The sequence below is a fragment of the Mustela lutreola genome, chromosome 5, assembly GCF_030435805.1.
Source record: "Mustela lutreola isolate mMusLut2 chromosome 5, mMusLut2.pri, whole genome shotgun sequence".
Lineage (NCBI taxonomy): Eukaryota > Metazoa > Chordata > Mammalia > Carnivora > Mustelidae > Mustela > Mustela lutreola.
The window spans coordinates 139,184,104-139,444,530 of NC_081294.1; the positions used below are offsets into that span (position 1 = coordinate 139,184,104).

Consider the following 260,427-nt stretch of genomic DNA (forward strand, 5'->3'; position numbering starts at 1 on the left):
ATGATCTTCTCAAACTCAACACACACAAAACAGATAATCATGTCACAAAACAGGCAGAAGACCGGAACAGACACTTCTACAATGAACACATACAAATGGCTAACAAACACATGAAAAAATGCTCATCATCATTAGCCATCAGGGAGATTCAAATCAAAACCACATTGAGATACCACCTTATACCAGTCAGAATGGCAAAAATTGACAAGGCAGGAAACAAATGTTAAAAAGGATATGGAGAAAGGGGAACCCTCTTACACTGTTGGTGGGAATGCAAGTTGGTGCAGCCACTTTGGAAAATAGTGTGGAGGTTCCTCAAAAAATTAAAAATAGAGCTACCCTATGACCCTGCAATTGCACTACTGGGTATTTACCCCAAAGATACAGATGTAGTGAAAAGAAGGGTCAGAAAGCACCCCAATGTTTATAGCAGCAATGTCCACAATAGCCAAATCATGGAAAGAGCTGAGATGTCCTTTGACAGAAAAATAGATAAAGATTTGGTCCACATATGCAATGGAATATTACTCAGCCATCAGAAAGGATGAATACCCAATTTTTTGCATCACATTGATGGGAATGGACAAGATTATGTTGAGTGAAATAAGTCAGGCAGAGAAAGTCAATTATCACATGGTTTCACTTATTTGTGGAGCATAAGGAATAACATGGAGGACAGTAAGAGAAGGAAGGGAAAATGAAGGGGGAGAATCAGCGGGGAAGAGGAATCATGAGATTCCTCTTCTTCTGGATTCACCTCTTCTTGTGGACTCCAAGAACAAACTGAGGGTTTTGGAGGGGAAGAGGGTGGGGGTTGGGTGAGCCTGGTGGTGGGTATTATGGAGGGCACAGATTGCATAGAGCACTGGGTGTTACCTGCAAACAATGACTCCTGGAACACACTTCAAAAACTAATGCTTTACTGAATGGTGACCAACATAACATAATTTAAAAAAAAAAAGGAAAGGAAAGAAAAAAAAACAGTAAACACACACACACACACACACACACACACACACACGAAACAATAGAATGTCAGCAGGGACTGGGGATTAGGCGAAATGGAGAGATGTTCCAAGGGTCAAACTTAATTTGAAGATGAATAATCTCTCAGGATACAATGCACCGCATGGCAACTATAGTTGGTAATACTGTACTGTATACTCAAAATTTGCTCAAATAGTGTATCATCCACATTCTTTTACACACACACACACACACACTCAGGAACTGAGGTGAAGGATATTGTTACTTCATTATGGTAATCACTTCACAATGTTTGTATCTATCAAATCATTACACTGTACATTACACACATACAATTTTGTCAATTATAACTCAATGAAACTGGGAAGAAAAAGAAAGTCATCCAAATTTCAAAGACTGGGGTATCTATTTACAGATCACATAATTGATCACCTAAAAAATACTCAACAGAATCTAAGGATTCACAAGTCCATTTGGCAAAGTTGAAAAACTCAACAAGATCAACATGTAAAATACACAAACATCAGTTGTATTTCTGTGTACTACCAACAATCAATCCCAAAGCATTTAAATATGCAACATTTAGGTCTAAATGGGACAAAAATGCCAAAGACCTACACACATACATCTCTAAAACACTGTGGAGACAACCTAAGTAAGTAAAGACACAGGGTATTCATAGGTCAAAAGAGTCAATATTGCTAAGGTATTACTTTTCCCAAATTGATCTATAGGTTTAGTGAAACCCTTACCAAAATCCCATCGTGTTTTTTGTTGCTGAAATTGAAAAACCAAATCTAAATTTTCTATCAAAATGCAAAGGAAGAGTTCACCTCTTCCACCAACGCACCAAATGTACACCCATTTATTATAGAGAAAATCCTCCTGAGGAAGAAGTGAAGACTCACTGAACAGCTTCTGAACAACCAAAGAGAGACCCCAGAGAGAATAGCAGGAGAGATGGAAACACAGTAACGGAGAGAACACTCACCCTGATGCTGCCAACTGCAGTGGGGAGGGATAGTACAGAGAGACACTGAGCATATTTGGCTGCCCTGGGGCAGAGCAAAAAAATACCCCATGGTTTAAAAGGGTAACTGGAATATCCAAGAACCACACCAAGACCCTGCCAAATGGCAGGGAGAGTGTTGGAAATCTCTCTGGATCAGAGGAGTTGGTAAGCCCCATAGCTTGCTTGCCCCCTGCACCTGGGTGAGTCCCAAGTCTTTAGCCCACACCAGCCCAAGCCATCCCACCTGCCAAACTGACCTCAGCATGGTACACACTGGGACACCCCGGTCAGGACTCACTACAGCTCTAGCTATCTTGCCAAGGTGACACAGGCACCAAGTACCCCAGAATAATCCAGATAACTTACTACGGTACCCCCTGCACAGAGCACTCCAAGACACCCCAGCCTGGGCTCACCTCTGCTCCACTCCCACTGCCAGGGTGCTCCCTGAGTGGACCATCCTGGGGCACCCCAATTTGCTCCCACATCAGCTTCAACTGTCCTGCAGAGTGTCCTTTGTGCAGAGAGCCCCAGGAAGGCCCTGGCCCATGTCCATTATAGGTCCAATCATCCCACTAGGACAACCCCACATGGACTGTCCCAGGACCCTCAGCTCCCACCAGCCACAGCTCCGACCAGCCAGCCAAAGCCACCAGGCATACACAGTCTACACAGGGGCTCACCATATACAGGGTCACTCCTCCAAGTTTAGGAAAGTACCTGTCTTTCCTAATTCATAGAAATAAGCACAGAAAGTCAAGCAAAATGAGGAGACAAGAATGTGGGCCAAAAAAAAAAAAAAAAAAAAAAATAGACAAGACAAAGGCTGAGAAAAAAAAAGACCTAAAAGGGACAGAGATAACCAATCTACTTAGTACAGAGTTCAAGGTAACAGTCATAAAGATGCTTACCAGGCTGGAGAGAAGACTGGACGAGCTGGAGAGAATGACTTCCAAAAAGAGATTTAAAAAATATTAAAAAGAACCAATAAAAGCTGAAGACTACAATATACTATGGAAAATGAAAAATACACTAGAGGGACTCAACAAAGGATACACGAGAATGGATCACCAATCTGGAAGATAGGGTAATGGAAAGCACCATAGCGTATAGAAAAGAGGGGGGAAAAATAGCATGGAATGGGTTAGGAGTCTCTTGGATGATATCAAACATTCACATTATAGGAATTCCAGAAGGAGAACAGAGAGAGAACGGGGCATAAAACTTATTTTAAGAAATAATAGCCGAAAACTTATTTAACTTGAGGAAAGAAATAGACATCCGTGTTCAAGAAGCATGAAAGTACCAAGTAAGATGAACCCAAGGACGTCCAAACCATATTTCAGATTTAAAATGTCTACGATTAAAGGGCCATCTGGGTGGCTCAGATGATTAAGCATCTGCCATCAGCTCAAGTTGTGATCCTCAGGTACTGGGATCGAGCCCCAAGTCAGGCTCCCCACTCTGTAGGGGTCTGCTTCCCTCTTTCTCTACCTCTACCCCTGCTTGTGCTCTCTTGGTCAGTCTCTCTCTCTCTCTCTCAAGTGGTTAAATAAGTCCTTTAAAAAATAAAATGTCAGGGTGCCTTGGTGGCTCAGTGGGTTAAGCCTCTGCCTTTGGCTCAGGTCATGATCTCAGTGTGGAAACTGCTTGATATTCTCTCTTCCCCTCTCCCTCTGCCCTTACACACCTCTGTCTCTGTCTGTCTCTCTGTCAAATAAAAAAGAAAAGTACAAGGGAAACCCCAGAAGACAATCAGCTGATTTTTTCAACAGGAACTTTGCAGGTCAGAATGGAGTGACATGATATATTCAAAGGGCTGGAAAGGAAAAACCAACACCAAGAATACTGTACCCAACAAAGCTGTCCAGAACTGAAGGAGAAAAAGAGTGAGCCGGACAAACAGAAATAAAGGAGTTTTCCCCCATTAAACTGGTCTTAAAAGAATTGTTAAAAGGACTTCCTTAACTGGAATAGAAAAAGCCCTAATTATAAGAAAATTACAAAAGGAAAAGAATTTTATGAGTAAAAGCAAATATACAATAAAAGTAATGGAGCATCACTTATAAAGCAAGTATAAATGTTAAAAGACAAAAGTAATAAAATCAATTATATCTAAAGAATTAGTTCATGGGACTTACAAAGATGTTAAAAAAAAAAAGACAGCATATACATAAAACATGGAGAGGGGAATAGAAATGAAGTTCCTTTAGAACATGTTCAAACTTAAGTGACAATCAACTTAATATAGTCTGCTATAATCTTAGGATGTTATTATGAACTTTATATTTACCACAAATTCAGAAACTGTAACAAATACACAAAAAATTAGAAAGTCAAGCCTAACACTGAAGAAAGTCAATCACAAATAAGGACAAACAAATGAACAGAGAAGAGCTACAAAAACAACCAGAAAACTTAGCCAAAGGGCAATGATTACTTTAAATGTAAATGGTCTAAAAGTTCCAATCCAAAGACATAAATGGGGTGACTAAATAGATTTAAAACACAAGACACATCTACATACTGCCTACAAGAGACTCACTTCAGACCAAGGACACATACACACTGAAAGTGAAAGGATGCAAAAAGATATTCTGTGCTAAAAAGGGGGGGAAAAAAATCTCTGGTAACAATACTTACTTTGTACAAAATAGACTTCAAAACAAAGACTGTAACAAAAACAAAGAAGTACATTACATAATAATAATGAGATCAGTTAAACCAAAGGGTATAACAATTGTGATTATCCATGGACTCCAACAATGGAACACTAAAATCCATAAAGCAAATATTAACAGACACGAGAGGTAAAAGTGGCAGTAATGCACTCAAAGGAGAGAACTTCAACACTCCACTTAAATCAATGGGTAGATTATGCAAACAGAAAATCAATAAACAGTATCCTTAAACAGCACGTTAGACCAGATGTACTTAAGAGATATCAACAAAACATTCCATCCAAAAACAACAGAATACACATTCTTTTCAAGTACACAAAGAACATTCTTCAGGATAGAGCACATTTTAGACCACAAAGAGTCTTAATAAATTTAAGAAGAACAAAATCATATCATGCATCTTTTCCAACCACAACATTTCAATTAGAAAACAATTACAAGAAAAAAAGCTGGAAAAAATACAAACACATGGAGGCTAAACAGCACACTACTAAACCACCAACAGATCGACTAAAAAAAGCCAAGAGGCAATTAAAAAATGCATGGAGATAAATGAAAATGAAAGCACAAATATCCAAAATTCTGGGGATGCAGCAAAAGCTGTTCCAAGTGGGAAATTTATAGCAACACAGGCCCTACCTCAAGAAACAAGAAAAGTCGCAAGTAAACAATCTAACTTTCCACCTAAAGAAACTGGAAAAGAACAAACAAAATTCTAAGTTAGAAAGAAGGAAATAATAAAGATAAGAGTACAAATAGTACAAATAAATGAGAAACTTAAAAACCAGTAGAAAAGATGAGTGAAACCAAGAACCAGTTCTTTGTAAAGATAAACAATTAATAAACCTTTAGCCAGACTCATCGAGAAAAAAAGGGAGAGAGGACCCAAATAGTAAAACCAGAAATTAAAGAGAATAAGTAATAACCAACACCACACACAGACAAAAAACCAAAAACCCACAGGGATTATGAAAGACTACTATAGAAAATTATATGCAAACATTTGGACAAACTAGAAAAGTCGATGAATTCCTAGAAACACACAATCTTCCAAAACTGACTCAGGAAAAAATAGAAAATATGAACAGAGCAAATGTAAGTAGTGAAACTGAGTCAGAAACAACAACAACAACAAAACCCAGCTCCCAAGGAAGGAACAAAAACCCTGGACCAGGTGATTCATAGGAAAGTTCTACCAAACATTTAAAGGAAAGTCAATACCCATTCTACTCAAACTATTCCAAAAAAGAGAAGAGGAAGGAAAGTTTCTAAATACGTTCTTTGAAGCATTACCATTATACTAAAATCAGAAAAAGACAATACAAAAAAAGAAGACTACAGACCAATATCCCTGATAAACACAGCCATAAAACTCCTCATTAAAATATTAGCAACCCACATTCAACAATACATTAAAAGGATCATTCACTATGAACAAGTGAGATTTCTTTCTGGGATGCAAGGATGGTTCAATATTCAAATCAAGCAATGTGAGCTACTGCATTAACAAAAGGAAGCGCAAAAATCGTATGATTGTAACAAATGGTGCAAGAAATGCAGTGGAGTAAATTCAACACTTTTTCAGAACAAAAATGCTGAACTGAGTTCAGAGAGAACCTATGTCAACATAAAAGAGGTCATATATGAAAAACCCAGAGCTAATATCACACTCTAGGATGAAAAACAGCTTTTCCTCTGAGATGAAGAATAAGGCAAGGAGGTTTACTCTTGCCACTTGCATGAAACATTGTACTGGAAATCCTAGTCACAGCAATCACACAAGAAATAAAAGGTACCCAAATTGGTGAGGAAGTAGAAAACTGTCAGCATTTGTAGACGACATGATACTATACATAAAAAACCCTAAAGATTCCACCAAAAAACTATTGGAATAAATGAAATCAATAAAGTTGCAAGATATAAAACTAATATACAGAAACTTGCTCTGATTTTGTACCCTAATGACAAAGTAGCAGAAAGAGAAATTAAGACAATAATCTTTTTTATAACTGCACCAGAAATAATAAAATACCTAGGAACAAACTTAGTCAAGGAGGTCTAAGACCTGAGCTCTGAAAATGATAAAGCAATGAATAAAGAAACTGAACATGACTCAAGAAACGAAAAGACATATTATGCTCATGGATCAAAAAACTTAATGTTGTTAAAATATCCATACTACCCAGAACAATTTAGAGATTCACTGAAATCTTTACCAGAATACCAACAGCATTTTTCACAGAGCTGGAACAAATAATAGTAAAATATGTATGGAGCCACACCAGACTCTGAAAAGCCAGACCAAACTTGAAAAAAAAGGAACAAAACTGGAGTTATCCAAATCCCGTATTTCAAGATGCACTACAAAGCTACAATAATTAAAACAGTATGGTACTGACAGCAAAACAGACACATAGATCAATGGAACAAAAGAGAGCCCACAAATAAACCAATGATTTTATGTTCAATTAGTCTAAAAAAAGGGCAATCACATGCAATAGGAAAATGATAACATCTTCAACAAATGATGTTTCAAAACTGGACAGCTACATGCACAAGAGTTTCTTACACCATATGCAAACTCAAAATGGACTTAAATACCTAAATGTAAGACCAGAAATGAAATTTGTAAGAAAAAAAACAAGGCAGTAATCTGTTTGACATTTATGCTTGCATAATTTTTCTAGGGATGTCTTCTTTGTAAGGGAAACAAAAGCAAAAATAAACCATTAGGACTACATCAAAATAAAAAGCTTCTGCATAGCAAAGGAAACCATCAACAAAATGAAAAGGCAACTTACTAAATGGGAGAAGATATATGCAAGTTAAAGGGGTAATGTCCAAAATATATAAAGAACTTAAACAGCTCAACAGGAAACAAATAAAAATAATCCAAGTTAAAAGAAGCAGGAGACCTGAAAAGACATTTTCAAAAAAAAAAAAAAAAAAAAAAAAAGTCATACAGGAGGCCAACAGACACATGAAAAGTTATTTACTATCTCTAGTCATTAGAGGAATGGAAATCAAAACCACAATTAGATACCACCTTACACCTTTGACAATGGCTAGAATGCAAAAGACAACAAATAACAAGTGTTGGTAAGGATGTACAGAAAAAGGAACCCTCCTCAGTTGGTGGGAACATATATTAGGGTAGCTGTTGTGGAAAAACCAATATAGAGGTTCCTCAAAAAAACTAAAATTAGGAATACCGTAAGATCCAGTAATGCCACTACTGGGTAATTGCCCAGTGAAACACTACATTGAAAAGATATATGTACTCTTGCCTGTTATTGAAACATTATTTACAATAGCCAAGATAAGGAAGCAACCCAAGGGTCCATCCACAGATGAATGGATAAAGATGTGGTGTATAAAATGTATGATCCAAAGGGGAAATAGACCCACAAACATAGATACTGATGGTTGCCAGACAGGTTGGGGGAGGGGGAGGGACAAAATGTGCAGTGGGGAGTGGGAGGTGCATGCTTTCAGTTATGGAATGAGTAAGTCAAAGGGATGAAAGATACAGTACTGGGAATACAAGTCCAAGGTACTGTAATAGCACTGTATGGTGAGATGGTAGCAGTACTTGCTGTGACCCCAGCACAAGATACAGACTTGTTCTATTGCTATGTTGTACACTGGAAATTAACATAATATTGTGTGTCAACAACACTTTAATGAAAAAGTATACCCAAAATATAAAAGGAACACACCCAACTCAACAGCAAAAATAACGCCAAATAATCCAACTTAAAAACAAGCAAAGAATCTGAATAGATATGAGTACAGGAGACAGGAGGCCAGCAGGTACATGAAAAGATGCTCAACGTCACTCATCATCTGGGAAATGGAAATCAAAACCACAATAAGCTATCACCTCACAGCTGTCAGATGGCTATTATAAAAAGGAGAAGAGATAACAAGTGTTGGGAAGGTAGTAGAGAAAAGGGAGCCCTGGTGCTCTGTGGGGGGAGATTGAAATTGGGGCAGCCACTAAGGAAAACAGTATGGTGGTTCCTCAAAAAATGAAAAACCCAACTAACCATATGAGCCAGATACTCCATTTCTGGGTACATAACCAACAAAAATGAAATCACCATCTTGAAGAAGTAGCTGCACCCCCATTTTCACTGCAGCATCATAAGAGCCAATACATGTTTACCCTAAAGATACAAATGTAGTGACCCCAAAGGGCATGTCCACCCGAGTGTTTATAGCAGCAATGTCCACAATAGCCAAACTATGGAAAGAACCTAGATGTCCATCAACAGACGAATGGATAAAGAAGAAATGGTATATATACACAATGGAATACTATGCAGCCATCAAAAGAAATGAAATCTTGCCATTTGCAATGATGTGGATGGAACTAGATGGTATTATGCTGAGCAAAATAAGTCAATCAGAGAAAGACAATACTATATGATCTCCCCAATATGAGGAAGTTGAGAGGCAACCTGGGCAGTCTGGGGGGTAGGAAAAGAATAAATGAAACAAGATGGGATCGGGAGGGAGACAAACCATAAGAGACTCTTAATCTCACAAAACGAACTGAGATAAAATCTTAACAAAAACCAAAAAACAAACTGAGGGTTGCCAGGGGGAGAGGGGTAGGGAGAGGGTGGTTGGGTTATGGACATTGGGGAAGGTATGTGCTACGGTGAGTGCTGTGAAGTGTGTAAACCTGGCGATTCACAGACCTGTACCCCTGGGGCTAATAATACATTATATGTTAATAAAAAAACTAAAAAGACAAACAAAAACGAAAAACAGAGCCAATACATGGAAACGACCTAAGGGTCCATCAATAGATGAATGGATAAAGGTATTATATATACAATGGAATATTATTTTGCCATAAAAGGAAGGGAATTCTGCCATATGCAACACCGTGGATGAAACACGAGATTATGTTAAGTAAAATAAGACAGGGAAAGACAAATATTACATCATCTCACTTACATGTGGAATCTAAAAAAGTTGATATCATGCAAACAGAGAAGAGATTGGTTGTTGCCAGGGGTGGGGGAAACGGGTGAAGGTGATCAGAGTACTAACTTTCTGTTACAAGATAAATAAGTCCTGGAGATGTAGGGTACAGCTTAGTGACTAGAGTTAATGATAATGTGTATTTCCAAGTTTCGAAGAGTGGGTTTTAAATGTTCTCACTACCCACAAAAAGTCATTATGTGAGGTGATGGGTATGTTAGCTAACACCACTGCAGTACTCATTTTGGAATACACAGACACATATCAAATCATTATGTTACCCTAAACTTGCAGTGTCATGTGTCGATTACATTACAATGAAGCAAAAGTAGTTCAAAAATTTAACTCAAAAGGGTTCATAGATCTAAAGGTAAAATCTAAGACTATAAAACTTCTAAGAGGAAAAAAAAAACTTCTAAGAGAAAACATGGATGAAAATGTGCGTGATTTTTAGTTAAAGATTTCATATATATGGGGTGCTTGGGTTAGATGGTTAGGCGTCCTCCTTTGGCTCAGGTCATGACCCCAGGGTCCTGGGATTGAGGCCTGCATCAGGCTCTCTGCTCCGTGGGGAGTCTGCTTCTACCTTTCTTTCTCCCCACTGTATCCTCTTACTCTCTCTGTCAAATAAATAAAAAAAAATTTTTTAAAATGAAATTAAAAAAAAGATTTCTTACATAGAAAAATATCAACAGCCCAGCCCGCAAAAGAATAAATTGGTAAGTATTAGAACTTCATCAAAATTAAAAACACTGTTCTTCAAAGACACTTGATTAGGGAATGAGTAATAATAATAAACAAAAAAAATAACTTGGGGGAAAATCCTTGCCAATCATGTAACCGACTGAGGATCTGTATTTAGAATACATAAACAACTCTTCCAAGTGAACAGTAAGGAACTCAAGTTTTTAGAAAGATAAATTATTTGAACAAACGCATCACTAAAAAAGCTATATAGCCAATAAGTGCATAAAAGGATGCTCATTATTGTTAAGCAGGAAAATATCTCTATTTTCTAATTATTTTCTATATTTTCCTTATATATTTTTATCTATATATATTTTCTATTTATATTCTAAAACCACAATGAGATACCATGACACAATAATTAGGAAGGCTAACATTAGACTAAACAGACTGGCAATCCTTCTGGGTGTTTACCTTGGTTTCATCTCCCAGGTGAACTAAAGCAAATGTCCCCACCAAGATTTGTACATGAATGTTCACAGGACCTTTATTTGTAGCCACATGGGAAACAGTTGGAATGTTCATGACTGGGAGAATGAGTAAAGTGGCATAGCTGTACACTAGAATCCTGCTCCATAAGAATGAGTTCCCTGATACATGGAACCTGATACATGTATCTCCAAACAATTATAAAAAGGATATTCACAGGGGCACCTGGGTGGCTCAGTTGGTTAAGCATCTGCCTTCAGCTCAGGTCATGACCCCAGGATCCTGGGATCAATCCTCTCATAGGGTTCCCTGCTCAGTGGAGAATCTGCTTCTCCCCCTCCCTTTCCCTCTGTCCCTCTTCCTGGCTTGTACTCTCTCACTCTCTCCAACAAATTTTTTTTTAAACTGTATTCACAGACTAAAAGTGCACAAAAAGGGAGCCCACAGTTCACACCTGTATTTATACAGGGTCTGGAAAGCAAAAATTATTGTAAAGTCCTAGAAAGCTGACTGGTGGTGTTGGGACTGGGATCCAAGGGAGAGGAAGGGACAGGATGGAGGAATCATGAAGTGGTAAGAGGAAAGGCACCTGGCTGGCTCAGTCAGTAGAAACTGTGGCTCTTGATGTCAGGCGTTGTGAGTTCGAACCCCATGTTGGGTGTGGAGATTACTTACAAAACCACAAGGACAGAACGAAGAGGAACAAGGAAACTTTAGGAGTACTGGATATGATTGTTCTTTCAGTTGAGGATGATGGCTTCACAGATGGACATATTTCAAAACTTTTCATATGGTATGCTTTAAATATGCACTATTTATTTTATATAAATTATATCTTGATAAAGTTGTTACATCTTTAGGGTGCCTGGGTGGCTCAGTGGGTTAAGCCTCTGCTTTCAGCTCAGTTCATGGTATCAGGGTCCTGGGATCGAGTCCCGCATCGGGCTCTCTGCTCAGGAGGGAGCCTGCTTCCCCCTCCCTTCTCTCTCTCTGCCTGCCTTTCTGCCTACTTGTGATCTCTGTCAAATAAATAAATAAAATATTTAAAAAAAAAAGTTGTTACACTCTTTAAAATTGACAAGAGCCGCCAAAGTATTCTTGGTTGTCTGTTCATTTGGATTTAATTTTCAATCTATTATTTCATATAACGATAATGTGTTTGGCCATATTGGGGCATATCCTTTCCCTTTCAAGTGGATTGTCTAAGGCACTGAGGTTTAGTATTTACCATATTGGAAAATGCTTATTTGAACACTTATAAAGATAAATCTTTATTTCATGTATCACAGCACCCTTTGCTTTTTCAAACACAAAATACCAAAACTGAGAAATCTGTTTTTTTCCGTATCACAGATGACACGGTGACAGGGGCAGCACAGATACAGATACAGTAAACTATTGTATGTGAAGTTAGTGGATACTGTGGACAGGTTTCTATTTGCTTTTCTGCACAAGGAATTTCAGACGGTCGGCAAAATTACGTTCAATTCAAAAAGGAAATATGTAATTGAGGCCACCAAAATAGGAAAAAAAAATACAGACCACCGAATACTAACACCAGAGAAAGTATCAGTAAGGATGTTATCATAAGCATATTGGAAAGTGACAAAAAACCCCGCAAATATACAAAAAATCAAATCCAGCTCCTTAGCTCCAACTGTGGTGGTGGTCGTGTTACAATGTATGCAAATCAAACCATCACGAAGTAGAACTTACACTTAGAAAGGGATGCATTTCGACTACTTCTCATGAAACGGATGGGTGGGTGTGGGGGGATCTAGTGCAATAGCAACACAATGCCTATTTGGTAACTTTGAACTTGAGTGGTAACACACGTATAATGCTGATTAAAATAATAGGATAATCTTTATGCTTTCCCCCTAATTTTAATACACGGTTACAACTCAAAGTAGGTGTCCTGTCAAAATTATGTCTTTAGATCTAAGAATACATTCCCTTCTGGGACACTGTATCATTCTATGACCATTTTCAAACCCACAAATACCCTGAAGATTGTATCATTTAAATCCCTTATTTAATTGCATTATTAATAAGAAACTTTGAAAGGAAATAATCAGTTATTACTAAAGATTATACAGTGGATTTAAGATTCTTTCCTATCCCGGGGGCAATGACTAGTAATAATTTCTTGGAGATTCTTCTCAAAATTTAACACACCAGCACACATTTAACCTACTTAACAGCATCACATGGGAACTAGAGAACTGTGATGACATGTAGTAAATCTCAGAGGTCATTCTCTATTAATACTTAAAACCTATCTTATTTTCTTTAATATGAAGCATTTTAAATAATGGTTGCAGATACAAATTTAATAAACCTCCCTTTCTTTAAAAGATTTTATTTATTTATTTGTCAGAGAGAGAGCGAGCACAAGCAGGGGGAGCAGTAGCAGAGGGAGAAGCAGGCTTTCCGCTGAGCAAGGAGCCCGATGTGGGACTTGATCCCACGACTCTGGAATCATGACCAGAGCTGAAGGCAGACACTTAACTGATGGAGTCCGCCAGGCATCCCAAATTTAATAAACACTTAATTTTAACAAGTATTAACATTTTTTTGTCACTTTTGCCTATTAAGAAAAAATCAATCTGAGGAGCCTTGGTATACCTTTCCTTAATCCTACTGACCCCCATCCATTCTCCTCTAACCATTCTTACTTTGCTGTTCACATTACTTTTTTTTTCCCCTAAGGTTTTATTTACTTGACAGAGAGAGAGAGAGACAGTGAGAGAGGGAACACAAGGCAGACGAGAGGGAGAGGAAGGATCAGGCTTCCCACAAAGCAGGGAGCCCAGTGTGGGGCTCTATCCCAAGACCCTGGGATCATGACCTGAGTCAAAGGCAGTTGCTTAATGGATAAGCCACCCAGGCGCCCCCACATTCCTATCTTTTTAAAAAAACTCACTATATAATATGTTCCATAAACGAACTGTAACCTCCTTTTAGGTGTAATAGAATGTTCCAGAATAGAATTGTACCTGGTTGATGGAACAGTATGTATTCAATAAAATATAAGCATGAATCCACTTCCTTTTTCTACATTCCCTTCTTTACTCTGCTAAAGCTCTCCTGTACTTAACCTACATCTTGGACAGATGTCAGAACTTTCTAGTCATTTGAGGCTATTACAATTGTTTAAAATTCTAATTTCCTTCTGTTTAAATAGAGCTTTTCTGTTTTTATGGTCCTTCATTAATATATAGTTTATTATAGTAAGATCCACAAACATTAAGGATAATATTAAGGATCCAATGTGCAATCGAACCCACAATATAGTGGGTAAATTACGTAAATGCATTGCTACATATGTATCCATCCACACGCCCACGACTCCTATCAGGACAGCAAATGTTCTGATCACTGTCAGAAAGTTCCTTCATGTACCTTTCAAGGCAGTATCCCTTGCTACATATGTATCCATCCACACACCCACGACTCATATCAGGACAGCAAATGTTCTCATCACTGTCAGAAAGTTCCCTCACGTACCTTTCAAGGCAGTATCCCTTGCCGCTCCCCTTCTCCAACAAAATGGAAATACAGTTCTGACTTCTATCATCATAGCTTCATTATGCCCATTCTGGTACCTCATAGAATTGCAATCCTACCATGTAATGTAATGTCTGGCTTCTTTCACTCACATCATGCTTTTGAAATGCATCCATATTGTCACACGCATCACCAGCTCATTCTTTTTCTTTTTAGTACCGCTGAGTGGGATTTTGCTGTGTGAAGAGTCACAATTTGTCCACTCTGCTGTTGAAGGGTTTGTGTTATTTCTAATTTTTGGCTCTTACGAGGAAAGCTGACATGAACAACGTTCAGAGCCCTTTTGCGGACATCTGCATTCAATTTTCTTGAGGGGTTGCCAATCCATAAAACTGCTGACTCACAGAATACTATATGTTTAACTTCGCTATAAACTGCCAAACACTTTGAAAGTAGTTGTCACATTTTACACTCTCAACCCAGTGATATACGAGGATTCCAGTTACTTTAATGTCAACACTTCATAGGGTCCACTTTTTTTTTTTTTTTGATCCATTCTGTTAGGTGGATACAAAGTATCTTATTGTAGTCATTTCCTATACTTTTAGTGGAAAAACTGACACGGGTAGGAATCATTGTTGCTCCTGCGTGCACAGAGTAACGAATCTGAGCCCTCAATTCATTGGGACCCCAGTGACCTTTAATTCCTTTTCAAAGGAATTATGCATTATAAATGTATTATGTATTGATGAAATAATTCTTCAAATCACTCTGTTAGTCCACCATGAACCTCCACCCCACTTCCATCCCAGACTAGGTTTGTGAGCTGGGGGATCCTTAGGGGTACGGTCTGGTGAATTTCTAGCAAACTTTACCTCCTTTCTCTTCTTGGCTCTTCCTCTTCTCATAGACCCGAGGACGTGAGAGAGGAAGGGAAAGGGTCACACTGATCCATGTGGCTGCGAGTGTCTCTTCCTTTTTTGGGGGGTGTTGCAGCTTCTCTAACATGGTCAGCCTCGATGCGCTCTTCGTGGCAGGTCCAAAGGCAGCTCTGTGCTGGGCTCCACATGGAAGGTTTCCTTATGGGCTGGAGAATAAAGAATGGGCGGACCCTCTGCTCTACTGTTCTTGGATATGGAACACCCAGGTCCAGCCTGACCTCTTTCAACTCCCCTCAACTCTGATCCTTGGGGTGCAGGAGGGGCTGAAACCTGTAACCTCTCAATCGTGGCCTTTCTGTGGGTCCCAGCAAGTTGGCTCAGGCCCAGCTCCCTTCCACAGCATCGCCTGGCCTGTGTGATGCTCGTGCATCTGGAAGGGACAGAGGCTGCTCACTTCTGTCGCCACCCTACCCTACCCTCTCTCACCAAGTTACGCCTGGCCAGTCCACAGGGCTTTTAGCAGACATTCAAAATAGGAATGAGCTAACAGACTCTCTCTCTCTCAAAAAGATTTTATTTATTTATTTGACAGACAGAGATCACAAGTAGGCAGAGAGGCAGGCAGAGAGAGGGGAGGAAGCAGGCTCCCTGCTGAGCAGAGAACCTGATGCGGGGCTCGATCCCAGGACCCTGGGATCATCACCTGAGCCGAAGGCAGAGGCTCTAACCCACTGAGCCACCCAGGCACCCCAGATTCTCTCCTTCTTGCAGGCACTGTGGAACTCTAGGAGTACGTGCCTGAGGACACTTCACACTTGGATCCCCAAAGAGGGGAGGAGTGGGGCGAGAAAAGAAAAGGATGTGGAGAGAAAAGCCCCTGCCAAGGCCTTCCTCTAGGTTGATGGCTCCGAGCTCCCACAACTTCTTCCTCCTGACATCATTGAAGTTCTTATATAAAATGCCCGAGTTAGCTCTTACATGGCCAGTTCTGCTAATTCTTACTAATCCTTGTCTCTGGGTGTCTAACCCGGTGGAGGGTGTTGCTGCCTGTGTGCTGGGATTGGGGTGCAGCTGAGCAACCCAGTATGGGAGGCCTTTCTCGTCCAGTGCCTCTCAAATTCCAACATGCATACACAACAACGGGTCATCTTGTTAATATGCAAACTCAGATTTGGGAAGTCCAAGTGGGGTTTAAAATTCTGCATTAAAAAAATATTTTCTTTTGTGTAGAATACACATAACATAAAAGGGACCATGGTAACCATTTTCAAGCCTACGACTGAATGGCATGAAATAGGTCCCACCACTGTGCAACCATAATCGCCGATCCATCTCCAGAAATCTTTTCAACCTGCAAAACTGAAACTTCATACTCAATAAACAGTACCTTCCTACTGCCCACCCCCCTGCGGCAACCAGCTTTCTGCTTTCTATCTCTGTGAATTTGAGAATTTGACTATTGCAGCTACACTCTTGTAGGTGAAATTATACAGTATTTGTCCTTTTCTGACAGGCATATTTCACTTAGTAAAATATCCTCATGGTTCATCCCTGTTGTGACCCGGGTCAGAATTTTTTTTTCCAACTGGGATTAATATTTGATTTGGCAGACTCCAAAGGGCACGGTGACCTCCCTGAAGTGGGTGGGCGTCATCCAACCCATGGAGCGCTTGAACACAACAAAAGGCAGAAGAGGGAGAAATTCACCGTTTTTGCCCCTGCCTCGCTATCTGAGCTGGCACGTGTTATCTCATCTTCTATGGAGACTAGGATTTCCACCGTAGGCTCTCATGGTTCTGAGAGCTTCAGGCTCAGACTGAATTACATCACTGGATGTTCTGGGACTCCAGCTTACGCACAGCAGATGGTGGGGCTGGTTAGCCTCCATCATCTACACTCAATTCCTCACAATCCATCTCCTTTTGTTCTTTTATCTGGAAACTTCTATAGGCTCTTCCTCTGTGGGAGAATCCTGACTGATACAGTAGTTATTCTATTTTTCCTTTTTTTGAAGAAATGCTGTACTGTTTTCCACAGTGGCTATGCCATTCCATAACCCCAAACCAGAGTGCACGTGTTCCAAGTTTTCCACGTCCCTGCCAGGGCCTCTTGTTTTATGTTTTGCTTTTCCAGCGGTCATCCGAACGCATGAGAGGGGACATCTCATTGTGGTTGTAAAAATCACATCAGTGATTTCTCCCATTGGTTATCTTTTCAGGCATTTATTGTCCATTTGTATATTTACTTTGGAAAAGTGTTCAAGTCCTTGGCCATTTTCAGTTGGCTTGATTCTGTTGTAGTTGAGTTTTTTGTTTGTTTGTTTGTTTTTTAATATATCTGTAGGTTAACTCCTAACAGATAGGATTTGCCAATATTCTTGCTCACTCTGTGGGTTGCCTTTTCTGTTGAGTAGGTCCTTCCTACAGATGTGTTTAATTTTGATGTGCTCCAATTTTGTTGTTGTTGTTGTTGTTTTTGCTTTTGTTATCATATCCTAGAAATCAGTGCCAAATCCAATGTTGTGATCATTTTCCCTAGTTTTTTTTTTTTTTTAAAGGTTTTATTTACTTATTTATTTTAGAAAGAAAGCGTGTGTGTGAGCTGGGATAGGAGCAAAGGGGCAGGGAGAGGGAGAAAGCAATATCAAGCAGACGCTGGGCTGAGCGTGGAGCCCCAGAGAGGACTTGACTCCACAACCCTGAGATCGTGACCTAGGCCAATACCAAGAGTTGGAGGCTCAACCTGATGAGCCACCTAGGGGCCCTAACCTACGTCTTCTAAGAGTTTTATAAATTTACCTCTTAATTTTAGGTCTTTGATTCTGATTTGACTTAACTGTATATGGTTTTAAGACAAGGGTCCAGCTTCATTCTTTTACATGTGAATATCCAGTTTTTGCAGCTGTATTTGTTGAAAAGATTGTTGTTTCTCCACTAATGATCTTGATACTGTTGGTGGAAATCAATAGACTCTATATGTGAGGGCGGACTTCCAACCTCTCTATCCTATACCATTGGTCTATAGGTCAGTCACTGTGCTAGTACTACACTGTTTTGGTTACTGTTGATTTGTAATAAGGTTTGAAATCAGGAAGTAGGGGAACTCCAACTTCATTCTTCATTTTCAAAATTGTTTGGCTGGGGAGCCTGGGTGGCTTTGTAGGTTAACCAGCTGCCTTCGGCTCAGGTCATGCCCCCAGGGTTCTAGGATCTAGTCCTGTGTCAAGAGCCCTGCTCAGCGGCAAGTCTGCTTCTCTCCCTTCCTCCATGCTGGTGATTTCTCTCAAAAAAATTCCCAGGACCCGGGATCATGACCTGAGCTGAAGGCAGAGGCTTTAACCCACTGAGCCACCCAGGCACCCCCAAAAAAGTTTTTCAAAAAAGATTGTTCTGGCTTTTTTATAAGTCTTTTGAGATCTCTAATGAATTTTGGGATGTGTTTTGTTTTTCTATTTCTAGATTAAAAAATCATTGGGATTTTGACAGGAATTGTATTGTAATAGGAATTTTTATAGCAATTGTATATTTTCGTGGTACTGATATCTTAGGAATACTACAATTCATAAATATGTCTTTGCCTTGGGGTACCTGGGTGGCTCAGTGAGTTAGGCCACCACCTTCGGCCCGGGTCATGGTCTCAGGGTCCTGGGATCGAGCCTCATGTCGGGCTCTCAGCTTAGTGGGGAGCCTGCTTCCCCCCCGTCTCTCTGCCTCTCTGCCTATTTGTGATCTCTCTCTGTCAAATAAATAATCTTTAAAAAATCTTAAAAAAAAATATGTCTCTGCCTTCACTGATGTCCTCTTTTCTTTGAGCAGTATTTTGCAGTTTGGTAGTATAACTCTTTTGCCTCCTTGGTTAAAATTTTCCCTAAATATCGTGTTCCTTGCTCCTATAAATGGAACTGTCCTCTTCATTTTCTCTGTCATTATTAATTGTTGGTGTATAGCAACACAACTCGTTCTGCCACTGTACTTTGTATACTTTATTTGGCTGAATTTGTTCATTCATTCTAAGAGTTTGGCGGGGAATTTTCTGAGTTTCCTATATGTAAGTTCAGGTCAAGTATGAACAGCAATACTTTTACTTCCGGCAAGAACTTCCAGTACTGTGTTGAACAGAAGTGGTGAAAGCGGCATCGTTTTCTTGCTCCAGATCTTAGAAGAAAAGCTTTTAATCTTTCACCATCAGACATTAGCTCTGAGTTTTTCATAGTAGGGCTTAAAAAAAAAAAAAACTTTATTTATTTGAAAGAGAGAAAGCATGAGCAGGAAGGGGGGTTGGGAAGAGACAGAGGGAAAGGGAGAAGAGGGTTCCCCACGGAGCAGGGAGCCTGACGGGGGAGCTCAATCCCAGGACCCTGGGATCATGACCCGAGCCAAAGCCAGACACTCAGTGGACTGAGCCACCCAGGAGTCCTCTTTTAACGGCTTCTTTATGTTGAGATAGTTTACTTCGGTTCCTAGTATGTTGGTTGCTTTTATCATGAGAGGGTGTTTAATTTTGTCAACGGCTTTTTCTGCATTAATTGAGATGTGGGTTTTTTCCCCGTTCTTTTTAAGTGGTGTATTACAGTATTACATAGATTCGTTTTTATAAGCTAAACCATCATTTTAAGAATAAATCCCATTTGGTCATAGTTTATAATCCCTTTAATGTATTGTTCGATTCTGTTTTGCTAGTAATTTACCGAGGATTTTTGTGTCAATGCTTTTCGGGGATATTGGTTTACAGTTTTCTTGGAATATCTTTGTCCGGTGTTGTTATCAGGTTAATGCTGTCTCACTCAATGAACTTACCACCTTCTTCAATTTTTTTTTTTTTTTAAGAATTTGCAGGTGATTGCTCTTAATTCTTTAAATATTTGATAAATTCACTAATGAAGTCGTTTGGTCCTCAACTTTTCATTAGCTTCAATATCATTATTAGTTATAGCTTTATTCCTATTTTCTTCTCGTTCACAATTCTGTCTAGATAGGTTGTGCCTTTCTAGGAATTTCTTTTAGGTTATTCAGCTTGTTTCTGCAGAATTATTTCTGCACAAAGACAATATACCATCTTATATTAACTTATTTATATAAAAATATTAATGTCCCTTCTTTCAGTTCTGGTTTTATGTATGTGAGTCTTCTTTACCTCCTCATCTTGCTAATGGTTTCTCAGTTTTAGTCATTTTTTAAAGACACACGGCTTACAAATTCCCCCCCCCCCCACACTCTGCAGCTTGTCTTTGTACTTTGTTCCTGGTTTCTTTTGCTTTAAAGAAACTTTCTGGTTTATCTTTCATTTTGTTGCTTATGCTTTATGGGTCATATCCAAATAATCATTACCAAGGCCCACAGCCAGGAATTTTATTCCTAAGGTTTTGTCCAGGTGTTTCATTGCTCATCTTACTTTTAAGTCTTTGGTTCTGAGGGGTGGCATGAGCTATAGCTCCATTTTTATTCTTATACATGTGAATATTTAATTTTCCCAGCACCTTTTATTGAAGAAACTATTTTTTCTCCACTGAGTTTTTTTTTTTTTTAAATTTAAGATTTTATTTATTTATTTGACAGACAGAGATCACAAGTAGGCAGAGAGGCAGGCAGAGAGAGAGATTGGGGGAAGCAGGCTCCCCGCTGAGCAGAGAGCCCAATGTGGGGCTGGATCCCAGGACCCTGAGATCATGACTTGAGCCGAAGGCAGAGGCTTTAACCCACTGAGCCACCCAGGCGCCCCCTCCACTGAGTTTTTTCTTGACTCCCCTGCCAAATATTGGTTAACTATACATACTTGGGTTAATTTCTGGGCTCTTAGTTCTCTTCCATTGGTCTACTTGTCTGTTTTTATGCCAATATTCTATTGTTTAGATCAAAAGCCTTACTGTATATAGCTAGAAATCAGGGAGTACAAGGTCTTCTGCTTTGTATTATTAACTAAATTTGGATTATCTGTGGCTATTCCTGGTCTTTTGTGGTTCCATATACATTTTAGGAGTCTTCTCTCAACTTCTGTTAAAAAAAATGCCATTGGAAACTTGACAGACATTGCACTGAATCTATAGATAGCTTTTAACAGTACTGACACTTTTAAAAAAAGATTTTATTTATTTGAACAAGACGGAACAAAAACTGGGGAGAGCAGCAGAGGGAAAGTGAGAAGCATACTCCCTGCTGAGCAGGGAGCCAGACACAGAGCTCAGTCCCAGGACCTTGGGATCAAGACCTGAGCCAACAGTCATTAAATATCTGCCTTTGGCTCAGGTCATGATCCCAGGGTCCTAGGATCGAGCCCCACATTGGACTCTTTGCTCTGCAGGGAACCTGCTTCTCCCTCTCTTACTCCCCCTGCTTGTGTTCCCCCTCTCACTACTTCTCTGTCAAATAAATTTAAAAAATCTTAAAAAAAAAAAAAAAAAAGACCTGAGCCAAAAGCAGATGCTTAACCAACCAAGCCATCCAGGCACCCAGGACATTTTAAGAATATTAATTTTTTCCAATCCATAAACATGTATACTTTTCTGTGTGTCTCTTCTCCAATTTCCTTCATCATGGTTTTGTTTCTGATCTTGGAAGAAAAGAGTCTGACATTAGCTGTGACCTTATCACATACAGTCTTTACTATGTTGAGGTATATTCCTGCTAGCCTGATTTGACAATATTTTTTTTTCATAAATGAACATTCGATTTCATCAAATGCTTTCTTACACCTACTGAGATGTTCACGTGATTCTTTACTTCCATTCTATCAGTGTGATGTAGCACACCAATCTGTTCATGTTGAACCATCCTTGCATCATGATAAATCCCACCGGATCATGGTGAATGATGCTTTTACTAAGTTGCTGACTTTGGTTTGCTAGTATTTTACTGAGAATTTTTGCATTTATATTCATCAGAGATCTTGGCCTGTAGTTTTCTTCTCTAGTACTGTCCTTTTTTGGTTTTGGTGTCAGGATAGTGCTGGCCTTATTAAATGAGTTTGAGGGAATTCCTCTCTCTCCGATTTTTTGAAGAGTTTGAGAAGGACTGGGTTAATTCTTTACATGTTTGCTGAAATTCACTAGTGAAGGTAACTAATCCTGGGTTTTTCTTTGTGGGGCAATTAAAAAAAATTACTAATTCAGTCTCCTTACTAGTGATTGGTCTATTCAGATTTTCTATTTCTTCTTGAATCGGTCTTGGTAAATTATGTATTTCTAACAATTTTTATGTTTCTTCTAGGTTGTCCAGTTTGTTGGCCTAGAGTTGTTCATACCAACCACTATAATTATCCTTTGTTTTTTTTTTTTTTTTTTAAAGATTTTATTTATTTATTTGACAGAGAGAAATCACAAGTAGATGGAGAGGCAGGCAGAGAGAGAGAGAGAGGGAAGCAGGCTCCCTGCCGAGCAGAGAGCCCGATGCGGGACTCGATCCCAGGACTCTGAGACCATGACCTGAGCCGAAGGCAGCGGCTTAACCCACTGAGCCACCCAGGCGCCCCATTATCCTTTGTTTTTTTGTGCTTTTTGTTAACTTACATTTTTTCTCTTTCTCGTGATTATTCTACCTGAGAACTTATTAATGTTATCTTTCCTTTTTTTTTAATTAAAAAAAATTTTTAAAAGACCTCTTATTTATTTATTTGACAGAGAGAGATCACAAGTAGGCAGAAAGGCAGGTGGGGTGGAGTTGCGGGGGGGAAGCAGGAGATCACCATTGAGCAGAGAGCCCGATGCGGGACTCGATCCCAGGACCCTGAGATCATGACCTGAGCAGGAGGCAGAGGCTTAGCCCACTGAACCACCCAGGTGCCCCTCAATGTTATCTTTTCAAAGAAACAATTCTTAGTTTGTTTAATCCTGTGTTTCCCTTTGTTTCATTTATTTGTGCTCTTAATCTTTACTATTTCTATCCTTATGCTAACTTTGGGCTTGATTTGTTCTAGTCTTTCTAGTACTTGAAGGTGTAGAGTTTGGTTGTTTATTTGGGATCTTTCTTGTTTCATAGTGCTGACATTATTGCTACAGACTTTCCTTCTAGGATTGATTTTGCTGCATCTTAAAAATTCTGGTAGGGGCACGTGGGTGGCTCAGTGGGTAGCCTGCTTCCTGCCCGCACACCACCCCACCCCCCCACACACCCCCTGCCCACCTGCCTCTCTGCCTATAATCAATCAAACAAATAAAATCTTAAAAAAAAAAATCTGGTATGTTGTTTTCCTTCTTGATGTCTCAGGAGTTTTATTTCCTCTTCAATTTCTTCCTTGATTTATTCAGTGTCCAGGTAACTCTTGTTTAAGTTCCATGAGTTCACGAATTTTCCAGGATTCCTTTTGTTGTGGATTTCTAGTTTAATGCCATTGTGATCATAGAAAATACCTGGTGTGATTTCAATCTTTCTGACTTTCCTAAGACTTCTTTTGTGGCTTAATGTAAGATTTTTCTAGAAAATGCGCCTTGTATGCTTGGACAATAATGTATATTTCATTGTTGGATAGAATGTTCTGTATACAGCTGTTAGGTCCATTGGGTCTTTAGTGTTGTTCAAAATGAATGATTCCTTATTGATTGTCTGGCTGATCTATCCATATTTGAGTGGGTATTAAAGACCCCAATTACAATTACATTACAGTCTATTGCTCTTATTGGCTCTGTTATATATAGATAAAGCAAAAAACTGCCTCTGACGTCTGGTGTATAAAAATTTACAATTGTTCTATCTTCTTGCTGGACTGACTCCTTTAATATTATTTAAGCACCTTCCTTGCCTCATTTTACCATTTGTATTTTGTGTGATCTAAGTATAGCTACCCCTGCTTATTTTTGTTACCATTTTCTTGAAATGACTTTCTCTAATCCTTCACTCTCAATCTATGTGTGTCTTTTAAGGCTAAAGTGATTCTCTTGTAGGGAGAATATCCCTGCATTTTTAAAAATCCAGCCAGCCATTCTATGTGTTTTGACTGGGCAATTTCATGTGTTTAGGTTTGAAGTATTTATTCATAGGTAGGGACTTAGTGTGGGCATTTGATAATTTTTTTCCCAGTTGTTTTCTAGATCCACTGTTCCTTGGTTCTTGTCTGCTGTCATTTTTCATGTTTTGATGTCTTTCAGTATAAGTATGCTTTCACTTCTTTATATATTATATACATATTCTTTTATGTAATATTTTCCCCTTGGGCTTACCATGAAATTCACAAAAAATCTTAAAATTATAACACTCTATTTTAATAGGACAACTTATCTTCAGAGTATTTCTTAAACCTTACACTTTTAGTTCTTCTTCCCCTGCATTAGATTTTTCTAGATCAAGTTTTGACGTTGGTCTCAGTCTTAGCACTCTGAGTAGAAAATATACATTAATTTGTTCACAGAAATTTTATATAAGTTATAATACATATCTTATTTCTACCATAACAGATTTAATTTTCCATTCTTAAAAAATATTTAAATTGCCCTTTTTATTTTAGAGCTAGCTTTATTTTTTTTTAAAGATTTTATTTATTTATTTGACAGAGAGAGATCACAAGTAGGCAGAGAGAGAGGAGGAGGAGGAAGCAGGCTCCCTGCCAAGCAGAGAGCCCGATGCGGGACTTGATCCCAGGACCCCAAGATCATGACCTTAGCTGAAGGCAGAGGCTTAACCCACTGAGCCACCCAGGCACCCCTAGAGCTAGCTTAAATTAAGATCTACTTGCATTCTTCTTTAGTATGTCCCATGTTAACTGTATAACCATCAACGCTCTTCAGTTACGTTTATCCATTTATTTACTATTTAAACCTTGATCACCTCTCATTCAATTTGACTTTTTGTGTCAAGCAATAGGCTATAATGAGAAAAAGACGAGGGTGTGGATCCCACACCAAAAGGGGTTGTACTCTAAACAGACATGTACACAACTCATCACTCTATCAGGTATATCATGGATTTAGTGCTCCAACTCATTGTTAAAAACATTTTTTTCATTTTCCATTTTTGATTATCTTACTTTTAAAATTTAAATTCAATTAGCCAACTTCTAGTACATCATTAGTTTTCGACGGAAAATCCAATGATTCAGAAAATCCAATGTGTTTAACAGCCAGTGCTCATCACATCACATGTCCCCCTTAATGCTTGTCACCCAGTTACCCCATCCCCCAACCACCTCCCCTCCAGCAGCCCTCCAGTGTGTTTCCTAGAACTAAGGGTCTCCCATGGTTGGTCTCCCTCTCTGATGTTACAAACTATTCTTTTTTTTTTTTTTTTTAAAGATTTTATTTATTTGACAGACAGAGATCACAAGAAGGCAGAGAGGCAGGCAGAGAGAGAGGAGGAAGCAGGCTCCCTGCTGAGCAGAGAGCCCGATGTGCGGCTCGATCCCAGAACTCTGGGATCATGACCTGAGCTGGAGGCAGAGGCTTTAACCCACTGAGCCACCCAGGCGCCCCTGTTACAAACTATTCTAAGGATACTCAGAGGAGAGGAATATTTCAGAGCAGGAAGGTCGCAGAAGAGATAGCATTTGAACAGGCAAAGAAAGATTCAAACCTTGAGAATTCCCTTTTTTTGATTATTCCCTACAAAATTACTCTTCTTTCCTGCACAGTGCTCAGAAGTTGCTGTTAATGCCCTTATTGTAATTTTTCTATATTTCTACATAAAGCAAAGTCTTTTTTGCGTGTAAATGTATGCAGTGCCAAAAAAAAAGAAGTTAGTGATAATGACGTATCAAGGAATCACAGCTATAATATGTTTATTAACATTCTATTATTTTGTTTTCAGTCCTCAAAAGACACATCAAATAGACAAATTCTAACAACATAATTCATTCCCTAGAGGATGAACTAGTTGAAAAGAGCAAGCATAATATTTCATAGTCACTATGTAAAACAAAGTATCAGATGGCCTAGAACCCGACAGTAGTGAGAACTTAAAATACTGCATGTTGGCTGTGGAAAGACTCATAGATAATATCAAGGTCAAAAACTAGTCATAGGACTTTGAGGTTGGGATCAAATAAATTCCCTACAAGAAATCCTCCAAACTTGCATTGTGTAGATCAGGGGAATCGTTGATGACAGAGTTGTAGGGCATAGTTTTAAGTAACAACTCTGCCACTTAACCTTCTAGCACCTCTGCTTTCTCAGCTGCCCAAATGCGAATGACCCCAACCACATGCCCTTCAAAGGAGTTATGCTGTAACTGTCACCTCTGTTGGGTGAACATACCTTGTAAAATATGATTCACTTACCAAATATAGTTGTTACTGGTCAGGTATACCTTAAGCCAGCTCAAATCTTTCAGTCATATCCTAGAGAAAAACAGCTGGCAACAATTTTGGGTAGAGAAGGTTGAGGGGGACTCCCGGGTGGCTCAGTGGATTGAGCATCTGACTCTTGATTTTGGCTCAGGTCATGATCTCAGGGTCATGAGATCCAGCCCCGATAGGCTCGTCCCTCCGTGGGGAGTCTGCTTGGATTATTTCCCTCCCTCTCCCTCTGTTCCTCCCCCTGGCTCTCTCTCAAATAAATAAATAAGATATTAAAAAAAAAAAAAAAGGAAAAGAAAGGAAAAAGTTGAGGAGTACTTTTCATACAGCTGACTAGCTATGGGATCTCAGAAATTTTCTACTCCGCTAAGGCTCCGTTTCCTCATCTGGGAAGGAGGGATCCTCTAACATCTCCCTTCTAAACACTGTGTGGATTAAATAAATACCACATGTGAAGTGCTTGGCACAGTGCCTCACATGTGGTCAGAGTACACTAAATGGTAGCTTGCGTTATTACATTCCTGATATGCTGGAAGCAACGAAAGAGTCCCCGTTAATACATTTATGAGAGTCCTAATGGGGACACCAACTTTCCATAGTTTGTGCCTCTAGTCTGTACAAGTTCTAAGAAGCTGTAACACGGTGTTGTGAAATTCATGGCTCCATGAATGTTTTTCCCCGGAATTATGCATTGAAAGCTTTTCCTAATAAGTCCCGTTAAAAAATTGTAATTCTACATACTGATTTCTTCTCCTTGAAACAATTTTTTTTTCCTTTTATAATCCATCAACTTCCTGTGCCCAAGGATGTCAATACTTGGAATGTCAACAGAAGCACCACCTTTGCTCCTACATATGGTTTGAAGGGGTATTCAGGTCAGTTCTGACTGACAGAGTAACAAAATAAAGAAAAGAAAGGCCTATTGAAGGTTAACCAAGCTATAACTATTCCAAAAGAAATAAAGTCAGTTCAGTAAATGTCATACCATAGGCCAAAATAAATCCCACCAGGGAAAAAAGAGTTGAAAAAAAAAAAAAAAACCCAAAACCACTCAGGGTGCTAAAGGTCTTTGAAAACATAAAAGAATCCCTTAAGGAAAGGATTGATAGATTTAATTTCTTCAAGTCAAAAAACAACATAAATAAAACTAAAAGGAAAGCAACAAACTAGGGAAAAGATTTGCAACACAGATGAAAGATTTATGTCTTTATTATAGAAGGAAATAATAAGAGTTGTAAGGATGTATGTGAAAGGATTTTATAATAGTGATAAATTAGACATTTCAGTTTATAAAATGGAGATAGTTTATGCAATGGCCAAACTATGAAGTGTCTACACTGATTACAAAATTATGTGTAAAAGAGTACTTTAAAAATGGTAACTTAAAATATACTTCTAAGCAAAGCACTTAAACACTTTAAAAATGTTCAGTTATTTAAATGAAAAATTTAACAGTATTTTTAATATGATAAAAAACTAAGAATGTATTTTGACTAAATATGATTGATAGTGGAAGATGGGTATTTCAATTTTTCTTTTGCTTTCTGAAATTTCAACAATGACATATAGATTTTTACCCAAACCTTGATAAATACTATCTTCAAAACAAATCATCAACAGATTGGAAGTAAATGGCAGCTGGGAAAACCTTTCAACGTTTAACAAAAAGTTAACATTTTTACCTTAGTGCTGCCTCACCTTTTCTGAGATAAATCTCACCTTTACATTTTCAATTGCAACACTTGAATAAAGATGTCACAAATATTATATTTATTGTTAGATACCACTGGAAAAAAATAAACAGCATCGATACAAGGGTCCAACCATAGAGTTAAAAAAAATTATTCCCATTCCAAAGACAGGATAATACGCATCTATGAAATAAGCAAGTTTGAAAGGGTAACATTATCACCAAAGAAACTTGTATAGTTGTCTGAAATGATTCGAATTACATCTTTCTTCCAATACCACCCTTTCCAAAAAACTTCCCTGATCAAACCACTTAGAATCATAATCCCAGCTCATCTATGTGTTGCCTATAGATGCTCCCTTCACAAGTAAGGCTATGCACACGTGAATGGATGGTGAAAGATTGTTCCATGAGATGGACACCAAAAGAAAGCTGTAACAGCTATACTTACACAAAATAGAATTTAAATGAAAGGCTGTGGTAAGAGACAAAGAAGGGCATTACACAATGATAAAGAGGTCAATCCAAGAAGAGAACATTTGTAAATATTCACTTAACATAGGAGCACCTGAAAGTCTAATGAAAATAGTAACAGACCTAAAGGAAGAAATAGATAACTTTAGAGTAATAGTGGGGGATTTTAGTGCCCCCTTACATCAATGAATAAATCACCCAGACCAAAACAAAACAAAACAAAAAACAAACACCTCCCAAAACAGTAAAGGAACATTGGTTTTAGATGACACGTTAGACCAGATGGACTTCTCAGACATACACACCATTCCATCCAAAAGCATCAGGAGACACGTTCTTCTCAAGCACGCATGGAATATTCTCCAGTACAGATCTTACATTAGGGAACACACACACACACAGACACAGACACACACACACCTTAATAAATCTACTAACAGAGAAATCCTATGAAATCATATCAGCATCTTTTGTAACCACAATGGTAAAAAACCAGAAACCAATTTAAAGGACAAAACTGGAAAATTACAAGTATGTGGAGATTAAACAACATGCTACTAAGCCAAGGTCAAAGAAGAAATCACAAAGAAGATTAAAAAATAACTCGAGGATGGGCGCCTGAGTGGCTCAGTGGGTTAAGCTGCTGCCTTTGGCTCAGGTCATGATCCCAGGGTCCTAGGATAGAGCACCGCATCAGGCTCTCTGCTCAGCGGGGAGCCTGCTTCCCTCTCTCAGTCTCTCTCTGCCTGCCTCTCTGCCTACTTGTGATCTCTGTCAGTCAAATAAATAAATAAAATCTTAAAAAAAATAAATAACTCGAGGAAAATGAAAATGGAAACCTGACAGGCCATAACTTTTGAGATGGACCAAAAGTAGTGGTGAGAGAGAAGGTGGTAGCAGTAAATAACTTACAAAATAAAGAAGAAAAACCTCAAATAAACAACTAAAATCTATACCTTCAGCAATAGAGAAAGAGGAAGAAGTGAAGTTCAAAGTTAGAAAAAAGTAACAAAAAAGATCAGAATGGAAAAATTTCAATAGAGACAAAAAAAAATACAAAGAAAAACAGTAAGGAAGAACAAACCAAGAGGTGGTTCTTTGAAAAGATAAAATTAACAAACCTTTAGCTAGACTCATCAAGAAAAAGGGAAGTCTGACGTAAATAAAACCAGAATCAAAGAGGAGACGTTACAACTGATAGAGAAACAGAAAAAATCTTAACAGGCTTCTATGTGTCAATGTATACCAACAAATTGGACAACCTACAGAAACTGACAAATTCCTAGAGACTTACTACCAAGACAGAATCATAAAAAACAACAACAAAATAACAAAGCGAAAAGCCCAAAACCCAGAGTAGAACAACTATTAGTAAAGACACTGAATGAGTAATCCAAGACCTCTGAATAAGTCAAAGACCAGGAACACATAGCTTCACTGGTGAAACTACTAAGCATTCAAAGAATACCAGTACTTCTCAAACTGTTCCAAGATAATAAAAAAAGAGAGAACACATCCAAACTAACTTTATGAGGCCAGCATTACCCTGATGCCAAACCAGACAAGGATCCCACAAGAAAAGAAAATTACAAGGAATCCTTGATGAACACAGATGTAAAAACACACAAAAAATTAGCAAACCAAATTCAATAATACATTAAATATATACATCAAATACATAATACATTATATATATGTATATATGTGTGTGTGTGTGTATATATATATATATATATATATATATATAATACATTAAATGTATAATACACCATAATCAGGTAGGATTTATTGCAGGGATATAAGGATGGTTCAATATCCATAAATGAACCAATGAGACCCAACACATCAACAAAATAAAGGATAAAAGTCCTATGATCATCCCAACAGATGCAGAAAAATCATTTGATAGAATTCAACCACTTTCATGCTAAAAAATGGCAACATAGTGGGTGTAGAGGGAATGTACCTCAACATGAGAAAAGCTATGTATGACAAATACAGTTAACATCATATTTAATGATGAAATGTTATAACCTTATCCTCAAAGATCTGAAACAAGTTAGGAGGCCCCCTGCATTCATTTTTTTTTTGACAAAGTATTGGAAGTTCTAGCCAGAAATATTAGGCAAGAAAAAGAAAAAAAAAAAAAAGACATCCAGATAGAAAAGGAAGAAGTAAAATTATCCCTCCATGAAGATCATACTATATAGGGAGAACCCTAAAGATTCCACACAAAACGAATTTTAGAAATCATCAACAAATTCAGTAAAGCTACAGGACACAGAAGTTAATATACAAAAAACTGCTGGTGTTGCTGTATACTATTAATGAACTATCAGAGAGAGAAATCAAGAAAATAATCTCATTCATAATTACATCAGAAAGAATAAAAAACCAAGGAGTAAATTTAAGCCAGAAAGTAAAACACCTGTATGCTGAAAACTATAAGACATTCATGCAAAAAAAAAAAAAAAAGATACCATTAAGTGCGAAGATATTCCATGCATATGGATTCACAGAGTACTGTTAAAATGTCTGTATTACCCAGAGCAATCCACAAATTCCAAGCAATCCTTATCAAGATTCCAATGACACAAAAGAAGAAAGGTGGGGAGGGATGGGGGAGTGGGGCGCCTAGCTGGCTCAGCAAGTGAGGCGAACGTGATAACCACTACACTACGGAAACCGGCCGGGCTCAGTAAGTATAGCATGTGAGGGCTATACTTTAAATGGGGCTTGAACTCACAGCCCCATTAAAAAAAAAAAAAAAAAAAAAAAAAGTTCAAGCCCCATTAAAAAAAAAAAAAAAAAAAAAAAAAAAAGACTGCAAGGGTATTTTTCACAGAAACAGAATAAACAATCCTACAATTTGTACAGATCCTCAAATGACCCCAAATAGGCAAAGCCATCTTGAGAAAGAACAGCAAAGCTGGAAGCATCATTCTCTGTGATTTTAAACTGTAAAGCCAAGCTCCAGTAGACACACCGATCAATGGGAAGAACAGAGAGCCTAGAAATAAACACAAGCATATGTGGTCATTTAATTTATGACAAAGGAGTCAACAGTATACAGGGAGAGAAGGATGACCTTTAGAATAAACAGTTCTGGAAAAACTGGACAGGCACAAGCAAAAGAATCAAACTGGACCACTTTCATACACCCTACAGAAAAATAACTCAAAATGGATTAAAATTTGAATGTAAGCCTGAAACCATAAAACTCCTAGAAGACAACAGAATAAATCCCTTGACATTGGTCCCACCAATGAATTTTTAAATTTGATACCAAAGTAAAGGCAACAGAGTCCAAACAAGTACGTGGGACTATAGCCAACTAGAAAGCATCTACAAAGCAAAAAAGTTCAACAAAACGAAAAGGTAACTTCCTGAATTGGACAAGATATGATATCTGCAGATCAAGTATCTGGTGAGGGTCTAGTATCTGAAACATAAAGACTTAACTCAACAGAAAAAAAAAAAAAATCCCAAACAGTCCAATTAAAAACGGCCAAAAATCTGAATAGCCATTTTTTCCCCCAGAAGACAGCAGTTGGCCAACAAGTAAATGAAAAGGTGTGTGACATCTCTCTTTGTCAGGGAAATTCAAATTAAAGCCACCATATGGTATCACCTTATACCTGTGAGAATGTTTCCTACGAGAAAGACAAAAAATAACAATGTTAGAGGGGATGGAGGATCAAGAGAAACCTGTGCAGTTGGGTGGGAAAGTCAACTGGTGCAACCACTAGGAAAAATGGTAGAGAAGTTCCTCGGGGCACCTGGGTGGCTCAGTGGGTTAAGCCACTGCCTTCGGCTCAGGTCATGATCTCGGGGTCCTAGGATCGAGTCCCGCATTGGGCTCTCTGCTCAGCAGGGAGCCTGGGAGCCTGCTTCCCTCTCTCTCTCTCTCTGCCTGCCTCTCCAACTACTTGTGATTTCTCTCTGTCAAATAAGTAAATAAAATCTTAAAAAAAAAAAAGTTCCTCAAAAATTTAATAACAGAACTACCATCTGTCTTCCAGCTGTTTATTATTATTTTTTAAGATTTTGTTTATTTGACAGAGAGAGGCACAGCGAGAGAGGGAACACAAGCAGAGGGGAGTGGGAGAGGGAGAAACAGGGCTTCCTGCTCAGCAGGAAGCCGGATGCGGGGCCTTCCGAAGAAAATGAAAACACTAACTTGAAAGGGTCTATGCACACCCCCATGTTTATTGCAGTATTATTTACAATAACCAAGACATGGAAACAGCTGTGTGTCCCCTGATAGATGAATGGATAAAGACGTGGTATGAATGCATAGTGGAGTATTATTCAGCCATGAAAAGAATGAAATCTTGCCATTTGCAAGAACACGGATGGTCTTTCAGATTATTATGCTAAGCCAAGTCAAGCAGACAAATACCATATCATCTCACTTGTACGGGGGATTAAAACAGAACGGAAATGGAAAAATGACTTTTTTCTGTGTTCAAGATAAAAAGAGAGGTGGAGAGGTAGGTGAAATGGTTGAAAGGGGTCAGAAGGTACAAATTTCTTGAGGACGAAATACAGGACACAGTGAGTATAATTAACACTGCATTGTATATTTTAAAAGCTACTGGGAGCATCAACCTTAAAAGTCCTTATCACACCCATAAAAATTTTTCCCTATGTATGCTGACAAATCTTTTCTTTTTTTAAAAAGATTTTATTTATTTGACAGACAGAGATCACAAGTAGGCAGAGAAGCAGGCAGAGAGAGAGGAGGAAGCAGGCTCCCTGCTGAGCAGATAGCCGGATGCGGGGCTCGATCCCAAGACTCTGGGTTCAGGACCCAAGCCAAAGGCAGAGGCTTTAACCCACTGAGCCACCCAGGCGCCCCTATGCTGAAAAATCTAATGAGACTTACTGTAATCATTTCTCAAAACAAATATTAAATCATTGTTGTATACCATGAGTTAATATTATATGTGAATTATATCTCAAATTTTAAAAATCAAGGATCCCACTGAAAATAAAACTATTTCTCTTCTCAATTAAAAAAAAATGCAATGCCCTCCATTCTGTCCCAGCCTCTCTGACCACCTTAGTTCAACCTGCATTATTTTTCTATCCCCTTAATTCCTTTTAGTCTACGATACCACTTTCCTTTTATTAAGATTATTACCTATTTCTGCATAGAATATTAGTAGGCATCTATTGAGAATTTGTTCAATGAATGATTATATAAAATAGATACATTTTAAAAGAAAACCAAAGAGGGACGCCTGGGTAGCTCAGTGGGTTAAAGCCTCTGCCTTCGGCTCAGGTCATGATCCCAGCCAGGGTCCTGGGATGGAGCCCTGCATCAGGCTTTCTGCTCAACAGGGAGCCTGCTTCCTCCTCTTTCTCTGCCTGCCTTTCTGCCTACTTGTGATCTCTGTCTGTCAAATAAATAAATAAATAAATATTTTTTCAAAAAGACCAAAAAAATATACTAAATACCTAATTTTAGCTCTTTTTACATGAGTATGGTGATTAGTTTCTTTGTAAATCCTGAGATTGTACTAATTTTCTGCAATCAACATGGGTAACTTTTCTAACAAGCAAAACAACTCAGTAGATAAGTATGTTTAAGGAATGGTAAGCTAGATGTAGGTAGAGCTTTACCCCTGAATCCTAAATATCTTCTATTTTCCAAAGGTCTCCAGGACAAACACCATAGTCTTTCTAATTAACCTCTCTCAGAGTTTAAGATCCTTCAGGGTCAGGAACTCTTTCTTCCTGACTTTGTTCTGCTAGCCACTGGCCAGGTTACAGGGTACCTACTTTCCTACTGTCAAGCAGGAAGGCATGTGTTGAAAAAATTACAGGAATACACGTTTTATATTGATGGAGTGAAGACTAGGAGATTAGGTGAAATGAAGTGAAGTGAAGAAAGATGGAGGCGCCTGGGTGGCTCAGTTGGTTAAGCTTTTGTCTTCAGGTCAGGTCATGTTCCCAGGGTCCTGGGATTGAATCCCACATTGGGCTCCCTGCTTTACGGGGAGCCTGCTTCTTCCTCTGCCCTTCAACAGCCTCTGTGCTCTCTCGCTCTCCCCAAAATAAATAAAATCTTTAAGAGAAAGAAGGAAGGAAGGAAGGCAGAGAGAAAAGGAGGAAAGGCAGCATCGTTACCAGCTGACATTCTTCAATGTGCTGGGGTGAATGACATTCTTCATTCACCCCAGCATCAGTGATTTGTGTAAGGGTGACTGTGACAGAGTCCCTGCCCTCAAGGGTTTTATAATCTGGTTGGGGAGCTCCACATCCCAGCTTCCTCCCCGACCTCCTCCCCGAAACTCAGCAGCCATTTTTTAAAAAAGATTTTATTTATTTATTTGACAGACAGAGATCACAAGTAGGCAGAGAAGCAAGCAGAGAGAGAGGAGGAAGCAGGCTCCCTGTTGAGCAGAGAGCCTGATGCAGGGCTCCATCCCAGGACCCTGGGATCATGACCTGAGCCGAAGGCAGAGGCTTTAACCCACTGAGCCACCCAGGCGCCCCAACAGCAGCCATTTTTTACTATCATGCTTTTTCGTACCTGTGTGAAGCGGAAGAGCGGCGGGGGATATCCTGGACAGTTTTATTTTCTTGGATGGTGTCTTCTTTGAGGCAAAAGGAAAAAAGAGGGTTCAAGCTAAACATTTCAGAATCACTTCTCCTTACATCATAGCTGGGTTGCTGGTAAGTGTGCACCATGTGAACTTGCATTCATAACTAGGCTATGCCTCGTTATTTGTGGTGTCTAAAAGAATGAATATACACTTACCAGAAGACCAAGAACCATGCTAGGCATTTTGGATAATACAATGATGAACAATTCCAGTCTCTCTATTAAAGACAGTGGTGGGGAATTACAAAGCGCAAATTATAACATAGTATCAAACCAAGGCCCCTTGAGCTCAGTACCTAGAGAGGAATAGACAAGTTCTATCTCCTGGTGACAGATGCTGGAGAAGTTTCAGTCACCGATAAAGGAAAACGGAAAACCTCAGATTACTTGGGTTTCATTCTCCTGCCCCGACCAAGTCCACGTTGTTAATACTGCGTTTATTTTTCCTAGCATGTTCTGTCCCAGATTTGCTATTTTTCCCTTAATCATACGTTCTAAAGTTTCATACACAAGTTAATCCAATCACTTCCACAGAATCCATCTTCTTGGTCTTAATATCCTAATGATTGATGATACATGTGAAAATAGCTTGTATTGAGAAAGTAAAAATTGCCTATTAATTAGTTCATAGAAGCTACATCTTTTTTTTTTTTTTAAGGAAGTAATTGTGTCTCCATTTCATTGAAATATAAACATACGTATTCTGGACAAGGCCAAACTCTGGCAACAGTACAACTATCAGTAGTTTCCAGGGTTGGGGATGGGAAGAAGTAAAAAGACAGAACTCAGAGGATTCTTAGAGCAGAGAAGATATTTTAGTGTAATACTCTAATGAAGATAGGTCATGATACCATTATCCAAACATACAGATTGCTCAATATTAAGAGTGAACGCTTAGGAAATCTATGGACTTGGGGTGACTATGACCTGTCAGTGGTGTTGATCACGAGGGAAGCTATGCGTGGGGGGGGGGGCAGGAGGTATATGGGCAAGAGATACATCCCCTTCCTCCCTCTTCATCTTGTTGTAAGCCTAAAATTCCTGTAGAAGGAGGAGGGAAGAGGAGGGAGGGGGTGAGGGAGACAGAAGGGAGGGGGGAAACGCTTGGAGTTTGTGCTTCAATTATAGGCCACTTCATCAGGCCAGTGAAGTCCCCTAGGTGAGGAGCTGTTAGTTACAAGTGCTAATTAAATGATATTACATCCAGTCAACAGCTTTCCTTGGTTGAACAGATATTGTGATATGACGATAATTAGCCTGATGGGTGGTCCCTGTGTTGTCCAATCTTCCAGCCCTCTATCTTCCTTGTTAGCAGAGCCCCCCTCCGTAGAGAGGCCTTGAATACTCACTAACTAGTTCTCCAACTTTCCTTATAGCCAGAGCATCAGTCTAAGACCCAGGGGGATGGAGAAGAAGTCTGTGGAGGGGCTTCTGGGGAAGATTTTCCTCACTAACAAATAGGTACTTAATAATGTGATAGTTATTTTTCTCCCGAATTTTTATTTAAATTCTAGTTAGTTGACATGTCATGTAATACTCTTTTCAGAAGTAGAAATCAGTGATTCATCACTTACATGAATAGTGTTATTGTTAATAATACACACACCTTTTTCTGCCTTTTTGTGGGTGTGTGTGATGTCTGGAGCCACAGCAGCCTTCTTGTGACAGGAAGACAATGCCAGCACACAGAACAAATTGTGGCAGAAAAATGTAAAAAATCTGGCCTTCTGAGGACATCTCTAAATCCTGTAGTCACCTTCTGATTCTCCATGACAATAAATGTACTTGCTGCTAATGACTTTTCACTGACTACTGCGTTACAGGAAGTCAAAACGTGCGACATATTAGTGTCCCTTGGCCAACACATTCCAAGACCAAACACTACCAACTAAGAAACTTATTTTCAAAATGGGCCCATGTGAATCAGGGACACGTTGAGAAAACAGCAATCACTTGGCCTGTGGGATTCTGGAACTATGGTTTCCACTGAAGTGCAAATAGTTAAGTGACTGGTATTCAACAAGTCATAGGTCACCTTTCATGTGCCATTTCCCTTCTGAGAAAATGAGGCACTGAGAAGTCACTTTGGTCCGTTTCTCTGGGTCTGTGTTGATAGTTGTATCAAGGGCTCAGTTCCTCCTGAATCAGAGATAAGCCTGGAGGAAGTTTATTAGGAAGTACTCTTAGGAGGAGGGATGGGACAGACACAGGATTGGCCAGAGGGAGATCAAGAGCTACAAGGCCATCTTAATGGAGGCTTCAGGTGGGCTAGAGTAAGAAATTGGGCCATATTACCCCCATCAGTGTGTCACTTGAGGAGACCATGCCAGAAAGAGTGTGCTACCCTGGGTCAAATGTCTCCCTCTCCAACTCATCCAAGGGCTGGTAGCAGAGGATTTGGAGGAGAGCACGCCAGCCAGTGGAGAATATGCTTTCATGCCTGAAGGGGGTCTGAGGAGTGCATCATGGCATCAAGCATGAAGGAGACCAAAAGTGACTCGTGTTAACTATGTAACACCATCCATTATCTTTTGTCCATTTTAACCAGTGAATTAAAAATAAAAAACTCAGTGTGGGAAAATTTCAAACCTTCTTCAAAGTCTTCTCTCTCCATCTCCCAGCCTCCACCCTCTACCTCCTTCTGTCACTCTTGTTTTATGTATTCACCCCATCTTTCTGGTCTCCACTCTGCTGGAGTCTTGTAAGCAAACTCAAGATATGGTAATAACTTACGGTTAATTAAACTCAACATAATATAGGGCATCCATATGTGTCTCTCATCTTAGCAGATTTTACTAGAATATTTCAAATCACAGTATTAGTAATATAACCTTTCTCCCCCTGCTCTAGGAGTTCATTTCAAGGGCTTCTCATGGAACCCTGGAGACACACATAACTTTACTCCTACCAGCTTTCACCTGTCCACACCCCCGACCCCCACTCCTTCCATCCTGTAGCAGGAAACCAAGAGGTGTAAAACAGGGTTTTAGAGGGAGAGCAGTGGGCCCCCTTACTAGCAAAGCCAATTAGGGGCCCCTGGTGAGGACTATGTTTTGCCGCCAGTGTTCACACTAACAATGGCAAGCCGAGCAGCATTAGCCGGTAAATGATGGTTCTGTGGTTCCCAAGGTCAATAGATCCAGGTTTAAAAATAGTGTTTGTTTTAGCTATGCTCTCACTTTTCAAAAATTCTTCCACATAATAGCCCTGTTCAATCATTCTCATTTCCAAACAACCATGTCCACTGACACTTCTAATAAAATGAAGGGTCTCGGTCCTACTGCCATAAAAGGGATCCCAGCCCCAAAGGGATCGCTAACAAAATGAAAGACTTGATTACTCTTAAAAGTCAGCCAGAGCATGTAACCAGAGAGACACCGGGTGCAAGTTCAGATTGAACCTAGCTCGTGCCCTACCTGTTATCTCAGGAATTCACGTGAGGGCTCTGCTCCTTACTTCATTTTCCAGGGCACTCGTCTTCAGCTCGGGGTTGTTCACTCCCCTGTGGGAAGCCTGACTGCAAAGCTAGACCAGTGTTTTTGACTTCTTAAGTGATTGCTGAGAAGCATGAAGGTCTGAGACACTGGCTTTTACCACTGCCCCTTGCAGCATGTTTACTCAAGACCTTGACAATTGGTCCCTATTTATGGAGGGCATCACGAGCTGCTCATGGAACACAGAGCATGTGCATTAGAGCAGACCCGATTAGGACGACAGCCTGTATAACCTGTCCTTAAAAAGCTGATGATTCTATTGTGAGGGAAAGACAGGCAGGTGTGGCAATCTAATGAGCACAATTACTTGGAAGCACAAAACCAAAGTGGCTGCATCACTTCTGTAGATGCAAAATCCAGATGCTTCCTTATGACCAAAGGTCCTTAGGAACCAGGTGAAAATTGGGAGTCTCCAACTATCACCTTGAAGCATCACCTTCAAATTCTGTTTTCTCTCATGCTGATTGAGAAGTTGCTTGGATAATGAATTCAAGATTTATTTTTTATTTTTTAAAGATTTTATTTATTTATTTGACAGAGAGAGATCAAAGCAGGCAGAGAGGCAGGCAGACAGAGAGAGGAAGACGCAGGCTCCCTGCCAAGCAGAAAGCCCGATGCGGGACTCTCTTCCAGGACCCTGAGATCATGACCTGAGCCGAAGGCAGAGGCTTTAACCCACTGAGCCACCCAGGTGCCCCTGAATTCAAGATTTAAAACTCAAAGCATACAGAGTAAGTTTGGAGAGTGAAACACCACGTTTGTACAGTGGTTCTGGGATACTCATGAAAGATTTTTATTTGAGGCATACGTTTCTAGGTCACACCGGGAAAAATAGTTTTTTTTAAGTTAGTCTTTTCAGGTTCAGTGTCATTGAGACTGGGTAAACCCTGGTGAAATTATTCTGCTTCTATGAAATAAAGACTTGGAACATTAGACAGAGAAAGCCTAAGAAAGCTATTAGCAGACCAAACCCAAGGATGTAAATAAGTTATATATCATGATCAACTTGAGGGTTTTCCCCCCTATATTGCAATGTTATTTTAACATTAGAAAATCAACTACAGAAATTCATCACAGTAACAGGCAAAAGCCATGTCATTATCTCAGTAATGAAAAAATGTTGAACAAAATTGAATGTATAGTCATAATAAAAACATCTTATCCAAGAAGGAATAGAGCTATACTTACTGGCCACTGATAAAGGTTTCTACAGACAACATTACATATAATGGTGAAATGTTGAGAGCATTCCTTTTAAAGTCAGAAGACTAAGTTGCCTGCTATTATTAATTCTATTCAACCTTTCTCCAATTAAGGCAAGAAATAAAAATAAGTGTAAGAATTGGAAAGTAAGAAAACTATTTTCCCACATAAAAGGACTATGTAAAGGAAAATAATCTACAGACAAAGAATTCCTGGTTTTTAGATTAAAAAAAAAATGAAAGGACAAAAAAAAAAATCAACTGCTTTTCCCTACTCCAAAGAATAGTTACCTTTAAAAAATATTAATATATCAAAAGTATTAATACCCTAGGAATAAATTTAAGAAAAGAGGTGTACAATTTATATGAAGAAAATTACTAACCTATTTTGAAATACATTAGAGAAACTTCAATCAAATCATATACTATGTTCATGGATTGAAACATTCAACATCATAAAGGTATCCATCAGGGTTCCCCCAAATGAGATTTAGATTCAGCAAGATTCAAAAAAAAAAACTCCCTGAAGTTTTTTTTTTTTTTTTCATGAAACTAACATGCTGGTTTTAGCATTTATGAGAATTATCAAGGGATCAAGTGGGAATTTAATAGATATCACTATTTATAATGAAAGTATAATAATTGATTCAGTATGTTATCAAATTAGGGATAGAGAAATTGATCAAAGGAATAGAAGAGAGCCCAGGAAACACACACACACACACACACACACACACAGTTTTTGACAGTAGCCATTGCATTTAAGGGACTTTAAAGCCTCTGCAGCGTACCTGCCTCACCACCGTGGACAGAAGTCAAGAATAAAAGGTATGGAGACAACCAGATATCCACATGGCAAAGAATGAAATTGGGTCTGTACCTCATGCCACGTAGGAAAATCAATTCTAGGTGGGTGGGAGACTTAAATGTACAAAGTTATAAAATGGCTGGTAAATATGGGAGACTATCTTTATAACCTCTGATTAAAGGAGAGTTTCCTTAAATGAGACCAAAGAAAGAAAGAAAGAAAGAAAGAAAGAAAGAAAGAAAGAACCAACTCTAAAATAGACTGATAAAGGAGACTACCTGTAACTAAGAACCTCAGTTCATCAAAATTTACCATGAAGACAGTGAAATGACATGTCACAAATCAAGAGAAAATATTTGCAAAATACACAAGGCACAAGCAGAAATGGGCAGTGGAAGACAGGCCCTTTAAAGAAGAGGAAATCCAGATGGCCCACGACAAGATATGCAACCTCAAGAGAAACTGGAGAAATGCAAGTCAAAAATCACAGTAAGGATCCATTTTCTTAACACTCAACGGGCAAAAACAAAACCAAATACCTGACAATAGGAGCCCTGAGTGCAGATAGGCACAACTTCCACACACACTGCTACTGAGAGTGATTTTGTGCAGCCCGTGTGGAAAACAACTAGGCAATAAAATAAAGATGCACATCCCTGTGAACCACCAATTCCACTCCCAGCTATAGATCCCCAGGCCTAGAAAATTCTAGGTGACCTGTCAGGAGAAATAGATACATTTACAAAAGCACTATTGTAACAGAAGCAACGGAGAATCACCTAGATGCCCATCAGCAACAGAATGGAAGAATGAATTAGATCATGCTACAGGCAGTAGAATGAAGGACTCCTTGACCTTGAAAGCAAGCCACAAAGAATATGTTTAATATATATATAACATATATGTTAATATGTATAACATATACATATGTTCTTATGTATATAAAGCTCAGAAACATGAACAATTCCGAAAACTACATTTTTAACAGGTGGAAGCACATGGTAAATTCACTTAATAGAAGAAACTACTAATTGGGAATTCTGGGTAGGAGAGGATGGGGATCAGAGAGGGACACTAGGTGGCAGGGAGAGGGGAAGTTCAAAGATCTTAAAAGGCACTAGTTATGATGCTCTGGTTCTTTAATCACACTCCGTATTCACTATGTCTCATTCTTTATACCTTACATATCGTCTGAATATTAGTCTGAATATTTGGTATCAATTTAATAAAAACTAAGTTTTTAAAAAGAGAAATACTGATCTGTAGCAATCTTTATATTGACTAAATCTAATTTGTGGCATTTAAAAGAATACTTTGCTATAGTAATCATCTCCTGACAATAATACTGGCAAAGAAGTCAAAAATAAATCCTCGTTATCCCAATAAACATGACAGAAAATCTTCAAAGAGGAACTTCGGGCAGAGGAGAGGAGAGAAAAGAAAATAACCACCAGCCTACATGAAACCTCTGCAAAAGGAGCTAAGGAGACACACATTTCCCCTCCTCCCAAACCCCCCAAGCCAAGAGCGGCTGAAATTCCATGATAAGGCTGTAAATTCTCTTCCCTGGCCTGGAGTTTTGTGTAAACACTCCCAAGAGCTGGGAGAGCAAAATAGCTGGGCTCTAGCTGCTTCTCCTCTAGGGGAATGCTCATCGTCAACTGTTGAATCACAAAACCCAAACTCTGTCCAGGGCGACGCCCCCTTGCGCCCCGCGCCGGGGCGGGGAGGGAGAGTGGTGGATGCAGGGGGCTCGTCCTGGGAGTAGGAGGAGCGGGGCTGGGGGGAGGTGGTGGAGCACCTGGTGCCAGGCCAGGGCTGGAAGGAGGCAAGTGGGAGGGCCCGAATGGACTGGGAGCAGCCCAACCAGTGTGGCCTTTGTACTTGGGACCCAGGACCCTGGCCTCTGCAGCGTACCTGGCTCGCCACCGCGGGCATCGCTTGCAACTTACAGACTTTACTTCCTTCTGGAGCAGGGGCTAACCGGGATGGAGCACCCTCCTGGTCCCCCATCAGACTGGCCTCCCTGAACGAAATCCAGACAACCTTCCAGAATGGCTCCCCAGCTGTCACATGGGGAATAAAAGAAAAAGACGGGCTGCGCACGAAGTTGACGGATACTTATAGCCACGTTCGTGGTGGGAGATGAAAGCCCATCTCGCAGTTTATCTGGGTGCCTGGAGATCTGTGATGGGGAACAAATCGTACCACGGTGCACAGGAAGGGAAACTGTGTGCAGCCTTGGGGGAGAGCCAGCCCGAAACGTCTCAGATAGCAGTTGGCCAGCTCAGCTCAACCTGTCAGCTCCAGCACTTAGAGCTGATGGATACTTATTATTTTTGTTTGGGGAGGGGGAAAAAAAATCCATTCTATCATTAATGACTCCTTCAGTATAAGTTCAACCATTTTCTCTTCTATTAACAATAAAAGAGGATTCAGAAAGGTTTTCCACAGCTTCTAAGTAACTTCTTTATATACAATACTATGAACTAATTTTAAGTCTGTAGTATTAGATGTTTAATTGGTGCAACTACTACAATGAAGGCAGAGAACATTTCTAACACCCCCAGAAGCTTTCCTGCTTCTTTTCAGTCGATCGCTACCCTCCCCTAGTTCAGGCCAACTCTGATCTGCTTTCTGTCACTATGAATTAGTTTTGCCAATTTCAAATAAATTAAATCAGCCCGTGTATTTTTAATTCAAGGTTTCCCTCATTCTGACAAACTCCTCGTTTCTGGGGGTATTTATGTTAACTGTCTTTGGTCAAAATGGCAAGATTTCACTGTGTTTCCTCCCCCCCCCCCCAACCCAGCTGGTTTTTCTGATTTTAATATATGTGCCCTGGAAGGGAGCACTTCGGGTCTGGTTTTTAACTTAAAATCCAGAAAAGTTAAAGATTTCCAAATTGAAGTGAAAATCTATCAGACTCACGTAGGGATATTTAAAAACACACACAGAAACAACACCAACAAGAAAAAGCCCATCATACCTGCTCCACAGGAGCTAACTGGACAAGTTACACATCTCATGGCCATCGCTAGCTCCAAGCGTCAGCCTCCCTGGGAATGTAACAAGATCTGCTTACAATATCCGCCTGTATAAAGAAGAAATGGTGACCCACCAGCCAACTGGGGAATTGCGAAAAAGAAAAGGCTGCCAATTCAAATTACCTAGGAAAATTTCCTCTCTGTCCAGGCACTGGTGGGGGCCACAGAAGAGGGTGCTTTCTCTCTCTTTCTATTTCTAAAATGCATTCCGAGAGTCAGGACGGTTTAGGGTAATTTAATCCTATTCCATGGATCACCAACTGTGCCTAAAGCAGGTAGAACAGAAGTTTCTGCAGAGTGAGCGACACAGAGGTCCCCTTACATCAGAGTACTGTCTTCCCCACACCAAGGGGAGGGATTTGGGAGCCAACTGGTCTCCCCCTACCACTGTCCCCTTTTCTCTGAATCTTCCAGGCCATTAGCTTTGCAGGTTTTTGAGAGGCTGCAAGTCACAAGACCCAAGGACCTGATCCACCATGGCAAGAAGGAGAATACAGGCTGTTTTCCTGCCTGCTATTTTTGTTACCCTCCATATCTATTTTAATGGCAATTAAACTCTGGTTCCCTTGCTTATCTCTGTTGGCTAATGTATTTAATTCCACCACTCCCCAAAGGGAATAATCCGCAATCTCAAGCCTGTGCTGTATTAAAGACCCATGAATGCTTAATCAGAGCAAACAGAGGATTTGGTTTGTATAAACAGCCAAAGCTCATGTCTTTTATGTCCAGAGAGCAGGACTCAAAGAACGAAATGACGATAAATCATTTCAAGAAACAGCGTAACGTAAATGTTGTATGTTTATTTAAAACTTCATACAATCATTTGTCTAGAGCTACAGCCCAGCTTCGAAAAGTGACTTGGCATAATGAGGTTCGGAGGGCGTTCAAGAGCCAAAGACATATTGCCCCCTCCCCCAAACTGGTTTATGGGGAAGATGGTAAGCTCTTAAGTATAACCCAAGCATCCAAGAGGATAATGCAACTTTAGCACAGAGCTTTGCTTTTTTTTTTTTTTTCCTTAAGTAGTTCTTTGTTCAAGTATCAAGTTACACAAACTCTAAGATGGTTTTCAAGAGTAAAAGGATGGGATTCTATTTGTCTAAGTTGAAATGAAAAATCCAAGTTGATAGCACCCTTAAGCTTGCTTCCAGGAAAGGGGGAGGAGGTAGGAAAGGAGGGGGAGAGAAGTGGGGGGGAGGGGAGGGGAGGGGGGAGGGGAGGGGGGAGGAAGAAGAGGGGAAGGAGAATAAAAGTATGATAGGACTGGGAGAGTTGGTTGTTTGGGAGTACATGTCCACCCTGTGAGGTGTTTATGAAGAAAAAGGAGATTAAGATTTAGGGCAGGCTCTGGCTTCAGGTTGCCTGGGTTTGAATTTTGATTCTGCCATTTTTTCAGCCGATTAGCTGGGGCAAGACCTCCCTTTCCCTAACTCTCTCCATCTTTAATATGGGAGGATAAAGGTACCAGTCTTCTAAGTGTGGCCAAGATTCAAAAACCTATGGAGTACTTACGTAGCGCCTCATGCCTACTGAGTTAGAGCTGGCTTTTTGGAGAGAGAGAGAGAGACCTTACACATGCCTCTGAACACACCATGAAGTGAACCTCGGTCAGGATTTTACTAGCCGGCGGAGATGGATAAGAAATGACAAGAAGAGAGTTACCCTAGCTCTGTAACCCTGAAAACCAGGTTTCCTGGACAGATAGCAAAATTGCTACAACCTGGGAAGTCAGAGTGAACCCTTACTTCCCAGGTGTGCTCTGTCTTTAAAGGTGTGCATTCCCTTCTCTTTCGTGTAGCACCCAACAGGAGCGGCTGGGCCAAGTGAGCTTAGTCTGCCTTGTCTATCAAGATGATCACACCTGGATTTATTCAAAAAACGGAACACCGCCAGGGCTCCTGAACTCAAAGCCTGACCAGCAGCTCAATCTTCAAGTCTCCCTTCATCTGCTCCCAATATCCTGCTGACCATTTATGTGGTGGATTTTCTTTTTTTCCCTCTTTGATTTATTTGATTGTGAAGCAGGGCTGGGGGCTGTTAGAGGGGGACCCTGATGAACTTTCAACCCTGTGATAACCCAACAGAGAAGGGAGAGAGTGGTGGAGACTGTTTCACTATGGGGATGCCGAAATCTAGTCATGGTTTTTGTGCTCAGGCGTGTCCAAGAGATACAAACAAATTCAAAGGACTGTCCTTAGAGAGACAACAAGGTTTATCAGTAGTAGCCAGAATGGATTCTTGGGAAGGAAATAGATCTGGAGAAGATATAATGCGACCTGAAAAAAAGACTCAAATTCTGCAGTTGAGAATAAAAATTTATGAATTTTTATATAAAAAAATTAATAAAAATTTCCAGTGTAATCCAAAGGCAAAATATGGTTTCAGGAGTCTTATAGCCATCAAATGCAGTTCTTCTCAATCAGAGAGAGAGCCTATTCTAACACTTTGGTATGGCATTTGCCATTAATAGACTTCTCATTTTCTCAGGTAAAGTCTTACATGGATATGTAGGATGGTGCATTTCTTGTCCAGATAAGTAGGACTTTAAAAAAAAAATCAGTTATTCTGGTGAGAACAGTATGTTATTAAACATCAATGTGCTTATTTCATCCAGCATTATCAACTCCTATTTTTGAGATAGGGAAGGATTAAGAGAATATGCCAGGTGTCTTGGTTTTCCCACTTCTCTTTAGTTTACTTCAATGGAAAGATGATATTTCCTGAGACACCTGGTTAAGCATCCAACTTGGTTTCAGCTCAGGTCATGACCTTGGGGCTGTGACATTGAGCCCCATGTCAACCTCTACGGGCAGGTAGCCTGCTTGGGGTTCCCTCTCTCCTTCTGTCCCTACCCCTGTTCACACATGCGTGCTCTCTCTAAAAACAAATCTTTAAAAAGAGGCATTTCCTTATAAAATCCAATCACTAACTCTGTTAATGATAACAGCTTCAAGGTAAGCCAAGTTGTGAAACCCCTGCCTTTTTAAAAAAAATTAATATATTTTTGAAAAGATTTTATTTATTTGACAAAGAGACACACAATGAGAGAGGAAAGACAAGCATGAGGAGTAGGAAAGGGAGAAGCAGGTTTCCCGCTGAGCAGGGAGCCCAATGCAGGGCTCGAACCCAGGACCCCACAATCATGACCTGAGCCAAAGGCAGATGCTTAACGACTGAGCCACCCAGGTGCCCCCAAATCCCTACCTTTCTGAGGTTTATCATCCAAATGCACAGAGGGAAGATAAATATATGAAACATTTCATGACAGAAGATGACAAATTAATCTTTAAATTTTTTAAAAAGATTTATTTATTTATTTGACAGAGAGAGAGGTCACAGGCAGGCAGAGAGTCAGGGGGAGAGAGAGGGGAAAGCAGGCTCCCCACTGAGCAGAGAGCCCGATGTGGAGCTCCATCCCAGGACCCTGGGATCACGACCTGAGCCGAAGGCAGAGGCTTAACCCACAGAGCCATCCAGGCGCCCCAACCTTCAAATTTTTAAATAGGTTTTACTCTATAGGTGATTAATTCTTCCTAAAATTCCCCATGGAAATATTTGCTGGACAGTCAGAGGAGAAATTCAGTTGCCAGGCGGAAGATTGGTGGGAGGGAGACGATAAAACTCTGCCTGAAGGATGGGAAGGAGGGAGGAGAGGGAAGACCCTGAGGCGTATTTTAAGAACCAGACATTCACCTACCCAACAAGTATTTACTGAGGTTCTACTACATGTGAGGCACTGGGCTCATTTACGAGGTGCTGGGGGTACAGGCTGAATGAATAGGTCCAGTCCTTGTCCTCTTACAGATGTTAAGAACAGCCCAAAATGGAGTTGCTTATACTAAGTGCCACCTCACCAAACAGATACAGTTTTGGTTCTCTCAGAAATGGCATCTTAGGGCACCTGGGTGGCTCAGTGGGTTAAGCCTCTGCCTTTGGCCCAGGTCATGGTCTCAGGGTCCTGGATTCGAGCCCCACATAGGGCTCTCTGCTCGGCTGGGAGCCTGCTTCTCCCTCTCCCGCTCCCCCTGCTTGTATTCCCTCTCACTCTTGTGTCTGTCAAATAAGTAAAATCTTTGAAAAGTTTTTTTCATGAACAATTGGACACAGTCACATAAAAGAGAACAGTCAAGGTCTCTTTCCCTCAGAAAAACTATTTTAGTGGGGAATGGGAGTCACCACTAATGGCGTCATTCCAGCTACTGGTCAGATTGGCCAAAAGGCAATTCTGTTGTGACAAGATCTTGACGGGCGACCCAGAGAGACTTCCTCTTCCCTCACCCTGGCATTCACGTGACCAGGAAAATAAAACTACTAGTTCTGACTTACTCAGGACTTAACATTTCTTGAAAATGGTGTGAGCTTTTTCAATGGGCCAACTAACTAGTCAGCTCCAAGTATTTCTCTGAAGTCATTTAAGTCAATCCAAAAATAATGACAATCTGTGAGCAGGTTTCCTCTGTTCACATTCCTCATAGATCTTGTAATGGACTTTCTTCCTACTCTTTGCTCCTCAGAATATTTTAGGATGTTATCCTTTTATTTGGGGACTTTTTTCCCACTATAAACTATTTTCCAAAATTAAGGACTTGTGCTCAGGTGAGGTTTGTTGGAGATTCTGAGAACAAGGGTCAGGAAGGTAAAATCTCAAATGGCAGCAGAGTGTGGAGAAGAGCATAGGGGTTGTAGTTACCTGGCCCATGAGTTTAGGGAAGTTTCATCTTAATAAACGACATGGCTTTGGACAAGTTCTTCAACCTCTTGGTAGCAGCTTCCTCATTTATAAAATGTGGATTATTCTATCATCTATCTTATTAGACTGGTGTAAGAATCTGATGAAGGAATGCATATCAAAAGTCAAGAATTGACTACTGTGTATTTACCCTAAAGATACAAATGTAGGGATCTGAAGGGCTACGTACATACAAATGTTTGTAACAGCAATGTCCACGGTAACCAAACTATGGGAACAGCCTAGATGTCCATCAACAGAAGAACAGATGAATGGATAAAGAAGATGTGGTATGTATGTATGTATGCATATATGTATATATATACATACACACACACACACACACACACACACACACATATATACACACAGTGGAATACTATGCAGCCATCAAAAATGAAATCTTGCCCTTTGCAACAATGTGGATGGAACTAGAGGGTATCATGCTAAGCAAAATAAGACAAAATAAGACAATTATCATATGATCTGTCTGATATGAGGAATTTGAGAGGCAGGATGGGTATTTGTGGGGGGAAAGGAGGGAAAAATGAAACAAGATGGGACCAGGGAGGGAGAAACCATAAGAGACCCTTAGTCTCAGAAAACAAACTGAGGGTTGCTGGAGGGGAGGGGGGAGGAGAAGGATGGGGTGGCTGGGGGATGGGCACTGGGGAGTGTATGTGCTATGGTGAATGCTGTGAATTGTGTAAGACTGGTGAATCACAGACCTGTACCCCTGAAACAAATAATACATTATATGTTAATAAAAAAAAATCGTCTAGCATTGACTAAGGCCTTACTGTTAGCTACCAGTCATTCTTCTCTCTAGCAAGTGGTCATGGCCTCCTACGTGCCAGGCCCCGTTTTAGATGAATGTTGGGCCACAACAGTGAAAAAAGTTCCCGCTTTCACAAACGCTGTGGGGTTTTTTGTTTTTGTTTTTAAGATTTTAAAAGCCAGGGGGAAAGGGCAGAGGGACAGGAGGCAGGGCAGGGCAAGAACAAAGCGATAGGGAGAGAGGCTGCCGGGCTCCATCCCAGGATGCTGGGATCATGACCTCAGCTAAAGGCAGATGCTTAATCGACTGAGCCATCCAGGTGCCCCACAAACACTGTATTCTAGTTGGAGCTCCCAAGCAATCAGCACATTACTATCTAACCTATCAGGTGGTGAGAAAAGCTAGGAAGAAAACCCAAGTGGGCCAAGTAGAAAGAGGGGCGATCAGGGCAGGCATCTCTGCTGTTTAAGCAGAGACACTTGCCTGTGGGAGAAGGTGAGCCCTGTGGACTCCTGGAAGGAAACAGCAAGAGACAGAGGTGGGGGTCAGTATTGCAGGACACCAGTCTAGGAGCCCTAGAATCTGCTTCTCCTTTGCCAGGGCCACTTTGGGGTGTGCTGGGTCTTTTGGCATGTCTGTTCTCATCACTGCTGTTTACCTTCCTCAGTTATGAAAGGCAGACAAGTTTAGGTGTCTCCCTGGAACTGGTGGGAAGGCTGGAGACAAATGACTCTCTAGTCTCCTGCCCAGAGCTGTGGCCCATGGAAGGGGGAAGAAGCTGCCATGGGAATGGAGAGCCTCCACCCAGATTTCTACAGAAATCTGTAGCAATGACGTGGTCCTTCTGCTGTAGGTGCCTGGGGTCCCACATCTTGTTGATCCTATACTCCCCAGACCCTCACATAGAAACCTGTAGGTCATGTCACATCCCAGTGGACATGCATAAAAGCAGATGTTCTGAGTTCCAAAGTGCCCCAGAACAGTCTTGGAGGAGTTCTTCACAAAGGGACAGACTACGGCTGGAAAGAATCCACTGATAAAGGTCAACTGCGTCAACCCATTCTGCAGATCGCCAGCTTAGCTATGATTCAAATTTGCTGCCAGTAATGACTCCAAGAAAACTCCTCTGACTTGTAAGTACATCACAACTACTGCAAACATTTAGTATTACTCTAAGTAGAAACACGTTTAAGCAAGAGGAAGGACTTTCCCTTCAATCTTGTCATCCTTTATTGAGTTTCTCCTACGTGCCACAGCTCCCGTAATAGAAATCGGGGCCACCAATGGTGTTTGAAGAGGAGGGACCTTACAATCAGTGGGGTTGGCAGGAAGCTCGCACTGCTTTGGGACACCTGGGCTTGGGAGGGATCAGCGAGAATCAGCAAAGAGAAATGCAATTATTTTACACATGGTGGTCCTGCCCACAGTATTATGGCCACATCAATACCCTGCAATTTGTCTAAATACACAGTTCCTCCCCTTGGAGAGAGATGAAGCAAGAAACGGGCAGAGACGCAAATGGCAAAAGGCGTTCTGGAATACAGGAAGAGGCCTGAGAACTCTTCCCCGCAGCAACCCTGGTTCCAAGAAACTCTGAATATACCACAACCCCCCTCAGGAGTAGCAACCTAATCACACACGAGAAAGGAGTCATCATCACATTGTGAGCTACCCCTACACGCATTCCTCAACTCTCCACATCCTGTTTTATCTTTGCCTGCAATGCTCAGAGCACGTCTTTTTCCTGAAGCTCCCCTGCCCACCGCCCTGCGAGTCACCTGCTTCCCATTTGGTTTCCATTTCTTCTAGTTTGAATCATTCATATTATTACTACTCTACATGCCTGTTGTCGCGGCTGGATTAAGGAGCCCTGGAGAGGTGGGTCTGTTTTAGAGGGAGGAGTATTTGGAGTCAAGAGATGGTACTACAGTTTTCAAATTTCACTCCAGCCTCTGGGGTGGGACTTATATCTAACAAACAGGGGTGGTGGGGTGGTTAAGATTTACACCTGTATCCTTCTGGCTCTACACTCCTAGCCTTTTTATTTTTTTTAAGATTTTATTTATTTATTTGACAGAGATCACAGTAGGCAGAGATGGGGCGGGGCGGGGGGCGGCGGGGAGCAGGCTCTCCGCTGAACAGAGAGCCCGATGTGGGGCTCGATCCCAGGACCCTGAGATCATGACCTGAACCGAAGGCAGAAGCTTTAACCCACTGAGCCACCCAGGTGCCCCACTCCACTCCTAGCCTTTAACGGCCACGCTCTATTTGTGAGGTCTTAACATTTTTGTATAGCCATTGTCAGCTCCTTAACCCGCAAGAATCCGTGAGGAAATTGATCAGGTGGTTGGGAAAAGAATTATGGGGAAGGTTCAGAGATCCCGCCATCTGGATACTTCCTTACTTGGGATGGATATGGGATGGTCTCAGCTGTTAAAATCGGGGGGCTCTACAGGGTGGGGGACAGTCCCTTCAGGGAAATCTGGGGCTGTGGTATTTCAATCAAGAGACTCCAGAAGCCTTGAATGAGGAAGCATCACCTTCCATGGGTATACACCTTGATCACACCGATGGATAGCTCTTGGGACACTCATTAGTTAAGTCTATGATCATTATTTTGAAATGGATCTCTTTTCTTTTCCACTCGACAGGATCCATACTTACTGACAATCCTTTTTATAGAAATTACCCATAGTCAGGTTTTCCCACAGCACAGATTCTTGAGGGTTAACCCAAGCACTCAGCGGCGATTTTCAAATTTGTAAGCAAGGTTTTCCTGGACTGTACACTCTCAGGCTTCCTAGCCGTGACTGAGTTTTCTTGAATGGTTTTTACACTTTGTTTGAAAATGTCTTTCCACACACAGTGTAATGGAAATTAAAAATCCTCACAAATAAGAGGTCTTGCTGGTAGGTGTTTTAACACTCTGCAATTATAAAGCCAAGTGCTCATTTGCCTATCTTTAAAAATGACCAGACCCTATGGGCTCCCCATTACTGTTTCACCAGTTCTATTAATAGACTTCCTTAGTTGGTACCCTGCGAAGCATAGTACATGGTATGTTTTATGGAAACCCTAACACAGACTCCATTTTGTAAGCTTCTTTTTCTTCCTTCCAGGCTTGACGTTCCATGTTTGATCAGAAGTAATCATGATTTATACCTTTTTTGGGGGTGGGGGAGGTACAAGCTACTTGATTTAGTTTCTCAAAGTGGGCGATGTCAGCACGGAGAAAGGTCCGTTTGTGAGTTGAAGCCCTTTCAAACACAGAACACGTTTGATATGTGAAAACTGTTCCAAAAGTCTGTTTGGGTTTCCCTCTTCAAAGTGATCGAATGAACCTGAAAAGTGTTTCAAATGGAAGCCGCACCGCTGTCTGTCATCTTCCGGACTTGATAAACACACCCCAGAACTGAAAAGCACTGGCTCAGCCCTGGAGCGTCACTGACAAGCACTCACCCCGTTCCCATTTCCAAGGAAGGGATTCTTCTCAGAAAGGTCATTTCCACACCCGACTCAAAATTCAACAAGCACAAAGGGTCTACAATCAGAAGCAAACCTAGCACCTGCACGGGCCTGATGGTCTTCCCATTCCTTCGCAATCCCAGTCCACACGGCTCACAGACCTGGGGTTACCCATAGGGGAACCTCCTTTCTATGCACTTCTCAGCCCCACTTCCCTCACTGCACGTTTGGGAGACGGTGGTGTCTCCGAAGCACACACAGTCCTGGGAAGCTATTTCCACAGGCTGCTTACTATTCCATCATGGTTTTAACCAGTCCCCTTGGGAAGGATGGGGAGGTCATTTCCAGTCCTGTACTATGGTCAACGGGGCTTTAGAGAAGGCCCATTCCCACAGATGGGCAGACCCCTGAAATCCTGGGGATCAAAGACTAATATAGGAAGTGAGAGGGCTCCTTCCAGGGGCTCATGGCACAGGAAGCCCCGACAAGGTCAAGAACAGGCCCACCCCCCCACTTGTTGGGAGGCAGTTGTCAGACCAGCACAGTTTAAAAGAAATAAGAACAAAGTAATTTGATTCCTTGTGACTGCAGATATACAGGGCGGTCATTCTTCAAGTCAGCAACTTTCCTTCCAGGAGAGATTTTTATTTTTATTTTTTAAAAATTTCTTAAAGATTTTATTTGCTTGCCAAAGAAAGAGAGACAGCACACGCGCGCAAGCAGGGAGAGCGGCAGGCAGAGGGAGAGGGAGAAGCAAACTCATCGTTGAGCAGGGAGCCCAATGCAGGCTGGATCCCAGGACCCTGGGATCATGACCTGAGCCCACTGCAGAGGCTTAACCCACTGAGCCACCCACATGTCTCCAGGACAGACTTTTAGTGAACATGAAGACCAGGACCTAGCCCTCACTTATTTTCCTCATTTTTGTCTTTACTTGATGCTTCACATGCAAAATCCCAGTCTCTCCTTGTCCCCCAAGAAGATTTTTACATACCGTTCACAGGTTTTCCAATACAAAATAAAACCTTGATTATGGGAGCAGTCTGAAATGCAAAATTTACCCGTAGGGAAGTAACACGGCCTGAAAAGTTGAGCCTGAACCTAACGACCCTCTAAATGGCCAAGAATGGAAAGCACGGAGAGGATCCCAGCTTGAGGCCCCCAGGAAGAAGGTCAGCCACACCAGCGCGGGGCGCCTTCCGCTGGACCAATAATCCAGACTTTCCCATCAAGTTCCACCGCAGAAAGGGTAGAGACTGCGGTTTGTTTTACAAGAAAAGAGACTTACCAAAAGGAACAGCCAAATACACGCACTGGATTTGTGATCCATAAACACACTAAAGCCTCATTCGAGACAACTGGGAAACCTTAACAATGGCCTGGATGAGAGGTATTAAGAAATGATCTCTGGTTTCATCAGGTGAACTCACGGCCTGGTGAATTTCGTTTTAAAAAGTCCTTAAATAGAGATGCATTCTGAACTATCGGACCTCATAGGACGTCTGAGGTTTATTTTCGAATACTCCAGAAAAACCATTAGAGGAGACAAAGAAAGCATGATTTAGCAAAACTTGGTCACTGTCAAAGTGCAGTGGTGAGTACCTAAGTACCTTACTCCACAAGTGCGGCCACCATAAGAGACCACAGGTGCCTCAAATAGCTCAGTGGCTTAAATGAAAGAAAATAATTTTCTTACCGTTCTGGAGGTGGAAGTCCAAGGTCACATTTCCATTCTGAGGCCCCTCTCCACAGCTCGTAGGTAACCGCCTCCTCTCTTGCTCTCGCCATGATCTTTCCCCCTCCCGTGTGTCTTCTCCTGTCTTATAAGCACACGGGTCAGTTGGCTCAGAGCCCACCCCAAGATCTGCTCCACCTCTAATTACCTCCTTAAAGGCCCTGTGTCTGACTACAGCTGCATTCTGAGATACTGGGGGTTAAGATTTCAAATGGGCAGAGACACAATTCAATCCACAATACGGGCCTTCATAGGAAGGCCATAAGAAAAAAAAGGTGTATATATATATATATATATATATTTCCATAAGAAAAAAAAAGGTGTATATGTAAAAATAACTGTGAGCTTGTGCAAAACAGGGTCAAGTGAGAGGCTGCCCTCTCTCTCCCCTCCCCCCTCCAACAGAAGCCCCAGGCCACTGATCACAACCTGAATCAGCTGAGGTGTTTCTGTTGTGTGAGAAACACTATTCAAACGCCAAACTCTAAGAATCCACTTTCAGAGGTTTATGTGGTATTTGGAAGTGCAAAGAATACTCCAAGGTCATTAGGAAGCATTTATAGGCAAGGGTGCAGCAGGCAAGTTGTTCCCACAGAGCCTGGGGTGTGGGGCCCTCTGATGAATGAAAGGCTTGGTTGTAGCCGGCTGACCGCAACTCCCATTTCTCCTCAGTAAACCTTTGTAGACCTCTTTAACCCTATAACCCCCCTTTTTTTCCATTCCTCCCACCTTACAAAGGAAACCCAAGGACCATTTGTATAAATGTGTTACTACAAATGAATGTCAGGTGTTGGACTTTTAGAACCAGGAAGACTCTCACCAATTACTGATATGGGTTTTCTTTTTGGTGACTTATTTTGCCAGTGTGTTATCAGGAGCCATGATCGAATACTCCCACCTCAAGAATATACTTTGCCCCCAAAATGGAAAAAAAAAAAAATGCAAGCCACAGATACACGTTTAATGGTAAAATTGTTAAATAATAACACATCGAATTGCTAGAAAATTCTACAACCATTAAGAGAGAATACCATAATCGAAAACCTCGAAACATTTCTGTACATGAATGTTTTAAATCCTGGTTGCGAGGGGGACATAAAATCTGAAGGCAGGAAAATCTTGGCAAAATTTTTGTTAACACAAGGAACTAATGAATCAACAACAACAACAAAAGCCCAGTAATTCAATAAAAGAAAGAACAATGGTGGGGTCGCCTGGGTAATTCAGTCAGGGAAGCCTCAGACTCTGGGTTTGGCCTCAGGGCATGATCTAAGCTCAGGTGGAGTCTGCCTGTCCCTCTCCCTCCCACTCTGTTCCTCCCCCTGCTCCTGTGGGCTTTCCCTCTCTCAAACGAATAAGTACATAAAATCGTAAAAAAAAAAAAAAAAAAAAAAAAGGCACAATGGGGGCAAGAAAGCCACAGAGGATGAAACATAAACGAATAAACATATAGAACAATGTCAAGTGCACTCAAAATGGAAGAGACGCCCTTTATAATTACAGCAAGACGCTCACTCTCCCTCAAGATCCAAAGGCTGAGTAGAGGATCTGGATGGCGGTGGTGAACACGGCGGAATATAACGTTTACAGGGCACAGTCTGACAGTCATCTCTCAAGGCTTAAAATGCACATCTCCTTCTGCTCAGGGTTCTATGGCTTACAGTTCTCAGGATTACCTCTCTGGGCCCACGGACGTGTAAGCGTGGGTCATTACTGCAGGCTGCTTATGCGAATAACCGCCATTGGCGTCTGGTTGGATAAATTACAGCGTGTGTAATTATGGCATGTCTTCATGCAGCCATAAATGAAAATGAGATAGGTCTGCGTTTGCTGGCATGAGATAATGTCTGAGATGTAGAAAGGAGAAACAGTTTCAGATGATGACTTTCTGTGCAGCAATAGATACATCTAGGTATGTATATACATATATATATGTGGGTACGTATATGTATTTATATGTTCATTTGTGCCTGCAAATGCCAAGAAGTGTGTGGAAAGATGCACTGGCGACAGGCATGGGCTCTCTGGGGAATGAGCTGGGGGAGAGTCAGGCGGAGGTCACCAGTGCCTTCTATAATTTTAAGATTTTGCTTATTTATTTATTTGACAGAGAGAGAGATCACAAGTAGTCAGAGAGGCAAACAGAGAGAGGAGGAAGCAGGATCCCCGCTGAGCAGAAAGCCCGATGCGGGTCTCGATTCCAGACCCTGAGATCATGGCCTTAGCGGAAGGCAGAGGCTTAACCCACTGAGCCACCCAGGCATCCCCCCCTTCTATAATTTTATATTCTGAGTTTATATGCAGACAAGCGTGGGTTTGGGCTTATCATACAGTGCCTCCAAGTAACAGGTATGAAAATTTTGGAGGCTCACGGGAAGTGTTTGAAATGCTGAGCGCTAAACAGGGGACAAAACTGAATTTGCAAAATTGTAAAAAAAAAATTCCTATTTAAAAAAAAAAGGCAACAGAATGCTCTTGGACTCTCATTGTTTGTAATCTAGTGAGCATTTCTGCTGCCTCTTACCAAAATTCGCTGCAACCTGCTTGCACGGCTTTCCCCATTTTAGAGGGATTGAAACAAACGGGAACGAGCACATGGGTTTTCTCGATTGACTTCAACTAAAAATCAGAAGTCCACAGGTGCACCTTGCAGTGGGTTGGTGAGGCGCTGGGGAGAGTTCGGGAAAGCCTGTGGCTAACCCAAAAGCCTGAAACGAGGAGGGAAGGGTCCTCAGAGTTTGCACCCTGGCCATCCAGTGCCATGGAGAGGTACCGTCTGAAGAGTCAGAACTAGTCTTATATCTTGACAATCCTGAGACCGATGTCATTTCTCCTTGCCTCCTCCATGCTGTCCTCTGTGATTTCTCAGGGCAGCCCCATAAACTGTGGCCCATGCTCCTCTCCCATAGTCCCATTCCCTAATTCTCTCCGGCCCTTAACTGGGTGCCCCACTCTACCCTTACGCTCTTTCACATCCTTGCATGAGTTCCACTCTGACCCAAAGCTCTCTTGCATCCTCACTGAATCCCATACGCTTTCCTGCCATCATCGAACCGGGTTGTGTTGCCAGACTTCCCCATCAGAGATCTCAAAGGGAGGTGGTTTATTCCCTCCAGTGCTCCTCACCAAGCCTACCTCTGCCTCTCAGGATGCTCCTTTGGAGCTCCAGATTCACGTATCCCATAGCCCCTGTAACAGGTCTCCTGCCTGGATGTCTCACTGGCACCTAAACCTGGTTCTTCCTCTTCTCTCTACAGGCTTCTCCTCTGCTGCTTTCCCTCCGGGCCAAAGGATCTCTTCATGCTGGAAGCCTGAGCCTCCTCATCTTTCCTTCTCTCCCATTCCCATAACTGAAACATCACCAAATCTTCTAGACCTTCATCTTCTAAACACCCCTGGAGTCCTTACTTACTTTTACCATCCCAGGGCAAATCCCTCTCCCCTCTCAAATAGACTATGACAATCGGCTCACCTGGTCTCTCTCCACTTTCTGGTGCCTTGTCCCCATCGGGCCTGCACAAAGCACTCCTACACACGTGACACAGAGCTAGATCACATCCCCCCGAGACCCGAGAAGACATGCTTTTGTTCACAGGATGAAGCCCGGGCTCCTGAATCAACTCTGTAAGACTTTTCCTTTTCTTTTCTTCCTTTTTTCTTCCTTCCTTCCTTCCTTTCTTTTTTTTTTTTTTTTTTTTTAAGATTTTATTTATTTATTTGACAGAGATCACAAGTAGTAGAGAGGCAGGCAGAGAGAGAGAAACAGGCTCCCCACTCAGCAGAGAACCCGATACAGGGCTCAATCCAGGACCCTGAGACCATGACCCGAGCTGAAGGCAGAGGCTTAACCCACTGAGCCACCCAGGAGCCCCTGTAAACCTTTTTCTAACCCATCTACACTCCAGCTTCCTTCATACCCCAAATAGGTAATGAGAAGATGAAGGCAGATGTGGTTCCTGCCTTTGGCAAATGAACAAGTCAACACAGTGACCTTGGCCACAGTGGCTGGGACCGAAGTGAACAGGTTCACAGACCGAGTCTGATGGGGAGGGAAGAGCCAAACTCCCCGAGATGGGGTGATAAGGACAGGAAGAGGTCACAGTTCAGCTGCTTGCAGAAGGTTGAGCGGGTCCTGGGCGGAGTGAGAGCCCAAGGAAGAGTGTCTCCGCGCCCGCAAAGCCTCGAGGCTCGCATGGGTGATACAGGAGAGAAAGAGCCACGTGGCTGAAGAAGTCACAGTTGGAGTCGCACGAGCTGAGACTGGGGACATAGGCAGGGCCTCACCGCCACAATCCGTCAAGGAGTTAGGACATTAGTCGAAGGACGTACCCTTCACTGATTACATTCCGGGCTCACCGGATGCTTTATTTCCTTGAATGCTTTTATATCCTGCCTGGGGCAGGGTGATCCAAACCTCACCTGCTCTCTGCCAGCAGAGCTCGCTTCTTCCTTTGTCATCTGGCCCATGCGCTTCCATCCTTCAGGTCTCGGCTAAAATCCTCCTCCTCCCGACGGCCACGCCTGGCCCCTGGGCTGAGGCCGGATCCCGTTACCTAACTCTTCTGTCTCCCTGGACTCTTCACCTGCGGCACTTAGCACAACCAGGGTGGATTGATTACGTGTGTCTGTCAACCACTCTATCCCAAGCATTGGGCACAAGCTCCCTGCTTTAAAAATATCCTTTTTCGGGGCGCCTGGGTGGCTCAGTGGGTTAAGCCTCTGCCTTCGGCTCAGGTTCTGATCTCAGGTCCTGGGATCGAGCCCCGAGTTGGGGTCTCTGCTCGGCGGGGAGCCTGCTTCCTCCTCTCTCTCTGCCTGCCTCTCTGCCTACTTGTGATCTCTGTCAAATAAATAAAATCTTTAAAATACATATATTAAAAATTTTAAAAAATAAAGATCTTTCTTTCTTTCTTTCTTTCTTTCTGTCTTTCTTTCTTTTTTAGATTTTGTTTATTGGGACGCCTGGGTGGCTCAGTTGGTTAAGAGTCTGCCTTCGGCTCAGGTCATGATCCCAGGGTCCTGGGATCGAGTTCCACACCAGGCTCCTTGCTCAGTGAGGAGTCTGCTTCTCCCTCTGCCTGCTGCTCCCCCTGCTTGTGTTCTCCCTCTCTCTCTGACAAATAAATAAATAAAAATGTTTAAAAAATGTATTTATTTGAGAGAGAGAGTGAGTGGGAGGGAGAGGGAGAGAGAATCTGAAGCAGACTCTGCACTGAGCGCAGAGCCTGACGCCGGGCTTGATCCCACAACCTCGAGATCACAACCTGAACCGAAACCAAGCGTCGGGTACTTGTCCGACTGAGCCACCCAGGCGCCCCTAAAAATATTCTTAAGTGCATGAATGAACACACACTTAATAAATTCGGTTGGAAGAGATTTAAAATCTATGTAAACCAAGCCAGTTGCTTTCTTAGTGAAGGATGGGTCCAGGGAGGAGAAGTCACACGTCCTGAGCCCTGAGCTCACTCTCCGAGCTCTGGACCCAGAGACAGGCCCCCACATTTTTCTTACTGTACGGTACTCAAAAAGGTCCTGGGGGAAGTGAATTCTTCAAGACAAACTTTTCCTGACGGCTCATAACTGATGAGGAAAGGAAAAATGATGTAGACAGCATTCGTAGTTCACTGATAGATTTAGTTACATAGATTAAAGTGTCAGCTTGGTAAGGTTCCAGCGCGTCTCTGGTCTGACACCCGTTTTAGAAGGGAGGTAAAGACATCCAGGGCTGGCTCCCCAGTGAGCCAGGCAGCCACATCCCATGGGTCTTTCCCTCAAAACCATGGTGCAGTCTGTTCACGGTGGGTCTGGTTGGCTCCCGAGAGGTCCACGGCTAGAAAACATAAGAAGGGTGTGTGCATTTCAGGCCCGAGACCTGCTGGCACCAAAGTGTGGGAAAAGTTCTCACAAAGCCGGCCCGCAGTCAGCCTGGTCCAGACCGGGGTTATTAATCTTTCATGTCCCCAAACTCTCAAGTCTCCAAGGTCTGAGAAGGAAAAATAAAGCAGGATGGCAAAGAGGCGGTGTGGCAGACTAAAAAGAACAGAAGGTGACTTGAAGTGACTCAACAAAAATCAAGAAAGTAGAACAGGTGATACCCAAGCTGTCCACCAGCCTCACGACTGAGTTCCAAGATTCTGAATCCTGCTCAAATCTGACGGGTCTGGACACACTTTCAGGCTGTGGCAATGAGGGCCTGTGATCATGGAGTCAGACCGCCCAGGTTCCAGACTTGGCTTTTGCATTTCCTAGCCATATACTCTGAATGTCTCTGTGCCTTGATTGTCCTCATCTGTAAAATGGGTCTCCTGGGGTTGCTTTGGGATCACAAGGGACGCTCTGTAAAAGGGGCTAACACATCGTAAGTGCCCAGTAAATGTTGGCCGTTACTATTATTCTCTTCTGACATAGGAAAAACATGCCCAGAGGAGACACGAGCCAAAGAGAGGGGTCACTTACACAGATTGGAAGAAGGATGATTGCTCAGCTGTCATCTATATCCAAATGACATCAAAGGAAATGAGGCTCACGACATAAATACAGAATCAGCAGGTTCCCAAAACGTTCATACATCTTGGTTTTATTTTTGCAAAATTCCACACAAAAGAATGTTAGCATCCATGATCTCTGAGAGGACATGACAAGACTATCTGTGGTTTCTACTTGCTATTTTATTTCTTATTTCCTTACTTCTAAATGTATTCGGCAAACAGGTGTTACTGTTTGAAACTCCCCCCACCCTCACCGCTTTTATTTGGTCACATTTAGGTCCGAGGGAGAGGGTGAAAATAAATCAACTCTTTGTCAATGGCTTTATTCTATTTACAGGTTAATCGGCATCTGGGACCCTGACTCATTTTCTCATTTTGTACCTTTCCATTTGAAAGTCATTCTTACAACGGTTTCTGGGCTTCCAGTTGCAAAATGAAACAAAACAAAAACTGAAGGAGCCAAGTGTCAGTGAGACATGGAAACACGGAAAAGGAGCTCATGATGGTAATTATTCGCTAAGTGACTGACTTACAGGATACTGTAGATAGACTGTCCATGACAGGAGTGCACAGTATACAGACTAAGATCCGTGCTCCCAATGCAACTCAAAATATCATTCCAATGTTGCAGGAAAGCCCTGTGCATTCCCCACTGCCCCAGCCTTAAGACCCCACAGGTGCTGATAGAGTTACATTGTTACATTAACATAATAATCCAGATTCCAGGGGCTTGTCTCTACCTGCCTCACAGACAATCCCTTGAAAGGAATGAAGTCAAGGGATAATGAGAAAGGAGACAGATGTTAAAAGAAAATTATGTTCTGTTGTCTGGAAAGTGTTTTTTCCCAGTTGATTTTTTAGCAAGTCAAACTATTAAAATAACTTTCAAAATGTACTCTTTGGAATAGGTTGTTACATGTTTGTTTGTCTGAAAGCCAAGGGTGTGTGAATGTGGGTGTGTATGAGCAAGCTGTCCTGAAAAGCCAATGTTTCCAGCCAGTTTCTTTCTGGAGGAAATGGATGGTCTTACATGGTTTCTGTGCGCCATGGCACGAAGTCAGCCCTGGGTACATATCACGGAATAACCACATTTTTAATCTGGGAATAAACCTTCAAAATCTCTCCCACCCGTTGCCCTAGAGGGATTTCCTAGACAGTCGTTTCATGGTGTGCAGGGACTTTTTGTGCTAATTCTGGTCAGTTTTCTTTTCTCTGTATGAAAGTTACTAACTGAAATGGAATCCAGGAGCTGGAATGCCCCCACATAATTTCTCTCACAACCATCAATCCTTCTCCCCCTCAGTAATCCAAGAAGTAGAGATTTAATGTTATTTAATTTAGATATTTGGGTTTTTTTTAAAGATTTTATTTATTTATTTGACAGGCAGAGATCACAGGTAGGCAGAGAGGCAGGCAGAGAGAGGGGGGGAAGCAGGCTCCCTGCTGAGCAGAGAGCCCGATGTGGGGCTTCATCCCAGGACCCTGAGATCATGACCTGAGCCAAAGGCAGAGGCTTTAACCCACTGAGCCACCCAGGCACCCTAATTTAGTGACTAGGAACGCCTGGGTGGCTCAGTCAGCTAACCATGTGCCTTCAACTCAGGTCATGATCCCTGGGTCTTGAGATCAAGCCCTGCATTGGGCTCCCTGCCCAGCGGAGTGTCTGCTTCTCCCTCTCCCTCTGCCACTCCCCCTGCTCATGCTCTCACTCTCTCTGTCAAATAAATAAATAAAATCTTAAAGAAAAAAAAAAATTAATGAGTAAAAGAAAAAAAATCCAAAAACACTTCTGGCTTTCAGTACCTCATTCCTTCTGAAATATGCAGTTTGGGGAAAAGAAAAGGTGAAGATGGTAAATGAAGAGTTGAATTAAGTTATTTTCCGATTCATCAAGAGCATTTTATTAGATTACCACAAATTATCCAGAACGACCTAGAGACCTACAGGGCTCGCTCTTGGTTCTGGGCTGACTACCCCTTCACGTTCCTTCCGGCCACCCCCCCCCCACCTCCCCACCCTTGGCTTGCTCACCACCTCTTATCCCTGGGAGAGACCTGTCTTCGTGCATTAATGAACTCACGAATGTCTGGACATGTACACCGTCATAACACTGTTTCAAGAATGACATTTATATTATGCTCTGCCTCCTGTATCTTTCATGAGCCAGTTTTTAATGTGTCCCTAAAAAATACTGGATAATGCTATTAGCCCCATAATAGGCCAGCCCATCAATACTTGTTCAGGCCTGATGAGATCAGGCTATGATCCTTAATCAGAGTGAAAGAGAGCCAGAAATACCTTTATGAAAAAATCAATTAAAAACCAGTTGCCCCAGGTAAACAAAAGGCATTGCCAGAGTATGCAGGACAAGAACAGTAATAATAAAATGAAGGGGCAAGAGGCACCACTCGGGAAATGGCGTGGAGATTACTGGTTACTTCCATGCACAGCGGTGATCTTTTTGTCTGGCTTTCGGTAAAACTCTTTCCTTTGAATATAAGAAGGCAGCCACCTACCACTCTCAGGTGCTCGGAATGAATTTTCTGGGAGCAGGGACGGATTTCTGTAGAACCATCCATAGACTTATCTGGTCCTCATGCCCAGCAGCAGGCAGGAAGCCCGACTGATGTTAGTTAGTAAGGCGGGTGCACACCCAGGTTGTCCGCTCCAGTAATACTCATTCACAAGGTTCCCGAGCAACACAGTCAGATTCCCTCAGGCACAGGAAGAAACCTTAAATGTGAGAACCACTCTCTCTACATATCACTTTCTCTAAAGTGGGCCACAGAGGGGCCTGTGGTCCCTCTAATCGCTTTCCAGCTACAATTATGACCCTCCGAATACAGTTATTTCGAAAACGAGGCAGAATACGGCAGGGCACAAATATTATTCCTGTGTTCATTTCTGGTTCCACTGGAGTTCTTTATATGGGAATGTAGATAGCACAGCCACTAGCGTTAGATTTATTTTATTACTTATGTATTTATTTTTGTCAAGAAGGCTTTCAACCTGAAGTCCCTCCAGAGCAGAACAGAAATTCTTTCCAGGAAAATGAAATCGAGGCCTAAAAAATACTTCGCACTAGGCTCTGTTTAGTAAGGTGTTCCCCTGATACAAAGCCCTATATGAGACATTGGGCCCTGCGTGGAAAAAATAACATTCATATGAAATAGTTTGCATTTGGAAGAAAAAGGGGGTAGCAAGAACGAAAAAAGTCAGAAGGCCTGAGTAAGAGCGATTCCCATCTGCTGGTAACTGAGCAAAAGGGCTCACCGGAAGGACACACCAGTTCATTCTACGGCAGCCAAGATACTGGACCGTGTTGGGACACAGGGGACAGAGTGGGCACTTGGAATTCTGTGAACTCTTGCGAAAAGCACCTTAAGGCCCTACTGGTCCTATTCACTCATGGTTGGTTTGGAAGCATCCTTTTGCTTTGTTGTGAGGGTATAATTTTGCGGGCATTCTAATTCATAAATTTGTTCAATACCTAGTTACTCAGTGCCAGTTTTGTGTCCGGTGCTGGGCAAGCTACAAGATTCTTGTGGCCGTAGCTAAAAAAAATACATAAATAAATACATAAATAAACAAAACAATGATTTTAAATAATAATCATAATAAATTTTAAATAAATTTAAAAATAAATATGAAAATAAAATTTTTAAAAATCCCTCAGTTTCTTGTGGAAGGGTAGACAAGCTAATTCCACGACAATCTCATTTTCGTCTCGATTTAAAACATGCAGGATTATTGTTTCTTTCCAACAGACAAAAAGGTAGGGTTGACTCTGTCTAGTTATTGCATGGTTCCCCTGCATTCTGTTCTGTGCATCTTGTGTGTGTCTTGTCTCCCTTGTGAGTGAACCTCCTCCTTGAAGGCAGGGATTGGGTTTTATGCCTCTTTGTCTTTCTACGGCTTACCACAGGACCCAGGATCCAGAAATTACTCCAACGATTTTTGAATAGGTGAATAAAATAGGAGCTTTTCTAGCTTGCCTAAGGCGGGCGCACACCCAGGTTGTCCGCTCTAGTAATACTCATTCACAAGGTTCCCTAGCAACACAGTCAGATTCCCTCAGGCACGGGAAGAAAAAGTACTTACAGACATAAAGACTTCATAGAAAAACAATTCAATTAAGAATCAGCCAGAGAGCTGCTTTTAAATGCTCATTCCTGGGTAGTCCGTCCCCAGGGAGACCTTCCTCAGGCCCCGGATGGATCTTGGAAAAGCAAGTATTTAACAAGCCCGTCATGTAGCTCTTAACTTCAGGCATATTTGGGAACCTCTGCTCCAAAGTAAAACACAGCAGTACAGACAGAGAACGAGCTAAAGAATAAGGAATAAGGTTTGAGCTGGAGACGTTATTTGTATGGACAGCAAGCCTTGGAACCTAAACAAACTTCAAAAAAATAAGCTGATGCTAGTGTTCGTTAGTACAGAAGTTCTGTTTCAAAGTCAGCCTTCCTTTCTCTGGTGGCATATCACTAAATAATTTCCCTCTGCCCTAAGCCTGGGAGGCCTGGAGCTCCACTTTCTGAGGTTCTTGGACCTTTTAGGTCCCATCGCCAGGACATTCATTGTTCCATATGACTTCCTGATGTAAATGAGGGCCCTTCTGAGGTTGTCTGAGAGGTAAATTTGTTACCCACCGATTTTCACAAATCCTGGCGGTCCTGTGAAATCCTCTTAAATAAGGATCAGATACAAAAACAAAATGGGGGAAATGGAAAAGTGATGTTTGAATGCTCTATCTGTTGTGCTGAAGAACACCTCCCAGCGTGATCCACAGAAGCCCAGGCCCATGTTGGGAAACACATATTTTAAGCAAAAGCCTCAGACATGCCCCAATTATTGTATAGATCTCCAGGTTAGAGCAGAACAAATGGGCCGGTTGCTCTAATTGGCTCCGTGGACAAATTCAAATGTTGAATTAGCCAGAGAAAGGGTGAGATTGTTGCGGCAACGCTTTGCAGTAACTTCTTACAAAGCAATTACTTAATCGACATCTGAAAACATCACACAGCCCCTTCTAGAACCAGCCACGAAGTGCCACTTGCAAGCTAACAAATCGGCAGTGATTAGCGATGATCCTTCCGGCAGTCAAAGGAGGGTAACAGGAGCCAGTTAGCTTTCTTCCATCCCAGATGCACGTGTGAGAGTCTTTCATGCAAATTTGCCCGTTTGCATTTCAGTGTTAATTGCACACATTGTCTATCGACTTCGCTAGGGTCTCCTTGGATAGCTGCTAGAAGTCGAAAGCAAAATCAGTCTTGATCTCAAACCATGCAATGTTTAAAATCTGCTAGGATCGTTACCTAGAAAAAAAATAGCATCATAAGAGTAGGATATAAACAATCCTTAATCATAGTACAGACCAGTGCTTCTCAAATTTTAATGTGCATACGAATCTGGGGATCTTGTTATAACACAGGGTCTGATTCAGTCGGTCCAAGATGCAGCCCACGATCCTGAGTTTCTAACAAGCTCCCGGTAACGTGCGATGGTGTTGATGTGAGAATCCCACTTTCAGTAACGAGACATCGCGCATCCGAGTGGAGGGGTGAAGGAGGCAATCAGGTACATGCCTTTGGAGCCCAGGAGACAGATGCAGATACATTTGGGGAGTTACAGACATGTGGATGACCTTGGAAGCCATGAGTCCCCATGAAAGAGAAAGTTAAAAAAAAAAAAAAAAAAAAAAAAGACCAAGCAGCCCAGCAGGTACAAAGGATGCATTTCGGGCATGCAAATCTGGCCGGATCAAAATGTTCCTATTGAGGGTAGCGAGAAAGAGTTAGGAGCTCAGCGTTAGAGTCTGGTTGTAAACGGTCTCCAGTGCCACTTAAGAGAATTTGGGCTGAAGAAACAATTCTTGTTCTTGATGGTCTCGGGGGAAATCCAGCAGTTCACGCGGCTGATGGCAAGATGACATCAGCCTCCACGGTCACAGCACCCGGCGCTTATACAAATAGACTCATCTTAAACTAGTTCGGCTAATACCCTAGTCTGGGGCTCCAGGAATGCCACAAAACGCTTAAGAAAGCAATTGTGAATGACCGTCTCAATGTTGCAAGTCAGTTATTCCCGTAACTGAGGGCAGGCTATAAATATGACACATCACTGGTAATTGCTTTCTTTTGGATTAAGACTAGCAATTTTCTTGTCAGAGCCGGGCATGGAGTAGACGGGGAGTGGGGACATGTGGACAGCTCGGGCAGTTTTTGCAATTTGAAAAGCCATCTACAGTTAATTTCTTTTAAATTAACATGGCAGATACGGCATTAGCACCAAATTTGTTTTCTCTTGGGGTCTCGTCGGTCTGATACTCGTTAGAGCTAAAACCTTTATTAATCCTGTTAAGTACAGCCCTGCTGTGGGTCGTTCACTTCACTCTGCCTTGGACTGATTCAGTTGCCAAAGTTTTTGGAAAAACGGGATGAGAAAGTTGGAAAAAGCGGGATGAGGGTCCCAGGCACACATGTTCCCTGATCCCGCCAGCCTGGTAATGACACCAGCTGTGCACATTTCCAGGACTGCAGCACGGGGACCTCCTCTTTACCTAGAAAGTTCTATTTTGGTTACAGAGAACCATCTGATGCAAAAGTGACAGATGTCAACGTTTCTTAGTTTTGGTGACTATTTCAGCGTTTGTTATGTTTCTTTTCCCTACCTTCTAATACTTCACTTTCCTCACACGAATAATTTAAAAAGCTCTCTGGACAAACTGGGGTAAACCAAGCCAGAAATCATGGAGTAGTTTTGCTCCAACTTGCCTTTCTTGCCTTGAATCAGAAACCATGTCAGGAGGTTAAAAAGAGCAGTAGTCACGAACTCTTGCACCTCGATATTAACTAAAAACGACATTTGGCTAGAGGGATTCTTCCTTAATACTTTATTTATTTATTTGTTTATTTATTGCTGATTTACACGGAGTAAAATTTACTCTTCTGGGTACACAGATCAGTGGGTTCTGAGAAACGCCCAGCCTCGAACCACGACACCATCAAAGGATTTGGACCCAAACACTTCCCTCACCTTGATGCCTGGCGACCTCTGATCTGAGTCTACCCCTACGTTTTGTCTTCTCCAGAACATTATTATTTTTTCAGTATGTCACTTCCTTAGATGCGATTTTCAGATAATGCCTGATACTCTCCAGGAGGAATTCTTCCATTCCATCAAACATAATATCATTTCTTATTTCTGAGCCATTTGGAAGTGAACAGTAACAGCGTCATGGTTTCTTTTCTTTTCTTTCTTTTTAAAAAGATTTTATTTATTTATTTGACAGAGAGGGGGAGATCACAAGTAGGCAGAGCAGCAGGCAGAGAGAGAGAGGAGGAAGCAGGCTCCTTGCTGAGCAGGGAGCCCAATGCGGGGCTCAATCACAGGACCCTGAGATCATGACCTGAGCAGAAGGCAGAGGCTTTAACTCACTGAACCACCCAGGAGCCCCAACAGCAACATGATTTCTGATCCTAAAATTCTCCCTTCATTTCTCAGGCCCCAGACTTCAAACCCACATCTTCTGAAATTTCTGTTGCATTTACAGGTCTTTATGTGTAAGCGGGCTTCACACGCTCTCCCACAGAGAGCTGGAAGCAGCTCACATTTAGTTGTTAGAATCTCACATGCAATTTCTATCAACATCCCCGGGAAGGGGTGCAGAAGGAACCAACACCATATTTATTTCACTCTCAAGGGCTCCCGGGCACTTCCTTTCCGGTTTCCATTCTGTGTCAGAGCCCACAGTGAGCCGATTTGACACAGAGGTGACGGCGTTTCTTTTCTTCTCTTCCATTTAATTATTTTTAGCAGAGACAGAAAGAGGTTTTAGAATTGCTTTCAGCACCTTCTTTTCAAATACGGCATTCCAAGTTTAAGCTCAAACTTAAGTGTAATGAACCTGTTATCAACACCTGACAGAACGGAGCGTAATGAATGAATCCGTTCAAACACCCTCTTGACAAGACCGCTTATATCTTTCCTTAGGAAAGCACAGTATGGATTTATTTCCATCTCCTTTTTGTGCGTTATCATTTTCATAAACTACCTTGGTGCCGCAGCAATGGTGGGAGTTCCTGAGGAAAACTGCTTCACTCTACAGATGCCGCAGAGAAAAAAACCGAGAGGAGAGTGGAAACAGCCCTACCCCTCTGCGCTGGCTTCGAGAAGTCACTGCGGGTTCACCCCAAACCATCAGAAGACACATTTCGACTTGGGAGATGCGTGTGCTGCATCCCGTGGAAGTCAGGAAGCACACAGGATTCTGTTCTTGAGTAATTTAAAGAGAAGGCAGTTTTATAACTTGCATCAGGAAAAACCCCAGAGACTCAGAGGCCACGTGAGGTAGCGAACAGACCGAGGGACAGAAGAACGCATACAGCTTCCTAAGGACTTCTCATGATTTTAGCATGTGCTATTTTAAACGGCCTCATGTACATATTTGCATGTGAGTTTTAATTCGCCGTAACGCTCTTCTGATATCAAATGAACAGAAGCTAATTGTTTTCTTTCGTAAGGCCCCAACCTAACACAGACACGTCAAGATCCATTGAAGGGCATAAAGTTCCCCAAACAGTAAAAGAGCCGTACAGTCTGTCATCTTTTAGTACTTAGAGCTGTACATGATTTCTCGACGTGAGAACTGGTTTTGTATGTATTCTTTAGATAAAGCAAGGGGCTGTTTAATATGTTTGAGAAACCGGCAGCCAAAATACTCAGCCCCTAATCTACATTCCCATTATAACACTTTGGACATTTTAAATTTACGCGTATGGTCTACTTGAATATGCTAGCAAACGCCCCTGCGAAGAAAAGACAAATATTTATGTACAAATAAATAGTGTTTTAGCGAACAGGCACTCAGATGTGAGGGCTGATATTTTATGACTTGACTCTTAGCCTCGATAAAACATGCTCACAAGGCAGCATTTTTCTTTGGGGATAAGTCATAACTTTGCCTTGGAGGGCTATTAGGGGCCCATTTACTGACATGGGACTGAAACTACAACTCCTACGGAGACATGTTATTTAAAAAGGAAGGCTGATTTTCGGGAAAATCCCCCCAGGGGACTGGAAGTTCCCAGAGTAGTGTCAGACGTGCAATGCAACATTCCTTATTGGAAAAGAGAATACCCTGTGGCGGCAATTTTTTTTAATTGTCTAAGTGAGATACAGCGGCAGGGCATCATTTCTCCACGGAAGAAATCTGCGGGCTTGCACCGATGGAAAACTCACAGCTTCAAGTCACAGGCTGTTTTTAGAATTCTCACGGGCCTGCCCAAGAGAACGTTTATTTCCCTATATACGTATGGAGAGGCATGTCCTTTAAAGTCTGAGTGTATTTCCAGGGAGTAGACTTGCCCAAAGGTAAGGGGATTGGGTCCTGGGAAGTTCTACATCAATTTCACTACTGAGCCACAATGTCTCTAACACCCCAGAGTAGTTGTCCAAGTAATGGGGAGTTCTCTCCTCGGTCAGGTGCCAGAGGTGGGGGAGGAACTTCGCAACATACATTAACCTGTAACATACATTAACCTGTAACATACATTCATCCGTAACATACATTCATCTGTAATATACATTCCTCTGTAGATATCAGGTGCCTCCCACCTCAGCCTTCACTCAGACATGGACTCAGACCCTAAGGAAGTTGACTTTCTGCTGGACGACCAAAAAAAGTGGGGGTAATAACCAAGTATTATTTGGACACGGCATTTACTAGGGAATAGAGCCCGTGAAACCCTGCGCCTCGCATCTCCGTGTCTCTTGATCTCCTGAAAGTTCTCTCTCATGCAATGCAAGGAGCCCAAACACAGGCAAGTTAGAGAGGAACATCGATCCTGATTTGGGTCAGGTTCTAAAACTAAAGGCCAGCTTGTGCCATCTCTGCTGCTCACCAGTGACCATGTGAGGATGGTGGGCAGGGTCCCCGATGGCAGATAGAGCATCAGTCTTTCTGTTTTTACCAAAGACTGAAATGTTGAATATTGCGTGCAGAGAGAAGATATTATTCAATTATGTCTTGTAAGCAATCCAAATGTTCCAGATGATTTCTTCCTTTCTCCATCCAGTGGTCTATCATGGGAAGAAGGGGGCTGGTTATTACTTACTCCTCATTTCAAAATGCGGCCACCAAAAAGATTCTCGTCTTTCTTCTCACACAGACAAAATTCCTGGAGAATGTATTGATGCCTTCGACCAACACTCCAGAAACAACAGCCAACATCTGAGTATTCACTACATGAGGTTTTCTGTGTAGGGTTTCATAGGCAATCTCTAAGTCATTTGTGCAAAACTATGAGCTATGCATGTGACACATTACATATATATATGCCATATATATATGTAATGTGTCACATGCATAGCTCATATATGTGTGTGTGTGTGTATGTTTTTTTTTTCTTACTTATTTACATTTACCTAATTTAGTCATCCCAGTATCCCAGTCTAGGAAGTAAGTGATAGATGGGGAAAATGATGTACATTAGTGGAATAGCACTAGATTTAGAGTGACTAAAATTCCAGGGGCATTGGTAGGAAAGCGTCCAGATGAACTAGAGAAAGGCTCAAACAGCCTGATTGCTCTGGGAGCCCACCTCTACTTACCAGTTCTCTGGCCTTGGGCCAGTGACTTTGTTAGTCTTCCTTCCGTGTCCTCTGCAGTCACATGGGGATAAAGCCTCCCAGAGTTGTGACTGGATACAAGGAGTCAGTATAAATAATCTGCCTAGAGTAGTGTCTAATATACATAAAATACTCCCTATACATTGGTTCTCAGCATTCTTTTGACCTCCTAGCCAGAGGTCACCGGACAAGCCACCTCTCCCCTCTTGAACCTAAGGAAATGCTGGTGGGAACCCCTGCCTACCTCACAGGCTCTGAAGAGGTAATCCACATGACAATGAAAATCGTTTTGGAATTATAAGTCTCTAGAGAAATGTGATACCCTGTTCAGGACTTCCAAGATTGTCTCTAGCTCTGGCCAGTCCTGAGATCTTCTCCTAAGTGTCCATTTTTCCATGGAATTAAAAGGCATTCATTCCTTGTTTTTGCTCTCCAAATAAATACAAAGTACTTCCTCTGTGCTCACGGGTGGGATAGGGAGAAGAATAATGCAGAAGGTCCTCTCAAGACATCTGCAGTGTGGGAGCTGAGACAGACAAGAAAACCAGTTAAAACAGTGTTGACCGGGCGCCTGGGTGGCTCAGTGGGTTAAGCCTCTGCCTTCGGCTCAGGTCATGATCCCAGGGTCCTGGGATCGAGTCCATCGGGCTCTCTGCTCAGCGGGGAGCCTGCTTCCCTCTCTCTCTCTCTCTCTGCCTGCCTCTCTGTCTACTTGTGATCTCTCTCTGTAAAAAAAATAAATAAAATCTTAAAAAAAAAAACAAAACAAAACAGTGTTGACCGCACAGTATCCTAAATGCTGGGGTGATGGCATAGAAGGAGGCAGAAAGCCACAGACTCAGCTCGCAGAGGACAGAGGGGCCACAGAAGCCTCTCTGGGAGTCCACCGTTCAATACTACCATGTCCCTAGATAACTCCCAGTTGATGCATTCAACCTCTCTTTCCTCAATAGGTATCTGTTGAAAAGAAGTGAGTTGCTATGCATCTCTAGAGCCTTATGATGGTTTGCTATACAGGAGGGCAGTGATCAAGGGGCTCTCATCTGGTGACTCTCTAGGGTTGGGCCTGCAGGATGCCAAGGACTGTAGAACTCACTGGCAACCTTCAGATACAAGTTGTTTAGCTGGGTGAAATCTGGATGTCCTGAAACACACCGCAGAAAATGGAGGCTATGATCATTCTTTTGTTACAGATGCATGAATAGTTTCTTATCATTAGCCAAAAAGAGTTTTTATTCATTTATTCTATGATTCTGTTTCTTATCGTTAGCCAAAAAGAGTTTTGGAATCATAATCACTACTTTTTAATGCCCTCTATACATCACTCCACCATTCTCAGCCTTAACTCTGCTGCTTCTCAAACTCTTTCTCAGAAGGGACACTAATGGCAGCCGAGAGGAACCAAGGGCCTGGGACGAGCTTGGGGTCTTCCTCAGGCACCACATTTTTTAAAATTTCATACTCTACCCTAAAAACGAATGCCCACTTTGCAGTCTACCAAAAGCAAAATGTATGTATTTTAATGACATTATTTTATGCCTCATACTATACATTCATACTATTTTTTATCCAGATCTTGTTGTTTCATTTCTTAATATCTCTATGATTCCCAATCATAAAAGCAACATCACTGTAAGAAGTCAGGAAATGATATCAAAATACAAATTAAAAAAAAAAATTAAGCTTGGGGAGCCTGGGTGGCTCAGGCAGTTAAGCAGTTGCCTTCAGCTCAGGTCATGATCTTGGAGTCCTGGGATCGAGCCCCACATCAGGCTCCCTATTCAGCGGGAGTCCGCTTCTCCCTCTCCCTCTGCCCCTCCATCTGCTTGTACTCTCTCTCTCAAATTAGTAAATATATAAAATCTTTTTTTTAACAAACAAGCTAACCTATAATTCCCAAACTACTACTAACCATGGTTGGTGCTTTTCCTTCTGCCTATTTCCGTATTTAATGTACACAACAAGTAAATATGTATATTTCATACCATTGTATGAAAATATACATATCATTTGAGGTCTTCCTGTATCTATATCTTCAAGGCTCTTTTCACTTAAGAGTAATTACTTGATGAACATTTTTACGTAGCACCTTGATGAGTGTAAGAGTTTAAAGTACAAGATTTGTGTCTGGCTGGCTTAGTCGTTAGAGCATGTAACTTTTGATCTCAGGGGCATGAGTTCGAGCCCTACATTGGGGGCTCGATTAAGAAAAGATAAAGTAAATGTAACCTGGGTTTGAATTCAAACTCGACTTCCTTACCAGCCTCAGGTATGGTATAAACTTAATGTCATTACTTTGTTCAGAGAGTGGTTGTAGGGCTGAAGCAATCCAGTGTATAGGAAGCATTTAGACATCCCCCAGCACATAGAACTCGCTGTATAAGCATTGAGTGGTGTTTCTTCCCACTAATCAAGGAGGTTACTTTTTCACGTACTGGATTCCTTTATGTATTTTCATCTGGGAACTCCTGGATCTTCTATTTTCTTCCACCAAGAGCAATCTATCCATGTGTCCATATGACCTTGCTTTTATATGCCGTCTCTACAATATAAAAGCCAAACTGGCTAGGCTAATTCCCCTTTTGTGCTTCTTCTTGGGATTTTTCTGGCTCTTCTTTCTTGTCCATTTTTCCACATGAACTTTAGAATAACTTGCTTAGTTAACATTTTCTTCTTGTTCTTTGCAATTAAATTGTATTTGCTGAGTATTTGAATATGTGATTCTTTAAATTTCTTCTATAATTTGCTACTCTTCATCTTCATTACATATCACTTTATTTGTATCACCGTCTAGTCTATTCTTCAGGGTTTTTTTTCTACCACAATATCCCCTAGCCCTGACACATATGTAGTTATTTTTAAAGAATTTTATCTCTGACATGACATAAAAAGAGATGAGAGAAAGTGGAATACTGTTCTGATACTTCAAAAGCATAATCTATATATCCAGGTGGCATTCCCAAAGCATAGTCCTTGGGACCCTGCTGTTAACAGGATGTTAACAGGTTTTATTACATAGGGAAAAACAGTAGGCTGTGTGAAAAAATGCATTTTGGAAATTCTAAGTTAAACAGAATTAAATAAGTTTTTCTTTGGCAAGAATTCTCACAAACTTAGTATCACTCACATACTTTCTAAATCTCCAAAAAGAGATCTATTTTGCAGAAGTGCCCAAACGTCTGACCATGTGCCCTTTTCTAGAAGGAACATACCTTGGGGATTAAGCTCCTAGACGCTTTGGTTTGGGAAATTCTGCTGTGAATGGGTTGCTTCCAAGATTTTGAAGTGGGTACCAAGGGAGATTGTTTTTTTTCTCTTTCCACAACCACCGTTCAGAGAGGTGGATCCATTACCTTTAAATCTAGGATAATTGGTCTTGAGTGTAAAGGAAAGTCCTCTCAGATTTGGTCTGTGGGCTGATTGTGAGTTCTACTCTTCCACAGTGGGCTGTGTTTCACCCCATTCAGTGTCTTCATGTAGGTTTTAGTGGGAAATTGGGAGAGACCCAACAAGCCAGATGCTACTCTAAGAGAGAAGCCCAGGCAATATTCTATTGGTTAGACACTGGAATGACTCAACACTAAGTCAGAATGGTTAACAAGCCCAGAGAAACTGGTTCCTAAAATACATATGAATTTATTTTTACAATTCTTCATTTAGAAGAGAATGCTTTTTCTCCTCCAGGGAATTTTTATTATTTAAACAAGAAAACACCCTGTGCAAGTATTAGGCTATGTACCAAAATAAAGGTTGTTTTGTTTTGTTTTCCCCTTCTCTCTTTCTCTTCTTCTTTTTTTTTTTTTTTTTGGCAGGTGGGAAATCATTTTCATGCACTCTATTTGTTGGACCTTGGGGTAAAATTATATTTCATAGTTCCCTCATTCCCAGGCTATGGTAAAAAAGAGATTGATGTCTGAAATTTCTACTATATTTGTCTTACAAATTTGTTTGATTCTCTTGAGAATAATTATCTCATATCACTTAAAGGTTAGTAATTCCTTAGGAATGACCTCTCTGTTATAATTAGAGTAAGGATATTTACATTGAGCTAGGAAAATTGAAAGCCAGTGGACTTAGTTTCTGGCATTACTACTTTATTAAACTGTTGCTCCTTGAAACAAATAGCAGGAGCCATAGGGGCACTGCTTAACTAAATAATCATTTTTTTTCTTTCATTTTCTTAAAATGGATAATGTTACAAAACATAGTAAAATAACAACTTTAAGGAAAAAATATGTCATAATACAATACTAAATCTATATAAATTAGGGAAAGGTGTGACTGTTCAGAGGGATTTCCAATGACTTCTTTCCCAATTTTACCAGTAATTTAGTTAGTCCGAGGCATCACCTTCAGGATTTCAGAGGAGCAGTAAGGAAAGAATGAGACAATGAAGAAAGGAAGGAAAGAAGGAAGGGAGGGAAGGAGTGGGGGATAAAAGGGAAAAAGAACAAAAATCTGATCTTATAAATGGTGAATCCAATAAAAATTACACCCTTTTAAATCACACACTCTTTAGTATGCCAGGAAAAAAGGAAAGAAAGAAAAGAAAAGAAAAAGACTGAGCTTTGAGCAGACTACTCAGAATCTTAGGGAGTGTATGGGGTAGGAAGACACGGCAAGGGAATTTAAGAGAAACTTTAGGTTCTGTCCTCTCATATCCAGGACAGTAGAGGATGGGCACAACCCAGCTTTGATATTTTGAGTGAAGTGGCTCTTTCACTGCTCTTAGAAGAATATTGTAGTGAATGATAGGTTTTTGCACACATTGACATTTCTCCGGCATCACAGGCTCTATGCTGTTGGATCATGGGCTCAAGACACTAAGAAGATTCTTGAACCTAATCCCAAGATATATAAAATTTTCTTATGTGTCCTTAGAGTCAGACCAAAGCTCCATATGGAATGTATTAGTCATTCTTGTAGCATCCATCAATAATCCTATTATCAGAGAAAAAAACTCAAGACTTGGCAAGAACATTGGATAGATGACAACTACTTTCATATCCTGTTTCAGCTACTAGCCTATTGTACTTAATCTGATACCACAGTGACCTGGAAAAGTACCGTTCTAGCTGTTGATGGCAAATGTTAGGATGAGCTTTTAAAGCCCATGCCTTTGTCTCTATGAGTTGAACAACAAGTAGAGCATTTTATAAATCAGGAATCCCTAGGAGGAATGCTCCTCTGTAAAACAAACAAACAAACAAACAAACAAGCAAACACAAAAGTCTCTTCTCAGGGACAAAAGGAATCAGAAAGCTCAAATGTCTCCCAGTTAAAAACAGAAACTCGAAGCCTAGGTCAGTTGCAAATATGGAGTGTGATTTTATGTCACAATGTGTTATGGAATATCAATCTAAAATTTAATTTAAAAGGACAGATGACAGAAGCACACTGCTTTGGAAGTAATTCCATAATCCAGGGTGCACACTGGCTCCCTGGAACAAATCATTACTAATAATAAGTTCCTCTGAAAAAATTATAAAGCAATGAGAAAATAATATACAATAAGAGTCAGCAGACATAACTAACAGGATAACTAGAACTCAGCCATGTTAAAACAATTACAATGAACTTTAAAATGCTTAAAGAAATAAAGGAAGGAATAGAAAACATGATGACATAATAGATACAACAAAATTAACTAAATAATTTTGAATAAAACCAAACAAGACTTTTAGAAATAATAATATATGGGTGCCTGGGTGGCTCAGTCAGTTAAGTGGATGCCTTTGGCTCAAGTCATGATCCCAGAGTCCTGGGATCGAGTCCCACATTCGGCTCCCTGCTCAGTGGAGAGCCTGCTTCTCCCTCTCCCTCTGCTTGCCTCTCTGCCTACTTGAGCTATCTCTCTATCAAATAAATAAAGAAAATCTAAAAAAATCCATTAAAAATAATAATGCAGGCACTGAAATTAAAAATTAAAAGCAGATTGGCCACAGCTAATATATCAGGAGACAGAGCTGGGGGAATTACCTACAGAGGAGCACAGAAAGATTTTAGAAATGAAAGAAAACAAAATCAAAAGGAGAGTTTAAGAAGAAAGCAGGGAAAACAAAACAAAACAACAACAAAAACAACAAAAAACAGAAGTCCAGCTTGCAAACAAGTTTAAGAAAGAGAGAATAGTAAAAAATGTGTGGAACAAAATTATCCTAACTCCTGGACATTTTATTCCTTCTTTCTCCCCCTTTTTTAAAGATTTTATTTATTTATTAGAGAGAGATAAAAGTGAGAGAGGAAGATCATAAGCAAAGGGGAAGGGTAGAGGCAGAAGCAGGCTCCCCACTGAGCAGGAGTTCAATGGGGTACTTGATCCCAGGACCCTGGGATCATAACCCGAGCCAAAGGCAGACTCGTAACTGACTGAGCCACCCAGGCACCCTCTTTCTTTTTTTTAATTTCTAGGTAGGCTACATATCCAGTGCAGAGCCCAACACAGGGCTTGAGCTCAGACCCTGAGAGCAAGAGTCAGAAGCTTAACCCACTGAATCACCTGGTGACTTAAGCTCTGAATACTTTCAACAGGACATTTGTTACCAGTATAGTTGAAAACTAGAGGACTCATGGCTCATTGGCAGCTACCGAAGAACAAGGGGAGAATGGGAATTATAGGTTATACTGAATACTAGGTTAGCCGAATACAAGGTTAGCTATCAGTCTTCATTTTGATAAATAAGGTTATAAGATAGTTTCCTCAAATTCTATTTACTAAGAAAAGTAAAGAACCTTTCTATAACATTTAGGGGTTTTTTGTTTGTTTGTTTTGTTTTGTTTGTGTTTTTTAATATTTCTAAGGACTGCTGATTTGCAACCTTGAGACCATGAATGTTTGTTTTAAGAAACTACATGTGTTGCCTTGTTCTAGATAACTGTGTTTGCTCACTTTAAACTGTCACAGGGGGTTGTGACTACAGCTTCAGTGATCATGAAGTTAGTACAAACAAACAAAACCACATTTTTCCAGTAAAATTTAATAATCTGGTTGTTTTAAAAGATGATTTTAAATAGCAAGAAAATAATCTTTTCTTCCACTGTTGATACAGGTGAAAAGCTGGAAAATTTTCTCAAATTGGGCACAGACATAAATCCACATGTTAGGAAACAATTGAGTCTAACAGGATAAAAAAAGAGCCACCACAAACCTAGACACACTAGAGGCCAGAGCAAAACACCAAAGAAAGTTTAAAAATAACCAGAGGGAGAAGAGATATTACCTACAAAGGAACAACTGTTAGAAGGTCATAAAAGTTACTATTCATTCATTCATTCATTCCTATTTTCCGCATACTTCTCAAATATTTATGAAACCCTTCCTCTTATTGGAACCCTGGGGATGACACCAGGCCCACTTGGACCATCAGGATCATCTTCTGGTCTCAATATCCTAAACATATTTGCAAAGTCCCCATACCTTAGAAAATACAGTTACAGGTTCCAGGAGATGTGGACACGGACATCTTTGGGCATGGGCATGATTCTGTCTCCCAGAGAGATGGCTTCCTCATCCCTTTGGAAGAACAGTCATCTGAAAACTGTATCCGGCTAAAGGTAACATAAGACTATTTCAGACAATGAACAATAGAAAGTCTAAAAGGCACAGGCCCTTGCTGAGAGAAGCCCTGAGGGCTTTTCTTCGGTAAGAAGAAAACTGAATATAGTCAGAGGGATTGAGAAGCAAGATGCAAGATTTTTTAAAAATGCACACATATGCATTAACTGTATTAAAAGCAATGGACAATGTCTAATTCTGAACGTTTGAAAGATACAGTAGCATCAAAGTGCTGGCAAGCAGGAGGATGACATGGGAACTCAGGTGCTAACGTGAATTCCAGCAACAGAAGGTTCTCGAGAGACAATGATGTTTTACTGCAGAGATTGCACATCAAAATTTTTGAATAGCCTCTAAAAGAACAAAATATATAGAAACGGAGAGGGGAAAAAAATCTACCCAAGAGATACCACAACCCACAGACTTGAAATACAGCATATGCACCTCACAAGACAGCCTCAAAATATGAGGAACAAAAATGGACAGAATTGCTGTCCAATTTTATCCAAAAATGGACAGAATTTGTCCAAAAATGGACAAAATTGCAAGGTGAAATTAATGAACACCCATTTTCCAGTTTTTTCATACTGCTCTTAGGACTGACAGACAAAGGAGGCAACAAATCAGTAGGGATATATGAGAGATGAGCAATTTAATTAGCAGGTGCACTAATGAACCTGTAGAGAGCCCTGTACCTTCTCATTGAGTATTCCTTTCTAGAACACCCATATAGAAGCAAAAATTGACCAAACACTAAGCCACAAGCCAAATGTCAATAAAAACAAAGTGTCTGTATTGGTGCTGTCCAATGGAAACATCATGTAAATCATGTATGTAATTTTAAAGTGTCTAGTAGCCACATTTAAAAATGTGAAAGTCAGGTGACATTCATTTTAATAACACACTTTATTTTACCCAACGTAACCACATACTATTTCTTTTTCATCCTAAGTCTTAGAAATATAGCACATCTCAATGTGGACTATGCCCAGGCCAAGTGTTCATTAGCCACACGTCACAAGTGATTATTGTAATGGGCAGAGCAGCACCCTATCACACAGATCACCCTCTCCTACCCCAGGGTGATGGAATTAGAAATTAAAATCAAAAGAGCATTTAAGTGATCCCACATTCCGATGTTTGGATCTTTCAACGATACATTCAAACCCATCTCAAATATAGACTTTTGGCAAATGAAAAAAAATCTTACTTCTAGATAATGCATGGTTAAAATCAAAGGCAAATTGTTAAATATTTAGAGTTAAACAAAATAAATAAAATAAATAAATAAAAGAATTAAACAAAATAAGTGAATATCAACATAAATATCAAAATGTGGGGGACAAAATGTATATAGCTTTAACTATCCAGAGACTTACATGGCAAGTTGGGATATGATAGAAGGGGCAGGTCAAGTTAGTAGGTAAAGGATGGGCGCTTCATCAAATAGTGCAGGACAATTGACCTTTCACAAAGCAAAAACATCTATCATGGGAATCTTGTCTCATGTCATACACAGAAAATGAATTTTGGTCTGACAACAGAAAATATCTCTACTTAGACAATGGGGCCAAGTTAGCAAAGGGCTTAAATGATGGATCAAGAGTGTTAAATCAAGACAAAAGCAATTGGGGCGCCTGGGTGGCTCAGTGGGTTAAGCCTCTGCCTTCAGCTCAGGTCATGATCTCAGTGTCCTGGGATTGAGTCCCGCATCGGGCTCTCTGCTCAGTGGGGAAGCCTGCTTCCCCACCACCCTCTCTCTCTGCCTGCCTCTCTTTCTACATGTGATTTCTCTGTCAAATAAATAAATAAAATCTTTTTTAAAAATGCTTTTTTTAAAAAAAGACAAAAGCAAGTATCTCCGGCCCCAAACCTTCAATGATTACATCCTTATTTCCCACATGATTGTAAGATGAAGCAGATTGGTAAATGGGCCATTTACCAATGGGGATGCCTGGGTGGCTCAGTTGGTCAAGCATCTGCCTCCATCTCCAGTCCTGAATCGGGCTCCCTCCTCAGCCGAGAGCCTGCTTCTCCCTCTGCCTGCCATTCCCCCGCTTGTGCTCTCTCTGACAAATAAATAAATAAAATCTTGTTTAAAAAAAGTTGGGGGCCATAATTTATGGGCCAGTATGGATCTAGGATTTGTGAACAGACAACAGAGGGGGCGGTGCTCACTGTCTTAGAATCATCTGGAAGTGAATGTGTGTGGCTTTGGGCAAGAAACAACCCTCATTACTTAGCCTTGGTTTTCTCAGCCATAAAACAGAGATAATGATGTGTACCTCTTCAGATAGTAATATGAAATTACATAGTACATCAGGGCCCAGAAGGTATCAGTTTGTGTGCTCTGAAGTGTGAAGTCCAGAGTGCATCCAGGACATCTGTCCCAGTGCAAGCCTGAAGTCTGGGGAGTTCAATGGTGATGCATATTATCATAGGGGTCCACTGAGGTGGACACGAAAGGCAAGGCCCTGAAGTGAAGCAGACTTTTCCTTTGAATTCAAGGTCTACCTCTTGTTAGCTTTAAGACCTTAGGCCAGTTAGTTAACATCTCTAGCCTCAGAACTTGTGACTGTGAGCAGGGTTAGTACTAGTACCTGAGTCTCAGTTAGGACTCCTAGTTTCGGCAACAGACACCAACTCTGGGAAAGGGGTTGTATTAAGGGTCCCAAGAAGTGGTAGGTGCTCCCAGGCTGCACAGCCATGATCCGTGTCCAAAGCCACGCCTCCAACTGGTCCCATGGAGATGTCACCGCTGACACCAATGCTCCCGGGCTACAGCCCTGGGTGTGGCTCTTTTGAGCAGAACTTGCTGGAGGCAGTAATTGTTTCTTTGTGCCATTAGCTCCCTGATTCAGGTTCAGAACAGGGACCTCTGCCTGATGGAGCCCAAAGCACTTGTCTGTGTCCTAGCTGCGGGAAAAGCTGGGAAAGTAAATTTTCAGCTTCTGCAGAAGGAAGAAGTGACTCTCAGCCCCCAACCAGACTTTAGGCTGGGAAACAGTCCAAGAGCAAGGGAGTTCAGACACTGGTTGTCTACAAAGAATATCCACTACACCCATCTGAAGGATTACCATCAGGAGAAGATGAGCTCACAAATACACAGCACACCTCAGAGCTCAGCAGACAGGCTGAGAGACAGCACAGAGGGGACACAACGGTATTTGTGGAAAAACACGGAATACCATGGCCCGGAGTTGGGGGAGATACATTAGAAAATTGTAGAAGATTGCTTCTTGTGTTCCTACCCAGCAAGTTAACAAATGTTCCCAGAGATTCTGAATTCTAAATTCACACACATAAGACAAAGGTCCTTGAAAAACGCTGTAATCATGTCACATTCTGGAAGAAGACAGAGAATCTTATGTTTGGTTTCCTTCTGGAGGAGACTCACTTGTGAGGAGGCAATGGAGAAAAACTGTGTTTTCACTGTTCCCAAGGTGTCAGGTAGACAGGAGGACATAGATAGAAACAGATGTGGTTTTTCTTTTCCATGAGTTTTCTTTTTCAAGCAGAACTTAGAATATTTTGATGGAGATAGTTCTAGCAGAAACGTAGAGGCCCCTGCAATTGCTTTTTTTTTAGTGAAAGAATTGAACTCATGGAACAAGAAACTTCTTTCCAGATGCCATTCTTTTTATGAATAAGCTCAAATACATACTCACCAGTGACTTTGCCTTTTAGTCTTACACTTGCCTGTGTGAAGAGGGAGCAAATGTAGGTGGCTTGAAGACCCCCCAGTGACTGACCATAAGGATTTTTGCAATTCTCATTAAAATATTTCCTGCTTAGATGTATATTTCTTCAACCCTGGCCTCATTTGCTGCAAACTCTGGGTTGAAGATTTCTATCAGACCCTAAGAAGGTTCGAGGGAGGGACCATAACTTCTACCTTCCTGCTACTTCCCACAAAAAGCTGGGGCAGGGTCATGGGACCTAGAAGGAACGTTCAACAGGGATTATTTACTAGGGGCAATCTGCGTGCTGTGTCTGGTGGGCCACGGCTCCTCTCTGCTCCTTGGGGCATACCACGTGTGCCCCAGACTCACGCTGGGAGAGTGATCATCAAGAAACCATATTTATTAAATGGCCCTATGCATGGGGTTCTGGCCTATGTAAGTGAGTAGAGCAGTCACAGTCCACACCCTTTGGGAGCTTACAATATCAAATAGGAGATTTTTCACAGCCTGGAGGCGCACGGGTGAGGTAAGGCGCTGAAAGCATGCATTCACCTCACAGAGCCCGGCTTTTCTACTAGCCAGTAGTTATTCTGTCTGGCCTCCAGGCTCTAGCTAGGCTACCATTTAGAAGCAGCTAAACCTCAGCTCACTTCAAAGGTCCATTGTTGAGGGGAAGGGGGATGTCTATTACTGGAAGAATTCTCTGGAAGGCCCTGGGCTAAGTCGATCCTTATACCAGAACCTCCACAAGCCCAGAGTGACTTCTCGTTCACAAGATCCAGTGAGCAAGCACCAGGCAGGTTTCAGATGTGGACGCCGTATTGTCACTTCTGTCCAGGAGCTTACTGGTGACCCAGTGGGGGTAAGCCAGGCCTAGTGACCAGATTATGATAGAGCCCAGCAGGTATAATACAACACATGTCCATATGAGGACAGGAAAATGAGCACACGGGAGAGAAAACTGTTCCTCCTGACGTGTGGGGAATCACAGAAGGCTTTGAGGAGAGGCGGGTATTTGAATTAGGTCTTGAAGTCAGGTGGGAGTTTGATAGGCAAAGACTGAGGAGCAGGCATTGCCGACTTCTGGATGGGTTCTGGAAGGGCTGGGGAAAATGATGTATTTATGGGTCAGGCTGTCCAATAATTCTTTCCCACATGGGGCCTATTTCATCTACCTCAAAAATCCTTGGATCTACGCTGGGAAGGAGGATTGGGACGAACGAATCCCAAATGTGGCTAGGAGCCACGCCTGTCTTACCTCTTCCTGCTGTCACTCCTGCTTGCTCCATTTCATCTGGAGGAAGCTGCACCCCGACAGCACCAGAATGACAAAGAAAAGAACAATGACAACCCCTCCCCCCGCCTCGAATTGCAGCAGTGCCACATGACTGAAGACCTCTGGGATTGCTCAGAAATCCATCATCATCCAGCCATCCCTGCCTTTCCTGGCCACCGTCAGATGAACAAAAACATGGTCAAACACGTGTGGCCACTGACTCCCATCCTGGGAGTCAACAGATAGGCCTCTGAGGCTGCTGTGTCTGCCAGGTGTCTGTTTGGCAGCGGCAATGACAGGGAAAGAAGCCAGGGTCAGGTCTGAAGGCCTTCAAGGGTAAAGGGACCTCAGCAGATGGTAGAATCCAGCCCCCTTGCCTTTAGTCCAGAGGACACACAAGTCATGAAGCAGAAACAGTTCTTTCTTACTCAGTTTTTCAGGAAGAGGGCGTTTAGGAGCAGACGTGTCTAGGCTGATACCAGATACTTCTCTCTCGTGAGCCTCTCCCTGCCGCAGGCTATCCCCTTTACTCTTCCCATTGATTTGGGATCACACATTTAAGAGGCACCTGCTTGTTCTTTCCCTCCTCACAGTCATAACTATCAGGGCAAAGGACAGTCTTAACCAAGGGTCATCTTCTTGGGAGAAGGTTTGCACCAAATTCCGACTTAGTTACATCCTGCAATTTCCTCTGCCCGTGTTGATCTCAGATGAAAGCACACACACTCATCGATACCATTCCTATCTAAGTAAGCGATTATTAACTATCTTACTTTTTTTCTAAAGAAAAAGGTAAGTGTTGTCCTGGTCCAGGATTTCGCAACCTTACATCCAAAACAAGCCAACTCTGAAAGAACATTTCAGCTTGGTGAACTGAGACCTCTTGGAGGTCAGCAAAGTTCAGCCAGGATTCGTTCTTCCCGTGCATGAGTTACTCAAGATTCTCCCCGATTTGGCTGGAAGCTTGCGGTCTTCCCATGTGTGCCTCACTCTTTGTCTGACTCTCGATTCTTTTTAATGGGATCACCTACCCAAACCAAACGCGTGCTGTTTCTACGACATGGTAGCAGACCATGTTGGGATTCCATTTGTGCGTGTTATTTAGAAGAAATTACATAGTGTTACTATCCGTGAAGTTCTTCTGGAAGCCTGATAACTTGCATAAAGGGATCTCTTCCTGTAAAACGGAAGCAATTCTAAAGATTTGTGACAGTGAGGGAGGAGTGGTACAGAAATTGCTTAGAAATTGTCAGCTCAAGAACAAGAGGCATTTGGGGACTTGTCGCTATTATTATGATTTTTGTTGCAGTTATTCTGGCTGAACTTTTTCATCCATCTATACATTCTACAACAGACAAAGTAACCCAGGCAGGAAGTTATCCATCAGTGAATGTGCCATGTGGATTTGTTACCCTAGATTTAAATGACCAATGAGAGTTTTCTTCCTTGGAAAAATAAATGGCTATGTATTATTTCATTCCAAACAGCAGAAGAGAAGTCTTTTATCATATTTCTCTTATTAACTTAGACTTTTCAACTTTATAACTAGATAATTATATATAGCATATGAAGAGCTGAAATCATTCATTTAATTTCCCTTCATGGTCAAGTTCATAAGTGGAAGAGAAGACTAGGCTAAGATGATTCCTTGTTTGAAAAATAAAGGTTATTTTCCTTCACTGCAAACCTCGTATAGGGAAGCAGAAGGAAAAACCACGCATAACCCAAATACCCGAAGAGCAACAAGTTGCAATTGTAGTAAATCTATGTCTGCTCTTTTGCCTCTTCAATGTCAGTTGTGAATGTTCACATTCCCACTGTACTTAAATTTTTACATTGTAATTTAACATTATAACATGACAACTTTTTTTTTTAAAGATTTTATTTATTATTTAACAGACAGAGATCACAAGTAGGCAGAGAGGCAGGCAGAGAGAGAGGGGGAAGCAGGTTCCCCGCTGAGCAGAGAGTCTGATGCGGGGCTCAATCCCAGGACCCTGGGATCATGATCTGAGCCCAAGGCGGAGGCTTTAACCCACTGAGTCACTCAGGCGCCCCCCAAGTACCCCTTATTTTAAATAGCTGCACAATGTCGCATTAAGCAAATGATTTACTCAAGGGCTTCAGATTTTTTCCCTCTTTTAAATAAAATTACATTGGGCATCTTTGTGCATAAAGCTTTCTCCAACCTTAGGATTAAAAATTCTCATCGTATCAATTTTCAGAAGCGAGAGTAAAATCCTAGTGCATGTTTTGTCTTTATTTACAAGACTCTCTTGAGTCCATAATTATTTTACTGAAGTAGAATTTTGTCCCTGGCATGGGGAACACTCACTCATCAGCCATAAGACAAGAAATGACCCCCCTGGTTAGCGACATACAAGTTCATCATTTCAGAGAATGCCCTCTTCAAAATGTCCTCAGTTTTAGCCAAATCACATGTGAAGATGATCGCACTGTCCTTTCTCAAATTCAAGATGTCAGTGTTCCGTCCTGGGCATACCTAGGGTTTGGTTCCATTTAGAGGGAACTCGATAAAGACGCGGAGAGAAAAAAGAGAGAGAGAAGAACAACTTCTCTTGGAGCAGTGTTTGAGTATTATTTATGTGATGGGAGCAGAGCCATTTTACTTTGTTTTCCTACCCTGTGTTACAGAGTGCCGTGGGAGGGTGTGACACGAGGGTATGGGAACGTTCTCGTGCGACCGTCTCACAGTTGCACGGGCCACGTGACGACAACGTGTCCGGAGCCCGGGCTGTCAGTCTGCAGCACCAAAATCAGGCTGCTCGGATTCCGTTTCTGAGCAGCCGTAAGAGAGATTCCAGAGGGACAAATTCAAAAACGACTTAGAAATTACAGACCAGATCACACAACTGTCATAAAGCTATCATCAGTTAATAAAACAGCGTTTTCTTTTCATTAGAAAAAAGTTGGCTTTTTTTCTCCCTTAAAAATAATATTGATGTTGGAAGCCTTTGGCACTTTGTCTGACCCTCCGTCTGCTGACTTTTTCATTTCCTGTTTCTTTCTTTCCTTTTTTTCTTTTCGGCGATCTCTGAATCAAGCTCCCCATGTGTTAAAAACAAATATACGTTCCCTAAAAATAGTTGAGCTTCAACGTCCTGGCTCCCAGAGCCCTGACATTCTAGGGTCTGTGGCTTCTGTGAACAAAGAGGCAGGCTCCCTGCCCCCGCCTCTGCTCCTCCCCTGTGCTCCCACAGAAACTAGGCTGTGGAGACATTTGTAGGAAGAAGTCCAAGAATAAACATGAGAGTATTCTGAATGAAAAGTAAACCTCTAGTAAGGAAGAACACAACAGTGTCTGTAAAGTGCTTCCTAGACAGGCTTGGATTCAATGGGAACCCTTATTTATAGCTCTATGGGGGCTGTGGGAGGGGATGAGCCAGAAGATAAACTCACTTAGTCCCACACGTTTTCTCTTTCTCTCTCTCTCTCACACACACACACACGCACAGGCACACGCACTCACTACAGCTCCCTGTTACCTAGTAGTAATAGGGCCCTGCAGGGGCTATGGGAGACACTGGGAGACCGCTTATCCATGAGCCAGAACCCATCCTAGCCACCCTCCGCACCCCCAGCAGCCTTAGGAACTTACAGACAAGCAACAAGGGCACAATGCAGAGTTTTGCACATGACGGAGGGGAGGGAGAGACACAGGGGCTGCTGTGAGGTCCCAGAACAAGCGTGGGACCTCGGAAGCCTCCCCAAGGAGCGCAAGCTGTAACCCATACATAGAGCTTGCTCAGTTGGCCCAGTGACAGAGGAGACATTTCCTACCCATGTCCTGGGAGACCCCAGGCCCATTCACTGCAAGCAGAGAGAACCGTTCAGGGTGTCTGTGGCAGAAGGGACAAGGGTAAGCAGAGACAGAAGGGTAAGAGGTGTCATCCAGGTGGGCAGAGAGGCCTCTAGGACCAGGAGAGACATTTGACCTTGATCCCAAGGGCAATGGGAAGCAATGAAGTGGGGATAGACACAAGCAGATCAGCACAGGGGTCTAAGAGTATTCTGAAAGAGTAGTTTAAGCTCCCCCCATGCCCAGCATCTTCTTCTTTATCTTTCTCCTTTCCCAACAGGTATCTGACTCTGCTTTGTGGTACTTTAGGATGGGTGTGGGATGCCCAGGGCAGTAAAAAGATAATACCCTGCAAAAACCTCTGGCTTTTATTTGCAAAAGCCCAAGCATTTGAGGGAATGTGGCGATTTGGAGAAGAAGCTGTGAAGGTTTTCTAGGGAGAACGGAGATGGAGCTGGGGGCTTTCCACCAGCTTAGAAAAAATAGATTTCTTGGGAGTGGAGAAAAGGGAGTGGTTAGAAGGTTCTAGAACAGTGGGGATAGGGGGATACAATTGCAGCAGCAGCAGGAACCCGGAGGGTTCCTGAAAGAGAAAGAGATATGTGGGCAAATGCTCATCCCAGAGAACGTCTGTCGGACACCTCGAAAACCTTGACCGTGCAAGACCCCCAAAGCTCGACAGCTCCAGGGGGTCAGGAAACTCTCAGGGATATGCGAGAAGAAAGGTGCTAACAGCCTGGAAGGACAGACTTTCGAAACTGAGGAAAGGTGATCATGAAAAATAAAACACTGTGATATTTCTCGAACTGCTGATGGGGACCACGCTTCGTACCGTGTGTGCACATGGAAAGGCTCCGTCCAGCTCCCATGTGACCAGCAGATTGGAGAGAAGCGGGTAAGAGAGAGAAACCCCACCTTCCCTGGGCTGAGAGAAGTGAGAATGAACAGAAGTGGAGAGATGGGCAAAATAATCGGAAAAGGAAAGGGCAAGTCCTCAGCGACTGGTCAGACGTGGCAATGCATGAGATGGAAAACTCCAGAATAACTCCCAGGTCCCAGGCCTGAACAATCAGCTGCGTGGGAGTGTAAGATATGATCCACATCCTGCAGTGACCAAAGGCACAGGGGGGCTGAAGAAGCTGGCCTAGAAATTTCCCCGGAGCGAAGAGCAGCCATCTTATACAGGGGATGTCACATTTGACCAAGAGCGTATGAACAAAGAGATATCAAAGGCTTCCAAAGACAGAAACTGTAGTTATTAGCTAAGTAGATAATCTCAGAGGTCAATACACTGCCAGAGATATCACCAAACGAAGTCCTTCTTGTCCACGTCTCAGAAACAGAAAATGAAATATTTATGAGGCAAGAAGCCTCAGGAGTCCGATGGCCGGAAGGGCTCCCAAAAGCAGGAATCTTCTCTCGAAGGGGTCATGTGGCAGCAGCTTCTGTTTCTGCACTCCCAGACCCCAGCACTTCCCGTCCTTAAAGCGAGACTGCATTTGGGATTCATTCCTAATCAGAAAGAAAGGTCCCCTTACCGTCCGTGGAAAACCCTCTTATTCACCTGCTGCTTTCCCGTTTTGCTCTTTGGAGCCACAAAGACGTAGTGCTATTCCTTTTCCCTACTACATACTCAAAGCTGTCTTCCCATTTCCTCTAAGTCTTCCCGAGCCCAGGCCATAACCATATATCAGTTCCTTTATCTCTTGTTTTCAAAGGATGTAGTAACGGAAACAGCAACTAATATTTATTGCATGTTGCGGGAGCCGTAAGAAGTAGGAATGTCTTCCCCACTGTGCTGGGATACCTTAGTCACCCGCCGGCAGAGTGGACAGGACTCTGAAGTCCTAGAGGTGTGTGGGCAACGGAAAGAAGGCGGGAGTCTGGGCCCCTGTGCGTGGATGGCCACTAGGCTTCCTGCATGAGACTGGGATGCAAGTAAGAAATAAATTTTCCTATGTTGAGCCATTGAGAGTTGGAATTTTGTCTGTTATCGTGGCCGGTGTTACCCCAAGTAATCCAGAAATTGCCAGTGGAGGTCAGAGTCTGCTAGGGCAAAACCCTGAAATGTGTGGCAATGACTTCATGGCCCATTCTAAAGGTCATAGAAAGGGTCAAAGGGATCAGAATGATGGTACATGTTGGGTCTTAGCTGCCTTTAGCAAGGCATGGCAAGGAAGACATTAGCTCAGGAAAGAACTGGCCAATTTTCAAGCAAGGCTGGAGGGAACAGAGTAAGTCTAGGGAGCAAGGATCTTACTAGGTTGGAAATGTCAATTGCTTCTAGACCCCTAAGAGTAAAAGATGAAGTTGAGGACTACTTTGGTAATAATGCCCCAGCAAGACTTCCCAGCTGAACAAGGTCACTTGGTCCTGGAGCAAAACCCAGATTAAGGATATTCTATATTAAGGAATAAAGGTATTCTATATTAAAGGTTTTCTCTTCTATTGTGACCTCAGTGAAGCTGCCATTTTTTTAAGAGAGGCATGGAAGGAAGGAAGTGAAGAGCTATGAATGTTTAAGAATAATGTATAAGAAAGAAATCTGTGTGTGGTTACCAGCACGAGGAGATGACCGAACCCAACAGACCAGAAGCCTCCTATGTTTCCAAGATTATTCTATTGCCGAAGAAACACTGAGCCTGCCCCCTCCCCTCACAAAAAAGAAGGAAAAACTCTTTTGGTCGTTTAAATGTTAGATATGCTTCAGACACCAGAACTTAGACCACAAGGAAGTCGAACTGCCTACAAGGGTTACTTGTCCATGCCCAGTTTAGGGGTGTTCATGGAGGATACTGGGCAAGGAGTATTCTCAGAGGACAGAGCCAGAGTGCTCCGATGGAGAACAATGGACAGAGGGTTTCTAATAGAGCATGAAACCATGAAGAGCCTTTTCCAGAATGGACAGAAAACTCAGAGAACCTGGACTCTGAGGCAGACGCTCTAAGGCGATGGGATTTGGAGCGGTATCCTTTCGGAAAGAGGTGAGCATGGAAGATGACTATGGAGGGGGGCAGGTGACCCAAGGCTGGAGTGTGGCAGACACTGCTATGTGTTCACCAAAACTCCTTTTCTTTCCTCCTGGGCACAGAGTAGATGGACTGCCCAGAATCCCTTGCATTTACGTGTGGCTACCGGACTGAATTCTTGACAACAGAGTATTTCTGGAAATGATTTATGTAGTAATCTCTCTCCTCAGCTGCAGGTAAAGCTATAAGGCGGAATGACCTCAGGGAGGGGAGCATCCACATTTGACCGTGGAGGGGTCAAGAAATAAATTTTAATTGCATTGGGTTCCTGAGAAGTCAGAGTTTTTTTTTTTTTCTGGTAGTAGATCTTACCTTAGTAGACCTATTTTAGTAGCAATCGATCTAACCTTAATAAATATAACATGTTATCTCACTCCATCTCCAGTTTCTAGATGAAGAAATTAGAGAAGTTAAATGGCTTATTCAAGCCAACTCATTTAGTAAGAGGGGCGTCTAGTGCTAGAAACTTGTTCTATCTGGTTTCAAATCCCATGCCTTTAATAAATACGTTATAGTGTTTTCCGGAAGAACAGACCTCCAGATCCTATAACCTCTGGCTCACCCCCCTCCAGATATTTCTAGTTTGTCCACATTTTGTCAGACCTCCCCACACAATAGTTTATGCCATAATTTAGGGGTGTCATGGCCCGAATTACTTCTCTTTTCTAGAATCATCTTCTATGAATGGCAACCACGAGCGACCAAGCCTTCTCCTCACTGACTTTTTTAAAAAAATAATTAATTAATTATTTTAAATAAATATATAATTTATTTTTATCCCTAGGGGTACAGGTCTGTGAATCGCCAGGTTTACACATTTCACAGCACTCATCATAGCACATACCCTCCCCAATGTCCATAACCCCACCACTATCTCCTCACCCCCCAGCAACCCTCAGTCTGTTTTTTGAGATTGAGTCTTTTATGGTTTGTCTCCCTCCCAATCCCATCTTCTTTCATTTTTTCTTTTCCTCCCCCCAACCCCCCCACATTGCATCTCCACTTCCTCATATCAGGGAGATCATATGATAGTTGTCTTTCTCCTCATTGACTTTAATCAACCAGTGCCTCTAGACCTTGTCAGCACTGCCAAGCCCCTTTCCTCAATTGGAATTTAAATAATTATCTTCCATCCAAGAGGAGACTTGATAATCAATCCTATTTAATTTTTTGTGCATAATTTCAGCCAAGATAAGTTCTAGACTGTCCACATTTTTCTTGAAGCACTCAGATGACCATGCCCTTCTGGGAGTACCCCACACTGGGACAGAATCAACCCCGTGTGAGGAGCCGTATTTTTGGATTCTTACTATGACCAGTCACTGTGTCTAGGACCTTCTCCACATACTCCATGTTATCTTTTCCTCATGCCCATTCACAGATGAAGAAAGTTGTTTTGGACTGGTTAAGACTGCTCTGTTAGTGAGTAGAGCCCATCATTAGCCCTAATCACTGAGTGAGTATCTTACGACCACTTTTTTCCACTCACCCTGGAAGAGAACGGATATTGCATGGTGAAACTTGGAAAGAATGATTTTAGGAGATTTTAAACGTGAAATGGAATTATTTGGGGGAGGGTCTCTATGTAGTAAAAGAGTCCATACAACTAAATAATGGAAGTAGAAGGAAGTTACTGACTAGATACCTTGAGCCCAAGCTACCTAGCCTGCCAGTCTACAAAAGCAGAGAGCTTTTCCCCTGTGAACACTGTCCAGTAGAAGGAAATAAATACTGATCGGTACTCTTTGTTTGAGCAAATGAAGGGGGACTTAGTAGGCAGATACAAAGCTCTCCAGGAGACAAAAGTTTCAAACATACAACTATGCGTTAGGCAGCTATTATGAGACATTGGTGGGGGTGGGACATGGCTTACATGGCTTAGGGAAAGGGGAGATAATCGACATAAACATACACATGCCCGTGCACGCACACATACACACACAAATACGCGTAAGACACAGATATTGACTACCCCTGGCTACTCTTTCTTGGGTATTGTGGAGCTGAGGTACAACCAGGCCAGCAACATCATGAAGGAGATATGCAGACCGCAGTTCTGGAAGCCCTGCATTTAAATTCGATAGAAATATCCAGATTTAGCATAGCGTCGGCTGTGGGGGAGGGGGGCGTCCTCCAGCCTTTGTCAATGTTATGGGATTCGTGGGCTCTCCAAAGTTCTCATGATACCAACACGAGGGAATGGATGCCCTGTTTGACTCTCCTAAGTTCTGGGGTTTTCCTCATTTCTGCTCCCACCTAAGTCCTTCTTTGTTCCTCTCCAGTTCTCCTTCCCTTCTCTCCCACTTCTACTCCGTTTTCTTTATCCCCAAGTCTCTGTTTCTCCTTCCTTCCTTCCTTCTTTCCTTCCTTCCTTCTTCTCTCCTTCTGTCTCTCCCACACTCTCCCTTCTCTCCTTACTTTCTCTCCCTCTCTCCTTCCTTCTATCCATTTTTTTAAAAGATTTTATTTATTTATTTGACACAGAGAGATCACAAGTAGGCAGAGAGGCAGGGAGAGAGAGAGGTGGAAACAGGTTCCCTGCTGAGCAGAAAGCCCGATGCGGGGCTCGATCCCAGGACCCTGAGATCATGACCTGAGCCGAAGGCAGCGGCTTAACCCACTGAGCCACCCAGGCGCCCCCTTCTATCCATTTTTGTATCTTCTTTTTTAGTCTCTAGTCTTCTTTCCAACATGTTACTCTGTATCGGTTTCTCTCTCAAAGACAACGGCGTTCAGGGGCTCCCACAAGCCATAAAGCACCTCTCACCCTTGCTGCAGAGGCTTGCAGGGAACAACGAGAATGCGATTTGAGGAGAGCCCATTCACAGACTACCTCGTACTCCCTGCTCACGCGTCTACCAGGCGAGCTAGTCACATGCCGTCATTTCAGGCAAAATTGTTTATACATCACATAATGCTAGTCTATGTTGTGTCTGTTAGAGCCCTGGCAAGGAGTCTGCCCTGGATTGGACAGTGGGGCCCAGGCACATGGTCAACACCAAACACGAGAAATCCATATTTGGGCACGAGTATGCCTTAAACACTAACAGGGTTTGGCACAACTGTGGCTCTGGAAATCCAGCCCACAGATCAAGTCACACATCAGGGAAAATCAAAACAGAATTAAGTTGGCCACTTTTTCTTCGCATAGACACGAGAGGCATTTTGAGTCAAGTCTGCACAACCTTGTTTTTCATGTTCAAGTCAGCCTTTTGGCATGGCCAAAGGTTATCAGTGCCCCATCTTATACGACTTTTTCCCATGCCCAGATGAAGAGGGCACAGATACAGGCCCGAAGTGCGGATTCAGAGGTAGCCCATGAGCCAATGGTACTTTCTCTCCTCAAGAGCCTTGAGATCACTGGATAAACATGCATCTGCCTAGGACAGCTTGCATATGTTCCCGCCTGGTGGATGGGATGAACAGGGTCAGGCCTGCGATCCTCGGAAGTGAAAGGACACAGCAGTAAATCTCTAAATGGAACACAGATTATTGGCTTCCCAGTATCCTTGACCTAGCCTTCCACAGACCCTGAAATTTGGAACCTTCTCACACTTATCCCTCATGATGCCTCTTTATATTCTCAAAGTCTCCATTGCACCGGTTAACTCTTTCTTCACCTACTTCTCTTTCCTTCCAGGTCTCAGCGGAGCTGGTCCTTTCTTGTTCACTTTGAGCATTTCGATCCCATGTCACGTGTGACTTCTAAATGAAAGCAATTTCGATCCCATGTCACGTGTGACTTCTAAATGAAAGCAATCGCTGTTCTCTAACTCTGCAGCATGGTATGCCTCCTTAAAGATGGTTGTCGCTTTCTACCGTGTGTCCAGTTGTAACCCGAGAGAATTCTGGTGTCACTAGAGGGAGTGCTAGACAAAAAGAATGGAAAATGCCAGGACCTGCTGGAGGCTTCAAAGGCTTCCATCCCAGAGGGAGAAGTTCGTGTTTCCTGATGCTCCGAATTCCCCCACCCCAGTCCAGCATCTGCTCTAAAACACACACTTCTTCCCTCTGAGCATTTTGGAAGGCGGAGGAGGAGATACCCATCTGGAGAGAAAAAGAGAACTACAGCAGCTCAAGAAAGCTCAGTCTAAGGGCTTGCCTAGGGCCCAACGTAGAAAACATAATGATCAAGCTCACCAGCGAAGGAGAGATATACAGATTTTAAATGAGACCAACATCACGCCTTCAGGCATTCCAGGCAACCTACAAGCTCAGGGCTGTGGCTCCCCAGTCACTAGCCACAGTCAGTATATCAGGGGTTTGGAATGAGACCCCTGGACTGGAAGAACAAACCTTGCTTACCCTCCCCAGAGATGGGGAATAATGCTGATGGACGCATCAAGTTCAAGACCTCTGTCTACCTACACCCACTCATACATCCTGTCAGTTGAACCCATTTCTTAATCTAGTGTTAAAAGTATACTTTGGAGGTGAGGGCAGGATGAAGGAAAGGAGTGATGCTTATGCAGGTCCCAGGAATAAAGGATTTGGTGACCTCTGTCCCAGGTTCCTGGGAGGTAGTCTCCAAACCTTTGAGATGTTCTGAGTCATGAGTGTCCGCGCTATTTGTGCATGTGCCCGCACCCCATTACATTCTGGTCTAGGCTGCCGATGGGCCTCAGCATGGGGCTGGCAATGCCAGAAAGACCACGTGGGGCTCGAAGCCTGTGATGTCATGCCCATCTATGGGGAAAGGGACTCAACACTGAGCAGAGTGAACAGTGGTTCCCTCAGTCACGTCTGTATTTTGGAACCCCATAAACACTCTGGATATCAAAGCTGAGGCAAACGTCCTTGGCTGTCACATATCCATGTGTCAGAGAACACAGGAACTTTACGTTTGGGAACCTCCCAGACCTCACTCTGTGTGTGTGTCTTACCTTCTGGCTGGTTCTGATTCATCTCCTTTTGCTAAAGAAAACCATAATCCCAAGTAAAGCACTTTCCTGAGTTCTGTGGGTCCTTCTAGCCAATGATCAAACCCGAGAGGGTAGGGGAAATTCTCAAATTTGTAGCCCATTGACCAAAAGTACAGATGGCCTGGGGACCTCGAGTTTGTGGCTAGTGTCTAAAGGGAGAGAGGTTTTGCAAGGGACGGTGTCCTCACCCCGAAAAGTCTAACTCTGGGTAGTTGGGTCAGGAGTCATTGCAGGGGTGGAGGAGATATCCACTGAAGATCTGTGACAGAAAGACACTATTCCTCAATCCAGAGACCTGAGTTCATTATAAAAGAATCAGGACCCAAATAAGAGCTCCATGCTTACGTATGCCAGAGTCAGGATGGTGTCCTAAACCGCCCTGGGGTTTGTTTAACAAGTGCAAAATCACGACGGAATTTGTTGAAAGAACTCAAGATTAATCTCATAACTAATTCTATGACTTTCACCAGTTTTCATGCAAGCCAAGTTTTGTAAAAAATCAAGGAGCGCCTGGGTGGCTCTGTCAGTTAAGCGTCTGCCTTCAGCTCAGGTCATGATCCCGAGGTCCTGTTCCAGCCCCATGTTGAGCTTCCTGCTCTGTGGGGAGTCTGCGTCTCCCTCTCCCTCTGCTGCTCCCCCTACCTGGGCTCACTCTGTCAAATAAATAAATCAAACCTTAAAAAAAATTAAAATAAAAACTCCTTCTATGTCTCAGTTAAGATGACAGTGGAAGGAAACACATCAACTACTAAGAGTAGAAGACTCAGAATTTTCCAAGATGTCTATCACTTTTTGCTTGCTGGTTTGTTGGCATTACGTTCTCCTTTAATAACCTATCCAGTAAGGTGAGTTGGTGGGAGGGGAGAGGAGAGAGGGCAGTGTCTGAGAGGAGGGTGTTTTCCAAAGGGTAAGAGAGGCACTGGGGCTCTTTTTCACACTACGTGTGCGTAACTCGCACAATAATGATCTTCTCCTTGGTGTCATTCTGGCCCTGTGATCTTGGGCAAGTCACGTCACATCAGTTTGACCATATGTGAAATCCAGGCTTAAACAAGATGACTGCTAATATTTCTCTCCACTCTAGAATTCTAAGTGCACATCTGAAGACGAAAGTTTATGTGCCCGTATCTCAAAACATCCACAGATGTTGGAGGTGAGGGAGAGGAGTCCCTGAATGGGTGAGCCCCCTCGCTAGGGGAATATTTGCATAAAGCTGATTTAGCAAGTGAAAAATGGGCTGTGACAGATTAATGCTGGGAGACTTGCTCTGCTCAGTATCTGGCCCACACAGCCCGGTCTGATCAGATCTTCAAAGTCATATGGTCCCTATTTGGTTTTTACAATAAATAACTTAGACTTATGAGTTAGACACCAATTAATGAAATCATCTAGCCCAGAGGAGAGCAATCCTCCGGGGCAATCATTTTGGAAGCACAGACTATCCACTAGGGTTGCCAGGTCTGGGGCTTTTGTTCTTGCTGGTGGTAGAAATGATAGGAGTCCTCTGGATTCCAGAAGATGTTTCCTCTAAAATATACCAATGGTTCTCGTGGAGGTCAGGGAGGGGTTGGCTCCCACGGACAAATGGCAAAAGGCAAGTCAACCTCCTGGTCAGAGGTTGAACTCAGGACTGAGTCATATTTGGGGTCAGTAAGTGAAGGACAGAAGACTTCCAATAAAACTACAATTACTTAAATTGTTGTTTACTTGCATCCTGACAGGAAGGACTCCAGGTAGAATTGTTCGGAAAGTCCTTAAGGCGGTATCTTGAGGCATCATATTTCTGGTTGACATAGAAGCCTACTGACATGTTCACATTCATTGAGAACCAAACCCACCATGGGTTCTCAATAAAATCAAGCGATCAATCAATTCTCCAGCCATAGAGAGGCTTCCTGTTCCAAACATATAGTCATGGAATGGAGCTTGGCCCAAGACTTCTCTTTCTTTTCCAAATGATGTGGCTCCAAACTCCAGGAAAAGTTCGGGGTGGGTTTTTTTTTTCTCCTTCACCCCATGGCAACTGATGGTATGATGCTTGGCAGCCTTGAAAACAGTGATTTCTAGATTAAGACACCAACACCATGAAGTTTTGCCATCCGTTGGTCAAACTTTCACAACTTAATGGAAAGAGAATCTTATAAATTATTGCCAAGCAGCTGATTGGTGGCTGTACCTTTTTTTGTTTTTTTTTTCCAGAAATGCTCTGAGTAAAAAATGATGTGATTTTGAAAATGGATATCTATTGTATGGAACTCTTTAGCACTGAGGGAGCTTGCTGGAAGACGGCCCTAAACTGTATTAATCTGTATCAATTTTGCATCCATCCGTATGCCTCAAAAATGACATCCTGCATTTTTTATTTAGTGATACACAGATCATAAATTTCATCTCTAAGTGTTGGGATATCTCCTTCCCAACATTAAAAATCCACTCTGAGGGTTGACAAGCCACTAACAGTGTGTAAACGCTGCCGTTGCGAAAGTGATTAGCGCCGAAGATTAATAACCATTTGGAGTCACCCCACTTCTCAACTTCCGAGACAGAGGTTTCACCAAATGTGAAATTCACTTCTGAGGGTTCCACTTGGTACACTGCGCTTTGAAATGATGCATGCTTTAATGATTCCTTGGGCACGTACTCCTTGTAAGACTGTTTCGGCTGTAACTTTATCGACCTTTTGATGGCCCATTTGTCTTTGGCTTTTGGAGAAGGGAACCAACGTTATGTGACCATATATGTTTTCTATTTAATAGCCATGTATCAACTCTCTATACACTTTTTACTGCGGCGGGATCATGATTTGATATATGAAGCAACGTTAGGTTTTTCCTTTGTGTGTGTGTATGTGTGCGTTTAGCACTGTGACCTTATGAGCATCTCCCGTTAGGACCATTAGCCATATGGTCTCCACTGGAGAGCAATTTCAGAGGGGATGGGGGAACAAAGGGGCAAAAGATGAGTTTTTAAATTCAAAAGCCGTTTATCCTTGAGTAGGACAGAAGCAGCGATGGGAATCGAACTGAACTAATCTCTCACCCCTAGCCAAAACAGTGATCCTTGGAGCTGTGAAAGAGAGCAAGCGAGCGAGCGAGAGAGAGCTGAGAAATTCATGAGTGGCCTTAAGATTGGGGGGGAGGGGTACTTTGCCCAGGCTGGGGGATGGGCAACAAAGTGTAGAGAACTGGGCCTGCTTCCCATCGTGAATACTGGGAGGTGGCCAAGCCCCACAGAATTCCTTTTGTCTCTGTGCCTCTGGAAAGCAAGCTAGATGCTGGTATAGCAGTCAGCAGGAAGGAGAGAGGGAAGAGAAATAAGCCTTCAGGAGGTTTTGAGGCCAGGGCAAATGAGCCCGTGCAGAAGGACGATGGCCAGGGACCTAGGGAGGCATCACTCATTGGCAGCTTGCAGAGGGGAAACCCAGCCAAGATTCAAGGCTCCTTAGCAGAAGCCAGACGATGTAGATACAACCCTTAAACAACTGACTCTCCCCTTAAAATTCCTGATCAAATGTCAGAATTGACTACACTGGTGTTTTGGCTGTCCAATAAAGAGGGAAACGAAATCCAAGGAACAGAGTCATCATTCTTGCAAGTTTGGAGCCTGAGAAAGACACCTTCTCCCTGAGTGCAGGTGAAACATATTTCTCCTCATTGTCTGCACACACAAAAAAGAGAGGTCAACTTCCCAAGGTCACAAATGAGAAGTTTGCTTGGTGAGTGGGAAGTCATCTGAGGGCTGCGGTAGCTGTGGAAATGGGGCGGGGAGCCATCTGGTCTTTCTGAGACTCTGTTTTCTCATCTGTAAAGTGGGGACAGCAACATTATCAATGATGACTTGCGCGTGGGGAAAGTCAAATAAGATAAAGCAATGAAGGTGCCTTTCAGACTGCAAAACTCTGTATAAATGTACCTATCTTAACTTTCTTTCTGAGCAACAGAAACATGGAGAAGTCAGTTCCAAAGGCAACAAGAGTACCCCGCAGATTGTGTGCAGGGCGTTCAAGTAGTCTGCCCTTAAGATCCAAGACGCGAAAGCTCACTTGAGATTTCAAACAGTCCCGCTCAGTTGGCACACTGGGAGAGTGACTGATAGTCTCTTTCTCAGCACTGTGACTTTGACCACATCTTTGTCCAGAGCATGTGGATGACGCAATCTCTCCCTACATACCTTCACCCAAAGTGCTGGTGGATGGAAGCCCCAGAAAGCTGTATCAGCCAAACACGGGCTCACCTTTCTTCCATGAGGCTTTTGACTCTGTCAAAAAGGTTTTGACTCTGTCTACCAAACGAGTTCTCCCTATCAGAGGAATGCCCACAACACCTGACAGCTCGTCTTATGCTTCCTCTCAAGGAAAGCAAATCAGATGCCAAGAAGTTATGAGGGGGCGCCTAGGTGTCTCAGTGTGTTTGAGCCTCTGCCTTCAGTTCAGGGTCCTGGGATCGAGCCCCGCATAGGGCTCAGCGGGGACCCTGCTCCCCCCTCTTGCCCGCCTGCTTCTCTGCCTCCTTGTGATCTTTGTTTGTCAAATAAATAAAATCTTAAAAAAAAAAAAAGAAGAAGCTACGAGATACTGCAAAGAAACGGGACCTTGAAAGCAGGACTGCGTGATGGATAAAACAAAGTCTGGGAATGGCAGTGTGAGCACAGAGGAATTATTCAGTCCTGGTACTGACACCCGCGGGGGTCCCCCCCCGCCACATGCCTGTGACACCGTGTTGCTGAACTTACAGTAGCTCGATGCATGTGCCCAGAGGGAGTCTGTCTGCTCGTTGAATTAGAAACATCATAAAAGTATTTCTTGTGTGTGCCATTTTTACCATAGGGTCTTGTGTTTTACTATATTAATGGAATTTTATCCATACATATTACTGTCCTTCCTACGTACATTACAAGGGGTTGTCAAGGATGATTAAGCTACACACATTTCTTGCCTCCAATGCTGACTTTGGAGTCAGATCTCCACATAAAGTGGAACTTCCTCACATATTTTAATAGTCAGCTCTTGTGGAACTGAACAAAATCTTAACTCGGAAAGACTCACGGAGTTCTCCATGGCAGGGTCATCTGACCCATATTTACCTACCTTTGGCGAGGTAAGTGGATTCCAGTTTTCTTTGGAAGTGAACATCCACACTAGATTTACAGACCCTCAGGTAAGATTTGTACCTCCTTGGCTAACCTAGTTATTTCACGTCCAGCTAGCCCAGTGCCAGGGCTACAACTGTATTTTCCAAACCCACAGGAACCTGGCTTCCAGAAGCACTGGCTTCGTAAGCAGAACAGAAAGTAAGGTGAGGAAGGCGTCACACGTATAACTGAGGGCTGACACGGGGCAGAGGAATTTGATTTGAAAATCAATACATTTCAAAGATTTTATTTATTCATTTATTTGAGAGAGAGAGAGAGAGAGCATGAGAGAGCAAGAGAGCACAAGCAGGGGGAGCAGTAAGCAGAGGGAGTGGGGAGAAGCAGGCTTCCTGCTGAGCAAGGAGCCCGATGTGGGGCTCGATCCCAAGACCCTGGGATCATGACCTGAGCTGAAAGCGGATGCTTAACCCACTGAGCCACCCAGGCGCCCCCAAAATCAATCCGTTTTAATCGCATCCCAAATGAGGGAGACAGACATGCCGTCCTTGAGAAGGGATCACGCATGCAGGAAATCGGAAAATAATCCTAAACGGCCTCTTTGCTTTGGCGAATGGTCTCCACAGATCTGAGTGAATTTTCTGGTGAGAAGAATTCCACAAGCCCAATGAGACAACCTTATTATTCCCATTTTCAATAGGTAACATTGTGATACGATCTGTTTCTCATACCTTTCAGACTGCTTACCACGAACAGTGGCAAATCCAGGAACTCGAGAGTGACCCTGACAGGTACTGCCGTCGCGGGAGAGACTCAAGACAACGGGTATCGCACCGTTTTCATTGCGATGGCAGACAGAGGAACCCCGTAGTACAAGAGAGGCAGGTGGGAAATTCCGGTGGCTCGTAGTGTTTATTGTGTTCACTCATGATGCCTTCATGCATGGCAAAACCAAGACCAGAAGCTTCTTCTCCAGAAATGCTGAGGCTAAGAGCTTTGCTGGCTACGGCCCCTGGGGGACAGATTTCTTGAGGTTATGTGCTCATTGCTTCCATCCTGATGAAGTTGTTGTTGTTTAAATATTTTATTTATTTATTTGACAGACAAAGATCACAAGTAGGCAGAGAAGCCAGCGGGGGGCGGGGGTGGGAAAGCAGGCTCACCGCCGAGTAGAAAGCCCGATGCGGGGCGCCTGGGTGGCTCAGTGGGTTAAGCCGCTGCCTTCGGCTCAGGTCATGATCTCAGGGTCCTGGGATCGAGTCCCGCATCAGGCTCTCCGCTCAGCAGGGAGCCTGCTTCCTCCTCTCTCTCTCTCTGCCTGCCTCTCTGCCTACTTGTAATCTCTGTCTGTCAAATAAATAAATAAAATCTTTAAAAAAAAAAAAAAAAAAAAAAAAAGAAAGCCCGATGCGGGGCTCGATCCCAGGACCCTGGGATCATGACCTGAGCTGAAGGCAGAGGCTTTAACCCACTGAGCCACCCAGGCGCCCCATCCTGATGAAGTTTTAAAAATAATTATTGAAAATGCAAGTTCCTGCATTCCTCTCTATGGAGCCACGGGTATTTAAAGGGACAAAGAGGAGGTCAGTGGGTGCCCCTAAGACCACATAATTTCCACTTCTAGCTGCTTTATGTATGAAGATTTTGTTTTAGGTTTCCATTTTTAAACAGTTCGACTGTTTTTTTTTTTTTAAGTTTAAAAGTATTGACCTAAACTGGAGTCCCAATTATTCATTTTTTTTCTTCTTTACTTGGACCTAAATAATAATTCCAGGCGATGAGTTTCCTAGGTGGGTAATGTGTACACTTAAAGAGGATAACCTTGACTCAACCTTCCACCGAAGCCTTTGACTTCATGGCATACAGTGGGGGTCTTGAATTACGAGTGAGCAAACCAGAAACACGTGTGGGAGCAGGCCTTCCTTCAGTGTCTGTCATTTCTCTGCTGACACGTCTCTCTCTGGCCAGATCCCGTGAACCGAGGACCTCCTGTTGGTCTTGTTGGTCTTCTGCATCCCTGTCTTTCCTTTATATGTTGGGGTTCTTCTGTGAAGGTAAATCCTGGTACAATGCAAAGTTTGCTGCCATCTTTTCTTCAACCCAAGAACTTCCCGGCCCTCCCTTCCTTTCTTGCTCGTCAGCCCAGCTGGTGGGAAACTCCCTTTGCAGCCCCGTTTGGATGACCAAGGAGAGATGGGAGATCCATCTTCCCAATTTTTCTAGCTAAAAGGATAAAGCTCAAACGTCCCTCCAAAGTCAGAGTCAAGTCTCATGATCGTGTATCTTCTCCAGCGGCAGAGAAGGACAAAGGTCTCCTGGTCGTTTCTTGCACTTTTGGCCTCCAGCCCCTAACGCGTAGCTCTTTGCACACGAGGACTCAGGTTCAAGGTGGAGACTGACTGTTCTGCCGAGTATCTCCATACGAGAAAATGGGATACGTGTTTGGAGGGCAGTTTCATTTCTCGGGAAGGAAAGGCTTTTTGGCATTTACCTTGGAGATAAGTCACTTACAAGATCTGCCCACTGGTCCTGCGTGAGAATGTTCTGGGCCTATTACCACGCACCTGGGAGAAGAGGCATATCTAACTCCCACCGCAGGTCACCCTGAAGAGGAAAATGTGGTCAGGCAGAGAAGGAGGAGCGTTTCTTATCACAGAGGCCCCTCTGATAGAAGTAAGCACACTTGACTGGTTGATGAACCCCGTGCCTCCCAGGGTCAGCCTCAGCACAAAGCAGCAGCGTTCCCGTTCTCGAGGACTCCGGCGTGGAGGAGTGGCTCTCCGACAGAGCCTCATGACATTGAAGCATATCATGTCCCAGTGAAGCATTCTTCATGGACTCTTCCAACCATGGCATTGCTGAGGGTCCCCAGCTCTACAAAGGCCACAAAAGACGGGGCTCTAGGGTAGCAAACCCCGAAGAGGGGGGGAACCCCCCCCAAAAAAAAAAAAGACCTCTGGGACCCAGGGTCCTGAGGCCAAGCTGTTTCCACCAGTCAGGTCAAAGCCAGAAGAAAGAGTTTGGTTGGATGTGGTGTTGAGTTTGTTGGCTTTTCAGGTTGACCCGCGGAACAAATAGGATACCCCAGCACGGGTTGGGATCTTGCAAGTTTGTAATCCACATAGAAGAAATGTGGTTATGTAAACGTTGCCAAGACTATAGGCCTTTTAAATTCCCAACTAAGAAGCCGGAGAAATTTATGGCAGTGTTGCTAGATGGGGAGCCGGGTAAACTCACAATGTTGATCTTAGGTCTGTTTAAATTTCTCTTGCCTTCTGGCACTTTAAGCAGTCGTGGAAAGAAATCATTTACTCATAGGTGCATTAAGCCTCTGGAAACACAGGGGTACCGGGGAAGAGCATTAGGAACGTAATTGATGTGGCACATGGGGTCCTGGCCCACGGAGGGCAGGATCTCCCTCCCACGCTGTGGCCGTTCGCGTCCTGGGGTGAGACAAACCCAACAGTACCTTGGTGCAATAAATAAGACGAATTCTATGAAGGCTCAGTTTTCCTACGAGGGAAGTCTTGGTAATTCACCGGCCCTCCTCTGAGCCCCCATAAAAGGACACACTGCTTGGAAAGGGAGCTAAGTCATCATATAAGGAAGATCTACATGACCTCAGAGCCTAAGGGCGTGAGTTGGTTTTTATTTTTTTTTTTTAAACACTGGTTTCCTCTGTTCCTCCGTCATGAGTTTGGAGTCTCTCTTCTGTTCTTTGTGTCTGTAATGATTGAAGGATGAGCAACCGGAGTCATGTAATTTCAGCTCCTTTTAGGGCTGGAGTTGGAGGAGAATGAGCGGAACCCTAAAGAGAAAAATCAGCATTTAGCACAGGATCAGGCCTTGATTTGCCCAGGGCCCATCTTTGCGGGAGACTCTAGGATTCGATCCACAGTGACTACTTTTCCGCAAAAGGCTGTGATTCTGTGGGCCTCCCGGGGGGTGGGGGGGGTCGGCGGGGGAGGGAGTGGCTGCGAGGCAGAACGCCACGGGACTTGCCACCTTGCCCGGGGCTGGGAAGTTGCGGTGCAGCAGTCCATTTTCACAGGCCAGATTACCTTGATTTAATATAAGATGAAATGCAATCTGATATGAGGGCTGGTAATGGACTAACAAATGACTCAAGTAAAAAGTCATTTTAATGTAAAGTCCTAGACATGATGTATAACCTTTCCCAGGACGCCTGCTAATTGTGCACCCCCCCCACCCCACCCCCTCCCACAAGGTTCGTGGCTAGAGGAATTTTCTAGATGTGACGCCCACCCCTTATCTACCCTGCTCCCGCCGTCTCCACTTTAGTGCTCGCTTGTGTGTAATCTGAGCATTTCAGACAGGGAAAACGTGCCGGAGTAGAGACTGGAGGAAACTCTGCCTTAAAAGAATTTATAATTTAACAACAAGTCAGGCTAGAATTTATTAGAATAACATATCCTAAGAATCTTCGAGATCCCAACTTCCATAATCAGTGACGTAGATCTTCAGAAGAAAAAGAAAAGAATGCCTCGGAATGTTTTCCAGGCTGAAGAAAGCTAACTTATGTAAAGTGTAGAGCGTTATTCAGAAATGTAGGGGATCGTGAAAGAAAGGAAGAAAAGAAGGAAGAAAGGAAGAGAGAGAAAGGAAGGAAACAAAACAAGGGTTTTGGTTTCTAATGTCCCTGCAGCAGGAATGACTTTCTTTTGTTTTCATTCGCTCATGTCTCTATCCTATACCCATTAAGTTCTTGGATCTGTGTATCTTTAGACACAGACGCTCAAATGCTTGTTTCCCTCAGGAAGTGACTCTCCTCTCGCCTTGTGAGGTCTTGGAACAAAAAGTAGTCAAGAAAGAAAAAAATGGCTGCTTCTCTGTCGGGGGGGGGGGGCGGGGGAGGAGAAAAAAATCACATTGCATCATGGAGCTCAAAAAAAAAAAAAAAAAAAGCGTAGTGGCTTTTCCGAGGGACGGGGCAGGGAGGGGGGCTGGGGGTGAAGACAGCCTTGGCGGGGCCGGGGAGAATCTCATTTCCTACACGTGTTTGTTCTTCTCCTCAGGGGAGTGCATGAAGCAACAGCCCCTGTCTGTTTGCAAGGGAACCACACCAACTCCAACGGCGTCAGACTGCGTAGAGCCTCTTGAATCCAAATGTGGAGGGTCTGGGTCTGTGAGGATTCCAAGTCTCTCTCTCTGGTCGAAATTCTTCACGTCATCCTTGGCGCTCACGACCACCAGCCTCTACTCCCACGCCCAGTATGAAGGCCTTTCTCAGGAATAAACAGAAACACTGCCCCCCGCCAAAACAAGTTTTACATGCAGACAGTTGATGGCTCACTCCCTTGAGGAAGGGGAATCAGGGTTTGGAAGGGCTCTGTTGATCTATAAATCATGGTCACTGTGTCCGCCCCTGCCGCTAGGATGTCCCAGGGTCCAGGGACCCTTTTGGAGCACAGACACCCCCGGAAGGGTCTCTTTTTGCTGGGTTCTTCATGAGACCTCAAAAGGTGGTATGCACATCAGACAACTGAGACCCTAAAGAGGGACTGGTGCCTTTGCTTGAGAGAAGGAATTTCTTAGTGATTCTGTTCCATCCTCTGTAATTTTTCTTACTCTTTGGAGGCAGATAACGGGTGGACAGGATTGGGGGGAGGGGGCAGAATCCATGTCCTACAAATGACTTAAAACCAAGAGCAAAGATGGTCCCCATCTACCCTTCTGAGATTTCTTCTCTTTTAAATAAAGGTAGTAATATCCACCTCCTAGCATCGCTGAGAGGACCCAGGGGGAGCAGCCCTGCATGGTGTGTGTTGCCCAGGCTCTTTGGGCCTCAGTTTCCCTGGCTGATAAAGACCATTCAAGGCCCTACCTTATAGGACTGTTCTGAGAATTCAGTGAGAAAAGACACACTCAGAAGAGGCGAGGATATACTAAGTGTTCAGTAAAAGTTCGCGATGATCACAACCCATGCCAAGCCCCTTGCAAGGCATCTAGGCTCTCAGTGAAAGCTAGTTTCCTTGCCCACAGTTCTGAGTCACCTGGGCCGGTACCAAATGAAGCCACATGAAATTTTTTTCTAAGAAAAAGACTTGCGATGCCAACCAGATCTGGGTCCAAATCCTGCTTTGTCCACTTACGACCACGTCATCCCAGACCATGTACTTTTTAGCGCTTTGGTTTTCCTATCTCTAAACCAGGCAACAAGGCTGACCTCACAAGATAGCTCTGAGGACAAAATCAGAGACTTGACAGAAGTCAGTGTTTCATCTGAGGGTGATACCTGGCTTGCAAGTGGTAAGATTCCAAAGACATAGGCTCAGTATTGACTGATGCGTAAGAATGTATTGTCCTCTAGCTCTGGGCAGAATTTCCAGGCTCAGCACTGAAGGTGCAAAGGTGCATCTCACACAGTCCTGCCTCAGGGAAACTTCGGGTCTAAGGAGGGAGACACATTAAGGAAACATCATTTTATTTCTGTGGAGCTCTTGGTATTACCAAAGTATATTCAGAAGGCCAGAGAAGACTCAAGAATGTATTGTTCCCTTTCCTGAAACTTTTCCTTCCAGCTCTTCAGACAAGTAATTCTGATTTTTCTTCAGCTTTCAGGCTGGACTTCACCTGGTCTGGGAAATGTCCCCAAACTCCATACCTTTACCCACCAGGAAGGCATCTGTTGTCTCCACTTTCTAACACTTGCCACAGAGATGAGGGCTTGTCTGTTACACTCCCTCCTACCTCAATCCACTAGCGTTTCCAGGGCTGTGTTCATTCACTTCCTTGGAAAATGCAGTATACCTCTTTCATAGAGGAGGAAGTGTTATGCCCCCCACAAAGCTGCTCATGGGTGGGGGGAGGAGTCAAGATGGTGGAGAAGTAGCAGGCTGAGACTACTTCAGCTAGCAGGAGATCAGCTAGATAGCTATCTAAAGATTGCAAACACCTTCAAACCCATCGGCAGATCGAAGAGAAAAAGAACAGCAATTCTAGAAACAGAAAAACAACCACTTTCTGAAAGTTTATCTAATATATATATTTTTTCTTTTTTATACTTTTCTTTATTCATTTTCTTTTTTTAATTCTTTTCTTTTTTTTTTTCTTTTTCTTTCTTTCTTTTTGAACCTCTTTTTATCCCCTTTCTCCCCCCTCACGATTTGGGATCTCTTCTGATTTGGTTAAAGCATATTTTCCTGGGGTTTTGCCACCCTTTTAGTATTTTACTTGCTCCTTCATATACTCTTAGCTGGACATAATGATAAGGTGGAAAAATTCACCACAAAAAAAAAAGAACAAGAGGCAGTACCGAAGGCTAGGGACCTAATCAATACAGACATTGGTAATATGTCAGATCTAGAGTTCAGAATGACCATTCTCAAGGTTCTAGCCGGGCTCGAAAAAGCTGCCCATGGGTGAAGGGACTGGTCATAATGAATCAAATATTCTAGGACATCCTGGGGGCCTCTGTGCCTGGCCTCTGGTCCAAAGGAGCAAGAGGGGATTCTGTGATCATTGACACAACCCACAAGTCAAGAATTACTTCACTATCTCAGAAATAAACCCTCATATAAATGGTCAAGTGATTTTCAGCAAAGGTCCCAAAGCCATTCCATGTGGAAGGGGACACTCTTTTCAACAAATAGTGCTGAGGAAACTGGATATCCATGTGCAAAGGAGTGAACTTGGACCCTGACCCCATACCATATAAAGAAACTCAATGGGGGGATCAAAGACAAGGGCACCTGGGTGGCACAGTCAGGGAAACCTCTGACTCTTGCCTTCAGCTCAGGTCATGATCTCAGGGTTTTGAGATCCAACCCTGTGTTGGGCTCTGCACTAAGCAGAGTCTGCTTGGGATTCTCTCTCCCTCTGGCCCCCTGCTCGTGCCCTCTCTCTCTCTCTCTCTCTTTATTTATTTATTTATTTAATTTATTTGACAGAGATCACAGGTAGGCAGAAAGGCAGGCAGAGAGAGAGGAAGGAAAGCAGGCTCCTTGCTGAGCAGAGAGCCCGATGCGGGGCTCGATCCCAGGACCCTGGGATCATGACCTGAGCCGAAAGCAGAGGCTTTAACCTACTGAGCCACCCAGGTGCCCCTCACTCTCTCTCTTTTTAAAAATAACCTTTAAAAACATGGACCAAAGATCTAAACATAAGAGCTACTGCTATGAAACTCTTAGAAGAAAACATAGGGGAAAGCTTCACGACATTACATTGGACAATGATTTCCTCAATGTGACACCCAAGATACAGGCAACAAAACGAAAGAATAGATACTTCGGGCTTTATAAAAATTTTAAAAATTTATACATCACAGGAAGCAGCAACCGAGTGAAAAGGCAACCCAAACAATGAGAGAAAATATGTGTCAATCACATATCTGATAAGGGGTTAATATCTAGAATATCCTAAACCCTAACAACTCCACAAGAAGAAAACTAACCCGGTTTAAAAATGGGCAAATGACTTGCATAGACATGTCTCCAAAGAAGATATCACACATGGCCAATAAGCACATGCGAAGGTGCTTTAAACCGCACTAACCAGCAGGGAAAAAAAAAATGCACATCAGAATTATCATGAGATACGACATCAGACCAGTAAGACAGCTATTATCAAAAAAGCAGAGGACAGCAAGCGTTGGAAAAGATGTGACAGCCTGTAACCTTTTCTGCTGGTGGTGGTACAAAGAGATGCCATCACGATGGAAAACATCATGACAATTCATCAACAATTAGAAACAGAATTGCCGGGGCACCTGGGTGGCTCAGTCATTAAGCATCTGCCTTCGGCTCAGGTCATGATCCCAGGGCCCTGGGATTGAGCCCCACATCAGGCTCCCTGCTTGGCTGGATGCCTGCTTCTCCCTCTCCCTCTTCCACTCCCCCTGCTTGTATTCCTTCTCTCTCTGTCTCTGTCAAATAAATAAATAAAATCTTTTTTTTTTAAGATTTTATTTATTTATTTGACAGAGAGAGATCACAAGCAGGCAGAGAGGCAGGCAGAGAGAGAGAGGGAAGCAGGCTCCCCGCCGAGCAGAGAGCCCGATGCGGGACTCGATCCCAGGACCCTGAGATCATGACCTGAGCCGAAGGCAGCGGCTTAACCCACTGAGCCACCCAGGCGCCCCAATAAATAAAATCTTAAAACAAAACAAAACAAAAAAACCCAAAACAGAATTGCCACATGATCTTGCATTCCACTTTTGAGTATGCACCCAGAGGAATTTGAACGGGAATCTTCAGGAGATATCTGCACACCCACCAGCATCACTGACAATGGCCAAAAGGTAGAAACAATCCAAACGTCCATCACTGGATGAATGGGTAAAAAAGAGAAAGAAAAAAGTAACATATACGTACAATGGAATCTGATTTGCCTCAAAAAGGAAGGATGTTCTAACACATGCTATGGCATGAGTCAAACTTGACGACATGATGCCGAGTAAAATCTACCAGTCACAGAAGGACAAAACCTTCCATGATTTTACTCATTTGAGGAACGAAGAGGAGTCCAGTTCACAGAAAGGCAGAGTGAACCAGTAGTTGCGGGGGGCTAGGAGGAAGAAGGAGTGGGGAGTTCGTGTTTTTCGAGCACTGAGTCTCCGTTTGAGCTGTAAAAAGTTCTGGAGATGGGCGGTGATGAAGGTTGTATGGTATGTTTCATGCTTCTGAATTGTACACCTGAAATTGATCCAGATGGTTGATCTTCTATATGTTTTACCACAGTTTAAAAAAAATGAAAATAAAAGATTTACTTTGAACTAAGTACATTTGGGTAATGAAAAGAGGCTGAGAATGCCACCCCAGATTGGATGCCTCCACCTGCGTTAAGTCGGATTACTCTGAAGAGGGGCTGAGGGCGGTGTCAGTTCAAGTAGATAGGTGATGGCAGAGGGTAGGATAAAGCCTGGTGATGGGCGCAGTGAGGCTATGATTTGGAAAACCCAACCGCACTGGTTGGCCCAAGCTTCACTTCCTGTGTTTCCAGATTTTCCTATCTCTTTCGGGGACATGAACTCCGTCTGGTTTGAGACATTAGCATTTTCTGAAATGTTGTCTTGACATTCTTGTTGATGGGCAAGATGCTCTTTGCCTCTTATCTCCTTTGTTTTTAATGGAAGGAGGCTTCATGGTTGGCCAGAAGACCACAGAGCCAGGAAGACTCGCATTCACATCCCAGGGTCAGGGCTGTGGAGTTCGAGCTCTTTTGAAACATGGCTCGAAGGAAAAGGGCTGTAACAAAATGCTGTAGAATGAAAGTTGGAGGTTTTATGGGTCCTTGAAACTGGGATGAGCTCTGACTCCTTAAGGCTTCTCCTGCCAAAAGCAGGGGAGGGCAGGAGGCCAGATTCGGGCCTGGCTTCTTGGTTGCCTGGCTCACGTTCACAGAGACACGGCTCATGGAAGAGTAACATGCCTCCCTAGGTTGGTGTCCTGGTGCACATGAAGACGCCATGCAGGAAAGTCATCTTAAATGGAAAACAAGCTAGAAAGGGGGAGGCAGAGTGAGATGCTGGAGGTAAGCTCTTAGCTATGGGAAATGGTCTTCTCAAAGAAAATGAACCAAACCTACCCATGATTCTTCTAATCTCCCTTTGTGAGACCCAAGGAATCTCTACGTAGAATTTGGTTAATTTTTCTCAGTTGAGGGATGAGTAACCTTTTGTTCTTAGTCCCAAAGTAAATTTATCCAAGTTTCTCCCAGTCAACAGCAAAGGGAGATACCAAATATATTTGTTCCATGGACAATGTCAACTTTCAGAGACCAAACTATTTCTAAACCTGAGAACAGAATTCATCCAGCTGTAGGTTTTGGCCCATTTCCATACGGATTCATCTAAGAATAATTTCTCTTAGGCCAGTTGCTTTCTGGCCTGCTTTACGTGGGTGGTGCCCTCATACTTGGAACTCACTAGGTCAGGTCCCTCTCTGCTCCTAAAAAAGGAAGGCTCAGCCAAGAGGCCCTTTAAGACTCAGAGCCAGGGAAACTTTACATAGGAGTGCCCAGTACATGAGGCGGAACAAAATGGAATGTGGTGTGAAGAAGGAATTAATTTTCCAGAGTCACGTGCAAAATTCACTTGGGAGAAGCAGAAGGGCCAGGAGACTGCAAATTCATTGCCCAAGTTTAAGGAAAGGTGATGTTTCAACACTGCTGAGTCGATCCTGTGCAGGCCCTACAGGGAGCTACTTCAATGCCCTGTGGTCATAGACCCAGTGAGGGGTTCTAGCTCCGAGAGAGATGAAAACACTACCAATGACTTTAAGAAAGTCTACCAGACTCTCCTCACACTTTCAAAGTTTTAGCTGATTTCCAAGGTCTCTTTGTTTGGCCCAGGGCTATTTCTATTAAGAACAGCCCAGAATAGTATCTGTGAATGGCTCAAAGGTTAAACACCAGTCTTTGAAGAAGAATTAAAGAAACTGGGATTGAATAGTCTAGACATACATCTCACAGAAGAATGTTCCCGCAGGTTTCTGTCATTGCTGAAATTCAGTTAAGTGGTGTGTGTCACTTTAAAAACACGGCGCCCAAATTCTTGGACATTCCTCTACTGAGAAGTGAGGGTCAGTTTCCCCTCCCTGAATCTGGGCAGGTTTGTAAGAGCTTCAGTCAAAAGAACTCCAGTCCTGGTCCTCTTGAGAGGCTCACTCTGGGGGAAGCTGGAGTAACACGTCAAACTCCCGGAAGACGGCCATGTCCAGACGCTCTGGTCCACAGTCCCAGTTGAGCTCCCAACTGACACCCAGCATCAAGTGTCAACCACACCACAGAGCATGGGGGACCAGCCACCCCAGTGCAGCTTCAGCTAACCCAGCCCCATGCCTCTACTGATTACAAGTGCTTGACAGATTCCAAACCAGAACTGCCCAGCAGAGCCCTTCCAGAGTCCTCATCCACAAAATCGTGAGCAAAATTCAAAGATCATTTTAAGTCACTGAATTTTGGGAGAAGTGATTATCCAGCAAGAGTACCTGGAGTGTGGTCCCTTAGTAGTTTGGTGATTTCTGTGCAAAAGGTACGGAGACAACTTTGTTGAGATTCAGGGCACAAATGGCCAATGTAACATTGATGATGGCTTTTGCAAAATTCCCTTTCTGTTCTTAGTAACCATTATATTCTTAAATATTACACACCCACCACTAGGATGACAGGTAGCTAAACTGTCATGGGTACCTTTCAGGTAACAGGAGGCTGATCTTTCATGATATTTGTACATTCACATTTATTAAATCTAAATCTGTATTTTTCATTTTTGTTATACATACATTTTTATTGGTTAGATGGCAAATATTTATAAAGCACTTAGTATATGCCAGACACTGTTTTGAGTGAATTCATTTATTCTTCAGACTGATCCCAGTATTACTATCCCCATTTTATAGGTGAGAAAACTGAGTCAGAGAGAGATTATGTATCTAGCTAATGGTCACCTAATTTTTAAGCATTGGATATGGCATGTGACCTCAGGCAAACTGGCTTGAGACTATGGACTCTGACCTCTGATGCTTCTCAATTATGCCTCATTCTATCACCAATTCATACACACACACACACACACACACACACACACACACACACACTAACTCCACAGTGGCAGATATGCTAAAGTGCAAAAGAAGTAAAAAAACAAAAAACAAACAAACAAAAAAAAACCACAATTCAGGATAATGTCATGAATGAATGTAACTGATCACCAGGACTGAAGTACCAATAGCAAATATGTATCTATATGGGCGAGGATGAATGAATCCCAGTATAAAATATCTGAAAATAAGATTTCGTATGATCGTCTATCCATTTACCCCCTCTCAAGTACCTTATGGTATGAAATTTTATCATATCAGTTAGGAAGCATCTCAAGCCTTCCCCTTATTCATAAACACAGTGCAAGCATCTTTCCAAAAAGCCACCAGCACTTTTCTAGAACAAGTACAGAATAATTTTGACAGTAAAAGATTACCAGACATGCTGTTGGGGCCTCAGGGAGACCAAAAGTACAGAGACATTATTTAAAGGGGTGTCCTACAGCAAAACAAGTCACACCTTTGCTGGTAAATTTGGAAAGCCAGCTATGTATTCCCTGACTGCTAATCGTGTTTTGGCGAGAAAGCAAAACGTGCCAGTGAAAATCTCCCTTTTCAAACGGCACTGTGGGTGTCACATAATAACTATGACGTGAAGTGTGGAGCAACAATCATCTGCATGGGTCATGATCTAGAATGCCGATCCAGAGCTAGAATGCCCACCTCCACCTCCCGGTTCTGATCTGTGTGGAGCTGCTAAAAGGATTAAGTTAGGCAATACAGTAAAGCACTGGAGGCAGGGCCTGGTCCAGGATGCTTGTTGTAAAATAAATGTTTGTCGAATCAGTAGACATGATGTGTGCTAAGATATTCCACCTTACAATCTGGGATGGAAGCCGATCTATGCCTCAAGATATCCAGGAAGACAATGTGGAGAAAGACTTCATTTAAATGTTATTATTTCCATAGTTTACATTAAAAAATTATTTTGAGTTTAAAATTTTATTATTTGATTATATAAATTTAAAATTTTATTATTCCAACTTAAAATTGGAATTAAATGTTTCTAAATGAAAAGGGAGAAAAAGAAACATCCAATCAGGGACAGAAGCAGACCTATGCCTCAAGATATCCAGGAAGACAACGTGGAGAATATGTTATTATTCCCATAGTTTACATTAAAAAATTATTTTGAGTTTTCAAATTTTATTATTGCAAATGTATAACTTTTGAAACATACCTAAAACCAGTGGGTTACACATAGGCTCTTTTCTGTTATATTCCCTATAAACGACAGAAGTCTGAAAAGCAAAGAATGTTTAGCCAAAGTCTGAAAAAAAGCTTGCTGATCCCGAGAGTCAGCAGAACACAGATTCCATAAAGATGCAGGTACTTCATTAACTTAGGAATGGTTATCATGACAGAATGCTGTCATTCTGCACGGCAAAAGTCACAAGACTTCTTTGGCTGATAAGAATATAAGCAAATTAAATGATCTTGGTGAGAGAATTTCCCAAAGATAAATCTGACTGCTCCTTCACTGTTTGCAAGAAGCTTGGTTAGGAACTACAGAGTATATTCGTTTCCTATGTCTGCAGTAACAAATTAGCGCAAAAAGAATCTGGGGGCTTCAGGGGTCTGAGATCAAGGTGTAAACATGGCCATGGTTCCTCCCAAGGCTTTAGGGGAGAATCTTTGACTCTTTCAGCTTCTGGGGATTCCAGGCATTCCTTGTCTTGTGGATACAAGTCTCCAACCTCTGTCTGTGTCTTCACATGGCCTGCTCTGTGCACCTTCAGCTTCAGGACCTTCCTGGATAACCAGGACGATTTTGATATCCTTAATTACATCTGCGAAGACGCTTTTCCAAAGTAAGGTCACGTTCACAGGTCTGGGTGGACATTTTTTTCCCCTACTTTTTGGTCAGGGGCTGGGGGACAGGTACCATTCAACCCCTTACACTGGGAAAGAGGATAGTAAAAACTAAGAGAATGCATATGGAAGCTTGAAATTCTTTTAGTAAGGATGTTACAGATAAAATTGGTATCTCATATAATTGTTGTGTGTGCATGTATACCCACTGGCTACGTGAAGGCAGGGAAAACTGATAGGAGGTCTTGTAAGATTACTCCATGCTTTAATATATTTATTACATGCTAATTATTTATTATATAGTTAGTTTGAAACTGAAAATTCTGGGGGACCTGGTGGCTCAGTCGGTTAAGTGTCTGCCTTCAGCTCAGGTCATGATCTTGGGACCCTGGGATCAAGCCTCGGGTCAGGCTCCCCACTCGAGGAGCAGCAGGAGGAGGAGGAATGAGGAAAAAAACAACCTCAGAAATACTCAAATTAAACCAAAGGGCTGAATTATGACAGTCTTTCTGCTAGCGACTTCCACAAACTACCTCATCCCAATGTCTAGCTAACACTTTCCCAAGAAGAATCTGTTGATATCTACTACTGAATCAGTTTGTTGACTGACTCTGGAATCGAAGAGCTTGCCCTTGGGAAAATGACCAATGTGGGACTGGGAAGGCAGAACCCATGGGCAGATCAAGTCAGTGCAGGAGTGTTTTATGCATCAAATATATTTACATTCCTTGGCCGATTATCTCTAAGTGTGTGCCTGCTTTTCATTTAAACATAATGTAACCCCAACAGATTCTATCATAAGAATACAGCTGCAGGGATGATCTCATTGGTCCTTTGTAGTGTTTTTGGTTTTGGTTTTTTTAAGATTTTATTTATTTATTTGAGAGAGAGACCATGAGAGAGAGCATGAGAGGGGAGAAGATCAGAGGGAGAAGCAGACTCCCCGCGGAGCTGGGAGCCTGATGCAGGACTCGATCCCAGGACTCCAGGATCATGACCTGAGCGGAAGGCTGTCGCTTAACCATCTGAGCCACCCAGGCGCCCTGTAGTGGTTTGTTTGTTTGTTTTAGATGTGAATTTAATAAGATTTAAATACATAAACAAATTGTTGACCATTCTAAGGGCAAGCGGTCATATCAAGGGCTCTTACAACAAATTTTCAACACCACAGCGAGCTTCTCCTCATTCTCTTGACTGACTTGTTTAAACTTTCCAAACTCAAAAAGAAGAATCCAAAAGAAGCACTACCCCTAACATTTTATTTGGTGGGAAGTTAGAGAGTCATATTTCTATTCCAAGAGGGAGCATTCACAATAAATTTTTTTTCCACAAGAAATTTAAAATTAGCATATTCAGGAAGTTGACACAGTGCCCTCATAACACTTAAATATCTAACACTTCTGTTAGCTTGCTACAAAGCTGGAAGCCTTCCCTGAAGAGAACAAAATAAATTAACTTGGGGACATCAGGTTTCCAAAATAAGTCTGTTGATGTGAGCCAAAATTCTTAATGTCGGAGTCACCACCTGGGCCTTCACGATTATACCAGAGGCAGCGTCTTTCACAGAGTACTTAGAACTTCCCAGGAGAAGAATTTTGCCTCTGGTTTTGCTACTTCATTCTCTCCCAGTCGGGAAACACTCAAATAGGCATACTGGATCATTCAGAGAAAGGGAGTCTATGAGGCTTGGTTTTTTAGACAAGGCTTGACCGGGGGGATCAACAGTGTGAGGAGGCAGACATTCAGTCTAAATGGCTGCTCTCCCTCACATGTGGTGATCACTTGCCGTGACATGATTTAAAAGCAAAACAAAAAACAAAACAAAAAAAAACACAACAGACAAAAAGAGTTCTGCTGTAGAGACCACCCCTTCAGTTGGCTGAAGAAGTTTCTATTAGGATTGTTTTCAGTCAGGAGTGATATGCCAAGCTTAGAGGTAGAAAGACACCAACAGAGATGTTTCAAAAGAAAGGAGATACCAGCTGGAACCCACCAAGTCTGAGTGAATGGGGAAAACGTGTTCATCCTTTTGACAAACAAATAAGCCTGTTAGAATCTGAATTCACAAAAAAAGTAGCATACGTTGTGGTTTCAATGGCGTGGTCAAGAACTGCTTTGCCAGAAAGGCAGTTCGTGAAGAAATTGTGTCAACTTTCTGAACACGCCTCACGAATAGTCTCTAGATTGGGCCTAAGAACGTGACCTGGCTCCCGAGTACCTGAACTCCGTTGTTTGTGCCTTTGACAGACCAAAGCCGTAAGGACTCCAATCTTTCTACCTCACTGCTCTAAACCAACAGGTTAACCACATAAGCTCATATTCTTAATGGACACGACTACATAATTACTCCACTGATGCCTGAAAAGTAACTCACTTAGCATTTCCTCAGGACAAAAGAAAACTAGATTTCGCTTAGCCCTGCTCAGGATGTGTTTTCGCCTGTCAATAGTGCTCTAGCCTAGCTCTCTTTTGGCCAGTGCCCAACATAATCTGCCTTACTGCCGGTGGCCATTTGGCTCCCATGTGCATTGCATGCTTGAGAGGATTTTTTTTTTCTTTGAACACAGAATTTTAGTTGCATGTTTAGAAAAAACAAAAACAATGGCGGCCAGCATTGGGATATTTGAAATTCTGCCGTCCAACAGCAGGGGTTTGGTGATTACAAAATCAGCAACTACCATGTATGTCTTTTAAGAGTATCTCAGCATTGCTTTCAGAAACGCATTTTAGAAACACAGGATGGTTCTGTCTTTTCCTTTGACAAAGCTCTCATTCTCAAAAAGAAGCTTGAATAAAGAAAGTTTTCCTTGTAAAAAAATAATTATTGGTATGTGGTTTTATTATTATTTTTAAAGATTTTATTTATTTATTTGACAGAGAGAGCGAGATCACAAGTAGGCAGAGAGGCAGGCAGAAATGGGGAAGCAGGCTCCTTGCCGAGCAGAGAGCCTGATGTGGGGCTCGATCCCAGGACCTGAGATCATGACCTGAGCAGAAGGTAGAGGCTTAACCTACTGAGCCACCCAGGTGGCCCTGGTGTGTGGTCTTAGAGCAGGAGGGAAGGGGAGCAGGTGGCAGGGTAAAGAAGCTGCTAAGATGAAGTACATATGAGAATGGGATAATGAGAGTATCTTGGTTGTACAGATACTGAGGATTAAATCAGATAATCCATGTCAAGCAGCTAACAGTGCCTGACAGTGATGACACGGTGTACATTGCTCTCAGTATCCCTGTCAACAACTGGAGAATAAGCTCACTTCATTTTTCTATTACAATTTGCTTAAGATTCTTTTTTTTAAAGGTGGGGGAAGGGCTGAGGGGGAGGAAGAGAGGAAATCCTAAGTAGTGCAGAGACCGATGCGGGGCTAGATCTCATGACCCTGAGATCATGACCTGAGCCGAAATCAAGAGTCAGGCGCTTAACCCAACAGAGCCATCCACCCAGGTGCCCCTCAACAGAGTCACCCACCCAGGTGCCCCTCAATAGAGTTCTTTTAAGCACAACGGTAGCATCTCGATACAGAGGGAAAATAGTTCAGTAGTTTTACGTCTTTGCCCTGTTTTCTGACATATTTTTGTTTCTTGTCGCTTTTTATATTGATCTGGTGAAATAGCTGACATCCATTAGTTAAAAGGAGAAACTAAATAAATATTTTCGACGTTAAACACAACCACAAGTTACAGGCTAACCACCTGTGGCAAGGCTTCTGCAGGTAAAGCAATATCCTTCCCAGTCTGGCTCTCCCCGGCCAGTTGTCCCTGATAGATGATCGTTGGGTTTGCAGAATTCAATCTTTTTTTTTTTTTTTTTTAAGATTTTATTTAGGGGCACCTGGGTGGCTCAGCGGGGTTAAGCCGCTGCCTTCGGCTCAGGTCATGATCTCAGGGTCCTGGGATCGAGTCCAGCATCGGGCTCTCTGCTCAGCGGGGAGCCTGCTTCCTCCTCTCTCTCTCTCTGCCTGCCTCTCTGCCTACTTGTGACCTCTCTCTGTCAAATAAATAAATAAAATCTTTAAAAAAAAAAGATTTTATTTATTTATTTGACAGAGAGAGATCACAAGTAGGCAAAGAGGCAGGCAGAGGGAGAGGGGGAAGCAGGCTCCCCGCTGAGCAGAGAGCCCGATGCGGGGCTCCATCCCAGGACCCTGAGATCATGACCTGAGCCGAAGGCAGCGGCTTTATCCCGCTGAGCCACCCAGGCGCCCCCAGAATTTAATCTTGAGAGGCCTGAAATATGGATCTTCCCGGGACTCCATGTTGTTATTCTGTGGTAGTTCAGGTAAGTATCAGTGATGGGGAAACCTCAGACACTCGGGTGGTAAGTACGCAAACATCATGTCACTTCGTAAAATGTCTCCAAACCTCTTCGCCTTTTGAAAGGCTCCTGACAAATGAATGACATTTCTGGAATGTGCCGTTTCTCACTTAAAGAAATTTATCTCCTAGGATCTTTCCAGATTTGATGTCAGGAATCACTAAATGTTATGGGAAATAAAATTAAATCCACAACCAGAAAGGAAAAGAGGAACATTTCTGAAAACGTGACTGACTTCTGTGCAGGTGGCCTTTGTAAGAGAATGACAGACTCACTCAGAGCCCTGAGGCTGCTGGGCCTACCCAGAGGGACCCACGGACCCCGTGCTGTTCCAGAAAGGCCCTGCTTTTGTGAGATGCGCCAGGTTTCCCATTTCCAACACCTCGGAAGATACATGGGTTTGGGTTTTTAAAACAGTGCAAATACAGTAATGATGCCACTTCTACCATGAAAACCAATGAAATAGTAGCTTCTTACATATACAACTCTTACAACTAATAGCTACCAATTCGTTTTGCAATGATGCACCAGAGACCTGAAACCCTGAAACATGTCGCCATTGAAGAGGAAGCTGCATTGAGAGCTAGACAGTGAGGTTCATGAACAAACTTAACCAAACAACTGCTCTCCATAAACCAGAGGCGAATATCCAGGCTGACTTGCTTTCTGAAATGCCTGAGTAGAACTGAGGGGCCCCCACCTCTGAGAGTCCCATAGCCACACCCTGGGGTGTGGCCTGAGGACAGGGGCTGCATGGTCAAGTCTCGTCACCCATGAGGCTTCTCGGACCCACACCAGGTCTGCATGGTTCATTCCCTGAGCCACTCCACCCCGTCCCTGTTTGTCCACAGCCTTTGTCACTGTAGAAAAGGGTCATCAAATCCCTAACACTCTGACTCTAGTCTTGGTATCTTGACACGGACGCTAATAACCACTGGCCCAGTGGACCAACCAAAGACAAGGTAGTGGCATATCTTCATTTGTCTTGAAATACGCTACCTTCTGGTCTCTAGCTATGTTTGCAGCTCTCTGATTCTCAGATGCAGCGATCTCTGGGACTTCACTAAAATAACAGCGTAGAAAACTACAATCCCTGTGCCACAAACCAGCCACTTACAAGGAGAATCACATTTTCCCGCCAACGGTTGCTTACATGATGCCACTGAAAGCGAACACCAAAAATGGGATCTTTATCTCAAGGAAGAGTTCACTAAATATGTGTTGAGGAAAGGAATGAAATGAGGAATGAGGCAACTGATGCAAAGAATTCACGAGCTGGCAAGTGTTAGTAAATCTTTGTATATCCAGACTCGAATCAAGCTTTCCCAAGATACAACACAATAAACTATAAAGCCCTCAGAGGAGAGAAGTGGTAACATAATCTTTTTCTGTTGTTACACCGGAAGTCTTTCTTTTCCCCACCAAATGGCTGCATTTGAATGGATGTTCAATAAATATTTAACTGAATCAAATTATACAAATTCTGCAAGATGTAGGTTTACAACTTGAATTATCCACACAATAACTATGTAAAAGTATATCCCCCCCTTTAAAAAAAAAGTCACTTTTAAAGATAAAGACAATCAAAACAAAGAGCTTATCTTTAAGAAAAAAAAATCATGCACATTTCCTGGGGAAAATATTTGGCCTTACTTGAGGTTACCGAGATTTTTCTAGAAATGTGATGTTTGCAGCCCTACTTAGCATTACCCTTTGGCTCAGACTCTTAGCTAGACAAATGAGCATGTGTGAGGATGGTACATCTTATTCTGGGGGGAGAAATATTCACCCTGGAGAGAAGAAAGCACACAGGGAATCCGCCAGGAGTCAAACACCAATTCAGCAGATAGCCTCCCCCCCCCCCCCCCCCCCCCGGTCTCAGTCATTCAGAGCTTTTACTCTCTTTAGGCTGTCATGAATTAGGAAGTTGCTAATAAGGGAAACGGGCAAATCTTTGTGACTGCAGTTTCTGCCACCCATTTTCAGGTCCTGTGTGAGTATCTGCCAATTTTTTTTTTTTAAAGATTTTATTTATTTATTTGTCAGAGAGAGAGCGAGCGAGAGCGAGCACAGGCAGACAGAGTGGAAGGCAGAGTCAGAGGGAGAAGCAGGCTCCCTGCAGAGCAAGGAGCCCGATGTGGGGCTCAATCCCAGGACGCTGGGATCATGACCTGAGCCGAAGGCAGCTGCTCAACCAACTGAGCCACCCAGGTGTCCCATATCTGCCAATTTTTAAACAAAAACACTAAAGCGACAGTTGGGAGATTTTAAGGAGAAACCCCTATTTCAGTACATACTTCACGTAAAAGCCTCTGGGACTCAAACGGTGTCAAGACCTGCTTCAGGACTCTAAGTCAATGTACAAGTGGAGACCTGTCTTACAGACAGACAGCCGAAGCTAGTCTGCTAGAAACTGGCAATGGCTTAGCAACGTGACCATTAGGAGTGTCCCCGATTTTCTATTTGTTAAAGAGAAAATACTTCTGGCCAAGTTTGGTGGGAAATACAGGCCAAAAGTCTGCCTTACTAAGAAAGCAGGGATGGGGGTGGGGTGGGAATAAGCTTAAATGGGGGGAGAAAGCTAGAAGAACCTTCTGGTTTAAAAAGGCTACCGCCATAGCTACCGCCATACTAAGTGGGACCTTGGGATCAGCTGGCAAGACCACGAAGAGTGACAGAGACCACTGTTATGGAAAGTTACCGTGGCAGACACCAAGGGTGGAGTGAAATCTTCTAATTTCTGCACGTGGAGGCCACGGGAAAGGAGAAGAGTGCATTTCTCTCGAAGAGTGAAATATGGCAAACGGCAGAACTGATTGTTCTCACTGGAAGAAACTGTTAGGGACGTACAGGTGCGTCCCTGTACATCGTCACGTTCAAAACGTACAACCAAATGCTTCTGCCTTAATCAACAGAACAGCTTACTCGTCTGTATAGCCGATCTGACACTTTCTTACAGGTTTTGGATTCGTATGGCTCCATGTTCTTTCAACCCTTCCCAATGGTACACATTTTCGGCAAAGGTCTCCATCGTTTGAGACAAAGAGCTATAAAACAGAAGACATTCCGATCTACCAGACGGAACACTTCTATCAGCAATGGTTACATAGGAGCACAGAATGCTGGAGTTCCAGGACAAAAAACCAAAAAGAATGCAAGGAGGGAATGTTCTAGGTTATCTTGGACCATGGGGATCGGGATTGTTCCAATCCCTCTTTGGAGCCCACAACATTACAGATTATTTTGAGATATAAATATATTGTGGAAAAGAGAAATAACAAGCCCCAAATGGAGCCATCTGGCCCCTACGAGAGCCCACCAAGACTTAATTACAGTTTTAACCTGTCCCACAAACATGACCCTTTAAGAGTCAATCTGGAATGTCTGACTTACACTAGCGAGGTAGCCTGCATGAGAAAAATCCTGCAGGTCCCTTTCTCCCCCAAAAGATGATGCCTTGGGGCACCTAGGTGGCTCAGCGGGTTAAGCCTCTGCCTTCGGCTCAGGTCATGATCTCAGGGTCCTGGGATTGAGCCCCACATCGGGCTCTCTGCTCAGCAGGGAGCCTGCTTCCTCCTCTCTGTCTGCCTGCCTCTCTGCCTACTTGTGACCTCTGTCAAATAAATAAATAAAATCTTTAAAAAAAAAAAAAAAAAAAAGATGATGTCCTGGCCTGAAAGAATCCTTCCTTTTCTTTTGCTGGTACCTTTCTTGCCCAACCCTCCCTTCTATAAAAACCTCCTACTCAGTTACTCCCAACTCCTGGGAACTGGCAAGCTAGGACATGGCCCAATTCAGGAATCCTTTAATAAAGTCAATCAGATCTTCAAATTGCCTCGATTCGGTTTTGTTTTTTGACAACATATATATAAATAAGTCACAAATGTAATTAACGAGGCCCTGTGTTCCTCCACTTTCAATGGGACACTTGGGTGCTAAGGGATGGAGAAGCAAACTTAGAAAGGAAGGAAGATGTTCTGAGAGCCAAATCCATGAAGACCAAGTAGAGTGAACCACAAAGTACCCTTGCCTTCCAGGAGCGAGTTCTGGGTCTCATGTATTTGTTACGGGAAGACCCTGGGAGGTCTAAAAGATAAGGGAGTTTCTTAAAAGACTGTGTCCCGCTGTCGGGTGATCAGGGCCTACAAGGTGCATGCTGTCCCTGCTGTGATGCTGGCAGGAGTGGCCGGTTCTTCTCAGGTAATAGATCATTCTGTGGGATGTGCCCTGGAGGGACTGGGCACGACCGTCAGGCTGCCCAAAGACCAGCTGAAGTTCACTCACTTTCCTTGCACTCAAACAAACAGTGAAATTATGGACACCATCCCTCCTCTTTCAACAGATCAATGATGAAGGAAGAGCCTTGTCAGGGGCCAGAGGAGAGGACAAGGTAATTCCAATGGATAAAAGGAGCAGTTCCCACGCGGTCTGTTCTCATCCCAACCCTCTGGGATGGCTCCTCTCACTGTTTCCTGGACCGGGCCCCTGTCCCTTATTTTTGCAGGAACATTCCCCTGACACTGCAGAGGGAGGAAAGAGGTCTCCCAGGCTTCACCTACGGGAGGAAGGAAGAGGAAAGGGCCTCCACAGGGCGCTGGCAATGGGGCTGGGCACCCGTCCTGCTCACACATTCAACACCTTCATAGACACGACAAAAAAATTCCTTGAAGCCTCATACCTTCTATTTCAGCTTCAGACCGAAGCACTTTATTTTTTGTGTTTTGTTTTTTTAAGCTAAAACGGTACTGAAAACAAACTCTTCTCGACTAGCTGCTTCGGAACAATATACTGTATTATGAAGCTCTGTACATTTTCAATGTTTTTGAGATCCTGACAGGCCAAAGGCAGGTCCCCACTTCTCCTTGAATTCTGAAACCGAACCATCTTCTGCCTCTTCCAGGCTCATCTGCATCAAGACCAGGCCGGCGGAGGGAAGGAGTGGCATAAAAAGTGCGTAGGAAAACACAGAAGCGCACCAGCCTCGGGGCCCACGGTGGCATTGACCTAATGGAGGCTCTGGCGTCTGGTTCCGCGGTCCGGTGGGGAAGCCGCATCGGCCCCCTCCCCACCTTGAACCCAAGAGGCAGGAAGGGGGGCTGGGGGGAGCTGCCATACAATGGGTCCCCTTGAATCATGCTACTAAAAAAAGGTGCAATGAGAAAGAAGTCCCTGTGCATTCCCAGTCACAAGCGTGGGCAGAAGAACCCACAGGATTCCTCCCTTTGGTATTAAATAACAGTTTAAAAAAGCTTTTTAGAAACAAAGCAAATACACGGTGGGACCGGACACGGGAGTGGTCCCAGGTCAGTCATCCACTGAAACGAGTCTCATCCCTAGTCATAAATAAATAATCTCTGTCCTGGTCGGACTTCCACGCCAGGATCAATATCTCTTAACATCTTACTTATTTTATTACTGCTTTTGGTTTTCTGGGACTGATTGAAAGTTGCTCAGAGGAAATCTTTGGTTTTGCTTAAGTGTCCATGACATTTAATCATGACTTCCCTTGCAGTTTAATTCCAACCAGTCAATCAGTTAATCCACTTCAATTGATTCTGGGCTCTCGGTTATTGGCTTGCACTCATTGGGCATCCGCTGGTGCCGGCTCAGCTGCGTGGCCTGCGTGAAGCTCCTTTCACACCTCTCGCACCTAGTGGAGGCAAGAGAGAAAATTGAGACCGGGGAGTGGGGCCTGCAGGGTGATGGGCTTCCTCTCATCCTGCCTAATGAGAACCGACACTCCAAAGTGGCTTCCGATTTTACCGGCTCGAGAGGTTTAATTGGTGGCTCCTTCCCAGGCCCGGAGGGCCAGGACGGGACAAAGCCCGTCTGGTGCGGAACAGAGGGATCTGTCAATAGGCAGGGGGAAGGTGATTTCTCCAGAGAGCCCTGTCCTGCTGCAGCTCTGATCACTGTCAGTTCAAATAGATAAAGAACAAAAAGAGATTTTTAGGAGTGAGCCATCAAAGCCGCAGCTTGTCTGCAGTTTTCTGCTCCGTAACCCCAAAGAGAAATGGACGACAAATAGAATTTCACCTGCTGCTAATTTAAAATGGGGGAATTGTCCTCCGAGCAGGCACAGCGGCTCAAGGGCCATCCCCTCCGAATGTGGACGGCGGAGGGAGCGCGAAGTCAGTCTGCGTGACTATGGGCAGTGGGGGTGGGTGGCTGCTTTGGTGTACAAGTATCACCAAGCAGCCACAATTGGCGGGGGGGGAGGCTAAAAGAGTTGTCTATAGCGTGGGGTTGGAGAGAGACGAATTCACCATCAGCCAGAAGAAATCCACCTCCCAAAAAGGTACAGGCAAGAATGACCCTGGAAGCCATAATTAGGGAGTCAGTGTGTCTGATGAGGAGAAAACTGGCATCCTCCTTTCTGGAAAAGCTCCTGTCTTCAACTTACACAACAACAAAAAAATTGTAACCTAGCGACGCTGAGTTCGACCCATCTCCCACGCAACCCACTCACTAGTTCAATGGCTGCTCAAGCCACAAAGAAACTAACACGTGTGCATGTGCACACACGTCCAGTGGTGGCTTCCAGCTTTCCCGCGGTGGCTATGACTCCTGACTGGTTGTCTCTGGTTATGCACACACGCAAACTAGTGCAGCAAGGCACAAACTGTGCCTTCTTGTCACTGCCCTCCACATCTGGGCTGCCTGGAGCACTGGCCGAGACCTGCGGCAGTTGGCGGGGTGAGGTACTGTGGCCACCACATCATCCCCTTAATGTCTTCTCCTCAATCCTTTGAAGAAAAGGATATTCAGGAGCCCTGCAGATACTTGTCCCTCTTGAAAATAACACAACCTTCGGTCTCAGGTCCCTGAGGGTTGGGGCAGAGCTATGGAGTTGGGGCAGAGCTCTCGAGACCTCTAAAGCCTTCACCACTCCATTGTGTGCCACATGCCCTGTTATCTGGGGAATAGTCCTCTCTTCCCTCCCCGACTTTTTTTAGTCCACCCTACAAAGTGCCTTTACCTAAAAGGAAAAAAAAAAAAAAAAAAAAAAAAAAACACGTCCCTCCACTTTGGGGTGTTCTTGTCTATTTTTTAATGTTGGGAGGCTGGGGGCTTGACCGTCACACTGGGATTTTCCAGGGCTCCCGTGCCAGCTGCATGTGTCAGGGTGAAGAAGTTGTGTTTCTTTGATTGTCTTCCCAGGAATATTTTTAGCAGCCTGTTCCACTGTTAAAAACTGCACTGTGATCTTGACAAATGTATAATGTCAGCTTTAATGTATCAGACCTATCAGCTCAATGAAAATAACTCAGAAGTATTGATCAGCTAATGATTTTTGGTGTATTCATTAACGTCCATGGGCAGCTCATCCTCTCTCCAGAGCCTCCCGAGGTGCTGATGACATGTTAGCGAATTGCTGATTGTTTATTAGAAAACTGATTAGTTACTGGATCAGTGTGTCCAAATATACTACCTTTCACGGCTGAGAAACTTTCACATTATTATATTACTTTGTAAAAAAAAAAAAAATTCTGAAGCTTTAGAATCCACTTCAAAGAGAATTGCTGGAACACTTACAAGGAAAGACCATTGACCTGGGGTTGTGTTTCTGCACTTCTCATCCTGGGTATTTGAAAAAAAGAATCAGACATAGGAAGTTCTGTGCTTCATATAAGGCCAAGTGTACGTCTCTATGTGATAATTAAATACCTAGATTAGACAGAGACTTTCCGAGGCGAGTTAGGCTTTTCTCTAGCTGTTTGCCTAAGTGGCCACACAGATAGTTACACCCCCGGAATCGGAAATCTACAAAGTCCACGCTTTCGGGCTCCCGAGATGCTCACTGAAAAATCACCTCCAGGGTCACCTCCTCCAAGTGCGAATGAAAACACATGCAGATGTGTGTACCTGTGTGGGCTGGTTTCTTATCAACCCACTATGAAAGTGGAGAGAAATAGATAGAAAAAAATATTCTTTTTCTTTTTTTAAAGATTTTATTTATTCATTTGACAGACAGAGAGAAACCACAACCAGGCAGAGAGGCAGGCAGAGAGAGAGAGGAGGAAGCAGGCTCCCCACCGAGCAGAGAGCCCGATGCGGGACCTGATCCCAGGACCCTGAGATCATGACCTGAGCAGAAGGCAGAGGCCTAACCCACTGAGCCACCCAGGGGCCCTGAAAAAAATATTATTTTAAAATAAAGGAAGAGCCTCCATTTTACATTCATTACTTTTCATTTTAGAAAAGTTCTCTTCCTGAGGTCTTTTTATAGTTGAATAAAACTCCTCAGAAAGCCATACTTCATGCAAAAGCCTGGGGCGGCAAGTCAGAGCTAGACTTTGTCTGAGTTGGCATCTAATGAACCCTGAGGTCCAACCCAGATGGGGGCCTGGGGGCCTCTGATCCTGAACTTCATGCGGCATAGCAGAATAAGAAGGAAGGAGAGATGGGGGTAATGAGCCAAGAGCAAAGGAAGGCTCCTGCGCAGGGGTCTTCCTCTCTGCGCTGATGTCACAGGCTTCCAGGGGCTATCGCAGGGACACTGAAGTGGAAAGAGATCTGAATACTTCAGGACATAGAAAGCCTCCAACTCGCTACCAGTTTGGGTATCTTAGTTAGATTTGATTTCCTTTTAGATTTGAAGTCATTCTTTGCTTTATGTGATGGTTGGCTGGATTATCGGTCCGGGAGCCTAACAATTACCAGCGGAAATTGACAGATGCCGAAATGACACCAAGTTCCATTACAAAGAAAACCTTCAAGAAGCTTTCCTCTGTGCCTCTGCGGCCTGTCACCAAATATGTCTTGGACTGAACCAGCCTGTGCAGGGCTTGGGGATACAAAGTGCTCAATGCCGATTTACTGATGTGCTCTTTTCATATGCTCTGTTGCCTAAGTCTTGTTAAAAATATCAGATGCTCTTTGGAATATCCTTGGATTTTTTTTTTTTTAATTTTATAATGAGCCACTCTTTACTTTAGGCAAAGATGTACTGATGAGTATTTTCCCCTGCTTTTTACAAACATGCAGAGAAGAGCCTTTCATATGGGAAGTCCTGGTCTTCCCATGCTCCAAAGCTGAGCACAGAGGAATTTACAAGGATCCAGACAGAGCAGAGCAGAGAGCAGTGCCTGTCTGAAATCTTCAGAGGTTATGTTTAGGAACAGGGAAGGAGAAAGGAGTCCTCACTAGAAAGAGTAAGTTGGAGATGCCAATTAATATTCTTCCTTTTTCCTTGCTTTTGTTCCTTTGCTGTCAATGACTTCCAGTCCCACCAAGACAGTCAAGTCACCTGCCAACAGGCCAGTGACCAACCTGCTGCTTTGGGGGTGGAGTGGATTCCGGTGGGATCTCAGCCAACCAGATCACGAGGCAAAGCCTGGACCGAGACTCTGATCTCTTAATGCCAGATCTTCTCCAGCCTTCTTTGGATGGCAATAATCTTGATCTGCTGACACCCACATCCCAGCAGAAGATTTCAGATGTTGGAAAGGGCCCTCCCTTGTTGTGGCAGGCTCCTGCGAATTCTGTGAAAGCCTCTGGGGCCATGGTGGGTGGGACAATCTGGGGGCTGAGCCATTTGGGGCATCTCCGTGGAAGCTGACCGAGGCATACACTTTAGGGGTCTACATCTTTATGAGGTCCTTCCCCTCCTTTGTAACATTGTTTAAGCCAATACCCATTAGTTGAAATAGTAAAATTAACTGTGGTGGCAAAATTCGTTTTATTGACTAATCGGCAACAAAAGTTTTTTTGAATGTTTCTTTTATGAGCTTGTAAAAAGGGTATATTCATAATATTTACAAATGTCCGTGGGATGGAGATCCATGAGCTATGGTGAGAAGCTTCCCAAAACTCCCTTGGGATAGTTCAATCCTGGATGGTCTGATTGTATATACTGAAAGGCTGAGCTTTCCATTTCCTAGAAGATGTTTAAAACTTGCACTATTTACATGACCATACACTTGGGTCTCCCCTGGGAATATATCTTTGATGAATCAAAAGAAATAAAACCCACCCCACCCTACATACAGCATGTAGCCACCTGAATATGAGTAGAAGCAGAAGGAACTAGAGCGTGTAGCTAGAATCTAATTCAACCAAACCATATGATTTTCTTAATTTGTTCTCTCAGTGAAATTAGGTGATGGTCACAAAAAACATACTTTAAGAAAGGAAAAAGATGCAATTATTAAAGCCCCTCAAATATTAATCTGATGAATTAAAGTTAAAATGGCAACTCTATTGGAAACATGACAAAAACAGGATGTTAGAGGAAAAAAATTGAGTGGAGTCAACGAGGTTACACATAAGTAACACCTTAACATTAATAGAAATCTATTTCCCATTTTGACCCTGAAACCTCTTCAATTAATTACTAAAATCTATTTACAGAGCAACAAGATCAAAATCAATCTGATTCCTGGCACTCTCTCCGTCGGGTTGCCCTCTCCAACGTAAGGGGCCAGAAGGATCGTCAATCCTCCAGCACCTTTGCTTTTGAGAAGCTTTCCTGCTCCAAGGCTTGGCACTTGGGTGACTGCCCTTTTCCCCATCCAGAGTAGTCATGAAGCCAGAATCTGTGGGTCAGGCCTGAGGGCAATGACAAAGTCCACAGTGCGGGATGAAAACACCTGTGACAGGAACTCTAGCATCTGCGCTAACCACTGGCCCCTAGGGTAGATTGCAAAAAAGCAGTCCCTTTGGGCTCTCAGAACCCCCAGAAGGTCCAACCTGGCTGGTACAGTGCAGGTTTGATTTTTGACCTCTTCCTGTCCCCTTAGTCAAAAGTTTTTGTGCAGTGTACAACCTGCACCCATGTACACAGACAAAAATTAAAACTCATTTGATTATCAATATCATAAATTAAACCATGATGAAACTAGTTAAGGATAATGAATAAAGGTAACTAAATTGTGGGGAGGTAAGTGAAGATGACAGCTTTTATGAGTTCTTCCCTCTGGTGGCAGACACCGAGGCAGGCAAGACCCAGGCCAGCAGACTCTGCTACCCTGAGACAAGCTGAGCCTCAGGCCGAACACCGGGACAACAACAGACCACACCAACAAGTCCAAAAGGGAGATCATGGGCTATTAGACTCTACAAAGACTCGTTGGCTGAGACGGAGCAAGTGGATTTGTCTCCCACTGCCTGAATTATTTCTCTTCTTGCTTGATCTTGTCTTATAGAAAGTAAATAGTCTACATCTCTGTTCTTCAAATTTTCCTTCCCAGCCAGGAAAAACCAAGATGGCAAATGAATAGAGATATGTGGAGGGGTGAAGAGAAAAGAGTTGATCACAGAGACACCGGAAGATCCTCTGATACAACTGACCAAGTCAAAAGTATTGGTTCTCACTCCCAAGCCTTTCCACATGTTGTGTGGGCTGCCAGAAATGCCTCTCTCCTTTGTATGCCTGGAAAACTCCTACTCATCCTTCAAAACCCATCTTAAACATCATGTCCACCAGACAGCACAGAGAACTCCCATTCCTGGGCTACCCTGCAGCACTGTATGAATATAGCTTACTGTTCTTCACTTTCATACTTTTCATCCTATGTTGTAATACTTGCTTATTAATTGGGCTCCCCCATAAATGATGTGGAAGACTGGGGGAGTGAATCTCATTCACCTTTATATCTTTTACACCTAGCTGGGTACCCAGCACCAAAGCAGACACTCAATAAATATTTGCTGAATGAACAGCACATACAAAAACAGATGAGTGAGTGAAGGAACAGACCATCTTGCACGATTCAAATGTCTGCTGTTTTTATGATTGAGCTGTATCTAGAACAATCTCTCTCTGGGGAGCTCTTACCTTGCAAAGTCCTTGGAGTTTAGTCCTACCTTTTTCCACATTCTCTGAATCCTCAAGAATTCAGATGTATCCCCTGTGTGGTTGTTTCATTCAGTTTTGTGTCACCAACACAGTAATTCTGAGATCTGAAGAGCACACTCGGAAACCTACAAGTTGGCTGCTATCACAGATTTAAACCACTTGAACAGATAGGAAAAGAGGAGGACAGAATCCACCAGAATCCTGAAACATTCAGGTTTCCCAAGGGATGACTCTTTAGATGTCCTAAACCGGGGTCACCTCACTTGATGGTCATGGGCTTGCTGGTGGTCCAAAGGTGGCACACCTTGTGGGGGCTCCTAGCTTAAACTCTAGAAACATAGATCCTTGGGCACTAGCAAGAATCTTAAAATGACTTATTCCTACTTATTTTTCTGAGGAGAAAACAGACCCAGAAAGATCGTCCTGTGTCCATGGTTGCACAGCTTGAGAGAAAAGGAGGTTCTGCGGGTAGGCTCTACTTACTTGAAGGGCTTTTCTCCAGTGTGAGTTCGGATGTGGTTGTTGAGGGTGGTCGCCCCGGCGAAGGCACGACCACAGTAGCCACACTTGAAAGGCCGGTCACTGGAGTGGGTGACCACGTGGTTCCTCAGCTCAGACGGTTGTGAAAAGGACTGGGAGCAGTGACCGCACTGATAAGGTCTGAAATAAATAAAGAGACTGCCTGGTCATTACCGTCTGTGTCATTCAGGGCAAATCAGTATCGTGAGTGAAGGGCCAGAGCTTTCTGGTGACATTTTCTCAGTTTTCCAAACAGCACCCTTGGGCTCTGGCTGCAGGGTCCCCTGAGACCCGCACATGGGGCCACGGGAACAAAATTCACAGAGCTTCTGAAGCACTTTAATTCCCAAACAAGTATTCCTTTCCGGGATTAACCATATCATTTCAAGAACCCGTACTTTCTTGTTTTTATCCCCACCCGAGGCAAGTATTAGCGCACTTTTGAGGGCATTGGGGCTCGATTAAGCAGAACATTAGAAGAGAAGCTATGTAATTGTTGCTCCTAATTCTGTGGCACTTGAAACTCTTCAAAGTGCTACATCAATTACCTACTTTCATCTTCACACTAATCCTCTGTGGCAGGGAGAGCATCTGTTACTATCTCTGTCAGTTCAGAAAACACGGGATACACTGTCCTCTCAGGAATTAAGTTCTCGAGGCCAAGGTTACTGTACGGTGTGGGGATTTGATCCTGGCATAAACATGCAGAGAAGGCAGCAAGCTGCCTGCATGTTTTAATAAATACACAACTGCCTTGGGGTCTGCAAATACAACCTCAACTCGGGGTCACTGGAGAGTTCATGGACGAACCAGTGTGTAACCAGATCTGTCTCTTTATAAAAGCAATCCTGACTTGTGCTTAATCTTCACACAAATGCGCACACACTAATATTTATGCCCCGGGTCTTCTCTTTAAACTTCAACTCCCCAGTTTAATTCGGTGGCAAGCAATGACTTAGAGCGGCACAGAAATGACGGGGTGTCACTGTGTTTGCAGGAGGGAGGACGGTGATGTGAGGGCAGTGGAAGGAAGTTGTGACAAGGACCTGATAATTAGCAAGATTATCAGAGAGCATTCTTTCCAGCTCAGGAGAAGCACATCAATTTGGGGTTTTCATAAAATAGATTAAAATTCTGTCTTCTCTGCGTAAGTTCTGCTGCTGACTGACACAGAATCTGGGGAGGGATGGGAAAACCTGGGGGAGTCTGCCCCTTTAGAAGCTACGGCACATCATTCTTAGACAGTGCTCTCATTTGTTTATTAAAATTCTGGTGAAGAAAATTAAGAATTGGTCACGAGGGATGGCAAAGGCGCTGGCAAAGTCCTGGTTGGTGGCCCAGATATTTCCTGGCTGAGTTGGAGAAAGCCAGTGGCAGATGCTGACTTAATTGCTCTACCTTCCGCAAATGCGCAAGCTCCAAAGACCAGGAACCAAAACGAAGGGCCAGGAGACAATGGTGAGCGAGCCTGGACAATGATTCAATTAAGTGCAAAATAAAGTGGACCCGCTCATTTGTCAAGTGAAGTGCTTAATTGTGGCTACTTGCCTCACTGAACACCAACACTATTATTTTACCAGGCTTCAGCGCGCTGAGCACTGATTGTAGAATTTTTTAGCTTGATTAATAGTCCAGGATTGGTCAATAACTCAATACTATACAATTTTAATTACTTACATTTAGAAATCTATTTAACTGCTCTCAAACAAGTTTCAAAAAATATATAGAAGCGTCCTTGGTAAGGAGTTTATCAATCTTGATAATTGCACGTGCGTGTTATTAAATAATGCTTTGAACGCCATTAAAATTTCATATACACAGAAAGGTCCCCCTGCCAGATCTGGCCTTTGTAGTAACCACTGACCTTAGAGTGTGCCTCAAGAAAAGAATTCTCTCAGGAGTCCACTTTTTAAAATGTTATGGAAGATTATAAACAAAATAATTTATTAATATATGCTATATCCCCTGACAATTGATTTTTCTAATAGTAAAGGGACCATTAACAGTGATTAGCCTCTGGTTACCTATTTTTAATAGCTATCACAATAAACAATAAGCCACTAAATAAAACCAATTAATCTCTTCTTTTTTTCTAAGTCCGCTGTCAGAAGTTGGAGAGATTTATTTCCTATAGTCAGCAGTCAATCCATTCGTTTTACGTTAATAGTCGCCAAGGCAAAGATTTGCACATGGAAGAGCAGAAATGACCCCAAGGAGGCTTATCTAGGATTCTCCTATCAAGGGAATCCTAAGGGAAGGCATAGAGGACTCTAACCCATCCCCCTTGGCCAGTCCTGGCCCAAGAGGCACTTACTAGGTATCCAATTACCTAAGGCACGGCTTTATAAAAACCTTGTAGCATTAAGCGGGACTGAATGGAAAGGTCTAGAGAAAAGGGGGAGACCACAAAGTGGAGCCCTGCTTCAGCCGCTAGCATCAGGCAGCTGTGGGACTTGGACAAGTCAACTCAACTTCCGGATGACTGTCGCCTCTCGCTGCTAAGAGCGATACGCTGAGCTAGCTGTTCTCCTGCATCTCATTGTGTTCTGCTCCTCCTTCCAGATCATCAACAACCACGTGCTGCCTGGGGATCTTTCCAAGACAAGGCCCCACGAGACGCGGCACCAATATTATGACCTCCATCTTCTACTGCGTCTACAAGACAGCTCCCTGGACATGGAGCCTTCTAAGGTTGTGTGTGTGTGTGTGTGTGTGTGTGTGTTCATGCTCATTAGAATACAAACCATTTAAACTTACTTAGTAAACATCCGAGAATTCAAGGCAACAAGAAAATCTAGTACCAAAATGTAGAACTAAACCTTACTTTAACTGATCTCAAGAAACAAAGTGATATACTTTCATCCTTCGGCACCTTGAAGAATAAGATTTTATACAAAATGGTTACATTTGCCTTAGCAGAAGCTGACTTTAGACACCATTCAGAACTAAAACGTATACTCTAGCTGGCACTGTAATAACAGCTTGTCTCTCTCTCAGCCTAGAAATCTACAGAAACCCGGCCTTCAGAAACTACAGAAGCCATATCCAGCAACTAGACAAGATTCCTTCTTTCCCTGGATTTTTGCTATTTCCTAAAAAATGAATAAAAGGAAACAATCTAAAAGTAATTTTGACACGGAACTGCATTGTTGGGCTTCACGTAAAGACAAAGGCCTAATTTCAAGACAAAGTGAATTCTCCAAAACTGAGGGCAGGGCTCAGAAAAAACTATCACCACTATGGAATCTTCTTTGGAAAAAATGGCCACAGGGGTTAAGACTCACAATTTACACCTGAAGGGCATGGAATTCATTGCCATTACTCAGCTTTTTATTCTGATGACTAACATTCTCGTTAATTTGTCAAGGTCTGGCCAAACGGCAATCCAGCAATTGTTGCTAAAACAGTAGATACAATCCATTTCAACTCCAAAGGCCAAACGGCAATCCAGCAATTGTTGCTAAAACGGTAGATACAATCCATTTCAACTCCAAAGTTCTTCCTCCCTACCATCAGGAGCTCAGGACGATGAACATCATGGAGGGCTGTGTTTGGCTTTTCTCCTTCCGGGTTCACAGCTCAATGGGATTCTCCTTCCTTCAGCACTCGGATTCTCCCCAAGTCTTCATCCACAGACATTTCATTATTCTCAAAAGAAAGGCAACCAGCATTCCTCACACAGGGATGACATCTTAAAGCCAGAAGAAGCTCATGGCTTTTTTATGACTTGAGACATCTAGCACTGTTGTCCGATGCTGGAAATGTTCTGTGCCTACGCTATCCAATATGGAAGCCAAGAGCTCCATGGTTTAGGGCCACAGTTCATGGCATGAGAAATTAATTACTTAATTTTGATGATTTTCAGTTTACCTAGCCTTGTGTGTGACTAGTGTCAACACAGAAATATCAAGGCTTCATGGAAAACGAGAAGGTGTCCCATACTCAATAATAAAAAAAGAATAATAATAACTACAAAACCGACAAAGCCTGGGTTGACCTAGTGAACATTTATCACTGTGGGTCCATTTTTAAGCAGACAGAAAGTGGCGAGACAATTTTGTACATCCCCGGGCACTCTCTGTGACTGGCACTAACCCTCCCCAAGATTCCCCTCCAGGACAATGTGCAATTCATTTGCTTTGAGTCTGTAATTGGTTTGGTGTACACAGAGCAGAAAGGATGAAACATTTAACAAAATTAAGTGTGGTTTGGTTTAAAATATTAATCTTTGGATTTTTCATTCACGGCAACAGAAGCCTCCAGGACAAATGTTGTTCGGCTGGGCCCACCTTCTGTCTCTGCCCCAAGTCAAGTCCGCCCTCATGCAAATCTCACAGGCCTTCAAAGGGAGCACTTCTTAGGTCCCTGCTGGCTGTGAGGAGGGAGAAAAGAATGCAACTCGACCGAAGGAGGAAAGATTTCCGGGAAGTGACAAAAGTACGGAGCCAAAGGACCTGGAGAACATGGAACCCTAGAAAGAAGAGAAGCTTCCCAGTTGGGATTGGGGAGCAGGAGTGTGGAAGGATGGAGGAGGACAGCGGAACACAGGAACACGGACGCCTTGCTAAGAAACAATTATGGGGATGGGGCTGGATTCTCTCCAGGCTCCTCCTACCAAACAGCACCTTGGAGGGTCGTCTTGCCCTCTGGTACCACCAAACCAATCACAGATGATGATACTGAACACAGCACAAATGTGAGGAGCTGATGGGGTACCCAGAAGGCTAAAAGGCAAACAGAGGCCACACGAAAATCAAAAAGGGGACAAGAAAAGGATGCAACATAAAGATAAGCATTATAACGACACTTTCTGCTGAAAATAAAAAGAAGACATGGTCATCCGAAAATAATCCACCGAGATTGAAGGCGTTGCTTACCCCTTTCTGGAGCCCCCCCAGTGGGACTGTTGAAAGTTTCTGCAGCAGAAAAACAGAAGAGAAAAGGGATTTCTAACCTCCTGGTTCAAGCAAAAGGGATTTAAGCCATCCTAGGCTAGGTCATAAGCTAATGCAAAAACCCCAAGTGTTTATGAAGTTCCTATGTAAAATTTTGGTGGATCTACAACCTAACAGCTTCTTCCCTTTGAATTCACTCAGGAAAAGACAAAGTCAGTAACTTGGGAAAAAGGAAGAAGAAAATTGGAGGTCTGTTTAATACTAACAGACAAAAATCAAGAAATAACATCTCTGTGGTCCCCGGACCCTCCTGGACATGTTTTTAATCTTTAATGCTAATTCCTATCTGGCCAGGTCAACTGAAATTTCTTTCTGCATTTAGTGTAAATAATGTAGTAATGAAAAATGGTAATGCTGGCAACCCTAGGTGTCCCCAGATCTTTTTCTTTTATATCAAGGCAGAGACTTTTTGATGGTCTCTCACATGGAAAAACTCACAAATACAGTCTCTTTGATGAAGGTTCAAATGTCTTGGATTTCATGGCCAAATATTCTGTCCGTTGAGTGAAAAATCTTTTGGACCTCAGATTCAGGGGCCTGTTTCAAATTTGGACCTGTTTGAAACTCTAACCTGTTTACCCTCTGACTTTGTCTTCGATGTCTCTCTTTTTCGCCTCTGGTGCTAGCAAAATTTTCTCATCAAAATAAAAGCATTTGAGTTTTTCAAACAGAGGGGAAACGGTCTCTGACTGGCACGTCCTAAGCTTTGTCACTGCTGAATGGGCACAAACTGCCAAAGATGAAAAGCCAGCTCGTTTAGGAAGTCAATACCTAAAGAAAATACGTACATTCAGCAGTTGTAATTCTCCCCATGGATAATAAGAGAAAAGGCTCCAAATTTCAGGACCATCGTATAGAAATCTGATGCCTCAATTTAGTTCTGGATATTTCTCCTATTTAGCAATTCACTCATGTGGTTAAGTATTATGGAGAATGTCTTTTGCTTCCAGACTTGGTAGTTCCAAGACAGCATTCTAGGGTCTAGAACAGAAAAGAGCTCTTCCAGTCCTACACGCTAAAAACAAATTGGATACCTAGAGAGAAACAAGTGCATCCAAGGGAGTGGGTATCTCCCACTCTTTGCCCCTTACCTCCAATAATCAATTTGAATACAATGGGAGTAATTCAAGCATCTCCCTGACAAGAAGCAATGTACCTTACTACTTTGCCTATAAAGGGCCCAATTTTCTTGAAGTCATAAATCTTGAATTCAACTGATCCATGAATGACGGCGACCACCTTTCAAGTGTTGAGCAACAAAGCTCAGGGAAGGGAGAAGTACAAACCCACCTCTTGAGTAATTAGATCCCACTCTGCCCTTCTACCTGGGCACCAAGTGCCCACCACTGTACCTTATCTGGGAAGGCTGGCCACACCACACTTGGGGATCTGAGTCAAATAAGCCCACGAGGATCTCGCACAGGATGGAAATCTCACGCTGTTCAGACTTTTGCCAATAATTCTAAATTAGCTTAGAATCTACACTGACCAGTGTATTGAGATACAAAATGCATTTTGTATAGGTAAGTTTTCTCCATCTGTCAGGTATTTTTCTGGCAGTTTATACAGATGCTTTGCAAATGATGATACTATTATTTGATGGGACAGACTTCCTAGGGACTTGAACCATAATACACATATGGTTTTCTAATGTAATTGGGGTTGGATAAAATAGTCTGTTTCAGTAACTATTTACTGCGACCTATTCTCATTGTCTTATGTGATATTCAGCATGAAATCATACTCAAAGCTAAGCTTTGAATTCCAATATCCAGAAACTTCCAACCATCATTTCATTTCACTTTGCATGTTCAGTTTTTATGACATCAGTGCACCTGTGCATACAGCAGATACAAACACATCTGAATGCACTCGATTAAAATGTTGACGATCACACAAATTAATGCATCTTTTAATATTTAAAAAACTATGAAAATGCAGGGCGAACTTTAGATAGATAGATCTTAAAGCTCTATGTACACCTGCAAGAGAGAGGAACTTTCAAAGAAAACACTTTCTGAGTGAGGAAAACGTTTTCAAAACTTTCCTAACTCCTGTAAAGCCAAAAAGTACTAAGATGTTCAGACCTGGTGATATTTTTACTAGGGCCTCTCCTGTCAGAAGTAAAAGATTATAAAGACCCAGCTGCTTGGGGCACCTGGATGGCTCAGTCGATTAAGCGTCTGCCCTCAGCTCAGGTCACAATCTCAGGGTCCGGGGATTGAGTCCCAGATCTGGCTCTCTGCTCAGTGGGGAGCTGGGGAGACTGCTTCTCCCTCTCCCTCTGCCTGCCGCTCCCCCTGCTTGTGAATTCTCTCTCAGTCAAATAAATAAAAATCCTAGAAAAAAAAAAAAACAAAAAACGACCCAGCTGCCTTAACACCCATCATGCAACCATTTCAACATTAATTACAGCAATGCTCTGATGCTTAAGCAAGTGGTTTCTAGAATGGCACAAATTAAAACATACACACGTATAAATGTATGTGCTTATGTACACTAAAAGGGACTCTATTATTTTAGAAGAGATCCATCCCCTCTCTGCAACCCCTCCACTCTCTGTGTCCCTGATGAGTTTTCTGCATGGCTGGGAGGGGACAGCCCGGTGTAGGAAACAAAGCAGAGAGTATGAGTGACTTCAGCGAATCAGTGGCCAAATTAAGAAAATAATTCAGAAGACCTGCTTCCGAGTCTCCCATCCTCCTTCCAAAAAATTCTATCCGGCGTTTCCATGCAAAGTGCGTTTTCAAGGCTATTCTTGGATACTTGGGGTTTAATCAAATTTTTCACAGGACATGAAGGAGAGAGAAAGAAAACACACTCCTTTCTTATGGAATTATTTTGATTTTTGTCTTTTGCGCTCCTAGCTATCCAGACTGTCGAATAAACCAGTTCTGATTCATAAATAATAGTTCCATTATATCTACTGTGCCACTCGTCAGAGCACCTGAAATTTTAATTCACTTGTTCAGCTAAATTTCATCCTCAGTTCATGGCCATAAAATTCTTTATTGACAAACTTTCAAACCAACTTTGACTCTGAGGTATCTAGTCAACATTTTTCTTCTGTGTGGATATTAGTTTATTGAATAAGTGGCATCTGTTTTCCTCCACATCACTGGCCGAGTAGGTATTTCCTTTTGACAGCTTTGCAGGATTTATGGCTTTGCATGCTCTGAAGAAAAATAGTACTAAGCAAAAAATTCCAATTCATTACCTCTTAGTACTTAATTAAGTTCATACCCACGGCACACTGGAGGTGAACCCTGAAATGCCTGTGACAGCAAGCAGAGCAGCCAACTATATTATCTTAGGAAGACAGAGAGGATTCTGATGAGCTTGACCTCATTTTTCCAGCTATGATATTCAGGCGTGCGCCGTCTACTTTGCTCCCTGTTGGATGTGGGCAGAACAGCGTGGACACCAAGAGCAGAGTCCTCCCCATAACCCACAGCCCATCTCGACCATAAAGTCCAGCAGGGGCCCCACCATTTATCTGTGCCCTTCCAGAACGCACACACCTCCCATCACAGGGTTCTCCCCCACCCCGCCCCTCCATAGCCCCCACGCAGGCACAGTGCGGCCAGAGGAGGCGCCTGGATGCCCGGCGGGCAGAAGACAAGCCATGCGGTCGCCCTGCGTGGGGAGCAGCGAGACTCGGGGTTACCTGTCGGGGTTCTGTGTGCACACGTGCATCTGTAGGAGGATCCGTTGCGTGAAAGTCTTAAAGCACTGGCCGCATTTCCAGAGATGCCAGTCGCTGAACTCCGAGTGGAGCTGGCTGGTGGAAGTTGGGCTTGCGAGCACTCGCTGGTTTTTCACGTTGATCTGGTTAAATCCTGATTCCATGGGCCCGGACTTGTCCAGGAGAGAGAAGTTCCTGGTGCAGGGAGTCTGCGGGAAGACCACAGAGCGCTGCTGGGTGGCGGGGGGCAGCTTGCCGCTCTTGCTGAACGGCTGCAGGACGTCCTGTCTGCACATGGCCTCCATGACCGTCGAGGGCACGTTTACTGGGAGAACAGCAAGAGGGTGACAAGATCAGTTTTGCCGGCCTTGAAAATAAACACAGTAACACACACTTTAAAAAAAAAAAAAAAATCCTACAGATCAAGATTTTAAAATTTTTTCTGAACTCCAAAGTAATACAGTTAGACTCTTTGCCTCGGGGGGTGGGGGAAGCAGGCTTTTTGCAAATTCCTAGCTCCCTCAATGCCTACTTATTTAGCAAATACTATACGTTCAGGATTGTTGGCACGCTGTCTTTGCCTCACAGAGTTCACTTATGGGTTGAGGCATAAAGTCTTCAGAATGAGAGACTCCACACTGACTCTGAGGTTTAGAGGGTGTTCAGAAGGAAAAAACAGCAAAGGAGGGGGAGAGAAAGGGTGGCTGCCCACAGAGGGCAAACGTGAGCAATGCTGAGAAGGTAGAGATCCAGGCCCTCGGGATTTCAGGCCTTCCACTGGACCTTGCCAGCACAGAACATTCCAGAAGCACAGGCTGAAAGATGAAGGGAGCAATGTGAAAGACACCTGGAGACAGAAGTCTGGCACCTTGGTGGGGTGGTGATGGAGATGGGCTGACCAAGCAGGAATGGGTTCTCAACACCGTGGGAATAAGGGATATAAGAGGAGGTAAATCTCAGAGGCTCCTTAAAGTCCAAATAAATAAAAGACATCAGACCTAGGAAACAGACACAGAGTGTGTCTGTACAGAGAGTGCAAGAAAAGTGTTCAGGGTGGGTTTGAGTCAGGTGTGATTTAAGCAACTAAGGTAAGAGTAGGGGTGGGGCAACAGAGTAGGGTGCCGGCAACTCGGGTTTTGGAATCAGAAAGACCAGGGGTCAAATCTTGACTCTGCCCTCTGTTAGCTTGGTGTTCTTAGGTAAGTTATTTTAAAAAACCCACAAAACTCCCTGTGCTTCAGTTTCCCCATCTGTAAAAAGAGGCCAGTGGGAGTAAGAATCCTAGAAGTAACAGGAGCATGGCGAAGTGGTTGAGATGTCCTCTATCTTAACTCCACTACCTATATCAGTCTTGGGATGGCTGGCAAGTCTGAAAGTCGAAATCCCCAATTTTGTCCTGGGTGAAACGTAAAATGGGTCACCCTGAAGATTAAGTCAATGCATAGACAGTATTTAGAAAATGCCACGGTTGCCACTCCACTGATGTGGCGCCCTAAGGAGCACGGGGTTCATCCTGAAACCTCCTGTTAGGACATGTAAATGAGACAATGAAAGCGTCCCTCATGAGGCCCCCCATCGACGGTAGCCACCATTCCCACCACTGTAGAGAAGAGACTGGAAGGAGGGAAGATGGGTGTGGACTGCAATGATGGGGAAAGAACTAGAAGAAACACTTCTGAGGAAGGGAAACTAAGAGAGGTGAAATCGGTTTCTTTTTTTAAGTTGTTATGATGCTAATAATCTGGCTCATGCACTTGCTGGTCAACTCACATGGGCAGAAGGGATCAGAACCTAACACACTTTGAAACTACCGTTCTTGTTTTAAGTAACTCCTGCATCGATAACATGCATTTATTGGTTATTTCAGGGGTCAAAGAGATGAAAGGTTACAGGGTGGGCAAGAGAAGAAAATCAGAGACCAAAAAAACTGGAAGAAGTTGAAGGGCAAAAAGACAGGGGGTGGGAAGGAAACCATGGCTCTGGACCACTGGTTCAAGGCCACATGGAAGAACAGAGATGACCTGGGGGCTTCTGTCCTTCCCTGCCATAGAACATCACGAAGATGCCTATGTAGCACGCAAACTCAAGCAGTTCAACAGCAAAGAGTGAATGGTGGTGGGCAGTGACCATCAGGAGGCTCCATGTTTGGGTGGACAGGGAGGTGCCATTCTCAGTGGAGTGCGAGTAGATACTTTGTTGCCATTAAGGACTCTCCAACCCAGAGAATGTTCTGTAGAATTTTGATACTGCTATGAAGCTCTATCAGCTATGATACAATGATACAATGATACAGCTATGATTCAAATCCACCAAAAGGAACAGCTCTGTTTATGGGGCCCTGGCAGCATGGCCCATCCTGCCTTGGGAAGGGAAAAGAAAGCAAGAGACTGACAGACCTGGGGAGACCCTAGGGTCTGTGCAGCAGAATGCACATTTATACTCATAGGAGAGGCTCTTAAAAAATTAAATCAGGAATGCCTGGGTGTCTCAGTTGTTAGACGTCTGCCTTTGGCTCAGGTCATGATCCCAGAGTGCTGGGATGGAGCCCTGCATCAGGCTCCCTGCTCAGCAAGGAGTCTGCTTCTCCCTCTCCCACTCCCCCTTCTTGTATTCCTTCTCTTGCTGTCTCTCTCCCTCTGTAAAAATAAATAAACAAACAAATAAATAAATAAATAAATAAATTGGGCTCTTTTGATAGGACCTGGACATCTGAACTTTTAGAAACTCCCCCAAGTGCTTCTCATGGACCATCAGGTTTGAGAATCACGGATCTAAACCAACCCTCTCTTCTTATGAATCAAAAAAGCTGAAGCCCCAGAAGGTCCAATACTGGCACCTGCCCAGGGTCACACAGGCAGTTAAAGACAGCTGAGCTGGAAGCTTTAGCCTTCTAACTTACAAGGCATTTTTTTTTCTGGCCACACTTGTATTTTGTCACTGCTCACCAGCTGTTTTTCAAAAATAAAAGGAACATTTTATGGCCAGTACAGTGTTTTCTGTTTGTGTGTGTGTGTGTGTGTGTGTGTAACTATATCCTATAAACATGTATGTCATATACATACATGCTATATATACACCTTTACACACCCATGTACACATTCATGTGTGTCCGTCTTTATCTTATAGGTAAATATTTACATGTAATTTTGACCTCTGAGGCAAAAGTGTATAATCAATATGAAATCTGTCCACACATTTCAGGCTTCCAAAAATAAAAAATCACTGCACACAGACTACTACTCTAAAAATCGGCACTGAAAGGTAAAGAGAGATATTTGACACAGGGGCTAGTCGTTTTCTAGCAAAAAGTAACAGCAGCATTGTCAGATCAGGGCAGAACCCGTTTTGTGTCACCTGTTTATAACTAATTCAGAAGCGACAAATTACCGGGGAACCCACACATTTTCAGGCAACTCGAAGCTCTTGCAGGGTGGTAAGCGCCAGACCAACAGGAAGGCACGGTGGAAAGATCGTCGAATAAGGATACCACTAGCACGCATGAGAGCAGGGTCACCAGCCTGAAGCTTCACCGTGGGAAGAGGAATATAATGCCTTTGGGGGAAATTAAAGCAAAGGCGACTTTACGTACAGATTGTAAATTCTGACTTCTCACCTCTCCTGAAAAATAACCTAATAAATTAATTTTCCCAAAAATGGTTAAGGTCACATCTCCTTTATATGAAGCATGAGAATTGGTGGGCAAATGAATTTAACTTTAATGACCAATGTCAACATGGTAATAAAGAAGAATTTACACCAGTTTGTATAATAATCTGGGATATATGGGATCCGAGGTAGTAGTAGTATCAGGCAATAACGGTGCAGATGGCTGGAATTAAATTATGCTCTGTCTCCTTATTGCCTTCTCTATGATGCCTGAGAGCAGAGGTCATACACTTTTAAACTGTAAGCAGCAACAATGAGACACTATTTCCCTTTTGGTATACACTCCTCTACTCTAAGTATGACTCAATCCAATCCTGCTGAATGAAATGAGCATGTAATGCAGAGAGAAGAAAAAGTAAGGACGGGAACAAAAGCAATGCATCTGAGCTCTAAACTGTCCTGCAGAGCTTCTACACATTTCCATAAGACCCTAGAAATCGAGGGAGGATAACTTTTCATTTTTTATTTATTTTTAAAAAGATTTTATTTATGTATTTGACAGAGAGGGAGAGAGAACACAAGCAGGGGAAGCAGCAGGCAGAGAGGGAGAAGCAGGGTCCCCACTGAGCAGTGAGCCCAATTTGGGACTCGATCCCAGGACCCTGGCATCATGATCTGAGCCGAAGGCAGATGCTTAACTGATTGATCCATCCAGACGCCCCAGCTGTCCCGAAGTATAGCTTTTTTAAAGCAGGACTTAAAGGACACTGAAAGCTGTTCTTCCTGAAAGGCAGCCTCGCCGCTGCCTACAACAATTCAAAGACACAGAACCTTATCAGAGAGGGGACAGCCCATTCAGACAAATACAAGATGCCCAGAGATGACTAACCAAAGTGACCTGACAATGAAGTACTTTCTACACAGACACACCCGGCTAGTACAGTCTCTTCCGCCTACCAGACAAAGATGAAAAAGTAGAGAGCAAACTCTCCAAGTCTGAAAGGATCTAGTGTCAAGGAACCACATGAACTCCTCCAACCCAGGCTAATGAAAAGACTGGGAATGGCATATGCAGAATCCCTAAAACAAACCTTCGTCAACATTCATTCAGCCCACAAATACCTAGTGAGCGTCCGCTCGGTGCCTGACACCCCTGGTGCTGCGGGGTTCCAGCAATAAGGAAGCCCCAGCCCCTGGCCTCAGGCCACTTCACTCCAGTGAGAGAGACAGATACCAAACAAAGTCTTTACAAATAAGTACTTACTCTGTTTCATCAAATCTAAAATGCCATCAATTGCACGTTGCTCTGTGAACAATTACCACTCATTGCAAGGCATCTCCCAGGTTCAGAAAGAACAAAATGGGAACAATGCAGTGTGTTGCTACAAGCGTGATGCATGTTACGAGAGATACGAAGAGGTTCCTAGAAAGCGTTATCACTTCTGTGGCTACAGCTGGGGTGTGAGGGGCAGCTTCCGTAAGGCAGTGATCTTGAATGTGAGTCCGATAGGGTGTGCAGGTATCAGGTGGGAAGGAGGAAAAAAGACAATGCAAGAAGATGAAATGTGAGCAGCTCGGCCATAGTGTCTGTGTGGCTGCTGAGCAGGGAAGGAGCTCAAGAGAGGATGTAGGATCTGTAACAAACTGAATGGGGCATGGCCAGTCCAACAACACTCAAATTCTCATTCTGTCAAGCACGATGGGAGCCACACAAAATACTTTCTGGAGACTCTATATGGCCCATGGGCTACTGTACTGAAGAACTGGGGATTCATTGTAAGAGTAATGGCAAGCCAAGAAAGGGTTTTAAATTAGGGTATGAGATGATGAGATTTATATTCTAAATGTATCACCATTCTACACCGTTACATGAAAAAGTGAGGTACAGAACAATGTATATAGTATGTTACTATCTGCAGAAAAGGGCAAGGAGAAGAGTGAGAGCCAGAGAAAGTGAGGAAGAATATGATCTAATAGAGTAGACACACACACACACACACAAATGTCTGGAAGAAGATCTGGTGATCTATCAACTGACTTCTAAGGGGATTTATATGTCCATAGAACCTCCTGGATTTTTATCTATGGAACCAAATGCCCTAGCAACAAAACACACAAATGAACTGAAACAATAAAATAAGAAAACCAATGAGACTTCACTTGGGCCGTTGTGATGCCGCCGAGGAAAATGTGACGTGCTGGAGACTACTGCACTGGTCCGTGCCAAAGCTGATGCTCTCATTGACCGAGGGGTAGCAGAAGAGATGAAAAGAAGCGCACGTATGAATACCTAATCAACAGGGTTTTGTAGCTGATTGGAGAGAAAGGTGAGTGAGAGTGAGGTGTTGGGGTTTCTGGAAAGAACTGGATGAATGGGGGTGAGCTACTGAACTGGGGGAGAAGCAGAATGGTTTTGGCTGTACATGCGGAGTTGGACACTCTGGTGAGATACCAAAGGCAGAGGTGGAGTAGATAAGTGGACAGGAATATGGGGCTCAGTAGAGAGATCTGGATTGGAAATGCAAATCTGGGAATACCTAAGTCAGGTCCCTGGGGAAAAGACTCTGAAATGGAGATTTGCGGTTCTGAGGGCAGGAGGACCATGTCCATGGAGGAGATGGACAGCTCCGGAGCTAGGGAGGTACTTCACAGTTCTCCTGCTCTGGGACAGATGAAGCAGTCCTTAGTAGCCCCACATCAACCGGCCACTGACATGGACCACATGGAAGGGGAGCACAGCTGAGGGCAGAGATGCTCTCTTAGGCAGAAGGTAATTCCTGGAGACAAACTCATCTGCAAGCTGACAGCGCCTTATTCTCCCACAAACTGGGGGAATGAGTGCCTCGAGCTAATAACAAGGTTGCAATCTAGGTAGCACACCTCAGCATTCCCAAACACCCAGAGAGATCACATCCTTAAGGACAGTGGATTTGCTTGCGTTTTTTTGGTCATTTCTTGCTGTGGGTGCTTTTCCAGGGGTGCGTCTTCTGCTGGGAGTCCCTGCAGATACAGAGGCATCCCTACGGGGTGGCTTCTCTCTGCTTCTTCTAGCACCCTACAGGTTTCTGCGGCTCTGGACCGATCTTTGTTTGTTTGTTGGCCCAAGGTTTCTATAGCCGGCAGGTAGTACAAAGTCCAGCCCCATAACACCCCAAGTGCCAGGGCTGGTTTTTAGAGAGCAGCACTCGGTTTTTCCCAGCGGCCTGAGATGACAGCTCCTTGGCTTCCTGGACGGTGGGAAGTCTTCTTCGGGTCCTCAGTCAGAGATGGAACAGTAACTTCCAGTCCTTGGACTTATAGAAGAAGGGTAAACCCAACTTCGCATGCTACACAAGGGGCCTAGAACCTAGACGCCTCCCAGCTAGACTAGCGCTCGGCTCAATCCCCCTCAGCTTGGCTTCATGCCCACGGCCGCGTCACCAGGTTCCTGCACGGTGTCTGCTGTGTTTCTGTGTGCTCACGTGCCTTCTTCTAGCCTTGAGGACAGGACCTGGGCCTGCCATCCCCGTGTTCCTCATCCCAGGGCTCGACCCAACAATACTGCAAGCTTCTCCAACTTCCCAGACGGAAGACCTGAGCCTGGGCCTAGCTCCTCCCTGTCGGCCAGACAGCAGGGGTGAGGGGCCCTACGCAGAGGAACCCCTTTTTGTTTCCTGCTCTGTACAATCGAGAGAAAGAGGCAGCGCTGATGTCAGCGTGGGAAATGCGGCAGGGACGAAGAGGTCCACATCCCTCTACCTTGGTGTCACAAGGCCAAGGCAGAAAGAGCAGCAGGGAGACTTGTTGAACATTGATTCCGGTTTTTTTTTTTTTAATTTCCTCTGAGATGAATATGAACACACTATGGTCTTGACACTCGGTGGGAGCGAATCCCCCACCGGAAGCTCTGGGGAGCCTCGTTCCTCCTCACGGAGGCAATCTGTTGACACCGGCTTTCCTTCGGGCTCTTCGGAAAGGCCCACGGTGGATGGAGCGGCTCTCTCCTTGGAGCTCTGTTACATTTACAACCCTAGTTTTTTAAAAAAAAGAAAATAACAGAGGAATTGCTTCCAGAGCCCCAAGGTCTGTGTGAAACGCTGCCTTCTCTTTGGGGCCCCGCAGCTTTCAGGGGCTTGTCTTGAGGGTGCCCACCTTGAGGGCGCCCACCATTTCACGGGAGCCCCCGGAGGGGACGGTCTCTCAAGCCTCAGCCCACCGCACCCACTCAGGAGGAAATGTGTACTTGCATCGTTAAAAGGACCAGGGGAGGAAAATGATCTTTTAAGACGTGAAAATGCTCAGGAAGTATTATTCGCTAAGTAAAATCACGTTTCCCTTGAGCGTCTTGGGCCACGTAACCATTTTGTTAACAAAGGAAACTACAGGGCCGAGATGTTTCATCCCTTCAAATAATGGCGACAAAAGTCTCCAGACTGCTCCAGGAGGCGCTTATTAATTGGTGCGTGTCCGTGGCCCGACAAGGAGGCTCTGCTGAGGCATTTTGTCACCTAAGTCTCTGGTATCCAGAAGCCTCTTTTTTTTTTTTTTTTTTTTTTAAGGTATCTGATTTATTTTGTGGCTAGCTCAGTGGGATAAAAATTGTCTTAGAATTGCTAATCCAGTTGAGATGATTTAAATTACTCAGGGCTGTGGAAGGCTATCTGTTAAATTATCTGTCCATGCCCTTTCACACATTTGTGCTTTTAAATCACACCGAGTATTTTCTGTGTGCAGAAGAAGGAGCCCACGTTATAAAGCAGTCCTGGCTCTCTCCGTGAAGCCTGGGGAATGAGAATCCATCTTAGAGTTAAAGTCATATATCTCCCCTACGCTATCTGATGAAGCTTTCCGCTGGTTTCTTGGGTGGCCAATCACATGACAGATATATGACTTGGAGACAGGAACTGAAATAAAATTCCTGTAATACCCTCGGGGGGAAGGGGGGATTGTCACCATGGAGCATTTTCATCAATGACTTCATTTTCTTTAAACTTCCCTCCACCCTCACTTTGAGCTCAGAACTCCACGCACAAGAGCCGCTTGGTCTGCCTCCTGAATCCACCGTACTTTGAGCCGCTGCGGTTTTTCAGTTTTTCTTCCGAGGATTTCAGGTGCTAAATGATACGACAGAAACCCTGGGAGACTTAATGGAATTCAATAATCAGCAACCTCAAGAGTGCTTTAAGCAGTCGGAGACTAGGACAGAGAAGGATTAAAAGGCAAAGCATCTGGTGTTTCCAGAAAATACCCTTTTGTCGGCACTTCGGCACCGAATCCAAGGACCAGATGGTACGTTCTTGAATATCTACTGTCAGGTGGCTGTGAATGGCACACAAGACCCCCCAGTTCCTCCAGCCCGATCCTATGTAACAGCATCATGAGGTGGAAGCAAGGTTGCAAATGTATGACTTCCACCTCAGAGGTCACATCAAGGGTAAGAAATGCATTCCCCAAGAAGTCATTTCCATGGTGGTTTCCATTTCTCCCTCATAACTCAGTAAGCGGCCATTCATTCCATCCTTCCGGTTCCTCAGACCAAAGCCCTTGACTTTCTCTCTCATTCAGCACCTAAGGTGCCAGCAAATGCTGTTGGCTTTACTTTCAAAGTGCATCCAGAATCCAACCACTTCTTACCGCCTCCACCATGTCTACACTGGCCCAAACCACCACCATCATCTCTCCCCCTGGATTCCTGCAAGAGCCTGGAACTGGATTCCTTGCTCCACCCCCAAGTCTTGCTGTCTGGTCCCCAATCAGTGGCCAGAGTCATCCTCTTAACAATGGCAGCTGGAACACAGCACTCTTCTGCTCAAAACTTAGACTCCACTGTAAACGCCCTTCGCATGGTCCATACTGAGGAAAAGCCAGGCTTCTGCCAGGGGGTCCTTGTTCATGCCCCACCTGATAATGAAGTGACCTTCTCACCTCATTCGCTCCAAAACACCCTTGCTGACTCTGGGAACACTGTTCCAACAGGCCAGGGACATCCCCATCGTGAGGCCTCTACCCTTTTCACCTCACCACTGGGAACACCCTTCTTCCAAACAACATGTGGCTGACCCTTCCCCTCTTCAGATCTCAACCCCAAGACCACCTTCCCAGTGGGGCCTACCCTGATCACTCTGAAAAGCCAAACTCCCCACTCCTGGCATGCCTCCTCCCTTCTCTGCTTTCATCTCTCTACAAAGCGTTCCCACCCAACAAACAACATATGTACCCACTTCTTTAGTCATGTATTAATCTTTCTCCCTCCACTAGAACGTAAGCTGCATGAGGGCAGGAATTCTTGGCTGCTGTATCTGTAGGACCTATAAAGACACACAGGTCCACTGCAGGTGTCTGATAAACACCCGAGCACTGAGCGAACACATCCTTGGGCTCCGAGCAATGTCCGTCTGAGCTCGAGGCTTTGATAGGCTTATTCTCAGACACTTCTGGACATGCACACCACAATAAGCAAGACTTGCTACGCAACTTGTAAGACTATAATAATACAGTCTTCAGATCTGTAGTGAGTTTTGTTAGAGGAAACAGAAGACCTTATAGGATTTTGGACATGCCTACAGATCAATTCCATACTCCAGAAGATGGGGGTACGTCAAGATTCAGGAGATAGGTCCATGTTGGCAGGTCAGGGGGCTGGATATTGGGGTCTTTCCATACAAGGACCGTGGTCTGGTGTGAGGACAGCAAGGGCCTGGAGACGTGGGGAGATGGCATGTGCTGGTCACGTGTGCATAGCTGCATTTAACACCCGGCACACACGCATGTCCAACACTGAGATCTGCCTCCATGGAAACAGGCACTCCCTCAGACACTCCCCCAGAGCATGACTGCAGAAAAAAACTTTCTGGTAGAAACTTGAGAAGCAAGAGGAAGGTACTGAATGTCGGAAGATTCCTTTCTTTGATTTGAGATTGGTTTGGGGTTAGGGTAAAGGAGAAAGGGAAAGCTGACAGGAACACGCTTTTTGAGGGTTCTGTGTTTTCGCAAAGAACATAAGGACAACGTGGGAAAGAAATGTCTCTAATTGTCGCATTTTCCTCAGGAATAGCATGAACACTTTTTTCGTTTTTTAGATTTTGTGTGTGTGTGTGTGTGTGTGTGTGTCTGTGTGTCTGTGAGGGAGAAAGTCAGTGGGAAAGGAAAAATAGCACTTCTTTTTCAAAATGAAGTTTGTTTAAGAGAGCTGTTCTCTCTCCATCTTTTTCTGTTACATAATCCCAAATTATTAGCTTATCACAATTATCCCTTGGCAGTTTGGGGCCAAGAGGGGGGGAAAATGATATCATCGGAAACCAGTGTTTCTCACTGGAAACCCCTCAGAATGACCTCATTCTCTTCCAAATCCTGGAAATCACCTTCAAATATTTTCCCCCAAATTGATAAAACATAAATACAAATTTGAGTAGAAATGGCTTCAAGGTTTGAATTTGCCTGGATGGTAGAAATTATTATTATTTTTTTTTAGAGATAACGACGGCCACGGTCATAAAGACAGAAGAGCGTTATGTGGTTTGTTTTAGACTAAGACATTTAGGGAGACAAACTCTTCCGGGATGGGTCTATAATTTTTGCTATCGTTTCTCACTCCAAGGACTACTTAGGAGGAGGCACACCCCATCAATCAGAGGGCTTTTTCTCCTCATTACATAGCACTGTTTTCTCATTATTTCATTTTTGCCTATAGCATGCTTCTGGCCGGATGGTGTATCACTTGAGAGCAGGAGCTGTACCTCATGCTGCTCTGGTCACCCCACTAGGAGGCAAGCAGGGAACCAGACACGTAGTAGGTACTCAATAAACACCAGCGGCCTTCACCTTGCTGCCAGAGATCATTTAAAACTCTGACAATGGTTGTGGAATCGTCAACAGGTGAAGCCAGGACAGGCCTGTGGGAAGTCGAGACGCCCTGTGGGAAAGCAAAGGACAACAGAGGGAAAGAGAAACCGAGGAAACAGACTCGTGCACATTTGCAACACGCATCAAAGCGAACCGTATGACAGGAGTCTCAAGCAACGCTCTTAAGACATTAGCTTTCAGAAAGAGGTATTGTGAGAGGTGAATTCAGAGCTAAAATAAAGTCTTACAGTTTTCATCCTGCGCAATGCATTGTAAGGGGATCCCAAAGAAAGACGTATAGCTGTCATTGTACCACACCAGAAGCTCGGTGCCCCTGGGGATATCTATACAGGCTCGGTAGAATATATTCGACCTATTCAAAACAAAAGAAAACCCAGCTTAGTCAGAGGTACATTGTTATCGGCCCCAAAAAAGTTCTGCCCAGCTCCATCTAAACAGTTTGTTTGTAATAAAATCTGCACACCCCACCTTATCATTCCCAGCAACCAAGCAGAGCCTGCACCCCAGAGCAATAAACGCCTTACAGTTTATTTCCACAATGTCCCTCCACAGAACACTGGGGCTGATGAGAGAGAGATAACAGAAAGCTAGGGCTCATTAAAAAAAAAAAAAAAAAAAAAATCCCAACTCATACTAATGAGAAAATTCTGTCTCTTGGCAAATCACAGACACTGGTGCCTCACCCTCTTATATAAATTAATACTACTAATTTCTGATTTGAAGGAAAAGCATGACACATGTTCCCGCCACTCGGCATTGGGAGTCCCCAAATTTGCAGTAAAATGAAGCAGCTTTGGGATCGAAAGACTGAGGGAAGTTAAAAAAAAAATCTTCCCCGTTGCCTGTCTCCTAAAGTTTGCTACAAGAGAAAAGAGAACCCCTCTTATGGGGAATGAATGGAAATTCAATAAATACAAGGGGAATGCTTGACTCCGGCTGAAAGATTACCTTCCGAAATGATAGAGTGAATGCACTGAGAAATAAACATTTTTCATAACGGCTTCAGTACTGTAAAGAAAAACTCACAGATTTTAAAAAAAAAAAAAAAAAAAAGGAAAGAAAGAAGGAAAAAATGAGGAGACCGTGACCAGTTTCCTCCATGAAGAATGGCTACACATAGGAGCCTCAAGTTCAAGATAAAAGTGTTTAGGGTTGGTGGGCCTTAAATTTAGCCTATCTGTAAGGAATTGGCTGTAGCACGGCAATTTGTTCCTTGTATAACACTGCAGACATCGGGCGAATCCTTCACCACATTTTTCACGGCAGTGAGATATGCACTTGTCAACATATTTCGTCACCGCAAAGTGGCTCTTGGCAATAGAATCATAAAGATCAATAAAAAAGTGCAGATTCTCAATATTTTACTCGCAGCTGCAAAAATTTCATTTATCTTGTTATTTTCCCTCCTTGCTGCCATTCTGTCTCACGAGGGCACTGCTAGCTAAGCAGAATGTTTTTCCCAACATTCTATGAATATCTGACAAAAACTCCAGCCAGTCGTCCGGACCTCACTACACCCTGCCTCCCTCCCGCAACTCCGAGAGCTGTGCATTTTATTAATTCTTTCCACTGCTACATAAAAAAATCAAAATTGGAGCCGAGCTATAAATCACTGGCATCTCCTAACTTGAGAAAAATTGAGTCGACTTTGTACTTCACCCTTGTAACATTTCATCTCTCGGTTTGGCTTCCCTTAATATAAACACAGCGCCCGGCAAATGAATGTGCTAAAACCAAATGACACACTTTGCCGCTGAAAGAGCAGAACTGTTTTCGAGCGATGGGTGGTCTTGTGAGGCACTGAGTAGGCCGAGAGGGGGGAAAAAAAAAAAAGAAGGAGAAGAAAAAAAATGTGTAAGCGTACACCGTTCCTTACAAGCGGGCAGAGCTTCCAAAGCTCGCAGAAATCTCTGCATGTTGAAGCACTTCAAAGGGATTTTTCCCTTTTCAGATAATATTTCCTTTGCTGACATGTATTTAGTATTGTGGTTGGATGACTCATAAAGATAGCTCCGTGGCGTCCCAACGCAGTCGAAGCAGAACACATGCCAACAAACATTATTGTCAGCCTCAAAATAAAAACAAAACGTTCAGCGAAGGGTCAATCAATCAAGGGCGCTTTGAAGAAAATTCCATTTAGATATTACAAATCATAACAGAATGAATCTAAACCAGCTGACTCTTCGTGAAGAGGACATTCATGTACAATAAAAATGAAGCTGGCTCTTCAGGGTCCAACTTTTCTATTTTCTTACTCTTGGACGTGGTCACTGGTGATGGATGCCAGTTTTTTTTTTTTTTTAATTGTGTTTTTGTAGTTCGTTTTAGAGCGATCCGAAGTAATCGAAAACAGATCGGCAGAGAGATCTAGACGTTTAAGCGCTGTCCTGGGAGGGGGAGCTGTAAAATCCACTCAAGACTGACAGGTAGGTGACTGACTTACTGACTTGCCCACCTTCCTCTTGGGGGCTTCTTGCTTCCCCCGATTCAGTGTTTGCCTCAAGGGCTCCCCGGGGTGATCTCTCCCCGAATGAGAACAAGCACAGCGTTTGCTCATTTTCTAGCTCCGAGTTTCATCAAACCTTCATGACAGAAACGGGGATGCTCTAGAGCCTGCACACGGCCGTGTAACCGAACACCGTCATGCACTCTTGCACCAAAACCATTATTTAATGAACTTTAACTGCACGAGAAACCAAGGCAGTGAGTCACTCGCTGCCCAAATGGGTTCCTTTTGCACTGGAGACCTTCGAAGAGGCGGCCAGATCCGTGCAGTCTTTAACCTATAAGGGGAAGAAAGCCCCCTTCCCCTTCCCTCTTCCCCCCCCCCCCCGCTTTTCCTTTTTAAGGGCTTCATGTTTAAAAACTAAAAAAGAAAAAAGAAAGAAAGGAAATAAATAGCCACAGGCAGGACTCCAAGTTGCCGAGTACAGGGCCTTCTGCTTTGATGTGTCTGTGGTGCCTAATAAAACTAAACGGTTGCTTCTGATTCTAAAGGGAACACGGCTGTTTATAACTGAGGTCATATATTTATCCGGCACATGTTTTCGAGGGATTTTGAGGAAAGGGCTTTGATTCCCCCTCTGTGATCTGTTTTTGGGTTCTCGTCTGGACTCCAGCACCAAGTGGGGATGCCAGACCGACAGGTGCACCGAGGGGAGGCGGGAATCCACCTGGCTCCTCCCCCACCCACGAGATTCTGGGAAACGAGGGAGGCAGGCCCCGCCTCCACTCGCCCTGCTTTGGGCTCTGCGCACCCTTCTCAGGATAATGGGGGCTTCTCTAGGCTCTGCAACTGCCTCATCCCCTGAAACACAGTCTGAACAGTCGAAGGGCCAAAGCCAAATGCTCTGGCACCCTCCGAGGGAGCAGGAGAGGGGATGGCGGCTCAGCCCCTGCCGCGGAGCCCCTGAGTTTGAGAAGAGCAGCCTCGCTGGAACCTTCGGGCAGGGTGGGCGCTCCTGCTCGGTTTCCCACGCCTCTGTGCGAAGGAGAGTTTCCGGAGGCAGCAAGCCTGCAGAGCACGGGCTGCAAGGGGTCTGGGGCTCAATTTCTGTGCAAGCCCATGTCTGCTTAGGGGATGGGGGAAGGGCGATCACCCCACACGGGCGGGGTTTCCAGGCTCACTGAGAGGCTCTGGCGGATGTCTGGGTTGATGATACCGAAGGAGCCTGACCAGGTGCACCCAGGGGAAAGAGGCCTTCCACAAACACCTTTATTCCTCAATTTTCATGACATGACTGTTGCAAGAACTTAGGAAGCCTCCAGAAACCTGGGGAAAGAAATCCCTGTCCGTCCCCGCAGGGTTCTGCCGGGTCCTTCACAACCAGCAGCAGGCCTGAATTCCTCAATGCGAGCCGAGCCGAAGGGCTGCAGCTCTGTTAAGGGGTAAATCAAGATATACATTACCTGTACTGAACTACTGTTAGATTCTGCTCTCCGCAGTGCCTTGCACATCGGATATACCTCATCCAGCTCGACTTACTAGGCTCCCCACCATCAATAAAGTGCTGTAGTGTCCCATCTTGGTCATAGATCTAGAGAAGAGGTCAGAAGATCAAGTAGTTAGAACGGATCATCAGCAATCATTTTCTCTGCTTCCCTCAGTGTCTTCAGGTGTCGGCCGCAGAAACGGAGGGCCTGGAGGTTTTGGGGGGGGGGGCGCTCATCAGAGCCTGTGGAAACTCAACCGGAGTAACGGGGAAAATATTCTTGGGTGATGCAAGTCGACCATGATTTTCTTATCAAGCCCATCTTCCCTGTATTCAACATATTTCTGGTATCTCAAGGATGTGAGGGACCATGTTTCCCAAAGGATATTTAAACCTATTTTGACAGGCTACTCTTAAGTAATGAGCTGCTGGATAAACAAAGCAAGCTGAAGGGAGAGGCCACGCGGACATGGCTGGAACATCCACATGGGAGGCCCCCGGGCTCAAACACGGAACTGTTCGATGGTCCTCAGGAGGGAGTGACCGTCGGTTGGACAAGCTCGGTGACACCCAGCAGAAAGCAGGTGGAGCTTTATAGAAATAGACAGAACTGGTAAACACAAAACAAAAACAAAAACAAAAAAAACCCACAAAACCAAAAAACAAAAATAAAACCTCTCCTCCCACCCCGATTTAGATGAAATAAATGGACTAACACATCGCAGAGGATGTGGGACTTCAGCTGTAAGGTTCTGAAACTATAAGGAGGACTGTCAAAAAGAGAGAGAGAGACCCTCAAAAAGAGCAAGAAAAAAAATTTAACTGCTCTGTATGGGTTTCAATGTCTTCACTGAGGTTGCTTTAAGGCACCTTATGCGAATTTGCTTTTAAGATCATTTCCAAGGAAATCAAATCTGCTTCAAGCCAGGCAAAGAGCATGGGACAAAAAGTCTCATGTGTAACATCAGTCCCGTGCCCCCCCAGAGTCAGCACTGACCACCAAGGTAACTGGCTTCCACCAGTCAGCCCTGGGCACCTTGGCAGATATGGTCTTGATGAGTGGGAAATGAGGGGTTTCCATAAATACAGCAACTCCAGAAGGGACTCCCAGTCCTAGGGGCATCCGGGAAGGAAGGGCTACAGTTCTCAGAAGGACCACAGTATGGCTGGTCCCTTTCAAATAAAATCAGCGAGGGGATCCTGGTAACTGCTGGGGTATTCCTCAAAGCATCCTGACAAATCATGTCTCTTACCCTCCCATCAGTCTTTCCAGTTTCTTCCAAACAGACAAGGAGAATACGTCTTACAGACAGACTTGTTGGTTACAGTAGACCCTAAAATTATTATTGTCATTCATATTAATTTAGCTCAGTATTTCTGTTCTGGGGGCCAGAGGGCTTAGTGATGACAGTTTCTTTTATTATCTCCAGTCATTTTAAACAGCTGACTTTTTTTTTTTTTTTTTGCTTTTCTTCAACTCATTTGTCTCCACTCCCAACCTTTCCACTCACCCCCTCCCCCCAAATAAAAGACATCAATCTAATGAAGGCAACTATTGGAGAAACTTTAACTGGGTAGTGTGAGAGCGTGATCATAGCTGATAATTAAGGTCGCCTGGGACAAATAAAGAGAGTCCTAGATTATATTATATTTAAGATTAATGACCTCTTTAAATTCCTGGTCTGAGGATCAGGGCAGAGAACAGAATCATTTCACACGGCGGATACATCTGCTCTCTGAGGAAACGACGGGCTTTGCATTTCGGTTCAATCCTATGGTAGTTATTCTGTTGTGCTTACTGTTGTTGTGTCCTTTTTAGGAAGCTAAAAGATTCAAAGCCTCAACCCCGAGTTTGCTGTTGACAGCCCGTGCGACACTGAACAAAAGCCATCAGTTCCTCAGACACCAATGTTTATCTAAAATGGAGCCAAAAATGTTGATGACCCAGTCCTCTGCCCTATCCTTCCCTGATGAACAAACTTTCCTTGAGAGCTGCTGGTGAAAATAATTAAAAAGCATTCTGAGAAGTATAATTCTCCTTTGTGCTCCCAGCTAATGGCATCAAAAGCACGGAAAACTCTAACATGTGGGGCACCTGGGTGCCTCAGTCGGTTAAGCATTTGCCTGCGGCTCAGGTCATGATCCCAGGGTCCTGGGATCGAGCCCCGCTTCGGGCTCCCTGCTCAGTGGGAAGCCTGCTTCCCCCGTCCCTGCTCTTACATGGGTGCCCACTCTCTCTTGCTCTCTTTCCCTCCCTCTCAAATAAATAAATATTTTTTTAAAAACCAACAACATCCCTAACCTTTACCTATAGTGGCTGCTACCATAAATGATGGCTCGTCTGAACAAATGACACTAGCCAGTCAGCCTTGAAAATGAATATAAAGGGGTTTCTTCCTACACGCCCCCAACGTCGTAACTACAGGAATCCAACCATTTTTACCTGCCTCCTACCTGCCTGGAGGGAAAGTAGATGGCTATTTGTCAGGGTTTTCCAAGCATCACACAGCACAGCACAGGGCATGAGGCTTCACTGATTTTACACCATGTCACACAGAACAGGGACGAAAATCTCAGGTGCTCGGTTAGATCCCATAGCTGTGTACCCAATCGGAGTTGAGGCAACTCACTCGACCTCGATGTGGTTTTCTCCCCTGGCCCCCAGCACCTGGCCATCACCAAATCCAGGTGAATCTGCCTCCTAAGTGTTTTCCGAGTGTATCCCTCTTGCACCTTCCAAGTCTCTACACCGCGGCCAGACAGATCTTTCAAAACAGAAATCTGATCACATCCATCTCACCTAAGCTCCCCTGCCAAAATAAAAGCTTCCTAAACATCATAAAATATCAAGTCCCGACAACGTAGATTCATAGCACGTGGCATTTCCTCAACAGGGCTCATCGTGCTAACAAGATCAGCACCTCCTATCAACGTTATTTAGAGAGACCAAAAATATATGTCTGCCTACTTGACTGACTCAGGACAATCCTGGACCCTTTCTGGTCCGTGCTGTTAAGAGTTAACATTTAAACTCAGTGTCTTTTGGGAAAGAAACAATGGGCAAGAAAGTACTGATGATATTTCTTATTTATTTCTCCAGTAGAAGAAGAATTAAAGCGGGAAAACCAGGATACCGAAATGTAAGCCTAAACAGGAACTAAGGATGATCTCCTCAGAAAAGCTCTAGGGACTCATTTGAGCCTTATCATTACTCTCCATCATCAGTTCAACTTTGTTTCCATTTAAGAGTTCACTGTGTTTAAAAAGGGGGTGTGTGGGGGGTGCCTGGATGGCTCAGTCAGTTAGGTGTCCGACTCTTGATTTCAGCTCAGGTAATGGTCTCAGGGTTGTGAGAGCAAGTGTTACATCAGGCTCCATGCTGACCATAGAGCCTGCTTAAGATTCTCTCTCTTCCTCTCCCTCGACTCCTCCTCACCATGAAATTCCTCAAGTAACTGAACCATGCAAGGACACAGTACCTCTATCCATCTATTCTACCGGACGTGGGCGGACTTTCTTCCTCCAAGATGGAAGGAACTTCAAGTGAAGAAATGCTTCAGCAAGTTGCAGGCTAGAGCAACAATTTCAAGTTCAGGAAGGTGTTTTTGGAGGTTGTGTTAACATCTACAACTGTGTGACACTAAAGTGAAATTTTAAATTAGATACCTAGTAGGTCTTTAAACACTGAAGGAATTTAAGGAGATGAATTAATGCTGACACCAACATTCATTTTCCTTTCAAAAGATTTAAAATAAGCAGAAAAATACCAAAACCCATGCACAAAGTGCTGAGACAGACCTCTCAGGATCTACAAAAATGTCAAAAAGGTCAGAAATTTGATTCATTCAAGCAGTGACAATGAAGGCAAGAGAGTGAAATTTATATGAAGAGAAAGATTCATTCTGGAAGAACACTCAAATAAAGCATAGTTTTGCTTTAGACTTTGTGCTCTGTTCTGAATGAACATGAAACAACCAAAGTTTTAGTATTTGCTCCATTCTTTCTGAAGCAGCCAAAAAAATGACCTGGTGAAAGTGTGGGAAATTCATGTAACGAAGATAAAATTTTGCAGTAAAATACTCTTAAAACTATAGCAAGTATATCTGGCATATTGGTTTTAGAAAGGTAGCTCCAAAAAAAAAGAAAAAGAAAAAAGGAAGAAGGAAAGAAAGCAAGCAAGCTAGCTCCAGCTTTGCTGAAAAGGATTGTAAGAAAGCACAGTCATGTTGGAAAACACTTTGGCAACATCAAAATACAGCTGATGATGCATAAATCCTAGGACTCAGCAATATCACTTCTAGGAAACTTTTCCACTGAAACCCCCATATGTGTGCCCAAGGAGACAAGTCCAAGGGCATTCATGTAGCATTGTTTGTAATAGTAAATAATGAGAAATATTGAACTATCCATCATCGTAAGAAAAGTAAATTGTGCTTTAAGTATTCAATACAACAGTATAAGACACTTAAAGAAAATGAACGAGAACTGTTTGTATTCAGGCCGGGTTGATACGGATAAACATCAAGAACAGAGAGCAGCCGATTAAGAAGAACAGGGTGCAGACAGATACATATGATACCACTTGTTAACATTTCAAAATAAAAAAAATAACAATAGCATATTTTATGCTAGCATATTGCAATATACATGTAAATAATTACATACAGAGTAAAATTCTGAAAAGACACTGGAAAGGTTCCTGATAACTTTATCAGAGCACCAGCCTTGGGAAAAAAAGGAATAGAAACAAAATAAAGGGAATTTATCTGAAGTTTTATCTGAAAAGCTTCATTTTTCTTTAAAAAAAAATCTGAAGCAAATACGGCAAAATCTTAACACTTACTTTTTTGCTGACCTGTAAACTGACATTTACACGTTATATTTTGTGCTTTTTGAATTATTTTTCCAAAAAATCAAAGAGAAAAATAAATGAAGTCCTAGGCATTTATTTCTTTGTAGTTTGGTTTTTGCATGTGTTGTTAAAAGAGAGAAGCAGGCTATCTTACCCAAGGTTAAAAATGCTATCTGAGTTATCCTCCTGGGAAAATATTTGTAATACGTATCACTACATTATCAGGCACTGATTTCTTTGGTGGTGATGTTGTTGCTGTTTTAAAACCATTGTTTTCGGTCTGCACTTTCTCTTTTTCTCTTTTATCAATGGAACTGGAGAGATAAGGGGGAAAGCTAATTCTTACCTTTTTAAGGGGATTTTTGCAGTTTTCAATCCAATAATATCTACTGGGACGCCACACATGTGGTTCAAATAATTATCACACATTCTCAGTTATGAACCGTACATGGCATTAGCTGAAAACTACCATGGGAAAGCCGTGCATTTATCACAATCCTGGATATCAGGGAGCACCACTCTCTCCTGTGATCTTACCTTCTAGAACATGAATCTACTTTAAATGAGAACAGGAGAAGTAAAGAATACACCGTGTTGTGTTATAAACACTAATCCCGAGTGGCTGGTCCGTGGCTTTGTCATTTATAAACACTGCCAACTTACATTAGTGATAATAATCATAGGAAATATGGAAGCCAACAACTAAGTGGGGCTCATTTCCACATATAGCAAGAAAACTATCTTCTGAATGATAGTAACTGGCACACACTGGTAGCTCTGAGCACTCTCTTTCTCCGAAGCTAGATCTGCAAACTGGGGGCTCTCAGGCTGAACTTAAAAAAAAAAAAAAAAAAAAAAAAAAAAAAGATGAGTCCCCAATCTCTGACCATAATACAGTAGAGCAGAGAAAAGAAGATTACCCCCCTTTAGATCAGTCATGTGCGTTTCCAGTTCTCCGCAGTCTCTACCCCTCCCTATTGTCATCCAGGCTCCCCATTTCCCTAATTTACTCACCTGCTCAGCCTCATTAAGCATTTAAATTTGCAATCCCAGCCATAAAGGAATTACTGCTACCACTAAAACAGTCTGTGATAGCTGGGGGCACTTTCAAGGAAAACCATTTGAACTGCTAATGTGGAAACAACTGCAAACATTCACTCCTTCTGTGCTGCCCAGAAGCCACCATCTGGTTGAGATCCAGGCTTTCTGTGTTGCAGTTTTCCAAGGAATCAGAAAGCAGAGTTCATTTCTTTCTTTCTTTCTTTTCTTTCTTTCTTTCTTTCTTTTTTTTTTTTAATCAGCAGAGGCTTTCCATGACCTTTTTAAACAAAGGATCCCATTTAATGCAAAGAAGTTGTCAAATTCCACATAAAAATGGAGAAAAAGAAAATCCCCCAGAAAGTACCTACCAGTCGCCTCACCTCACCCACCCTTCCTTTTGGAGGCAGCTGCTGGGAGATCACCAAGGGCCCGCAGCGAACTGGGGGACCCTGTTTGAAAAACCACAGGCCTCTGGGAAGATTGCAGTCGCCCATTCTTCTGCTGGAATGCAGGGTCCCTTGGCTACATGCAGAGCCCAGGAAATTCAGATTTGGAAGGAACCTTAAAGGCCATCTGTCCCAACTGGATCAGTTTGTCCACAAGGAAATGAGGTGAGTTAGTCGGTGAGTTAGACAAAGCGAGACTACGAGTCAGCGGCAGACTGAGCTCTCATTTCCAGGCCCCCCGTCCACCCACCATCCCTCTGCCTTCCCACTGGGAGTGTGCTGAGGCCTCCCTCACCTCCTCTACTCCTGCCAGGACCCTGAAGAGAGCCAATGACGCCACACAAAAGGAACTTGACTTAGAGCCTGGACACTTCCTTCCATAATCTGGGTCCTTAAATTTCGGCATGGAAAGAAAAAAAAAAAAATCCAATGGTTTTATCTGAAAAGGATTCGCTGATTTGCAGTAAGTAGGGCAACACTGCTGGCCCCTCTCCTTCATTTCCACACCTTGGCCTGTCCCTGTACTGAGGCCCCCAGACGCCAGCATTCGGTCGCGCGGTGAACTGCCAGCCGCCTAAAGTGAGGCCGGCTCATGTGAGAGAGGCTATTTCAGGCCCAAACATCTTAACACAGGGCCTGGCACATAGGAGGACCCCAAAACACACAGAAGGGAACTGAAATGAATCCTCACAATAATTAAAACTCCATTCTAAGCACTATCTAACAAGGCTTTTATTTTTTATTTATGTATTTATTTTTTAATACGAAAGTGGTTTTTGTTTTTTTTTTTAAAGACTATTTGAGCGAGAGAGAATGTACGTTCAGGAGAGAAAGAGCATGAACAGGGAAGAGGGAGAAGCAGACTCCCCACTGAGCGGTGAGCCTGACTCAGGGCTTGATCCCAGGACCCTGAGATCATGACCTAAGCCGAAAGCAGACGCTTCGCCTATCGAGCCACCCAGGCGTCTCTCCACGTGGGCTTGTAAAAGAAAATATGATACCCTCCTTGAATCTTACTTCTTTCAATTGTATGAAATGCAAAGATGAATGTCACATGACGATTAAAATGTAATCAACAATTCCCACAGACAAGGGCCAAGAAATGGTCTTTGGGAGTTTTCTGGTTTAGACCTGAAAACCCAGCACTGTTTGAAGTCCTTCTGCCGCAGCTCAAGGAGCCAAGAGGTAGGAACACCAGATACCAAGATAGCCTCTACCTCTTCTCCACAGCACCCCCTGCAGTGCCCATCTTCCTGGAACATTCAGAAAAGCAGGGTCTCGATAATCAAGTGTATTAGGAATTTGAGAACCTCCGTTGAAAAAACACCCTGTTTGCCAAGATGGATAAAGAATCGTGTTTCACTGTGGGATTCCATGGGGTCAGGAGGGAGAGGGTGCAAATATTTTGTGGCCCGTGGATAGCTACACAGCTATTGCCACAGAAGATTAATTCTTGAGTGTTTGGACTGGGTATACTTAAAAACCAGAACACCCTCTGATGCTAAATAAAAGCTTTTACTTTTAACAGTATGATTGTTCAGGCAACTTTCTTAAGCAGTATCAGCGAGAAAACACCACGGAAGTCCCTCCAGTCAGGAGTGCCCAGAAAGGGCATGTGGGTGTCAACTCCAAAGCATGGTTCCACCTTGGTTGGCCATGAGGCTCTGGACAGTCACTGAACTCTGGAAGAAGTTGAGATCTTCCTTGAAAAAGGGATGCTAACGAAGTCCCTACATTGAAGGGCTAATAGAAAGATCAAATGGGCTGGTATATGTGAAATTCTGAAAATAGAGCTGGGCACACAGTAAAAGCCCAAAGAATGTTAGTTACCCTGAGGCCGTCACAATAATTAGATTGGAAACATCTGCCCAAACATAACCAACCAACCTGCTAGGGGACACTCGCCACCAGGTTCTAGGCGTACTCTGAGCAAACCCTTCACTGCTAGGGTTACCAGACCACGGGCTCACTGAGAGCAGGATAACACTGTAACCACTTTGTAAATTTACCCACAGGCACCTTACATAAGCCTTTGTACAGACCAGGAAATCAACTTTTGTTCAAAGAGAGAAAGAGAGAGAGAAGAAAAGGATTTGAAGTGACGCAAGTGAGATGTACGAGTAAAACAGTCATTCTCGTTGGTGTTTTTATCCTCACAGACAAGCCTATTACAGGAGAAAACTAAATATTTTTAAATGCTGCATGGATGTGAACACCGTATAGAAAATAGGGAAATATCTCTTCGATCCTACATTTCTGACTTTGGAAACTTCAGTTTCATGCAGTGTGATAAGAATATCATCCCAAGGGTGTCTGGGTGGCTTGGCTGGTTAAACATCTGTCTTTGGCTCAGGTCATGATCTCAGGGTCCTGGGATGGAGCCCCACATCGGGCTCCCTGCTCAGCAGGGACTTTGCCTCTCCCTCTCCCTCTCCCACTGGAATTCCCCCTGCTCTTGCGCAAGCAGGCTCTCTCTCTCTCTCTCACTCTCAAACTAATAAATTAAATCTTTTTTTTTAAATGTCATCCAAAAGACACAGGTACCCACTACACCTTTAAGAACATACCTGGGGTATATTTTTAACAAACAGGCATTTATCACATGTGTTTTAAATTAACTGTGGCCTCAGGATCCCCAAAGCCCCTCAACAAACATCACTACCACAGAGCACTGCTTGATCTCTGAAGTCAGTGGCGTTATTTGGCCAGAGGAGACCTTGACTTAGGGGGCCTCTATGAACACTGAACATGTCCAAGGTCGGCGAGCTGTTGGAGCACTCAAACGAACTGGCCGAGGAGGAGGGGACATCTGCGCATGGCAGCCTGGAGCGTCCCATCGCCTGGGAGCACCGTCAGTCAGGGAGCACCTGGCTTCCCAGCCCAGAGAGGGAGACAGCAAGAACCACACCACGGTGGTGGGCTCCTAACGTCCTCACTCGTGAACTTCCACATCTAGCGAAATGAGGCCACAGTTTACAGCATATCTGCACAAGCCCAATGGAGCTTGTAAGGTAGGCTAGAATGCTACTCTGCTGAACAGATAAAAACCTTGGGCTAACAAGGGTTAAGTGACTTGCCCGCAGTCATCTGTGAGTTTGACAAGGACAACCCCCACTCCGTCACAGGCCACCTCGTTATTGCTTTTTTCATCATATCCCATTTGTCCTACCAGGGAGACATGTAGAGCTTTTTCTTTAAAAGCATCTGAAATTCTCCAAGCGAGAGTCATAAAAATGCTCATAATGATTAATAACGTCATGCATGACACAAACTCCTATTTTCAGAGCACACGCCCATTGAGTGAGAATTACTTAATCTGTTAGTAACATTGACCCAAAGCAAGCACGCCGCTGAAGAAAGGTACAACCCTCCAACTTGGGGAAAAATCACTCTGCTTCCCTTGGCAATGACAACCCAGAACGTCAAAAACCTGGGGAGACATTAAGTCTACGGAAGAAGAAGCGTATGTTACAAGGAAAGCTTCTTCATTAAACCACCTACGAGCTGAGTGTGCCCATATCTACTTGTGTTCAGTTTTTCAACTTTTATCTCAGATAGAGAACCACAGGCTGTCTTATTCCAGTAATTTCTCCTTCCTCCCGCCACCAAAATTAACTGACTTTGTTGTTATTTCTAACAGGAAAACTCTTCCCTCTCCCTTTGGGTTGGCATCTTTTGGAATGTCTGGAATGCCGAGATTTCCAAGATGAGGCTTCAAAGGTCAGGCCATAAATGCCCCATAAAATAAATGAGTAATGGTTATATAGTCCATCGTTGTATTTTCAGTAATGCTGATATAAAGCTATATACTGTACTCTGTCAATTCACATTCATCAAGTTCCAGAAATATTAGAAAATCATTAGAGGTTTATGTTGAGCTTGCAGATAATACTCACATATAAGTCAAGACTGAAATATGGTAATCAGAAAAACAGTTGAAAAGTGTCAATAAACTGTAAAACACCCGAGGTGGGGTCTGGGAAGCCTGCCTCAGGGTGCCGGCCATGTGGAGAAACAGAAACGGATATTTTGGTCCCAACCGGGAGTCAGCTGCTGCTAAGTGTCAGGCTAGCAGAGGACAATGGGAGGCTGGAAGGACTCCGGCCCAGAATCCCCAGCCCCCAAGAACTCCCGGGAGCCAGTAGGACGTTTGGTGCATCCTACTTATCTCCGAGGACGGCGGCGGCTGTCGATAGGAAACCTGTCATTCATCAATCTGGAATCTTCTTCAGACATCCTCTGTTGATCAGAGGAAGACTTCGGGGTGGGGGTGGGGGTAGGGGGCGGGAATCGGGCTTCCATTATCAGGACCTTGTCTGTGATCTGAACAAGCCACTGAACCTTTAACTTTTCACTTGGCAGAAGCAGAAACGCTGGAAAAGTCCTGACAGTTCATTCATTTTGCTCCGTCCTGGAGCCAGCTGATGTCTCACTGGTGAGACCCGCCCTCTTTGATGTTGTACTCTTTTGAGAGTGCCCTGCTGTGAAAAAAATTTTATCCGTCCAAATTAAAGAGAAATATTTCTGCATCCAGCTGTTAGCCGTGACATGTCTGCCATTTTTCAGGGCACTGGCCTGGTGCCATCCCCGGGCTCCGCTGCAATCCTATCTTTTCCCCTCTCCTCCGTCATAGCAATAATATCCAGAGTGCACAGCCGTCTCCAGTGCCTGGACGACACCGACACGAAACAGGAAAACACTGCTAATCCTCCAGGGCTCAGAACAGCCCTGGAAATATTTGCAGGCGGTGATTTCTGTTCTTCCTTTTTCTTTTTCTTTTTTCTAAAGCATCAGCATGAATGTCTTTCCTAAACTGTAAACCTACCCATTTAAAAACGGCTTCAGCTCGATTTTTTTAAAAATCCAGTTTGAATCAAGGCCCCACCGACAAGAAGTCCTGACCTCCATGAAACAGATCTACCCATGAAGAGACTTTGGGTTCCGTGAAAACCTGTTTCATCGGGACAGAGCCCACATTTTCAAATGGGTATTCGTTCAGCGGAGAGGGCTCTGTGCAAATGCAGAAAAACTCCCATGAAAGCTTGAATAAACATTTAGATGGAAGTAATCAAGAAGACCTGTATCTTCTCAGAGTTATTAAGTGCCAGTGGGGGTTTACAAAGGCAGCTGCCACAGACTGTACGTGCTATAAACAAAGGGCTACACACATCACGACCATGTTTTTCTCCGTATACTGAAACGAATGAGTAAAACACCACGGTTTTCAGCTTCCCTCCCTTTTCCTGCCCTTCTGTCTCCTTTGCACTTCTGCGGAGGCAGAACCGGAGCCTGTTCTGCCCAGCATCAGAGAATCCCGCCGAGGGGCTGATTGATCTCAGACCCTGGCTGGCAAATAGGTTCAGCTACTCACCATCCTTTCCTACATCACGGAAAAGGGGGTTTCGAAAAAAGTAGAAACAGCCACCACCCATCAAGTGTTTTATGCAAGAAAGTCTCAGTTTAAAAAATAATGATAATAAATTACAGGGAAATATGAATTAACATGCTCCCCCACATGGAAAAACAGAGCCTTCATTTTCCCACCGTTATACTGTTAAAATAATCCCTGAGATAATACCAGGGTCAACTGAAGGATCTGCACACAATCTTTTTTTTTTTTTTTTAGATTTTAATTTATTTATTTGACAGACAGAGATCACAAGCAGGCAGAGAGAAAGAGGGGGAAGCAGGCTCCCCGCTGAGCAGAGAGCCCGACTCAGGGCTCGATCCTAGGACCCTGAGATCATGACCTGAGCCAAAGGCAGAGGCTTGAACCCACTGAGCCAGCCAGGTGCCCCTGCACACAATCTTATAATAGTATACTGAAGAGTTTAACACTTAGAACCGTAAAATAACACATTAAAGGTATTATACTGTGGTATACACGTGAATTCTCCATATGGTTCATGCACTATATCTTACAGAGGACTACTTAACCCTTACTGTAGTAGAAATTTCTGATTTATAAATTCTAGTGGGTCTGACACCACATAGGCCTTGCTGAAAACGATTACTAATTTTACAGCTCAGCAGGGTAGCTACTGAAGAATATGATTTCCAAGAAGCAGCTTGGACCCGAGCCTAGGTGCAAACAGCGATGTTAGCAATCATATTAAATACCTACAAGGTACTAAGGAGGGAATGTTTGTAAAGGGAATGTCCCTGATTGAGCACCTACTTCCATGGATGTGTAGTCAAACACACACTATGCCCTAGAGCTCACCTGCTTTTTTTAGTATGAACTTTCTGAAGACACTGAACATTTGTCCCAATGAAGTAATGGGTTTCCTACCATCTACAGCTTTATTTCTTCGCTGAAATGTGTCACTCCTTAAATTATTATGTTTTCCCAAGTCTACGACATTCTTTTCCTAACCACACCAATAAAGTGTGATGGTCAGGCACACTTTATTAAGGGGAAAATGACCATCTGTCCAGAGGGGGGGGAGAAAAAAAAACACCATATTTTCAGATCTTAGATAATTTAGGAGACATTCCTTACGTCAAGTCGAGACAGTGCTGAACAAGCACTCAATCTGTACCATTTTGCCCTGGATTACGGAACCATGGCAGAAACAAAGCGGACCCTCCAATTCAGGCCACTTGAGAGTATAAAGTGTGGGAATGGAAAGACCACAACTGGCCTAATCCAAACATGGCCCCCAAGTTGGGATGCTTAGACAGCTATCTTCCAAAGACAACTACTCACAGGGAAAAAAAAAAAACTTACGAAATCCAAATCTGTCCTGCAGCAAGAGACATGGGAAAGGGATGGATTTTGGCCTCTTAGACACATTTTTCTTTCTCTCTTTTTTTTTTTTTAGATTTTATTTATTTACTTGAAAGAGAGAGAGCAAGAGGGAGGGGGCAGAGGCAGAGGGAGAAGCAGACTCCCCACTGAGCGGAGAGCCTGATGCAGGACTCAATCCCAGGACCTGAGCTGAAGGCAGATGTTTAACCCACTGAGACACCCAGGCGCCCCTCAAGAAACATTTAGTAAGCAGCTGCTATGTGCCAGTCGCTGTACATGGTGCAGGGCATTAAAAACTTAAGACCTAGTCCCCACCCTCAAAGATCATATTTATAGTTCAACAGGGGACATACACACAGAAGCAAATCAGAAAACATTTACTCTGGCACCACAATCTGGATTTTCCCACACAATGTGGGGACATTTTGTGTCCATAATGGCGTTCCTAGATGTAGGAAAGGTAATCCATTATTATTTTGCAAAAAAGGACAACAGGACTTAGAGAGTTAAAACAAATTATTTAAAGAAATGCTGGACAGTGAAGGCAGCGTCAAACAAACGTTGGATTAAAATCTGCCAGGCTGCAACCTTGAGAAAGACAAAGATAAAGTCTGTCATATTTGTACTATTCCTAGTGGTCAACACAGAGCTTAGCATGTGGTAGTGCCTGGTGTTCAAGACATGCCCGTTGTCCCGTAGAAATTTCTGATTTATAAATTCTAGTGGGTCTGACACCACATAGGCCTTGCTGAAAATGATTACTAATTTTACAGCTCAGCAGGGTAGCTACTGAAGAATATGATTTCCAAGTTATCTTGGTTGGTTATCTGGCTAGCTGGTTGGTCGGATGGATGCAGATATAGATGGAAGTAGGGACACGTGTGTGGATGGAGGTGTGGAGGGAGGCGTGGAGGGACGTGTAGATGGAAGTGTAAATGGAAGTGTGGATGGAGGAGTGGATGGGCGTGTGGAGATGTGGACGCGTGGAGATGTGGACGCATATGACGGCTGGAGGTGTGGATGGAGGTGTAGATGAAGATATGGATAGAGGTGTGGATAGAGGTATGGATGGAGGTGTGGAGACATGGATGCATGTGTGGATGGAGGTATAGATGGAAGTGTGGATGTATGTGTGGATAGATGGAGGTATGTATGCATTTGTGGATGCATGGGTGGATGGAGGTGTGGATGCATATGTGGTTGGAGGTGTAGATAGAGGTGTGGACAGAAGTGTGGATGGAGGTGTGGAAAGAGGTGTGGTTGGAGACGTGGATGCATGTGTGGATGGAGATGTGAATGCAGGTGTGGACAGAAGCATGGACGGAGGTGTGGATGGAGGTATAGATGGAAGTGTAGATGGAGGTGTGGATATATGTGTGGATGGAGGTGTGGATGCATATGTGGTTGGAGGTATAGATAGAGGTGTGGATGGTACTGTGGATGGTAGTGTGGACAGAAGTGTGGATGGAGGTATAGATGGAAGTGTGGATGGAGGTGTGGATGGACGTGTGGAGATGTGGATGCATGTGTGGATGGAGATGTGGATGGAGATGTGGAGGCAGGTGTGGACAGAAGCGTGGACAGAGGTATGGATGGAGGTGTAGATGGAAGTGTGGATGCATGTGTGGAGAGATGGAGGTATGTATGCATTTGTGGATACAGGGGTGGATACAGGTGTGGATAGAGGTGTGGAGATGTGGATGCAGGTGTGGACAGAAGCCTGGATGGAGGTATGGGTAGAGGTGTGGATGCATATGTGGGTGGAGGTGCAGACAGAGGTGCGGGTGGCAGATAAGATGAATGGATAGACAGAAGGCTACAGATGAAACAACAGGACGCCTTCTAGGTAGCTAAGCATTAAGTGCTGCACCACGTCCAGCCATTCTTTGGGTCTGTTCTTTGGGAAGACCCACCCAGCAAAAGCAGCGCTGTACCCAACTGTAAGTATTTTAAAAGATGCACTGTTGCCTGAAAAAGTGCTTTGCCTCACTAGCTAAAATTACCCTTTCCTTTAAAAATATCTAAGAGCTTCTGCAGAGAGGAAGCAACTGCAGAGTCTTCAGTCAATGGCAAGGCCAGAGGCTGGAACACCAAGCTTTCTGCAAGTATTTGTTCCTCTGGCCAAGCCAACCCTGAAACCTGCCCCCTGCTGGCGGCTGTCACTCTCCCCAGTTTTCCCTTCTGGTAACTCTTGTTTCCCCCCATCCTGTTTCGATCCTTCTCTTCCAGGCCCAGCACTCCACTCCCCTCCCCAGATTCACTGGGGGCTGTGAACCTAGGTCAAGGTGTTATTCCAGGAAGAACAGCTCTATCTGAGCTCTATCTCCAAGCGAGCCTTGAAAGTAGGTGTGCCCTGTTAAAGGAATTCCAAATATCAGAGCAAGGGCTGAAGTCACCCTGAGGAGGACAGATGACCATGCCCAACACCCTTCCTACTGCACTGGGGGTCCGTCGTGGGTCCTCAGGGAGATGCAGTTCCAGGACAGGAGTGGAGGGGAGCAGATGGTAAGGGACTCTGGTGACAGGGGCCATTCAGTGCCTCTGACACACCAGGCTCCTGGGGATCCTCTCCAGGGGGTGCTGGGCAGGGCCAATAGGCCTCAGGTTCCTAAGGAGCCTCCCACTTAGACCTCTGAAGTCCTTTCCAAATGAGGTTATGCACACAACTGCAGAGACACACCAACGGACTGAGGACCTTCCCTGCACACTTTCAACCGGGTCCTCTGACAGGACCACACGGCCGGCAGCCAGCCCTAAATTAACATTTTTATAAATCCTGTAATTAACCTATGAATAGCGTAATTCTATGTTTCTGGTATTAAAAGTATTAAGCTGGGGCGCCTGGGTGGCTCAGTGGGTTAAGCCGCTGCCTTCGGCTCAGGTCATGATCTCAGGGTCCTGGGATCGAGCCCTGCATCCGGCTCTCTGCTCAGCAGGGAGCCTGCTTCCCTCTATCTCTCTCTCTCTGCCTGCCTCTTCATCTACTCTGTCTGTCAAATAAATAAATAAAATCTTAAAAAAAAAAATAAAAGCATTAAGCTGTTAAAGGGAAACGTGTAAAGTTTGTGTAACCCTGTTTTGGCTTTTTTTTTTCATCTTTCCATATACCAAGGGCCTCCAGAAATGGGAGTGACCCAGCCTCAGCAGAGCCCCAGTGTGGGCTTGCGAGGAAGGCCCCTTTCACACCATTGGTCCAGAGGGCGGGCCAGCGTGCAGCTGGGGACAGGACACAGGGTTCTCCCACGGACAGACGGCCCTGTGCACCTGGATAGGCAGTCAAGTCCACAAGGCATGCTCCCCCGGAAATCCAACCCAGAGATCCAGGAAACCTCAATGTCTGGGCCACAAGGTCCTCAAATCCTCTGGTGAGCAGAGGTATGACTAACGTCAACACCCAAAGAAAGCAACCACCTAATTACCACCTTGTGACGACTTGTACACTTCCTCACTTTTAGACAAGACTTAGGATTCCCTTCTTCACAGGAAGCATCTGTAGGCCAAAAGGGAAGAACGCCGGGAGAGCTCTCACAGCAGGATCCGTGGAGGGGCTTCAGCGGGGCTGGGAAAGCCGGGAGCCTCAAGACGACGGCATATGTGTGCACGCACCATCTCTGGGAAGAAGGCTCAGAGCTGTCAGGGGAGTCTCAGAGGGGTGTGCTTACAGCACACACACACACACCACACACACCACATGTATAACCACACATCCACACACGCACACCACACACTGTCTAACCACTTATCCACACACACCACACATACAACCATATATCCACACACACACACGTATACACACACCACACACACACATATACAACCATACATTCACACACACACACACCACACACTGTATAACCACTTACCCACACATACAACCACATATCCACATACACACATGTACACACACACCACACACACACGTACAACTACACATTCACACACACACACCACATACTGTACAACCACACATCCATACACACCACACACACACCGCACACTAACTACACACCACACACTTTATAACCACACACTACACGTACAACCACACATACACACACACACCCCACACACAATCACACGTACATACTATATAACCACACACCACACATACAACCACACATCCACACACAAACCAACATTATATAAATACATACCACACATACAACCATACATCCACACATGCACACCACATACTGTATAACCACACATACAACACACCACACACACCACATATACATACACCACAATACACCACATATACAACCACACACTATATAACCACCCATCACACCTACAACCACACATAACACATGTACACCACACACTAACCACACACCACACATACACCCACACATAATATAATCACACACCACACATACAACCACACATCCTCACATGCACACCACAACCATACAGACACCACATACACCACATACTATACAACCACACATATACACACAGGCTATGCACAAACCATACAAACACACATACCCCAAACCTAGACACACTATACACACCACACACATACCCACCCACACCCAACAAAACTACCTGCCAACAAAACTACTGAATGGAGAAATGAGGGAGAATACCAGTAAATGAGCTACAGTTCTTAGCATGTGTTATGTACTTTTGAGGAGGTTCTCTTCAGAGTCTGACAGACCTCTTGGTCTCCAAAGCACTAGATCTAACTCTCATTTCTTTCTTTCCAGATCTACAGACTCTGGGCTTCCTTTGTTCCTTTTATGGCACTTTCACTTTATATTAGACAGAATATGTGTTTTAATGTATTGGTTTTGCCTAAGTCTTGCACCACATTTTCAGGAGCACTAGAAAAGTAAACTGGAATCGAGTCCTTAGGTTGGTTTAGTTCCTAAGACAGATATTTTTAGGGTAGAGATCATGTGAGAAGACCAGATGACATCAGGCAGCTCACTGTTTCAGACTTCTGAACGTTAAGCACTGCCTGTTGCTGGATTTAGTGAGTTAATGGTTATTAATACTCCAGAGCATTCCCTTCCAACTTGGATCAAACCCTTTGATGCCACCATTTTTTCCTACTAAAAAGAAAGTATATACTCACGTTGAATCAGTCCACCCAGTAGAACCGCTTCCTTTGTAAACTGTAAAATTTTTATAAATGAAAGCATTGTTGATCTTCCTTTGACTTATGCCTTTCTATATCCTAGTAGATTCATTAGTAGATGACCCACAGATTCGGAATCCTGGGCTCTACTTCTAACCTGGGGAAGTACTAACTTCGCGACCTAGGTAAATCACATAAGCTGACTCTCTCCATGTTCCCCAGTGAGAGCCATGGACATTAAATTAGATAATCTTCAGGGTGCTCCCGCCCAACTTCTACTATCCTGTGAAATGGTAACTATGCAAAAATGTGTCTTAAAATAGAAATACTTGGCAACTGGAATCCAGAAGGATAAAAGCCATACCACCACCATTTTAAGCATACACAAAAATATTTTGATGCCCAATGGGGAGAGAGGGCAGAATAACATAACCATAAGTCACATGCTTTTTTATCACCTGTGCAAATTTAGTTACAATTTATACTTTCCAAAGTGGTAAAATATAAGCTAGTTAAGAATAAGCTTTGTAACAGTTATATTAAGTTATGTTAAGTTCCAAAGTAATTGAAAGTGAATTCATTAATGCAAACGTGTAATGGAGACACTTAGATTTTAGAGAAAAGGAGACACGGCAAGAGTGGAATCAGCCAGTCTGGGTATAAATCTTGGATTCAGCAATTATGACCTATGTCATCCTGAGCAAAACATTTATGTCATCTGTGAGATGGGGAAGATGTTCGGGCAACTTCCAAGGCTTTCCATGAGGATGAAATGAGAAAATCCATATACGTGTCTGAAATATAGTAAGTGCTCAATAAACCACACTATTTTCATTGCTTTTGACTGGTGGGTTTGAGTTTTCCTTTCCAAAATAAACGTCCAGCTACTTTAAGAATTCTGAAAAACTAAGTACAGAAGAAAAGGACAGAATTTTCAACCCACAGGTGTTGTGTGTTACATGGAATTGGGCAAAGCTGGGTGACTTCGGACACATTACTTAATTTCTGTTTTCTCAGGTGTAATAAGAGACTAACCACCCCACAGAGTTTGTGAGAATTAAGAAAAATAAGGCAACAAGGGGCTCAGGACAGTGCTTATTTAATATTTAAGGTAATGGGGTCACTGAGCTACAGAGAAAAAAATTATTTTTATTTTTCTAGTAATTTTCTTTGTAGCTGATTTTTTTTCTCTGTAGCTCAGTGACCCCATCACCTTAAGGTTAAAAGTGCCAGATCACAACACATTTTGAAAAATCTCTACAACTGTTTAACTTAAAAAGTTATTAATTAAAAACATAAATGTCAAAGCATTCAAAGATGTTTTCAAAATTAACGGAGGCACATTCCAACTTGAACCTGAATTTCCATATCATCTCATTTTAGCTCAGGGGATCATACCATATTTCCTTTTAAGTTAAAATAATAGTTTAAAGGGGGGAAAATAACATTACTTTGATATCCTCAAAACAATCAAAATTGAATATATTTATTTTACAGAAAAATTCTGCTCTTGGGGTATAATCACTGAAAACTGGGTTATAAAACCAAGGAACTAAAACAAAGAGAAGCCTCCAAAAAATATACTTTTCTCTATTTCAGTAATAGTTTTCTGTCATCACCCTTATAATGACTATCAGAATTAACCCTAAAAATTACAAGACTTCATTTTTTTAAAGTGTTTTATACTCAGAATCTGAAATTCAGTGTAAAAGGGGAGAACTGTCTATTGAAAAAGAGCCACATACACACACAAAAACTATAGAAACAGTAATACTTGTAATTAGAATCTATTTAAGAATGAACTATTTAGGGGCCCCTGGGTGGCTCAGTGGGTTAAAGCCTCTGCCTTTCGCTCAGGTCGTGATCCCAGGGTCCTGGGATGGAGCCCCGCATTGGCTCTCTGCTTGGCAGGGAGCCTGCTTCCCCCTCCCCCCTGCTGGCCTCTCTGCCTGCTTGTGATCTCTGCTGTCTGTCAAATAAATAAAATAAAATCTTAAAAAAAAAAAAAAAAAAAAAGAACTATTTAGCCTCTCTTGATCAGTAAGCTCTCTACAAACCAAAGTTCCAGCAGGAGTAAACATTATAACAATTCCACTCACAAGAGCAAAGAATGAATACAAGGATGGTCTCATTCATGAAACCCATTTCTCAGATCCTTGCTTTCATTACAAAGCAAAATTATAGAGCTTTCCTAAGACTTTTTTTTTAATTAGGTAAGCATTTTTTTTTCTAGAAACCGTCTTTGCATTTCTTTCGCCATAAATTAAATACATGTCATCTTCTAAATGGTATAATTAAAACCCAACGAATACATTTTCCCCCCCTTAAAATGGAATAATTGTCTCCTACTAAGAAGCTGCATAAATCTTGGCTAGTTTGTACATTTTGCTTTCAAGGATGTAATGTAACCATCAGAGCTGTGACATCACGTAAATAAATTTCAAAGATGGTATTAATATAAAAACTATATCACATAACCCTAAAAATTTAATATAGCTGCCATGGTAATAACCAGATCATTTTTCCAAACAAATATATATTCCATCATGTCATTTTGAACTTTTTCTGACCTTTTTTTAAATAAAAAAAAAAGAAAAGAACGAAAACTACAATTGAGACCAAATGTTTTGGGAAAGAAAATACAGGCAAGCCAATTTGGCCAGCACAGATAATTTCAGATTAAAGATATTACAGTATCTTAGGAGTCAGTCCCCCCCTTTTTTTTCCATCAATCACAGTAATTATGATTTAATTATGATCTGACACTATGATGTCACTTAGAAAGTCTTAGAAGCTTGCAACAGTGCTTAGAATACTTTTTATGGTTTAAGAAAAACTGTGACGACCAATGCCACAGTTCCTTTCTTTAAAAAAAAAAAAGCAAATGCAGAGCTGACCGCAGTTTGCAAGAAGGGCTCCCTGTGTATCAGCATCTTTTCACTAACAAATTATAAAAGCATTGATGTCAAATGGAGGCCATTCCTGCCACATCCTTGTGGCCTCCGATCCTTCCCCCTCCTCTGTCACCCAGCCCATCCCACAAACGCCTCTATTTAGTTCAACTCACGTGGATTCCAGGATCCCTGCCTTCTTTCAATCCAACTCTGTACCCTAAGTCCAAATCTGCATCTTTTAAGCACTGCTTGGACCAGTCAATGGAATCAAAACACTAGATGTGGTAGATTTCTTTTTTCCCCTAAGCTCTGATTCATTCATTTGAGAGAAAGAGGGAGAGAAAAGAAAGCACTAGCAGGAGGCGGAGAGAGAAGCAGGCTCCTGGCAGAGCAGGGAGCCTGAAGTGGGACTCGATCCCAGGACCCTGAGCTCATGACCTGAGCCAAAGGCACACACTTAACTGACTAAGCCACCCAGGGACCCTGATGTGGTAGATTTCTAGAGGATAAGTCCCCAGGGTCTCGCACAGTCTGCCCACACTGAGTGAGGCCTGTGAGCCAAGGGCGGGGCTGGGGAGGAAAACATTCTCCAAAGAATTTTTCAAGGACAGCAAAGGATCCTTCCTACACCCTCTGGCCCCACTGTCCACATCCTTGTCTCTCTCAAGCTCAGCACGCCAAGCCCGCACACACACAATGGGTGCTAACTTAGTAACACGACAGGGAGACCAAACCTTCACTGTAATGGGGAGCTCTGCTCCTTCTGAACCGTCCACACGAGAGCAGCACACAGACCCCTTAGGAGGAGCCATGCTCAGCATCTGCCAAGAGACTGTATGGCATCCTTTAAAAGCTCATTTCAGCCAGGCTAGATCTCTAGCTTGAGACATAAGAAACCTCCTCCCTCGGTGCCTGGGTGGGTCAGTCTGTTAAGTATCCACCTTCACCTCAGGTCAGCATCCCAGGGTCCTAGGATCGAGTCCCATAGCGGGCTCCTTGCTCCATGGGGAGTCTGCTTTTCCAACTACCCCTCCCCCTGCTCGTGATTGTTCTCTCTCAAAGAAAATCTTTTAAAAGAGAAAAAAGAAACCTCTTCTCCTTTTTATTTGTCAAAGAACTGCAATTTAATATTAGAAGTTTCATTCATTTTTACAAATGACCTTGAAAAGTGCCCTTGGAAGGTGGCCGAGAGGGCGGGAGGGAGCACGGTGCTTCAGAAGAGTCCGGAAGAGCCATGCCTCTCCTCTGTGGGAGACCCGCTGAAATCCCCAACGCCTTCCCTCCAGGCCTCCGAAAAGAAACAACAAACAGCACAAACAACTGGAACAAAACCAGACACTTGTTATCTAACATGCCCCAAACTTTGAACATTCTGATGATGCCTGCTCTGCTTGCAGAAAATGCCTACACCAAAATCCGCAAGTACTAGAGATAAGGGGGCGACTTCGCCTGACAAAAGGCTTCACGAAGAATATCCACCCTCCCGAAGGCCCTCAACGGAGGACCCAGTGGAAACAACGACAGGCTTACAACATTTAAAAAAAATACGGCTACCGCGTGAGACGGGGTCTACCTGTGTGTGTGTCCACAGATAAGGTGACGAGCCCACAGAGGCGCTGGACAAGCTTTGCTGAAAGTGAATGGGTAAAGGTTCGTAGGCGGGTGATAAGATAACCCACTATCAGAACCGTGCCTGACATTTTGGTTTTTCTATCTGCCTTTTCCTTCTAAAGTGTGTTTCACACTTGCCTCAGCTCCAGGCAATTGCCAAAAGCTACTGCTTCCCTTTGCACTTAGGATTCCAGAACATGTGTCACACAGTTCCCCAAGCCGAGGCTCTTCTTGAAAGTAAAACAAAACCAGAAGTTAGGAGAACAGGAAAAACTCCTCATAGAGCCTAAAAGGTTTTTATCTCTGGACAGAGAAGCATGACTGAAAACAAAAGTCTTTTATCACAGAAAATCCTCTGTCCCAGAGTTCTGGCCTCTATCAGTAAGGGAAAGGGACAGGGCTGCCCCAGGAGCAGACAAGCTCTCCCCATGTTCAGCATCAGCATGAAGGAGTTTGGCTTTATTGTTGTAGAACCTGGACCATCCCATACTTAATATTCTCCTTTAAATGGCCTAAATCGATCTGTTCACATGGATGTCCTCAAACGCAAGAATATTTATAAAATCATGGGCTTGAGGTACTAGATGTATTAAAACCACTTTTCTGCAGACAACCTACAACTGACTACAACAACATGCCCCACTTTGGGAGAGGCTGGTTTAAGAGGTAAGAATACCGAGTCAGCAGGACACCTAGGTGGCTCAGTTGGTTAGACTATTGTCTTTGGCTTGGGTCATGGTCCTGGAGTCCCGGGATCGAGTCCTGCATCGGGCTCCCAGCTCCACGGGGAGTCTGCTTTTCCCTCTGATCTTCTTTTCGGTCATGCTCTCTCTCACTGTCTCTCTCTCAAATAAATAAATACAATATTAAAAAAAAAAAAAAAAAAAAAAGAATACCGTGTCGGCATCCGCCACCAGCCTTACTCTAGGTGTGGGTGACACAGGGTGAGCCATTCCAAGCTCCCCTGATCTCCTGCTCTGTGCATTCGTGAGTCGTGTATCAGGGTAACCTGAGAAGTCTCTTCCCAAATTCGAAAATGTGACACGGTCCCAGAATGTCTAGGGACAGTCACTTTGCACAGTAAATCAGAGCAGAACCAGATCCAACCCTCAGGTTTCTGGACTCCCGATTCAGTGCTCTTTTGTTCTGATCCTGCTGCGCGCACAAATGTGCAAGAGGTTCAGAAATGAGCACACTGGCGAGAGACAGCAAACACGTACCTAGCCGGTGCCCTGAGCCGGGATGTTTGCAAAGACAAATCATTTATTAGCTTACTGAATCTTCACAACTATCTCTTAACCTGTGGCACAGATAGGAAACTGAGGCATGAAGAGAAGCAACTTGCACAAGACAATGGGGTTTTCTGGAAGCAATGCAGCTGGGAATTGGGGCCGCAGGGAGGCCTGGCCGTGGCGTATGGACTTTGGTCCTCAGCCCACAGTACGAATTTGAGGCATCCCTCAGCTGCTGGGGTTCTCGTGCCCACTTTGCCGGCAGAACTCTGAGGATGTGAGTATAACAGTGGGAGGCAGAGGGAGAGAATGCCAAAAAATAATATGGGAGTTGAACCACAGCTAGAAAATGAGAAGGAAACTTGAAGGAAAAACTCCAGAACAAGGAATCTTTCTTTGCATAAATCTGCATACATAACATCAGCCCTATCCAACCTTTTTTAATTTTTTTAAAGATTTTATTTATTTATTTGTCAGAGAGAGAGTACACACAAGCAGGCTGAGTGGGAGGCAGAAGCAGAGAGAGAATCAGGCTCCCCAATGAGCAAGGAGCCCAATGCAGGACTTGATCCCAGGACTCTGGGATCACAACCTGAGCCGAAGGCAGTGGCTTAACCCACTGAGCCACCCGGGCGTCCCCCTAGCCAACCTTTCAAGAGCACAACAAATAATTAAAACTAAAACCAAAACAACCCAGGTCACATTTCAGGCCTAGCCTCTTCCCCCACAAAAAGAAGATGATGTTTTTAAAACACTGTGGCCAAAATGTTCCCAAATAAGAGACAAAGTTACCAGAATTTATTTGTAATCTTTTAGATGTAGTGGCTACTTAAGTAGTTCCTCATCGGGTTATTTTTTTCTTTTCACACTTATATTCTTCCTACGAAAGAAAAGCACATAAGAACAATCAGAAACACTTGGGCCTCCTGTGTATCCGCGTTGTAAAACAGTCTACTGTGTTGGGTGAACAGCCATCAGTATCTCACTGCTGTTCTTGGCCAACATGAGCCCCATCAACACAGTAACGTGGTCAGAGCAGAAATAAAATAGCAGTGGTGTGGTTCACGTTACACCACGCTACAGGCCAAGCCAGGAACACATTCAAAGCCCGACCCATAGGATCATAGTCTTGAAATGTACAAGTGGAATGATTTCCAAAAGGAGATAAAGGCCTGACTTCCGAGTGGGACGGGGCTTTTCAAAAAGACAGTCTTTTTTCATTTACCTGGCCCTTGAAACCCGCTTGTGAAAAAACCTGGTTGCTTCCGCATCACAGAGACATCGGCAAAACCCACACACACCCAGCACAACGATGAGGCCTGGCCTATCAAGAAGCTTTCCTTTTTTTTTTTTTTTTGGTCAGAACTAAAACGCTCTGCAAACATAATTTGAATACTTTAATTTCCTTTACTTAGAGTGAAAATGTATTAAAAACATTTTTTCTTTAACTATGCCAAAGCAATGGGACGGTTAACAAAACAAACTAATGAAACTCTAAAATAATTGTTGAACTGTGCTGTCCAAATGGATTGGTTATTTTAGTATTTGTGGAACATGGATGTGTGTGTGTGTGTATGAGAGAGACAGAGAGTGTGTCTGGAAGAGAGATAGTGTGTGTGTGTGTGTATGTGTGTGTGTGTGTCTGGGAGAGAGACTGTGTATGTGTGTGTGTGTCTGGGAGAGAGAGAGAGAGAGTGTGTGTGTGTTTAGGGGGTGATGAATGTACATGAATATATTCTCAGGAATTTAGAAATTCATCCAAAATTCAGCAGTTTGAGATGACTTAATGAGTTTGATAATGGGATACAGAAACTTTAATTCTTAAATCATTTGTTTTATTTTGAAGCAGTCAGGGGTGATTAATCAGCTTTAGTAATAGTTTAGTGGCTTAGATACAGTTCCTGGGGCTCTGGGCTACGGCACTGAGGGGAGTTTGGGGGTTAATGTCGCATCACCGACATTCCATCTGTAACAACCACCGATGGACGCAGCATAAAGTTGTATTAAATCCATAGGTCTTTAATACCATCAGGAAGCCACCAGGAGATGGGGAGTGGGGGGCAAGGGACTCCCACATTCACTCTTGTCGCCCGTGATGTCTTTCTGCTCTATATTGTTTTTCTTCTGAGAAAGGACCTTATCTTTTTCAGCAGGTGACTTTCACAATCCTACAATGCCTTAAAGATTTTTCCACTGACACTTTCATCTGAGTCGCTGATTGCTAAAACTTCATCTGATAGGACGAGTAACGCGTTCTGAATGCGCACAAAGGTAGCTTCGTTCCTGCTCAACTGATAACACTGGTGTAGGACTTTGTGACTTTGAACATAACTGCATGGAATTGACCTCACTGTGGCTTGGTGCCTGTATAAACCATCTAACCATCGCTAATTCTGGGTTGACCATGCTCTTTTAAATCAAGACAACCAGAGAGATTTGTTTTCGGCACAAGTTTTTAATTAACTTTAGGAGAACACGGATCAGTATGTCTTAAAGCCGATTTTTGCTCTTTTTTTTCCATTTATTTGGCTGAGATCTGTCTGTCCTTACTGCCCAGAGCACTGCAGTACGATTAGCTCCTTAAAACACTGACGCCTTATATAACATCGTATTACACGTCTCCGCATGCTGAGAGCCGTAACTCGAGATGAACCAGCTTATTGAAAAGTACTCAAAGAATTAATTCTTGGGGGCAAAACCACATACTGTTTAGCAGAAATCTTATAGTGAAAATGGCGGAGATAGGAGATTAATAATTTTTACGTCTGTTTACAGTTACTCCGGCTTCATTTCATTGAATTAATCCATTTTATGGTGGACACATGGAGAAGTTCAGCTCCTTTCAAAAACAAATTCAAATGTGCCCATTAAATAGCTTTCTGCGTGTGCTACCCTAACCCAAAATACATAAAAATTAAAAATGCTTTCTAAATAGAAAGGACGGGATCTAACATCTCAATCTACCTCCTTCTACCAGTTCATATTTTGTTAAAAGCCTGTTAACCTGCCTCAATAAGCTTAATCTACTCCCTTGAAGTTAACATGAACAATTTATACTCCATTTCTTACCGTCTGAAGTACTAAAGTAAAGATCTCTGCTGAAAAACTTAACCGACTTTGAGTGTATCTACATTCCTTCTGGTGTGGCATTTTAGAACGAACACTTCGATAATTCAGGCTGTTACAACTGTTAAGGAAAAGAGAACCAAGGAACCCAAACGCAGTGGTAAAATCATGCTAGGAAAAATATTATGTAAACCTTGAGTTTATTTCTCAGATGCATTTTGAGTTTTTACAAGGGAAAAAGAACTACAACTTGGCTGACAATTAGAGCAAGATATTTATATTTAGTTGAAAAAAAAAAAAAAGACAAAGTGACTCTCAGTTTGGGAACTATTTATACAGAAGTAGCCCAAAAATGTGTAAAGTGATCCTTCACTGGTTTGATTAAAAGATGGTAATTAATAAATGACAAGACAGAATGAAAAGTTCGTTGTGGCATTTTGATAAACCACCCAAGAAGTTAAATCAATGCTTTTCTGTTTAATTTTACTGTTTGTTTTTCCATTTGAGCTGCCAATTTTTCAACATGCTACAGAAGGAAGAGAAACTTTCTTTCTTTCTTTTTTTTTTTTTTTTTTTATTGATATACATCACAGATTTTGTTTCCAATCAGTAGAACTTTTTCACGAGGATCCTTACATGTGCTGTCACACTCGTGGCAAAGCCACTGTTCCATCGGGACTCTTTAAACAGCCCCCACTCTTTCAGCTACTTTGACAAGAACACCGTAACAGTTCACACCACCCTTGACCTTCTGGGTGTATATCATCTTGTCAACATATAAACAAACACACGATTGGTTGTATTTTAATAGATTCCGTAAATATCAAGATACAATTTATCAAAAGGTTCACCCTAAGTGACAGCTCGGAGGTTCTGGATTGTATTTGCAATGCTAATTCTGACTTTTAATGAAAAAGAATAGTTGGGTGGTTTTTTAGCTTTTTTTTTCTTTTTCTTTTTCTTTTTTTTTTTTTTCTCCAAAGAAAGCAAAATAAGATCCCAGACCTATGTTTTTCCCCTTTGCTAGGAAGGACATTCTCAGTCTGATTCCATTTCAAAAGGAGAATAATACTAGTGCTAGCAACAAAGATTATTTCTCTCACTTACAGGCAAAACACACATTTCTATGGGAAGAACTGATGAGATTCCTACTACTCTTTAGTTTGGTAAAAACACATAACCCATGCTAATAAGAATCCTTTGTCTTAAAAGGATAAAGAGATTATGACAAAGAGATTATGTGAAAGATTATTCACATGATTTCTGCGACCATAACCTATTTTCTTTTTACCTCCATGCTGACAGCCTTCCCATACTCTGTGTTACTGACTTTCTTCTTTCCAGAACATAAATTGTATTATCGGTATCAGTGTGTCCTTCTCCTGACGAGGCCCCTTAGTGGGCAGATAATATTTTACACTTCATGGGCTAGGAGAAGTGAAAAGACAAAATGCCCTGTTTGCCAGAAAGCGGTCTTCTAGGTGATACCGGCTCAAGACAACACAGAAGTCTCCTTCAAACTTCAACAAACATAAAGTTATAAAACTCACATCCAAAAAAACTCACAAACAGAACAGCATTAACAAAAAGCTAATATATCTGGGAGAGAATATTTTTAACAATGAAATATCTTTATTAAATTAAATATTGTTACTGATTTATTTTTAATTATTTTTTATTTAATCATACTTTATAATTATATTTTATATTTAATTATTTTGATTATTTTAATAATTATACTTCTACAATAATGGTGTTAAGAAAAAGGACTGTGGTCGGGGGTCGGGGGAGGGGTGTTCTGTAAGAGCTTTCCTCCTGTACGTGAACACACAGGCCCATACTCAACAACTGCATTGTGTTGAAGACCAAACTTGGGACCCATCACATGCAGACGCATTTCTCGGAGTCTGGGCCAACCTCTCAGCCCCAAACGCTGATGCATTTAGAAACATTCAAAGCTTCCTAAATGTCAACACACTTTAAGAGTGCTCCACTAAAGATACCGCCAGGATATACCTGCTCTTGTGCAAAACTAAACAAGGAAACCCATTATAAAGTACTTAGAGAGCATCCAGGATCTGGAAATGTCTCTTTGATAATTTAGGATGGGGAAACAAACAAGAAAAGCCACACAACTCGCTGTTACTTGGGCGGGGAACTGTGTTTATCCTGCTTAGGCAAAGGCCGCGCCAGCAAGAACTCTAATTTCAAAAGTCCTGAGGTGTTTCTTCACAATTCTGCACCCCATGTGTCAAGGGATGGGATTCTTAGTGATAAAAAGACCACAATGTAGGGAATTCAGCTTGAAGAATAAGACAAAGGAAGTTGAGATCTCTCTGTATCAACATCTTTATTTTTTTTTTTTTAAAGATTTTATTTATTTATTTGACAGAGAGAGAGAGATCACAAGTAGTCAGAGAGGCAAGCAGAGACGGGGTGGGGAAGCAGGCTCCCTGCTGAGCAGAAAGCCTGATGTGGGGCTCGATCCCAGGACCCTAGGATCATGACCTAAGCTGTAGGCAGAAGGCTTTAACCCACTGAGCCACCCAGGCGCTCCATACCAACATTTCAAATGAGGACATCAAGAAAGGGAATGAACAGGCATGGTGAGTATACATACTCAAGATACTGTACCGAACAGTGGAAACATGCCGAGAGCAGACTTTGAGCAGGCTTGTCCTAGGTACAACATCAGAGTGTGATGAGGTGGTGAGCTGCTGGGTGGCCTGTCAGCCTCCTTTCACTCTGTCTGTGCAAACCGAATCACCACGCTGCCCGCCTTACATAGTACATACGCTTTTAAAAAGAAAGGTGTTCCTCTAGAAGGAGCACAGACTTTGGAATGAGACATGCCCAAGACGGAGAGAACCACGACAAGTGGGATCTGTAGCCTGAGTGCTCCGTGCCGGGGCCTGTTTTAAGTACTTTAGGTGTTACCTCGCCTAATCCCCACAGTGCCCTATGGGAAAGATACTATTAGGATGCCCATTTTTGCTTTTGAGAGACCTGAGACACAAGAAGCCTGAGCAAGTCACCCCAGAACACACTCCTACCAGGGAACAAAGCTGAGCCCCCAACCTCCGTCATTCTGAATGCAAATCATCCACCACTGTCCCAGGCACGTAATAAACACGCGATGTCTGGAAATCACGGTCATTGTTACTGTTCATTCAGCAAGTATTTATCTCAGCGTGAGGATATGCATTTGAGTTGGATCTGACCTCTGATCTCAAGTTGCTTGGCTCTGGTCTCCTGAGAAAGACAGATACTCCGATTTATCGCTAAAATGCGTCATAGCGTCCTGACAGGTACAGACTCTCCAGGACTCAGTGTTGGATGTAGAAAATGGGAATAATCAAACCACCGTCAGAGGCAGGATTCCAGGATTGAGATGGGTAAGGTGTGCAAAGCTCACAGAACAATGCCCAGCACACGGTAAACGTTGTTAACATTACTAAGGATCATTTTTTAACACAACAAACTACTAGAGTAGCAGGAAATACTGCATGCTAGCGAGAATAAATACGGAGGGACTACGGCTGCATCAACCTCTTGGACCATTTCTTGAGAGAATTAATAACTGCTTATTGACTGTCATCTGGCTCAAGTGTAATTTTTATTTATTTTTTATTTTTTATTCATTGATTTGACAGACAGAGATCACAAGTAGGCAGAGAGGCAGGCAGAGAGAGAGGAGGAAGCAGGCTCCCTGCTGAGCAGAGAGCCCGATGCGGGACTCGATCCCAGGACCCTGAGATCATGACCTGAGCTGAAGGCAGAGGCTTTAACCCACTGAGCCTCAAGTATAATTTTTAATCTCTTAATGCTATAGACACATGAGTGGAATATATGGATTTTATTGTTTAAAACATATCCCAAAATAAATGAAAGAACTGAAGTAAAGCCATTACAAAAAAAGATCCTGTGGGTCTGATTCTGATCCAAAAACATACAAGCACCACGCCGTGTATGAGGAAATGATTCCTCAGGCTTGAGGATTTCCTGATACCTCGAAACACATGCCAGGGCTAACTGGTACTGAGAAGCAACTAAAGAGAGAAGAGAGGAGGAGGGAGGAAGGAAGGAGAGAGAAAGGGAGAGAAAAGGAAGGAGGGAAGGAAGACACACAGGTAGGCAGGCAGCTGGAATATTCAGGAGCTGTTTTATAAATAGGAACTGCTTAGTTGGAAACACTGGATTTCCTGATTCTCTCTGGCTTAGCTCCTACACAGAACAGAACTACATATTCTAGATCTTTTTTTTTTTAATTTAATTTTATTTATATATTTGATAGAGAAAGAGAGTGAGAGAGAGATCACAAGCAGGCAGAGAGAGAGAGAAGGAAGCAGGCTCCCCGTTGAGCGGAGAGCCCGATGCGGGGCTCGATCCCAGGACCCTGAGATCATGACCTGAGCCGAAGGCAGAGGCTTAACCCACTGAGCCACCCAGGCGCCCCTACTCTAGATTTTTTTAAAGCCATAAAGAAAAGGAAACATTTACAGAGAACCTACTATGTAACAAACAACATGCTCTGAAATTCCAGCAACTTTAGTTTCATTAAATCCTCATCACAGAGAAGATTGGCCCTTCCTCATTTTACAAATGAAAAAAGTGAAACTAAGTTAATAGTGACTTGTCTCAAGTCACACGACGTACAGTCAGGGTTTGCGTCAAGCCGTATGACTGCTAAGGCCTTGTTCATTGTACCAGCCCATGGAGCTCCCCTCAGAGGAAGGCTCATTCTTTGTGTAACCAGATGCATGGATGACCAGGACAGCCTTTTTTTAACATCCTCAGTTGGTGTCTTGCTTGTTTACATGCAAGGTGTCATCTAGAATCTCAATCCTGGGATGCTGTTTTGTTAATACTAATCCAGACGCCAAGTCCTGGCTTCCACGGGATGCCAAATGGCTTCACCCTCACATATTATCAGAGAAATCCCTTAGAAAATCATTTCTTTCCAAGTTCTGTTTTAGGAACAAAATCCTGGCCTTTATTTTCATTTGCAGATTTTTTTTTTCCAGGCATAGATTTAGAAGTTAACACATCTTCAAAAGGGTCAAGTCTCATAACTAACAACATTTCAGTTTTTTCAATTCCAAAAAGTCACTTCTCCATTTTCTTCTCTAAGTGAGGCCTCACACACTATCTTTTTATGAGGATCGAGAGAGACACAGATCTCTTCCCCTCAAATTTATAGTTTTAAGGCTTAGAAATGGGAACTTTGCCCAACCTCCTGATTTTTTTTCTTCCACCTCAACTGTCAGATTTTCTCTTGGATTTCAGTAACTAGGAGCAAGAGACAGTAAGTATTGAGGGTGGGGTGGGGTCTTTCCCTAAATTTGAAGGGTCTGGCTTTTCACCTAAGGTGACCACTTAGTCATCTGTCCCAAAACAACAAAAAAGATCAACATTCATCAACCTTCCTTATGACACTTTGTGCCACATTATAAAACACAACTGGCTTATTAGCAATTATGATTGTGATGAGTCTTTGAAAGCTAGAATCAGGGGGGTGGCAGGAAAATTTCTTTCTTGGAACCCAAGATACGGACAGGTATAAAACCTCTGGAAATTCTTATTGGCAAGGAATATTCTCCTAACATTACTCTTCTTTCTTAAATTCTACCAACATGTAAGAACATATATCATCTGTCGTCTGGGGAATATATCCTGCCCAAGCAGCCAAAACTTAGTTAAAATGGAGTCCGAGACCCTGGCACTGGTTGATATTTGGGGAGTCTAGCTTTTTGGTAAAATTCACTGCTAAATTCTGGAGGCTGACTTGAGGCCATTTCCATCACTAATAAGCTAAACCTCGAAATAATGTACATCCCAAAGAATGATGGTTCTCACCCCTCTGCTACTAGAGAGATACTACATTCAAACATTCACCAGAAAATTCACCATCAATTAAGGTCAGCAACTCTCTGCTTTCAGATTTTGAAGCAGCCCCCCCCCCTCCTTGACATTCCACACCAAGCAAGAAATTAGGTAATTACTACCAATGTGATATAACATGGAATCATGGTCCTTCTTTCTACCAATGGTCTCACAGACCAAGAAAGATGAGTCCTAGTCACCATGAACAAGAGGGAGATGCTGGCTTCCTACTCCCAGGACATGTCTGCTGGGCCAACTCTGTCCCTATTTGCTGGATAGTAAAGTGTAAGTAACTAGGAACATAAAGGAATATCTACCCAGCCCTGAATGTGTTCCTGCTTCTCCTATCCCCCCTCACCCACACAGAAGCACAGCAGAATAAAGGCACAGTCATGTGGCCGAGAGGACCCCTTAGAACCTTGACAGAGATCTGAAAATGAGCACACGTGTGCTGTTCAAGATCTCTGAGAACGTGCCTCCTGCATGTCCTTCCAGAACCTGTGGGGTGCAGCTCTGTGTCCTCCAGAGCCTGACACTCCCCTTCTCTTCCATGAGACCACTCTCAGAAAATGCCTCTATTTTTAGACACCTGACACCAAAGAGATTTTTTTTTCCAACTTTCGAGTTTCTCCCACTGGAAGTCACCAAAAAAAAGCCAAAGATAGGCAGGAAGAAGTGTTCCGTTTTGTGAGAAGACCCGGTGATTTCTCTCCTGAGCCAAAGTGCAGTTTCTCCCAACCAAAAGTATTCATCTAGTTACCATTTTTCTCGAGACCCATGAAGCGTATGGGAGAAGGAACATCGCAGGAGGGACTACATCAAGTAGGCTTTGATTTCCTGGCAAATGGCTCCCTGTATATTTCATTTCAAAGACCTAATTATGTCTGCATAAATAAACCGTGCTACGCGGCATGATGCACGGCCATTTGTCACATTAAAACAATGGTATCCAAAGTAAATCCCCATTAACATTGTTTAACTTTAATGCTTTGGGGTGTTCGCTACTCAGATGATTAAAAAATGGAGTGATTTATGATACCACAATGTAAATGAGGCATCAAAACAAACAGGGCGTGAGTCACCCAGATCTAAAATGTATGGCAACACCAGCTTCGTGAGCCGCGCAAAAGGCACCCAGGGATGAAGGGTTTCTGGGTGCACATGCGTGTGCATGTGTGTAGTTGCATGGACTGGGCAGGGGATAGAAGAATATTCAGGAAAATGAAACATAAGGTTTAAAAAAATGTTTTACAAGTCACCCATCACTCTGCAGGAAAATATTTGTAATGTTGGGGTTCTGTCATCAAAACTTTGGGGTACACAAAATGTGGATATGGAGGAAAAGTACATTTTTTCCCACAGATCTGGATGCAAAAGCACAACTCTCTTTTTCCTTTACCTTCCTGTTTTAGAAAACTATATGCAGAATATCCTTATTTGATAAGAAGAAAAAAAAAAACTGAGCTTGAAGACATCTTCTTTCAGAGGTCATAGATCGTCTTCTGAAGTAAAACATGTTGCACAGGTCGATAAATTAATAACTGACAGAGTTGTCTAACTTTCCAGACATCTCTGGTCCTAACCATAAATTTTCTGGATGCAGCAACGTCTTGGCTTTCATTGCTGTCAAACTTGTCTCCTTTCCTCCTGGGTAGAGCCATTTTAATCCCTGATCCCTGTCCCACCTAAATCAAGGCAGTGTGATTGCCAAAAACAACAAAGTTTCTGAAATAGGCACTGTATCTGTGAAAGACCTAAGCCATTCCCCTTAATGCCAAAGTCAAAGTCGGGCTATTGTCTTAAAAAGCAGATGTGGATAAATACATTTACCAATGAGGTAATGATATTTTTGCCTGAGCCCTTGAGAACCAAACTTCCTGTAAATACTTCCATAAAAATACTTTGAGGTCTTTTAAACAAAGCAGCATATGAAGTGTGTCTAAACAGCACAAAAGTAAACTGCAACTTGGCAATGTTCGTTCTACCAATGTGAGTGCCTCAAGTGGACCATTGAAGATAATAATCATTTCCATTGGCGTCTGAATTATCCTGCTGGCCATCTACCCTGAAATAATTATTTAGAAAACCACCAGATTGGCTTTTCCTGTTGTATTGCATAAACAGTCACAAATGTGGAGCATTCTGGTGTGGCTGCTCGGACGATAGCAGCACAAAGCGGAGACATACACCCTAGACTTGCCCTCCACCCAGAAGGAGCAGCTGCCCAGTGAGGCAGGGCGGTCTCCACAGCTGCCTCACCATGGGCCAGGTTGAAACATGCCAGCCATCCTGTCTTCCCTGACTTTGCCCTTTTCACTCTGGCGAGCTTTGTGTCGGGGCTATCGTCCACACAAAACCATGGATTTCTTCCATTTTTCAAAATATTCAAATATTCGAATTTCCCCATCCAAACTTTGGCTGTCTGTCCCTTTCTACTCTGTGTTACTCTTTTTTTTTTTTTTTAAGTCACCCTGTAATGACAGCCCACAGAGCTCCCATCTCGGACAAGACACTGAACTGGAGGCAGCTAGGAAAATGAGACAAGAAATCAGGAGGCATATCTAAGGGTCTGTATAAAACGGGGCTAAAGGCTCAAACTTTATCAGAGGGGTATCAGAGTTTGCACGGGAGGAGGGAGAGATCAGCTACTCACTACAGCAGCAGTGGGACTGTGGGAAGACAACAAAGGGCAGCAAAAATGAAAATAATACAACCAACTGTAACATATTTTTTTGCTAAAATCCTGGCCCCCAAGGATCCTGAAGGTAATGGACAGAATTGTTTATTTTGGACCCATGAAATGCAGCCACCTGTAGAACCTGCACGTTTTGTTTTCTCTGCCAATAAGGCAGTATCTAAAATATTCCAAGTTGATGAGAAAAAAAAAAATCTTATTAGCCAGCTGCATGGTGTGGTTCTGATCATCTTTTATTCTCTGTAATGAGAGCTGAGGTCATTTGAACTGACCACGGGTGGTTTACCAGACCTCCAAAGTGTGTTTTCCTAACACTCAAATGGTCAAAAAGGCCCAAAATGCATCATCAGAAAGACGTGCCTCAGAAAACAGCACTGAAGGCCTATATTAAAAACCACTAATATGAAAGCGGGAAGGACACACAAAGATTGCACACTGAGAAGGGGACAGTGTGGACAAGAAATCAGGGAAATAAATACCTCCTCATCCACTCGGATGAATGTAAACTGTGTGAACCTGTTTGAAGGCAAATTGTACAAAATTAAAAGTTGTTAAAATGCATCAACATTTTAACTTAGAAAAATAGAAATTTAAATCAGGAATACAATCACAGACATGCCAAAAGGAAAACAAAACAAGAAACAAAAACACCCCACACCATATGGATTCTAAAAGAGTGTTAAACATACAAGAGAAAACATTTAAGCAAGACAACTATCCAAAATTTGACCACACCCACAGCTGGAATACTAGGCAGCCATTAAACATACACGAAAGAATATTCAGTCACTGAAAAAACACTTGCAATGTATTATGTGGGAACGTTACAAAAATTTTCAAAGTACGACTTTAGGGGTTTTTAAAAAAAATGTTTTAATTTTTAAAATTTTTTGTAGGGGAGGGGCAGAGGGAAAAGGAAAGAGAGAATCTCAAGCAGGCTGCATGCCCAGCACAAAACCTGACATGGGGCTTGATCTCATGATCCTGAGATCATGACCTGAGTTGAAATCAAGAATGAGATGCTTAACCAGCTGAGCCACCCAGGCGCTATATGTTTTCTATTGTCATAGGAAAAAATTAGAATGAAACACAATGAAAATACTGATAGTAGCAGAGCACAAAGACTGTAGGTAATTTTCTTTCTTTCTACTTCCCTACATATTTTCAGTTCTAAGATTTCTTGCCAAGGGCAGAGAGGTAACCACAGATATGATGCAAACAGACTAAGCAATTTATCATGGACTTCCCCACAGAAAGCAGTGGAAATAGCCACTGCAAGGAATACCACCAGGAGAAAAAGAAGCAAATGCAGAACAAAAGCCACGAGGCATCTCAACCATCATCTACACAGATGTGTCCCATTTGGGGGAAATCCAACAAAGAAAGGGTTCACGGTTATAAAATAAATAAACTAAGAAATAGGGAGGGTGATTACTTACCTCTTCAAAAGTTTACTTCTCTTCTAAAATATTCATTCCTAAAGTGTCTTAAAGTATGTTCCCTTGTGCAGAGATTCTCAAAGCTCTTTGTCCGTCAGAATCACCACTAGAGCTTTTATAAGATGCAGACCATCAGGCCACATTCCTGATGATTCGGATTTCTTTTTTTTTTATTTATTAATTTAAAAAATTTTTATAAACATATAATGTATTATTAGCCCCAGGGGTAGAGGTCTGTGAATCGCCAGGTTTACACACTTCACAGTTGATTCTGATTTCTTAGCTAAGAAGTGAGACTCAAGAATTCTCATTCAGGAGAAAGAAAAAAAAAAGCTCCCCAACTACTGAACTGTTAGAAATGAAAAGAGACTTAACACATTCAGCAGGGACGCCTGGGTGGCTCAGTTGGTTAAGCAGCTGCCTTCGGCTCAGGTCATGATCCCAGCGTCCTGGGATCGAGTCCCACATCGGGCTCCTTGCTCAGCGGGGAGCCTGCTTCTCCCTCTGCCTCTGCCTGCCATTCTGTCTGCCTGTGCTCGCTCTCTCCCCTTCTCTCTCTCTGATAAATAAATAAAATCTTTAAAAAAAAAAAAAAAAAAAGACATACTTCAGCAGGGCGCCTGGGTGGCTCAGTGGGTTAAAGCCTCTGCCTTTGGCTCGGGTCATGACCTCAGGGTCCTGGGATGGAACCCTGCACAGGGCTCCCTGCTCAGCGGGGAGCCTGCTTCCCTTCCTCTCTCTCTCTGCCTGCCTATCTGCCTACTTGTAATCTCTGTCAAATAAGTAAAATCTTTAAAAAAAAAAAAAAAAGACATACTTCAACAAAATGCAATATGACAATCTTGTTTTGCTTGTTATTCAAACAAACCAATTGTAAGACAGATGTGGTGGGGGGGCGGGAAATGATGGAATATGGATATTAGAGGATATTAACAAATGTGTTAACACTGCTGAGTATGATGATATTGTGGTTATATGGTATTTTTTTAATCCGTATATTTTAGAGATAGATGATTAATCGTTATCGTATCTGGGATTGACGTTAAAATACTTCAACAATAAAAAAATTGACAAAATTCTTTTCAAAGAAATGTGAGAGAACAGAAGAAACAAAAATGTTAAAAAAATTATTTAAAACGCATCCTGGATACAAGAAAAAGTAGTATACTATTTCTCTGTACTTAATTTTCTCTACTGCTTACATTTAAAATTCTATAAAAATTTAGGGAAAAAAACAGCCCAGTGACCTGGACATCACACCTCCGTGGATTAAGGACATTCAGTTTGCAACAGGGACCTAAAACCATTTTTCAGGACCCTGCTCTTAAGTAAAGTAAGAAATTTCACATTTTTGGAATTACCATTTACGAAACATCACAGAGTTAATGTTTATATACATTAGCTTCACATACTAAAGACAGCCCTACTAAGTTAAAAATGGGACCCATATTCGATAAGCATTTATCTGTCATATATTACCTTATTCATTATTATCACAACTCCTAAAAGAGAAAAATAATTCCCAAGAGACAGAAGTCCAAATCACGGCTCCAAAAGATAAAGGACCATTTCTAAATACGCTCACTGAAATAGTGAAAAACGGTAAACATAAACGCTAAGTGTCTGATGATAAGGAAACAGTTAAGCAAATGTTCATTTAATGGACAATATGTCAAAGAAGATGATTACAGAAACTATTAATTATAGTAGGGAATGATGAGTTAATAATTTTAAATTTAAAAAAAAGGTTTTGGCAGAATACACACCTATGAGTGGATATCTACTTTTCTAGAAAAAAATACATGTAAAATTTTAGTTTGTCTCTAGGGAGTGGATTATGAGAATTTAAAATGTCTGTATTTTCTCCATTTCTTATAATGAGCACCAATTACTTGTTAAATAAGACCAAAAAAAGAAAAAAAAAAACAATGAAGAAAGAAATCCAGTGTTGCACAACTTGTCAGCTAGAGCTCACAGAACGAAATCTCAGACTGAGACTACACATCTCCATGGCCGTGTCACACGGGCTCCAGATGATGCAGCGAAACATCACATCATGGCAACAACATATCCATTCTACACACAAACGAACAACAGAACTCCTAGAGGTTTTCATCAAGTAACCAGGCCAAGACAATACCGTATGCACGGAAGACATCCCAGCATCAAAATGTTTCTAGAGTATTTTTAAATCATGCACATTTGTTTCTATTTAGAATTTCCCCATTTCATCGGAAACACGTATCCATCTTGTTCTGGAACAAGGTGAACTGAGAAGAAACAAAAGCCTCTAATAAAAATGGAAGATACTCAAAACTAACCGAAAACTCTTTACAAGACACCGAATGGGTATCGACATGGTAAGGGAAGGACCTTTAAAAATAATTTTTTACTCAACTGAAGCTGTTCAAATTAAAAAAAAAAAAAAAAAAAAAGGAAATGGAAACAGCTATTAAAATATAATCTTTTAACCTTGCATAAACTCTGGAATAAAACCACTCTGACTTAACTTGGTAGTATAACCACAGATATATTTTCATTTAAAATGTCCTTATTTAGCTTGCCCCCTTGAATTCCTTTCTGTTGCTTAATTTCCAAACAAGAGATATTACTGCTAGTTTTAAATGGATGAATCATCTGAGAAGGGTCTCTCTGACACCGCTGACAGTGTAATTCTAAAAACAGAATATTATAGATTATCAGAGAAGGAAGTTTTGAAGTATCGGCTTGGGGTCTGAAGCCTGTCTTAGGAGGCCACCCAAAAAGACAGCGTTCCTTGTAACCCCCCCCCCCAGCCTGAAACTCTAATCTCCAGCCCCAAAACAGATGCATTCCTCTAATTCCAAGGGAGGGGAGGGGGCAGGGCCAGGCATCCCCAGGGAAGCTTCTGGTCCCTGGTTGCAGCTGAGGAAACAGCCCAGAAGGTGGCTAGATGGGCGGACCCCACGAGTACTGGGCACCTGTACCCCTACTTCCCTCCCTGGATCACTGGGTCCTCCCCACCCCTGTAGCCCATTCTCCATCTTCTCGGGGATGATCATCCCCTTGTCCTGGTCCTAGCCTTCTCAATGCCTAACTTTTATCACCCATTTGGTTCTCGTTCCTTTGGTTGTTTGAATCTCATCGTGGGTCTTCCCTCCTAGGATCCTGACTCACTCAAAAATGTGCATTCCTTCCTGTTCCTTTTAGTTTACGAAACTGGCTTTTCTTTTTCATTTTCGCTGCGCAGGAAATACGAACAGTGAACGTTACCCGCGACACTTCAGTCACATGGCCCAGTATCCATAGTTTCCTGCCTGAGTCACGTGAACACCGCCCCCACCCCCCTCCCCCGCACACACACCCATCTTTCTACTCTGTTCTCTGAGGCAGCTGGGTTTGCTAGGTTTCTGCTTGTTTTCTTCCACTAAATTTGCCCAGCTTGGTCAGGTCTACTCGCTGGAGGACCACAGAAGGGCAGAGACAAGTAGATCCTGAATCAAACAAGATGCATTGGGCACATAGCGTAAGATGCTCCCCTTTGTTTCAACAAAGATCGGACACCTGCGAGGGACTCCACCACCATCACCACGTGCGTGATTTGTGACTAGAGAACTGCTCTCCACCTTGGAGAGGCTCCAGACGCCCCATCGAGCCCCGCTCTACTCACACTTGCCGTCCCCCCATGCTCTCTGTCCATCTCCTTAGATGCAGTTTCATACAAAACGTAAGCGGGTGCTGTGGGCCATGACTGGCCGCTCACGTGTAAGGTTGCCCGTGTCTCTGTCACGGAAACCCTCAACCCTCTGCCATCCAGGGGTGGCCCTCGCGTTACTACGGTCTTGCTCAGTCTGAATGGAGGGGCGATCTCAGATGTCCGTGAGATGTCCGTCACCTATGGCTGAGCCCGTCAAGACATGACCTGTCCAGGCAAACCCACATCCCGTTCACCTGCCACCCGCCTGCCTCAAAAGTCCCCCTCCCAGAGAGCGCGTCATGGTTTCCTCCACACGACCCTCTCCTCACCCACCTCAACCCTCTAACCAGGTTTCAGGAAGCCTGCTGATGGGCCTTCCTCCGTCCACAGCCTGACCTCACCACCTCTCAGAGAGAGACCCACGGACCAAGTTGGCCTTTGAGACAAAAACAGTTTAACATTTTATTTTTATGTATTTTTTTATATGTTCACTTAGCCAGCATATAGTACATCATTTGTTTCTGATGTCGTGTTCGATGATTCCTTAGTTGCGTGTAACGCCCGGTGCTCGTCACCCCACGTGCCCTCCCCAACAGCCATCACCCACTCACCCCATCCCCTTTCTGCAACCCTCAGTTTGTTTCCTGGAGCCCAGAGTCTCTCATGGTTTGTCTCCCTCTCGGATTTCTTCCCAGTTTTTCCCTCCCTCCCCTTGTGGTCCTCAGTGCTATTCCTTAGGTTCCACGTTTGAGCGAAACCCTATGATAATCGTCTTCCTCTGCTTGACGTATTTCACTTAACGGCTTCTTCCCTCCTCCTCTAGGCTCTTCTGCACTTGCTCTTCTTCCCATCTTACCTTTTGTCTCTCTTCTTGGTTAGTCTTCTACACACACCCATCCCTGAAAAACCTTCCAGCAAAAGCGCCTGCAGAGACATCAGGGACCTCTGCCCTCCAATGAGCCCTCGGTTCTCCCTCAGGATGGACTCGATCATGTGCCCACTTACACTCACTCTGACTTGTATGTTTCACTTCAGCCCCTTTCTCAAGTATTTGATGTCTCCCTCATAGGCTGTAAGCTCCTTCCAGGCACAAACTATGTCTTTGCTTCTTTTCTTAAAGTAGTCTCCAACAGGGGCCCAACATGGGGCCTGAACTCATGACCCTGAGATTCAAGACCTGAGCTGAGACCAAGAGTCAGGCACTCCACCGACTGAGCCACCCAAGCACCCCACGAATTACGTCTTCCAAACACCATCCTCCATCGACCCTGTGCAGCACCTACCATGTAGGGAAAGCTTACCAAATACATGACTCGATGAATGGCTCTCCTTAGCCTTCCGGAATTGCGATGGTCTTGTTAACACAGAACACGTCTCCACAATTTCCAGTGCGGTTCTCAATGCAAAGCGACACTTGGGCTTCACACTAAACCCCGTGAGACACGCTCTCCTGGCTCTAGTAACTTGGGCAAGATTTAAAACCGAACATCCATCACTAGCCATCTTACAGCAGCAGAAAAATCCGTCAGCGACTCCGGCCCAACAAGGAAGGGGAGGAGATGACAAAACATAACCCACCTCATCTTCTCCTGGTGATCTCGTCCTTTCTCATGTGTCCCTAAACTGCCCATTTTAAACTTCCCAGACACCAACTTGCTATATCCAAAGTCAAGAGCATGAAAATTTCCATCATGCTGGGCCACCGAACAATGTTTTCAGAAGCAGAAGTCAGTCACCACGGCTCCTCTCCCTTGGCCAGGAAAAAAAAACAAAATGCCAAAACCCAAAGGTACCTTGTATGACCCACTGCCTTCCAGGGCCGTCCAACCTGGGCAATGACCAGCTGTGCCATAAGCCCCTAGCAGCGACTGCCTAGGTATATTCACTGCCCTCTCCCAGTCCTCATGGCCCTCACCAGGAGCCCTAAGTTGCATAATTCGGGAGTTATTCTGGAGCTGGGTTGAAAATTCAATGAAATGTTGGAGCCAGCGGACAGACAGTCATCAGAAAGCCCAAAAAGCTCCTCCAGGGCTCTCCAACTTGTGCATCAAAGCAGGGGGCGAGGAGGCAAGAGTCTCACAACAGAGCTTGGTAGCTGGAAAGCCGGTTTATGTGAGGTACAGAACGCAGGAATTTGCCAGCTACAGAGAAGTGAAGTAAATTAGGGAGAACGAGGAAATTACGGGCTGGGAGACAGAGCTATTATGAAAAGCTGATTTCACTGTCCAAAAATGTTAGCCTGCATTTATTCTCCAAATTATCCAAATATTTCAGCAATCATCTATTTATATGGTTGTTTTCTGGACATTTCCTTACTATGTCTCTCCCGTCTTTTTCTACAGCGTGGAAGTGATTTGCTTTTGAAATCGTTTCCTCCCTTCTGTCACAGCCTGCAAGGCCTCGTCTAGCTCCCCCTCTAGGTCCCCAGAAGTTTGGACTTGGGCAAGGTGTTTCAGCTGATGTGAAGCAAAATGCCCTGGAACAGAAGACAAAATGAAACCAAAAAGCCACTGTTTTTCACTTTGCTACCTAAGGAAGTTTGGCTCACATATTTATCCTCGCCAACTGCCACCGTGAACAGGGGTTCAAATATGCCTTTAAAAGATATTTCCAAGGGGTGCCTGGGTGGCTCAGCAGGTTAAAGACCCTGCCTTCAGCCCAGGTTATAATCCCAGAGTCCTGGGATCAAGCCCCGCATTGGGCTCTCTGCTCAGCGGGGAGCCTGCTTCCTCCTCTCTCTCTCTGTCTGCCTCTCTGCCTACTTGTGATCTCTGTCTGCCAAATAAATTAATAAAATATTTTTTAAAAGAGAGAGAGAGAGAGAGAGATTTCCACTTTCTTATGTGACTCCAGACCCAGAATGCACGATGCCTAAAGATACAAAACCACGTCTCCCAGCTGGAAACCGGTGGCTATTTATTACCGTAGCCATGCGTGGTTTGCAAACCGAAGACATCTTCTCCCTGTCTCTGGTACTCTCGAAAACAAAGCTCCTAATCATAAGTGCGTGAGTCATTCGCATAGAGGTGACTTATCATTCAAATTGAATTAACTGTAAATGCAAGCAATTTGAAAAAAATTAAGGCCTTATGTTCAGTGTTGTCACTACATTTGTTAGGGATTTCATCACTGTGTGGAGGCGTTTAGTTCCAGCCTAACATTTGGACAGATGGAAACCTCCCCTGGAGCGTACAGGTCAGAAGAGCCAGCTCGGCCTGGCCTCATGGATGGAGCTTCCCCAGCTCACCAGCACCAGGAGGGACAGAGGGCTCCCTGTGCTCACTCAGAGGCTAAAGCTAGACAATCAACAAGCCTATTATGAAATCTCTTTGAAATTAGCAAAGTGATGGAGAAGTATTTGCTGTCGTTCTAAGAATTCTTCTGGTTTACATGTAGTTTCTCCCTGTGTGTGTGTGTGTGTGTGTGTGTGTGTGTTTTCCTGCAGGTACTTTGGCAAGCTCGATCTGAGGCAGTCAGGAGAGCAAATGATTCGTAATATCTTCAAAGTCAGAAGAGAGGGAGGAAGGATCACTAGCAAATGCTCACCCACTGGATTTGACCGTCATCAGGGGAGATGGCCCTAGAACTCACTGCCTGGAGACTCAGTGAATTTTCAATCATGATTTTATGCTAAGAGCAAAGTGCCTGTGGTTCTCTATATATTATAAGAAAACCCTAACTGCAGCACGAAGGACACCAAAGTGATGGCACAGCTCGTGTTTCTCTTATTTTCAAAAACACGTTTCTGCATTTTCTAGATTCCCACCCATTTACCCACTGTAATCAGACAAATAAAGCCTTCATGAGAAGCGCTGTGGGAAGAAAAAAAAAAGTGCAAGAGGGCAAGAGTGAGCTTGAGGATATATGTCCAAGTGGACCCGTGCATGGGGACAGCTGCTTCCCCTGTGAGCAGAGGAGATAAATGAGAATCTAGGCAGGAGGCTGAGGTCAATCGGAGGAGACATCCTCTCTGGGAAAGGAATCCTGGCTACACCTCGGCCAGAGAACGGCCTCGTGGCTGGCAGAACCCAGTGTGTTTAGGAGAGGCGCCATCTTTACGACCTTGCCGTACTAGGGCCTCATGGCCATGTCAACCGGAGAGGCAACGGTGAAGATGGGTCCCACTGCTGGCAGAGGAGGGACAGGAAGTGAGGCCTCTGTGACTGTTCCCACACCTGTCCCAATGTCAGTCACCTATGATGAACAGATCCAAGTCACAGAGGTGTACAGAACCAGGAACGTCATAGCCTTCCTCTAGTCAAAGCCACCTTCCCACACACCCCAGGGGAGTTCAAGGACAACTTCAGACGGAAATGATGGTATGTTCTTGTAACTCCCAGTCTACCCTGTCCTGTGAGCTCCTCCTATGAGCAACCAGCCCTGACCCTTCACGGACTTCTCCACGTAGCACCCAGAGTGACCCTTTTATAATGTCAGTTGGGTCAGGAGATGTCTGGCTCAAGATCGACTTCACCCACAATAAAATGCACAGTCTTTGCCAGAGCCCCTCTGATGTTATCTCCTACCATGTCTCTCTAAATCCCCTTGGTTTCCAGCACACTGGCCCTGATGGTTTTGGGGGTCATCCCTTTTTCTATGCAGTCCCTTCTCCATTAGCCTCTTAAGAGGATTGCCAAATGAAGCAAGTAAAAATACAGGACACCCAGTCAAAGAGTTGAGTTACAGGTAAATGACCAGTTATGTTTTAGTAGAAGTATGTCCCAAATATGAGCTTACCAACGGAGGCTACCCCTGTAACATCAGGGAATAAAGCACAACTTCAACAAGCATCAGGGGGATAGCTGAGGACAAAAGAACATGGACAGGGTGATGGAGGCCCAAGATGAGCCTAAAATATAATTCTTGTGAGTTGTGGCTCTTAATAAGGTCAAAGGTGTGACCTGACCAGAGTGAAAAGGGGTGAACCATCTGGGTACAAAAGCTGCTCAGGCAACATCACAGTTGGAAACTTGAAAGACTTGGATAGAACAAAGAACAGCAAGTTGTTCACTGAGAGGACAGACAGAGGCAACAGAGGTGAGACTAGAAAGACTGTGGATCCATTGATGGGTGCTGATCCTCCCCCAGGAGCACCTCCCTCCCAATCCCCAACTCCCTAAGCATTCATCATTTACATCCCTGTGTCAAATACCTCCTCCTTCCCTCGACCTTCCCAGCAGGAAGTCACCTTTGTGCGCTGAAATAGCACTTTCTGCACCTGTTCCAAGTGGAATTACTCATGGCCCTACCATTCTATGATCCTTGAGGGCAGAGCTGGTCGTGCTCATCTATGTGACCTGCACAACACCTCATGTACGTAGGCTCTTGATAAATGGATTTCTCTGATTTTCTGAATGCTGGCAAGTCTGAATTCTCTAGCATGATAAATATGGCGCCCATGGCCTTAGAATACAAGGTGGGCTAGTCATGGAAAGGGACAAAACACCATGTCTCTATGAAGCTATGGTTGGGCTGTACCTGAGATACCCAAGCAGTGCCTTCCGAGGAGGGAAAGCTCACATTCAGGCCCAGAGGCTAGGGCCAGCCGTATGGAGAACTTGGAGGCAGATACTCAAGCCCCCAGGGGTGAGAGCAGAAAGGGGTAAGCAGTACAGCAACGGACTGGTTTAGAGCAAGGACTCTACAGCCCACACTCTGTGGAAATCCTACCTTCACTACAATCAAGCTCGGGCAAGTGATTTAACTTCTTTTGCCTTCATCTGCAAAGTTTCTTCATCGGTTGACCAAGTTGAGCAAGTGCCTTTTGTGTGTTGAGATACTCTGTTAGTTTCCAGGAATCCAAATATTAAAAAAAAAAAAAAAAAACCATTAGAGTAACTCTAAAATGCTGGGCTCACAGGCCGAAAAGGACTCTGAGAGTTCTGTAAGTTAAGGATAAAGAGCCACCTATGGGGGGGGAGGGGGAGATGTGGGGCAGGGGCAGGTAATGAATTTGCTTTGCAGCATCTCCACACAGAGATGACTCGAAGACGACTGAAAATCCGGGACTTCAGAAAGATCGGTGTGCATGTTGGAATATGGGAGCCATCCATCCAAGAAAGCAACTGAAGCAGTAAGAACAGGTGAGCTGGGTGTAAGAAGGGGAGCCCCAGAACCAGGCTGCAACCCCGCAGACTACTTCCGTCAATAGCCAGAAACTGGGAACTCGAGGATAAAGACCGGAAAAGATCCACCAACATGCAGATCGGGTTGGCGTACGGAAAGTTAACCAACTGCTTACAGCAAACGGCAGGCAAGGCGCCTGTGGCCTCTCTCCACCGCCGCAGGCTGCACAGAAGGGGCTGGGAGGTGACACGGAGAGGGGAGTCGTGCTTGGTAAGAGATGAAGGACTTAAGGGGTCTGCTGGCAGCCACATAGCTCAGACCCAGACAGAGCTGGGGCTCAGGCCCTGTGAACTTCACCAAATGCTGTCCAGAAGGCCACCCCCTTCTGAAGACACCTTGATTACCTAGGGGCTGAGGACATGCTGCAGGTTACACATAGCCTAAAGCTCTCTGCCTTTCTGGCCGCTTCCTGACACCTGACCAGGTAGACCTCCAAAATATATCAAAGATGAAAGTCAGGGGAGGGTATCCTGCTATCTGTTAGCCCTACCAATATTTCTATGTATCTCTACCTGTCTGTCTCTCCATCCATCTGTCTGGAGGGTGTGGTCAGGGAGGAGATGGGAGATACCTGAACATTAGCCAAGGTGTGAGAGGAATGAGAGGAAGGCTAGGATGAACACAGGACTGGAAGAGACTAGACCAGGGCAGAACCAAAGCAAGGGAGAGTCCGGGTGTCTCCAGAGGGAGTCTGGAATTCTCCGTTTACTTTCTCTTTTTTAAAGATTTTATTTATTTATTTGATAGAGATCACAAGAAGGCAGAGAGGCAGGCAGAGAGAGAAGAGGGGAAACAGGGTCCCCGCTGAGCAGAGAGCCCGATGCGGGGCTCGATCCCAGAATGTGGGATCAAGACCTGAGCCAAAGGCAGAGGCTTTAACCCACTGAGCCACCCAGGTGCCCCAGAATTCTCCATTTTCTTAAAGTGCAGTTTGAGGACCGCATGAGACACATGTTAAGAAAACAGACTGGCGCGTCCCAGTGCTGGATGATCAAACCAGAATCTTCAGCGGCAGGAGCCCAGGTTGAATTCCGCTTGGCTCCGTGCACCGGGAAATTCTTCTGCACACCAGAGTTTGAGAATTAGAAGAAAAGTTGGTGAAAATGTAGATTATTTTTTAATTGGGGTAAAATACAGACAACTTAGCATTTTAACTATTTTTAAGTGTACCATTCAGTCATGTAAAGTATATTCACACGGTTGTGCAACCAACCAGCAGAACTTCTTATCTTATAAAACCAAACCCCTGTATCTATTATAGATTTATTTTTCTTCCTGATTGCTTATTGAATTTTTAGCCTAATGCTCAACTAACTCTCCTAGATTCAGAGCTGAAATGCAACCTCATGGGACACAGATCCAGTGGTAGGCATCCTGGTTCACTGGGCAAAGTCTGAGCTGAACCAGTTATCAAATATTTCGAGTATCACACTTGCTTAGAATGCCATCTAACTAGTAACTCCGAATACCATGTTAGACATGATTAATATGAAATAAACATTTTTTAAAATATTAATTTCAGGGGCTCCTGGGTGGCTAAGTCTGTTAAGTGGCTGCCTTTGGCTCAAGTCATGATCCCGAAGTATTGGGATCGAGCCTCACATAAGGCTCCCTGCTTAGCGCAGAGCCTGCTTCTCCCTCTCCCTCTGCCACTCCCCCAGCTTCTGCTCTCTCTCTCTCTGTAAATAAATAAAATCTTTTAAAAATAATATAATAACCTAATATTTTTGTTCTTTAGGAGATGTTTCAGTTCTATGTTGATTTTCTCATCTAAAATGTTCTAATTACTGGGGCGCCTGGGTGGCTCGGTGGGTTGAAGCCTCTGCCTCCGGCTCTGGTCATGGTCCCAGGGTCCTGGGATCGAGCCCTGCATCGGGCTCTCTACTCAGCAGGGAGCCTGCTTCCCCCCCGCCCCGCCTCTGCCTGCTTCTCTGCCTACTTGTGATCGCACTCTCTCTCCATCAAATAAATAAATAAAATCTAAAAAAATTATTAAGGGGCACCTGGGTGGCTCAGCGGGTTAAGCTTCTGCCTTCGGCTCAGGTCATAATCTCAGGGTCCTGGGATCGAGCCCCGCATCAGGCTCTCTGCTCAGCAAGGAGCCTGCTTCCCCCTCTCTCTCTGCCTGCTTCTCTGCCTACTTGAGATCTCTCTCTGTCAAATAAATAAATGAAATATTTTTAAAAATAACATTTAAAAAATTATAAAAAAAAAAAACCAACGTTAGTAAGAATTGTTGCTTTTCATACGGTTGAAACTGACACATTCAAAATCTGATGGTGTACCATTATGTCATTATCTGCTAGCACACACAGAGCAGCACACACGTTTCCATGGACAATGGTAAATGCACCACAATGTTGATTTGTTGTCATTTAAAATATATGGACAAGCCACAAGATACTAGGCATTGAGAGGCTGTTCTATTCAGAATTCAATATCCAGTGTCACACTTAATGAAAGGTTTGAGGTCCATGGTCAAAGGACCTTCAGGTTTTGGGCCTTCCTTGTGATTTTTCTAGATGTTTCTCAGCCATTCTCCTTACATTTTGTGTTTCAAGTCCATTCTCTGTCATGAGGATGAAGTGCCATCACGTCACTTACTAAAATCATACACCTAGAAACTCTTATTTATGTGTCCAGTAGTTACAGTTATCCTTGTTGCCTTCCAGTAGGGGTCCCTGGGATCTCTTTTATAGTCTTTTCTTACGCGTAAGCCGCGCTAAATGACTTTGCATTTAAATATTATTTAAACCTATTTTTATAGTAAGTAATCAAATCCATTCAAACCATGTGTCATGGTCTACTCTGCACAGCCTTTTGTTTTATCAGACAAATAACAACATTCCTTATAACTACGTTCAGAGTACTCGTAGAGACCTAAAAATTACTATTAAAACCCCAATTGAAAAAGGGAAATCTCTCTTGTTATACAAAAGTCATAAATACTAACTTGCACAACAGTACAGTGGCCTCTCTTTTACACAAGCAGAAATAATGGCACAAAGAAATTTAGCAGTTTTCCTGATGTCTAACATGTAAAGTAGGTAAATTAATGAGTCTTCCTGCTTAGAAAAGCCTTTCAAACAGATCTGATCCTTTTTTGTTAACACCTTCATGCATAAAAAGAAAAACAGAAATTTTTTCCTCTCTGAGGACCACTAAAACCTCCCTACAGACCCCAGAAAGCCTCTGGTCATATTAAAGACACACACTAAAAACATACAAAAATATCAGAAGTGTTTCTGTAATACAGCAGGGCCTGCAGACTGCTAATGAAATTTCCCACCAGGAGAAATACGGGGGCGGGGGTGGTGGTGGAACTAGACCCCAAATCAACATCTATTCATGGCTGAGCCAAATTTAACCAGTTGCAGAAAATCCCATAAAAATGGTGCCCCTGCTTGCTGCCTTCCCAAAATCTGTTTTGTAGTATAAAAGACATTGCGCAAGTCTATGTAACCAAAATTGTGATTTCAATGAAATAAATACATAGTATATGACATAGTCATTGCTCACAAGGCCATTACAAAAGTCACCAACGGGAGGCAGAGGTAGGAGTTCGTGCCTGGATGGCTCAGTTGGTGGAGTGTGTGACTTCTGGTCTCAGGGTCATGGGTTCGAGCCCCATGCTGGGTGTAGAGATCACTTTAAAAAAATAAAATCTTTAAAACAAACAAACCATCCACAACAGTTACTGCTAGTGTATACTTCTATACATTATGGATTTCTTGGGATGAGCATTAACTAGGTTTCATAGAAAATCTCATTTCCCTTATTTAAAGCTTAATTATTAGATTTTCCACGTTGTAGATTATCCACGGTCCAATTGTAAATTGCAATTAAATTGCAACAAACCGAAATTAAGTGCTCTTCTCACTAGTCCAACATTTTTCAAAATTCTCTCTCCCAGGAATAATACATGTTTTTCATATACACATACATCTATGAATATATATACATTACACACACACACACACACACACACCCATCACACATCACAAAAGAATCTCAATATTAGTTTGGGGACAAATGAAACAGATTCTGAAAGCACTGTCCTCTAACCAAAAATTTATTTATGCATTCATTATCTACCATTTTGAAGTTTGCATGGACATCTGAGAATTTAGCACCATTGTACTAAATTTGTGATCAACATTAATATTCCCAAGCGTGCTAAGAACACTTAGGTCTCGGTGCTTTACAAGACCCTGAAAACATGACTTGATTACATTTAATTTGATTCCAATTAAAAAGCACTTAAGAAGTTTCTGCTGAATTAGATTACACTGAATGTTTCTATAGAAGACACTTCATTATCTGAGGCACCTTTAATTTAAAATGATCACAGAGAGTGAAAAACACCCTTCATTTTAATAAAATAGGCTTAGCCCCATGTCCTTATTTCATCGCGGCATCCTGTAGATTTCGGTTTATTAAATAAATGTACAAGGGCCCTGGTAGAAAGCATCTGTAATAGTAAGTGCCTGCTTCACAGTTCACCCTGGGCAGATCTGGTCTCGTGGCTTTTAAGTCTTAACAGAAACCAGAAATACCTGTGGAAAGGAATGTGTAAATAAAAATGAGGAGACAATATCTAGACACCGATATGAAAATACTGCCCTTCTACTGACTCTGTAAGCCATGATTGCAACACATTAAAAATGAACAGGCACACACACACACACAAAAAATGAACAGGCACTTCTGGCTTCTGAAGCAACAAGACCCAAACTCCAAGCCATAGGACTTCCTAAAACTCAACGTTTACCCTTTTAAACAAAGGGCTACCCTGAGATCCAATCTTTATGGATTCAAAGGAGGAAGGGCTAAAAAATGTCTTTGTCTTCCAAGCAGCATTAACCGATTTTCTCAAGTGTTATTATTTTACAAGCCCCATTTTGTTTCGGAGTTCCAAAAGGGAAAAATTGTGATTAAAAACAAAATGATGATTAAAAACAAATGTCTCAAGTCAGTTATTGTGTACTAAGCACAAACCGCAGGGCTAGCTTTCATGGGACAGAGCTCTGCAGACACACTTGGCATGCTCCTCTCTGATATTTCAGGAATAAAGGCAACTCTGTGGTCTGTGGTTAGTGATTAAGCACCAAGTGGACTTGTGGTGTGTGTTCTTCTACAGGAAAATCTGCAGCATTCTGAGCACCTCACACTTGTAACAATGTCTTTATTATACCTTCCAGAATTAATTGACCTAGAATCCAGGGACTCTGCAATATATCTGTTGGATGATTAGAACTCAAAGGACCAACAAATAAAACAAATTATTGACTTTCAGGTCGTCAATCAAACAGATATTTATGGCTGCGATTGGCCAAAATGATCTCCTTTTCAGTTGGCATCATTTCAAAATCTGTGCTGATCTGAAACACATCGGAATCATCAGCGCCTTCTTCCACAACAAGAACTCAACCTGTGCCAACAAGGCCACAAACCTTTCAAAGAACCCGCGTCTCCTCGGAAGGCAACAAAAACTTGCTAATTTTCAAGGTTCTCTGAAAGTCTGCCTGACCTTGAGACCCAACACGACGGGGGAGGCGCAGGGAGGTACGGTGACCTGGTTTAGTGACCAGTAGCTATAGATACCAGCGAATGTGCTTGTTGTCAATGAGAGTTGCTGAAATCTGTCTATACCACACTGGAACAATCAATTTTGTAAATGATTGCAATAATCAAGGAAATTGCCTAATTTATAAATCCTTGCATACAGCCTTTTAATGGATTCCTCCATTTTAATGCTGATGCCTTCAGAGCTAAATGAATTGTTGTCCAGGCTGTCATTGCACAAAATGATAAAAACATTCCGTGGAGGGGAACCACACTTCATGGATATTCAGGCCCTCAACCCATAATCACTCATTAGTGACTTCTACTGAAAGTTTGGCATTGCTTATGGCCCCGGGAAGAGCGGGGGCAGGGGGGTGGGGGGTGGGGAGGGGGATGTTCCTTTGCGTCTGCGCCTCTGTGCACATCCCCATTAGGGTTCTGGAGTTTGAACAATAATAATTACCTTTTGGCTGAACGGGGAGGCGCTGCCTGCGTCCCCTTGGTATTGGAAGCCCCACGCCGTCCACAGTTTGGCTCCCTCTCCTTTCTGTCTAATGCTGGACCCTTCTCTGCCACCAAGCTTCAGAGGGGGGGCCGGGGGATGCAGAGATCCTCCGGTGCCCGCTAACCCTCCCCCGCCCAACAGGTACATCTCTGCCTCTGCGCTCCCACCTGGAAACCCAGGCTGCACACTTAGCGCCCTCCCCGGCCCGCCACCCCTACACTGCTCTTCTCAGTTAAACCTTGGCCAATTGATTCCAGCCAATAGCGTGCTGTCACTACTTTACTTACTGCTCAATCTCACTAACCTGACATTTATGGTGCGCTGATTGGCCTCTGTCAGTGGTGCTGGTTGTAAATTCACTTTGAAAAGCTTTGTGTTAACAGCCTTCAACCAGGCTCCAAGAAGAGGACGGCCTGACAATTGCTTGACCTCCTGCCCTTATTACAGTGAGTAAATCAGGGTTTGAGCCATTAGGCTGGAGCCTGGGGCCTACACAAAAAGGATTGACATGACAAAAGGTCAACCTCTGTCACACATGTGTAACAATTTGGATAATGGAATTCTGTAACTTATCTGAGCGAGGTGGCAAAGGCTTACAAGGGAAAGAATATTCTGCTCCGGCTTCTCTGGCTTTTATGCTAAGTAGCTATCCCGGAGCCTGTATTTCTTGTGTAAATACACAAGGAATGTCTGAACTCATGAAAGCTTGGAGCCTGGATGATTCGGGAGGGGGTGGGGGGGGGAAGCAAGTGAGGAAGAGAGCAAGGCAGTCCTGCAGCGGGTCTAGGCTTGGCAGCACGAGGGGATGTGGGTATCGTGGACCTGACTCCTGATTAAGGAACAGGCCCTTTCTTGTATTCCATCAAATTGGGAAAAACCCGTCATATTATACGAGCGCCGTTACGTGATCTCCGGGTAACAAAAGACAGTTCCTCGGATAATTCAAGTGCTTGAAACGACACAGTAAAATAATAAAATAAAGAGGCTCCCCTGCAGGTTCTTTGGGCCCAACGTGACCATAAACACATTTTCATCAGGCTCGCCTGCTACTGGGGGCGGGGGCGGGGGGTGGCAGCAGGCTGAGTTTCTGACTTTAATTTCTTGACCCTATGGTTAAAGTCAGTGTGGAAAAAAGGGGAGAGAAAAAGCATAGGAGGTCAGGAAATATGCAGTTGTGACAAGACATACTTATGAGTTATTTCCTTTGCATGGACAAAATGCTATCAATAAGAGAAGCGATCTGTAAACAACAGATAAAATGAACTGACTAATGAGAAAAAGAGTCCTGAGATACAGAACACATCACTCTTCATAAAGTATTTGCAACTGAGGCCCTGTCACGTCACATGCATATTTGGATTAAACCTCACTCATGTGAGAATTTCCAAATGGCTGCTATCGACGTTGTTGTTTTGGTTTTTTGGGTTTTTTTAAAGCGGTATCAGTTTTGGACTTAAAAAACGAAGGGTGGCATTGGGCAGGGCGAGACATAAACCCTTTAAAAGAAGGACTTTCACAGGCCTCTGCAAAGCCGACTTGGAGCGCGAAGTTTTGATTTTTTAACACAATGCTGGAAACCATTCCAAGAGGCGGCAGATGGTTATACAGTTTATGTAAAACTATAAAATGCTCGCACTCTATCAAATGGGCACCGCTATCACAGACATCTTCAAATCAAATGAGGCAAAGCTGAAGAGATACACCAGCTGTTCCTCTCCAAATTGAAGACATCATAGGAGTAGGACTCCAGTTTATTCTTAAGGAGAAATTATTTAGAGTTCATAAAATAGACATATTCAAAACCACGCTGATAAGCAGTCCATTATATGAAATGATAAATTACTAAGAAGCACAATTTCTAGTTCAATATGACTGGGAACGGCCACATAATTCTATCCCTTGGTGCTTTGGTGAATCAGGCCCAATGAGCCAAAGTCTGTAAAGCAAAACCGTGGGCTATGTAATTATAATACTACCATGGGAACAATTTTAAAATTATTTCAATCAAATTTTTAAGTGATTTTAATTTCATTTTAAATGATTAATTTTAAATTATTTTTTCAACATCTAAATATATATATACAAGTGAGTACAGTACTCTACGTGGAATTGGGTGACGATTAAAAAAAATGTAAGTAATGCATTTAAAATATGAAGCCAATTCATTTCCTTCAAGTACCAATTGCCAGTGATGGTTCTGAAATATACACATTTAGCAATGTGTAATATATTTTTAATATTGGTTTCATCAATGTCTTTTGACCTAAGCTAAATGGTAATGATGAAAAATCGACCATTTGCTTAGAAGCAAATCTCTTATTAAATCTAAAATATTATGGCATAAAATCAAACCACACAAAAAAAATGCCCCACATTATGCTATCCCCCCCTTGCTTTTCTGAAGAAAAATAATGAAGGTTTTCACATAGTGTAAATGAAAACAAAACACTGAAATTTACTGAGGCAAAGACAGATTCCATAAAATTAAAGCCTCCTCTAGTACCTTGACTGTAATCTTAACAAGTCACTACATTATTTCAATTAGCAGCGTAATTTTTCGAGGGTGAAAACAAGTTTATTTTGTCATTGTCCCTAAAATTCCCTGTCAAATCAGACTCTGATATAAAGGCCTGGGTAACTGTAGCCCATCTTAATTAAACTATACTTTATTTTAAACTTCCGAATTTTATATCCAATAGAATTTTAGGTTTGCACGACATACATTCCTCAGGTCCAGCCACATTAAATTCTGATGTTAAGCAGAAAGGGGAAACCATGTGCAACTAGATTAATTTATCTCAAGGGAAAAAGGGCACATTAATAATTGAGATAATGTTTTCATAAATGTTGAAATCAAACGTGCCTTTCACTTCTTTATTAGAAAACACATTAGAACAAAATTATCTCACTCTCATCAATAAGACCTAATTGCTGAGAAAGACTATGTTTTCTTTGCAAAATGTTCAGAAAGACGTTTCTCATTTTAGCCAAAGAGCTAGAAATATACCATGCATTTAAGTCTTGCTAGAATAAATGTATGTAAGCAAAAGCGAGTGATTGTTTAATCCATCCTGTAATGTTTTTGTTTTAAACTCAATGAATTTATTATTTTTTGTAAAACACATTAAAATCTGATTCTAAAAGAAACTGGCCAAAAAAAAAAAAAATGCGAGTAATTTGGCTTTTAGTTTTTTAATCTCCTTAAACTACAAAAGATAAAAAAAAAAAATCACCTGGGCCTCCTGGCTTTAAAAAAAAGAGAAAGAAGAAAAAAAAACTCCTAGAATTTCCCTTGGATACCCCCAAAGAGCCAAAATATATTGAAGGTAATGGAATGATATTGAACTTTCTTTAAATTGCTATATTTTTAAGAACCAGGATTAGCACAAAGAAAATATTAACTAAAAGATGATAGCATACTGACAAAACAATCAAATAAGCTCCCCATGGCTGATGTATGTTAAATATTAAAAAGTAATTTTCTACAAAGAAAATAGAGCTTTTAATGATTAAACAAAAGCAGTAACTAAGGTGAATCTGATTGTTTCTGTAATAAGCCTTCATGTGTATAATAAAGTACAGCCATACTAAAAACAACGGGCTGTAAACTGAAACAAAAATCCATCATCTACTTGGAAACAGTGACGGGAAAAGATTAGCCATCCATTTATTGTACTGAAATAAAGATAAGTAACCCCGGTAAGATCCGCCAGGCCCCAAGTATTGAACTCTAAATATAAAGACATTTCTTCATCAGCAAGTGACTTGAAAAAAAATGTGAGCAAGAGAGACGATTCCAGTTGACTTTTAAAATGAAATGGTAACAATTCGACTGCTTTTAAGTTTTTAAAGATCTGCTTTATGTCGACCTGATAATCTGGAAGATGTCTAAAAGAATGTGTTTTGGGGAGGTGCCTGGGTGCCTGGGTGGCTCAGTGGGTTGAGTCTGCCTTCCGCGTGGGTCATGATCTCCGGGTCCTGGGATCGAGCTCTGCGTCGGGCCCTCTGCTCGATGGCGGGCCTGCTTCCCCCTCTCTCTCTGCCTGCCTCTCTGCCTACTTGTGATCTCTCTCTCTCTGTCAAGTAAATAAAATCTTACGGAAAAAAAAAAGAATGTGTTTTTTCTAATGGATAATTATTACATGAGTCATTAAATAATTAGTGCCGAAAGTTTCCTATAGATCTACCGTGTATTCCGATGATGGAATCCTTCTTAATAGGAAGAATACAATGATGACAGCTTTTTCCACAAGAGAATTTAGGTCTGAAAGCAAAGACTAACATTTCAGGAACAATCTAACACTTAGACTCTCCTGTCGTAAATTTGACTAAATTCAAAGTGTCACATTTTGTTAAAAAAAAAAAATCATAAAGCTTAAAATTAAAAATAAACTCAGACTTCACAGCATAAAAATAATCATACGAATAAAAACCTGAAACCTACTAGAGTAAGTGTTTTATCTTACAAATGGACATTGGCCCTAAGTTACCTGGCCCTGCTCTGTCACATTTTATAGGTTCTCCCAGGAGACGGATACATTTTGCACGGCTGCAGTTTTGATCACTTTTAATATCCCTTCCATCCCCGCAATGTTTGCTTATTCTAATTGTTCTAACAGATGATAAAAATAAATAGATCATGTTCTGAATCTACAAGGAGGGATCTGGAGATGATTCAAGCATGCACACGCCCAGCAAGTCGTCTAACACAGAACCAACTCACGTACCTAAAACAACAGCGAGGACGCAATTCCTCTCCACTGAGGCATCAACAACATCGCTCAATTCCCACTCTCCTTATTTCAACAGAATTTTAACTTCATCAAGTACAAGGAAAAGCACAAAAAGAAGGCTCTATACTTTTCGGTATGAATATGTATCATTACATTCTGTTCGTGTAGTGATCTCCAGCCAACATCCCATTCATATCCAGATCCTTTCAAGCAAAACGAAACAATGAGCTATTGGGTTGTTGGGGTTTTGTTTTGTTTTATTTTGTTTTGTTTTCATGTTTATGACTCCATCCCCTGACACTCTAAAAATAGATGAACTCCAAACCTGGGGCATCAGAGGGCAATATGACAGTGTTCAATTTTACCATTTGCAGATGGAACAAATCTGTACCCTTGAACAACTGCTTCACCGTCTCCTCGGAAAAGTATTGGCAGACCTTTAACTGTAGGGTATTAGAGCTCCTAATAACACTACTGGAACATGAAAAGTGCCTGGAAGTGTTTTATAAACTTTAAACCGCATTGGAGGTTACAACTAATTAGTCAGAAACAAAAACCAACTGGGAAATATTTCAAAACCAGATGCTTTGATTATTCCCCACTTGTCAGTTTTTCCAATCCAAAAAGCTCTAACTTCTAACCTGGCTCTACGTACCAAGCCATTTTCTCCTGCCGCTTTCCTATTTTAAAAATCTGTTAAAAAAAGAAAGAAAGAAAGAAAGAAAGAAAGAAAAAAAGAAAGAAAGAAAGAAAGGCACTCTTTGGTGACATAAAGACGCCCAACATTTTCTTCCTTGCTCAAGAAATCCTATCCTGAAAGATTAAAAACGTGTCATTGTTTTTTCCAGTTTAGGAGCAAAATGGAACCTGGGAGCCTGGATAAGGGTGGGGTGTGTGGCCCATGGCCGCCATGTTACCATCTTGGCTCCTGGGCTGTGAGTTTAACCACTTAGCCCCCCCCCCATCAAAGGGGGTTTTACCAGCTCAGGCCCCAGTGCCCCATGCTAAACTTCATGGAATGCCTGTGGAGACCAGATTTGTTTTTCACAACACTGTGTCTCCAGGACCTAAGATGGTGCCGGCCGGAGGGCTCAACGAAAATCTGAGTGGGTTACTGAATCCCTCGAGTTTTAGTCAGCGACTGGGCAGCAGCTCACAGGGAGCATGCTGCCCATCCTGACAGGCCAGCAACCAAGTGTATGACACAATGAGTGTACGCAGAAATGACCCATTAACGGAGCCTTCAGGTCCTGGCCAAGCTGGCCTCTGGCACTTGACAGACTTTCTTTTCTGGCTACTCCCATTATATTGCCTGGCCTCTGTGAGATTTACACATGGCCCTAAGGGTAAGACTTCCACCATCCTGTATGTCAGAAATCACTCCATGGATGAGAGGTGGCTAAAGCTAGTTGGGGGGGCCTACCTATGGCTAAGAATCTGCCTCTTCAGCGCTGGATCTCAGAAATCAATGGTAAAGCTCTGGGAGAAATTTCAGATTAACATTTTTGAAATATACTGCTGATTTTTAAATAATAGCCTGAGGTAAGATTGTGCCACTGAAATAATATCATTAATTGGGCGATATCAAAGTGCTCCGAGTTTCCCTCTGTTTCGATTCTCTCTCTTGTGGAAGACTGCATGATTGTGCTTTGTCCGAGAAGAAGCAGAATTTGGGATTTTTCTGATTCATGAGGTAATTTTGCTTCCTTGGGATACTCGGAAAGTTATGAAACATGCCCCAGGCTCTCGAGTTCAGCATTAAGAAAAATGGTTTTATCTGAGAAAAGAAGCCTGACTCTCTTCCTCCCGTTTATGCTTATGTTCCTTCTTGCCCATTGCCTGAAACCATCCTGGAAGAGCTCGGAATGGGACACAAAATCCACCTAGCTTACACCCCAATGCCCCAGCTTCCTCTGCTCTGTCACCTCTGCTGGCTTCTTTTTCTCTCAAGACCCAGGGAGACCAACAGTCAAATCCAACCCAGCTGGAACAGAAGTTTGTTACACATGGAAACCTGGAGGCCCTGTCTTCCCACTGGGTTCCTGCTGGGCCAGGCCAAAGTAGGCACCTCCTTTCTGCAGGTGCTATGGACACCTGGCACTTGCATGACCAGAGAAACCTATCTTCCACTGCCATCTGGAGAACAAGGGAGGCTCTCCCCAAAGCTGCTCCCCGCCCCCACCACCACCAAGGGCCAGGCTCTTCCCCTGCCAAAGCTCCAAAGGGCTGGCAAGGTGCTGGGCGGAGAGGGGCTTACCTCCCAGAGATGCTGTGTGTTCCTCACTGCGCCCGCCTGCACCTTCTCGGGGGGCAGAAGGACGCCCTGGAAGGGCCCGATCCAAGTGCCCTGCTGGATCCTCTGCGCCGCGCAGATGCCGTAGGCCAGGCCGGGCACGGTGCTGGTGCACAGGCACACCTCCCGCGGCAGGTCCCGGAGCCACTCGGGCAGTTCCGGCGGGGGCGCGGCGGCCGCGGCACTGCTGGTGCCCACGAGCCGGCGCAGCGAGTGCAGCGGCCCGTGCATGGGACACTCGCCGTTGCGGTTGTCCGCACACATGTCGCAACCTGCCGGAGACGGGCGGGAGGGAGGGAAGGAAGAAGGTTAACCCGTCGCTCCAGGCGGCCCGTCCTCAGGGAGAGAGACCCCGAGACCACCCCATCCCCTCCCAGGAAGCCACCTTCCGAGTAAGCCCTGCAGGCCGCCCAGGCCACTGGGAAGGTGGGGAGAGGGAAATCGCCGCACCCAAATCAGCCCGGTAGGGGGCAAACCACCCCCCCTCCCCATCCCCCCCCCCCCCCCCCGTGCCCAAAAGGCTGGTGAGCTGGGTGTGGATGGTGTGGCTCTCGCTGAGAATCCCCCACGGCCTGCTTTCTACTCCTTGAGGTGTGTCTCTCTCTGCTTCTTCCCTTCTTTCTCTAGTCCCCTCTGCTCCTCTCCCCTGCTCCCAGAAGTCCTCTCTTGATCAGGGGTTTGCAGGTGTGTTTCTCACTGTGCCGGGAGCAGACCCCATCTCTTGCTCAACCTTCTGTCTCAGAGAGATTCTGCTTTGGTCGCCTGAGTATAATTGGTTTTCTTCTTTCTACAATTCTAGAAGATCCTTCTAAATCCACTGGGGCAGGTGGGCTCCCTGCCTGGCACAGAGCGCCCTGCTTACTCTGTAGGGACCCACCCACCCCCTGGTGCCTGCACCAGAGCACAGAGTCACCGTGGCCCGCCCAGTGGCCTCCAGCACATCAGACACCGGCCAGTGAGGGCACACTGGCACTGGGGTCCGTGATGGAGCCTGCTCTGGCCACGGGTGGAAAAGGGGGACTGTTCTGCCAGGTTTGGAGTGTGTCTATGCTCGAGTGCAAGCTCTTCCCAGAAGCCAAAAGGGAATAAATTGGAAATTTAAGGATCAGGGTAACGGTTCAGCAGCGAGGTCCCCAACTCTTGCCCAGAGGGTTGATCCCCAAGGCTGCAAGCAATTCTCAGGACTTGTAAGCGAAGGAGAACTGTTGTGAACAAACCTCCCTCTCCGACGCTCCCCAGAGCAGCCAGCAGCGCAAGGGGACCCTTGCCCTCCCGCTGGGTCGGATGGCTGTGGATGCCCAGGGTCCCTGCTCTCGAACTGGATGGGAAAAGGCCAGGCGGCCACGGGAAGCAGGGCCTGCGGCGACCGCGCTGTCGGATCGCAGCGCCCTCCGGGTTATTAATGGGCCTGGCGGAGCCGCGGTGTCTGCGCCCCGGCCCTGCAGACCTGCCTCAGCGAGGCAGCCTCGGCGCCCTCCTGCGTGACCCAGCCTCCACAGCCCAGCCTCCCTGGGGAGCCGCGGTGCCTCACCCCCTACGCAAGGGAGTCCCGTGGCTAGTGACAGACTGATGGACAGAGGGACGAATGGCTGGAACTGGGGCACATTCAGAGCCTCCTAGCTCTTGCACCTGGCTTTGGTCACTGCCAGGCCTGGGGGATCGCTCTAAGTGTGTCCTATCCGTGCTAAGACAGAGGGAAGCCCAGGTAACCTTTGACAAAGAGAATCACTGAAGAATCTTCAAGGAAGGAACCCCTAAGGGTAACCCCGCCTTGGGGCACGCGAACCCTGGTTTTGACATTTGTTTCATCCCATTTCAGTGAAGAAGGGCTCCAGTCGGACATGCTTCTCCTCAGCCCCCTATCCCGCACTCTTCCCAAGAAAGCCCAAGAAATGCGGGACCCTCTGACTGCAGGGGTCAGACCCCTCCTGGAGGGGTCCCAGTCCCCCCAAGTGAAAAGCAGCAACCTGTTTCTACAGGTGGGGAAGTACCCATGCCTCTGGGCGTCCATCACACAAAGGCCCCCTCTCCCAGTAACACCAACTAATCCAAGGAGAGCATCAATCTCTGCTTCTGACTTTAGAGCCTAGGTGGAAAGTATTCCTAACCTTACTATATGTCAGCCCTTCCAGAAACGCTTCACACATCCTCTCAAGCTTCTGACTGTGAAAAACGACAACTTCATGACAAGGGGGGAATGGAAAGAAAAAAAGATGATAAAAATCCAAAGTCACCCAGTGCCTATGCCATTCCAGACTCCTATCCTGAACCAAATATCATATCATGATCCCCATTTTGCAGATGAGGTAATTTGAGGCTTCACGGGCAATTTTAACGAGACCAAGGATCAGAAACTAGAAAGTGGTAGGAAGATTCACAGTCAGGTTTGGATGACTTCAAAGCCTCCAGATCTAAAGATCTACGGAGACCAGTGAAAGCTGGGAGAGTTTTATACCCAAACACATCATCAATAGAACTGAAGTATTTCACCGAAAGCCCTATTGGGGGGGGGGGCACAACAATTGCTCTAACATCAGTGAATTGCAGAGATTTCTGCATCTCTCTCCCACACTTGGGTTTGGGGAGGTTCAACATATCAGAAAGTGAACAGATGATACCCTGGATTCTGAATTTTAGTGTCTGACCTCAGAGATGACCTTTCAGCATCGTAGCAAAAACAGCTTAAAACAAACGGCAATAAGCAAAGGCAACACACCCCGTAAAAAACAAAAATCAAATCACTCCAGGGAGCTGCTTAACTCCCTTTCCCTTTCTAGCTGACTCAACCAGGCACAGGGGAAGGAGCAAGAGCATTTGATATTCACTCCTCACCCGTCCACACCAGAGATCCTGTCAACTTCCCACATCTCCGCAACTTGTACTATCAGATCAAATATATCAGTAATAAAATAAGGAGGAAAAATACGAACTCCGGCCACCACCCCCACAGACAGCAAACACACTCCCCATATTTGTTACACAGGATAAAACAGTGGCTAGCCCTTCCTCCAAGCGGTCCTCCAAAACTCTCTTCTACCTAAGTTTCAACGGTCTCCAGCGGTGTTGAAAAACTTAATAGCGGCATTTTGCTTTAGAAAAAGCAGAGTTTCTCCCAATATGTAGAAGACTACTGGTGCGTGAAGTCCACAGCAGCGAAAGGAGGCCAATTCACTTCAATTACATGAGTCTTAACTGATAAACCACCTCATGCTTCCATCAAAATATTCTGCTGGAGAAGTTGACCAATGCTATCCAATTACATCTTATATCTTGTTGTTTTTTAATACACAAAACCTCTGCCATTGAAAACACCTGGCCTCTAACTCTCTTATACAGCCCAGAGTCCCAGAGTATTGTGAAGATGCTCCAGACAAGTTGTTATTACTCAGGGGTTGAGAAAAGCGGCACAGTGAGACAAACATTCTAGCAGAGTGTTTTCTAGAGACGAGCCATAAACACCTATAAGCTCTGAGAGACAAGCCGACTAGATGCCCCAACTGCACCCCTCCAAAATGTATATCACACATACATTACACACAACATTCCACGCCAGGAAATACACAATACAAGTCTATTTGTATTCATAAAGAGTAAACAAATAAACGTTCTTGGGTTATCTTAAAATAAAAGGGTAATTTTCCGTAAGTCCCTAATTATTATTTGTAAAGTGTTTTCTATATCTGTGAGAAACATAATCAGAAATCTCCAAGCAAGATACTGTGCAATGCTATTTCTAGGATTAGGCAATAGGAGAGATCATGGTCCCTCCCTCCTCTGTCTCTCGTAGGTCTGTCAGTGCTCCTGTTTCTGCTCCTGTCCCTGAATGAGAGGAGGGAGCACCAGGTTACAGACTGAATTCACCCCCTGACTTGGGAAGGCCAGGCCAAGTGTAACGAAAAGCAGACTTTGACTCTTCATTTCATACCCTTGTATACTGTTGGGAGTATCTTTCCCACGACACATACAACTTTTGCAACTGAAAACGGACCTATTTGAAGGTAAAGGGGGCCAAAGCAGGCCACGGTTTTCTTTCCTGGTGTTTCACTTCGCGTTCTAGGAAAGGTGAAATTTAAAACGTTTCGGGCCTTCTTTGCTGTCTGGGGAGGCTGACGGAGGCGTGTGGGCCCCCGGCAGAGCCAGGACCCGCGGGGAAAACCCCCACCACACCAAGCCTCGGCTCCACGACACCGCTAGGCCTCCGCCTGCCCTCACTCATCCTCTGGAAAGGACACCGAGATGCGGCTGAGAAGCCTGCCTCCCCGCCTGGGCGGCAGTAACAGCCAAGCTATAAATCGTCCCCGACCGCTGGGGAGGTCGTGGCCCCCAGGCCCGCAGGCCGAGCCGGGCGGGGCGGGCGCCCATCGATCCCGGCCGGCGAAGCGCCCCGGGAGTGCCGCCTGCTGGTAGCGGCGTGCGCGCTCTGGGCGCGGGCGCGGGGTTGCCGGGGTCCGGATCCTGGGGGCAAGCAGGGCGCCGCGGCCGGAGGCTCCCACACCGGGGTGCACGCCCCCGGCCTCCAGCCTGCGCTCTGCCGCCAGCCTTCGCGCGCCAGGGGCTAGACGGGACGGGGCGGAGGGCCAGGCCCAGGCCGGCTGGAGGCCCGGCACCCCAGTCCGAACCTTGAAGGCCTCGGCCCCTCCCTGCCAGCCGGGGGCTCCCCGACGAGACCTAAGTGGCCGCGACACCGCCCCCTCCCCGCTCGGCCTCCACCCCACTGGGGCCTTTCGGGCTCCCGGGAGAGGCCCCGGAGGCGCGTCCAGAAGGCGAGGCAGGCTAGCCCCGGCCGCCGGTGAGGGGAGCCGACTGTGGGCGCGCGGAACCTTCTGGAGCGCTCTGTCTCGGCGAGTTTAAAGCTCCCGGCGAAATCGCGCAGGCACAGGGCTTCCCCCGCGCCGCCTGGCTGCCGGCTTGGCCCAGGGACCAAGAGCGCGAGACAAAAGGGGGAGGAACAGAAAGGGGGGGGGGGACGCAATGTGGATTTTACTTGTCTTCCGATGAGTGTATTAATAAATTAAATGGGAGCGCCGGGGTGTGCGGGCGGGAGAATATTGCGCCGAGATAAACCTGGCTGGCCCCTGCCCCTGCGAGGCGGCCATACACAACACAGAGATGATGAATAGGACGGAGAGAAGATCGAAGCGGGCCTGGGCTGGCTCCACTCTCCCCTACAAAACCATAGGGCAATTAATTGTGGCTTGTCCCCTCATCCTTCATCTCCTGGTGGCACATATCGATGGAGATTACTGCTGATGGACCATTTTATCACCTTAAATAAACAGTCGCCACCTCTTCTAACCTCAATCTAATATATGGCTCTATGTTCAGTTTCAGGGCGCTAGATAACGAATGATGTAAAATAGCTAAATCATGTGTGTTACGGGATGGGGCTGGGCCTGCACACAAAAAGAGAGAAAAGAGAAAAAGAAAAATAGAACACGAAAGCCCACACGCTGGCTCCTAGCCTCCCTCCCACCAGGGACTAGGTCTGAAATCTAAGTCGCTGGCGGCTGACAGCGGGGACGCTGGGCAGGAGCATCGGAGCCTGGGCCTTAGTGGCAGGAAGACCCCACTGCGGGGTTACTGGGCTCGGGAGCTCCCCCAAATAGGACCTGCGTTTCCCAGCTGGATGGGAGGAGACTGGGGCAGGTCTGACAGTACCCTCCTTTTAGTGCGCTCTTCCCCGGGTCTCTCTCTAACGCTACTGGACAAACCCCAGATTCCCTTCTCTTACAAAGCCCCACTCCCCTACCCCTTGGAAAGGGTGGTGCTACCAAGATAAAAGCCTTGGGCCCTACTCTGACACCTGAGTACCTGCCAGTGCTGTTCCCTCCACTGTTCCCTGCATAGCAAGGCTTCCCCAACCTGCAAGGAGGAAGAGACCTCCAGCTGGGGAAGTTGCAAAGCATCCCCATCCCACGTGCAAAGACCCCCCAGGGAGGACTTAGCTGCCAACTCCCTCCCAGATGGAAAAAAGGAACACCTCCCCTGAATGGTCTGCAAAGGCAATCAGCCAGACCAGAGACACTGCCTGGTATCATTCGTACAAACACCAGGGGCGCCCTGTGGCCGCCTTTCCCTACCTTCCAAGAGGAGTGACGGGGTCTCAAGCAAGGCACCAGCTCCCCAAACCGAGAAGAGGCAACAGCAGAGGAGACTGACCTAATCAGTGGCTTTAGGCAACCAGGCAGCAAATACGGGCGTACGGTAATACAAGACACGGAAGAAAGGCCCCGTCTTCCATTTCTGTTATACCACCGCCCACCGGGATTAGGGAGGTGAAAAAAAGGCAAATAGGCATTCAGAGAGTCAGGGGAAAGTGTACTTCCATGGTGATATAAACCCACAGGGATAAGAGAAATATATGGGAAGAGTTCACCCCAGCCAGCATATACAGTGTCTGCTGTTTTTAAGTCCTTTCATGTTAAAGCAAACTACAGGACCCTCCGCTATGCCTTAACTGTGGTCTTGGCCAAAGATGCCAATAAAGTTTCAAGGTGAAGCGAGTGTTAATGATTCACACGTGTTACTGGGTTGTTGCTCCCAGGCAAAGAGGGACTCTTGTACAGGAAAGAGAATTGAGGGGGTCCCTTTCTTAGCCTTGTAAGAGAAAGAAAATGACTCAACATCCTTTTAAATACAAAATAATAAAATAAAGCAATGTGGAGTGGTCACTTCACAGATTGCTTCCACAAGCAGATGGCAAGAACCTAAAAGGTTCCTAGTTTTCCTAGTTAGGAAAGTATGTGCAGGGGAGAAAAATTAACAGATTCTTTCCTTCTCGGCAGCCCCTCACCCCACCCCATGTCACCCCCACCCTCATACAACCTGGGAACAAGTAGCAGCTCTGGTTTTCACCACCTTTCCAGTAACAGACCAACTTACCCCGCCAAGGGGGGGCCCAAAGTTTGCATTTCTTTGTTTTGCATTTCGATTTTGTTTTGACCCCCTCTCTGCCCCCCTCCCCCAGATTAAACCCAAGCACTTCTCACTCTATCTTTGGAAAACACATCCCAAGGTTTCCAATGAGTGTGTACTCTGGCCCAGAGAAGTTTCTGGAAGGATGGCAGGCCCGCTTGGCCAGCATTACACAAAGCTACCTCAGCTTTCCATTTTCTTTCTCAAAGGCCCTTTAATTAGGAAACAACGAGAAGTGCAACCTCTAATAGGACAAACTGCCTTTCTCTGCCTTCTGTGGTCTCCCCCGCACTCTGCACAGGGAAGCAGTTCAGTCAGTCGACTTAAAAGGGGATACCGGATGATTAACACAATGGGAATAATTTAAATAAATCATAATCCATTTCCTCCGTCCAGAGGAAAATGTTACCTGGATGATCAGATGGATCAATAGCCACATATTAATTAGCAATCTCTCCCAATTCTTTCTCAGATTAATCTAGGTTTTCTTCTGAAAATGCACTGAACCTTAAGACTGCACTGTGAATAATACAGGATCCCAGGGCACAGCCAGAGGTCTAGGGTGCTGCTGCTGCCATCTTTTCCGACACTCGTTTAATTCAGCAGAGAAACTGCAAGTTTGATGAGGCACGTTCAGGCCACAATGACTGTATTTCAGAACTGTCTTTTCCAAAGCGTTTCTTGCCTTTTTAATTTCCTTTAAAAAAAAAAAAAAAAGAACTGTTTATGAAAACAACATATTCAAGAAATTCAGGAGGAAGATAAGTGGGGTTTTTTTAAAAAAATCCATTAGGACAATATAATTTTATCAAATCTTCTAAAGTTCCAAAATACACACCTCTTCTTAACAGCAGGGCAAATTCGAGGAGAAACCCTCATTTTAAACCAATACTTTACCCTCAAGCTCTGAAGAGGGAAAAAGTAAATATAACTGCTCTTTTTTGTTAGTAATAATTATCTCCATCAGAAAAACAATCCCCATCCCTTATGAAAAGACTGAAATATCGCCATCCGTAGGCTCGTGTCTAGCGTATCCTCATCAAAGTAATGACTCTGGGAGTCCTTTAGCGCAAACCTGTAGTTATTTTGCTTTTACAACGAATTAAGAAGTTCAGGAAATTAAGAAGTTCAGGGAGCGGTAGACATTCTGCAGGAAGGGGCTTATTCAAAATAGAGTAATTATACGTGTTTATCATCAACTTTCCTCCTGCAGGAACTAAAGGAAGGAATGAGATTGAAAAGGGCCAAGTGAGCGCTGAGCTTTCAAATCCTCTACTGCTTTCAACTTGACTCTCTTTTCCTTTAATATTCTCTCCAGAGATCTCTGGAACTGTATGGAGCACCTACACCAATGCCTTAGGTGTTCACATCGTAACTTCTGACACTACCAAAAAGAATTGGGTGTACAGCAATGCACATTCTTGGCCTTCATTTAGCCCTTTGTTGCAAGACCTCAAAACAGAGCTTGTACTTGTGAGCAGCGTTTGAAACTCTGAATATAGGCATCGAAGCTAGAAGAGACTCTCGAGCTCTGATTAGGCTTTTGCCTAATTTTTGAATTAGGCATTTGCCCTTTACTGGGCAACAAGGAGACTACACTGCTAATACTAAACCACTGCCACAATCATTAAAACAAAATAAAATAAGTAAATCAACAAGCCTGCCTACGGACTGCGAATGTTTAAACGATCTCGGGTGCAGGGAGAACGCGGGATCCGCAGGGAACGACCCCACCCTGCAGTCGGAAATGTTTTCTCATTTAGCAGCTGGCAATTTTTCTTTTTCTCCTTTCTAAATAAATAGAAGACCTAATAATAATGCCTGCCTGCAAGAAGAAACTGACCCAGTGTCATCCAAAATTCCTACTCCAGCGGCTTTTTGTCCCCTGACAACCCGGCGGCCCGAAAATAAGCAGATGAAGTTAACTCCAGAAGCAAGATATGGAGAAGGAGACACAAGCCCTGGAATTCACGGTCCCCAGAAAAACTGAGCGTCCCTCTCGCGTCCCACTGAGGCCAAGCTAAGCCCCCGCGTGCGCTGCTCGTACCCGCCCGGCCCCGGGCACAATCCCACAAGGAGGCCAGAGATCTGTGTGCCCGGTCCTCGAGCAGCTCGGGTTTAAATACGCGGGGCTGCGAAGCAGGGAATGAGGGGGGAAGGAAAAGGGAACCCCGAGGTGCCACCCGGCTTCCCATACGTTCTCTCGCTTTCTCTAACGGGAAAATTTTGCCACAATGGTCTGAGAGATGCAGAACCGCGGCCTGGACCAGCCCCCCCCCCCCCCAGGAGTCCCAGCTCGGCTCATCCGCCTGCTTCCCCGCTTCCCCGCTGGGCGCCCGCGCTCGACGGCGCCCGCGCCCCTGGAGAGCGCGCGGGCTGCAGCTACGTACGGTTGTTGGGATCGCTGGTGTGCTGGTTGAGCGGGATGATCTCCATGCGCTGCTGGCCGTACAGGTAATAGTCCAGCTCCTCCGCGCTGCAGCGGAAGCGCGGGCCGCCCCGCACGTCCCCGCCGCTGCCGCCGCACTTGGAAGGGCCCGGGCCCGAGGCAGCGCCGAGGCACAGGTCCTTGGGGGGTAGCGGCTCCGCGGCGACGGCGGCGGCGGCCAGAGGCGCGAACACCGGCAGCTGCGCCACGGGCAGGGCCGAGAGACCAGCCAGCGCGGCGGCGGCGGCGGCGGCCGCGGCGGCGCAAGAGGAGGCAGAGGAGGCCGAAGTGGAGGAGGACGCCGGAGTGGAGGAGGCAGAGGAGAGTGAGGCGGGCCGCGGGCGCAAGCTGTCCGGCGGAGGCTCTGCGCGCTCCGGAGGCGGCGGCGGCGGCTGGAGAGGCTGCGGCGCGCCCAAGGGACCCGCGGCGGCGCCGCCCTTGAGCGGGCCGCCGCTGCCGCCGTGCGGGAAGAGTTGCTGCCAGTGCTGCAGATAGGCTGGGTCCACTTTGAGAAAGGCCGAGCCGCCGGGGTCTCCCGGCTTCAGCATGTCCGACCTCTCAACTGGGGGCAGAGGGTAGAAAGGAGGGTGCGCGTGAGTCGGGCCCCAGGGCCGGGGAGGATGACCGCCCAGACCCCGGAGCGAGAGCTGAACTCCGGGCTCCGCCTGCTGCCGCCCGGCGCCGCGGCTCCCTCTTTCCAACTCCGCTAGGGCGCAAAGTTTACTCTGAAGCCGCGGCGCCGATCGAAGGGAGCTCCGTGCAGCCCGCCTTGCTTCCGACCCGGGGCGCCCAGCTCCCGGCCCGCAAGTTGAAGCCCGGCGCAAGGGCGCGAGGGCGCTCGCCCGCACAACTCGGCGGCAGGAGGTAGCCCCCGCTGTCCGCCGGCGCCCGGAGCCGACCGAGCCGGAGTGGCGCAGCGCCGGAGCCTCGTTGGCCTCCGGCGCCAAGAGGCGGGACAGTCTCGCCCCCCGCCCCTAGCCCAGGATCTCCAGCTTCCTACCCAGGAAGCCCAAGACCCCCAGCCCTAGACAAGCCTCGCCTTACCTGGAAACTCGGAACTGCCGGCGGGTGCGTGGGTGCGTGCGTGCGTGTGTGTCCGTGAGCGCGCGGGAGAGTGTGCGTCCCGGCTGCGCTGCGCTACATGCCCCTGCGCGGCGGAGAAGGAAAGCCCTTGATGTGGTCCGGCAGCCTCAAACCCTCCCTGACCTCTAGGGACGGGCGCGGAGGCCCGCGGAGCGCGCTGGAGCAATTCAACGGAGTGCGCGGGAGCGCGGGCCGGCCCGGGCGCGGATCCGAGCCCCGGTAGGCTGCTGCGCTCGGCCGCGGCCGCGTCCCGGTCCCTCAGCTCCACGCTCTGGCAGCCTCCCGGCTGGACACGTGGGTTTTACGACAGCACAAAATACAAATGTGTGTGCGTGCGTGCGTGTGTGTGTGTGTGTGTGAGAGAGAGAGAGAGAGAGAGAGAGAGGAGGAGGAGGAGGAGGAGGGCGGGAGAGAGAGAAAAAGAGAGAAAGAGGGAGAGAGACAGAGGTAGGGAGTCGGGGGAGGAGGGAGGCAGGCCAGAATCACGGAGGGGAGGGGGTAAGAAGGAAGTTCTAACGGCTGGATCCACACGCGGCTGGCGCGCCTCTCCCGCACAGCTACCTCCTCGGCCCTCCCACCCAGCCACTCGGGCCCCCGCCCGGTTTTGGCGTGACGTCTCGCTCTCGCTTGTTGTCTCTTTCTGCCCATGATAAGTCTTTTCGAGGTGCCAGCTCACGGCCCTGATCCTGCAAGCAGTGGAAACGCGGAAACCGGAATGCATCTCCGCACGCACTCGGGTGTCCGCACTGGAGCAGGCGCGCCCAAACCGCGAGGGGACCAAGTCCCACTACCGGGTTTGTGCTTTTACCCCGCGCAGTGTTTGCAGGAGTACTGTTGGGTGCCAGAATCTACTAGCCTGCCACGCAACTTCCCACAGAAATCCTGGCGTGGAGAGGCCGGGGCGGGGCGGGTTGCGCGCTGGTATGAAAGCCTCAGGCTGCAGACGAGGAGACGGGCTTTGGTGAGCTGGGAGGCGTGAGACCGAGGGTCTCTAATGGGTACCTAGTGCTGGCGGGACTCAAGTCTGTTTTCATAGCCGGGGAGGCGGCCACAGCGGAGTCTCACCGGGCTTAGCGCTAAGCCCACCCACTCTCCAGTTGTCTCCCTGGGGGGCTCTTCTCCGTGTGGGCATCGGAGGCAAGTATCCCCAGCTCTCTTCACGGTGTTAAACTGCTCTCGACGCCTGCGAAGCTTGTTTGCCCTTGACTGTTAGGGGCTGCCCCTGTGGCGGCGGGGGGTGGGGAGCGGGGAGCGGTGTGTCTTGTAGGAGGTTCTTGCCGCAAACTTGGTATCCGGTGTGCGGGCTGGGAGAGCAGCCCCACCTCCACCCTGACCGCTCCGGGTGCCTTGGGGCCGCGAGGCTACCCTTCCCTGCGCGGTCTCACATCCACGAATTGGGCACAGGCCCCCAGTTCCTCCAGGAACCCGCAGAGCTCCGTGGGGGTAGGGCTCGGACGGGGGCGGTGGGGGGAGGGTTGTGAAATTGACCGGCTCAGGCGCTTTCCCCATGCTGGAGTTGTGTCCACACTCAAAGAGAAGAAATGGCATTTGTCTTTCCCCAAACAAGCCAACTTACTTAGCACCCGCCACTCTGAACAATTGATAGCCACTCTTCCCTGATTTCTGCTTGTTTCTTTTTGTCTTCCCACCACTCATTTCGTCTGAGCCTGGGAACCGCGCTGTTTAGACTTTGTCCGGGTCTCACGCAGGATTGCTTCGAAGCTGGTTGGAACAGAGTTGGACCGACAATGTTTTGACTGGCGTCGTTATGACAAGGTCATCAGTCATTCTTGGATAGATTGATAGTACCCAAGTTTAAGGCCAACACCACGAGGGAAAACCCACGTGCTGTGGGCCCCGAGGCTAACCGAGCAGTCTGCGCGGGCTTTGAACAACTCCATCGGGAGGAGAGTAGGAAGTTCCAGGCCCGTTTCAATCCACTTGCTGGAAGAACTGCCAAAGAGAAGCGGTAGGGCCTCGGGAAAAGGGGCAAGCAAGCTCTCTTTCTCACACTCTGCTGGTTCCTTGCTGGATCTCTGGAGAGACTGGGAGCACGGGGGAAGGGAGCGCGGACGCCGCCGGCATCGGCCCCGCCGCCTTCTTGTTTAGAGCCAAGCCGACTGCGCACGAGCGTTTGGTAACCCGGGACTGGCCTTCTCCGAGAACTCCTCCCCATACCGTCACCCCCAAACACACTGGAAATTATCGAGATTTTCGGACGCCAGTTGCAGGAACTGCTCCCAAGACCTCCTGGCGCCCATACCCTGGGAAGCCAGGGGGTTGCCTTTCTAGGAAGATCAGCGGATCGGTCCACGAGAGCCTCGGATTGGCCAGGCGCGGGTAGGAGCTTCCACTATGTTTATTCTGCCCAGCAGCCCCGCGGAGAGAGCGTTACCATTAACCCCATGTTACAGATGGGGACACTGAGGCTCAGAAACTAGGTTGCCTCAGGTCACACCGTTGTTGAGTGCTGGAAACCGGGCCAATGAGGCACCACGTGTACTCTCCTGCCCACCCTAGTCCAACCTCTCCCCTCACCTTCCAGACTGACGCCAGAGGGGTGTCTGGTACTTCGAGGGAGATTTGGCTCCCCTTGCCTTGTGGGGGGTCAAGGGGAGAAACAGAGACTGCAACGGAGCCTCGGTCCGTCCCTATGCCAGGATGTGGTGTCCCTGACTCATCAGGTTCGACGGGGCCCTAGGGTGCAAAGGCCTTAGAGAACATGCGTGAAGGAGGCGGTTAAAAGTTAGAGTGGGCGCTCTGAAGGCCGGGGACTCCAGGGGCGCAAGACCAGATTTGGAGCCGAGTGCATTGGGAGTCTGAGCATTCCCCAGCGCCTCCCCAGGGGGCCCACGACTCGGGGTCAGGGTGCTGCTGGCACCCAGATGAGGCCGGAGGGGCTGGGCTAGGGCCGAGGTCAGCGTGGCCCCACCACCCGCGGGCGCAGAGCTGCGTCGGCCGGCCCGCCCGCGGTCCTGGGGCGCTCAGTGCCGGGCGGAGTCGGCCGCCCACCTACCCAGCTGAGCCCGGGCCCCTCGGGCTCGCCGCCTCCCTGGCACATCTCCTCCCGGAGTCCTAGAAAGCGAGCCCACCGGCCGGAAGGACAGGCGCCCCTCAAATCTGCTCCCCTGCTCTTCATTATTTAGAAGATGACCGCGGAAACAAATCACTTGCACCACTTAGGAAGCGATCAAACCTTTATAAAAATCCATCGCTCCCAAATCGATGGACGAATATTTGCTGGGAATTTGTTCCAGAGGAATAAATAAGGAGCGTGAGTGTATTAAATGCAAACGGGGGGACACGGTGGTGTTTTTCTTCATTGATTAATGACCTCTAAAATAAAACAAGTGGGAAGAGGAGTCGGGATCGATAAATTAACTACCCAAATTCATCATTTTCTCGAGCAATTTTTTTCCCCTGAAAATTATCCTTGGGAAGCCCATTGCACCCCGAGCTGGGAGGGGAAGACGGGAGCTGGAGGCGGAAGCAGGCGGGAGTGGCAGGGAAGGGCAGGAAAACTAGAAGAGGAGTCGGTCAGGGAGACCCTCTATCTGATTTCGTTTGACATACAATTTTAAAGTTTGCCTTTCATATTAATTATATATTTTTTTTTCCTGATGGAGGAGGGGAACAAATGGTCCGCTGCCTTTGACAGGACTCCAATAAAGGATTCAGCAGCTCTCCTGTCTGCCCTCGGCGCTCCCGCTTCTAGGTTTAAGGTCATGGATGGCTGAGTTAATAATTCATTAATATAGACATTTATTCAGAAGGGTTCTCTGAGACCCGCTCTCCCGCCTCCTCCCGGAGATTTATTTTCCCGGGAAATGGAGGGGGGCGGGGGTTGGGCTGCAGGTGAAAGGAGGGAGAAGGAGAAAAATGGAAATGAAGGGAGAGCTGGTCCCAGCTAGGAGGAATCTTTATTTAGCCAGATTCGTGGACAGGTCCCTCCAGCCTGCTGACAAACACTTGGTAGAAAATGTGGCATCCAAACAGCCCAGGGACTCTGGCCTCCAGCAGTCCTCCTGCCTCTGTAGACATTGCCTTATTCACAAAGCCCCCTTCCTCCAGCTTGAAGATCTGGAAGAGCCATCCGAGGACCCTGGAATGCAGGCAAAAGGGGGAAATCTCTGGAAAGAGATGATCCTACCCTCTTACCCCCTACCCCCCCACCAGCTCCTAGGAAGTTCCCAAAGGAGGAGCTTTGCAACTTGCACCCATGTCAAAGGGCACAGAGGGATCCTGGTGGACAGCATCCCCTCAGAAAGGCACTATGGGGACATGCAAACCAAACCAAACCACCAAGCCCAGATCCATAAGAAGTCTATCCTGGGCAGGGTTGGGGGGGTAGGGGATAGGAAAAAAATGAAACAATGAACAAGGAGTTGTCAGATACTCATAAGTGCTCTGGGAAGCAACTGAGTAAGGGGGATGGGGAAAGAACATGCCGTGGACCAGCGGGTGTTATTAAGTGAACTACGGTGGTCAGGAAAGGCTCCTCTTATAACTGGAATACAGACTCAGAGCAAGAGGAGGACTGTCCTGTGCCTGGCATGGGGCATTCGCTATGCCACCCTCCTGGCCCTGGGGCTCCCTTAATAAAAGGTCCTCCTCTCAAGGAGCCCCAAGGCCCTGGGGAGGAGTCTGCCTTGTCAGCTTCCGGACCCTGGGCTCCCTCTGCTCCCACCGGTTTCCCCCAGCTCCGGAAAGATGCTGTGAGCTCTTCCATGTCCTTGCAAAGGCAAGGTTGACATCAGCAGAAGTTGGCTCTGTTGCTGGTGACTTAGAGCCTTCCCACCCCCAACTCCTCTGTTTCTTCAACGTTCAAACGGAAGGATGGGACTAATGCAGCTTTCCATCCTCAGGTTTTTATGAAGGAGCTACCAAATGCTGACCTCCATGTCTATGATCGATTTTACACCCAACCTCGGAGAGTCTTAAGATGTGTGGTGTGCAAAATGTACTGAGAAACCCAAACCAAGGAAACTCATACCAATTACGCTAATCACTGCCATTTTCCTCCTGACCCTTGGCACCTTCCCCGCTTTGTCCTCACTCAGTGACAAAAAGCAGTGTGTGAGAAAGAAAGGCCACCAGTGAGGGGTAAGACGCAGGGCTGCGGTGAGGGGAATGGAAGTTGCTGGAAATCTCTTTCCTCAGAGGCTGCCACAGGAGGCTCTCCATTCTGAGGCCGTGGCAGTTCAGACCCCGCATCTCCTCTGCCTGCCTCCCGTCACGACTGGATTGGGAAGGCAAGTGCCACACTCTGCCAGGTCAGAGATCGCCTCTGAGGCCAAGAGCCCAAGCTTGGCCTATTTCTGACCGCCCTCTTTCATCCTTTGCCAACATCACTGTACACGGCACCTGTTCACTTCACTTGAAATGCAGCTGAACCCACCAGCACCTTTCATAGGGTCCCCCAACAGCTGTCACTCAAACGATACCTCTCTCTGCACCCGGGGCCTGCTTTGGATTTGGATTTGACCTGCTGACCTCGAGGCGAAAGGCTCTCCAGTCCATTACCGATCCCTGGGGCCGGTTCATTCCCCGCAGGAAAGCTTTTAAATATATCCCTTCCGAAGCTCAGGGAAATCAGCGATTATGATTTGGAAAGACTTCATGACTTTAAAACATATCAAGGAAGTTCAGTCCCGCAAAGATTTCACGAACAGCCGTGGAGCGAAAGCCAGCTGCTCTTTTTTGATCTTGACAAGTCAAAGAAAAGAGAAATAATTAAACGTAGAGAACTGTCCCTTCAGAAACTCAGGTAGTTCCTTCACAATCTCTTTCTTAGCTACTCCCCAACCCCCCCCCCCCCCGTCATTTCCCCTAAATCACTCTTCCATTTCCCCCAGATTCTGTAAGAACAGAGGAGACCAAGAGGAGTCAGCTGCAAATTAACAGCTATACCGAACAGCTAAGGGACATCTACTGTGTGCAAGAGACTACGGGGGCGGGGGGCATCTCTGGGACAACGTCCATTGACATTCTTCTAGCAGACGGCACCTGGTTCTAACACAGTTGACTTTTGGTCACCAGAGTGTTGCCTGAATTAGGCGAAGCCTGTAGGCCTCACATTCTGATCAGGATAAGGCAAGCATATTGTAGGGCATCTGTTTGAAATTAGGAACATATGCTACAGTTGATTCGCATTCGGAGGGGTGGTGGTTCCTACTGCCTGGTGGCTTCCCCCGAGTGCCTGGCAGCGGTCTGAGAGCCAGCATGGCTTCCAGGGAGCCCCACAAATAAGGGGGCCCTGAGGGCTTTGCCCCAGGGTGGCTGGAAGAAATAGGCCCCCCAACTTCCACAGGGGCTCTTTGGACATACTTGTGGGAGCCCTGAGAAACCTATCTGCTCCATCATCATATGCTCTGTTGGCTGGAGTGGGGCTATCATGCTCCTCTGACTTTGGGGGTCAAAGGACAGCGCTGAAATGTGTTTCTATTCTTTGATTTCTTTTTTTTTTTTTTTTTTCAATTTTAAAGGAATTATTTATTTGAGAGAGAGAGAGAGAGAGAGCATGAGTTCAGGGGCAGAGCGGGAGGGGAAAGCAGTCTCCCCGCTGAGCTGGGAGCCTGAGGCAACAAGACTTGATCCCAGGACCCTGGGATCATTACCTGAACCGAAAGCAGAGTCTTACGTGAATGAGCCACCCAGGCGTCCCTATTGTATGATTTTTGGTGCGTCTCTGTTCTCTGTGTAAGAGCCTCCCAGGAAACAAACAAACACATAGAACCTACTCTTGGTTTCCTTTTTGGAACCAGAAAACTTGTCTTTAGAGCCAAATGAAGACCCTGTGCAGAATGCTGGGGGCAAAAGCAGAAGAAGATAAATCACAGTGCCCTTGACTTCCATGGTCTGGGGAAATCTGATAGATTCCCAGCCTTCTCTGCCCAGTTCCTAGGATCTGGAGCCAGTCAGTGACATAAGAGTTCTGGAGAGGAGACATTGTCGCTGTAGGCAAGGAGATGACGAGGCAAAGCTCCACAAAGGAGATGGGCTCTAAGGAGAGCCCACATTCAGGCAGGTGGTGAGGAAGCGGGGAAAGGCATTACAGGACAGGGGGCACTGCCTGAGCAGAGACCGGAGAGAAGACCTGAAACAGATAAACCAGGAGGCTCGGGGGACTTCTCTAAGTCCGTTCATGGGAATACCAGCGAGGTGGCTGGCCGTGCTCTCTCAAGGCAGAGTGAGTCCCACTCCCTACTCCTGCACCGGGGGCCTGGACTTCTATTCCATAGACTCAGAACAGTTGTTTTATGAGAATTTCCTAACTGATATGCTCAAGTTTAAGTCTGAAAGCTCCAGTATAAAGCCAGCAACACAGCAGAAATATACTGGATTAGATTTGGCAAGCTCAGCAACACCACTTCCTGGCTCTGGATGGTACAAGCTAGAACTCTCTGACCTGCTTTTTTTAACAATAAAGAACTATATATATAGTTAACATATAGTTATATAGTTAACATATAGTTAACATATATATAGTTATATAGTTAACATATATATAGTTAACATATAGTTAACATATATATTTATTATTATTATTTGTTATATATATAAATTTTTTGAAAGATGTATTTTAAAGAGAGAGAGCATGAGCAGGGAAAGGCAGAGGGAGAGAGAGAGAGAATCTCAAGCAGACCCCCTGCTGAGCATGAAGCCCACCGCCAGGCTCCATCTCATGACCCCAAGATCACAACCAGAGCCAAAACCAATTGTCAGATGCTTAACCGACTGAGCCACCCGGTAACCCTATATATAATTTAATATAAGTATATTTTATCCATATTATATTTTATATATTATTATTAATTTAATAGAAACATATTTTAAAATTAAATATATATATGCATATATTAGGCCCGAGAGAAGTTTCAAAGATCCTTCTGAAGTAAAAATCATTCAGGAGGGGCACCTGGGTGGCTCAGTGGGTTAAGGCCTCAGCCTTCGGCTCAGGTCATGATCCCAGAATCCTGGGATCGTGCCCCGCATCGGGCTCTCTGCTCAGCCGGGGAGCCTGCTTCCCCCTCTCTCTGTCTCTGACTGCCTCTCTGCCTGCTTGTGATCTCTGTAAAAAAAAAAAAAAAAAAAAAAAAAAAAAAACATTCAGGAAAATGTTTCAGAATTGGCAGACAGATTTCCCAAGGATCCTTACAGACTAGTAATTGTTAATCCCCACCTCAAAAGAAACAAAAAGAAAGAAGTTACAGAACAATGATAAAATTCTTGAGACTCAAAGAAAAATGATCATTTTTTACGTTGGCAAGACTGCCAGATTCTTAAATGAAACTTTGGAAAGGTTAATCATGTTCATGTAATACATCCTTAGTCCATCTTTATAATGTAGTAATTGAAAGGGATACTGGGACATTGATTGGAAAATGAACATTTTGAAAATTCAGTGATTAGCAGCCTGATTTTTGAATATATTGTTAAGTGTGACCGAGTTTCGGGCATTTCCTTCTTGTCTGTCTACATTGGCAAGCATTTTTCCATTGAAACATATGTTTGGGTGGACAAGTATTTTATTTGGCAGCAACCTAATAGTTTAAGTATAGATTTCAACATCAAATGTTTGCTCCATAAGCAAATGTTTTTCAAACAGAAGCATTTCTCACAATTGTTTCCTCATACAAATGTTTATCTTGGAGCCAGCAGAGAAGGCCAAGCATTCCAGTAAATCTCTTCAAGACGTTCATCATGATGATTTCGTCACCTTTGAGAGTTTCTACTGGTCACATTCTCTCGCAGATTTTCATGGGTCGCTTTGCAAGGCCAGTCCCCAAAATACTTTGTAAGACAAGTGCAAGCATTTTCAAGATGATTTTTTTTTCTTGGTAGAAAAGGAGTGGAAATACATGCACGCTTAACAATGCTTCATCTGCATAGATGCCAGTTTACCTGTGATAGGATTATTGGTTCTATTTGTCTTCTCATTTCCAGATACAGAGTTGTGAAAGCAGATGGCATGGGTCCCTCTGCTCCCTTCGCTCTGACAAAAAGGAGAGGCTCAAGCCCATGCGAGTCTCTGAGTAATTGCGTATTATGTGTGTGAAGACAGAGGACCCCTGGGATTTGAAGAATCAGTGATGAGGTAATCTGGCCGGGCTCTTTCAAGTGAAGATAACAGAAATTAAATTCAACTAGCAATAGCTTTTTAATTTTTTTTTTTTAAGGATTTTATGGCTTACATATGAAAAACCAGGTTATGGGGTCTTACGTGTAGATGGATTCAGGAATTCAAACAACAACATGAAAAACCAGGTTATGGGGTCTCACGTGTAGATGGATTCAGGAATTCAAACAACAACATGAAAAACCAGGTTATGGGGTCTCACATGTAGATGGATTCAGGAATTCAAACAACAACATGAAATCTCAGCATTTCTCTTGATCTCTTGGTTCTGTCTTCCTCTGTTCTATTTTATTTTATTTTGAGAAAGAGAGAGAGAGAAATATGTGCACGAGGCAGGGAGGGGCAGAGAGGCGAAGAGAGAGAATCTTAAGCAGGTTCCACACTCAGCCTACAGCCAACGTGGGGCTCCATCTAATGACCCTGAGATCACGACCTGAGCCATCCACACACCTCCCTCTGACTTTAATTTCATGCAGCATCTGCCATGTGGTTGCTCCCAGCAGCTCCAAGCTCACTTTATTCTTCTCAAGAGCAATCCGAAGGGAAGATTTCATTCATTCCAATTGTTTCAACGGAAGTTCTGGGTTGAGAGACACCTAAGGGGTTCGGTGGGCTAAGCATCTGCTTTCAGCTGAGGTCATGATCCTGGAGTCCCAGGATTAGCAGGGAGTCTGATTCTCCCTCTGCCCTTCCCCCACCTCTCCGTGCTTTCTCCCTCTCACTTCCTCTCTCTCTCTCTCTCAAATAAATAAGTAAAATATTTTTTTAAAAAAGTTCTGCTGTTGAGTCCTAATGAGCTAATGTGAGTAACCCAGCTATCCCTGAACTAATCATCATTCCAACAAAGGAAATGGAGTATACTGACTGGTCAAGACTGGATATTAGCCCTAACCATCCAGAGACTGAGATCTGGGACACCAAAGAAAACCCAAGTGCATTACCAGAAGATGTTGGAATGAATGATGAACACGTAAAAGTCTATGGCCCCTTCCCTAGGACGGTTTTGCTTGCTAATCACTCCAGGTCCCTTTTTATAGGGAACATTGCCATGGACAAGCCCACACAGGTGGTAGCAAATCTGTATTCATTCCTTGAATAACAGGCAGAAATACTTGGTTCTCTGTCCTAGAACCACCAAAAAAAAAAAAAAAAAAAAGTCTTCTTGGAGCAGAGCTATAACTCTCAAGTTTGGCTCTGAGAGCAAGTCATCCTGTGACCCACACCAGTCCTTGACCAAACCTTTTGTACCCACTGTTTCCCTATTCACTTTCGAAGACTGACTGAGAAGCAGGCAAGGGCATGTAAGCAGCAGCCCTAGGGGTGCAACTTCTAAGAAAGCTTTTAAGAAAGTTTTAGTTGCCATGCCCGTTAGACTTCTGGCTTGGCCTCATGCTCTTCCCCATTTCTTCTATCCTGGAACACACACATCACGAGTGGAGGTATAGAAGTCATTTTGCACTGCTGAGGAAGAAAGCCTCAAGTGACTCAGGGATGAGCGAGAATGGAGAAGGAGCCCAGGTCCCGTGTGAAATCACTGAGCTATAATCCTAGCCTCGGATGGTCTGCCCCCAACCTTCTTCTTTTTTTTTTTAAAAGATTTTATTTATTTATTTGACAGACAGAGATCACAAGTAGGCAGAGGCAGGCCAGGGGGGTGGGGGAGGCTGACTCCCTGCTGAGCAGAGAGCCCGATGCGGGGCTCGATCCCAGGACCCTGGGATCATGACCTGAGCCGAAGGCAGAGGCCTCAACCCACTGAGCCACCCAGGTGCCCCTGCCCCTAACCTTCTTGATAAGCAAGACAAATAAATCACCAGATGATGGCCAAATGCAATCTTAACTAATACACAAACCTCCAAACCATCTGTGTAATTCATGATGTGGTTTACAGAAGGGTTTTATTAATGAGGCATAGCTGGTGACTTGATTTTTATCAATTATTCTTGCTCTCTAGGCACTAAGCTCATGATTTTCATGTTTTACGAAGACATCCACTGTCTGCACAGGCAGTATAGCTGGACAGTAGAGGTAGTGGCTCGAAAGTCTAAGTCAGAGCATTTGGATTCAAATCTAGCTCCAACACTATATAACTGGTAATTGCGTGACCTCTGATAAGTTCTTCGAAGTTTTCTTTGCCTCAAGGACCTCATCTGTAATTTTATAGTGTCATTGAGCATCCAATGTGCTAGTCCTGGAAAAATATTTACAGCACATAAAGTGCTATCCATAGGTTATAGCTTATTATGAATATTGCCTTTAAAAAATGTGCTTAAAATTTTATGACTCCTATGTTGTTGGTGTTCTAGAGATAATTCCAGGCAACACGTACGGCTCAGCAACAAGCTCATGAAATGACGACATTGGTGGTTCATTGTTCCAGCTCCTTTGCCCGCTTGTTTTCCCCTTCTACCTCCGTAGAGAACTTCCAAAATTATGCCACCAATATGTCCTTATTCAGCTGTAGCTGAAAACCAAGGTTGATTATGTTTTGACCTCTAATTGTGTATGAGTCACACCCCTACCCATACACAGTGTTGTTAAGACAGTCTGTGTCATCACCAAGTTCCCCTTGACCACAGACCTCATCTTTTCTCTTCTGACTTGATTCCAGGCACTTTCGAGAAAATTTATTCCAATGTTTGGGCCAATCTCTTAAATGTACATTTACTTGCCTTGGCTGAATATATTTTCTCATTGACTGTAAAAAAAGGCTAGATATGAAATCAATAATTATGATTGAGAACATGTATATTTCACACAAAAAGAAATGCCTCAGGAGAAATACATGCCATTTTAGAGTCTATAATAAGTAGGCTAAGTGGTAGGTCACTGTCCTGAACATTAGGACACTCCTCTTTGAATAAATCGGCTATCTTAACCACCTCCTCACCTCCAGCTCAACTACATGCCATTTGCTAGGAAAAGGACTGGGTTTTAGGACAAAGGTAAACACTTCTAGCTAAAATTTATTGAGCACAGATGGTACACCAAGTAATAGGTTAAATGCTTTTCATGTGTCATTTCATGGAATTTTATTTTGATATGAGTTACCTCGTAAGGGAAACATTTACATTATTTTATTTACAATTTTACTACTTAAGAGCGCATCTCTACATAATATCTTTCATTTCACCTGCTTCTGAATTTTATGAATAGAATAATGCTGAATGCTTTTTTTTGGGGAATATGGTCTCCTTTTACACAAAATTATAAAGTTAAGCTCTATTTACATTGTCGTATATGACTTAGCTCAGTGACTTTTAAGGTTACATATCATAAGAATACAAACCATAATTCATCCATTTTAAGTTGATGGACATTTGAATGGTTTTCATTATTTGGTTATTATGAAAGATGCTGCTATGAACATTCCCAGACTTTATCTTGTTGCATGTATGCATGAGGTTCTAAATGGTAGAGACCGGTCAGTAGATTGGCTGGTCAATGATGTTTGTATATCTTAAACTTTGCTAGAAAGTATTAAACTGTTTTCTAAAACGGTTACATTAGTTTGTACTCCCACAAGTAAGGGAGGAGAGTTCTTGCTGTGTCATTCTTTGTTAACCCCTGGAGTTGTTAGTTTTTATATTTTCTTGGTCTATCTTGGCAAATTTTGACATTTCAACATTAATTTGCATTTCCTTGATTATGGATGAGTTGAACACCACTTTTTAAGATCACTGGCTATCACTCTTTTGAGTGACACCTATTCATGACTTTTGCAACATTTTATCTTGGGTTGTCTGATTTTTAAGATCTTGATTGGCAACTTTTTTTCCCCTTATGAGTCATTCATTTATTGTATGCACTTCAGATCAATCTTCTCCCCTTCTGTGACTTATATTTTCACTTTAATAGGGCCTTATTTTGATATATTTTTGTATGATCTACGGTTAATGATTCATTAAGAAATCTTTCCCTAGGGGCACCTGGGTAGTTCTGCCAGTTAAGCATCTGCCTTTGGCTCAGGTCATAATCTCAGCGTCCTGGGATGGAGTCCTGTGTCAGGTTCCTGTTCAGCGGGGACTGTGCTTCTCCCTCTCTCCACTCATGCTCTCTCTCTCTCTCAAATAAATGACAATCTTTTTTTAAAAAAAGATTTTATTTATTTATTTGACATAAAGAGAGCGAGAGATCACACATAGGCAGAGAGGCAGGCAGAGAGAGAGGGGGAAGCAGGCTCCCTGCTGAGCAGAGAGCCCAATGCGGGGCTTGATCCCGGGACCCTGAGATCATAACCTGAGCTGAAGGCAGAGGCTTTAACCCACTGAGCCACCCAGGCACCCCTAAAAATCTTTTTTTTTTAAGAAATATTTCCCTATCCCTATCCTGAAGTCACAAATATATTCTACTATTTAAAACATTATTGGACTTCTATTTCCAGCCAGGACAGAATAACAGGGACTGAATTTACCCTTCTGTCCAACACAACTAAGAAACTCAACAAAATATGTAAAACAACAGTTGTCAAAACACTGAACATCAGACAGAGAAAGACAGTGATCTCTGAGAAAGGGACAGCGAGGAAGATGAGCTCTCCACCTGCCGCAGTCTACTGCCTTAATACAGGAGAAAATCAGGTGGAGACCAGCTGACTTGCTGAGTTGAGGAGACAGAGACAAGATCTGGGGGGAGCCCAAGGCAGCTAGAATCTGCAGAACAGAGGACTCAGAAGATATAGAGAAGGATCTCCAGAGATCTGAAGAGAGCCCTCTAGAATGTTCGACAGAGTGCTGACCAACGTGTGTGTGTGTGTGTGTGTGTGTGTGTGTGAGAGAGAGAGAGAGAGAGACAGACAGACAGACAGACCCGGATTTCCCCTCTCCTAAGGAAATCAATGCATCTAAGTTTCTTAAATACCCTTCCTGAAACATTCTATGGATTGTATTCGCTACTTTGTGTCAAATGCTAGATGACACACACTGCTTTGTACCTTGGTTTTCTTTTTAACTTAAGAAATATAGCTTTGGGATTTGACCAGATCTATAAATAAAAGAGGTTTCTCAAATTTTTTTAGTATCTGTTTGATCTAATCATTAATTGAAGCAGTTCTCTACTGACAGCCATTTAGACTTGTTCAAATCTTTGTTATTACACATAATGGCGCAATTTTGCATACGTTCTTTTGCATATTCTGATGAATATTTAATGGTGTGGTGTTGCAGGCTCACTTGGGCTTTTGAGAGCCATTTGTTAAAATTTCAGGAACTGTGAGAACTGGTTGATGTTAGAATAGCTTGAAATTAACCATGTAGTATTTATGCCAGTAAAACTGATAACCCTGGGGTGCCTGGTGATTGAGTCGGTTAAGCATCTGCCTCCGGCTCAAGTCATGATCTCAGGGTCCTGGGATGGAGCACCACATCGGGCTCCCTGCTCTGCAGGAAGCCTGCTTCTCTCTCTCCCATTCCCCCTGCTTATATTTCCTCTCTCACTGTCTATCAAATAAATAAAGTCTTAAAAAACACTGGCAATATCTATAGATAAAAGGCCCACTCCCTTAGTTAGGGGGACAGGTGGTTGTTAAGTATGTACAGCTTCTACTAAACACATTTCCAATAGTGGAACTGCTGATTCAAAGGGTATGTAGCACTTGTAATCTTGATATATATAGACAAATTACCCTTCGTGGATTTCTACTAGCAATGTATAAAAGTTATTCCTGAATTCTCATTAACAGTGTTATGAAAATTATTGATTGTTGCCAATTTGATCAGGGAAATTGGTTTCTCAATGAAGTTGTAATACTTATCCCACTTACTATTGAAAATTAACATCTTTTTATATGTACTTTTAGTTTCTTTCTAAAGGGGCCCCCGGGTGTCTCAGTTGGTTAAGCATTGGGACTCGATTTCGGCTCCAGTCAAGATCTCAGGGTCATGAGACGGAGCCCTGAGTTGGGCTCCATGCTGGGTGAAGGCTGCTTAAGATTCTCTCTCTCCCTCTCCCTCTGCCCCTCTCCCCATTCCCACCCCCCTGCCCACATGGGCATATTCCCTTTCTCTTAAGAAAACGAAATTTCTTCTTATAAAAAACCTCTATTCATTCCTTCAGCTGTTTTCCCCCTTTAAAATGTGGGGATTGTTATTATAATGATTACTTGTAAAAGCTCCTAATACGTTAAGATTAGCCCTTGTTCTGGGATATGAACTGCTTACATCTTTTCTCCAGAATACTGGTTGCTGTTTCAATTTGTTATGGTGGTGTATGCAATGCAGATTATTCAAAACCATTTTTATGTAACTAAATGCATCAAGATTTTCTCTTGATGCTAGTGATGTGAAGCATCTTTTCATGTGCTAATGAACCAGTTGTATATTTTCTTCAGAGCAAATATCTTTAAAATCCTTTCCCCATTTTAACATTAGGTTGTTTGCATTCTTACTGTTGACTTCAAACTTTTTTTTTTTTTTTTACATATTCTGGATACATGTCTCAGATCTGTAACATGCAAATCTTTTCTCTTATTCTGGGGGCTGTCTTTTCACTTTCTTAGTGGTGTCCTTTGAAGCACAAACGTTTTAAATTTTAACGAAGTACAATTTATCTCTTTTTTCTTTTGTCATGGGGCTTTTGGTGTCATTTTATGATCTAAACCACAAAGATTTACTCTTCTGTTTTCTCTTAAGAGTTTTATAGTTTAATTCTTACACTTAAGTCTGTAATCTCTTTTGAATTAGATTTTTAATATGACATGAGGTAGGGGTCCAATCTTATTGTTCTGCATGTGGAAAGCCAGTTGGTTGAGCACGCTCTGTTGGAAAGACTATTATTTAATTATCAAATGGTCTGGGCATCCTTGTGGAAAGTCAGCTGACCATAAAGGTGAGGTATGTTTCTGGATTCTCAATTTTATTCCACTGATGTGTATGGCTGTCCCTATGCCAGCATCACACTGTCTTGATTACTACAAATGTGTTGTAGTAGGTTTGCTAGGTTTGAAACTGGGATGTCTAAGTCTTCCAGCTTTGCTCTTCTTTTGCAAGACCATTTTCCTCTTTATTATTCCAGGTCCTTTGGATTCTCACAGGAGTTTTAGGATCAGCTCGTCAAATTCTGCAGAAAAAAAAAAAGCTGCTGGAGGGGGCACCTGGGTGGCTCAGTGGGTTAAGCCTCTGCCTTCAGCTCAGGTCATGATCTCAGGGTCTTGGGATGAAGCCCCGCATCGGGCTCTCTGCTCAGCGGGGAGCCTGCTTCCCCCTCTCTCTCTGCCTGCTGCTCTGTCTACTTGTGATCTCTGTATGTCAAGTAAATGAATGGAATCTTAAAAAAAAAAAAAAAAGCCACTAGAGTTTTGATAGGGAAACTACACCATGCCCATCATTTCCACCACTTCCTGTGTGAGGTGTTCGTTATGGATAAAGGTAACATCTAGGAGTATCACATGAACTCAGTGCCCTGGCCACAGCTAATCCAGCCAGGACTGAGAGCCTAACCCCAGAGCTCTCTATCCATGCCTCAGTAGCCTTGTCCGTGATCTTGACCCAGAGGCATGCTGTGCTGGAGATGGAATGGTTGACCAATGAGATCTCTTCTCTCATGGATTGTGAATTTGGGACAAAGTCTTTGGGTCTTTAAGAGCAGGTTCCTTGGCGGGGGTTGGGGCCCTGGCTGGCTCAGTCAGGTAAGTATCTGACTCTTGGTTTTAACTCAGGTCATGATCTCAGGGTCATCAGTCTGAGCCTCATGTTGGGCTGCACGCAACGTGGAGTCTACTTGAGATTCCCTCACTCCCTCTGACCCTCCCCCTGTCTGCACTCACATTCTCTCTCTCTAAATTTAATAAATAAATAAAATATAATTTTTTTTTTTTAAAGAGCAGGCTCGTTGGAGGTAGAGAGCAAGAAACTGAGTCTTCCCATAGTAGCAGAGTAGAAAGGCAAGGAATAAAAGGATGCCGGCCATTGAGGAACATACTGACCCATCCTCTGAAGCTGTGTTGTTTCTTGAAGGCTAGCACAGCCTTGGTTGGGCTGGGCTCTTTAAGGCTTCCCGAGTGAAATCTCCTTCTTTTCCATCTGAAGTTCCAACACATAGGTCTTTGGGGGTGCACAGAGGCTGTTCAAGCATTTCATGTGCTCATTTCAGCCCATTTCATTCAGATGAAAAAAAAATGCAGCCCCAACACCTGAAAAGTGTGTCCTGTACTTGTGGCAGGTCTGTAAGTTCCTTGGGCACAGGAGCAAGAATGTCTGATCCCGGGGGCAGTGCCCAGAACACCGTAGGACTTCAAGAGCTATTTGCCCTAGTGAACAAACACTGGATAAATCATCCGTGCCCCCTACAATCTTTTCCTCTCCATTAGGGTCAGGAAAATACAACCCCCTCCTGCCTTCTGACTAGGAGCTTGCTGGTGCTTGTCAAAAGCGAGTTCTCAGGCAGGGCAGACAGAAGATACATCTCAGAGTGGTTGCTGAGCTCTTCCCAGAACAGATCAGTTCTGTGTGGTTTCTAGATGTCCTGTACAGGTGCTGCCACTATGGGCAGAGGGGGTGGATACAGAGATCTGGGGTGTGGTGGGGAGACTGGACCAAGCCAGGCTGGGCTGGGTAAGAACTTCCTTTTCCTTCCTTTCCTCTCTCTACTCCCCTCTACTCTTGCCTCCTCCCCTTCTTCTCCCACTATTGTCACTCTTGAGCTACAAGAAGGCAACTGGATCTCCTCAAAGACAGTTACATCTATTCTCCTCTCCACCAAATATTTTACATTTCTTCTTCTTCTTTCTTTTCAATGCTAAAATTGAAATTCTCCTTAGGTAATGCTAAATCCATTATTGTTGAAGTCTTTGAAAAGCTTTATCTCCTTCTACTTTCCTCCTTGTCAACCCTACTCTAGCCACACTGGTGTCTTCACTATTCGTCAGGACACACAGGCATGTTCTCACCCCAGGACCTTTGCACTTGCTCTTTCCTCTGGTTGGAATGCTTTCTCCCCCTTGATATCCTAATGATTCAGTCCCTCTTCCCTTTCAGACTTTAAGGAAATGTCACCTTCCTAGTGAAGCCTGCCTTGATTTCTCCTCCCTTGCTTATCTACCTTCATTGCTTTATTTTTTCTCCGCAGTGTGTATCATTGTTTTATATAGTGCCTGTTTTTGTTATTTACCTTCTTTAATGTCTGCCTCCCTAAAGAGAAGGTAAGCTCCTGGAGGGCCAGAATCTGGGCCTGTTTAGTTTCCTGCTCTTTCCTAGTGCCTAGAATAGTGCCTCCTCTAGATGAGCATGTGTTGCATTTTGAAGGACTATGTGATGGGGTGAGGTGCAGAAATTCTAGAGCCTCATCTCTCATTGTGCCCTGCTGCGCTTCCAGTGACCAGCTCTGAACTCAGGGGCCATGTGGCCCCTGCCAGGTGGGAACAGATGTATGCCACCAAGTGACCCCACTGGTTCGTACTGGCTGCCCAGTACGAACGGCTGCCCAGTACGAATGGCCATGCGCCTGCACATGAGTGGCCCAGTACAAGTGTCTGCATTTGGAGCAATGAAATGAGATGAAAGCTGAATGGAGAGTTTGTCCACTTAGGTGAAGTGATCAGCTGTGTTCCAAAGTCTCAGCCATACAGTCCTCTGTGGATCTTGTGGCACAGAAGTCAAGGATGGCAGTGATGTGGGTGTTGGAATCCTAGTGAAGGCTCTTCACATGGTCATTACATAAGATCAAAGAGGGAATCTAGATAAAGATCCACCATTCCCCCCCACCACAGGAATGTTGCCAGAGAGCTTATCATGAGCCCAAGGAAAGGAGGAAGTTGGATAACTCATTTGAGTTACGGGTTCATGTCTTTATCTTCAATTCTTTGTCTGGACTGAACCATGATATATGTGAGGTACTGTTCAGGATATACCTCGACCCTCAAAACTAAACGAATGTTGGGTAATATGACAGCAAAGTGAGAAAGGAGAATAATCCTTAGTGTTTCTCTAGACACCTAGCATAGTTAGGAGAGGGTTTTGCTGTGAACACTTCCCCCAAGGAACTAGAGTTTGAAATGCTTGAAGCATGCCTGCCTGAAAATCAAGACAACCAAAGATTTGTGATTCCAAAGTGGTAAGCGTTGAAAGCTTAGATCGAGGCACACTGGTCTGAAGGGTCTATACTTGGCTCTAGAACTAGAACATGAAAAACCCACCATCTCTCTTCATGGACCATCTTGGTACTCATTGAGAGGCAGGAGCTTCAGTTGGCTATTTTCTTAACTATAAAAACCCATGAAGTTTTCAAAGACACAGAATCTGGGGTGCCTGAGTGGTTCAGTGGGTTAAGCCTCTGCCTTCGGCTCAGGTCATGATCTCAGGGTCCTGGAATCGAGCCCCTCGTCGGGCTCTCTGCTCAGCAGGGAGCCTGTTTTCCCCTCTCTCTCTGCCTGTCTCTCTGCGTACTTGTGATCTCTGTCAAATAAATAAATAAAATCTTAGAAGCAAAAGGCAATACACCTCAGGTGAAAGAATGGATGGCTGGATTAATGGTTGTGTCCCATCTCCTCTGCTCTAGGGAAGCCCCTGACATAGACCCATGCACTCAAGTTGAAGGACCATTCAGACTGGCTCCTTCCCACCAAACCTGGAGGTTGTAAGCCAGGAGTGGGAAGGAGGAGCAGCCACCTCTTGTGGGGCTGGAACAAGCTCTTTGGAGTCTCAGAAAAGAGGTTCAAGTTTAAAGTCTTTGAAACCACTCACAAAAACCATAGCATAAAGCATACAGACGGTTTGAATTTCTACCCTGTGGGACCCTGGACCAGTGCTTATTCACTTTTAGTCCTGCTTTCTCTCGCTTGAAAAGGAGGAATAAGAACACCCTGAACTCTCACCATCCACATGTTTACCATAAAATGCCAGAGCCATTCTCCAAAGGGAAGAGCTGCTCTAAACCACGAATGCCACTTTGCTCCAAAGAGTTCCAGTTCTTGCTATTATCCCAATATGATTATCAACAGAACTCCTTTCCCTCATGACAACTGTCCCAACTTGGTCATGCATTCTATGGTTCAGGTTTCAAGGACTTCTCACAGACGTGGCAGAGACCAAGAGACAGTACACGCCTACCCCTGGCTGGGACACTGTAGAGAAAACCATGATCATCTCAGACCTGCGCCCTTAGTCCCTTAGTATTACTGGCAGTCACCATGTATCTTTAATGTATCTGCTTACCATTTATTTTCAGTGTAGAAGAAAAAGGTTGTTGGTATGCAATACTGCATAGTATTGTGTATCAAGCACAAAATACCCACTGTGTTTAGGAATTAGACGATTGGTGTTCTGAATGCTTTATATAATACAGAAATCTGTGATGAACGTATTGATACTTAAAATATTCAGTGATATTTGGAGCAAGGTGACTGTAACTTTTGGATAAGATGGGAGCTCACACTAATGTTTTATATTTAAAATAATGACATAGAGTCTCATTTCACAAGTCCTCTCTCGGGCACATTGTCAGGAGCAAAGTAAATTGACAATTTGACCTCACTGGGCTGTGACAACTAAGTAGACCACACCCCTCCCCTGGAAATGAAAATGTTATGTAGAGAGGACAACTTTCAGCCCCCCACCCCCGGCAGTGTGCGAGAATGCTCACCTACTTTATTTCATTTTTCAGTTCTCATTTAGGCTGGGTGACACACATTTAATCTTGCATGGAGGGAGTGAGCCTTCCCTTGGACTGTGACAGGAAGTTGTGGGGTGCTACTGGCCTGCCAGGGGACTGAGTCCTCAGTCACCAATCCACGCAGTCAGGTCCAGGGCTTCTCTTGGCCCCTGCCTGGGGTTGCTTAAGCCATCCTGCTGGCTCCCTGCTGCTGCTGGGCCCCACATAGCATGCAGGAGATGCCCCACCCAGCCCCCGAGCACCCCTGCGTCCACCCCCCTGTCCCAGTCTCCAAGTGCTGCTGTAACAAAATCATCACCAACACCACGAACGGGCTACCTTACAGTTCTGGACGTCTGCAGGACAAACTAGATCTGAGGAGGTAAAATGGGATGTGTCAGCAGGGCTGGCTCCTTCTAGAAGCACAATGGGAGAACCCGTTTCCGTGCTTCAGCCACCTCTGGAAGCCAGCTACATGCCTGGACCCCCCCGGCGCTTTCCTCCAGCTTCCAAGCCAGCAGCGTGACATCATCACACTGCCAGTGATCTAGCTCCCCTGCCTCCCTCTTGCAAACCTCTGCTGGTTCCACTGCACCCACCTTGCTCCTCCAGGCTCATTTTCCCCATCTCAGGATCTGGCACTTAAGCCCACCCTTGAAGTCCCCTCTGCTATGGAAGGCAACATACGTGCACAGATTCTGGAGTTAGCATGGAGACATTTCAGGAGGGGCCATCATTTAGCCTAGCACACTCCGCTGAGTTCTTCCCTCCCTGGGGCCTCACCGCCATCTAGACTCTCCCAGAAAGCATGGCACTGCCCCGTCAGCTCGGAGACACCCCCCCCCCCCAGCCCCGTTCATGTCCAGGACCCACCTTAGCTCTCGTCCTCCCCAACTCAGCCCAGGAGAATCTTTTTTTTTTTTTTTTTTCGAGTTTGGAGGTGAGAGGAATACATGCCCAACCCCCACCCAGACATTTTGTTCAGATCCAGAATCTTCTAAGCTTCCCCCCATCAACAGCTGGGCTCTGGGAGCACAAAAATAAGTCATTTATAGGGTGTTTCTGCACTGTGGCCAGTTACATCCTTTTCCCAAGATGATGAACGTGAGTCAAGCATCTGATTAAAAGGGAGGTGTGGGGGCACCTGGATGACTTAGTACATTAAGCCTCTCCCTTTGGCTCAGGTCATGATCTCAGGGTCCTGGGATCGAGCCTAAATGGGGCACCCTGCTTAGCGGGGAGGCTGCTTCTTCCTCTTGCTCTGCCTGCCTCTCTGTGTACTTGTGATCTGTCTCTCTTTGTCAAATAAATAAATAAAATCTTAAAAAAAATAAAAGAAGGGAGGTGAAGGAGAGAATATGAAAAAAGTCTGTAAATTAATACCTCCACGTCTCACCCAGTCACATTCGCCAAAGAGTATAGACCCATGTGAGGGATATACACAGAGCCGTGTCAGGGAGGGGTCCCAGAGGAAATCAGCCTGAAGTCTGGCTCTCCCCACACCACCTCTCCGGCTGGTGACTTCTCACTCTTCTTTCCACCACAGCCGGCAGCTTGTGTGGCTCTGAAAGCACCCTGCCACCGCTTCGAAAGAGTGGCCCTCATCTGTGCAGAACCTTCGCCTGTGCTTCTGTCAGGACACCTAAGACAGGCTGGCATGTTCCCAAAGTTGAACTCAGCACCACAACAGACAAAAGGAAATAGGTACACAAAATACAAACAACATAACCATGATCGAGACTCCCGGTAAGTGTCTGACCATGGTCATAGCCTCTGGTCCAAGAGGCGGGTGGTTAGCGCCAGCTAAGAAGAGTGTCTGGCTTTCTCTCTCTACTGCCATCCTTGCTGTCACTTACTCCTAGACTTACCTTTCACTCCAACACAGGTGTCCCATTATCGTCTGACACAAGACAACAAACCGAGTATCTCTTTTTTCTGGTTCTGGTTACATAGAAGCCCATGTCCCCACATCTGCCATCCAGCATACCACTCAGTCCTGGTTCCTCAGGGCTGTTCCTGAGCACAGCAGCCTGGAGAATGGCAAAGGACCAGGAAGGAGAACCATGAGTCCAAGAATGATCTCAGCCTCCGAGTCTTAGGTTATGAGCCCCACCTGTGGACAACGACAGATGCGTTGCACAGGTAAGGATGACCCCCCTAACACCAACATACACCTGTAAGCACATCTCAGGAACGTGTAATTGTATTTTCTCTATGTAATTGCACACTGATAGAATACGAAGGTAAACTTTCCAAGGAACCGAGTATGGAATTTTAATGGAGAAAGAATACTTTTTTAAGGAGAAATATAGAAGTAACCTAATTCAAAAATGGGCAAAGGACTTGATAAACTTTTCCCCACAAAAGATAGGCAAATGGCCAATAAGCACGTGAAAAGATGCTCCACATTATTAGTCAAGGAAAATGCAAATCAAAACTAGAATGAGATGGGGTGCCTGGGTGGCTCAGTGGGTTAAAGCCTCTGCCTTCAGCTCAGGTCGTGATCCCAGGGTCCTCTCTGCTGAGCAGAGAGCCTGCTTCCCTTCCTCTTTCTGCCCACCTCTCCGCCTACTTGTGATCTCTGTCTGTCAAATAAATAAATAAATAAATAATTTTTTAAAAACCTGCAATGAGATACTACTCACTCAGACCCGCTAGGACAGGTATAATTAAAACACACACACACAGAGTAACAAGTGTTAGTGAGAATATGGATAAATTCAGATCTTCCCATGTTTCTGGTGGACATGTAAAATGGTACAGCAACTGAAGAATACGGTTTGGCAGCTGCTCAAAAAGTTAAACATAGAATGATCACAGCATTTCCACTCCTAGGTATGTACACAAAAGATGTGAAAAATATATGCCCACACAAAAATCTGCCCACAAAAGTTCATAGCATTATTCATAACGTTCAAAACTTGGAAACAATCCAAACAGCCATTAGTAACGGTTAGCATAATTCGAACAAATGTCCAAATGTTCTTAGCCCTATGGACAAAAACTAAAAAATAGGGCAGCGCCTGGGTGGCTTGGTCAGTTAAGCGTCTGCCTTCGGCTCAGGTCATGATCCCAGCATCGTAGGACTGAGTCCCACATCGGGCTCCCTGCTCAGTGGGGAGTTTGCTTCTCCCTCTCTCTCTGCCCCTCTCCCCCCTTGTGCTCACTCTCATTTGCTTGATCACTCTCTCAAATAAATAAATAAAATCTTTAAAAGAGAAAAAAACCTAAAAAATCAAAACAATCCAAACATGCATCAGCAAATAAAGAAACTAGAATAAGCATCACATGGAACATTACTCACCCCTCAAAAGGAATGGACTACAGATGCGTGCTGCAACGTGACCAAACCTTGGCAACATGGTCAATGAAATCCAGACACAAAAGGTCACATACTATATGATTTCATATATGAAATACCCAGAAGAGGTAAACCCACAGAGACAGAAGGCAGGTGGATGATTGGAAGAGGCTGAGCATGACTGCTTAATGGGTACAGAGTTTGCATTGGGGATGATGACAATGTTTTGAAACCAGATAGAAGCACTGATTGATTATTATGAATGTACTAAATGCTACTCAACCATACTCTTTAAAAGTGTTAATTTCATGCTATTTGAATTTCACCTCATTAAAAAAAAAAGATTTTATTTATTTGTCAGAGAGATAGAGAGAGATCACAAACAGGGGGAAAGGGAAAGGGAGACGCAGGCTCCCCGCTAAGCAGGAAGCCCAACACAGGACTTGGTCCCAGGACCCTGGATAGTATTTCCTGACTTCCTAATAAGTGGATGGTTTTTTATGCTATTTTGTATTTTTAAGTCAAATTTCCCATGATTCTGGTTTGAAATGACTGAAGCCAGAATGAAATTGGGGGGAGGACTTTTTTTTATGAACAGAGGAAATAAAAATTAAGCCACTGCCACCACGAGATAAACCCTTATATGTATTTTCTTTCTTTCTTTTTTTTTTTAAAGATCTTATTTATTTATTTGACAGAGAGAGATCACAAGTAGGCAGAGAGGCAGGCAGAGAGAGGAGGAAGCAGGCTCCCCGCTGAGCAGAGAGCCCGATGCAGGACTCGATCCCAGGACCCTCAGATCATGACCCAAGCCAAAGGCAGCGGCTTAACCCACTGAGCCACCCAGGAGCCCTTATATGTGTTTTCTTAAACCAAAGATGTATTTGCTGTCCCCCTCCCATATTTTTATCACTACTTTGCTGATACAATGAAAACCTGCCCCAAGGAAGACCATGTGTTGTTCGTGCCCTTTGGGCATATAAAGTGACTCACATTTCTGTCACCTGCCCCAAAAGAATGTGTGCCGTGTGTTTTACCTTCCCCCCGAGGGTCAATTCCATGATGAGGCTTGATATCCCAGAGTAAATCTTGAAGATGTTGTCTGCTTATTTGGATAAAAATTGTCTCTTTTAATCTTTTGCTCACAGGATACAAAATAATTAAAGATAGCACGTTATGAGTACAATTACCACAACTTGGATCTTGCAAAAGTATGAAAGGAAACTCTCGATTTTCTTGCCGGTGTACATTTTAATGGCTAATATTTCAGTAATAATAGCTAGCACCTCATAATACTGCTCCAACATATTCATATGTCATAAATAGTATCTCGTTTTATTCCCACAATAACCCCATGATGTAGGTGGTACAAATATGATGAGTGTCTCATTACAGATGAAGAAACCATTGCTCAAAGGGAATTTAAGTTACGTGCCAGTAGTGAAATGACCAGTAGGTAGTAAATCCCAAGTCAGGCTCTGGTCCTCTTACTCGTCCTTTTGTATTTCTTTATCCTCTTTAAAAATAATAATAAAAAAAAAGAGGTGAGGGGCAGCGCCTGGGTGGCTCTATCGGTTAAGCGTCTGCCTTCATTCAGCTCAGGTCATGATCTCAGGGTCCTGGGATGGAGCCTCACGTTGGGCTCTTGCTCAGTGGGGAGTCGGCTTCTCCCTCTCCTTCTGCCCCATTCACTGCTCATGTTCCTGCTCTCTCTCTTTCTCTCTCAAATAAAATCTTTTTTTTTTTTTTTAAATCTCTTCCTCCCTCTTTTGCTTTTTTTCCCCCCATGCCATAAACAGTCCCATTGGAATTTGGTAGTAAACAGGTGAAGTCTGATGAAATCGTTAGGATTTTTACAGAGTATTCAAGAGGCCGGTAAATAGTTACTCTTCTTTGATTTTATATCTTTATGCTATCTTCCCCCAAGTATTCTTGCTGGTAATTTCTAAAACATTTTAAAGAATAAAATGCCACAGAGTTGAGGGTTTTCCAGGATTGCACAAATAATCTGGACTATTTAAATATACTCTATTTTTCTTTAGAATGCCAGTCATTTCATTCTGCTGCGAGATTCGGGCCATCTGATAATAAAAGCCTGTGGTAAAATGATTCACATACACTATTAGTGATTTGAGATAAAATCCTCTAACAAAAATTAGACCTATGCAGTTGTTACGAGTTTTGGACAAAACTATACTTGCTTCTTCTAGTCAGAATATGTGTTCTTATTTTTATAAAACTAGCTTAGTTTTATGATTAAATATTTTCAAAGTGAACACTCAGTCCCCCCAATTCTGTAAGTCCATTATAATTACAGAGTTAAAGCCAGGCCCAAAAAAAAGGTGGTTCTGAAGAACCAAAGGTCCAAGTTCCAAGAACCAAGGATATTTCATAAATTTTGAGTTTTTATTCTTTTAAAGATTTTATCTTTTTATTTATTTTAGAGACAGAGCATGTGCGTGCCCATCCATGCGAGTGGGTGGGGAGAGAGGATGAAGGAAGGGGAGAGAATCTCAAGCAGATTCTGCTGTGTGTGGAGCCAGATGTGGGGCTGGATCTCGTGACCCTGAGATCTTGACCTGAGCTGAAATCAAGAGTCAGATACTCAACTGGCTGAGCCACCCAGGCATCCCAATTTTGAGCTTTTACATATGAAGTTACATCTATGAATAGTTCATTTGTAATTAATCTGAGACATCTATGTACCAAGGAAGATTACCATGGGACAGTAAGTTGATACGTTTCCCTAAAAAGCATAACATTTTTGTTACTATCATAAATCATTGTAACAATTCTGTAAGTCTTTCTGAGCTATTAAAAAGTCTGCAGCCCCTTTTTACTACTGTTAAGTTCTACTGATCGGTAACCTGATCTGTGAACAGAAAAGATCTAGCATTACTGAGTCCTTATGACGTACTAGATTCTATCCTAGACCATCCTAGATATATAATTTCACTAAACTCTCACCAAAATGTTGGGAAGGTTATCACCTCCTTTTTAGAGCTGAAGACACTGAAGCTGAGAGAGTTTAAGGATATGGTCTGAGGTCCCAGAATTAGTGGGTCAAGCTAGGGCTCAAACCCACGGACTTTTCACTCCAGCATCAAGGCTTCCAAACCCAAGTTAATGAGTTAACTAAGGAACCTAGGATCCTGACAACCAACAAGCCTCCTGCGTGATAGGAATACAAAGCCAGATCCAAACCTGTTCCTCTAACAAGTATTTTTCCAGCACTTGCTAGGTGCCTTGTGAAGAGTAAATTAGCAGACAGCGTCCCTGCCTTCATACTCTAGAGATGAGGTAAGCAACCTCTAGAGCCAGTGTGACTCAGGGACTCAAAAGAACTACATAAGTGGCCATGATAACATGACACAGGAGATGGACCTTCTGGTTCCCAAGCAGACTCACAGGATGAGGGGGAGGAGGTGAAAAGAAATAAATCCTGTAACTGTGTCAAATGTAGAAAGTCTAACATGAAACCTTCGATTGATTTAACAAGCATTTGCTGGAACACCCAACGGAGTCCAAGGCACCAAGTTAAGCCTTCCTTTTCACGAGATGTTCCAAAAATTCACACATCTCTAGTTTCCCACCTACAGGCATCTCCGCAGAGAAGGCTGTGCTTCCACTGAAAGATCACCAGCACTTCTTAAAGATCTCATTGATTATCATGAAGCTGGTATGCTGCTAAGAGTCTCTGCCATGTGGAGAAACTGGTCAAACCCAAGGATGCAAGGGCAGGGCGTTCCAGACCATATGACATGCAGATGACCAGAGAATTGAAGCATTCAGGTCGTGTCTCCCTCCAATGCATCCAACTGTGGAAACTCAATCAGGCCCAGAAATGAATCAATTTCCTTTGCCTGTGTCCTTAAATTTGATGAATAGAGCCTTTGCTTAGAGCTACTGAAGCTGCTATTCATCTCAGTTAGTTGCTAAATAAAACGTTGTTCTTGGATGTAATTCTGGCGAATATGACTTTGGAGATTTTTCATTTAACTATGTAAGTCCAAATTAATCCCCGAGTGATTCTACATTTGAGCTATTTTTGTTCCACATGCTTCATATTTTTTTCCACGTTAAACATTGGGAATGTAGGAAGACCAGGTTTTCTTGTTGACGGTAAAGATGATCAACAGGTACCAGTGCCAATTTTTGTGATGAACAGCTGAAGTCATCACTGTTGAGAATTACTTTTCAATTCAATAAGAATGGATAATTGGGAAAGAGTTTTGGACCTCTAGAAATACAAAATTTGAAGTAATGAAGAAAGACAACATTTAAATAAACAAACAAGCTGTATCTGATGAGAGTAGTGGCGGTTCTGACTTGAAGTCAGAGGCTAGTTGAACTTCACAGAACAGTTCAAAATGCTGCCGTCTTCTGCGGTTAAGGACTTGCCCCGTCACGTAACTAGTAGTGGTAGAAGGTAATTGGACCGTGAGTCCTTTTTTCCTTTAAAATTCTTATTTTTATCTAAGAGAAGCATGCTCATCGTTCACAAGGTCAGAAAGTAATAACGAAAAGGGTTCTCACAGAAAAACCCTACTGGTCCCTAACTTAACCCCTTCACCACACCTCTGGTCTCTGTCTTCAGAGACTACCACTTTAAGTTGTCACTTCCAGCATCTATACATCTTTTTCTATATCATATATTTTTATTTGTAAATTTTTATTATGAAAAAATTATAAAGTATACACATATGCATATAAAAGTATATATCTATCGATCTATATATCTCCATGTAGTTATATATCTATCAATCTATATATCTCCATGTAGTTACACTCATATTTTTGATGAATTCTTTAACAAGTTAAAACCATCATGATACCTCAGTCCTAAATACTATATGTAAATTTTATGCTATCTTTCCTTCCTCTTTTAGACATTATCATGCATCTTTATGTTTATGGGAATTGAGGATTGAGGTGTTTTGTTTTGCTTTACATCACCAACCATCTGTTTCATTTTTCCCCTCCTCCCAGTATCATTAAATGTATTCAATGGTTAAATGTATTCAATGTTGTATACTCTTTGTTTTTACTGAAATTAATAATTGCCTTGATGTTTTTCATTTGCTTACTGCCCTTGCTTGGTTTTTTATTAATTCTTCCCATACCATCAGCAGCCTTTTAAAACACTTCAAACAGACCAATTTCAATGATATATATACATAAGTGTATATATTAAAGAAGCCTGTGTATATATACATACATGTATATGTATGTGTATGTGTGTGTGTGTGTGTGTGTATCCTAGAAAACTATATATATCCTAGAAAAAAAAAATATATAGGAGATATATACAGATAGATAGTCTATATATACAGATAGACTATATATATAGATAGTCTATAGATATATAGATAGTCTATATAGATAGATAGACTATCTATCTGTATATATATCCTAGAAAACTCTCCCCTTGGCTGCCACCCTGAACTGCCTTTGCCTATCTCCAAGTTTAGATTCCTTGTCTCCTGATTCTTGTGCTTGATACATGCCCTTGTGTTGGCAGATCACTGCCTCTAATAGATTCGTGAGGAGAAAAGGGAGCATAAGAGACAATGTCTATCCCTTGACTCACGCTGTTCCGGTCGGGACTGGTTTCCCTCCTCACCTGTTGTGCAGCTGTCATCTGGCATTCTGCTCCCAGTTATGCTAGGATGGCTGTCACCGTGCTCCGGTGTTCCAGCTCCGTACACCGCATACTGTGTCTTCCTCTTTCATGGCTTATTTACTCCCTTGCCTTGGGAGGGCACAATCTCCAGGAACTTCCTGAGAAAGGGTGCCCAGAAGGTAAAGATTTTTCGAGCGTTCACGTCTGAAAATGTTTTTATTCTACACTTGATTGATATTTCAGCTGGCAACGCATTCTAGGCTGGAAATAACTGCTTCAGATTTTGGAGTCATTCTCCTATTGCCTTCTGGCTTCCTGTGACACAGTTGAGAAGTGTGAATTCTGATCCCTGCACCTTTGTATATGACTCTTTTTTCCCTTTTTTTTTTTTTTTAATAACTTGAAGACTCTTCCTCCTATGTTGACATTTTAAAATGACACACTTTGCTGTGGATCACCTGCGTTCATGGTGCTGGATATCTACCGGCTCCTTCGGTTGGGACCCATGTTCCTTAGTTCTGGGAAACTTTTTAAAACTTAAAAAAAATGGTTTGTGGGTTTTTTTAAATTATTTTTTTCTTTTTAGCGTAATAGTATTCATTATTTTTTCACCACACCCAGTGCTCCATGCAATCCGTGCCCTCCCTAATACCCATCACCTGGTTCCCCCAACCTCCCACCCCCTGCCCCTTCAAAACCCTCAGGTTGTTTTTCAGAGTCCATAGTCTCTCATGGTTCACCTCCCCTTCCAATTTCCCTCAACTCCCTTCTCCTCTCCATCTCCCCTTGTCCTCCATGCTCTTTGTTATGCTCCGCAAATAAGTGAAACCATATGGTAATTGACTCTCTCTGCTTGACTGATTTCACTCAGCATAATCTCTTCCAGTCCCCTCCGTGTTGTTACAAAAGTTGGGTATTCGTGCTTTCTGATGGAGGCGTAATACTCCATAGTGTATATGGACCACATCTTCCTTATCCATTCGTCCATTGAAGGGCATCTTGGTTCTTTCCACAGTTTGGCATTGGTTCTTTGGTTCTTGGTTCTTTCCACAGTGTGGCCATTGCTGCTATAAACATAGGGGTACAGATGGCCCTTCTTTTCACTATATCTGTACGTTTGGGGTAAATACCCAGTTTTGATGATTTTTTCCCTTTCTTTTTCTAGATTTTCTCTCCTTTTACTGAAACATCTATATTTGTTGCCTAACTTTACTGTCTTTAATCTTTTAGCATCCATTTATCTTTTTTTTTTCTGTTTCCTGGAAAATTTATTCAACTTTCTTTTTCAATGTTTCTTTTCTTTTCTTTTTTTTTTTTTAAAGATTTTATTTATTTATTTGACAGACAGAGATCACAAGTAGGCAGAGAGGCAGGCAGAGAGAGGAAGGGAAGCAGACTCCCTGCTGAGCAGAGAGCTCCGATGCGGGGCTCGATCCCAGGGCCCTGAGACCACGACCTGAGCCGATGGCAGAGGTTTAACCCACTAAGCCACCCAAGTGCCCCTCTTTTTCAATGTTTCTAATCCCGACCCTGTTATCTGCTGTTATTATGCTTTTAGTTTCTGAAAATTATTCCTTGTTCTTTGGAAGTCCTTGGGTTTTCGTTTTATTGGGTTTTTTGTTTGTTTCACTTTTTGTTTTATTCTTTTGATCAATTGTTCTTTGGCATTTGTTCCCTAAATGCAGTACCTTCCCTTAAGTCTTTGAGGACAGTCATGATTTGGGGCGTGTTTTGTTGCCCTTTTCTTCTCTTTGCACTACTTCTAATGTCTCCAAGTTGCTTTTCTCCCCATGGATTGATTCTAGCTTCGATCTTCTGAGTTAGCAACATCCCTCAGATGTTTGGCAATGCTTGGCTGTCTGCTTATGTTTAACATGGGGAACCCAAAAGCTGACTGGAAGTTTTGAGATGTTTGGTTTGGGCTTATCCATGTTGAGCTTCACCATTGAATGATCTGGTTTACTGTGTGTTGTTGGGGGGGACGACTCCTGATTTCCACAGTTGTAGGTGTTTCCTCTAGCGCCAGTCAGTTTCCAGCTGGAATACTTTTCTTTCTCTCCCTCCTAGAACATAAAAGACTGGCTTCCTGTATTCAGAGAGCTCAAGAGCAGAAAAGGCCGAGAGGAAGTGCACAAACATTTGCTTAATTTTGCTGTTTTCATATGGTAGCCCCCTTCCCCGCCCTCTTGCTTAGCACCACCTGGCATCTCCCCGTCCAGACTTCACAGGGACTAAACCTCCAGGGCTCTTCCAGGGTGGGAAGGGACTGATGCCCAGCATGAACAGGGCAGCGACGAGGGGTCTGCTCACTGCCATAACAACTATAACAACTCATCAGGCCTCCTGATTTTGCTCTGCATCCTAGTTCTCCCCTTCTGGTTCCAGAAGCCCCCTGTGCTGCCAGTTCTTAGCCTCTGAGCATTATGCAAAGAAGGGAGCTTGTGTCTCAGCCTGCCCGGCTCCAGGTTGAGAGTCTGGTTTCCCGCATTTGCTAAGATGCCCCCTGTCCCTTTTGCAGTTTACAATATTATTATCTCCTGCAGCGACCCTGCCCCTGGCAAGTTTATCTTTTATTTTAAATCTCTTTACTGTAGTTTTCATAGGGCTTCAGGAGGCAGCAAAATTAGACAAGTGTGTTCCAGCTCTTATGTCATCTAGAAAGCTCTGTTACGTTTTTTCCCTACTCCATTATAAATATTTATGCTAACTGTGTAAAGTGTACAATCCAAGATTATATGATAAAGATAACTGTGATTCTTGTATGAATAACCATCTTCACGAGCTAGAGAAACGGTATCAGATAAAACCATGAAGGAAGGGCCAGAGGTTGTGAGTTTTAAAAGCAAGCAATGGTTGAAAAGGAGGAAGGAAGAGAAAGAATTTTAATGTATTACACATGATGTTTCAAGTTCCAATTTCCAACGGGGAAAATAGAAATGACTAGCTTAAAAAAAGATAAATGTAGACTAAATACCCCTTAACCACTAAGGGGAGAGGAAGCTCCAGGAAAAAACCTGACAACTGATCAATGTTACCTTATTGAGTATTTGATATAAACAAACCCTAATCAGTCCCCATTCATGTATTTTACTTTAAAAAACAAAAGTCTTTACCACAATATTGGAATATTATAAAATTGCAATCTTGAATTACAATATTGAAATAAAGTCACTATTGTAATATTGAAATCTATAGCCCTGTGGTTAGCAAGGATGTCTCCTCATGAGGACAACTGAAGGAAGATGGGCCATCAAAGCAACGATTTTTTTCAGTACTTGTTCATTAAAATAGTAGGAATTTGTGTTGGAAGTGCCAAACAACTGGTATCTCTTGTGGTAGGTCACATTTCCTCTCATGTCTCCCCTAAGTTTGGCAAAGACACCTGCTAGAAAGTCAGTGTCAGACACCTGGGCCACAAGGCCTGCCAGATGGAAATCTCTAGAAGAATTTGGGCAAGTGGAAAGACTTTATGAAAAGTTGTCAGTCAAATATAATGGTCTTAATACTCAAAATTTAAGGAAACAACAACAACAACAACCACCCTTGGGGCACCTGGGCAGCTCAGTCAGTTAGGGGTTAGAGTCTTGCTTTCAGTTCGGGTCATGGTCTTGGGGTCATGGGATCGAGCCCCACGTCAGACTCTGCCCACAGCGGGGAGTCTGCTTGGGATTCTCTCTCCCTCTGCCCCTCCCTCTACTCGTAGTCTCTCTCTCAAATAAATAAATACATCTTTAAAAAGAAAGGAAGGAAGGAAGAAAAACAACCTCAATGTATTCAGTGCATTGCTGGAGGCAAAAAGGATAAAGGAGAAGCCCTAGGGAATGACATTCTCCCTTCAGAAAGATGAAGCCGATGCCAGGCATGATGGAGAGATCCTTCCCTGCTGGTCAGCTGCCTGGGCTTGTCCCAAGGTGGATGACATGGAGACTGCTGTTGGGGCTCAAAGCGCCACCTCGACAAGCAAGCTGTGTTCTGCAGCACTACCCTCTTTCCCCTCATAAGGCTTCCTCCCCTCTAAAAGCCCCCCCCACCACCACCACCACCTGTCAATCAGAGGAAGGGCTGGTTCTTCACACTTCCTTGGACATGGTTTGCCTCATCAGAAGCAATATCTTCACTTTGGTTTGCTTTTGTTTCTTTCTATGGACTATACTTGATCTTACAAAGACGAATTAAAGAACGCTGGAAAACATTTTTTTGATGATACTTTGGCTGACTGAGTCAAATCCCTTCTGATTCATTTGACATCTTAAACCAAAATATACGCCCCATCTGATGTTAGCTTATTCAGTATGAAATTTCCTTCATTCATCCAAAGAATAATCTCTTAAAAAAAAAAAATCTCTCTGATGTCTGGGTGGGAGATATCATTTCCTCTTTCCCTTATGCCATAGGGAAAATGGTCACTAATTACATTTTAAGATGTATCCTATCTGTTATGCTACTAAGATTAG

General features: G+C 43.9%; 1 protein-coding gene across 1 annotated transcript; it reads right to left on the reverse strand.

Annotated features, from left to right (window-relative positions):
* Positions 1 to 103,947: 103,947 nt before the first annotated feature.
* Positions 103,948 to 226,137, reverse strand: PRDM6 (PR/SET domain 6). The gene is made up of 7 exons (XM_059175742.1): positions 225,207 to 226,137; positions 215,866 to 216,173; positions 155,985 to 156,112; positions 152,303 to 152,427; positions 140,610 to 140,952; positions 131,952 to 132,128; positions 103,948 to 104,789 (listed from the first exon to the last, which is right to left on the reverse strand). The coding sequence occupies exons 1-7, from the start codon at positions 225,790 to 225,792 to the stop codon at positions 104,756 to 104,758; spliced, it is 1,701 nt and encodes a 566-aa protein (XP_059031725.1). The 5' UTR covers positions 225,793 to 226,137; the 3' UTR covers positions 103,948 to 104,755.
* Positions 226,138 to 260,427: the final 34,290 nt, after the last annotated feature.

Bases quoted from the DNA above. Each gene is read 5' to 3' on its own strand.
- PRDM6 (XM_059175742.1), bottom strand. From the start codon at position 225,792: ATGCTGAAGCCGGGAGACCCCGGCGGCTCGGCCTTTCTCAAAGTGGAC. The intron at 156,113-215,865 runs GTAAGCCCCTCT...CCTCTTCTCTAG, and splicing joins ACACACAGCATCTCTGGGAG to ATCTATGACCAAGATGGGAC. The intron at 140,953-152,302 runs GTAAGACTTTAT...CTGTTCTCCCAG, and splicing joins CATTGCGCAGGATGAAAACT to TAAACGTGCCCTCGACGGTC.